The sequence below is a fragment of the Miniopterus schreibersii genome (assembly GCF_964146895.1).
Source record: "Miniopterus schreibersii genome assembly, chromosome: 8".
Taxonomy (NCBI): Eukaryota; Metazoa; Chordata; class Mammalia; order Chiroptera; family Miniopteridae; genus Miniopterus; species Miniopterus schreibersii.
The window spans coordinates 30,186,572-30,474,929 of NC_138109.1; the positions used below are offsets into that span (position 1 = coordinate 30,186,572).

Sequence of the window (288,358 nt, forward strand, 5' to 3'; positions counted from 1 at the left end):
TGATAGATGGATGATGGATGGATGGATGGATGGATGGATGGATGGATGGATGGATGGATGGATGGATGGATGGATGGATGGATGGATGATAGGTAAAAGACAGATGATAGAAGATAGATAGATTAGATGATAGATAGATGACAGATAGATAGATTATAGATGATAGGTAGATGATATAGATCAATCGATCGATCAATCGATCGATCTAGCATTTTTAGGGTACTTCACAACTTCTAAGAACCTTCATAAAGCCCGGCCGGGCTTGGCTCAGCGGTTAAGCGTCGACCTAGGATCCAGGCGATCAGGGTTCGATTCCCGGTCAGGGCACATGCCCGGGTTGTGGGCTGCAGCCGATCAATGACTCTCTCATCATTGATGTTTCTATCTCTCTCTCTCCCTCTCCCTTTCTCTCTGAAATCAATAAAGATATAGTGTAAAAAAAAAAAAAAAAAAAGAACCTTCATAAAATAACTCATTTAATGAAAGATTAGATCTAAACCCCCTAGGATAATTCCTGACTATAATTCTTGCTCAACAAATGTTTATTTCTTCTCTTCCTTATAATCTTAAAATACATTGGTTCCCTTTTTTTAAAGGAGGAAACTAAGTAGTAGAGAATAAATGCCTTGTCAAAGATCACAAATGTAGTTAAATAACAGAGCTGAAATTTATACCCAGGTCCTCAGACTATGAACTCTGTGCTCTCTGCACTTTTGCCTCTAGTTATAGAAAGGACTACTAACCCATCACTTGGAATATGAAAGTCTAAATAACATTCTCCATTGCTCTTCAAAGATATTTTTGGTATTTTAATTTCTGTTATACTTAATGAATGCATTGAGTGTTTATTGGTACTAATTAAAAAGCGGTTTATATGAATTTGGAATCCTACTCCCAGGTTTGCTACTCACCTTGGAAAATTCACTCTACCTTTCTGAACCGCAGTGTCCTCATGTCTAAAATGGAGGTGAAAATAATGATGATGATGATAATCTAACATTTTCCCCAAGTGTCACTGACAAAAAATTAGATAATAAATCTGACAAACTTTTGAAAAATGAGACTATAGTATTTTATAACTATGAACAATTGCTAAAATTATAATAATTATTATCAACCAGGTATCAATAATTGAACTATCTTAATTAACCCAGTTTTTCTAATCTCATGTCAACTAAAAGATTTTATAATGAATATTTCCAATATTGTATCTGTTTGAATGTTGCTTGTAGGGGACAATAGGTACTGCTATTAAAAAGAAGTTAATGCAAAGTACTGCCTGCCTATTCCAAGATGTGTGGTTTAAATTCATGCTAGAAAGTTGCACCTTTCTACTGATCTTCAACTAAAATGTGTTGCTAATCTCTAAAAATACTGTGTTGATAAGCCTTACACAGTGGGAATTTTTTTTTAAATTAACATTTAAAAGTTGGCAGTTTACTTACAGGTTCTCACAATAGGCACCCTCAAATACGGAACCATACAGTCTTTTACATTAAAGTATAATTTTAAAAGCATTCTGTTCTCTCATTAAAAAACTGTCAATGTGTTAGTATAAGCCTTTCGCTAAATATAGTACACAGTGCATGAAATTAACAAAAAAGGGCAATGAGTAAATTGAAATTATTTACTTAAGTATATTCAATATTTATTGTGAAATACAATTTTATCTCTATGCAAGTAATTCACACCATAATGGTCCAGATTCACGATGGGGGAAAAATCATATGTATTCAATTCATTACATTTATTATTTAAAAAAACACTGATACTCTTATTAAATTACCAAAAACTGAACTTACTGAGTGTTTCATAATATTGGATTTCACCTTATTCATGAATTGTAATATTGGACTAACTAGAGGAACTCTCTTGTCTGTCTGCATAGAGACAACATAATTGTTATTTTGATTTCTTATTATTATGCATCATGGATAATAAATTCTTTTAGAGGGAAAAAGGATAGATAATTTGCATTTTCATGAATCAACCAGCATTTGTATTTGCTGGTAACATTGGAATCTATCAATACATTCTGCAAATAAATTAAACAATTTGAAAATCATGCATTACATTTGCTTTCAGGATGATGAAGTCAACCCTTACATTATTGTATCCATGGCTGCATAACAAATCACAACAAAACTTTGTAGCTTGAAACAACAGCATTTTTATTATTTCTGTCAATTTTATGGGTTGGCCAATGATTCATCTGGGCTCACCCTTAATAAATATGTAAGTCTAGCATGCAAGAGAGAGGTCTGTACTGGAGACAGAAATCAGTGTGTAGGTGATATTTAAAGTCAAGTGATCAGATGAAATAACCAAAAGGAGTAACTGTAGACAGACAAGAGAAAAAAGTGCAAGACTGAGCCCTGAAACATTCCAGTATTTAGAAGGTAAAGAAATGAGGTGGAACCAATAAAAGTAAAAAAGTAGTGGACACTAAGAAGGAAAGAAAATTAGAGTTGGTATGCATCTTTGAAGCCAAAGAAAAAATATATCAAAGAGGAGGGAATGGGACCAGTCCAAATGGGTTAAATCCTGCTAATAGAACTATAAGAATATAGTTTTAGTTGCGATTTAACAACCTGGAGGTCATTCATGACCATAAGAAAAGCAATTTTGGAGGAGTCTGATTGAATGGGCTCCAGGGAGAAAGAAACTAGAGGCAGGCAACTTTTTCAATATTTTATTTTATTTTTTCTGTAAAAGGGAGCAGCAGAGGAAGTAGTAGCTGATAGGGTTGTGAGGCAAGCTGTATTTTTTTAAAGATAGGAGAAACAGCAACATATTTATATGGTGATGGAAATAACACAGTACAGGAAAAAAATAATGAAGATAGAGGGAGGAACTGCTGAAGTGGTATCTTTGCATATGTGAGAAGAAATGAGATCTAATGTGCAAGTGGAAAGGTTAAATTCTGATAAGAGCAGAAACAGTTTTTCCAGTAGAGAGAGTATGGAGCACAGATTTACTTAAATCTGTAAAGTGGTGGATATAGTGATGAAAACTGGCAGAACTGCTCTTCCAATTGCTCCTAATTTCTCTATATATTGATTGCATATTACCTATCAGCAACTGTGCAAGGCCATAGGAACACAATGTCAAAAAAGGCATGGTCCCAGCCTTAAAGAGATTTCTTCTTTGACAGCATAGATAGGGATGCCCATAGATTCAGATAGAAAAGACAGAAGGAGGATCAGGGTTGAGGAGATCACTAAGTTTGGGGTACACTGAATTTGTGGCACTCTCAGACAACTTCCTTCATAACTTTGAACAGAGCTGAATTTAGTTACAATCTCAAAAGGTCACTTAACAAATATAATATCATTACAACACCCCAAGTCCTTCTCTATTACTATTAAAATAATTTAAAATTATATACATATATATGTGTCATTCTTTCTATAGTCTGTCCACTGGGACTCAGAATTCAAGCAATGAATTGTTAAAGAATATCAATCATATACTTTACAAAGTGACACCCCCCCCCCCAGATATTTCAAGTAACCACTTGGCACCATACATAGTTACTACAATATTATTGACTATATTCCCCGTGCTAATACAAAATAATGTTGAATATAAACTATAATCTAAAAAATTTAAAGAATTTTTTAAAAGCTTAAATAAAAGAATGTCACTCATCTTATATAAGACAACTTACTATTTCTAAATACTTATAAATATTAGAAGAAAAAGCATGTTGAATATACTAGAAAAATGTCTTGTTCCTAAAATGGAAGAAGCTAATTTATGTTTATGACATCATAGTATACAAATAATTTGCACATTCGAGTTAGCAATCTATAGAAGATTGCTAGGATATGAAATCCTGTTGTATATTATGGTAATTTACCTCCACATTATTGCATTGTTACAGATTCTAAAGTTCTCACTAGCTTCTAAAAAAAACATGCAGTGATAATGTATGGTTTGTTCTCTGTTTGCTTTCAGATATAAAAATACTAAATAAAAATTAACATGAAAAAAATCTGAACCTAGTAGGCAGTTAGGCACTTGAAGAGAATCGATCAGTATAAACAGAAACAGTTATATGCTACCAATGGCACAGTGCTATTGAACATTACATTTTTATTGCAATAGGTTTTCAACTACACAGGAAGGATGCTAAAAATTCTTTCCTAACAGCATCCAATGGCACTCTTAGGAAACCAAAAATGTTTTGAATAACACAAGTGCTATAGATATGCAGTCTATCAAGACTCAGTAGAACTACTATATCAGAACTATGAACTTACAGGTCCGTAAACCAAAGTACAAAAGGAACGTTTCCATTTTTCCCAACTATTCCCTAACACCTAACTGCTCTAATGAGAACATTTATCGTCAAACCCAAATGATGTCATAATAAGTCAAAATGAACACCAGCTTCAAACCTCACATGTGATACAGAAAATTTTTGAGAAGAAATGGCTATAACCAGACAGAATGCAATGAACAACCAAGGCTTCAGCCTCATCCATCTCTAGTGGGTGATGCTGGGAAGTTATAATGAAATCCCTCTTCCAACATTTAAGAATAATAGAAAATTTGAAATTATATATACAATTGATCTCTCAAATTCATGTCTAACAAGTTGATTAGCTGTCTCCAATTATATCTTCCCCTCCCATGTTAACTATTTGGTTTCCCACTGGCTACTTCAATTCCATAAAAAATACTAGTTCGTTTCTAAACCAATAACTATCATTCAATATAAAACCTATTTTGTTCCAAATGCTTTACATATCTTACATTATTTAATCTTTACCATTTCCCTCCCTGCAAGGTAGGTGTAAGTTAACTTACATGAAGTCACACAACCAGTAAGTAAGTCATAAATACAGAATTTGAATTCATCTGCCTGACTCCAAAGCTCTTTCCCCTCTACTACTCACAACTATGTACCAGATTCTATTTCAAGTCCATCAGGGAACTAAAAAGAGAGGAAAGAAATAATTTATGGCATTAAAGAGTCTATTACATTCTAGATAAAAGTAGCTAAACTGCAAAGCAGAATATGATATGCTGTGAGAGAAGTTCAAATAAACTGGTTTAGGACGAGGAGACATCACACACACACATCTGATAGTAAACTTCAGGAAAGGTTGTGTGGATGAGATGACATTTGAAATAGGTCTTAAACAATAATTTTTTTTATCAAAAGGTGAAAATTTGGTGGTGGGAGTGGGGATTGAGGAAGGACGTAGAGTCAGAAGCCTTTCTAAGAGAATAAGAAAACCACCGCAAAAAGCATGTTTAAAATTCAGTGAATATTTCAGGTTGACTAAAGCACTGGGTAAGGACAGTGCAATGAAGAAAGGAAGACTAGAAAAAGAAGTTGGGTCCACACTAAGGGGTCTTAAATAGTATGTTGAAGAAATTTTATTTATTCATAATGCATAGGGCAGTTACTGAAAGCTTTTGAATAGGGAGTGATGTGATTCAAACTATGCTTCAGGAAAATGACTTGTACGAAGGTACTCTTTTTACATTAAAAAATAAATAAAAATAGTACATACAATATATTGAAAGTGTAGATACCTGAGGAAGGACGGTAAATTTGGAAATTACTGCAATAATTCTGGTAGCCTGAACTAAGACAAACATGGTAGAAATGGTTAGGGTAGAAGAGTAAGAAATCTAAATACTTTGTCAAAACACAGGGTTAGTAAAAAGCTAAGGTAAACAAGAATCCAAAGCTGTCTGATTCCAAAATACTTGTTCTTTCCCTTATACCATGCAGCCTCCACAGTGCTAAGCACAAAGGTACATGTTCAAAAATTATTTGTTGGCTTTTTGTGGTGGTTCTTGTTAAGTACTCAAATCTTGTACATATGCAATCATTGCATATAATTAATAGTCAATGTGTATTTCTTGAGTGAATGCTCAATGAGAAAACTGAAACTCTTAAAAAAATTAGAGCCTATAGACATAGACATTGAAGGAGTACATTCATTGTGCTGCTTATATATATGATCATTCTTCTGGCTTAATGCTAAAATAGTCACATAGAACAGTTATAACTACATTTGCTAAACTCTGATTATTTGGGTACAGTAGTATATCTAAGGTGGAATGGAAGGAAGAAATATCCATAGGAGTCCCTCTGAGCATGACTCCTTCCAGCACCTACACTCTGGGACAGTAAAGAGTGGGAGCCACAGGCTCTAAGCATTGACTTGTACATTTGGAGACAGACAACTGTGATGCTTCAATAATGACACACCAAATTTATCTACATGCACTGAAATAGAGGCATTCATCAACATTTTCCCCACCTAGGGAATACTGACATGAAGGTGCAAGGCTAGGATAAAAGAGTGCAAATTCATTCATAGGTATCTCCACATAATCCATGAACACTGACATTAGGGAGATGGGGAATGGGCTAGCTGGTTACTTTAGTAATATTGACTTTAGGAGAACTATTGAAGTGTCTGAGCATGGGAGAGTCATTAAGGTGTTTAAAATCTATCACTTTTGTTTTGTTAAACAAATCATCCTTTCCCTTTCTCATGCATTTCCTTGATAAATGTTAATTTTCTACACTTAGTCTCATTAATTTTCTATTCATTCATCCCACATTTACTGCAGAGCTACCATGTGCCAGATACTGTAACACACTACACTACAGAAAATAGAGTCTAAAAGATGTCCTTGTCTTCCAAAAGCTCAAAGTCTAATATAAGGGATCTACATATAAATAAATCATTACAGCGCAATGAGAGTAGATATATGAATCTCCCAGATGAAAGAATGGGAAAGAAGCCAGAGCTATAAGATTTAATGGACCAAAATTGCACCATCTGCAAGAATCTTTAACAATAGCTGTAGAAGTGTCAGGCTAAGTGAGAATCACAAAATTCTAGAATCTTCCAGCTCCAAGGGAATAATATAATTTATATTTATATATATGTAATATATATATACACGTATATATACATATATATATACATACATACATATATATATATATATATATATATATATATATATATATAAACACTATTTCCCAGTCACTGTGTCAGGCTCTGGGATACACAAACAAATCCTGGTCCCCACCCACCTCAAGAAACCCACAACCCAGTAGAAAAATTCATGATTACTCATTAGTAAGCAGAAGGCATTAAAAAGAATGTGAATATACAATAAATTTTGAAAATTTTATTAATATAGAATGCCACACCACTAGGATGGGATTTAAAAACAGTTCTTGCTTAAGACACACTTGTCCTGCTGTTAACTCTGGAATATTCTATCAGCACTATGTCTCTGCAAAGGTATAAGCAGCACATAACAAAACTCCCTACTTCCACCCCCTCCCCCTGCATTCTCAGACCACATTTCCTGATACCACCCTTTCCCCCAGGTAAAAATAACCACTCCCTCTTTGGTGACTCTATCTCATACCCTACCCATACTCCACTCACCTGTACTTGATTCATTAGTTTATTCATTTCCTTACTTAATCAAAAAGTAGTTTTGATCACCCATTGTGTAAAAGATGCTGGTGCTGGGGATATAAAGCACTCAACAATACAGAAACAATCCTGTTCTCACGAAGCTTACATTCTAGAAGGGAAGACATAATAATCAAACGGAAACATAAATATATACCAAGGCTGGTGCTAAGTGCTAAGAACAAAAATAAATTGGGGTAAGAGGAATAGGAGAGATAAAACGAGAGTACTGAAATAGTTGTGTATCCAGCAAAGTCCTCCTTGATTGGACATTTTAGCAGAAACCTGAATGAAGTAAGAGATGTACCATGTGAGTTTCTTGGTGGCAGAACATTCCAGGCAGAAGTACAAGGGCTTGAGGTGAGAGCTTTCACAGTGTATTTAAGAACTGTCAGGTGAGAGATGGTGGTGACTTGCACACTATTAGCCCCTGTAGCTTTTTGCTGCACTTATTTGAATCCCAATCAGACTATGGCCTCCTTAAGAGCAAGAATCCAATCCTAATTACCTTAGTCCCCACTGCCTAGAACAGAACCTGACGTGGTAAACACAATAAATACTTGAGTAATTAATTAACAAGTGAGGATTCAGTCCTTCTTCAGTCTCTTGTTTGATTCACTCCCTGATATTACTGATGAATATGAGCTACCTCTTTCACTGGGCTTTACGCTTTTCTGAAAGCCAGTACTGTGTCAGAGGTATCTTTACTTCTTCCTGTCCCACACCTACCCCTATATAATACAAGATCAACAGAAATAAAATCATTGAAGGTGTAGTGCTTTGGTAGCACCTAGAGTAGGGAAAATGGCTGAAATCTCAGGAGAACAAAATTCTTCATAATAACAAATAGTGTAGAAAATATTGAAAAGTAGCTATTTCTTAGGAAAGGCAAACACTTACCTAATTTCTATCACTACCATCCTTAACTCTCAGCTGTGCCACTTTACAGATACAACTAGAGTCACACTGTCACAATTAGAGTGTGCTTTCAGAATGCAGAGCTGGATCAGAAGTGAGTGATCCCTTGCCCAGCCAGGCATGGCTCAGAGGTTGAACATCGACCTAGGATCTAGGAGACAGCGGTTCAATTCCAGGTGAGGGCACGTGCCCAGGTTTCAGGCTCGATCCCCAGTCAGGAGCGTGCAGGAGGCAGCTGATCAATGACGACTCTCTCATCATTGACGTTTCTATCTCTCTCTCTCCCTCTTCCTTCCTCACTCTGAAATCAATAAAGACATATTTAGAGAGAGAGAGAGAGAGAGAAAGAGAGGGAGAGGGAGAGGGAGAGGGAGAGGGAGAGGGAGAGGGAGAGGGAGAGGGAGAGGGAGAGGGAGAGGGAGAGGGAGAGGGAGAGGGAGAGGGAGAGGGAGAGGGAGAGGGAGAGGGAGAGGGAGAGGGAGAGGGAGAGGGAGAGGGAGAGGGAGAGGGAGAGGGAGAGGGAGAGGGAGAGGGAGAGGGAGGGAGAGAGAATGATCCCAGCAAGGGCAAGCAGGAGGTTTGATGTACAGTGCCCAAAAAGCATAGGATGCTGAGGTATAATTTCAGCTGAAAGAGGTTCCAAAATGTCCAGGCTCTGGCAGTACTGCAAAACAAGCATATTTACCACTTAGTGGTCCAGGGAAATCTGTCTATTCACATCTTGATCCCAGCCAAAGCTGAGAAGTAAATTTTGGTATAGACATGATAAAATTAAGCCTCACAGCCCAGATTTCCATTCATAGGGCAAGGGTTCAAGGCAATACCCCAGGCTTAAAGAGGTGCTAATTCTAAGATACAAAACTAGGTGAGTCGTAAGACTATGCCACAGAAAAGGAGGTATCAAGAAAGAATCCAGTTCTGCAGACTATACCAATGCAGGAAATGCTACAACTTGTAGATTAATGACTTGCACGTGACATAACAAGGCTAGTTGGCAGCTACTCTGATACTACTCTGGTCAGCTGGCTCAGGGATGAGGTATACTGGAATAAAAGGCATAGACCATCCACCAGCAGTATATCTAACTGCTGTAAGTCAGGAAAAGGAAAGGTATGGGTAGCAACTGTCCAACAAAAATCACAGATGTGTTAAGTTGGAAGAACCATAGCAGACCTGCAAGCCCAACTATTTTAGAAATGTCTAACATTCCCCACTATCCACAGTCCCTTATTAGAGAGTCTGCCCTACCCACTGTGCTGAAAAAGCAGCTCTATTAACCAATGACCATCCTCGTTGTCCACAACGGACAGGATCCAAGATGAGCCAGTAAATATCATCCAATAACCCAGGATCCACAAATCTCAGGAAGATGAAAACACACAAACAAAAAAATACATACCCTTCTGATAATCGGAACTGATATATAATACTGAGTTCACTAGATTATGTTGAACAGGCCAAAATCAACACTATGGCAACTGAAAGCCACAGCAAGCTGGAAACACAGGGAAAACAGGTGACAACATACAAGCCCAAGCATAGATGGAAAGAGGAAGAGGCTGCATGACAAGTTTCTAGTTTCCTTTATGCCCTACATGCATGGGTTAAAAATGTTTGTTTATTAGTGACTGAGAATTATTGGATAAAATTTCCCTTGAAAAATAGTCTTGCTCTCTAGAATTTTAGGGATCTTTAATAACAGGTAATTCTCATTTGTTATGCATTATTTATAGTCCTGTGTTAAATGTTTATATTTAATTATAATTATTCTATTCCTAAACACTATTAAGTTATACTTTAAATATCATCCAGTATCCCAGGATCCACAAATCTCAGGAAGATGAAAACACACAAACAAAAAAATATATACCCTTCCCTTCAGCAACAGGCATCCAAATTTTACTTATAAAATTGCTTCCTATATTTTACTCTGTTTAGATGTATAAAAGGTTAACATCTAATTCCATTTACAATGCTGATCCAGCAAGAAAGAAATTAATTTGGCATTAGAGTAGTAACATCAATTTCCCATGTATCTGAAGTAATGCATTTACTGGAAAGAGATTAATATCAATTCCATAAATCATTCACATGCTTTTTCCGGAGTTTGAGACATCTGAGTAATGTCATATATGTGAGCTGGTATCACTTTGTGCATACTCCATTCATTAATCTATGCCTGGGGTTGCAGAATAGTTGTCAGGAGAAAATATAAAACTTGGAAAAGAATCAGTCTTCCTGTTCTTAATTTTTTGTGACTTGTTTTATGTAAGGTGAGCCAAATGATGCCAGAAATGTGATGATATTAATCAATACTGGCAGCCAGCATTTTCAGAAAAAAAATTAAACATTTGGTCAATTATCTTCCTAGTGATAACAACTACTTAATACCCATGTGATAAGACAACATGTAAATGTCAATGTAAAAATTCCATTAAGGATCCTCAATAAAATGCTGACTAAAAGAAGAAATGAGTCTGAACCTCTCCTGTAAATAGCAGCACTTCATTGTTACTGTTGATTTTCATAATCACACAATCTAAGAGTTGTCTGTGCCTGTATTAGTCAGGGTTCTCCAGAGAAACAGAACCAATAGAGTGTGTATGTGTTGTGTGTGTATAGAAAGAAATTTATTATAAGCAATTGGCTCACATTATTATGGAGGCTGACAAGTCTCAAGATCTTCAGTTGGCAAACTGGAGACCCAGGAGAGCCAATGGTGTAGTTCCAGTCCAAATGCAGGCAGGCTCAAACCCCAGGAACCAATGTTTCAATTCAGTTGAAGGTAGGAAAAAATTGATGTCCCAGTTTAAGGCACTCAACTCAGGCAGGAAAAGTTCCCCCTTACTTAAGGGAGGCTCAGCCTTTTTGTTCTGTTCAGGCTTTCAACTGATTAGAGGAGGGCCACCCACTTTAGGGAGGGCAACCTGCTTTACTCAGTCTACCAATTCAGACATTAATCTCACTGAGAAACATCTTCATAGACAAGCCCAGACTAATGTTTTACCAAGTGTCTGGGCATTCCATGGACCAGTTAAACTGACACATAAAATTAACTACCTCAGACCTTAGAGATCATCTACCAACCCCAAAAACACAGCCCCAAATTCCTTCATGATACAGAATGAGGAAAACAAGACCCAGACATATGAGCTCAGAGGTCCTTATGCCCAGTAAATATTAGTTGTTTTCGACCAGTTGAAAATTATTACACTAAACCAGCAATTTTCAACCAGTGTGCTGCAAGAGGAACACTGGTGTGCCACAATAATTTTTAAAACATGCAATACCTGATTATTTGGTCAGGGGCACTGACCTCTTTTCTCTTAGATTGTCAAATTTAAAAAAAAAAAAAAAAATGACAACAGCCAACACAACAATAGCCATCCAGTATGAATGTATCAAAATTATACATATTTTTCTTTGTCAGATAAGCAAAAAATATATTTTCTGGTATGCTGCAGAATTTTAGTAATTAGTTTATATGTGCCATGAGATGAAAAAAGGTTGAAAATCACTGCCCTAAACTTAAATCTTCCATTCCAAGTCATCTGCAGTTAACAAACTGCAGAGAAAAGTAAGTATGTGATCTAGTAGAAAGAACCGAGGCCTCTGAGTCAGACAAAGATCAAATCCTAGCTCTGTCATTTACTAACCATTACTTAAATTCTGACCCTCAGTTTTCCACCAGAAATATAGGAAAAATAGTGTCTATTTCATGGAATTCTTAGGAAAATTAGAAGGTATAGAATGTTTCTTATGTAGTGCTTCACATTTAATAGAGTAACAATATTTCCTTAACCATCCTTATTCTGTTCACTTTCAGAACACATGGAGAATTGTACTTTTTTCCCTCTTGAAAATAAACATGGCCATATTACATTTTGCCCAATACAATGTGAGTGAAAATTATTTGTAATAATTTTGAGGAGTTTCTAAGTTACTTTAAAATAACTTGGCTTTCTTGACTTTAAAATTTACTGAGAAATTTCTCTCCTGCCACAAATTTACAAACCAAAAGTCCTTATACAGAGACCGTTTTTCGTATCTTCTCTCATTGGTGTGTAATAGCAGTATTGCCAACTAGGTAGGACAGGCTTCATTATTCCATTTTAGTGATTAGATCACACAGTCAGAGAAGTTGTTGAGTTGCCCAAGACCATATACCTAAGTGCCAGGTCTTCTGATTCCTAGGCAATACCAATCTGTGAATGGGGGGGGGGGGGGGGAATACCACATTGACAAGAAATAGTTTTACAAGATAATTTATTGAGATGTTGATTTGTTTTGGTGTTTTATATATATCCCACATTCTATTTTCCCCACACTGAATACAGCCCCCCCCCCCAGTAGACACACACACACACACACATACACACACACCCCACTCTTCTCCAGGCCTTTCAAATTTTCTTGCCTCAGAGGAAGTTTGTGAGGCTCAAACACTTCTCTTCCTGACCTTAGCCAGGATTAAGTTAGTAGAAAGAAAAGACTTCCATTGGAAACAAGAAAAACAGAAGGAAAGAAATAATCCCGCACACTAGGAAAGTGATAGAAGGCAAGGCTCCCAAGAGTGGTAAAAGAAAGAGGTGCTCGCTAGCAGCCTTCAGAAGGGAATGGCTATGCAGGGCACCTAGGGAAAAGAGCTGTGGGCACTAGGGCTATGGATCTAGGCAAAGGTCCGCATAAAGACCCCCATTCCCTGCTTGCAGTGAGGCATTCCACTTTCAAAGAGCTGCATGGGCTTGGATGATGAGGGTGTCATGGTGCCCAGACATTTCAAAATCAGTAGATCTTATCTCACTAAGTCTTAGAGTCCTATGTAACTTTAAGAGAAAGAGCATTAATGAAGATGGGAAATTGAATTTTCCAAAATCCCAATGAGATGGAGACCCAGAGTCTTGAGTTTGATTTAAATAAACTAAAATAATTTGACATCTCTTGCTGAGTGCATGAAGTAGGATCCACACACACGACATACAAACAGGCCAAAATCCTTCTGAAAATATACACTTAATTCCTAATTTTAAGTCTGTTTCCTGACTATTCCTAAAGGATTGAGTTCTCCAAATTCACAAATGTCACCCTTTCTCCATCAACTGCTAGAAAATCAATTTATCTGCCTACATCAATGAGGAGCAAAATGCACTAAGAATACATGCAATCAGCCTTCCCAGGTCAGATATTCAAATTCTTCCTGGGGAGTAAGTTAAAGCTCCCCAAAGTGGTAATAGTTACATTCTCACCTACTTATAAGCTAATATAAGACATCAGACTAGTGATTTGCTTGTACTCCAGCTTGGCAATGTTCAGGTTGTCACAAATAAGCCAGCAAGTAAAAGGATCAACACTGAATAACTAAGAGTGAACTAAGGTGTATGAGCACAGGCTTTGAGGTTAGGTACGTAGGCCTTGGCTGAACTCCAGATTCTGCCACTTACCTGTTGTGTGCAGTTAAGCAAGTCTCATAACTTCTCTGAACCTAAATTTACTCAATTTCCTTTTCCAAAAATAGAAACAAAATGCTTGCCCTAGTTTTTGTCCAGAATTTATAAGAGGTCATAATAGATGTGAAAACACTTTGCAAACCATAAAATGATATATAAATATTAGGAATTGTTACAGTTTTTATTCCATGACAACATGAAAAGGAGGAAGAGGGAGTTGGGGAAGAGAAGTAAAAGGAGAAAAAGAAGAATTAATGTTGTTGACATTTATGGAGTGTCTTCCATGTCTTGGGCATTTGACACATAACCTTAAGTGATCTTCATAACCATTCTATGAGATAGTTTATTATTCTACATATTTTAAAATGAGAAAAATGAATTTCAGAAAGGCTAAGTGTAATAGTTAACTTTAAGTATCAACTTTTTGGGGTCATGGTGCTTAGATATGTGATCAAACATTATTCTGGATATTTCTGTGAGGGTGTTTAGGGATGAGATTAACATTTTAAAAGAGCATTTTGAGAAAAGCAGATTGTCCTCCATAATGTGGGTGGGCCTCACCCTACCAACTGAAAGGCTAAGTAGAACAAAAAACTGATCTACCCCGAGCAAAAAGAAATTTTGCCAAGAGACAATCGTCTGACTTAAACTGCAACATCACCTCTTCCCTGGGTCTCCAGCCTGCCAGCCCACCCTGCAGATTTTGGACTTACTACAGCCTCCACAATTTTATGACTCAATTCCTTAAAATCTCTTTGTATATCTCTTTGTTTAAATTGATATGTGAAAAGGCCATTTCTTTCTTATGTTGACACACTCTTCAGGAATAATTTTGAATATTGATAAAAGATAAAAATTGTCTGAAATTGAAGTTTACTGTACAGGAAAGTGTTTAAAAAAAAAACACATAAGACATATTGGGAAGGAATTAACCAGTACATATGGGTATGAGCATTTCCTTCTAAATGTTGCAAGGAAATCTGCCCTATGAGATATTTCTTCCAACATGCTGCCAAACAAATATGTTCTACTATATTTAAGAGACACTTCAAATACAAATGTGCTGTGACTGATGTGTAAATCATGAATAGAATGACAAATTAAAAATTAAGATGAAGGCACTGGGTCAGGTAATCCATTTGCCCTCAGCTCCTTAGGCTACTGAATATAAGTCCGAGTCTATGATAAAGCAAGGAACCATACCAGTTTTCCATTATCTCATCTTCTATAATAACGCTAACCCTGTATAGACAATAAAGACAGAGATAGTGGAATAGAAGACTTTAGAAAATCTCATTCATCCAAGAAAGAATGAGGATTTTCATTTCAGTAGAAACTTAGCAACTACTTTAGTATCCAGCCTTTTATTTTTAAGCAATTAAATTTATTCACTCATTCACGGATGTTTTAAGTACCTATTAAAAGCTAGCCATTGTAAAAAAAGGAAAGAAATTAAGGCTCCTGCCCACAAGAGACCTATGCTTGCAAATAACAATAGAAATCTATATTCCATAACAGAAATATCAATAAGGTTGTAATGGGAAATTAGAAGAGTGAAAAGCCATATACAGCTGGAAGATCATAGAAGTAACTTCATGGAAAAGTAACTTTGGGTGCAGGCCTTGAGGATGGATCTGATTTTAATAAAAATGTGGAAAAGAACTCTCAAACAAAGAGAATGTAGTGATCAAATTCAGTATAATAAGGATTTGGCACTGGGCAGTAGGAAGAAAATGAAAATGCATACATGAAGAGTAGCATACAGGTAGAGCATGCATTCTCAACAGGACAAAGAAATTTTAGATATTACAATGATTTGTGGCCCTTTGAAGGGCTACAGTCCATAAAGAGATATGCAGCATACTGGTAGCATTAAAATTTTGTGCAGTTTGGGGAAATTAGAAAAATAAAAAGTCTAAAAGGGTCCTTAGCAGAGTGATTATGAAAAAGAGGTTAAGAAAAACTGACTTAGAGTAACAGGACTGAATGAGTGATTGGGTAGAGACGTAAAGAAAGAAAAGCTTAAGATGACTCTGGATGGCAAAGAAACTTGGAACTTTTGAAATTTTAAAAAAAAAGTTAAAGGGGCTTTTCTTTTCTGAAGTTAAAATACCAGTAGAATATCTAGCTAGAGACACAATCAGGTAGATTAAGATATGGGATTGGTGCCCTGAAGAGAGTTTAAGACTGATGATCCTTTGCAAGGCAGTGCTTATTCAAAATTTGGTCCACAGATTAATGCTGACCTACAAACTGTTTATTACAGATCTACTATAAATCAGGTACAGCAAGGTACTTTAATAACCATATGGATTTCAAACTCACAATTGGCGTATTTATTTAGTTGAACAGGGTATAAACAAGTTTGGATGCTGAGAAATTCATGTGGTGGAGTGCATATGGCATGACATGAGCTTTATATAAGTCATGCACAGGAAATTAAAAAACAAAAGCATGACACTGGAAATTAAAAAATAAAAAACAGCTCTTGAGCACACATAATTCTTGAGAAGCACTGTACCAGTATATTGATTATGTGCCAATAATCATATAAAGTTTATGACTAATAAAAGTGCATTCCAAAGTTTCTAAGAGGGCAAGGACACTAGTAAGGTGGCTAACAAAGAGTACTCAAGAAATCAAGAATTCTAATTATTAGGCAAATGTTTACTAGAGGCACATAAGTGCATTTTTACTGGAAGAGAATTCATAATTTTCATTAGATTCTCAAAATGCCTGTGACCCAGGAAAGGCTAATAACCACTGCAGTACAAATTACTTACCACTATTATCTCTATACCCACAGTACCTGCCAAAGACTTCATTCATCCTTTTGACAGCTATTGAAAGCCTACCATATGTCAGGCTCTGGTGACAGAGCAAATAGATAAAGTGACGGTTTTTATTGTAGGGGAGGCAGATTTAAAAAAAAAAAGCAAATGAACAGGTAGAGAATAAAAACAGGATGATATGATAGAATGACTGGGTGGCTACCTTAGACTGACTAATCAGAGAAGGCCTCTGTGAGGAGGCAATATGTAAGCTGAGATCTGAATGCCAAACGAAAAGATGGTGGTAGAGGAGGGAGGTGGGGAAGGGGGGTCAGATTCCAAGAAGAAGAAATGGCTGGATCAAACTACCTAAAGCAGAAACAAATTTGCCTGCTCTATGAACTGACAGAAAGTCACTGGCTAAAGCATTATTGGGAAGAGTGAGAATGGCATAAGATGACGTCAGAAAAGTGGTCAAGGGCCAAATCATCGTAGTCAGAGTAAGAAATCAGGATTTTATTCTAACTCTGATGGGAAGACAATTAAATGTTTTAAATAGAACTGAAACAGAATCTGATTTGAGTTGTAAAAGCATCACTCTAGACGCTGTGGTAAGAATGGATATGGGGGAAAGGGAGCATGAGGGAAAGGAAGCAAGAAAATTAGTTCCCAATGACAGATGGCAGTTTGAATGAGGAAGGCAGATAGAAAAAAAATTAATGGATTCAGGATATTTAATGATCATAATAATAATTCTCAATGGATGGATGGTGAATTATTAGATGTGACAAGATTTATAAAGATTGAAGATGGGTGAACTGAATCTTAGAGAATGTCTTAGGGTCATGTGTAGATGAAAACAAGACAGGTCAGTCAGAAATGGGGGTGGAGAATGAGGATGGTATAGTCAATGCTGCCAGGGGAAGTGTTTCAAAAAGTAATGGTGATTATTAGAAATGGCATATGCTGCAGAGGAATCAAGAGCTAAGACAAGACCACTGAATTACATGATTAAGTCTCTGGTAACCTTTCGGAGAATTCTTTCTGGAGTAGTGAGGATACAGACCAGACTGTAAGGATAAAGAGGTAATAAGTATATAGGGACATTTCTATTTTTACAGGAAATATTTCTAAAATCATTGTGTACATAATTTAATCTTATATTGATGATGAAGAACATATAATCTTATATTGATGATAAAGTACTGATATCTCAAAGGTTATAGATTTAAATTTTGTTTACTTTTATATTTTCTGCCTCCTCCCCTCCGTCAGCTATGTCAACTTTGATTTCTCACCAAAGAGCATTCCTATATCCTCGGGCTCCACCCTGTCCACAAATTTCCTGAGCTGAAAACCCATACTACCAAGATAGTTAGAACTATGTCTAAAATTAGAAGAAATGAATTCTAAGTATCTCCTCTAAGGAGTAAGGTGAATGAACGTTGGTGCATGTATTTTGTAGCAACTACTTTGGTGAGTCAAAAGTCTCCCCCACTCATCCAAGTTCTCAGTAATACTCTCAAAAAATAAGTTTGCTGGATAAGTGTTTGTTTTCCATAAATCAATATAGCCATTTTGCATCGTATCAATTTTGCATCCTATCATTTGAGGTCAATAGTTATAAAAATACAATAAATGTACATATAATTAATTCCATCAGGTACAGTTCTACTCATTCTCACACCAATTCTTTCAACAAATATTTATTCACCACCTATCATATGTCAGGCATTGTGCTGGGTAACAGGGAATAAAAGAACGAAAAATTCTACCTTTGTAGAGTTTATATTTTAGTGGAGGAGACAGACAATAAGTTAAAACATAAATAAGTAAAATTTATATTATATTAGTGGTAAGTGCTAAGGAGAAAATATAAAGCATATAAGGGATTAGGAAATGTCAGGGGAAAAGTTGAAATTTTATACAGGCTAGCTAAGACAGGCCTCACTGAGAAGATAACATTTGAATAAATAACTGAAGTAAGGGAGAAAGCCATGCATCTGGAAGAACATTCCCAGATGAGTCATATCTGACTGGAAGGACAACGCTTCAGTTCTGTGTTGTAAGTTGAATTATTTCCCCAAAAAACTTTATATGTTGAAGTTCTAACTCCCCAGTACCTCAGAATGTGACTTTACTATGAGATAGGGTCTCTACAGAGGTAATCAAGTTAAAATGGGGTCATTAGAGTGGGCCCTAATCCAATATGACTGGTGTCATAAAAAAAAGGGAGGAGTGAGTATATAAAGACAGACATGCACACAGAGAGAATGCCATTTGGAAATGAAGGAGGGATCAAGGTGATGCTTCTACAAACTAAGGAACAACAAAGATCGCTAGCAAACCACCAGAGACTAGAGAAGGGGCATGGAACAGATTCTTCGTCAAAACCTTTAGAATAAACCAACCCTGGCAACACCTTGATCTTAGAACCAGGAGATAATAGATTTTTGTTGTTTAAGCCACTCAGTTTGTGGCTTTTTGTTATGATAGCCCTAGCAAATTAAAACAACATGGGATAAACAAAGCAAAATTTGGGGTAAACAAGTATTCAACTGTTGGTATAAACAAACAATGTTCTTAGGATTCAGAGAACCGGCATATCCTTTCAAATACAAACACACAAGTGCGCGCGCGCATGCACATTATTCAAAAACAAAAATAATTATTTTTAAAATAAAAGTATGTTACTTTTCTCACTAATATTTTCAACATATTCTGAATACCTACTGTTTGCCATTCATAGTAGAGGATGAGGCTCAGGGCATAAAGAAGTTAACAAGACCCAATCCCTACCGAATGGGAATTCACAATCAGGTCCTGAGCTCCCCTTTCAGAATACCCATGGCATTTGTTTATTACGATGCAATATTACTTTTGCTGTTTTGTTTGTGTTCAATTGAATCTGTTCTCTCATCATTTCTTTATAGGAAAGCCTCCTGTCCCACAAAGATTAAATTCTGTGAGAATGTCATACAGAACCAGATACATAATAAACTTTCAGTAATTGATTTATCATATGGTCAAATTATATCAGTTTTATCCCAAACAAATAATATCTAGGTAAGTACTTTATAAAATATAAGGCGCTATACAAATGTTCACCAGTATTACCATCATACTTCTAATAATTTATAGCAACAAAAACACTGCATCTCAATTTTAAGTATTTCCAAGTTAATGCCCTCAAAATTGATTTTTCCCTGATAACTTGTTTCATTCTGATGAAATATTAAATGGGTTGAATCACACTGAATGTTTAAGTGGAAATGGATTCTAAAAAACCTTCACCAGACAAGCTCAAAAGCAAAGGCCTTTAATATACTCACCACTTTCAAAGCAAGCATCAAAGATAAGATGTCCTTTCTTGGGCTGTCCACAGTATCCAGCTGGAAGCACCATATGTTTGTTCACATTCCCTCCGATGGCATCATCCTTTCCCAAATCACTGCCTATTTAAAAAAAAAAAAAAAATTGGTCCATGTTAAACAGAAGTCAAAATTTAGTAATAGAAGTCTAGTTAGATTTTTATCATTAATTTTCCCTTCCCCTGTTCTTTTGTGCTAATCCCAGCAGCAAGAAATTAACTATATATTGTAATGAGTACAAAGAGAATGCATTTTGAAATCAGAAAGATACAGGCTCAAATCTCATCTATACTACATACCAATTCTCTGTGATGCAAAGCAATCAACTTATTTTCTTTAAGCCTCAGTTTCTCTCATCCATAAAAAAAGGCATAGTAAAACCCATGTTTCAACATTTTGCTGAGAATTATATGAAAAATATCTAGTATGACTACTGAAATCCAAAAAATGTTCATTAAATTGCATCAATTATTTAATAATAATAATATATTTAATTTGTCGCAAATATACAGTTAATTATTTGGGGGGGGGAAGCAATAGTTCTATAACTAGCATTATAACTACCTAATGTTTCACCACCAGAAATAATTTGAGAACCACTGAATTAGCACAGAAGTTATATTTCCTACCAGGAACTTTAATTTTTAAAAGATTTATAAGTTTCATTTCCACATAGGATATAGGAAGCTGGAAAGATCTTTGCTCCCACCTTAACAAGAAATATCTCAATAAAGAACAAAATCATAACTTCTAAAAATCTATCAGAAAACTTGAGATGGTAGGGCAACCAATAATCTGATATCCAAAGAAAGTCAGGCCCCATCAAAAAAAGATGGGAAGCAAGCACCAACTCCTCTATGGCAGAGCATAGAAGGAAGAAATGCTGGGTGTCACACAAGTGAGTAAAAGTAATTAAGCCAAACTTCAAAAAAATTATTAAAGGTCAAATGTAGAGGAAACATGAGAGTATGGAACCCCTGAGAGTCATAGGCACAAAAGGGAATTCACACCCACTGGCAGACTCTGTACAGGCCTCCATCAGGTGTTCAGAAGAAAGATTAGGGGCAGTGCAGAAGACTAGAAAATGCCTTTCTTTGTGATGCAGTTTCATGGCATAAAAACAGTTTTAAACATAAAAATTACCATATGATCCATTAATTCCACTCCTCAGTATATATCCAAAAGAACTGAAATTAGGGACTCAGATATTTGCACACCAATGTTCACAGCAGCATTATTCTCAATAGCCAAAAGGTGGAAACAACCCAGATTTCCATCAACAGATGGATTTCTTCTAATATGGTAGAAACATATAATGGAATATTATTCAGCCATAAAAGGAAATGAAATTTTAACATTATCCATGCTACAACATGGATAAACCTTGAAAACATGCTAAGTGAAGTAAACCACACACAAAAGAACAGGTATTATATTATTCCAATTATATGAGATACCTAAAATAGGCAAAATTATAGAGAAATAAAGTAAAATAGAGGTTACCAGGGGCTAGAGAAAGGAGAGAATGAAAACTTACTGTTTAATGGGAACAGTTTCAATTTGGAATGATGAAAGGGTTTCGGAGAGGAACAGTGGTGGTGGTTGCACAGCATTGTGAATGTACTTACTGCCAGTGAACTGTACTCATAAAAATGGTTAAAATGATACCTTTTGTGTTATGTATATTTGATCATAACCAAAAAAAAATCACTCTAAAACACCCTACAACATGAAATAAAAGTTTTTTAAAGTGGGCCAATCAAATATATGTATATAAGAGAGTATCTGTGTATCCTTATGTCAAAGGTTTCCTAAATAAGACACAAAAAATCACAAACCATAAAAGAAAAAGATTATACACTGAATGTTATCAAATTAAAAATTGCTGCTCTTTGAAGGCATTATTTATTTTAAAGTCAAGCTACAGACTGAGAGAAAATACTTGCAAAACATATGTGATTAAGAACTATATCTAGTATATATAAAAGATTTTGACACTTCATTAAAGATATATGGGTGTCAATTAAGTTCATGAAAAGATGCTCACCTCATTAGTCAATAGGGAAATGTAAGGTGAAACCACAATGAGATATTACTCTACACCTATTAAAAGGATAGAAATCAAAGAAACTGACAAAACCAACGGTGGGTGATGCAAAGCAATGAAAACGTTCATGCATTTCAGGTAGAAATGTAAAATGATACAGGCACTTTGTTATAAAATTAAATATACACAACATACAACCCAGAAATTCCACTCTTAGGTATTTACCCAAGAGATGTGAAAACATATGTTCACAAAAAAAACCCTGCACATGAATGTTTATAGCAGCTTTATTCATAATCACCCCAAAACTGGAAACAATCCAAATGGTTTCAACTGGTGAATGTATAAACAATCTGTGGTACATCCATACAATGGAATAGGAATCAGCAACAAAAAAGGAACAAATAACTAACACACACAGCAATATTCATACATCTCGCATTCTACTCAATGCCAAACTCAAAAGGCTACATCCTTCATAATCTATTTATATGGCATTTTTTTAAAAAGCAAAATTATAGGCATTAAAAAAAATCAGTGGTTGCCAGGGGCTGCAGGTAAGGGGAGGGACTGACCACAATGTCATCAAAACTTTGAAATCTTCATTGGCCTCTGACTATTTCAGCAGAGTTGCACATACCTTCTTCTCATCTGCCCGAAGTATATGGTGTGCGTGTAAGTTTAGGGGTGGAAGTCTGCAACAGTGACTTGCAAACTCTTGCAAAAAACTTCTCAAGGTCCTCACAGGAATAATGGAGGGGAAAGCAGTTGCTAATATGACAACTACTACCAATGAGAGTAACTAGGACTATACCCCCACCAAAAACAACTAGAAAACTGGACAAATATATCTGAAGTAACTATTTTCACACATGGATGACAAGCAATGCCAAACTGTGATGCCTGAGAGAAGGGAAGTAAATGAAGGAGCCACATGATAGTCCTAGCTTTCAGATTAATGACACTCCGGAAGATAGAGCAGGGAGAGGGTTTCAAAGCACAACAGGTGGTTTTCTGAGTTGAGAAGATGGAAATAAGAGTTTGGAGAGGCTGAAGAAACCTAAATTTGAAGGTCAGAGTATTAAAGAGGAGAGAGCTATGCAGAGCCAGCGCAGCAAAAATCTACATAAGGTCTGCTTGAGACTTTGGCTGAATACTAAATCTTATAGAGTGAAACTCCATGAGATCAGGCAAAAAATAACCAGTAAGGTGTAGACTAAACAATTTCCAAAGTATACATGGGTCGGGGTGGGAAATATTTCAACTGCAACCATCCTGAATGGAGAGTCCATGCTGAAAACCCAGGGCATTAAGTAGCAATCCCAGAAAGATACTAACCATGAACACTTGAAAAATGAAATTTGAAATATGGTATCATTATAATAGCATCACAAAATACTCAGCCTTAAATTTAACAAATTATGTACAAGAACTGTATACTGAAAACTATAAGACATTTCTGATAGATATTAAGGAAGACCCAATTAAATCACAAGGTATACTATACATTAGAAAATTCATTATTGTTAAGGTGACAACTTTCCAAAACTTAATCTCTAGATTAAATGCAATCCCGATATAAATCTGAGCATTTTTTGTAGAATCAACAAGCTGATTATAAATTTTATATGGAAACTCAAAGAACCAGGAGTATCCAATATAATTTTGAAAAATAAAAAAATTGGAGAACTTAAATTGCGTGATAACAAGACTTACCTTAAACTTACAATAACCAAGAGTAATATGAACATCAGTACAATCATATAAATCAACAGATCAGAATAGAGTCCAGAAATACATCCACATACGTATGGCCAATTAAGTTTCCACAAAGGTATAATGGCAATTTAATATGGAAAGAATAGTCTTTAAAACAAATACTGTTTGAGGAACTGGACATCTTCACACACAAAAATATGAACTGTGTGTGTGTTTGTGTGTGTGTGTGTGTGTGATGGTGGTAGAGGCTACACTGGTGTATTTATATATTATATATTTGCCAAGCTCATTAAATTGTACAGTTAAAATTGGTACATTTTACTGTATGTAAATTATACCCTAATAAAGTTGATTTTTAAACGTTTAAAAGTAAAAGAGCAAGAATGATTTTCATGTCACAAAATTGATTCTGTGCATGTATGTGTACTTAAAAGTATTATCCTATGGCTCATACCCCTCCAACCCTGCTCATTCCCTAGATGCAAATGTTCTTAATCATTTTTGTTTTTAGTTTCTCAGGTATTATTTTACACAATATCTTTATACATCTATATCTTCATTTATCAACATCAAATGATCTCTACTGACACTCTACTAGGAAAGAAAAGGAAATAGATTGGTACATTATTAGCCACTTATCTAACTGACAATTTTTATTAGTTCTAATATTACTTTATTCTGTTGAGGTGGATATAAATGTCAGCAGAATGCCTAGCGGGCATTTCACAAATTTGTTGAGGCATTATTTTGTTTTCATACTGATGGAAGAGCACTAATGGTACTTGGTTTTTGAAGACCAGGGATGCTAGATGTACTGCAAAGTAGAGAAAAGTCAGGTACAACTTTCAAATGTCCTATACAAATATTCCTATATGCAAAAATTCTACTTATAATTATGTGAGCTTAGAGCCTAACTCTGTTTTACACATGCAAAGTATTTTGCATGACTTTAATAAACATTGAGTTTTTTCAAGATTGCAACATGTACATTAAGAAAAGATTACAACTGATTTGTTCACAATTTTATCCAGTAGTATCACCATTTTAGAAAATCATGTCACCAACAGCACTGTCACTCACTGCATTCAATTTACTAATACAATACTCCTATATCAGTTAATATTTCTAACAATTGTGATTACAGTGATTTTACACAAAAATGAAAACACTGGAGCTCTTTATTAGGTTTTCAAATCCTAGAAAGATGCACATGCCCATTTTTCCTTGTGAAGAAATTTTATTTCTCTGTAGAACTACATGAAATGTCATCTACTTCTAGGAGGTCTTACCTGACTCACCAAGCAATGATAGTCATGTACGTCTACATTCCCACAGCATTTTGTTTCTAACTTTAATACATTATTACCTTTTTATTATTAATTATGGATGTCATTTTACTCCTAGTGATTGTAGTTTCTCATTAGAAGAATCTAATGTCTTAACTTTTTATCACCACTTTCTTTCTCTCCACCCTAGGTATGATGCAATGCTTGGCACAATGACAGTAATCTATAAATATTTGTTGATTTAATAAAATAAAAAAGGACTTTTAAGAGCTAAAATTGATTTTAATATTGAATTTTTGTCTGTCTGCTGAGAGCACAGTGAATATGTGATATATTTTAAATTTACCAAAAGAACAAAAAGCACAATCACATTTACAGTTCATTTAGATAAACAGTTGTGACATAATGCAAGGCCAAATAGTAAAAGAAAGCAATACACCATAAAACACACATATACTGACATAGGACAGAAAAGGGTGGGGGGCAATAGCCTTTAATGTTAGCCCAATATAATGGTTGAGTACTAAAATTCACAAGGCAGGAAATGAGAAGTTATTATTCTCAGAGCAATCAATTACATTACACATGTGTAAAAAAAAAAAAAAAAGCATTACAAATGATGGCATTTCCAGTAGTACAAAATAATCCAAGGTGGCATGGAATGATTGTTGTTATAGAATAAGAACTTTTCACTTACTTAATTTAATTTTCTGTGTATTTTATCGTTCAGCCATATAGCTGTTTCACACAGATTTTTGAACCCAAATTCTTTACTCTTATTTTAAAATACCCCCATATTTAGTTAAGGCAGCATGAATTAATAGTAAGAATTTGGATTTCAAAGTCACATAGATCTGAGATTAAATATACCTAACTCAGATATATATGTAGTATAACTTTTGTTAAATTTAACCTACCCTCTTTGAGTCTGTTTGCTTATACTGTTCTGAAGGATACAGAAAATATATGTAAATCACTTAGAATGTACTATTTACTCAATAAGTAGTTGGTTACTATTATTGTCATCATTATCATCATCCTCAAGATACCTGTTATCTTGAAAAAAGTGTACTTAACAAAAAGAAACAAAGATTCAATTATATAAAGTATAAGGCAGGATTCAAAAAAGGAAGAGAATAATTTAAATGGAAATTCATAAAGAATGTCTTAGTGAAAGTCTTTTCTTTGAAGTAAACACTTAATACTGTAACATCCAGTTAAATTACACACTATAAAACACCCTTATTATAGTATGTAAGATATTTGTCTCCAAACATAGACAGAGTAACACAATAAATTTTTTCAATTTAAGAAAACTATAGACAAAAGAAAAAATAAAACACTTGAGATATATCTTTAAGGAAACAAAGATATAATCCTATTAATGTTATCATTATTTACATCTTTTAAAAATACTACATAAATAAAAATTTAGCAATAAAATTATGAGCATATTTTGCAGAGGGAAAAACAAATCTATAGATGTACCTAATGTAAAAATATGATAATGATATTTTATTCTGATAAATAGGCCTGCTCAGGCATATAGAAACAGATTTTAAGGCTGCACAGAATTTTTGACACTTAAGTGGGTTACGCTGATGATGGATGTGACAAAGTCTCAATTTGTTTTACTTTTACATGGAAAACAACACAAAAGTTACAAGTAATCCATACTAGTCAAAAATAAGGAAAACAGCTTATTAATTAAAACTGACCTTTATATAGAGCATGTATCCCACCTCTCAGGCTAAAACACCTTAGAAGAAGTTAACAAATTACCTCTATGGGTAAGTTATATGCAGTTAAAGGGATCTGTCAAAAGATCCATTATAAAGCCATATTTCCAGGGTTTCATAATTTTGAGAGAAAATTACATTGAAGATGAGACTTAACCCACAAATTCACAGCCAAGAAAGTAAATCTAAAATTCCTACTAGAGAGTGTTTTAGGAAAAAGCAAACACATTAATTTGTGGACTTTAATCTCAGTCAACTAGTACCCACTACACAGCTTTTTCCAACCTTTCTTATTAAAATTGTACCATGTTTGTTCTCACTGCAAATATATTTACAAGATATGCTGCAAGGACTCAAAAAACAAAAACTTTTAAAAGAATAATTTTCTAAATACACATATCCTATTTCTCTCTAGGCACATGTATCTATAATACAAATAAGATGTCTAGATTTGTTAAGCTACAATCAATCACAGGATGTTTCAATTACCAAATATATATTGAAGATCTATTTTTGTACCCACCCTATCTTGTGCCCAGAACTAAGGAGAATATGTAAGAAAAATAAGCTATAAATCAATTTATCACTCAATAAAAGAATAAGAATATACTAATAATACATTCTCAAAAATCTGATCATCTAGATAAGGACTATACTGAAAATTAATAAAATACATAATGAAAAAATTTTATTTCTGTAAGAAGGGAAAACTCACTACAGACAGTATAGTTTGGTGCCATGGGGTTTGGAAAAACATGGGCCTAAGGCTGAATCCTTGCTTGGCTACCTTTTAAGTGTATGACCATGGATGAGACCCAATTCAGCAAGCTATGGCCTTGGACTTCACTATTTTCATCCTACACCCTTCCAGAAGAAATTGCTGGCCCTTTTTTTTTTTTCCCTGAAAGAATAGTTTGCATCCAATTTCCCAAACTTTGCAGTAAATGATCTCCCTCCCTTGATCTTACCAAAACTCTACTTATACCTATTCTATTTTGTATTACAGCTAACTGCATATGCCTTAATGCTCACTTCCCACTTAAACACTAACTTTCCACTTACGTGTTAGTAATAGTGCAGAGAACCACATATTCTTTGATTACTATTAATAGGGACACCTACATTCACTGAAGAACTTTAAAATGCCAGATATAGGGCAATATCAATAAATAGTTGTTGAACTGAAAATTCAATTGAAAAATAATTTCTTAAAAGTATATTTTTCTATTCCATACCAAATGGGGGCAATTTTTTAAACTGCCTCCTGAGCTCTGAGTATACAGTTATTAATTCATTTAACAAAATATTTATTTATGACTAGTAAGCACCCACTACGCTAGGTTCTAGTCAGTAATACAAATATAAATCTTAAAAGTTCCTGCTCATCAAGGATATTAGTGGGAGAGGCAATTCAATAAACCACTACATTATAGTACAATGTGATAAATACTAGATATGTAAGGTAAGCTCAAGGTACTTACTCTACAAGAGCACAGAGAACCAACATCTAAACATTTCTCAAAGAAGGCTTTCTGAGCCACCTTTAAAATATGTGTAAAAATTAGCCAGGGAGATAATTATGAAAAGGAGCTCCAGGAGGACTGTAGGGAGGAACAGGGTAGGAGTGTGTAGAGAGAGATAGGAACTAGATTATGGAAGGCCTTCTAAGGCATGCTAAGGTTAGATTTCATCCTGAAAGCAGTAAAAACCTGCCCCTGAAGGATGTAAAGAAGGACAGGGTACAATGTAGCCCTGGGGGGATCAGAACCCCTAGCATTTTCACAGAGAGGAAAGGAAAAAGGTGCCTCTGTGGTGATAACTTGAGCACAATAGGTCAGGTGGTGGTAACTGAATGAGGCAGGCAGGGAGAGAGAAGCAAGGAGTCTGGGATGCAGACTTGGAGACCACTCCACTTCCACACAAACTGCACTGCTTCAGGAAGGCATGATGATGGATCAGCTTTTGGAGAATTTACATATGTAATCTTGTCAAGCTCTACAACTGAATTCTGGTTCCCAAATTAGACTTGTAATTCTAAATGAAATTTTAATTTACATGCTAAAAATGGAATCCTTAAAAACAACATCTGGCTGGTTTTCCTAATCTATTTCTGCCAGATTCAATATTCAAAGAGTTCCAGCACAGTGTTCTCCAAACCGTGGCCTATCAGAGGTTTCTGGTGGTTCTCATTAATCTCCCTCAGCATTCACTGGGCATCCATTCTGTGCCAGGCACTGGGCTAGGTGCTGAAAATCCAGAGATGAGTATGACTTAGGATCCCTTCAAGGAGTGTAGGCAGGGGAAGTGAAAAAGTAAACAAAAAAGTGTTTTATGTTCTTTTAAATAAACGTGTCTATCGCACAATAAAGACTTTAAGAAGTAATAAACCCCCTGGGTAAGGGAAAACTGGGGGAAGAATCCAGAATGATTTTCTAGAGAAAAGGTAAGAGGTGATAGTTTAATTGAGTCTTGAGTAGGTGCCTACCTGGCAACAAACGTATGAAGCAGCTGCAATTTTGGAAGGAACAGGTTGCTCTGAAATAAAGGCCCAGAGACTTAAGAGAACAACCTAGAGAGTTACATAAAAATCAGACTATAGAGAACCTTACATGCTTATTTTTAAATGCCTACTTTATCTCATAAACACCTAAATTATTAATGGATCTTAGGTGGTAAAATTACAAGATGTGCTTTGTACAATAGAAAGACACCTCTGGCAGGAGCATCAATGATGGATTGGAAAGGGATGAGATTGTACAGAAAATGCAGTCAGGGGACTGAAGCAACAGTCCAGATTAGAGAGATGATGAGGATCTGAAATAAAATAAAAGCAATGGAGATGAAGAATGCAATGAAAATGAGAGCTACCCACAAGGCTTGCTGAGTAATCAGATGCTGTTATTCCCCTAGGTCTTGCAGCACATCCTTGGAAGTATATTTCCCTTTAAAATGCAACAATGACAATAAGTGAATATAAGAGGAAAGACGATAACAGCAACTTTCAAACATGGCAATATTAAATCCTCACATTTCCCAAAAATAATTGATCATTTAAAGTGCTTCAAAAATTTTATTCAATACTTAGAGAAAATAAATGATTATTATATGCTTCTATCAGATGTTTCAAAACTAAGAGGACTAGCTAGCTATAAGCATAGATGTCAAACTCAAGATTCAAACAATCTTCGTAAGTAAAGATGTTAGGCCAAAATTAACAAAAACAAACAACAGCCCTGCACTTAGCCTGTGAGGAAATAAAATACACTGCACTAATGTAGACCCACAGTAGTGGAAGAAAATATGAAAAAAATCTCAACGTTTTGGTTAATCAATATTATAAAAAAGTCAACACAACTTATAACAACATTGACAGAAGTTGTTGGTGAATGTGTTCTCCCATTCAGTGGGTTGTCACTTCATGTTGTTGATGACTTCCTTTGCTGTGAAAAACTTCTTAGTTACCAGAGGGAAATGGGGGTGGAGGGAGGCAGGAGAGGGTAAAGGAGGAAAAATGGTGATGGAAAGAGACATGACCTGGGGTGACGAACACACAATACAATATATAGATGATGTATTATAGAACTGTATATCTTTAACTCTATAATTTTATTAGCCAATGTGACCCAAATAATCTCAATTTTAAAATAATAAATTTTAAGAAAAGAAATTCAAGGACTGAGGTGGCAGAGTTCTTCCTATTTCCAACACTGTTCCTATACCTGACATGCAGCAAATATCACACTGATGCCTAAAGCCACATTTTGATTCCCACAGAACAGCAGAGCAAATCCAGAGGATGAAACGGGACCTAAAAGCTCATGTCAGAATGTGCTTGTGGTCTCCTGGGAAACTCCTCCAATTCAACAGGCTAAGAATATCATTCTACTTCACAGAGACATTGCTCTGATATATACTATTAAAGGCTGGCAGTTGCTCTTTAAACACACGTGCAAATAGGTAACCATCTGCAGAGTCTTCAGCTGAAGTACAAAGATGAAGCAGCCCTGGATTATAGAAACTTTTGTTTAAAAGTGTTACTTCTGCTGGTTTTTTTTATAGCTACCATTTATGTGAGGTAACTATAAAAATGGCTTTGGATCAAAGTGACCTATGTTTCAACTTCCTACTTTTACCACTTCATAATTGTGTCGCCTTTAGAATGTTTCCTAAGCTCTTTCAGCCAGTTTCAGCTTACTGTAAAATAGGGATTAATATTACCTATCTCATATATTTTTGTAAGAATTAAACAATAGATGAAATACCTATAACAGACACTGGCAAATAACTAATCATATCTGCTGTTCAAGAAATACTCTTTTTTCTAATTTTATTTTTCAATTACAGTTTACATTGGATATTATTCTGTATTAGTTTCAGGTGTACAGCATAGTAGACAATCATATGATTTACAGAGTAATCCCCCCAATATTTCCAGTACCCACCTGGCACCACACATAGTTATTAAAATATTATTGACTATATATTCCCTATGTTGTACTTTACATCTCTGTGACTATTCTGTTACTACCAATTTGTACCTCTAAATCCCTTCAACTTTTCACCCAGTCCCCCAACCCCTCTCTGCTCTAGCAACCATCAGTCTGTTCTCTGTATCTATGAGTCTCTTTCTATTTTATATGTTCACTTATTTTGTTCTTTAGATTCCACAAATAAGTGAAATCATACAGTATTTGTCTTTCTCTGTATGACTTGTTTCACCTAGCATAATACCTGTTAGGTCTATCCAGGCTGTTGCAAATGGTAAGACTGCACTCTTTTTTAGGGCCAAGTAATATTCCATTGTATATAGGTACCACAGCTTTTTAATCCCCTTGTCTATTGATGGGTACTTGGGTAGCTTACATACTTTGGGTATTGTAAATAACACTGCAATGAACACAGGGATGCATATATTCTTTCAAATTAGTGTTTTGGGGCTCTTCAGATATATACCCAGAAGTGGAATCACTGGGTCATAAGGCAGTTCCATTTTTAATTTTTTGAGGAACCTCTATACTGTTTTCCATAGTAGCACCTTCTTACACCATGTATCAGAATAAACTCAAATGGATTAAAAGACTTAAATGTAAGACTTGCAACCACAAAACTCCTAGAAGAAAACACAGGCAGTAAAATTTCTGACATTTCTCTTAGCAATAAATTTTTCTGATATATCTCCTCGTGCAAGGGAAACAAAAGAAAAAAATAAACAAATGGGACTACATCAAACTAAAATGTTTCTGCACAGCAAAGGAAACCATCATCAAAATGAAAGACAACCTACTAAATGGGAGAACTTATTCATCAATGATACGTCCAATAAGAGGTTAATATCCAAAATTTATAAAGAACTCATACAACTCAACATCAAAAAGAACAAACAATCCAATTAAAAACTGGGCAGAGGACCTGAATAGACACTTCTGCAAAAAAGACATGCAGATGGCCAAAAGACATATGAAAAGATGCTCAAGGTCACTTATCATCAGAGAAATGCAAATTAAAACCACAATGAGATATCACCTCACACCCATCAGAATGGCTACCATCAATAAATCAACACACAACAAATGTTGGCAAGGATGTGGAGAAAAGGGAACCTTCATGTACTGTTGGTGAGAATGCAAATCAGTGCAGTCACTATGGAAAGAAATACTCATGCTTATAAAAATTATAATTGTGACCATATATAATTTGAGTACTAAATAGAGCTAAATAAATCAGCGAGTTGTGAAAAGGACAGTTAAATTATGTAGGCTGCCTGCACACAGGGCAATAGTAATTAACAGATAGAAAGGAATGGTGGTGTCAAATCAGAATGCCAGGGAAAGAGTTTAGATTCCATATGGGGCCGATTAGCAGTCTCAAGCACTGAGTACATATGAGGAAATGCTCATTCTCGATATTGACCTCTCAAAGAGTTGTGTGGTCCTTTTTAGAGATCAAAAAGTGGGAAGAAGAGAAGAAATGCACGCAATACAAATCTAGAAACTTAGGTCCCAGAAATTCAAGCTTCATTAACAAGTAACAACTGAATAACTACCATACATAAGGTAGGCATGGTGGCAGGTTGCAGACACTGGACACATTCATTCATCAAAATATATATATATACATGGCAAAAGCAGGTTTACAGTTCTAATACAAATAAATAATACAATAATAAATAATAATACAAGAATAAACTGTGGCCCTTGCCTGTGTAGCTCAGTTGGCTGGAGTGTTGTCCCATGCACCAAAGGGTGGCGGGTTCAATTCTTGGTCAGAGTACATACCCAGGTTGTGGGTTTGGTCCCTGGTTGGGGCACATGGGGGAGGCAACCGATCAATGTTTCTCTCTTACATCAGTGTTTCTCTCTCCCCTACTACCTTCCTCTCTCTCTAAAATCAATTTAAAACATTAAACAATAGTCCTAGCCAGGTTTGCTCAGTGGTTAGAGCATTGTCCTGTAGACTGAGGGGTCCCGGGTTCAATTCCAGACAAGGGCACATACCTTAGTTGTAGGTTAGATCCCAGGCCCCGGTTGGGGCATGTGCTAGAGGCAACCAATCAATGTGTCTCTCTCACATTGATGTTCCTCCTTCCCTACCTCCCACTCCCTGCCCCTCTCTCTCTCTCTGAATAGCAATGGAAAAAATGTCCTCAGGTGAGGATTAAAAAATAAAAATTAAATAAATAAAAAAAGAATAAGTTGTATTTCATGTACTCACACTCACCCGTGTGTGTGTGTGTGTGTATGTTTGTTTATTTCTCACTAATTACCAGCTACTCTGATAAATGCTAAAGATATAATGGTAAATTACATATTGTTCTTATCTATAAAGATTTTATAGTTGTAATGTGAGAGATAGAAAGGTAATCTTATTTGACCTCCTGCCTCAAAATACTCTCTTCCCTAGGTTCTGACTTCCCATCAGCCTCTTCAGTTGGCCGTTTTAGTCCTTCTTTGTTGACTCCACATGTTCCTCCTGCTTCCCCATCTCCTTCAATATTGGAGTTCTGCATACCCCTCTTCTCTTCTGTAAATTATATCAGTTACTCTTGATTATGACCATGTATAGATATAATCCACATTCAAATGGGAAAGGGTCAACAAGATTCTGGGTAATATTAACAGACCATAGGCAAGATTCAGCAACACTTTCAGCAACAAAAATCATAGAAAATCATAGTATGCAACACCCAAGGGCAGACTATTAGGGAACGAGCAGCTCAGAACAGGCTTAAAAGCAGAAAAGCAGGACCACAGACAGCTCACTGCCTTTCATTCCTCAAGTTCCTAAACACTTGAAACTGAAAGAGAAAATGAAAATGAAGAAACCAACATTTTTGAGTGCTTAATTTATGCCAACCACCATGTAAGGGCTTCCATACATTATTTCATTTAATCCTCACAACAATCCTATTATCCCCGTTTTACAAATGGGAAATCTGAGGTATCACATAGCTATCAAATTTAACTCAGATCTCATTTCAAGGGCTCCTGCTCTTCCACTAAATCACAATAAATTCATCCATATGCAGTTTTTTTGTTTGAGCCTTAGGAAAATACAAATTGAACTTGTTCTATAAACTTATCCCTAAAAACACAATCATAGACTATTAGAGCTAAAAGGGCCTTAGTGCTTATTTAACCAACCAACACCTTCTACAGTGTTATAGGTGATGAAACAAAAGCTCCAGAGAAGTTAGGACAAATCTAAACTCAAAATATACTTTTAAAAAATACACTTTAGATGTCTCCCAGTGCACCTGAATTTCCAACATTGGGGCCACATCATATATAGGGGCATTTGATACGGGTACTTCACAAGTCCTTGAAATCCAACTTCAGTACAACATATCAACTGAGAAAAATAATCTCTGCTCTCAATCCACAATCCCTTCATCTTAAATTTTTCATCAAAATGAAAGAAAATTACAGAGACTCTTCTGTAAGAAATTAGTTCTTTTAAAAAGAATTCATTGGAAACTTCTAATGTATTTTGTCTCCAATCCAGGCTGCTTCAATGGTAACTGCAGCAGTTGTCAAAATAAATGGCCATATCCATGTATAGCATACTAAAGGCATATGTTCTATTTCTCAAAGTTGCAAAGATTTTCAAGAAAGTTGCATTTTTATAGATAAAGCTAATCTCTTATGCAGAAGGTCAACAATCAGTCTACTTCCAGCTGTGAAAAAGCTTGTGTTTCTACCAAGTGAGCTGCCAGAGGCTATGCACATGCCACATTAGGCAGAAAACAAGCATGGCTACAATATTCCAAGTCAGCAACAGAGGCGCTGAAGAGATGAAGAAATTAGTAGCTAGGGGGTTAGCCTCTGGAGAATTAGATTTCCAGAACAGCAAAGAGAGACAACAATACTTATGAGAGATTTTTCTATGCTAAATAAAACGTAGATGTTGCAAACAAATATTCTTCAGTTTTGAAAAAGGAAGTTTCACTTAATTTATCACAATAATTAGACAAAAAATTATCTTCAGGGAAAGCATCATTACATCACACCTTCACAATACAGTATAACATAACATTTCTTTATATATACAGTTGATTTTATCTGAGTTATTTTCATAATTCAAAATTTTAATAACTAAACAAACAGTAGAACAGAGGCACAAAGTTTATAAATATGTTTAAATCTTATAATTAGTCTTTGCTCTGCCTGAAAACATACTTCTTCATATCCTTTAGAATTTAAGGATTACTTCACTTGAGACAAATTCTCTGACCTCCTCTCCATCTCACCTAATGATTATATAGATCCCTTTGCTTGTACTTCCATAGCATCTTATGTGTAGTTTTGTCATTGTAATTACTGCACTATACTATAATCACATGAGTCTGTCTCCCCTGACTGTGAGCTGGGAACATATCTTCATCAACTTTGTAATTGCAGTGACAAGCACAATAGTTGATATAAAATAGGTGCTCAATACCTATGAAGTGAATAATTAAATTACTCTCAAATATATATTAGACCCTGTAATGTGACATCCTCATGTGAATACCAAAAGGCCTACCTTGTACTGGCCATCCAACAATGTTTCTTTCTCACAGGAATACTGTATACTAATATTACAATAATTATTCTTCAGTAAAATAGCTGGATGATTTTACTGAAGAAAGTAAAAACTATAGGAGCATTTCAAGTTGAAGTTCCTTTGTTTAGGAATCCTGACTGTTTCTCAAATGTTCCTCTAATATTTTCAGGAACAAACTTGTCTTTTGTTTTATATCTAATGAAATTTAGCTTGAATGAGGTTCTTTGGAACCTGGATATGGGTGTATTAAACCACAGGGAGACTGTAAGTAGATTTCATCACTAGTCTGTAACCTATGCCCTGAAATGAAGATGAAAATCCCTTTCCCTGAAACAATCATATGATTATCCACACGTGGTCTGGCTTGAGGTGAAGGAAACCCCTTCTGTGTTGACACCCAGCATGCAGCAAGCCAAACAATGCCCTAATTCCAGAGAGGCTCAGACTATGAAAGAAAACAAGCAGAAGGAAGCTGAAAACAGAACAGATAATACCTAAATACATGAAGGCACCAAATTTTATTGAAAATAAAAGTATATAAACCCCTTCTTATTTGTATCTTTTGACTAGTCATTGTGATTAAAAGAATCAAAATGTAGTCTGTTCTAAATAAGAGAAGCATCCATAATTTCAGCCTTTCCTAAACTGTTAAAAAAAGACATCACACTACAGTTAAAAAAAATTATCAATTTGCCTAAAAATTGAGAATGCTCTCAAAAATATACGGAATGCAAATGCAGGACTGAATCTATTAAAATAAAAAACAAAGCACTTATTTATTGAGCCTTCATGTAGTTATGAGAATTGGCTTTAAAACAGATCTATTGCCTAATCCCCACTCTCTCTCTCTTAATATGAGCATGAATTTAAGCTTGCTTTTATTTTATTTACCTACATATTGAATTTATTGGGGTGTCCTTGGTTAACAAAACCATACAGATCACAAGTGTACAACTCAATAAAATACCATCTGCATACTGCATCGTGTTCTCTCCACCCAAAGTCAACTCTCTTTTATCTCCAATTATTCCCCTTTGCCCACTTCCACCTTCCCCCACCTCCTTTCTTCCTGGCTATCACCATACTGTTGTCCATGACTATGTGTCACATATGTATTTTTGCTTAATCCCCTCACCTGTTTTCACCCATCCCCCCCAATCACCTTCCCCTCTGACAGCTGTCTGTTCTATGTATCTCTGCTCTGTTTCTATTTTGTTTGTTAAATTAAATTATTTTGTTGATTATATTCTACATATAAGTGAGATCAAATGGTATTTTTCTTTCTCTGACTGGCCATCTCACTTAGCACACTAATTTCCACGTCGATCCATGCTGTTGCAAAGGTAAGATTTCCTTCTTTTTTATGGTCGAGTAGTATTCCATTGTGTAAATGTACCACAGCTTTTTTACCCACTCATCTACTGATGGGCACTTGGGTTGTTGCCAGGTCTTGGCTACTGTAAATAACCTTGCAATGAACAAGACAATTTTAAGGAATAGATTTCAGAAACCAATATTTATTTTCAAGTGTGAAAGTAGTCTTTCTTCAGTTGATAAGTGGCAAAAACACTGCACATTACTTAGCACTGAATTTTTAAAGCAAAGTACTAAAAATACCTTGAAACAGGAGTCTGATACTGATAACTTAGCATTCTATTTTCTTTTAGTTTTCATTGTCATAATACTATAGTATAGCATCATCTTTTAAAACTAAAAATGGTATTCAAGACCTAATAGGGTGTCTCCAAAGAGAAAAACTAGCAGGTTTCCTCCTAGAAGGAAATAGCATGTGTGCTGACGGAGTTCATTCAGAAAGGAGTCCACACTTACTCCTACTACTCTCTCCAGTATCCACCTCCTCACTGAATTCTTTTGACATTTTATTTCCAAATACATATGGTGTAAATTTTTAAAAGGAAAAATGCTGTAGCAGAAAATAAAATAAACTTGATAAAAACTAGGAAAAATAAATACACACAAAATGTTTTTCTTAAACACTTAAATCTGTACAGAAGTCTAAATGATATCCTGGGTTTTAATGAAAGTGTTCCATATCTCAGAGATTCCAAAGATATCAAATGATGTGGTAGTTGCTATAGAAACTATTCTCTTTTAATGAAACTCAGATTAAATAACTGCATAAAACAAATTCAAATTTGAAATGCAATTACTATTCTAAAGCATATTTACATATTTGATTTTATAATGATTACAGAAAATAAAATATTAAGAATACCTTTTATGTGTACAAAACCCATGGCAGTTACAAATCTAATTGCAACTCTGTCCTTAAATGCAATAGTTTGGGTATAATGAAATTCTATTTTATAACAAAAACTCATACCATCTCTGTACAATTCTACTGCTACTTGGAAAAGTGCTAATTTGCATGCAGTAAAGCATTTCTGAAATTTATCACTTTGCATAAATGGTGTAAATTCAGAGCAAATATAAAAGATTCCCTAAAGGTTTGTTCTAGTCACGTCAATACTAAGAAAACAGCCAGCACCCTGGTCGGGTGACTCAGTTGGTTGGAGGGTCGTCCCATACACCAAAAGGTTGTGGGTTCGATTCCCAGTAAGGGCACATACCTAACTTGTGGTTTTGATCCCCAGTTGGGGTGCATATGGGAGGAAACCTCTCTCTCTCTTTCTCTCTCTCTCACCCCTCCTCCTTCCCTTCCTCTCTCTAAACATATTCTCAGGAGAGGACTTTCTTAAAAAAGAAATGGCCAGCAAATACCCACTAAAATTCCATAGCAGGTGACTTGACATAATGGGCAAGAAAGGTTCTGCCTACCTAGCATTTTCTCCTAGCCTGCAGAGCCAAGGTCAAGACTCCCAATGGTTGCACGCTCTGGTCTTACTGCTTGCCATAGTGGAATATCATGGGCTTTGTAATCAAATAGACCAGGCTTCAAATTCTAGCTCTAACATTTATAAGCTATATTTTGAGCAAGACTTAACCTCTCTAAACCTGTAAAACAAAGAGAATACTTGCCTTACAGGATTGATGCAATAATTAATATTTGTGTACAATGCCTAGCATGGTTTCTGCACACATCTGGTGCTCACTGCCTAATAGTTTCTATTATGGTTACTATTACTACTACAACAATTATATTACTACTATTGCTACTCTAAGTACAACAACAAAGCAAAGCCATGGTAACCTTTTTGACTTTTGTTTCTTTTTTTAACAGGTCTGTACAGTCTTCCTGATGAGTGCATTGAAAGGCAGGATAAGGGGTGCCAACTGTGGCTGTTTAATAGAACTGGCTGTAATCTGGCTGTGGAGCTGCCCTGCTTGGGCTTATCTCAATCCCCTGCTTAACTCACCAGCTCCTCTGTCAGATACTTCACTCTGGAAGAGCTCCCCAAAACAGAGCCAACTAACACCTAGAATTGCTCATTATTTAATTAGCTTTTTAAGTTTGAATTGGAGAATTGTCGTTCACTCATTCTTTCCTCAGACAGGCCTTCCATGACCATATATATATATATATATATATATACTCTTTCTATATGAATATATGCAAATGCATAGTGCTTTTCTCCATTATTTTGTATTGTGGCAGACAAATTTCATTACTGATCCCTATTAATGGTGATCCATTGCATAGAAACCCCTTTTTTCAGAGGTATTCTTCCAAAAATCTTCTATCCTCCTATTCTAACCTGAATTGATTAATTTCTAAGTCTTAGCCATCCACTTCTGATTTTCCTTCACAATCTTCTGGGATTGGATCCACTTTACTCTTTCTTCACATTTTCCTTAATTTTGCTAGTATTATGTCCACAAGGAACTTGCTGAAACAGGAAGCCTCAGAGATACAAATTCTGACTTACTTCATCTCTGAACATGACTCTAATCTATCCTTACATTAACTGAAAGTTTGGATGGACATAGAATTCCAGGTTGAAAACATTTTCTTTCAGAACTTCAAAGGCACTGTTCCACTATTTTCTCGTCAAAGATGTACTAAAAGAATTTCATTTCAGTGTTGTTTACAGTAGGCAAAACTAGAAAACCTAAATGCCCATCAATAGGGGAACATTAAATGAATTACAATATATCTATACTGTATTCAGTCATAAAACATGATAATAATATGAAAATACAGAAAGATATTCACAATAAACAGCTGTGTTTTCTTGAAACTGGTTATAAAAGAGTATACATACCTCAGTTTAGCTAAGTCATAAATAAAAATATACACTGTTTATACACAAGCACACACAGATACACACACACCATATGCATGGGTAAAGGAATAAAAGCATATACACTGAAATATTAATAGTAGTTACATTAAAGAAAATGTATTTATGAGTGATTTTCTGTATTATCTGAATTTTTAACATAATATATGTGACAAATCCTACATGATTCATCTTTTTGTGACTGGCTTGTTTCACTTAGCATAATGTACTCAAGGTTCATCCGTGCTGTAGCATGGGACATGATTCCATTTCTTTTTAAGACTGAATAATATTGTATTGTATATATTTACCACATTTTGTTTATCCATTCATTCACTGAAGGACATTTGGGTTGATTTCACCTATTGGCTATTGTGAATAATGCTGCTTTGTAGATGGACATGCAAGTATCTCAAGACCCTGCTTTCGATTCTTTTATAAATATAAATAGAAGCTTTATAAACTGCTCTTCTCTGTTTGTTTGTTTTTAAGCCTCACCCATGGATATTTTTTCCATTGCTTTTCAGAGAGGGTGGAAGGTAGAGAGAAAGTGAGAGAGAGAAGTATCAATGTGAGAGACACATCGAATGGCTGCCTCCCGTATGCACCCCAACCAGGGCCAGGGATCAAGCCTCCAACCAAGGTCCATGCCCTTGGCTGGAATGCAACCCGAGACCCATCAGTCCAAGAGCCAATGCTCTAACCACTCAGTCAAACTGGCTAGGGCGAAATTGCTCTTCTCTTAACTAGCCTACCAGATAAACTGATGTTCTTCATATCCTCTGTAAAACACTGTCTGATTCCATGACACATTAACTGTTCAAGGCTAAAAGGCTGTTCTCAAGCGTGCCCTACATTTCTCCAACCAGTCAAGTTATATATATTGTTTCTAAGAATTCAGTTTTATCTGACATCAAAACTATGTATGTCAGTTGTATTTGTTATTGTAATTACTTTAATTAAATGTTATATAAACTATTGAATTATAAATGTGAAAGGGGAATGTTTATCTGGAAACATAGTTAAATGCTTGCAGAAACTTTAAGAAGGTAAAGACAGGTAGGTACTATTGGATAAATACAGACTAGACACTGTAAAAAGACTTTTAATTTGAATTCAGAAGGATTCTTTATAAAGCTTGCTTTACAAGTGTCTTTAATTTCTCGCTCAACCTTGAAGAAAGCAAACTTGGAAAATGTATATAACACATTATGTGAATACATATTCATATGTTTTAAATCAGTGTATGTATCACTTTTATAATTTACTGCTTTAACTGACTTTTCCAATTAACTATTGATTCAGATTGTACCAAATAAGAGGGATAGTAACTCTATTTCCATTTTTAAAAATTTTATTTGTACTTTATATATAATAATATAAATATGCTCAGACTGCCTGAGTTCAAAGCACAGCTCCACTAATGACTAGCTAGATGTAATGTACTCATCAACTCTATGCCTTAGTTTCTTCATAAAGACAACAACGGTGTTTACTTCATAGGGTTGTACCAGACAGATAAGTATGTGCTACTATAATTAGGTAAGACTCTAGACCAGTTTCCTAATCAGCCTATGAACAATTTAACGTCATAATTATAAGTAAATCCAGGAAATGGATTCTACTCCTTGCCCCTTTTATCAATTTTGTAATCTTTACCACGAAGATTTCCTTCCTATCCTTTCCTTAAATTTCCCCTTTTATATCTGAAAATACTTTACTCGATTCTGTTTCAAACATGAAGCTCACTGGATTTGACGAGGGCTCCAGAATCTAGCTCTTGATGTCAAAAATACTAATTAAATGCTTAATGAAATTCACTGATGCAGCTAAAATACTATTTTGTAACTATTTAGATATCTAATATAATTTTTAAAGAGAAAATAATCTAAAAATAGTGAATGAAAAGATATATTCAAGATTAAGTAGTATCCCAAAACTACATAAAACTTAGTAAAATTAGAATTTACTAATACTTTAAACACCTACTTTAATCGTGAATATTTCTAATTTTTTTCATATTTAGAGAAATTCACAAATAATACATTTTTAAATATTTCAGTATAACCACAGATCAGTTATGGAACTTGGTTTTGCAGCATGCATGTCACCATTATTCCCATTCCTTGAATCACAAGGGTTATTCTACAGCAAATGAACAGTAAATGAAATTCAAATACTTCTGAAATCATAAAAATTGTACTACTGAATAGATTCCTTGATGGTGCTTTTACATTAAATACAAGTAGATATCAAATTTTGAATGAGCAATATTATGACTCTCAAAAAATCAATTTTTAAAGACTTGATGAGAACATAAATATCATTGCAAATAAATTACCAGGAATGTATAAACAAGAATCCGATGCCATGTTCTATTGAAACTTGAAAGTCATATATAAATCATCAACAGATTAGGGGGGAAATTCCTAAATCAGTCAACAGGACACCATACTAAGTACTTATTTAGTATAAGAGAATACATATCAGAAGCAAACACTACTGAATAAATGAAAAAAGCAAAAATCACATTGTGTACTTCAAGGAATTTGTAAACTATCATAAACAACTCGTTTGTTATTAATGAGGGAAGTTTATTTGTAATAATGCATAAAATGTTTGGGGTGCTCAAAATATTAATTGTTTTGTTCTGTCTACTGCCCACACTCTACTAAAGAATAAGAACAAGAACACTGCAAATTTTAAAGCTAAAGAGAACCTGGTGATCATCCAAGTAATTTATTAATCACAGATAAGTAAACTAAAGATCACAGATAAGTAAATTAAAGACCACACATATGAAACAATTTGATCAAGTTAGTAACATTAATACATCCTCTTGTTAAACCTGGTGTGAACACTGGTATTTATCACAGTTCCCTTCTGAAAACTTCACTAAAATGACAGGAATGAGAAAAATTAAAAATTATAAACCCAAAATGGGGGACAGGAAAGGAAGTGATGGCAAAAAATTTTTGGAAACTAGAAAGTTAACAGACAAATGGCAACTAAAAAGAACCAAGAACTAAAATGAACAAAGGAAGCTCAAATCTATGGTGGCAGCAGAGCAAAGCCCAGAAGCAAGCTGATTCTCACTATAGAAACACAGAATCCCTCTGAAAATAGAAGTGCAGGTGAAGCTAAAAGCAAAACGACTGGGTGAGGGGCTGAGAAAAATTTACTCTTCAGGTCACCTCCTTCACCCCCACACAGTCAGGAAACTGCCCTTCTCCCATCCTAGCAAAAGATCATTTAAACTTTCTAAAACTTTTAATACATTTGCCAGGGCATACTACACAACCCCAAAACCTCAGCAGTTTGGTACAACACCACTTTATTCTTATTCAGATAGCAACATTTTTTTTTTTTTTTAATATATCTTTATTGATTTCAGAGAGAGGAAGGGAGAGGGAGAGAGAGTGGTAGAAACATCAGTGATGAGATAGTCGATCGGCTGCCTCCTGCACGCCCCCAACTGGGGATGGAGCCCACAACCTGGGCATGTGCCCTGACCGGGAATTGAACCCCGATCGCCTGGATCCTAGGTCGACGCGCAACCGCTGAGCCATGCCCGGCTGGACCAAATAGCAACTCTTTAGGGAAGCTATCCTCCACATGAAGGTCATTTCTCCACATGCTTCACAAAATTGCTAAGGTAGGAGTAAGTCTCACATCAGCAATTAAATGCTTCTGCTCAGAAGCGATTCGCATAAACTCTACTTGCTTTTTCATTAGCCAAAGCATATCACATGGACACATTTAACTCAAATAGAGGTGAACTAGAAATATTTATGAGAAGCATTAATGTCGACTACATTGGACTTTGGACTTTAATACCAGGTGACGGGTAAAAGTAAGGTGTGGACGAAAAGGGGCCACATGCTAAACCTGACTAGCTCAGAGAAGGCCTGCATGGTGGCCTTGCAAACTCAGAGATCTAAAATAACCACAAAGGATGGTCTGAAATTAAAAACTTTTTTTACTAAAAAGCAGGTTATGGTGGGTAGTCATGCCCTCGGCTAGTGTCTTCCTGACAATGGTCAATTTTTACCTTAACTGAGTCTGTCTATTGTCTCTTTGCATCTACAAAGACATATCCTTGGAATGTCAAAGTAATTTTCCTTTTTCCGGACCCCTCAAAGCACAGGCACGGCTCTGTGGAGACCACAAAACTCCTCATTGTTATTAGGTTAATTGTTCACTGTTAACTATCCTGCACCCACCTAAGTAAAAGAAGTATGTGTCTATCATTTTACTTTTTATCCAATCCCAGAGGTTTCCCCGCTTTGCTTTCTCCCACCTCCCTAATCTACCATCAGTGAATTTCACGTAACCCACTTGTGTCTCCTCTTTTGATTGTAATGTATAAAACAAAGTGCAAAACTGCCATTCTGCAGAGCATTATCTCAATCTGTTGAGGTTTTTGCTTCTCGGAAATTGTCAACAGTTTGGCTCAAATAAACTCACAAAAATTCTTCACAGGTTTGAATGATTTCTTAGGTTAACAAGGGAAACCTTACTAAAATTGGGAAGACTAACTGAAAGTCTATCCACCAAATTGTAAGTTTCCTACCCCCCTTCCCCCACTCACCAACAAGAATACCTGCAGTCCAACTTTTCTCTACTAGGCAGAAAATTAAAGCATTCTTTCTGGGAAAAATTACTCGTCAAAGAGAAACAATCTATGAATACTAACAGTAGAGGGTCCCCAGAGAATGGCCCAGCCTAATCATCCTCTTTTTAGTCAATAAGTTTTACAAACACAAAAGTTTCAATCAGCATTTCAGTGTCTCACTTTTAAGTATGGGAGTGTATGGGAGTGTAGCCAGAGATCACCAGCAAACATTATTGGAAAGTCTCTAACACAAAAATAAAAATAAATAAAAGTGAGAAAAAACGAATATAGAGAAATAAAAACAATACAGCGAATGAAAGAAATGCTCATTATACATATATACATATATACATGTATTTGAAAACCATCATAGTTGAGACCATCACAGTTATAAGAGGATATTGCATAAATGAAACAAAAGATTATGAAAATAGAGCAGTGAAGCCCTAGCCAGTTTGGTTCATTGGTTAGCGCATGGACCTGCAGACTGAAGGGTCCCGGGTTCGGTTTGGGTCAAGGGCATGTACCTTGGTTGCAGGCGTGATCCCCAGCCCCGGCCCCAGGGCGCATGTGGGAGACAACCAATCAATGTGTCTCTCTCCCAGCGATGTTTCTCTGTGTGCGTGTATCTCTGTCTCTCTCTCTCTCTCCCACTCTGAAAAGCAATAAGGAAAACATCCTCGGGTGAAGATTAAATAAAAAAAAGGAAGTAGACCAGTGAAAAGACAAAGCCGATAAAGGAGATCCAACATGGCAGCAGACTAAGTGGAAGCTACTCTGACACTCTCCTGGGACCAATCTGGATTTACAACTAAAACGTAGAAAAATCACCCTGAAAACCAACTGAAGACTAGTTGGAGAGCACCCTCATGACCAAGGAGGAAAAGTGGAGACCGCACAGAGGCTGGCAGGAAGTGCCAACACGAGAGGGCTGGCTGGGCTCCACAGGCAGCAGCTGCAGGTCCGGAGGGATATCTCAGCCGTGGGGGGATCCCACTGAGGACTCTGGGGCCTACACCCCAGGCTGGTCTTCCCAGCCCAGAGCACCAGAACTGAGAAGGTACCCACATAACATCGGCTGTGAAAAGCAGCTGGGGTTCTGTCTGCCAGGGAGAGGCAGCTAGAACTGCAGGCACCCTCTTAAAGAGCCAACACACAATGTTTCCTGTGCAGCCACTCACGTTGGGCTCCAGCGGAAGGGGAGTGGAGTGGACTGGAGTTGTGTGGGGAGAGTCTAGGGTTGTGGGCTCTGGAGAATGAGATCAAGGGATGCCCGTCTGGATTCCTGTGCCAAGTCATTCCCCCAGACTGTAGGGGACATCTTTCTCTGGTGACAAATTTTCGGCTTTTGCCTGAGGGGGGAAGCAACTGCCCCACCCTGCTGAAAAGCCTCTCACCGGCCCAGAGTAACTATAGGAAAGAAATAAGAAAGATCAGAGCAGAAATCAAGACTGAAAAACAATACAAAAGATCAATGAAACCAAGAGCTGGTTCTTTGAAAAGATAAACAAGTTTGATGAACCTTTAGCCAGACTCATCAAGAAACAAAGAGGACCCAAATAAACAAACTCAGAAACAACAAAGGTGAAATAACAACTGACCCAACAAAAATACAAAGGATTGTAAGAAAATACTATGAACAACTATATGCCACCAAGCTGGACAGCATGGATGAAATGGATAAATTTCTAGAAAAATACAACCTTCCAAAACTCAATCAGGAAGAGTCAGAAAGCCTAAATAGGCCAATAACTGCTGATGAAGTTGAAGCAGTAATCAAAGGGATCCCAGCACACAAAAGCCCTGGCAGGGATTGCTTCACAGGGGAGTTTTACCAAACATTCAAAGAAGAATTAACACCTATCCTCCTCAAACTATTTCAAAAATTCCAAGAGGAAGGAACACTTCCAAACTCTTTTTACCAGGCCAGCATTAGCCTAATTCCAAAACCAGATAAAGACACTACAAAGAAAGAGAATTAAAGGCCAATATCCCTGATGAACACAGATGCTAAAATCCTCAACAAAATATTAGCAAATCAGATCCAGCAATATATTAAAAAGATCATACACCATGGCCAAGTGGGATTTATTCCAGGGATGCAAGGCTGGAACAATATTTGCAAATCAATAAATGTGATATATCACATAAACAAATTAAAAGACAAAAATCACATGATATCAATAAATGCAAAAGAGCATTCGATAAAATCCAACACCCATTTTTGATAAAAATTCTCAGCAAAGTGGGAATAGAGGGATCATACCCCAACATAATAATGGCCATATATGACAAACCTACAGCCAACATCATACTCAATGGGCAAAAACTAAAACCATTTCCCCTAAGAACAGGAACAAGACAAGTGTCCACTTTCACCAGCCTTATTCAACATGGTACTGGAAGTCCCAGCCACAACGATCAGACAAGAAGAAAACATAAAAGGCATCCAAATTGGAAAGGAGGAAACAAAACTGTCATTATTTGCAGATGACATGATATTGTACGTAGAGAATCCTAAAAGCTCCACCAAAAAACTACTAGATTTAATAAATGAATTCAGCAAGGTAGCAGGATATAAAATTAACACCCAGAAATCGATGGCATTTTTATACACCAATAATGAACTCTCAGAAAGAGAAACTAAAAAAACAATCCCATTTACCACTGCAACAAAAAAATAAGATACCTAGGAATAAACTTAACCAAGGATGTAAAAGACCTGTACTTGGAAAACTACAGGACACTGAAAAAAGAAATAGAGGAAGATATAAACAAACAGAAAAATAGACCATGTTCATAGATTGGAAGAATTAACATCATTAAAATGTCCATATTACCCAAAGCAATCTATAAATTCAATGCAATCCCTACTAAAATACCAACAGCATATTTCACAGATATAGAACAAACACTTCAAAAATTTATATGGAACCAAAAAACACCCCGAATAGCCACGGCAATCTTGAGAAAGAACAAAGTTGGAGGGATCACAATACCAGATATCAAGTTATACTACAAAGCCACTGTAATCAAAACAGCCTGATACTGGCACAAGAACAGACATACAGATCAGTGGAACAGAACAGAGAACTCAGAAATTGACCCATGCCATTATGGTCAATTAATACTTGACAAAGGAGGCAAGAACATATAATGGAGTAAAGACAGTCATTTCAATAAATAGCGCTGGGAAAATTGGACAGGTACATGCAAAAAAATGAAACTACACCACCAACTTACACCATACACAAAAGTAAATTGAAAATGGATAAAAGACTTAAATATAAGACATGAAACCATAAAAATCCTAGAGGAAAACATAGGCAGCAAAATCTCAAACATCTCTCATAGCAATATGTTTGCTGATACATCTCCTAGGGCAAGAGAAACTAAGGAGAAAATAAACAAATGGGACTGCATCAAAATAAAAAACTTCTGCACAGCAAAAGAAACCATCAAGAAAACAAAAAGGGAGCCCACTGTATGGGAGAACATATTTGCCAACAACACATCGGATAAAGGGTTAATATCCAAAATATATAAGGAACTCATACAACTTAACAAAAGGAAGACAAACAATCCAATTAAAAAATGGGCAAAGGACCTAAATAGACACTTCTCCAAAGAGGACATACAAATGGCTAAGAGGCATATGAAAAAATGTTCAACATCACTATCAGAGACACGCAAATTAAAACCACAGTGAAGTGTCACTTCACACCTATCAGAATGGCTACCATCAACAAATCAACAAACTACAAGTGCTGGTGAGGGTGTGGAGAAAAGGGCACCCTAGTACACTCCTGGTGGGAATGCAGACTGGTATAGCCACTATGAAAAGCAGTATAGAGTTTCCTCAAAAGATTAAAAATTGACCTGCCATTTGACCCAGTGATCCCACTTATAGGAATATATCCTAAGAAACCCAAAACACCAATCACAAAGAACTTATGCACCCCTATGTTCGCAGGAGCACAATATACAATAGCTAAGATCTAGAAACAGCCCAAGTGCCCATCAGTAGATGAGTAGATAAAAAAGCTGTGACATATTTATACCAGGGAATACTATGCAGCTATAAAAAAGAAGGATCTTTTATCCTTTGGCACTGCATGGAGGGAACTAGAAAGTATTATGCTAAGTGAAATAAGCCAGTCAGAGAAAGACAAATACCACATGATCTCACTTATATGTGGAATGGAATAAACAAAATAAACTGATGAACAAAATGGATCCAGAGACATAGAAGCATGGAACAGACTGAGGGATCTCAGAGGGAAGGTGGGGGGGGGGGAGAGATTAATCAAAGAATTTATATGCTTATAAGCATAGCCACAGGCACAGCCATCGGTATGGGGAAAGCCCGGGTTGGGATGGATGCGGGGTGGAGGGGAACAATGGGGATAAAAAGGGGAGAAATTAAATAAATAAATAAATAAATAAATAAATAAATAAATAAATAAGTATAATTCATATGCCACAAACCTCACTCATTTAAAGTATACAATTAAATGGTTTTAGCATATCCTCTGAGTTGTGCAAGCATCACCGGAATTTAATTTTATAACATTTTCATCACCCCCCCCCCAAAAAAAAGACAAAACCCATTTGAATATGAGTATGGGGCTCAGAAGAGAAGTCTGGGATGGAATAATCACTGCCCAGATAGAAACAGAAAATTAAAACTATGGGTTTGGTGAGATTATTCAAAAAGAGGGCATAGATCAAGAAAAAAGAGCTAAGGGCAGAATCCTGGCAACACTAGGATAAATAAACAAACGGGAGTCAATAAGACTAAGAAAACACAAATAGGCAACTGTTATGTAAAATTGCTTATTCTATCTTTCAACCAGCATTTCTTGCCCACCTAGAGTCCTATGTACTTAGAAAAGACATGTTATAGAAGCCAAAAGGAAATAATTCAAAGACAGAATAAATAATACAAAAGGCCTAAGAAGCCTGGAGTTAGCAATTAGGAGGTAATTAGTGACCGTAGAGAGTGCATTTTCCTTACAGTGATAGGATTGGAAATTGGAAGGTGAACTGATGAAGTGATGAAAAAGAAATCACAAATACAGTAGTTACCCCTTATACATGGTTTTGATTTCCATGGTTTCAGTTATCACAGTCAACCTCGGTCTGAAAATATTAAATGGAAAATTCCAGAAATAAGCACTTAATAAATTTTAAATTGTGCACCATCCTGAGTAGCAGAATGAAATCTCACACTGTACCGCTCCATCCTACCAGGACATGAATCTTCCCTTTGTCCAGCCTATCCATGCTGTGTACACTATCCACCTATTAGTCACTTTGTAGCCCTCTCAGTTACCAGATTAGTTATTAGATATTTAGAAACAGAGACCACATTCACATAACTTTCATCACTATATTGATATAGTTCTATTTTATTATTAGTTATTGTTGCTAATCTCTTACTGTACTTCATTCATAAATTCAACTTTATCATAGGTATGTATGTATAGGAAAAACATAACATAAGGTTCGGTATTATCTGTGGCTTCAGGCATTCACTGGGAACATATCCCCTGTATAGACTGCTTCAAAAGGCTTCACTATGAAGCAAAAGCTAAAGGGGATACTTGTTTAAGGAATGAGTTTTCGGTTCTGTAGATGAGAGACACAAGAATGCTTACATACCATGAGGAAGGAACCAGTAGTCGATAGAGGTCTTTCAGCATACCCTTTAACAACTCGTGTGTTTGCTGCTCACCTTCACATAAATGATTGCTTGCTTAAAGTAACTATTCTTACCTATAGATGCTTAGCTTTTTTAATGTAATGACCCTTGATCTTCAATACTTCTTTGATTCATTTAATAAAAACAGTTGGAATTATATCATATTTTAAAACACTTTAAAATCAACCATGCTGTTGATCCTCACAAATACTATTTCTCTATTTACAAATGAGTACCTGAGGTTTAAAGAGGAGAAAAAACTTTTCCCAAACTAGTAAATAGCAAGGTTCTTATTAAAAAAAAAAAAAAGTCCAATTTCTCCTACTGTAATGTCTTTTAAATTATATCCTACTGTTCCTCTATTAAGGATATTCTGGACACTATAATAGATCACTGAGATCCTGGAACAGATTAATTTTTTTTAATTCTTTTTATCTAGATATACACAAAAGTACACAAATCTTCATAATTCAAAAATATGAAGACTAATGAATTGTCACAATGGACACACTTGTATAACAACTACCCACATCAAGTAGAACATTTCCAGAACCCCAAAGTCATCATACTGCCCCTTCCCAATCACTATCTCCTACTCTGCCCCAAAAGTAAACCCTGCCCTGACTTCTAACACTTTAGAGTACTTTCACTGTTCCTGGACTTCATACAAATAAAATCATATGACATATATTATTTTGTATCAATTACTTTCACATGTTGCTGTGGTCCATTTATTCTCATTGCTGTAGATTATTCAATTGTATTAATTAAACAATTTTCAAACCATTCTGTTGATGGACATTTGGGTTGCTACAATTTTCAACTATTACAAATACTGCTATCAACATTCTTGAACATGTCTTTTGGTGCACATACATACACATTTGAGGGAAGAGTGTGTCATAGGGTTCATATGTGTATACCCAACTTAAGCAGATGCTGCCTAACTGTTTTCCAAGTGGTTGTACCAGTTTATAGTCCCACCAGCAGTGTGTATGAGAGTTTAGGTAGCTCCAGATCTTGTCTAGTAGGTTCATTTTGAAAATATTTTGCACCAATTTGTCACATATTTTTATTTAATATTACATTCTTTTAAAACCAAGTATTTTGCTAATCTTTCTTCCTTATTGAATCTTAAAGTCCCAGAAATTTCTTACTAAACTTAATGAATTAACTTACTTATGTGATAATAATGCCCATAGTAAACAAAACAAAAACCCACAAATCTATATTCTTCTATATACTATAAATATATCTCATACCACCAGTTATCTGTTATTCCAAATTATAATATTTCTTTTCTCTTCTCATATCTCTTTATAAGAAAATGTTTATGTGATACCTGGAATGCCTATCTAACGTCATCTACCCCCAAAATTTACAGAAGATTTCATGGGTTAGTCACTTATTCCTCTAGGAAACCAGTTCCCTGATGCTAAAGGAAATGATCTATGTACCCTAGGGGGAAAAACAGATTTATAAAACATACCGTCATATACTAACTATGATTGTCAGTTATATTTAATACTTTGCAGTGCTTTGTTTACACTCCATGCGGAGTCATTAGAGTAACTCTAATTTTATCCACAAGTGTCAAGAAGAGGCAAAAAAAAGTCTCAATCATAAGAGTTTTGAAATTATTTATGTCATTTTCTAAGAAACAAGCCAAGGAGCTTTGGTATATTGTTAACACTTTTACATTAGCATTATGATAACAAGAGTTGAACTATCTAAAAACGTTCTTCCTAAACGCAAACCAATTCAGCAGTTTTTAATAATTAGATGATCATGCTGACATATCTTTACAGAGATGAGATTCAAGGGATCTGTTATCAGTATTCAGAAAACAAATCAAATAAATTTTTCAATGCTTCTAGAAAATGTTAGAATCTATAAAATAACAATGTAACAACAAATAAAATAATGGTAAGCATTTTTGTGTTTGGTGTCATTCATGTAAAATATGCCATACACATATGTGTAAGGTAACCCAAATCCAAAAATGCCCACTGAGCTCATACCTTGTTCAAATACTATACAGGTACTATGAACTTGAAAGTCATCTAATTTCTCACAACATAACTTTTAAATTTGTTTAACAAATACTTATACTATATGCTTAGCACTATACTAAGTACTCTGCAAATATTAGCTCAATTAATTGTTAAATAATCACAGGTAAACAGCCAGAATTTGAACTCAGGCAATCTAATTCGAGTTCATGCTCTTAACCACACAAATAACTAAAACTACATGTTTAAGTACAATCAAAATAATTAACTTTTTTATTTTTAATAATAAATCCGAGCTATATTTGGCCTTTTAATTCTTTACTTCAGGGAAGTAATTTTGGGTCATTTATTTAAGGTAAGAAAAGTATATATGAGCCCTGGCCATTTTGGCTAAGTGGTTAGAGTGTTGGCCTGCGGACTGAAGGGTCCCGGGTTCAGTACCAGCCAAGGGCACGTACCTCAGTTGCAGGCTCGATCTACGGCCCCCCGTCAGGGCACCTGCGGGAGGCAACTAGTCAATGTGTCTCTCTCACATCAATGTTTCTACTCCTCCCCTTCCACTCTCTCTGAAAAATTAATGGAAAAAATATCTTCTGGTGAAGATTTTAAAAAAAGTATATATGGTGAGTCAAAGGCAAGAAATATAGTCCTTTGTTAGATGTATATTTAGCTTGTTTAAAACAGTATGTCATCAATTTTATAAATATATTGAGAAAATACAAAAATACATCTACCTTTGAACAATATGAAGCTTCATTTAAACAGTTTAGAACTACAAAACCCAGAGAAAAGAAATATAGCTTGAACTTGTCCTCTAATTACTCTTTAATCAAGGATGCAATTTGAATCAAGTTTTTATCTGTCCATTTATCCAGTCTTTTCTAAGCATACTGAGAGTACCAACAGGCAAATTTCACTGTATTACTCTGGAGGGAAAGAGGAAATGAGAGAACTGAAAGGCCATTTAGTCAATTTCCTGCTCAGGCATTTTATTTTCCCTATATTTCCCAGGGCTTTGCAGAGCTATAATACAGACAGGGCCTCACTAGAATAAACCTTTTCCCCTCAAAGATACAAAGCGTTTTGGACAAAATGAAAATATGTTGATGTTACTATTTTGTTTGAGGTTTTATTTTAATTGAGATATAACTGACATATAACATTGTATTTAGATGTACAACAAAATCACTTGATATATATATATGTGTGTGTGTGTATATTTATATATATGTAATGTGAAATTATTACCATAAATTTAGTTAACATCCATCACCACACATAGTTACAAAATGTTTTTTCTTGTGATGAGAACTTTTAAGATCATTGTCTTAGTAACTTTCAAATATATAATATAGTATTGTTAACTATGCTCAATATGTTATATATTACATCCCTTAAGTTAGTTTTTCAAAAACAAAAGCCTGCCCGAAGGAAGCAAAACAAAAAATGATCCAAGTCTTTGCTTTCCTGGTCTGTTCAGATTTCCACTTATAATGGCTCTGCTTCTTCTGACTGGTTTACTATTAATGTAAGTAGTTCTTAGTCAAATACATCTAGGATCATCACACATTACCAGAAAAACTCAAAGAACATCTGAAAAAAACTTTGGTTCTACAGCTATAAAAATCACTTCAATCCCAATTCTTTCTAAATTCAATCCCAGTTCTTAAAAGTAGTAGGAGTAGCAACTGCAAGTGAATTAGTATTAGTACCAGACTATATTTTGTGCTTTGTACTCAAAAAAGTTTCTTTCTCCAGCAAGCCAGAGCATCCCAGTAGAGTAAGCTGTTAAGTATCCAAATAACACCACAAAAAATGCCTTAATGATTATACATAGTGAGCTACACAATTAACGATAGAAATAAACTTGTACGTGTGAAATTTATTGTAAGAAAAAATGAGACACAGAGAAGTTTCTGTATACGCCCAAGATCACACAGCTTGACTGCTAGTACTCAAATCCTCAACTAAGTCTAGTGTAAATGCACTGCCTCAGTTCCCAAGTAGGCTGAAAGAAATAATAGATCATTGTGCATCAACATAAACTAATGGATTCATTTCTCAAAATGCAGCATATGACAGAGCTTTAAGAAAAGAGGAGGCAACACACGCTCATTTTAAATGTAAAGAAGGCTGATATTTGGGAGATCTGATGTCCTGCCCAGGGAGAAAAGGTCCTGCCCAGGGAGAAAAGGCATTTTAATTAAGCATGGTCTGGGCAGTCAGGAACACGAGGGGACAAGCCCAGGACAGGCATGTTACATAGATAACTAGCTTTCACAGCTTAACCTAGTCCTCTACTGGTAGTTTTATCATCTGTACTACAGGCTTAGTTGGCACTTTTATTTCTACTAGCTGAGGAGTTAGTTTCTTTTCCTCACAACAAACAAAAGAAAGGGCAGATATCGTCTCACAACTTTAGGACTTGTGCAAATAAATACAAAAGTGCCATCGATGAACTGCCTCCACTTAGACCATTTAGAAATCCCTTTCTTTGTTAAATTTATTTTTCAGTTACTGTTGACATACAATATTATACTAGTTTCAGGTGTACAACATAGCAATCGGACATTTATATACCTTATGAACTTATCACCCTGATAAGTCTAGTACCCACCAGACACCATACATAGTTATTATAATATTATTGACTATATTCCCTATGCTGTACTATACATCCCCATGACTATTTTTATAACTGGCAATTTGTACCTCTTAATCCCTTTCACCTTTTTCACCCCTCCCCCCAACCCCCTGCAATCTGGTGACCATCAATTTGTTCTCCATATCTATGAGTTTCTGTTTTGCTTATTTCCTTTTCTAGATTTCACATATAAGTGAAGAGTATTCATCTCTTCCTTATTTCACTTTGCATAATATCCTGTAGGCCCATCCATGTTGTCAAAAATGGCAATACTTCATTGGTTTTTATGGTGGAGTCATTTTCCACTGTAGATGTGCACCACATCTTCTTTATCCTTTCACCACTGATAGACACTTAGCTGGCTTCCATATCATGGCTATTGCAAAAAATGCTGCAATGAACATAGGGGTGCATAAATGTTTTCAAGTTAGTGTTCTAGATTTCTTCAGATAAATATCCAGAACTCTTTGACATGGCTCTTCGCAATGTTTTTTGTCTCCTCAGGCAAGGGAAACAAAAGAAAAAAATAAACAAATGGGACTACATAAAACTAAACAGTTTTTGCACAGCAAAGGAAATTATCAACAATATGCAAGTACAAGTTACTGACTGGTAGAATGTATTCACCAATGACACACCTGATAATGGGTTAATATCCAAATAAAGAAAGAACTCACACAACTTAATGACAAAAAAAATCAAAGAATCTGATTTAAAAAGGGGCAGAGGACATGAATAGAGATTTCTCCAAAGACAAATAGATGGCCAACAGATATATGAAAAGATGCTCAACATCCTTAATCATCTGGGAGATATAAAGTAAAACCAAAAGGAGATATCACCTCACACCTGTAAGAATGTCTACCATCAATAAATAAATCAACAAACAAGTGGTGGCCAGGATGTGGAGAAAAGGGAACCCTTATGCACTGTTGATGAGATTATAAATTGGTGCAGCCACTATAGAAAACAGTATGTAGGTTCCTCAAAAAACTAAAAGTAGAACTACCATATGACCCAGTAATTCCACTTCTGGGTATTTATCTGAAGAATTCTCCTTTGTTTTAAATTAAGAAATGTTGCTTTATTTATATAAAAAGAAAAATCAACAAGCTATATGTCCATAATTTTGCTCGCTAAGAATAAGAAGTTCAAATATAAAACACCATTCTGATCAGCTCTATTATTCTGAAATGTTCTAGAAAACCCAAAATATTATACCTTCACAGTATTATCTCCTCACAGACACCACAGACATTACAATAGTTGAATAATATAAAAATACAAGAGAGCATCTGAAAAACCAAGGCACTTTTTAGTTCTTTCCTGGCGATTATGCCTTCAATAAAATAATTTTCTATTTCTTTCCTAAAAGAGTAATTACACAATATACTTAGTGAGGAGTTGGGGACAGCTAGAAATCATCTGTTAAATCCCCTACCTGTAAACATACTGTGTTTTAAAGCAATTTTGTAAAACAATTCAAACAAATCTTATCAAATATTGGTATGATTTCTACAATGGAACACAAAAATGAAATGCAACACCAATGTGAAGATAACATTTGATTTTCACATTTTATTTTATTCTAGCTACTGCATTTTTTTCAATGCCTCGGCTGATAGTGGTACTAATTGCAATGGCTTAAATTATAATGTATTTAAAATCATCTGCAATATGTCACTTATTAGGCATGTAACCTTGGCCAAGCTATTTAACTACATGAGTCTCAAATTTCTCATTGTAAAAATGATGATAATACCTTCCTCACAGTAGATCTGTAAGGATTAAATATGTTTCAGGATTCTGTAACATATAGCACATGTTTAGCACAATGATTCCTGTGCTAATATGAATTATGTATATAAAATTGCTCTGTATGTTCTAAAGTGCTATAAAAATGGTAACATTATCATCACTGATAAATCATACTAAAGTTAAATCTTCTTCACTATAAAAAAAATTCTCAAATATAACAGGGTCATTTGAAAAGTAAATGAAATAGCTCATGTGAAAAATGTTTAGCACAAGGCAGGCTTTCAGTAAATGTTTGTTTAAAAATCTACAACTGAAACTCCCAATGAAGTCAGAAAGATTTAGTAGACTATCTAATCCAGACAATTATATGACTGCAATATTTACATACAATAACATTTCATTTATAAGATGGAATATTATGTGGTATATTAAAATCATTAATTATTAATGTTTCAAATCCAAAGACCTTCATGCATTGTTATTAAAGTCAATAGTGTGAATTCTAGTTATAGGATGCTAGTTTTATATGTATTAAATACATATATATAATTTTATATTTGTTATTGCTTTCAATATATCTATACAAATATTTTTTCATGTCTGCATATATGTCAAAATCTACTCTAGAAATGAATGCATTGCAATCTTTATAATACCCAGAAATTTTACATACCTCAATTCTGAAAATCTTTAAATGATTCATTTTTGTATTCAACTTACTCATTAGACAATATATATGTATACTTATTATTCAACTACATAAACCTTCACTGCCTTTATCTCCTCTCCTCACTCTCTCTAAGTCAAGTCTCAAATTTCTAATTGCATCCTCATTGTGTCCACATGGATATCCCATTATTACCTCAAATTCAGCGTACCTAAAATAAACCTATCCTTTCCACAACACCACCATTTTCCTCCTTTGATTCTTCTATTTATGTCAATGAATCCCCAAATTTAAAAATGTAATCTTTTTTTATCCCTTTTTCTGTCCTCTTTGGAAAGATATCATATGTAAGGAATAGCAAAGGACTCTGGAGTCAGCTGGATCCGGATTACTCCTGTTTCTACTTCTTACTAGTTGTGTTAGCTTAAGCAAGTTATGACCTTTCTGAACTTAAGTTTCCATGTCTATAAAAATAGAAATTCATCTAACTTACCTTGCAGGATTTTGTAAGACTTAAATGTAATTTATATAAGATGCCTAATAAATAGTGAACACGTACAAATATTGATAAAGAAACTTCTCTTTTTTCATCACATCCAGTCATTAAACCTATAGATCCTTACTTTGAAATGTACCCATTGTCACCACCTGTTCTGGGCTCTTCTCATTTAAATCTTCCAATTTCAGGTCTCATCTGATTTCTTATCCATCTGCAGCAATGGCCACACACAAAAAATACCAGCCTGTCCAGAGGCCTCTGCTTACTTGGCATAATAGCTCACAATAGCATTTAAATTAATTTTCATTAATGTGGACATCATGGAACGGTTCACTCCAACCGAGTTCTTTCTGCCCACTTTCCAACACTGTCCTTTATCCCTATGATCCTTTATAATTCCCTTAGGATTCTCTCAGAGTAACTTTGGTACAAATCCTCCACTGTCTCCTCATCACTTACCCTCCTTACACCTGCCTAATCTATATGCCACCCAGTCTAGCTCCCCATGTCACCCTACCTTCTAACACTAATGTGAACTTTAGGACTGCAACTCTTATAAACTCTCTCAATGCTCCTATGCTCTTCCTTAAATGTTCCCACTGCCACCTTACTCTAAAATCTGACTCTCCTCAGATGGCCCTATTTCTCTTGCAGTCCTCTTAAAAAGAGGTTGTGCATTTTTTCTTAACCTAGGATCTCTAGGATAAGGGGAGGAACAGTATTCGCAGCTCCATATTTGCTTACAGATAATTACTCTTCCACCCTTATCCAAAAAAGCTTTCTTCTTGAGCGGCCAAGCCATGAGAATAAATTGCCCCTTCCCTACTAACTGGTATAGAATTCCTGTCACTACTTCACTGAGTACTGGGATGTGACGATGAATAAGGCAAATATATCAGGACGTTGTATTTTAAGTTAAAATATATTAAAATTCATTTCACCTGTTTTTTACATTTTTATAATAAAGAAAAATATGTTTATTTCTTTTTTTCTAAAATATTTTTCATTTGTTCTTATCACAATTACAGATGTTCCCCATTTTCCGCCCCGTTTACCCACCTCCACCCAGTCCCTGCCACGGCCCTCCCCCTCTGGGCCATCACCACACTGTGGTCTGAATCCATGGGCTATGCTTATATGTTCCTCGGCCAATCTCTTCACCTTCTTTCACCCAGTCCCCCCCTACCTCTCCCCTCTGACCTCTGTCAGTCTGCTCCATGTATCTATGCCACTGGTTCTATTTTGTTCTAAAGGTGGCATCAGCTACTCAGCTTGAGCCAATAATGAACATCCATCACTGTAGATACAGTTTTGCCAAGTCTCCTGAGTTTTTAAGAGAAGGCAGAAATTCATACCTTTATGTGATGTCTTCCTATTTTTAAATAATTGGTAATCAATGTAATTTAATTAATTCCTTGTTTATATACTTTTAAGCCCAACAAAATATATCTGATAACTTGATCCATCCCCTGTGCTGCCAGTTTGCTACCACTGCTCTAAGGAAAACTTCTTGTGGCATGGTACAATGAAGGGAGATGTATTCCAGCTATTTCCTGATAGCAAGATATTATTCTGTTGATAGCCACTGAGATGAGAGAAAAAGACTTCACCTGATTCACTCTTTCTAATGTTCCTGTTGTGTAAATAAATTATTAAAGGTGACTTCTTTGTGGGCAGTTGTCATTTGTTCCTCTCTCTGGTCCCAAAACAAGACTCCACTAAACTATTCTCTGGTAAATTAATGGGAAAGAATGATCACGAACCAGTTTGAGTGGGTGAATCAAATGGACCAAAGACAAATGGTTTTACCTTTGGCTTATACTATAACCAGTCTATGAAAAGAGAAAATATCCCTAAGTCAGTCACATTTATTTGAGCTCTTAAGTCTGTCCCAGCTCTGACTCAGGGTGACAGAAGTTGTCCACAGAGAAATTAACTGTGGAGGACTGGTGGGTAAAAGACAGAAAAAACCACCAGAGACCTTTTACCTTAATGCTAACACATTTTGATTAATAGGGTATCCATTACAGGAAAATAAGAACAAGTTTCTTATGCTCCTACATTCAGTATGGAAGCCTAATTTAACATTTTTAAATCTTATTATAATTTAAAAATAACAATTAAAGTTACATTCCCAAGACCCCAGGAAGCCAATATGGAGGGAAATGGGAAGTTCTGCTCACAAGTCCAGTTAAACATTCCACTCACCCAATATTGCCTTGTGCCTAATAAAAATTTGCTAATAAACTTGTAAGGGAAAATGTGCAAAATTAGGACAGCTGTACACAAAATAACTTGAATAAAAGTAAGAATCTGATAACTATGGTTCAAATAAAGCTTAAACAGTTTGAAATAATTATTATTTTCTTTATTTAAATTCCACATAATTATTTACATTTTTTAAAATGACTAATTAAAACTTGGACGGCAAAGATAAAGACAGCATCAGAATTAAGAAATGTGGTGACTCCCTGATGCATCCAAGGACAGCTTTACTTTTCATCAGAAGCAGTTTTCTTAGATTTAGAAAACTAATATGAATAAAAAATGAATTTTAAGCCCTGGTTTATCATTTTTAAAACTCTGAGGTATTTAAAAGTCAAACTTGATTTTTAGGAATTCCATATACATAAGAATTTTTTAAATTATATTTCCTAAACTATTTCTTCTCTTTGGCACTAAATATTTATAATACTCAAGATAGTTAGCAGTAGTAAGCAGCACATCCACTTTAGACCTGAAATACTTAAGAATCAGAGATTTCTATTGACCTGCCAGGCAAATAATACCCAAGTAATAGAGAATGATTAAAAGAAAAAAAAGGAAGGAAGAAGGAATTAAAGATCTAGGGTTTATTCTACAGACCAATCTCTTCTACTTAACCACAATGAAGGGATAGGCAAAGCCTGTAGCAGAAAAAAAAAAAAAAATCAAGAAAGCTAGAGATTAAAAGTTTGCAGGCTTTACTAATTTCTAGTTTCTTCTAAATAGAGAATGGATTGATATGTAAAAGATAAAGAGCTTGAAAAAATTATATCATCAATATAAGAATATTTAGCTCGCTAGAACAGAAACAAATTTATCTGTCCTCCTGATAATACTTAATCCTCTTTTGAAAACTAATTTTATTGAAACTTCTAAAGTTTCAATATATGTACTGTTCAGGGCAGACACCCACCCACAGGATAAGGGTGCTTTTGTCACTCTATTAAGAAAGCTCATTCTCACAGCTTTAAGTGGGGAGGTAGTGTGTTTTCAAGGGTAGTTGGCAACTTTTTTTTTCATTGCTTTTTTTTTATTGTTAACAGTATTAGAAATGTCCCTCATTCCCTGCCCCTGCCTCCCTCCACCCTGCCTCCACCCCCCTAGGCCTTTACCACATTATTGTCTGTGACCATGGCTATGCATATATGCATATATAGGGTGTCCCAAAAATGTATACACACACTTTGAATAATTATAAAGGCAGTGTTTATTAAAATACATTTCATTTTCAAAAATAAGCTATCAGCTGTTAAAGTGTATATATATATATATTTGGGGGGGCACCCTGTATTTTCTTTAGTTAATCTCTTCCCGTCCCTCCCACCCTCCTCCCCTCTGAGATCTATCAGTCTGTTCCATAGATTCGCGCCTCTAGCTAGACCTATTTTGTCAGTCTGTTTATTTTGTTCTTTAGATTCCACATATAAGTGTAATCATGTGATATTTGTCTTTCTCTCACTGTCTTATTTAGCATAATAATCTCCAGGTCCATCCATGCTGTCGCAAAGGGTAAGATTTCCTTCTTTTTTACAGCCATGTAGTATTCCATTGTGTAAATGTCCCACAGCTTTTTTATCCACTCATCTACTGATGGGCACTTGGGCTATTTCCAGATCTTAGTTAGTGTAAATAACGCTGCTATGAACATAGGGGTGCATATCTTCTTTCTGATTGGTGTTTTGGGATTCTATATGCCCAGAAGTGGGCTCACTGGGTCAAAAGGCAGTTGCAGTTTTAGTTTTGTAAGGAAATTCCATACTGTTTTCCACAGTGGCTGCACCATTCTGCATGTCTCAGGGGATAGAAGGTATTAATTAATCCAGTGAGTTAGTTAGAATTTTAATTCTATCATGTAAATTACGAACACCCTCACAACTCTACTGAATCAAGAATTAGTATCATCATTTTAAAGATGAATAAAACTGAGGCTCAGAGAAGCACTATTACACAGTAAGTGGTAAAGTTGGAATTTTAAATCTTATCTGTTTAATTCCAAAACCCATGTCCCATTTACTTTGTCATGTTGCCTAAAGACACGGACACAAGTTAGGCACTGGAAACTCCTTGCTTGTGATTCTCTTATCTTGTTCCCCTCCCTGTAGATTTACTGCTTTCAAATATATTAATTATTCTACTTATTATTTTCATTGCTTATGCTGTCTTCTTCCACTAGAATGTAAGGCCCATAAAGGCAAGGGTCTTTGTTGTGTTTATCAATCCCACATGTCCAAAGGTTATTGATTAAGTATTTTTAAATGAATAACAGAATGACCTTTTTGGAAGAAACAAAGATGCCACAGAAGGGAGAACATATTTGCCAATGATACATCTGATAAGGGGTTAATTTCCAAAATATATAAAGTACTCATACAACTCAACAAGAGGAAGACAAACAATACAATTAAGAAATGGGCAGAGAATCTAAACAGGCACTTCTCCAAAAAGGACATACAAATAGCCAAGAGACATATGAAAAAATGCTCAACATCACTATCAGAGAGATGCAAATTAAAACGACAATGAGGTCCCACCTCACACCTGTCGGAATGGCTATCATCAATAAATCAACAAAGGACAAGTGCTGGCAAGGGTGTGGAGAAAGGGGAGCCCTAGTACACTGCTGGTGGGAATGCAGACTGGTGCAGCCACTGTGGAAAACAGTATGGAGGTTCCTCAAAAAATTAAAAATGGAACTTCCATTTGAACCAGTCATCCCATTTCTGGGAATATATCCTAAGAATCCCAAAACACCAGTCAGAAAGATTATATGCACCCCTATGTTCACAACAGCACAATTTTCAATAGCTAAGATCTGGAAACAGGCCAAGTGCCCATCAGTAGATGAGTGGATAAAAAATTTACACAATGGAATACTATGCAGCTATATAAAAAAAAGTCTCTTACCCTTTGAGACGACGTGGAGGGACCCGGGAAGTATTATGCTAAGGGAAATATGCCAATCAGAGAAAGACAATTATCACATGATCTCACTCATATGTGAAATCTAATGAACAAAATTAACCGACAAACAAAACAGATACAGAAACATGGCAGCATGGAACAGACTGAGGATTCTCAGAGGGAAGGGGGGAGGGGAAGGGGTTAACCAAAGAACTTACATGCATATATACAAAACCCATGGACTCAGACAATAGTGCCAATAGTGCCCTGCAGGCCTGGGGAGGAGAAGGGAGGGGGAGGAGAGGTTCAAAAGGGGGGGGAGGGAATGGAATATTTGTAATACTTTCAACAATAAAGATGATTTTTTTTTTAAAAGAAAGAGAAACCATGCAAGTCTTGGGTGATAATGGCCTCTTGAACCATTCTTGATGGCTTCACACATTTTCCAGTTCCAATCCACTGGATGGTCTTATCATAACCACCACCTCCCCTCCCCAACCCCCAGGGACTGGGTAATTCAAGTGGGTCACTCTTGTAACCAAAATACCTAATCAGGACACATACACAAAAGCCTCTATACCACTTCTATCACCCACCACCACACATATCCCAAAGCCACTGCTTTTCTACACACACACATATATCACTTGTATTGAGGCTCCAGTCCTTCAGTCCCCTACCCCCTTTAGGGACAAACTCCTTCCCACATACACAGGACTGTAAAAACCCTTGCTGTTTTCTATGACCCTGTAAGACTTGGGTCACTCTCTCTCCACGTCCAGCCATACCCACAAGGGGGTCACCTCAGGAATGTGACCCTGGGTCTGTCTTCCTGCCAGTCTTCTTGCCTCTGAAAGACTATCTTCCACCCGCAGATATGAAGATATGCATCCCAGGATTGTGCATGACCTTCAAGCTCACAGATCCCATTTGCACTCACATTCAGGCTCCAGCCTCCTTTGGGAGGGTTCTGAGGACTGGAGCTCTGGGCGTCCCCTCAAGCCTCTCGTCCTCTCAACGACCCACATGAAGATTTGTATACTTTCACCCTAAGGCACTAGACTTCCTCAAAACACAAATACTCGGTGTCCCTTCCAGGGCACTGCCTGATGTCAAAGTAACACTGCTCTTAAATACACCTGCCTCCTCAGAAGCAGGGCCCCTCTCCCCACACCATGCCCCTTAGGGAGCCCCCCATACCCCCACAGGGGGTATGCACAGCCTCTCCGTGACGCAGCCCACCCCGTGATCAGCCCTCACAGGTGCCCCTCGGGATTGGAGCGCTGTGTCCTCCCTGGGGTCCCAGCCCTCTCGGGGTCCACATTCACTCAGGAGGGCGCACACTCCCCCACACACCCCCGCCCGCCACGGGGTATGCACCCCCCTTGACCCCTGACCCCGAGGTCAAAGCCCCTTCGCGCAAACACACAGTGGCGCCTCCACAGGAACAGGGCCACCCTCAAGTCCCCTGTCCCTTCAGGCGCAGCACTGCGGCGCTGCCTCAGCGCTTTCCCTGGTCGACCGCCCCCACAGACCTGCCTCAAGCGCCGTCTGGCTCCGCTCCGCCATTTTTGGTTGTCCCTCCGCCTCTGAGCCCACCCGAAAATCGCGGGGCAGTGGGGGAGCGGGCGATAGGATCTGCGGGCCGACGGGAGCTCCCTCAGAAAGACGCGGCGCGACGGTTGCCAGGGCAACGGGCGGCCGACTGGAGTGCGCGGCGCGCGTGGCTGGGGGCGAGCCCGGGGGAAGGGAGGGGGCGAGGGTCCGAGGCCCCGCCCCCTCGGCGCCAGCCCCCTGGGGGCCCCGCGTCCTCCGGCCGGGACTCGGCGGCGCTCCCTCCTCGCTACGGGGCCGCGGCGTCCCGGCCACTGAGCATGCTCTGCGGCCTCGGGGCGCGGGCCCGGCACTGCCCGGATGGCACGCTCCTGCCCCCGACGGGCCCGCGCGCACCGCGGAGCTGGTTGGGACGGCCTTTCTGTGGGTGCTGCTCAACCTGGGGAGCTTGGGAAAGGCTTCTTGATTCCCCAGCGCTTCTCTTCCCCCACCGCACCCCCGCGGGCCTGGCCTGGTGGAGGTGCTGGGTGACATGTCTTCCAACTGAAAGGCCCTGAGCATCGCTCATTCTGTGCCCACACCACCCCAGCCACGCATCACTGTCCTAGCACTTGGGGTGTTCTGTGCGTCATTTACGCCTCTCTTCCTCTGTTGAGGGTGAGCTCCCCTGATGCCCGGGGTCATCTTTGCGTTCTCCGTCGTGCAGCGCAGCGCTGTCACAAAGTAAATGCTCAGTAAACGCCTGTGGCACGAGAAATGATTCCTGAGTTCGCTACTGCGCTTTCCTACCAGTTTTACCGAGCACTTAATTTTTCAACAAGTACCGTGCTAGTTAGGCCCCCACTCCTCAAGGGGCTCACAGAGAAAGGAAAAGAGATAATGGCTTTGGCAGAGGTTAAGTAGTATTCCAGGTACTACAGGATCATAGATGAAACTCTAAGTTGGGCGATGGGAGTAATTCATGGAGACTTATGAGAGGAGCGGATACCCTATAGCCGTCAGCCAGGAGAGGAGGGTGCCAGGCAGAGGCACAGCATGAGCCAAGGCACAGAGCGAGGGTGGGGATCAGCTGTGAATGAGCTTCGGTGCTGGTAGTGTGCTTGGGAGGTAAACCCATGAAACAGAAGTGAGGTGGAGAGAGTGGAAGAGGGATGGGGGGGTGCCAAGAAAAATGTGTGTTATTGAGCTGATGGCGTTTGTAGACAACTGGGCTTGATCTCACTGGAGACCCTCTGAAGAACCCTGTAGAATGTGCCTCAGCATTGTCCCACTAAAGACGGAGGAAGCTGGGTCATTTACCTCTTAATTCCCATCTCCATTGACTGAGGGTTACCTCCATCGCCCAGCTTGAAAGCTTTCACAATTCCTAGTTATGTGTGCCCAGGGCGGAGCAGCCCTCTAGAGTTTGTGAGAAAGCCTTGAGGCAGAAAAGCAGGAGGACTGGAAAGTTTTTTGGGTGGGTTGCTGGCAACATGCATAGAACTATTCATTCACCTTCACTGAAATTAGCCATAAGGTGTGGGCACCACAAGAATCCTCTACAGAAAGTTACATGAAAATACTCATCAGAAAAATCCCTCACATTTGAACAGTTTAAAATTCACAAGCCATATTCATTGAAGCTCATTTGTCCTCTTACGTCCTCCTATGTCCTCAATGAAGCCCTTAGTGACCTCTCCCACACTAAAGTTCCTCACACCAGTCAGATGGACAAAAGGAATTTGAAAAGCTAGGTCTTATTCAAACTCAGACCTCAGAGCTTTATAATGTTGGGCAAATAAATCACTTATAATCATTGAGCTCAGTTTCCTTTTCCAACAAACTGAGGCAAAGGCCCTGCCTACCACAGAGAGTGCTCTAAATCATAAAGACGGTGATAGATTAAAAAGGATTTGACAAGCATAGTTCCAGTCACTACAGAACCCAACACATTTAGAATAATTTACTTAAACATTCCTTGATATCTCTTCTGAGACAGGCTCTGTGCAGATGCTAGAGATAAAGAGGCGAATATAACACTGCGATTTAATCAGTAATTGCAACCTAGCATATCAGTGTTCTGATAGAGGAAAGCATGGGAGACTGTGGGAGCCCAGAGGAAGAGCACACAGCCCACTCTGGGGTAGAGGGGATAGTTAAAGGGATGTTCAGGGGAAGCTTCCTGGGGGAGAGAGCATCTGATTTTCAAGGCCAAGTAGGAGTAAGCTGGGCAAACAAAACCAGGGTACAGGGAGAAAGGATGGTTGAGGCAACAGGAAAAGCACGGGCAAAGCAAAGGAGAGTGTATCAGAGGTGAAGAGCAAGGCCAGGAATGGCTGCATCAATAGGTAAGGACATTCTGGAGAACTCATATATGGGGTTCTTGATCCTGTAAGTGATAGAGACCCATTGGCAGGTGCTTAAGCAGGTGAAGGACCTGGTCAGCTGCTCTGATTGCATGTAGAGAGTGGATTAGAGCCAGGAAAATTGGGAGGCTGTGTAATAAATACTCTATACAAGTTCATAAAGGTTCTCATCAAATGGTAACTTGAAAAGTCAACAAACATGTTTATATAAGGCTGCACTGTTCAATTTATTTTAAATAAAATTTAAAAATCAGTTATTAAGTCCAACAAGCCACATGTCTAGTACTCAATAGCCATGTGCAGCTAGTGGGCATTTTCATCACTGCTGAAAGTTCTGTTGAACAACGTTGATAGACAAATGCGAACTGGGTAGAGGAGATGGAATGCCTGGGAAAATCAGTGCTGACGCCGACAGGACTGGGTTTAGTTCTGTGTGTCAGCTCCTCTTCAGGGAGTAGTGCAGGAGGGAGGGTGGACTTCTTCACTCCTGCAGGAGTCCTCAGAGACTTCCCTTTTGTTGTGGGAAATAGCACAGCATGGGAAGTGGGATAGCAACGCCCCCACATGGGCCCTGAAAATTGGTTTTCCCATGCTACTGGGAGGTCTGCTTTCCCCAAGGATCTCCTGTAGTTTCTGTCTCCATAGACAGCCACCCACCTACCACAGAGCCAGGGTGCCTTCCTTCTAACAAAATAGTCCCTGTAGGATTCACCCACTCCCTATGTAAACATTTATTAAAGTAACACCTTTCATGTGCCTGGCACTGAGTTAGATGCAGTATGGAATGAGAGAAACATTCAAATTATAATCACATTTCTCATATGCACCGACTCAATTCTCAGAGCAACATTGTAAAATTGGTATTCATATTGTCATCCTGTACAGAAGATGAAACTGGGATGAGTTTAAGAAACATACACAAAGTGACTCAGAAAGTAACAGACCCAGGGAAGACTAGAATGATGCTAAGAAATTCACCTATGTTATCTCATGTCATTCACATCAAAACCATGCCTTTGATGTTTACAAACTAATTGGGAAGAAAAGATTAGCACCTACAAACCCAGTTTACAATTAATTTCCAAACAATGTGGTAAGAACAATGATGCAGATATGCTCAGAGATGTGTAGGAGCATCCAAGACGGATGCCATTGGTGGACACCAGGGAAGGTTTTGGGGGGGGAATTGAACCTTGAGCTGAGTATTAATGAGTGGGACAGGGGAAGGGGGTATGGTCAACCAGATGAAGTGTAGGGTGAAGAAAAGAGGTGAAAATACTTACTTTTTAGTCCAGCTTGTTATTTGTATTTCTACCGTGCTTATGTCGGTTTGGCCTTCTAGATATATTCGCAGTTTTTTCTTATTTGACTTCTAAGTTTTGTTTAAAAAAAAAAAAGAAAAAGGAAAAAAAAAACCCTTGCCTTATGCTGAGGCCATCAAAGTGTTATTTGAGGATTTCTTCTTAACCTGGATAAAGTATTGAAATGTTCAAACATGACTGAACTCAACAGAAAGAAAAATATTCTCATGTTGAAAGGAAGAGAGAAATCAATGGTGCAAAGTCATTTGTCCTTGTAGTTTCCTCTGACCAGAGTGCTCTTTTTTCAGATAGCTCCCTGACTGACTGACTTCATTCAGGTCTCACATCAAATGTTACATTATTGGAGAGGTCTTCCCTGACGATGCCATTTAGATATTTCATAGGTTTTATAGTATTGTGAATGGCATCTTATGTTCTATAATTTTGTCTACTTGCTTTGCTTGTGTAGACAAATGCTGTTGATTCCATAAGCTACATTATAATTGTAAAATTCACTGAGCTCTCATATCTCATAGTTTCTTATTGTTTCAGATTTTCTTTAACCTATAAGAAAAGTCAACAGCATAACGATAGCTATACTTTTAATATATGTCTTTTCCTGAATTATTGCTTTATCCAGAGCCTCTAGTATTGTGTAAAAAAGTAATTTACAGCTGGGATTCTTGTCTTTTCCTGATATTAAAGGAACTGCATGTAAGGTTTTTCCATTAAATGTAGCTTTCGACAGAAAGTATTGGTCAAATTGAGGAAGCTTTTAAAGAGTTTTTCAATTAAAAATAGATATTAAATTTTAAATCAAAAGTTTTGTTTGCAGCTACTAAGATAATCATGTGTTTTTTCTTCTAATGTAATGAAACAAATGAATAGATTTTCTGATATTAAAATATCTTTGCATTTCTGGGATAAATACTACTTGATCACAGTTTATTTTCTTAATGCATTATTGAATTCAGTTAGTGATTTTATTTAAAATGTTTATATATATGTTAGAAAATAAAATGGGCTATCTAAGCCTAGAGAATCTTAGGGGGAACTTTTTATTATTATTATTTCAAATTCTTTAATGGTTAATATTTTGTATTTTTCTCAAGCCAATTCCTTTCAGGTTAGTTCAAGTTAAGTTCAGGTACAAGCTACGGGAAAACCAAAAATACCAGTGGCTTAAACAAAATAGAATATTTCTTTTTTCTTAAGGTGAAGTAGTCTGGAAATACTTCAGGGTTGTTATGGTGCCCTAAGTGTCAGGGGTCGAACTAAGTGTATCTTGGTGCTCTGTCTTGCATGGTTTCCATCTTGATCCAAGAAGACTATTGAAGTTCTAGCCATTATGGTTGTATTTCAGCCAGCAACAAGGGAGAATGTCTTTTAAGAACACATACCACAAGTTGCACATACAATCCTACTTACATCCCATTAAGCAGAATTTGCTCACAAAAGCAGTCCTAGCTGAAGAAGAGACAGAAAATCAGTCTGTATTGTGAGCAGTTGAACACCCAGATTAGGACTGGGTACATAATTGGCAAGGTCCAGTGCAAAATGAAAACATGGGGCCTCTTGTTCAAATGTTATTAAGAATTTCAAGGTGGTAACATCAGAGCATTAAATTAATCTTAGCGCCCTCTGAGCACTGCACCTTGTGTGGCTGCACAGGTCACAGACCCATGAAACTGACCCTGGCCTAAGGGTGCTCTAAACAGTGGGATTCTCAATTTCATGAAGAGGCGAAAGAGAAAAAATACTATTGAGGGACAACTGGAAGTCTATGCCTTGTTATTTTATTTAATCATTTCTGCCTTTATTTTTTTTTTCCTTCTTGTTTCTTAGTTTACTCTGTCCCTGGTTCTTAGTTCCTGAATTGTACATTTAGTGAATTGGTTTCTTATTTTCTGAAAAATATATTGTACTTCCATGTACTTAAATAGGTATTATTACTCCCATTTTAAAAATGAGAACAAGGGCAAAGAAGTTGAATAACATAGTGAAGCTCAAAGAGCTAACGATTGGCAAAGTTGGGGTATGAGCCCAGGCAGCTTGTCTCTGAATTCCACGCTTTTCACTAGTGCAATGTACTATCACTCTACATGCGTATACATTTTAATTACACCTATCGCTTGAGTTATAACTTATTTTCCTATATCTGTCTTTCAATCGTGGGGACATACTAAATAAAAAACGTACAAGTCTAAATTATAGTGTTTAGAAATGCACACTTGGGTGATAAAACCATAAAGAGACACACAGAAGTGATCATTATAAAATCAAGTAGACAGGGAACTGTGATTAGGACAAGGCACATGAAGGGACTTTTTCAGTGGCTGGAAGAGCTCTGTTGGTCCGGTTGGTGGTTATAAGGATGTTTGCCTTAGAAGAACTCATGAAGCTATACATTTTTTGTATTTGTGTTTTATTTTACAATAAAAGAAATATTGTATTTCTGTTCAAAAGCACACCTGCATCTGAACCATTTTTCTTCATATTCCAGGTTTAAGACTGCCTATCATTTATTATAATAATTGTCACTACTTAGTAAGTCTCACAATAGCTCCATGAAACAGGTTTAATCCCTACTTTACTAACCAGGAAACAGAAAGAAGTTATACAAGCTGCCTGATGAAACACAGCTAGTAAGTAGTAGAGTTAAGATTCAAAACCAGGCTTGAATCCAAAGATCATGCTCTTCATTAATATTTTCCATTAGCTCCCAGCCTTTTCCATATTGAACTCTCAAATTGTATTGATAACATAAAGGCAGCCTGATCTGATGGACAGAGTATTGTATCAATGATGGTGGGGATGGGGAGATAGCTGGATGAGCCAGACTTGGTGTTGACTTGAGGAAACTCACAGTCTAGTGGAAAAGACATCATGACAATTTAAACTGAAAAACCTGCCCCCTTCTTAGCTCCTAATTATGATATGTTATGTCTTACAGAAAATGTAATTAGCACTGACACCACTCTGGGTAGCAAAGAGAAAAAGCCACTGACAGCTAGTCTGGTGGATGGATATGAAATACAAACCAATGGTTTCTTAGTACAGTAATGCCAGGGGCTACTGTTCTGAAAGGAGCAAAGATAAATACACAGCAATAGAAGGAAAAGGCTGCCTTTGGTAAATCTTGATTGTCTCCACGAAATATGAGTGTCACACACCTCATCTTTGGTGAGATGTAATTACTTCTTGGGTGAACTAATGAGGAAATCAACAGTGATATCTTTCTCTTATGAATAAGCAATGACTTGATAAGAGAGGAGCTGACGGAAAACTGATCCAAACCAGATATATACAAAACGCCATACAGGCAGATTATCTTCCTTCAGAAGAGTAGATTCCCAAAGCAGGGAACGAGAGAATGGATCTCAGGGATTTGGAAGGAGATATGGTTAAGAGGAAAGGTCAGGGAAGTTGAGAAGGGGAAAAGGTCCCAAGGATAGACATTCCTACATAGGCCACCTCTTTTAAAAGCTCAAGTCTGAAAAGCTTCACTTTTTCCATAAAAGGAACTGATGAAGATGATGGGTTCCAGTCTCAGTTTCTCCCATTCCTTTTGAAGAGCTACCTCCATAAGGAACTTCCTATACTTTGTGTAGTTTTTCATTTGGGTGAGATTGGTAAGACTAGGGAGTCCCAAAAGAGTTAGACTTCACCAAACCCTTAATATTTAGTGACTGCAGTGGAGAAAGCATTATAACCACATATAAATTTATTTTTTTAAATTCAGATATTGCACTATGTATTGTTTATGCCGTAGTTTCTCCACTTAATGTTAATTCATGAGAATTTCCTCATGTCATAAAGTATTCATTGAAAATATTATTCCTGTGGCTGCAAAATATACATCTTAGGGGTGCATCATAACTAATTAAATCATTTCCTTCTTCTTGGCTGTTCTGGACAAGCAAGTCCTACTTTTTTATATTATAAATAATGCTGCAGTGAACATCTTTGTACATACCTCTTTCCTCATCATCTCTGATCACGTCCTTGGTTTGGATTTCTCGTTATGAGGTCACTGGGTCAGAAGGGATGAACTTTTCAAGGCTCTTGAAACATGTTGACAAATTGTTTTCCCCAAAGACCTCATCCCTTGATGCTCGCACTGGCAGAGTGTGCAAGTGTCTGTCACATGATACCCTTGCCGACTTTCTGTTTGTGATATTTACAGGAAAAAATGTTTTACCCAATTAGCCAGAACGCATGAAGTGATAGAGCTTAACCATCTGCTGAGAAGAAATTTGAGAAGTTTGGTTTAAACGTGGAAAAGCTGATTGCACTTGTCACAGATGGGGCACTTGCAGAAAAAAAAAAAAGAGAAAACTGTTTTCAACCCTTTGTTTCCATCAGGAGAAAAGGGTTGTGTACCTCAGACTTCATGTTTCTTTCAGAAAGAGAGTGTATAGTAGGAGCTAGCTGTGCTGAGCTCTCTGTGATTTAATGGAAGAACAGATAGAGATCTCCAATTTTCTTCATGTTCATGCCCTTAACTGTTACTTATTTATGGGATATTTGGAAGAAGACACTGAAGGTATGAAAACCTAGTTTATTTTAATGATATTAGGTGACTTGATTGTTTAAACTTATTAAGAACTAAAAAAAAGACTTGAAGCTAAAGGAGTCTAAGACACCCATTTGCCAGGTCTCCCAGTGTCATTAAGATTAGACTTTCTTACTGATGTGACAAATACCTAAACACACAGAGTGTGAAACTGTAGGGAATATAATCAGGCTGTTGCTGATTTGTTGAAGGAAGACATTTAGGTTGAACAAGAGTCCTAGAACCTTATTTTTCCAATACTCAAAAGAATAAAAAATTTTAGAGATCTAGAGTTACACGGTAGAAATGCAGTGACAGTTTCAGAAGAGATTCACAGATTATGATGCCAATGAACCTAAATTTCCAGAATTGCTGTTAGAATGCAAATCTTAGGATGTGGCCAAGTTAATAAGCATCTCTTCTATTAGTTTTAAGAGGAAGTGACTGATATGGAAAGTTAACTATGTCCAGTAAGAAAGTCACAGTATCCATGAAATTGTGTGTGCAAGTATGTAAATCCCAGAACTATCTGGAAATTTATGGCTATGTAATGAAACAGTAGGCCATGACTTTTTTCATAAAATATGCAAAAAGAAAGCTGAATATCACAATCAGTGATATTAATCTGGAGTAAGAATTTCGATGTTCTCTGATTTATAAACTCAACTGTTTCAAAGAATAGCTCAGCCTGATAAAAACCTATATCCTCACTAAGTTAATCAAAATAGATCAATGACTAATAGTGACTGGGCCTAAAACTATATATTCCTTCCTTAATTAATAAGTATTATTAATTTTTCCAAAATGTTTATTTTACATTTTAATGCATCATAATTACATATTTTTGAACAGTCTAAAGTTTTCACTCCCCGTTGCTGTATTACAGAATGTGGTACATACAGGTAACATACTATGATATACACAAGCTGTGGAGTGCAATAAGTCTAGGTACAAACCCTGGCCCCATCAATTCATAAAGTTTTTCTTGGCCTTTACTGTGCAATGTGACATAGCCGGGTCCGCCTTTCCAGTCTCACCTTCCTCATGCTCTAGCCACACGGGCTCCTTGCTGTTCCGCAAACACCTCAAGCTCGTTTTCCTTCTTCAGCCTTCACTGTTCCCTCTCCTTAGACTGCTCTTCCTCATATCTTCACATCATTTGCTCTCTCGTTTTGTTCAAGTCTCTTTTCAAATATCACCTCCTCAGATAAAACTTCCCTGACCACTCAATCAAAATAGCTCCCACCTCCAATCACGTGATAGCGACCACGTTACTCTGCTTTTTTCTTTACTATCTAAAATCATAAATTATATTTAATTATTTGCCTACTCATTTATTTACTCCCTTCCCCCCACCCCCAGTAAGCTTTATGATAGCAAGAACCTTCTGACATGTAGTGGGCATTTAATAAATAAATTGAATGAACAATGGAATAAGTGAATGAACAAATGAAAGCTATGATAACTCTATATGCAAGTATTCAGAGAGTAAAAAAAGAGGTGCACCTAATCAAAATTTGCAGTGGAATTGGGGCATGATCAAAGATTTCCTAGAGGAAGGTAAAAAGTGAGCTGAGTTTTGAAGGACAAGTAGGGAAGAAGGGGAGAATCCTAGGGAAAGGAAACAGAGATGTGAGGAGCACAGGGTACAAAAGAACACAGCTTGAACACTCGGGAAACTGCAGATAATCTGGAATGAGTCAACAACAAAAGGGAGAGCAGAAAATGGCCTCTGAGTGGTGGAAGGAGCTAAGTATAGTCTCTGAAGCCCTATAAGTGATTGAGCCCCAAAGGTACTAAAAACATCCTCTCTCTAAATGCCCCAAAAGGTGATCAAAATAATCTGGACTTTCCTTTCAGGAGAGTTTCCAGCAATATGGAAAGTTAAAAACAACATTTATTAGGGAGTCCTCTTCTTTCAAATTCTCTGTGTGTGCCCTGTCCACCCACGTCCCACACCTACTCTCCAACTAAGATCTGACAGAGACCCAAGCCAGCTACCCATCAGGAGATCTAATGAGATCCATAATTATAAACCAGATTCTCTGATGGGATTAGAGACAGGTTCTGTATGATGAGTTCATCTTGCATAGCTACATTTAAAAATATCCAATAATTGCTGTTGCTGCTAGGTGTGTCTTGGCAGATGTTTTAAGTGGCAATTCTCCCAAATCCACCTGCCCCACAATAAACTGATTGCAAAAGATACAGTTTCACATGTATATTTTTTTCGTTGCTCTTACAATTGCCATTTTAAGAGCCACATGTCCTCTGTATTTGGAGGGAGAAAGGGTACGTGTTGCTTTGCAGCAGGTAAAATGGTCCAAACAAAAAACCACATACCCCAAGGAGTTTGTAATCCAAAAGCAAGAATGGGCATGCTATGGAACAGTGCGAAACAATGCCCACACGGTGCAGGCAGACGGAGCGGCGCGTGGTCATCACAGCTGGAGTGCTTTGTAAACCACCCCCAAGACATTGCTGGTCTTTGAACATTTCCCCATTCAAAGTACAGAACACCATCTATTATTGGTAAACTCTGAGAAAGCCAAATGAGATGTTTCAAGTAGCCTTCAGGAAAGGTCATATTCCAAAAGCGTGCAGACCTAAAAAAGTAAAGCTTTCTGATGAGAAGTAAACTGCTCCCCATGCACATTACCTTCTCCCTTCAACGGTAACACAGTCGTATCCTTGTTGTCAAAGGCAAATATCATTCATTGACTTTTCCCTGGTAAGATGCCACTAACCAATGCTTAAATGAAGATCTTAGGTAACATCACTTGATGGCAACTAGGAAAGACTTTAGGAATTATTCATTTGGCTTACGTTCAACCATTGACACCCTAGTGTTGTTATCGCCTGCTTTGTTGCTAATAGTTAATATTTGGGGACAGTAGATAGAGAGGTAACTGGGATGTGACGGAAAGACCATTGGAATTAGAGTCAGATCAGCCTTTGATTCCCAACAAGTCACCTCATCTTTTCAAACTCCACTGTTCTTACAAGTAAAATGGGAGCAGTTAATTGTATCTATTTCATTTAGACTGTTTAGAAATTAAATGAGATAGTATATATTAAGGCATTTCCTAAACCAGCAAGCACCAAACAAATGTTAGATCTTATTGTATAACATTCATTGCTTCTATGTTCTCCTAAATTTCCATGGAAACTCTTCGAATGACTCTACAAGCAGTTTTATTTGTTGTTGTTTTAATAGATGTTACTTTATAACAATTTTAGATTTACAGAAAAATTGACAAGATAGTATAGAGACTTCCCATGTACTTGCACCCTGTTACCCCTATTATTAACATCTTATATTAGTATGGAACATTTGTTACAATTAGTGAACCAATAGCAATACACTATTATGAACTAAAGTCTAGAGTTTACTCAGATTTCCTTAGGTTTTCCTGATGTCCATTTTCTTTTCCAAGATCCCATGCAGTACATGTACCACATTACATTTAGTTGACGTATCTCCTTAGGTTACTCTTTACTTTGACATTTTCTCAGCCTTTCCTTGTTTTTGATGACTTTGATAGTTTGGGAAGTATTGCTCATATATTTTGCAGGATGTGCCTCTATTGCAATTCATCTGATGGTTTTTTCACGATTAGACTGTGCTTATGGGTTTGGGAGAAGGTGATCACAGAGGTAAAGCACCATTTTCATCACATCATAACAAGGCTACACACTATCAATATGATTGATGATGTTGATGTTGGCCTTGATCATCTGGCTGAGGTAGCATTTGTCAGGTTTCTCTACTGTAAAGTTACTCTCTTTCCCACTTTCTGTTCTGTACTCTGCGGAGGAAGTCACCAGGTGCAGTCCACACTTAAGGAGGGGGAGTTATGCTTTCCCTCCCTGGTTTTGTTTTTAACCCCCAAAAAGCACACAGCTCGGCCACTTGCAACAGGGAATGCTGGGGCTCAAAGATATTTTCAAAGAGCTGATGTGAACTCATGCTTTTTTGGAAGAAAAACTGCAGTAAGAATAGTTTTCTATCCTGTGCTTTGAAAATCATAGTCAGTTCCCATTTTTCCTTCCAGATAATTTTTATCTTCAAGAAAAAAAATGTTTACTCTGTTAAATTGGCCACTGAATGCTTCAGGGGCCCTGTCCTCTTCATACAGTCCTGTTCTTTTCTTCTTCTGTTTTCTTATCTGCACCTCCTTTAAGAGGAGAGCTCACGCATTCCGTTCTTCTTTTAGACTTTCCCACCATGCTACTTCAAATATGTTGCCTGCATAATTTTCTGAGATAAAAAATTAGAATTCAATCTTCTTTCTGAGGGAATGTTGTCTTTGAAGTTCAGGGAGGCATCAGAATCAAAGTGAAATCTACAATTTACTTCCTTACAACAAATTCTGGGAAGATAAAACTAACAAGATACAAAAGGAAAAATCTGTTTCAAACTGATAATAAAGATGCTGTAATGAGTAGAAATAAAGAAAACATGAGGAGCCATGAATAAACGTTACTTGGTTTACAACAATTGCACTTCCCTGAACCTCAGCAATGTGGGCAGCCAAATATCTAAATCTGCAACATCCGATCAGCCTTTCCTGGGCACGCTTCATTTCTCAACTACTAGGCTCTGCGGCAGAAGAGAAACACAGTGAACATACAAATACACACAGCGAAATCTGGCACAAGGAATTTGAATGGACTAAACTAAGTGATTAATATTTGCTTTAAAAGAAAGCTGTAGGAAGGCAGGTAACATTTTTCTAAAGGTAGTCATGTGGATACACAATTCTTGCCATCTTCCCTATCAAAAATATACACATACCCAGGAAAGAAATCTGGCATTCAGCTAACATACTATTAAGACAATTTCTTTTTTATCATAAAGTAACAGAATTATAAGTTTCCTTAGTCACAGATGACACAGTGTAAAGGAAAGGATGCTAGTTTTGGAACTGGAAATACCTGAGTTCAAATTCTAACCTCACCACTTATTAGCTATGCGACTATAGGGCAGTTACTCAACTTTCCTGAATGTCAGTTTCCTCGTCTATAAAAGACACCCTAGGCCTACCCTGTGGATTGTTACGACAATTAGATATAATGTAGGTTAGATGCAAAGCAAAGCCTAATTAACACATAGCAGGCTCTGAAAGAGAGAGAGAGAGAGAGAGAGAGAGAGAGAGAGAGAGAGAGAGAGAGAGAGAGAGAGAGAGAGAGAGAGAGAAAGAAAGGATGTATTATTCTGACCCTCACAGAGTTTATAACCTAGTGGAAGAAACGGCGGTTAATCAACAAATTAACCAAATTATAAAATTATAAAAAAATTAATTCTACAAGGCGATTTAGAAAAAGATAGATTTCCCTGAGAGAGTGATGGCTGAGGTAAAAGAAATCCTTACAATAAAGCCCTGAGGAAGAGCAATTAAGACAAAGGACAAAGGAAAGGGAATATGCAGAGTCCCTGGTGGGAGAGAGGGTGGTGTTTTTAAGGACTTGAAGTAAAGTGCCGGCTCGAGGGACAGCAATATGGGAGGGGTGGCAGAAGTCAGGACAGTAGGGACACGTAGGTCATTTTAAGGATTTTGGTCCTTGCCCCACGAACAATGCAAAACCACTGAAAGCTTTGGGGCAGAGCAGCGCCATTATCGCATTTTTTAAAAGGTTCACTCAGGCTGCTGTGGGAATAAACTGCAAGGGGCAGGACAGGGCACAGGGAGGCCTGAGGAAGCCGAGGCCACGAGCGAGGCGTCAGAAGGGTAAATGCCGAATTGGCAGGGCCATCTTCCTCCAAATCTTGTGTTTTCCAACCTTACATGTTGTAATAAAATGCTAAATACCTGCAGCGAACAAATATAGACAGCAGGCTGCTTATGGTATAGCCTGTTGAGTAAAAGGGTTTCCCCAGCCATCAGCACTTAGGTTGAGTCCCAGCAACGCAGTTACCCGGAGAAAATGGGGCGGACAGGACAGCGCATTTACAGGGTACACGAGGGAGGGAGAGGAAGGGGTGGGGAGGGCACTAAGTGGGAAACTGGAGATACAGTTCTAGGCCCAGCTGTGCCTCATACATTTGGGCAAACAAGTCCCTTCTCTTCCCACCATCCCCGACTGTGAAATGACCAAGTGGAACTAGCTGACCTCTAGAGTCCTTTTCAGCACAGAAGTTTCTCTCACTATGGAGACACATCTATGAACTGTAAAGGCAGTTTATTACAGTGGTTTAGGGTGCAGTTTCTGAAGCCATCAAAGAGCAAACACTTAATGGGTGCTTACCATGCGCCAGACATTGTTCTAAGTATTACATATAAACTGTCCCAATCTTCCCAAATCTTGTGATTAGGAACTATTAATATCATCATCAACTTCATTTTATAGTTGAGAAAACATAGGCATAGAGATGTTAAAAAAAAACATGCTCACAATTATTAAGAGACAGAGACAAGGTTTGAATGTGGTGGTCTAGCTATGGCGCACACATCCTCTTAGGATAGCTGGGTTCACCTGGCTCTGCTCTTTTCCAGCAGTCTGAGTCTCTCTGTGCCTATATTTTCTCACCTATAAAATGGCAAAACTAATAGTTCTTATCTAATGTTTTTTGTGAGGATTAACTAAGGATATACCTATAAAAGGATGAGAAAAAGAGTACCTAGAATGTAGTAAGTGCTCAGTAAATGTTGGGTGTTATTGTTACTTGGTGACCCAAAGAAGAATGGACACCTGCATTTTGGGAAACACTCATTGGCAAGAATAACTCATTCTTGGTGTTTCCAAGGCAAAGAAGCAAACTTTAAACACTATGAGACCCTGAAGAGGACAGTTATTGTCTGACTTGTGTGAAGGATTTCTCCTTACATGTTTATTTTTAATTATGCCCTCACTAAACACTTGAAAATAGAAAAAAAAACATGGTGATGGTAAATAAAATAACCTAAGTACAAAATTAAATATAACTCCTATACCTAATCCAATATGATCCAAATTAGGTTTGGAACTACTTACTGTTATCATGAATCAATTTGTTGAATCACAACCAGCACCTGTAATACTCTCAAAACTAAAGATATTTTTAAAATAAGGTTTGTTATACAGACTGAGGTCCTGCCTTCTCCATTGATGAGAGCTATTAAGAGTCCTCCTGTTCCTGGTAAGGAGAGGGAGGCCTTCTACAAATGAAAATTTCCTTTATAAATGTAAATTTCCTGTTGTTGACCTAAAACAATAAAACAATTAGTTACTTTAAAAAAATAAAAATTAAAAATAAAATAAATGAAATAATAGCATAGTGTAGGATTGTCTGGAAAAGATCAGAGTGCATTGCAGGTAGTAAAAGTAAGCATTACTTCATAAAATGTTTGTTTCAGATGGAGATGGGGAAACATAAATTATATTTTTTACTTTACACAGCTTTTTAAAATGTTTGAATAACACCGAACTAGATTATTTATTCATTCAGTAAGCATTTACTATGTGTAATTTGTGCTAAGCATTCTGACAAGAAATAATTCACAAGAAATAATTAATAGAGTTCCAGCTTCAGCAAATTCAAAATAAAATGGGGAAAACTGATTTTAAACAAAACCACACTGAGCTTTATGAGGCCTAGGCCTCTCTTCCTAGGAGAGAAGTGATGTTTAGGAGGGAAGAGATGTTTGAAATTGCTGAGGTATCATGGTAACTACATGGCTAGGGAAAGGGGTACTTATTCTGTCATGGATGGTGGTAGCTTGGTAAATTTTCTTAGTTTTTAGATTTACCTTGATTTAAAAATTGTAACATTTATGTGGCCAGAGAACAGATGAACTGTGAGATATGAATCATAATTTATGCAACTGATTTAATGTATTTTTCTGCTTTTGGACAGGTTATTTTCCTCTGAACACTAGGAGGGGACACAGGGTGACATGGGAGAATACTAGATCCTGTCCGTTCCTGCTGCTATAGATCCTACCATTCATTATGGGTTAAAAATAGAAGCTGTTGAATTGTAGAAACTGGAGATAGTTAAAACCCCACTATAATTAGTGCAGGGGCCCCACAGAGTGGTAATGAGGCTGTTTGAATTAGCACCTGCTCCTGAAAGAGTCTGGTGTGAGCGCATTGGCAGCCAGGCCCCTTGAGCCAGCTAGAGGGAAATGGGAGTGGAGGGAGGGGTCCACACGCTGCCTTGGAGGTGTTTTCTGAGAGTCCCTGGTTGGGTATTTTATTTTCTGTTTATTTTGTTGTGCTCACTCTGTGCAAGAGACTGGCCTAGATGTTAGAGGAGACATAAAGGTGAGAGACACAGCCCTTGCCCGCAAAGAACTTACACAGATGGACAAGACATTCATACAAGAGACAGAAGCTCAAAGCAGATGTGGGTGGGGCAACGAAGTTCAGCATGAGAATACTGACCCTGGAGTGAATGGTGGTCCTGCCCTTTCTAGCTGTGTGACTTTGGGCAAAGTCACCTAACTTTCCAGAGCTTCAGTTTCCTTATCTGCAAAATCAAGATGATTGGGTACTTAGGAGGAGTAAATGACAGCCAAGAGCGAGGTGGGCAGCATTAGGTGTTCAGTAACTGAGCTGACGGCAAAATCAAAGTGCCTGCAAAGAAATACCAACAAAATGCTTCAGAGCTTCAAAAGAGGAGAGAATATCAGGAAAAATTTCTTGGAGGAGGCATCTGAAATGAGCCTTACAAGACTGGTCTGATTTCAAAAGGAGGCAATGCAGTAGGGGGAAATATTCCCAGGGAGGAATGGCATAAGCAAAGGCATGGAAGCGGAAAAAACTGAGACACTCCAACTAATAGATGTGTTTTTCAGCTTAATGAATATGAGTCATCTGCAGAAAAGTGGCCTTGAATTAAATGGATTCCATTTACTGATTTTATCCATTTTAATCCATAGAACAACCTTGTAAGGGAGATTTAATTTACACCCTCATTTTACAGAAAGGGAAGTAGGTAACTTCCCCAAGATCCCTGAAGGTTAGTTGAGGAGCTAGGATTTGAACCTAAGCCTTCTTGACTCCCAAGTCTGTGTTCTTTCCTGGCGTGACATGACCTCTCATGAAGCCGGACATCCAGAGAGAATGCAATAGGAAAGAAACATTCACCTTTCCTATCACAAGGACTCAGTAAATATTTGTCAAATGGAACTGAATTATATCAAACTACTAAAGGAAAATCTTAGAAACAAAATCTGAAAGATGTGTATAAAACTAAAGTTAGCTTTGAAAGAAACACATTAGCTAATGAAATAAGCTCTATGTGAACACAATTTCTTCATTCACTGGTATCTACACAACATATATTTACTTTTAAAAATTATTTATTCCCTGCTCCATTCTAAAAGGATTCAGGCATAAGTGTTAGACTAGAAATGTTAATAAAATGAAATAATACTTAAAGATTTTCGTTATCATGTTAGTACATTGGAAATGACCAGTAAATGGTAGTCGTTGTCACTGGTTAGAGCAATGGGCAGAGAGCCCAGAGAACTGCTATTCCTGCTTCTCACCAGCTGTGTGAACTTGGGCAGATCACTGAGCTTCTCTGGACCTGACTTTGACTCCTTGCCAGTGAAATGAGGAGATCAATGAGCTCTAAGATCCCTTGCAGCACTAAAACCTACATGAAACCTGAGTACTCTTTTTCTTATTTCTTGCATGTCATGATTTACTGAGTTATTTTCTACTATTAAGCAATTAATTATCAAATCTATTAAGTGTAAACTGTAACTGTTAAAGAGCAACGAAGAACAGTTGAAACTGTTAGAGCAAAGGCTCTAGTCAAATGTTTCTGAACATATGCTCATGGGCTTACTCGAAAACAGCACTTATTCATTGTTCTCATTAAAATCTCATATGATGAAATATTAGAAAATGTACAAATTCTGTTATATTCATAAGTCAATGACATTACAATGTAGCCTCATTCTGACAATGGAATACACCATTAAATTCACAGTTATTTAGAGTAGGTCTTTTTTAAAAGACACCTCTCTGAAGCATCAATGTTCAGTCTTCACCTTCTAACTCCTACTTGCTCTTCAAAACCCAATTCTAGAATTATTTTTCCCAGGAATCTTCCCAGACCCTCCCTCCCACCTACTCCTTTTCTCCCAGGCTGCTTTTTCCCCCCTTAATTCTGTGTTCTCATAGTCTCTGGCGATTCTCTGTATTTTAGTACTTGTTACACTGTGCTACATTGACTCCTCACTGTCATTTCCTCATCTCTGTCAGCTCAGGCTGTGATCTTCTCAAGGACAGAAGACAACTCTATTGCCAGTGTTAGCATGAGCCCTAGACCTAGTAGATACTCAATGAAGACCTGCTGAATGAAAGAACTCCTTCCTTCCCTTTCAGGAGATGCTGGTGATGAAAACAATGGTTGCATTTCCTATCTTACATCGAATTCCCAAATTTCTCAAATATCCATACCTTTACACATGCCTATTCTTCTACTGATGTGCAAAGTTGGAGCCTTTTTCAAATGTTCCCAATGCGGAGGGAAAGGGGGGAAAGAGAAGCAACTTGTATTAAATGATTCCTTTACACACTTTTCTCATTAACATTAAAAATCATCTTCCTAATAACCTATAAGTACTGTTATCTCTACTTTATAGAAACTGAGGCTCAGAGAATTAAAGAAATTTGCTAAAGATGACAGAACTCCTGAATGACAGAGGTGGGATTAATCTGACTCCACCTAACACCACACTGCCTCCCCAAGGACGAGATGGGGCGGTGGGGAGGAGGGGAGAAAACGGTAAGGGTGGAAGGTGGGGGTGAGGTCTCATGTTTTGAAACCTCTCGAATGTTTTAAAATCGATCTATCCTCCAGGTGGATGCTTACTAACCCTGAACTTTAGCCCTTTACCTGAAGGTTAAGCAACAAGTGCTCCCCAGCATAACTAGTACCTCTGTTCCTTCCCAGTCATTATTTGAGCCCTGGAGGTTGCACAGATGCTAATGTTAAGTTGTTTCTCATTAAGAGGGAAATAGGGCGGGACAGAGGAGTAGTGTGACAAATCAAATCCTAGGGTCCAACCAACCAGCTAAACAAAGCACAGGTGCCTTTATAATTAAGGTGCACAATGAGCTTGTAATGCCTTTGTGTGAAGATTCAGGACTTTTAAAGAAAAATAACATTACTCAATACAGGAATTGCCTTTCAAAGGAAGAAAGTAAGTTTCCATGCTCTTACTAATTGCTTTGTTACATGAAGTTGTCTATCCTAGAGCCACAATATGACTTGTAATTGTAAAATTATCACAGATTCTATTTATGGTTTGTATTGGGAAGGAATATAATTAATATTATACTTTGGAGCATTTAACATAATTCCCAAATACGTGTATATATGTATGTGTGGGGATATAGATATATATATTAGTTTAAAATATATCTTTAATTGATGAGAGGCAGTTTTTTTTGTGTATAGCATGGTTCTTAATCCTAGGTAATTTGCTCTCTTTATGAGATTTTTCATAAGTAGTATTACCTTAACATATTTGACCATAAAATTGAAGATATATTTATCGTCTTTGTTTGGAATTTTTCAATTGTTTTCCAAAGACCTTATAAATCCAGAGAATATATGACAAAGTCAAGTCCTAAATATACCAGCTCCTTTTAAAGAATTCATGGATGAACTGATTTTGTTAACGTTAAGACAGAAAGAATTGGCATTTTTTGTATATCTTGTGTCTGGGTTTGACTTCTGTTTTAGTAGTATAAGCACATGTAAATGCTACATGGGTTTCTTTTAAATGGAGGCAGCTTCCTACTATAAATTCTGACAGATTGTACATTTACATAACCTTTTGGCATTAATAACAGTATGTTCAGATCTCAATATAGGGAATATGTACTAAAATCTTTACATTAGTGTAAAATAGAACTTAAAATATGAAAAATGAGTTATCGTTTTAAAAAATTCTAAGTATACTAGGCACTATTCTTATTGCTTTGTGTTAATTTATTTAATACTCAGAACAACCTCTGTGAAATCAGTTCTAATAGTATGCCCATCTTATAGACAAAAAAACTGAGGCATAAAGAGGTTAAGTAACTTACCTGGGATCACAGATCTTTTAAGTGGTAGTGCTGAGATTCAAGCCAAAGCAGGGTTTGGAGCCCATGCTCTTACTGACCACAGGAAATAGCGAAGTTAGATTGCCTGGAGAGGTGATTTGAGTAATAAGATAGAGCAGAATTTGCTACAAGTGTCATGCCTAAATTATTAAAAATGACACATATCAAGTGTGTATATCTGTCTACCTATCATCTCTCTATTATCATCTAATCTGGTAGTGTGTTAGGCTAAGTGCTTTAAGTGCCCCCTTGCACTTAATCCTCACAATCACACTATGATGTATATACCTAGCTATGTAAACTTGGGCAAGTTATTTAATGGCCTTTAATTTAAGCCTGTTTCTTCATCAGCTATGGGTATGAGAGTATACACAAAGTGCTTAATTAGTACAGTGCCCAGAACAAAGTAAATTCTCAATAAATGTTATTATTATCATTACTGTTTTTAGGCTTAAAAAACCCAAATAACTTGTTCAAGATGATAAACCTTGGAGAGGGCAATGCTAAGATTTGGAATCCAGGTCTGATTAATACCCTAACTACAGTGGTTAAGACTATGTTCTTTACTATACTAAACTGCACTGAATTCTTGCCTGCTAGCCCTTGCCACAGTGCTTCACTCATTATAGGTACTTTGGTAACAGGAATAGTGAAATATTAAAACAAAGTGAATCCAAAATAATATTTACTATTGACATTTTTAAAAATATAGAAAAGCAAAAGAGGAAAAAATAAAAATCACTCATAACCCCATCTTCCAAAATAATCACTGTTACCCTTTCAAAAACAGGATCATTCTGAGCATACAATTTTGTGACCTGCTTTTCTCACTTTGAAACATATTGTGAATATCTTTCCATGCTAAATAAATATTCATCAACTAGATCATTCTTAATACCTGCAGAATATTCCATTGTATAGATGATCAGTTCCCTTTGTTGACCATTAAAGACTACAATTTTTCCATATTTCAAAGAATGCTGTAGTAAACATAAGAGATAAGTCTTTGAACATGTTAATGAGTATTTCCTTAAGATAAACTCATAAAACTGGAACTGCTGGGTCAAAGGAAATGACTTAGCAGAATTTTGAGTTGGTATAGCCCCTGTGCCCAGGAACAAAACTCTTTTGTATTACATGGTCAAAGGACACAGTGGGAAAAACAGCTCTTTTATCCATCAGGAATTATTCAATTTTAAGGCTGCACTAAGAATAAAATTATTTGAAAACTTGAATTAAATGAGATAATCCAGGGAAAGTGCATATAATAATAAGTGCTCAATAACTAACAGCTACTTTTACATTTGTGTCGTTTGTCATTCCAAGTCCTTTTCCTACCTAGGCTTCCTCTTTAGTTTACTTGGGTCAGTTTGAAGATCTGAATGGATTAAGTCCTAAAAACAGGGAAAACTTCGAATACCAGAAAATTGTGAAGTAAAACAATATATCAGAGGTCAAGAGAACTTATCATTTTACCTCCTGATTCTCTTGTGACCTTGGGCAGGTCCTCTCTGAACCTCAAAGCCTTCACCTACAAAAAGGCATTGGGTAAGGTGACTGCTTTAATATTTCCATTCTAATACGATGATGCTAAGTAAGTTTACTTCAGCCCAGAAAAATCTTCACTTCCTGTATTTTTAAGCAAGGTAGATTTTCTTTAGGCAGTAATGGGCATTCTCAACAACCCAAAGATCTGCAAGTTTCTGATCCAGAGAGTGGAAGTTTATCAGTGAGGCCAAAGAAGCCCCTTTCCTATTGAAATGCTCACATTAATGATCACATTAGACTAATACTTCTGTGGTTTAAGAAGCCACTGAGAAATGAAATCAATTTTACTTGAAATCACAGTGCACAAAAATCTTGGTCATTTTGTTTGGAGCTCAGAGATGTCGATCCTTGTCTTCATTTCTCACTTTGGACTTATCTTAGACACCAGTCAACTGGCCATGGCTTGAAATGTACAGTTAAGGTGTCCCCACTCCCTGCTGGGGACAGACCACCTTTCTAATGCCTCTTTGCCCAAAGGGTAAGAGTTTTTCTAAGGGTTCCAAATAAGTCACGTTTATGAAACCTCAGGGCCTAAGTGTTGTGCCCAAATGGTGCAGGTGGACTTGAACAGCAAAGGATTTTACTTCACTTACAATGTAAGCCCAGGGAGCAGTACTGGAGAAAAGGAAGATTTACTCAGCCAATTTTTTCAGCACAGCCTTGATGCCCAGCCCCGAGCTAGGCGCCGGGGCCGCGGCGGCGCCTTCACCAGCGAGGCTCGTCCTCGGCGCCCGCGTCCGGCGCCCCCTGGAGGCGGCGGCGGCGCCCTGGGCGGGGGCGGCGAGGCGGCTGCGCTGCGCCGAGACTCCGCGGCCCGCCCCGCCCGCCGCGCCGCGCCCGGCCTCCGCCACCTCGAGCCCGCCACGCCTCCGACACGATGCGCCTCCGGAACCAGGTAGCGGCTCCCCCGCCCGCCCGGCGCCCGGCCGCCCCCCCACCTGCCGTCCGGGGCGTCGCGGCCGCCGGCTGGGCTGCTCTGGTCCCCCAGCCCCGCCACCCTGACTCCCGGGGACCGGGAGTGGGCCCTTGTAGGAGGGAGCCGCCCCGGCTCCTCCGGCCCGGGGAGTCCCGGCGACCCTCTCCGCTGCCCGTCTGGTGGCCCTGGCCCAGGTCCCTCCGTCTCCCGCGTCCCAGACTTCCGGGGCCCCAGAGGCGACAACCGAAACTCGGCTCGGCGCGCGCGCCTCCCCCTCCCCCAGCGCGGGACCCGGGAGAAGCCCCCGCCCCGCGCCACGCCCCCCGCATCTTGCCCGGGCCGCCCTCGGGGTGGCTCTGCTGAACTACTGGTGGCGCCAAAAAGTCCCGGCGGCTTCGAGTGAGCGGGACCCCAGGGTGCTGGGCGAGGGAGCGCGGGTCCTCGGGGACCCCGCCGCGTGACTCCCGCTAATTGTGGAGAAGCATCACCCTCCAGCGCTCTTCCCCTTCTAGAGCCTGCTGTGGACCTGGGACTTGGGTGTCTCTAGGTGACATCAGGAGGGCGCTCCTGTTGTACTAAGCGGTGCTCCTGTCTAGCGGAGGGAAAAGGGGCTCAGGTGTTGCGGAGGGTGTGCTTGTGTGGTGTGTGTTGTCCCTCCTTGCGCCGGGGTTGTCAAAAGCCTAGGACTTAGAAGCACACGTCCTGAAGCCTTGAGCCTGCCGGAGACGAATTCGTTCTAAAAGGGAGAGTCCTCCTCCCCCAACATATGGTAAGGGATTTAGGGAGACCACGGGGAAGCCCAGGGGAGGGACTTCTAGAAAACAACTCCAGTTTGGGAGAAAATGAGCCACATTGATTCCCAAGGTGGAAGCTGGTACCGCTCCAGGGTGGTGATTCTCGCATCTTTCCTCGGGGGGATCAAATCCCCCCTCCACCACGCAGTTTGGCACCAGCCCTGCGGGTTGCTGAGGGCCGACGCGTGCCCCTTTCCTAGCTGCTTTATTTTAGCAGAACCCCTCGAAGAGGGTGCCTTGCACGACCCTTCTGCATCTGTGCGCCTAGTTTTGTATAATACTTGCAAATTGACACTGAACAAGCTTTAACCTCAGTCGTTTCAGAGTAAGTTGGATGTTTTTTAAGTGAGAGGTGAATGGAGCCCCATTCATGAGGGAAATCGTCTGTGAAGTGTTTTGTAAATGTGAGTGGGTTGAGTTTAAAACACCGAGTAAAATTAATGGTAACAAGGAATCAAAAGGTTCGATCCAGATGTTTTGCCTCCTGACTTCTCTGAGAAATTGACAGTGCAGTGCTGTACTCGCCTATGGGGTTCACCCAGAGCAAGGGGTGGGTGGATTCCTTTGGTTCATTTTGCAAGCACTAACCCTATTGTGGGGTTGATGGGGTTGTCACCCACACACCCTCCTCTAACTACTCTAGAAACCTGTGAGGGATTTCCATGTAGTTGAACCTGTAGGTAATCCTTTAATTATAATTAGCTTAACCTCTTGTTTGCTTGCTTGTTAAGATAAGGTACTTGGGTATGCTTATGATACAGGTGGGGTTGTGAGTTTGAACTGGTGACCTCACTAAAACTGCTACTTAGTGTGTGCTTCGAATTAACAGAAAACTCCTTAGCATTTGTGTAGAGGTGATATTGTTTCGCATGAGGGATTCCAATTCAGATATTCTTGGTTCAGGTCTTATCCCACCACTCAATTTCTTGGTCCTTTATACCCCCCCCCCCTTTTATTCCAAATAGACCAATGGGGATACTACCAACCTTTGACTTGGGAATTAAATGGAATACCATATATGTACAGTGCCTGACTTGTGGGCACTCAGTAAATACTCCTATTGTTACCATCCATTAACAGTAGCTATTACCATTACTGCTGTTATATCTGCTTAAAAATAAATACCTATAGCTGGGAGAGAGATTGACGAAAGGGCACAGGGAACTCTGCAGTGATTGAAATATGCTGTATCTTTATTAGGGTGTTGACTACAAGGGTGTATCCCTTTATCAACACTCATCAAACTAAACCCTTAAGATATGTGTGTTTAATTGAAAAAGTTAACCTCCACATGTTAAGTACATATCTTTTGGGAGGTAGGAGTTGATATACCAACCTAATTCTGCATCTTCTAGTGAGTCACTTCCAGAGATCCCTCTGCATATATGCATATCTTCATAAATTCATGTTAGGTCATAGGGAAGGTAGAGAGAAGGAGCACTAATTTTTCCAGTTGGTTTCAGGAGTGATGGTCCATGGAGAAGTATGATTGGCTTGTGCCGAGATTATATTTAATTTGGAACTTGCATATTGTATTAGTTTTTTACTAGTAGCTTTTAAAAAACTAGATTAAAATGTTTTGTTTGATCCAAGAGTACTCATTTGCATAATATAGGGTGGGGCAAAAGTATGTTTATAGTTGTGAGTATACAAAGCAGAGTTTCTTTTTGTATTATTATTAATTATTGTATTATTTTCCATATGAACAACTGTAAACCTACTTTTGCCCCTCTCTGTATATCTATCCAGTAAGCACAGTTTCTGAAAGGTCATAGTGATTTTACATCCCTTTCCTTGCTTTCAGTAAATTCTTTGCATTGTTGGTAGTTAAGTGAGATACCTAAAGAGCCTTTAGGACATAGTAAATGTTAATACATCTACCTGTGATTATTAAAGTTGATATTTTCCTAAACATCTTTCATCTGGAGGTCAGAAATCAACACTACAGATTTTGATATCAATAAAGATGGTGTGAAAGTCTATGAAGTAGAGACAAGTGACTAATTGATAATAAAATATAAAAATAAAATCTCACTTATTCAAACATAGTGGTCACAAATTTTTCAATGTTAACTCTTAGGAATATAGGCAAAATAACAATGGAAGCAAAACTTTAATGAGAAGCAAAAAAATATATGCCACAAAGAGTATATTAACTTGTTTACTCACAGGCAAGCTCCTTGGACGTTCCCTCAAGCCTTTTGATTCTTACTTGAGACATAGTTCCAACATATGCTTAGTTGCCTAATTTCTTAGCCTATGGCAGATTAGAAGGCTTGGTAGATAGGAGATGGACTAGAAGTTTCAGTAAATGTTAGCTGGAAGTGAGGGACAAATTACAAAAGTAAGTTTGTTTCTATTTTGTTTGTTGGTTTATTTTATATTTTATATTCCACATAATGAGTGAAATCATATGGTATTTGTCTATCCCTGTCTGACTTATTTCACTTGGCATAATACCCTCTAGGTCCATTCATGTTGTCCCAAATGTTAAAATTTCAGCCTTTTTTATGGCTGAGTAATATTCCATTATATCATTTTTTATATATATATCACATCTTCTTTATCCAGTCGTCTGTTGATGGACACTTAGGTTGCTTCCATATCTTGGCTATTGTGAATAATGCTGCAATGAATATAGGGGTGCATATATCCTTTTGAATTAGTGTTTGGGTTTCTTTGGATAAATACACAGAAGTAAGACATGAGAAATTAGTCTTAATCTTAGGTAGATGCAATAATTGAAATATAATATTTAACAGTTGTCAATTTTGTTGGAAATTTTAATGTTATTATTTAAAAGGGTTGCATTATGGTATACTCTACTTTAAAAGGGGACTGGCATGCAATGATGAGTTCTAGAAACATGTCCATTCAATATAATTAGAATATAAATTTTGGTTTGTTAAGAGGCAAGCTTCAGTTATCTGGAAATTTTACTTAATATGGAATGATTTATTCCTCATGATACTGCATAAATTAAGAATCCATTGTGATTAGAAACTGGATTTTTAAAATGGCATTCTTCTTTTGTTGCTACGATATAAAGAGACGAATCATACATGGTGTACTAGTTTGCTAGTGCCTTCATAACAAATACCACAGACTGGGTGGCTTAAACAATAGAAATCTTTTTCCAACCAGTTCCGGAGGCTAGAAGTCCAAGATCAAGGTATTGGCAGAGTTTTTCTGAAGCCTCTCTCCTTGGCAGGTAGATGGCTAACTTATATAACTGTCTTCACAGAGCCTTTTCTCTGTTTCTGTGTCCTAATCTCCTCTTCATATAAAGACACAAGTCATACTGGATTAGGGCCCACTCATATGACTTCATTTTTCCTTAATTACTATCTCTCTAAGGGCCCTATCTTCAAATACAGTCATATTCTGAAGTACTGGAGGTTAAGACCTCAGCATATGAATTTTGTGGGGAACACAATTCAGCCCACAAGACATGGTATCTAGTAAAAAGCTTAACAAGTCATTTCAATTCTTGATTTGGAACAGTTTGATTTGGATCTAAATGTAGTTCTTTGTTGCAGTAAAAAACCCAAACCAGGTACCAACACACACACACACACACACACACCCCTTTTATGTGTGAGGCTTACAATTGAAGCAGAGTTAAGGTCACTGTCCAAGCTGAGTTAATGTGTGACTGGGTCCACTGAGAATCGTGTCCTTCATTGATTAAGAAAGATGGCTGTGCAGTGGCTTCCTAATCTTTCTGACTATATAGCGCTTTGGGTGATGGAAGTAGGAAGGTTTGGCTTTCTGGCAATAAACCGTTTAACTCTTTGATACCTTCATATCTAGTTATGTCATTTGAGCTCTTTGTTTGCCTTTCCAGGTATCTCTGCAACCAAATAATTATACTAATTCCTCAATGCATATTTTCTTTATATTCAAGCCATGAATTTTTTTTATCCAAATTTGCTGCATAGGCCACCTTTGTTCACTCAAATCAGAGCCCTGTGATAGTTTACTCAGAGGTGTACCTAAACTGCCTACTGCAGGGTTTATTCCCCTTACCAGTTTGAAGTTCATCTCAGCTCCACCTGCTCATGCATCAGGATGTGATATTTTATCTAAAGAAAAAAAAAAAAATCTCTAAACGTCTGTAGTGCAAAAATGGCTCCCAAATGCATTCCGTGTGTTACTACCAGTTTGTGCTAATTTGCACAGCCTCTGAACAACTGGCAAAGTGGCTAGTGTTGACGTTGCAGCTGCTACGGAGTCCCCAGTTGCTTTAGGAATTTTTACATTTTATTAGTGTAATGACAGAGTTTACAGTTATTCACGGTATGTTAATTACAAACACTTATTATCTATAGTACCAGCTTGATGCTTGATCTTATATTTCTTTTAATAGAAATGTTGCAGCTTTTATATTTAATTATAATGGGGATTAATCATCACTTATATGAGTTTTCACCTACAAGCAAAACATTTGGAACAAATTATAGTTGAGATGAAGTGATTAGATTTAAAATACGCCAACATAGATTTCTTTTTTCAACTTTTAAATTTTCCATTAACTAAAACTTGCTAATGTCGTTGAGCCCACTGAAATGATTTCACATGACTGATTAGATGATTGATCGACTTCATTCATTCATTCATTCATTCATTCATTCAGTTAATAGTTGGTGAGTGTCCAATATGGTCCTGTCTAAGTTGTAGGTGCTTGGGCTACACCAGTGAACAAAACAAGCATCCCTATCCATAGGGGCATGAGGGAAGGTTGACATTAAAAATAACCATAATAAATAACTGCATTATATAGCATGTTAGAAGGATATATGTGCTGTGGGGGGGGGGGGGGAAGTAGAGTAGGATAAAGGGAATTAGGAGCTTGCTTGAGGGTTGCAGCCTTTAATGGGGTGGGCATTGAGAAGGTGGTATTTGAACAAACTGGATGGAGGTGGAGAAGCTGGCCATGCGGCTGTGTGGAGGTTAAGCAGCGGGAACAGTCAGAGGAATGGCCCTGAGGCAAGAGTATACCTAAAGGGTTCAAGGAATAGCAGGGAGGTCACTATGGCTGGAGAGGAATGAACAAGAAGGAAAAAAGATTGTAAATCAGATTATAAGATTCGTATGCTGAAGAAATATTGTCATGGTTCATTATTCACCAATGAGTAGATAGACACTCAGCCTTTATACTAAGCACATTGTAGGGGCTTTGCAAATGTTTGTTGAATGTTCTTTGGCAAATGAATTGGTACTTATGAGAACTGGTCCTGAACCACAATAGAAAATGGAATAGGCTTCTAGAATTTTTGTTAGTTCCGCTACTGGCAAAAGTTAGAATTGGAGTTTGGAAAGGAGAAGGGCAGGAAATTATAAGGAGAGGCTGGTGTATAGGTGTCTAAGTCCTGCCTGACCATTGTCACATGGACCTCACTAGGGAATTAATTTTTCACTTAGACTTAACCATTTGGTACTGAAAAATTCCTTTTCAGTTTGATATTTGTCTTCATGATTTGAACTTTTAACCAGAAAGAATAAAAATTCTAGTGTAGGGGATACTCTTGATTCGAAAATTTGAGGTCTATCAATCTCAGGAGATTTAGACAACAGACTGGCATTATACTTTCTTGTTTACTTCTTATAGGATGGATCTCATAATTATTACATTTGTGTACTTATTTTGTTTACAGTTTTTAAAGTATTTTTACATGTAATATCTCATTTGACCCTCACAGGAAAATCTACGTGAGAGGTGGACAAGCATTATTACATTTAGGACTAGGTATCTTCCATTTGATCTCTAATCTGCTGTCTACTCTTTTGCTCAACCTTGTATCCCCTGAGTCTTGGGGCCTGGTCTAGGGTCCTGCCCTTAGTGGACAATCAATAAGTGTCTGTTGAGCAAATCACTCAGTTTGAGGTTCCTTCAACCAAAACCTTTGCATGAAAAGTTTTGAAGTTGTTTTTACTGATTTAAATTAAAATGTCAGAAAGGTCAGATGAGAATGAGAGCAAGGAAGATAAAAAGCAAAAATTTTGAGTTCCTATCACCTAGAGAGGGAGAGGGAGTCCGTGCGGTGGACTCGTGTGTTTGCTGCTAGAGGCCTGAATAGGACCTCGTACAACTTTGGTCCCTTATCCAAACTTTGGACACCTGTGGCTGACCTGTGTTAGCTCGCTCTGTGATTATAGAAGGGATTTTCCTCTTCCTAACACCCAAAGATTGGTTGACCATCTTTCCCCTACATCTCTGATGTTAAAGGTCCCTTAGTTCTCACAGCGTGAGTTTCTGGACAAAGGGTTGGTCATCTGGGAAGCAGCCATTCTGAGGGTCTTCCTCAGGTCTTTGGAACTAGTGTTCCTGAAAGTGCCTGGTCCATGAGTGTAATAATAGAAGTGAGATCCCAAGTCTGTATTACAAGAAAGAGTTTTGTACTACAAACTCTCCCAGTGTGCTCAGGCTATCACTTGTTGAGGGGAAAATGATACTAACTGTAATGCTATACTGTAATTTGAGGTCAAATTACTATGTTGTTTGGAAACATGTGACAGAAAGCTAGAGATCAAGAGACTTTAGTATACATGGAACAGTTCTACAGTGTGTTGAAATAGTATTTCTCTCCTCTTCAAGGACATGGTCTATTTTGGGGTATATATTATACAGGGTTAGAATATTTTTATAATAAAATAATTTCAAGAGTCAAATGGTACCAAAACATTTTTATCAAATTAAAGTAAGTTTGAATTGGGCTTTTTTTCTGACTTTTATTGTGGAAGAATCACAGTCTACAAGGGAGCAAGTGATCTGAATAAACTAAAATTTAGTGATCTGTCCTCTGGCCACAAAGTGTTATCATATAGAGTCACAGTGGACCATGGTCTGCTTTCCTAGATAAGTTTTGTTCCATGGGAGACCTTCTCCGATTCATAAGCCAGAGAACAGACTTAATAAATTGCCAAGTCAGATTGGGATAGCCAGTACTGTAACTTTCATAATCACCATGGAAAATTGGACATATATGAGATGAAGTGACATTCTGCAGGTATGAGGACAGGATTGTACATATGATTGTGCATATAAGGAAGAAAAACCAAACCACAGAATGTTAAGGTGGAAATGTTTGTGAGTAGCAGCATTATTACCGTAGGTTTGTGGAGCACCCTGCCACTTTCCTCCTACATTTTTTCACATAGGGTTGTATAAAAGGAGCATGAAAATTGAAGAATAAAATGTAAAAACAGAACTCTGAATTAATAGTAGGAATTCTGAGATAACTCCTTTATCACAAGTGTTCTTTTTTTATTAAATTTATTGGGAGGGACATTGGTTAATAAGATCAATAGGTTTCAAGTGTACATTTCTATAATACATGATCTGTATATTGCATTGTGTGCCCACCACCCACAGTCAAATAGTCTCCCGTCACCATCTATTTAGCCACCTTTTCCCTTTACTACCCACCGTCCCTCCTCTGATAACCACCATACTATTGCCTGTGTCTATGAGTTTCAGTTTTATATCCTACAGATGAGTGAAATTATATGGTTCTTAGCTTTTTCTGACTGATTTATTTTGCTTATCATAATATTCTCAAGGTCCATCCTTGTTGTTGAAATGGCAGTATTTCATCTTTCCTTATGGCTGTGTAGTAGTCCATACAAAATATTAATACAACAAAAAGCAGGTTCTTTGGAAAGATTAATAAAATTGACAAGCCCCTGGCTAGACTTATTAAGGAAAAAAGAGAAAAGACTCATACAAACAAAATCAGAAATGAAAGAGGAGAAGTTACCACAGACATCGCAGATATACCCAGGTTCATACTAGAATACTATGAAAGACTATATGCCACCAAATTCAATAACCTGGAAGAAATAGATTAGTTCCTAGAAATATATAACCTTCCTAGACTGAATCATGAAGTATTGGGAAATCTAAATAGACCGATCAACAGTGAGGAAATTGAAACAACCATCATAAACCTACCAAAAAATAAAAATCCAGGACCGTATGATTTCATTAAGTGAATTCTACCAAACATTCAAAGAAGATTTGATACCTATCCTTCTCAAACTTCAAAAAAATTGAAGAAGAGGCAATAACTTTCTAACACATTTTATGAGGCCAGCATAACCCTGATGCCAAAACCTGGCAAGGACAACAAAACTGCAGACCAGTATCTCTGATGAATGCAGATGCAAAAACCCTAAATAAAATACTAACAAATTGAATACAACAATACATTAAAAAAATAATACACCATGATCAAGTGGGGTTCACTCCAGGGATGCAAGGATGGTTCAACATATACAAATTGATCAATATAATACAACACATTAACAAAACAAGGGATAAAAATCATGTGATCTTATCAATAGACACAGAAAAGCATTTGATAAGATTCAACATACATTTATGATTAAAATACTCAATGAAGTGGGTATAGAAGGAAAGTAACTCAACATAGTAAAGGCCATACATGACAAACCCTCAGCCAGTATTGTACGCAATGGTGAATCACAAGCATTCTTATTTCTATACCGATTATCCTAGTTAATGGCACCTACGCAGAAGAACCTTGAGGAATTATCCTAGATCTTTCTCTGTACTTACCAGCTGCATTCAGTCTCTGATTTTTTTAGTTATCTAACATTTATTGAGTACCTGATATGAGCCTTTCTCAGGCATGGAGAACAATATAGACAAAAATCTCTCCCCTTGTGGAACTTACATTTTCTTAAACATCATATTTCCCTGATTTTATAAGATTGCTGAAATGGAAATCCATTTTACAATTGATGTTTTTTAAAAAAAAACTAAACTAAAACTTAGCGATTTGTGTTGTGGTTTCTATTCAACTATCACCTCAGTTGAATTATTTGCATTTGGAAGCCCGTAAGCAACTGGATTTTAACTTAAATTTGAATTCCTGTTTGTCATTTAAAATCTCTTTAAAAATAGCCAAAAGCACAAGGAAAGATGCTCAACCTTATTAGTCATTAGGAAAATGCAGATCAAAACCACAAGGAGATACCATTTCACATCCACTCGCATGGCTATAATAATTAAAAACAACAACAAAAAACCCAGAAAATAATAAGTGTGGACGAGGATATGGAGAAATTGGGATTCTTAACATTGCTGGTGGGAATGTAAAATGGTACAGCCACTGTGGAAAAGTCAGCTTCTCAAAAAGTTAAATATAGAATTACCGATAACCCTCCCACAATTTCACTTCTAGGTATATACCCAAAAGAACTGAAAAGAAATATTCAAGTACATGCATAGGCGTGTTCATAGCAGCATCATTCACAATAGCCAAAAGGTGGAGATAGTTTAAATGCCCATCAGCGGGTGAATGGATAAACAAATTGTGGTATGTACATACAATGGAAAGGAATGAAATTCTGATATGTGCCAAAATGTGGACAGACCTCTAAAATACACTAATTGAAAGAAGCCAGACACAAAAAGGTGACATTTTATCATTTCATTTATATAAAGTATCTAGAATAGATAAATCCAGAGTCAGAAGGCAGATTGGTGGATGCCAGGGCTAGGGAGGGGGAAATGGGGAGAAATGCTTAATGAGTAAGAGGTTTTACTTTGGAGTGATGGAAATGTTTATAACTAGATAGAGGTGGTGGTTGCCTAACATTGTGAATGTACTAAATGTCACTGAATTGTTCACTTGAAAATGGTTAATTTTATGTTATGTAAATTTCACCTGAATATATTATTTAACAAAACATCATTCTGTCATGCAAAATTGAAATAAAAGTTATTGTGTTCCTTGAAGTTTGCCTGTCATATACCATTCAATCCAATTAAAAACAGAATGAATTGTCAAATACCTTTGTATAGACCCTAGAATTTCAGAGTTCAGGGAGATTGGTATGGCCTTTTCATGTGTCATCAAGGACTGTCATTTAGGCATCTGGCATCTATATGTCAAAAGCATTACTTCCAATAAAAGCTGCATGACTTTTCATGATACATAATCAAATATAGAAGGGGTGTCCACATTCTTTTTCCCCCTTAGCAGGTTAGAGTACATTAGTGTGCCCCACTAAGGAATCATGAGTAGTGTCGCCCTTCGTAGCTAAGTCAGAGCACTGATAACAGAGCTGCAGCTTGCTTGGGGAAGTAGACCCAGGACCAAGATCCAGAGCAGTGACTAAGGACTTTGTGAAGCAGTCTCCTGATATTACCATGTGGAGGCTGAGCTAGGCAGACTGTTTCTAAGAATATGCTAGACTGGGTCCTCTTCTCACTGCTGCACTGCCACCAGAATGACCCCATTTGCAGAATTACTCTCCCACTGTCATGAGCCAAGTCTCAAAACACAGTGGCGCTTGAGCTCAGTTGGGCTCATTTATATATTTGCAGTCAGCTCCAGGGCAGGTAGGCAACTCTGCTGACCTTGGCTGGGCTCTCTCACATGTGTAGGGTTGATGGGCTATAGGCTATTCTGGGATGGCCTTGACTGGGCTCATGTGGCTATTTTCTATGTGGTCTTTCTTTGTCTGGAAGGACAATCAAGGCTTGTTCACATGACAGTTTGGAAGGATTCCAAGAGAAAGAGAGTCAAAGTAAGCAAGAACTGATACAGTGGGATTCCCACTGCATGCTATTGGCCAAAGTAAGTCACAAGGCCAACCCAGATATAGGCATGGGGAAATAGATTATATATCTTGATAAGAAGATCTATAAAGTCACATTGAAAGGGCATAAATACAAGGAGGTGTAAAGATTGTGGCCAGTTTTGCAATTGTTCCACCACACCACTCTTATATTTCTTCTAGAAATCATAGAAAAATACTTGTACCATGGTTTGCAGATTACAAAGACCTTTTGTCTATAACCACTGAGTCTAACAGTGAGACTGAGTTAAGTATTTTTGAGCCTTTAGCATGTGCTGGATACTATCTTAGGCACATACTTCTATTGAAACCTTTTCTTACCCTTCCAGCACACATTGATTGCTGACATTTGGGCAGTCAGGTTTCTCCTCAGCCTACTGCTCTCCTGACTCTTCGAGGGTCATGTTATTTACTTTCATGGTTTCATGTTCCACTTTTATATAGGAACATTGATACTCCAGCCTACACCTCCCAGAGCTTTGTTTTTCTATGTCTCATTGCTCGTCAGGCAACACTTCATAGTTGTCACATGACCGTCTCAAACTCAGCATGCCCAGATGGGTAACCAGATGTGTTATTTTAAAATATATAATTAGGCTGATAATTCCAAGTAAAAATACTATGAAAATTCAAAATACCTGTAGTAATTGTTTGGCCCTTCTGTGACCTTTATGTACGACTTTGAACCCCTTAAAGTTTTAGCGACACTGTAAATAGAGATACTGTAATTAACATTCTGAAAAATACTCTCTGGACAAAAGCATTTCTTATTTGGCCTTAATCTTGGGTTGGTAGGTGGGGTCCTGGATATAGATTGGGTAGCCAAGGAGCTTAGGAAATTTGAGTTTTTATTTAGGGTTTTAGTGGTGCTACTAAATATAGTATGTCCCATTTTCCCTTTTCCCTCAGACTGTCTCATTGATGTAACATGAAACCAAATAGAACAGTGCAGAACAGCTTGAAAGAGTGAATATCATGTGTTGAAAAGGAACATCACAGTATCGCCTGATAAAAATAGCTTGAACCCACAGCAAGCAGAGATTGGCGCACTCTAGAAGAATCCATATTTTTCAAAGGTTTTATTCACTTTTTACCCCCAAGACACTGATAGATGTTTGCAAAAGTGCTACCAAGTAAGGGGTTGATGGGTGGGGGGAAAATAACCTTTAAATGTGGTGGTCAAGTAATTAGTTGTTAAAAAGGAGCAGCAAGAATGTGTGTATAAAGGCTCTGTACTTTTCCATGTGACCAACCAAATATGTTCACATTTCTGAGCATTGAGGTAGAGTTTTGACAAAGACAAGGTTAAGAAGCCTGAAGAGGAAGTGACTATATTATTTATTTATTCATTCAACAAGTCTTCCCCAAGGGACCACATATTTTATTCATTAAATAGGCATTTACCAAGGAAATGCTCTATCTTGGGTATCCAGAGGATACAAAGGTAAAACAGATATAGATTCTCAAGGAGTTTCATACCATGTAGGGAAGACATTTTTGCATATGAGTGTGCTTATAAATATTACTATGGTGAAAGGGACAGGTATCATCAGAAAGAGGCGGATAAAATGATATGGACTTTATATGTTCTGTCATTTATTTATCTGACAAAAATTGGTACCTCCTGCATCTAGGCACTGTGGTAGGTGTTGGAGACAATAGCTTACATTCCAGCAGGGCATATAAATAACAAGCTTATAAACTATTAAACAAAACAATGCCATTTCAGATCATCAGTAAATGCTATGAAGAAAATAAAATAGGTTAAGGGGGATAGATCTGGTGGATGTTGTTTTAGGTGGGTGGTCAGGGATGTGTAGAGATGGTGTTAGGGAAATAAAGGTCTTCCTGAAGTTGAAGATTAGACATGGGAGAATAAGAAGTGTGTTTGGGGAAGAGCAATCCATTTGGACTGATTTGGGGGTGGGTGAAAAGGGGTAATAAGGCTCAGGAGAGTTCGTGATCCTCCATCTTCTGGTATTTTGAAGGCCTCTCAAGTGGAAGGAAGCAGGACCAGACTGGGACCAATGGCTGGTTTCAGGGGTTCAAGTCTATCTGTCTAATAGTAGAGAGAAGGGCCTCTGGACTATGTTGGAACAGCATGGTCAAGTGCCTGTGAATTCCACAGGAGTGCAGGAATGGTGTCTTTTTCATCTCCATGTCTTGTTGCTTGTCCCAATGTATGACACATAGTAGGTGATCAAGAGTTGATTTTTTAATTGCATTCCTGAACTTCACACATGTGTGGTTGTGTGAAATGCATGGATCTTCTTGCAGGTATTCCATTGAGATGGCTCTGGATCTACATGAAGGCCTACAGAGAAGTTTTCCTAAAAGGGATGGCCTATTCTGTTTCAGCAGCCCCCTTTTTCATTTCATAGGCATTTTCTCTTTCTAGGATCAGAGAGTGGTTTTGTTGTCCATAGAGCCGTACCTGATTTAAACAGGGCATGGTAATCTAATTTCTATTTACTTCACTTATGCACGAACATTTATTTATTTCAGAGAGAGTAATTTACCCAGGGTTTCACAGATAGTAATACTGAGGCCTTGTGTCTCTAAGTCCATGCCCTTTCTACTACATCCTGTGGTCTTATACAAAACAGATTTCATTTCATGCAAGCTCTGTTTATGGATCTCTGTGTCCTGGTTCAATTTCTTTAGCAGCTGCATAGTCTTACCAGCTAAGAGGACTGCCTGCTGTTGATGAAGACCTACTCACTGTGCTGATGAGGACACCTTACTCTCTGTCCCTTGGTTAATGAAGCCTTCCTGGACCTCTCTGGCCCCGATTCTCTTTTTTCTGATTGCCTGTGGCATATACCTTGCCCCACACCTTCTCACACTTAGCTTGTTTTCTTATTGTTTCTTCTGCTTGAGTCTTGTCTCCTTAGATGGGTTGTATGTTCTTCTAACCCAAGAGCTGTGTTTGAAACCAGGAACTCCAGAGCCTGTGCTGGGCTGTTACTCTCTAAGGTGGTCTGTCATCTCTGCCAGACTATGAACTCTGTGGGAGGAGAGACAGATCCTATTCACCTTTCATCCCCATTCATCCCTAATGCCCAGCTCAATGGTTATTAAGATGAAATTTTAAAATTCCTTTTGTGTGGATAATGCCCTCATCTGTGTCTCAGGCTGCAAGATAGAAGGTGCCTACACCTGTGCACTCTACTCAGCCCTTTACTAAGACGTCCAGCCTCCCTCGAACGTCACAGAACCTGGAGGTGGAAGGTATTGCTCCATCTTTACAGAGGAGAAACTCATTCTTCAGTCCTTAGTAGGCAGCGGAGTTGGGATGTCAACTCAGGGCACTTACCTTCATACTGGTCATTTCTCATCCTCTGTATCTTTAAACTTTTAAGAAACTTAGAAATTTTGTGGATGGGGGCAAGGAAGGATATTTGACAAATTCTCTTTTATTGTTAAATAAAAGCTCACCTTGATTGTGAGACCAAAAAAAAAAAAAGCTATTTTAATCTCTAATACAGACACAAATGCTCTATTGATTTTTTTAAAGCAATGTAACAAAAACCCATGTCCCTCTTTTTGTGAAAAATCATTATTACTAGGTGTTGTGGTCTGCAAGATGCTAAATAAGGATTCTAGCTAAAATGCTTTGCAAAACTATTTCAATGCAAAATCAATAATATACATGAAAAATTTATGAAAAGATGAATTAAGGATAAAACAACTCCTTATCTTTTGGTGACTACACACATAGGGAGCATTAATATGCAGTGTTAACTTTCGGTCATCCACTGGGGTTTGAGATGTAGTGGCTTTGTAAATGAGGGACTATCACGAACCTCATCCGAATATAACGGAGGCCATAGCCAAACTGGACAGGCCATGGGTACCAAAGGCCTGAAATGCTGAGAAAAGTAGAGCTCTAACACTGGGCTGGACTCTGGGCTTCCCAGGTTAGACTCCTGCACCTCCAGTGGACCACATGAACAAGACCGTGAGATGGTATTTGGCTAGTCATGACTGCAAGGCATGCTGGGTCACCAGCACGGTAGGAAGGGAGAGATGAATGAGGCTAGTGGCCTGCAGTCCAGGTAACATACTTTGAGAGGTTGTATTGGTAACACTTGAGATCAAAGGTTCTGGGGCCATGGTGTGCATGTAGCATGGCCTACCTGGACAGTGCTTCTTTAGTTTATGGCTGAAGCTTAGGCAGATTCTTTTATAACACTCAGCACTTGTTTTATAGTTGCTTATAGTTTGGTCTTATCTCCTTGAGTTCCTTGAAGAACCAGTCTCTGAACAGTTGGTTATTTTCATTACATTATCCTTGTTGTATATGCTCCAGAATAGGCACTCTAAATACATGTTGAGTGAATAAAAAGATGGTTCCAAAACCACCCAGAGGGAGATTAGGTACAAAAAATGACCCTACGATAATAGTGACGATAATGGTTGCCATTTATTGAGCATTTTCTGGATGCAAGGTGTGTTATACAGGTAAATGTTCACTGGGGCTGCTCGTGTGTCTTGTTCTGGCTCGGGGATTCTCTGGATGAGAGGGACCCAGTTCATGCCCTTGAGGAGCTCATAGAAAAGACAGAGGGCAGTTCCCATATGTGAGCTAAGTGCTGCAAGAGCTATGGAAGTTCATGCAGAATGACCTAATAACCGTGAGGGAAAAGGAGTCTGGGGGAGCTGAGTCTTGCAGAGGAAAGAAGAATTTGCCAGATGAAGACATTGGAGGCAGGGAGGAGGAATGGGTCAATCTAGGTGGAAGGAACAGTGAAAGCAGAGGTGGGAAGATGCTCAATTGTGTGATGGGTTTATAGAACATTAATTAAGCAAATACATTGAGCACCTACTGTGTTTTAGGCACTGGGAATACAATTATCAGCAAAACCTCATGGAGCTTTAACCTAGTTCAGGAGATAGACATAAATAATAGTAAAAACTACAAACATTTATCTACATATTGTATTAAGTGCTGTGAAGGAAAATAAGGTACTAAGAGAATAGAAAATAATTTATATTTGGCCTTCATGGGAAAGGGATATTTAAGCAAAGACCTACTGGTGTAGCCCCGAAGAGAATGGGATAAAGTGTGTGCCAGATGGGATATGCTATGTGTGTGTAAAGGCCCTGGCACAGGGAAGAGCTTGGCATGCTCGAGGGACTGAAAGGCCACCGCGGATCACATACGTCCCTGTAGGTGACATTTTAGGAAATTTAGATTCTATTCTAGATGCAAGGAAAAGCTATTGAAAAGTTTTAAGCAGGCATTTCCCCCCCTTTTATTATGAATAATTTGAAACATACAACAAAGTTAAAAGGCTTTTTAAAGAGGCAGTAGTAGTATATGGGAAAGGGACCAACATGGGCTAGAACGGGGACTGGGAGCTGAGTCTGGAGCCTTTAGTGCCCTGTAAGAGACAGAAGATAAGCTGTACAGTATACAGGCAGGGAGAGTAGGGTTAGAGAAGGAGGAGGTGGTTTGAAAATTAGTTAGGGGCACATTGCCTAGCCCGTAACAGTGGCTTGATAAGTATTTGCTGAATGAATGAAAGTACAAACAGCAGGACTTAGAGTGTCATGGTGATGGAGGATGAGGAGATGAGTTGAGTTGTAAACTGTGCAAGTCATTCAACTTCTTCAAGCCTCAGTTTCTCATCTGTAAGATGGGAAAGGTGAGAATATTTCTTGTATTAGTTAGTCAGGATTCTCCAGAAAAACAGAACCAATAGGATATATGCCTGCATATGTGTGTTTATGTATACTGTATATGCATATATGTATAAAGAGATTTATGATAAGGAATTAGCTTGTGCGATTTTGGAGGCTGACAAGTCCCAGAATTTGTAGTTAGCAAGCTGGAGACTCAGGAGAACTGATGGTGTAGTTCTAGTCCTGAAGCCTATAGTCTCAAGAACTAGAAATATGTTTCAGTCGAGTCTGAAGGCAGGAAAGAACCGATATTCCAGCTCAAGGCAGTCAGGTAGGAGGAGTTCCCTTTTACTCACAGGAGGGTCAGTCTTTTTGTTCTATTCTTGCCTTCAACTGATTGGATGAGGGGCCCACCCACATTAGGGAGAGCAATCTGCTTTACTCAGTCTACTGATTCAAGTGGTAATCTCATCTGAAACACCCACACAGACATACTCAGAATAATGTTTGACCAAATATCTGCGCACCCTGTGGCCCAGTTAACTTGACATATAAATTAACCATCACATTTCTCATGCTTGTTTGGAAATGCTGTGTGAGTTAAAAACAAAAACAAAAACCAACAAAACAATTATATAAATGTAAGGGGTGTCATCATTTATTCAAAGGAAAAATGTTATCCCTTAATGAGAATAGCTTACATTTTTGTAGCTTGAAAACATTTTATTCATTAACAAAACTGTTGATCAGTCTTTGATTTTGTGAAGTTGTTTCAGAACTTTTCCTTCATTAGAGTTAACAGAATGATCTTGTGTAAAGGAAACAAACCTAGTTTCCCTAGATTCTTTTTTGTCGTAGGAATGGGATGGGAATGAATTCTCCACCAAGGAGTTAGGTCTATTGGGTAGCTGTGGGAACTAAAATTTTTCATTTGATTCAGATATTGGACTTTTGGTGAAATTCTATTTTTTCCTAATTGCATTTTACCCTCATAGCAAATTTTGTAAAGTATGTTGAGGTTGTCAGCTTGGAAGATACAAATTATCATCAACCATGGCCACATACTCTGATACACTTTAGTGTTATGGTTTTAGATTTTTTTTAATCGTAACCTCTCTTTTTAAAATTTTATTTTTGAATTACAGTTGATACTCAATATTATTTTGTATTAGTTTTGGGTGTACAGCATAGTAGTTAGACAATCCTAGACTTTAAAAAGTGATCCCCCCAATATTTCCAGTACCCACCTGGCACCATGCATAGTTATTACGGTATTATTGACTGTGTTTCCCATGCAGTGCTTTCACACCCCTGTGACTGTTTTGTAACTACTAATTTGTACTTTTAATCCCTTCACCTCTTTCACCCAGCTCCCCAATCCTCCTCCCCTCCGGCAACCATCAGTCTGTTCTTTGCATCTATGAGTCTATTTCTGAGAATAGCTTACATTTATGTAGTGCTTCCCATGTGCTAGTTATTGTTCTGTTTTACTTCACTTGTCTCATTCAGTTATCACAATGACCTTGCCTCCCCTTTGACCCCTTGGAGGGATCCGTGTCTCTCCTTGGTACTGCACACAGACTGCCTGCACGTGGTGAAGAGGAGCACAGGCCCTGGCGCCGCCTGCCATAGTTTGAGTCCCAACTCTATCACTGGCTGCATGACCTTAGAGGCACCTTAGAGGCACCTGTGCCTCAGTGTCCTCCTCTGTGAAATGGGATAATAATTGTACAGTGCTTAGAACAGGCATTTAGTATACAAATACATGCTAGGTAGGTATGTATGTATAGATAGTATGTTTATATGTATGGATGTTGTAGTGGTGGTGACAGTGATCACACAGAGAGCAAACTCTCATGCCTCCACGGGCCAGTGAAGCAGCCAAGAATAAGTCAGTAGGTGAGGCGGGGTGATTGGAGAACTAGGGAGTGTCTTCTTAAAGGCGTTGAAATCTGGAAATTTCTAAAGTACTGCTTGGGCCACTATCAGTTTTTAACCCTGGTCCACCATATTCCGAGCTGAATAATGAATGTTTCACAAGTGGTTTCCTTAACCAGCCTGCTAGCAGAGTGGTCCATTTTACAGAGGTCAAGTGGAAGCTCACTTAGCAGATGGTATGTACCAGAGGGAGCTGGGGCTGAAAAAGGGAACAGAGGCCTGACTCCAAAGCCAGTGTAGAGGTTTCTGGGTGAGTGGAACAGGGGCAGCGAGTCTGGCCTACAGTCCGTACCTCAGCACTGACCCCCTTGATTCGCGTTTCACTGATGTGCTTTTCTCAGTGGTGAGGTCGGACTAAGGAGAGGAAACCTGCCAGTGCTCCTGCAGCCTCCCCGAATGTCTTCAGGGCCTCCCCATGCAAATCACACTGCCTGCTCACATAACTCTCTCCTCCGCTCTCGTGTCTAAGACGGGCCTCTGTTGGCGGCTGTGCAGGTTGTGGCTGTGATTGTGTTTCCTTGCTCTTGGCATGATGAGCCCGGAGGGTAGGGGCCTTATTCATCTTTCCCTCCCCTGCCCCCCAGCACACTGGCACCGTTGAGCGACATATCCTGGGCCTCCCTTCTGGTCTTTGTCCATCTCTCGTCAGGTGATTACCATCTAAAATGCTTAGTTTCTCTATCTTCAGAATTAGGATAATCACTGTCGCAGGTTGGACTCCCTGGGAAACAGACACAGATGTGGACCAGCGTGCAGGAGGGAGTGCTCTTGGCATCACGACCAGGAGAGGGGGGAGGAGGGGAGGGGAGGGGAGGGGAGGGGAGGGGAGGGGAGGGGAGGGGAGGGGAGGGGAGGGGAGGGGAGAAGGGACCTGGGGGAAGCAGAATCAGGCAGGGGGAGAAGTCGGGCTGCAGTACAGTCTCAGTGGAGGCCTCAGCCAGTCCCTGGAGTAGCGCTGAAGCTGAGATAACCCTTCAGAAGTGTTCTGAGTTGGGGTGAGGGTGCCAGGCCTTTCTGCCCTGTGTCTACCAGTCCCTGGATGTGGGGTGCCCCAAGAAAGGGGTGTGACCTTGGAGAGAACGAGCTCTCTTCAGTCAGCTGAGGGCTGTCTAGGGGACTGAGCCCTTCAGTCCTGAAGGAGGATGTTGGTGGCTCATCACAGCCTCTACCGCAGTGGCAATTTCACGGGGTTATTGGAAAACGGACATATGCAAAAGCACACCGGAAAGTGCAGACAAATGTAAGGCTGTAGTTGCTGTTAATATTAATAGCAATATTAGTGGGGCTTAGTAAATATTTCTTCAATGGACTTGAGGTTGTTTTCTTAGAATAAGTCTGTGGTAAGAATCATGAAGTCGGCACATACCCTTGTTTTTATTCCTCTCACTTCCCCAAAGACACCCTTTCCCCTGCTCTTTTGTTATTAATCTTGTCTTAAAAGTGCTTAGGCCATCCTATTTTAAAACCTCTAGGGCTGGTTTGATTTGATTTCCTTTCCACTGAAATGACTGTTCTGAACTCTGACCTTAATCCGGGATGGTTAGAGCAGCTGGAAGCACTTTCTTGACTATCTATCTTCACACTTTATATTCCACATAGGCTCAGAGAAATCCTAAGTCCTAGTGCAGCTTTTAAACATTGCTGCATTAACTATTCCTATCCATGAGGTTAATTAAACATAATTGAGGGTCGGCCCTCGCATGCCCGACTTTGTACTGACCCTGGAGTCAGTTCTGTCAGCCCGTAGGGCTCAGACATGAGAACACCTTGGCAGAAGCCGTCAACGTGAAAGATGAATGTTCCAGAGATCAAGAATATTGAGCAACTCTGGGTCAATTCCAGGGAACAGCTGCTTATACAAAGAACTGTGCATGGGAGTTCAGAGGTGTAATACGCTGTTGATTTCACACACACACGCACTCTGATGTACTCAGGCAGTTCTTCTGTGAATTCTAACATCATATGATTTCTCTCAAGCATATATGTATGTGCATATATTTCTAACTCACAAATCTTGGGTCACTTCCCTACCTAAATGTCTTCTGTAGCTCCCCCTAACATCTCTACCATAAAAAAAAAATCTAAAGTCTTAGCAAAGCTCTTTTAGTTCCCTGAATATGCTAGGATATTTTATGCTGCTTGTCTTTGCACCTGCTATTTCCTTTCCCCAGAAAGCCTTCTCATTCCCAAGCATCAGTTCAAATGTCACCTCCACCAGACAGTCTTCCGTGGCTTCCCCACAATGACCCTTGCCACTCTTTACTGCCTTTCCTCCAAAACAGTGAGCCCCAGGTGGGAGGAAAATGAATTTACGGACCTGCTAGAGAGGTGAGAGGGTCAGGATGGGGAGAGAATGAGAGAAGTTATATGCAAAACCCTTTTATGTAAAACATATCCTGTAGGGCCAATACTCAGTTACATATATCTCTAAAAGTGTGACTTAATGTATCTGGTATTTGATTTTGTTCTTCATTTTAAGAAGAACCAAGAACCACCTTTTATCCAAGGATTAAAAGCGTTTATGGAGAGGCTTTCTGAGGAGTAAAACTTTCCCCTGACTGCCCTCTTGTGGAGGTGCTGAAAGAGCCAGAATGATAGATAAAAACATCGTAAACCTCATTGCCCAGGTTGAGAGAGCAGTGTCCTGGATTGTTGTCCCTTGCTCTCTTTAGTCAGCCTACCATATGTAAATAATTTCAGATTTTTAAAGAATTAGAGTATGGCAAGACATGCCCCAAACTGAATTCAGTTTGTCTCTGGCAAATCAGACAGCTCTTCAAAAACCTTAGAATACTCAAGAGTGAAGGTCGTGAACAGCACATGGAGGAATGTCACGTGTGGTTAAGAGAGGTCTCTGCTGGGTGAAGTGGTAGATGCGTATGGGCTTTAACAAATACACAAGCTGACGGAAGCCCTATTAAGGAAGAATACTTTAAGTTCTATTTACCCAAGACCAGTGGTGTTTCTGCCATGCCCAAGAATCACCTGCTCAGCCTCTCATCCATGTTCTGATTCAGTGGGTCTAGGCTGGAGCCCAGGAATATGCATTTTAATAAGCACCCTAGGGGGATTCTCATGGATGTGGCCCTCACACATACTGCAATGGGAATGGGTTTTATAGAGCCATTTACACACTTTTGTGTGATTAGGGCAATTTTGATTTCAGATATTCTGACGCATTATCCCATGAGTACACTCCTTTTAAACCTTATATCCTGATTTGGGGCTTGAAAGACATGGTCTTCATTTCTGTCCATGGAATTGCAACTTAAAATTAGCATTTGATCTATAACTATAGAACAGACTTTCTTTTTTCCAGCCTCCCTCCCGTTCTTTGTATCTACCTACCTGTTAACCTGGCTGTCTACCTATGTATCTTCGCACCTACCCTCTTGTATTTATGAATCAACCTGTGCACTGTGCCTTGTGCCTAGTGAACCAATGTGAACCACAAGAAGAGCCAGCTTATTGGAATAGGGGTTACCCTGGAATTTGGGCATTTTTTATGGGAAAGGTAAGAGGCACTGGCCAGGAAGTAACCTATCCTGGAGAATACTACTAACTATAATTTCCTGAGCACCTACCAGGTAGCAGGCACCCAACAAGGCTTCTTAGGTACATTGTTACTAACCTCACAAAGTAGTTCACAGGTGAGGAAACTGGAAACTTAAAGAGGTTATGTAACCACTTAAATCATCCAGAGTCATTGAGGTTGAACTATAACTTGAAACCAGGTGTGTCTGACTCCGAAGCTCTCTGCTCCCTTTCTCTGGGACGTGTCTCTAGCGACCTGCAGGTGGGCCCCAAAGCTCATCAGCCTTTTCTAGGCCCACCAGTCAGTTTCATTCTCATTAAAAATAGAATTTTAGGAGAAAACTCCATTTTCAAGGAAAGTAAGTTAGCAAATCAGGAATTTCTCCAGGGCACTGCTACTAACATCTTTCCAGTTTCTGGGAAATCAAAAAATCAATTGTATTGAAGTAAAAAGAATGCTTACTGTGATTTTTAAAAGAGGTTTCTGAAGGTTGTTTTAAAACCAAACTGGGCAGCCATGTATTTTAATTTTGTAGTTTACAGAGAACCTGCTGCATTGTTGACACTCCTAAAAGGTCAATAACAACTTGTTTGATATTTCAAGTTAATTGTGAGTCTCTGCATGTTTGCATAGCTGAACCTTTATTGCTAAAGGTCCCTTATAAATGTTGCATTGCCCTCAATGTTTGGGGCTGCCTTGAATGCCTTGTATGCCAATGGAAATGCATTTGTTGCAGTAGAAAGACATTTGATTTAACACAGTATAGCTTATTTTCCTGTAGCCATCAGAATATTTTTATTATGATGATGGTTTCACAGAAGTTCAAATGTTGGGTTAAACTGTAAGAAAAATTATAAGGCTCTTTTGTCCTAGTACTGTAAAAATTTCATCCCAGCAGCTCAAAATGTATATAACTGCGAGCTCTGTGTGAGGGTGCCAGTCTCTTTGCCAGCATGATCAGTTTTTAAAGTCTTAGCTACATTGGTGAATCCATCACCTCAGTAAAGTAGTTTAAAGTGAATGAATTAAATGGACAAAAATAGAAAAGTGTTAGCTATTTTGATCGGTGATTCAAATGATGCCTGCTAATTGTAGGTGCCCAGGACATTTTTGTTGAGTGATAAAGGAATCTCATTTGATAAGGGGATGATATAAAGTTGACATTTGGCTGTAGTGCCAAGAACACCGAGATCCTTTTCTGAACCCCTTTTTCCATGAGATCACACAGAGAAAGGTAAGTGCAGTGAACAATTGCAAGCAGAGACGCACAGAGGAGTTCCATCTCCAGCCCTTGTCATCTGGACTGGACCTTGCAAAGAATTTCTTGCTGGGTCTAGGGGTGGCAAGAGCATTAAAATACAGCTGCCCCTCACCCCTTTTCCATATGTCTGCATCGGAATGGTGAAGGAAGACCTGTTCAGAGCAAAAGAAGGCTATTTGCCCTATCATTGCTGATATAGACCTGTCTAAATGCCATTTCAATATCATCTCTTTTACAGATGAGGTACTATTTTTATTCACATATATTAAAGTAACAAGCACTTTAACAATTGATAATATTTAATGCATGGCATAGTGAAAACTTTACCCTCTGAGGCCATGATCCAATAAAAAGCTTTTGAATCTGACTGGATTTATACTTGCAAGCTTCTTTGTTAGGTGGGCAGTGAAGGGCAGACAGATACCGAGACCTTCCCTTTCTCGGTATTGTTTTAATGTACATGTTTTTAAAACTATTTATGGGGTTAAAACATTTCCACATGTTTGTTAACCAGGTGTAGGTCCTCTTTTGGGTAACTATTCATGTGTCTTGTCTTGTCTGAGTCTATATGGATGTCTTTTGTAATACATTGATGTGAGTGCTTTAAATATGAAAGCAGTAATTCTTTTGTTTTATATCTATGGTAAATGTGTTTCCAGCTTTCTGCCTTATAATTTTTACTGTTTCGGACTGACTGAAGTTTTTAATTTACATGTAGTAAATTCTATCAGTATTTTTCTTGTTAATTGTTTTTATGCTTAGAAAGGTCCAAGATTGTATAAATGGTTACTCATCTTTTTTTCTTATTTTATGTTTGATTAACATGTCTTGTTTAGAAGTTGCCTTTTAATTGTTTAAAGGAAGGTTAGAATTGTTTGAGTTGTAAAAACCTGGTTCTGTAGTACCTTTCCCCCAAATCGTTGAGAACTTTTTTCCAATTAGGCTTTCAAAAAATAGATTTCAAAATGAGGTATAACTGGATAAGCTTTAAAGGTATTTCTTTGTTTAGTTCCTTGGAATCTCTCAGCTTTTCTTTTTTTTAATTCATGCTCTCCCTGCTATCTCCTGGAATAGTGTGCAGAGGAACCCTTTAGCATACTAATATAATAAGGATGCTTTTTATGGCTTAAGAGATCTTGGGAATCCTTGGGAAATTGTTCAGTGACTCTCTGCAACAGAATTAATGTTTCTAAGCCAGAAGCCTGCATTCTGTGTAAGAGATACATTTTCAGAGCTCTTCTTGCTGTGAGCTCTCCAAACCCCTCCCTCCTGCTGTCCTGGGAGTGCTGCAACCCCAGCCCTTCCCCATCCCCCATCCCCGATAATTGGATTGGGGCCAGAGTTTCTTTGTTGTTTGCTTTTCAGAGAGGGGAGGTTGTGTATTATATTCTGGAAGGGATGGGGGCTGCTCTAAGGAGAGTGCATTGTCTCTCCTGGGCTCTGCAGATCCAAGGCCAGGCCTTCTTTGTGGGCCCCTCAAGTCACTCCTTGGCCTTGGTGGTTGTTCTAAAGGGAGAGACTCCCAAATACTGATTGTCCTCACCTATTTTTCCAAACAATGCTAGTACCAAGGAAGAGAGTGGACATTGAGGGACGATCAATTATCTGTGGGCTTAAAACGAAAGGAAATGCGCCTACAGTTTAAGAGTATCTGTTTTACCATTCACCCTGGCTGGGTGGCTCAGTTGGTTGGAGCACTGTCACCTACACCAAAAGGCTGTGGGTTCTATTCCTGTCAGGGCACATGCCTAGGTTGTGGGGTTCGATCTCCGGTCATGGCTGGTACCAGAGGCAACTGACCAATGTTTCTCTCTCTTTCCCCCTTCCACTTTCTCTAAAATCAGTGAAAACATATACTTGGGTGAGGATTAAAAAATAATAAAAATTTTAAAAAAGAATATTTATTTTATCATTCATTATTTTCCTTATGTAGAGTCCTTTTGGGTAGGAGATTCTTTTCCTAATCACTGTACTGATTTGAATCCCCCAAACAGCCAACCAGAAATGGGATTCTGAAACATTGTTTATTTTAAATTAATATGTTTTCTTACTTAAACCAGCTAGGTATAATGAGGAAGCAGAGGCACAGAGAGGGCTGGGATTTAGCCAAGATGACACAGCTAATCAGTTACAGAGTAAAGATGCTTGGTGTTCATGCCTTCCCCTCCAGTACTTCTCATTGCCTCCTTTCTCACAGTCTCCAGAGAAGTATATTTTACAACTTTGGCTACAAACAACAGCACACATCTCCTAGACTGTAGTTTTCAAAAAAACTCTTAGTTAAAATACCCCATTGAGGATAAATATATTTTATTTTTGTGAAATTCACCTTAGTGATGTGACTTAAATTGTGACCACCTGAAGACCCTGAACTTTCTACCTGAAAGTTGCTGTGGACTGAATTGTGTCCCTACAACGTTCAAATGTTGAAGCTCTACCCTCTAATGTGATGCTGGATATAGGGCTTTTAGGAGATAATTAAGATTAAATGAGGTCATAAGGGTGAAGTCCTAATCCAATAGGATTGCTGGCCTTATAAGAAGAAGAGAGAGAGGTTTTTCTTTCTCTGCCATGTGAGGACACAGCTGATGTGAAATCGGTTTCACCTGTAAGCCAGGAAGAGGGCCCCCATCAGAACCCATGGCACCCTGATCTCGGACTTAAGCCTCCACAACTGTGAGAAAATACATGACTCTGTTTTTTAAGCTACTCAGTCCGTGGTATGTTGTTATGGCAGTCCGAGATGTCTATTGTGTTATTAAATTCTGGTTCCTAGACCCAGTAGATATTCAAATTACAAGATCATGGAGGATGATGGGTGTTTTAGAAAAATCATTCTGATGGTTGTTCCCTTGATGTGCTGAGTACCTTTAGTGCATTTGAGTTGTGAGCGCTTCAGAGCACTTGCTTCTCTTGTAAGAAATAGCTTATTGTTGATTGGAAATATCCTGGCTCACAAATGGAACTGGCAGGTGGAAGCTGGCCAGTCCTCCACTGACCCAGGAGGAAAAAATACATTAGCATTGTGATGTCACTGAGGCCAGAGGTCTTTGCTGGGCTGGGAGCTCACTTCTGGGCTCCTGAAATCACTTAATTAAAGGCAAATGCATATAATGCCTAAGCAGTATTACTGTGCTGGGTTTGTCTTCCTTGCCATGCTGAGTTATTCATTAACATTCATGTAAGTCATTGAATCATAGACTCCTTTTAGAAGGTCATCCAGCTCATCCCTCCTCTCTGTAGACCAACTCTTCCAAAAGCGTCTCTAAAATTCTGAGCCTCTTATCTTTCCCACCACAGAGCTGGTGCCCTAGCTCTGAGGGATCCAGCTGATGTCAAAATTGGAAACAAATGTTTAACAATGCAACCTTAAAGCATGAGATCTAAAAAATGTATGGCCTTCTGCTTCATAAAGTTCTTGAAATAAAAGATAGCCAACTGCTGGTCTGCAGGTCTTAGCAGAATGGTAATGCTACTTCCATAATGTTAACCACCAAATGTCCTCCATCTCCGAGGACAGACAGGCTCCATGGATCACTCAGGGCACTAGAAACTAGAAAACAAGAAAGGGCACCCACCCACATAGCCAGCCAGCACCTCTCACATCCTCCCACAGACCCTGTTCTCCAAATGCTATGCAGTAGAATAATCAGTTAAACCTTGGCAAGCGGCAGTGATGCTTCAGATCCATTCAAACAACTGTATTTGGTTCCTGCTCAGGGTTGGCGGTTACTCTTTGAAGCAGACTGGGTGCAGCCATAGCCCCATTTCACAGCTGATGATGCTGACCCAAAGCAAGGCTTGAGGGTTCCACAGCAAAGGAGTTGAGCAGCTCTGTGACTGTGAGCCAACCTGAAAATGAACCAGCTCCTCAAGTATTATCTGACACCCTGGTAGGCACCGGGATAAAGAGGAGCGTCAGACATGGTCCCCGGCCTTTCAGAGCACTCAGTATAGTGGAAAAGAAAGACCCATAAACTGATCATCACAGTGTGAAAAGTTCTATAACAGTGGCAAGGAAACAAAGGAGGCTATAGGAGCAGAGAGGAGGTACCTACCACAGATTCTTAAAAACTGGCCAAATGAAGTTAAAGAGAGAAATCATTGTTAGTGTGGAAGGTTTTCCTTTTAGGTTCCAAGATGATAGACATAGCTTGTAATTGTGATTTTTTTAAAAAGTTTGATATATGTTTTTTTGAAACTTTGTGTTAATTTCAACATTCTCTCAAGTGTTGTCTTCTTAAAAACATCTTTTTTACCCTTTCTGTAGTTAGAATGGGCTGGGGGTGGGGTGGGTGGATTTTTTAGTAGATGTCACCAGGGATGGGAAGGATGAGGCCAGGTGCAGGAGAACACAGCTGTTGGCTAAGGCCGCCTGCAGAGCAACAGCCAGATGGGAAAACCCAGTGTCCAAGGGACTCAGTCGTTTGTTTTAAGAGTCAGGTAAAAACCTGGCATTTGGGGTCCCAGCACAGAAAGCATAGCAACAGGGATTTTGAGGTTGGTGCTTGGGCAGGTGGAGAGGCAGGTGGAAGTTGTGAGAAAGTCTGTCCACAGGAGGCTGCTGAAAGGTTCTGGTACTGAGATCAGTGGGAAATGGCAGAGGCTGAGCAGGCTCAATCAGAGGTTATGGACGTTAACCTACCTTAGTCTCTGTTTTCTCCTATTTAAATGATGATGTTTCTATCTATCTCATAGGGTTGTTATAAGGGATAAATGAAACTCACATGAGGACACAAGTACTTGAGAAAATGTGGCCTTTCCACCTCTATTTCCCTCCAAAACCCCCTTCCCCTTCCTTTTTGCACTATCCATTTAACTTTTTAGCAGATGGTAGTACATAGCGATATACTAAAATGTTCTATTCCAAGTGTGCTACTAAGGCTTCTAAGGGAGATGGTGATATAATAATTTTCAAGACACTTAGTCTGGTATTTTCACTTGAAAAAATGGAAGAACAGTCTGTATTAGTCAGAATAGATGAATTACTTTAGCAAGCAACCCTCAAATCTCAGAGGCTTAACGCAGTCAAGGCTGTTTCTTACTCATATCACAGTTCAACATGGATTCACAGGAAGCTGTGCTCCACACAGTCATCTCAGCCAGTGGCTCTGCTCTCCTTTAAGGCCTCACAGTTCTCTCTTGTACCCTCTGCATGTACTTGGTAGGTAAGGGAAGACAGAAGATGTAGCATCATACAGAAGTTGTTTAGGGACCAGACTTAGAAGTGATCACTTCCACCCATATTCCAGTCCCCAAAATTCAGTTACCCAGCCCCACTGTGCTCTAGCTGGGTAGCCAGGCAGAAAGGGCCATGGTCAGAGCTAACCCCAAATTGGGCAAATTATTGGAAAAGTAGTGAATAAACTCCTCTCCCTGACACTATGTAAACAGAGTCCAATGAGCCCTGATTTGGAATGTCCTGTTGGGGTAGGGTGAGGGACATTCAAGCTGGGAGAATGTAGAGGACCTTTCTCTCTGAGATTCTCTGATTCAGTAAAAACAGCAGAGCCTGGGAGCTGAATTACCCAGCCGAATTTCTGGTGCCTTAAACTGAGTTCTTGGAGTAGAAATAGAATGTTGAATTTCATTTCATAAATTGTTCTTCCAGCTTGACGTATTGGAGATTTTTAGTACGCACACTCACACCTGGCTGCCCGCCACCTTCTGCCATTGCAGATACGCTTACAGGAAACCGTAAGTGGATCTGCTTTTGATGCTGGCAGCATCTTACTAAAATGCTTTTGCTGGCATCATGGAACAGGAGCAGAATTCAGCTGGGACCAATAATGAGGCTATTTAGAAAGTTCTTTCCTCCACCCCCTGACAAGGCAGATGTGGTGGGGATTTTTCCACTCCCATTCTGTCGATGGTGGCCGAAATTAGTTCAAGGCCATCAAAAATGTTTAGACCTCGAGAGTTGAAACCCCAGATCCATAAAAAGGACAAATCCTCTTTCTCCTATCTAGCAAGAGAAAAAGAAACTCACCCCAGAGTCCGTCAGTAGAGATTGGTCACCTATTTGTTCTGTTAACAGACCTAGAAAAGGCACAGCCCTGTGTCAGTTTGGAAGGAAAATAAAAAGTATTGGCCTCCATTAAAAATATCTCCAGATAACATTACTGTCGCTGATGCTTTTTCCCCCTGAAATTACATTATACTAAAACAACATTTTCTATCATCTTATTTAAAACTCCCAGCCATTATTGCATAAGGTAGAGATTCCATGCTTTAACCCCACTTAATAAATAAGACTACTTGAGGTCCAGAGAGATTAAGGGACTTTCTAAAGCTCTTTATGACATAAATTCAGGATTAGTACCCAGATCTCTACACTTCCAAAATATTTCACTAGACACATGAGGTTATTATCCACTGATGCTTTTTTGGTGGGTGTGTGGGTCACTCCAGCTCATTATAACTGACTCTGTCTGTATGTTGATCCGTTCTTCCATCTGTCCATCCTCAAACTCTGTACCAGGCATTGTGCTAAAGATACTAAGATGAATGAGGGTCTTTGCCTTCAAGAAGTTCACAGCTTAGTAGGTGAGACAGACACGTAGATAATAAATGATGGATACAATTATATGTAAAGACAGGGTACATGGGTATGACATGGGGAAGGAGGACATGGGTATGACACAGTGAAAGCATGGTCAGTTCTTCCTGGGAAGGTTAGGGATGGTCTCACAAAGGAGGTGACATTTGAGCTGAATCTTAATGACCGTCAGACACTCAAGGGGTATAGAGGCATCCCAGGCAGGGCACCAGCTTGTGCAAAAGCATAACAGCTTGAGAGAATATGGGCCGTGCAGGCAAGGGTAGTCTGCAATATTTGGGGATGGTTTGGGAGACTGGTGAACCCCAGGGGGCACCCTGGCAGTATTGCTGTGCTAAAAGTCAAGAACAATAGTCTGTAATTTTTGTGTTCATCCTCAGTCCTGAGTGCATAGTGACATCTCATTTCTCGTAGGGAATGTTGTTTTAGTATAATGTAATTTCAGGGGGAAAAAGCATCAGCGACAGTAGTGTTATCTGGAGATATTTTTAATGGAGGCCAATACTTTTTATTTTCCTTCCAAACTGACACAGGGCTGTGCCTTTTCTAGGTCTGTTAACAGAACAAATAGGTGACCACTCAATCTGGTCCTTGATTATATTCTGTTCATGTTCTCAATCAGTAAGCCTGGGCACCCTAGTCTGATTGAAATTGCTCAAAGGTCCTGAACCATGTCACATTCTTGCTGCATCCCATACCCCAGTACTAAGAACATACACTCTGGGTCCCAAGGAGCTGTGTGGTGATTTAAAAATACTCAGAAGTCAAGCAGTGAGCTCAAGGGCGTCAAGCAGGGTGTGGCATTGTGAGAGAGAAAGCATGTGGCCTTCAGTTCAGTTAGGTAACCCAGCACTGTGCCAGTCATGGGTGACACAGATGAAGATGGGTTCTTGTCCTCAAAGAGCCCATGGTTTTGAGTGGCAGGTGGACATGGAAAGCAGGGATTGCAGTTCCCTGAGGAATGGAGTCATCTGAGGAACAGGTGCTGTGAGAGGTCAGATAGGGAACTGCTCATTCTGTCTGGGGAAAATTGGGCAGCTTTACCTTCTGCTCCCAGTCCAGCATAAACTCCTGAGGCCGGTGATCTGTGTGCCTTGTTTAGTGTTGAATCCCTGGTGTCTGGCACATAGTAGCTGCTCAATAAATATTTTCTGAATGAATTCGTGGGAATTAATACTTTAACTTGATTTTAAAGGATGAGTGTGTATTCACGGAGCAGAAGAAGCAGGAGAAATTGTGTTCCAGGCAGAGAAAATAGTTTGTACAAAGATGTATTCAAAAGTGTATGTTTTTATTTACCTAACTGTTGTTTCCCCAAGTGTAATTCCAGGAGGTGTTCTTGTAGTGTGAACATCAATGGGCTTTCTGGATAATGGCTGTGTTTGCTGGGTTTTTTTGGCCAATTGCCCCTCACACATTGCTGTGTTCAGTATCTTAGCAAGGTTTCACACCAGCACATTAGCCAAGGACTTTGTCAATACCCAGAAGTAGGTATCAGGTTAAGTTGGTCATAGGTAATGTGACCATGTAAACTGATTTGCCTGAGACAGTGCTGTTTTGTGCCTGTTGTCTCTCTTATTATTGACAGAGCCTCCTTGCACTCTCAAAAGTGTCTGGGTTTGACCCAGAGAGGGAGGAGTCTCTTTTCTCAAGCATTAGCCAAGGAAAGTGGTAAATGTAGAAAGCACCACCCCCAGATTTCAGGAACACCAATTCAGCACTTATTCAGCAGATATTTATTGAATGTGACTCTATTCTGGATACTCCAGGGATCCCTAAGGATGAATAAGACATGATTGTACATATCCTATCCTTCTCACAGTTGGCTGTGAAAATAGCACAGTAAACACTCTGTGTTTGTTGAATGACTATAATGAGTCAATGTATGATCCTTAACCCCTCTGCCATAGATGTCCTCATCTGTCAGTGCAGGGATAACAAAAATCCTTATAGGATTATTCTGATATTAAGTGAGTTAATGTGTGTAAAGAGTTAAGACTAGTGTCTGACACAGTAAATGCTCAAAAGATAGCAATTACTTTTTGAAAGTACTTTGCAAATGAAACAGGGCTACCTACAGCTTTCTGCAGATTAAAAAGGAGAAAAGCAGATATTTGAAAGCTTTGTTTAGAGAAAGCTGCATTTTTTAATTTATTCAACCATTGGTTGTTATGAATCAGGCGTGAGCCCCACCCACCCTCAGGGAGCTCAAGCCTGGTAAGAAAAACAGACATGCAAAAGAATACATACATTTGTGTCATGAAACAGTGTCATATAAGCTTATGGAGTTGCTAGAGGTCTTCTGGTTACCCTTCACAGACCACTCACTGAAAATTTCACCAGACCAGGGGGTAGACATTGATTGATGTTAATCAAGGAAGCAATGTGATTAGATTAGAATTTTAGAGTGGTCACTGTAGTTGGTAAATGGTGTTCAGTCAGAACTGGAGGTAAGGATGTGGTGATGATGATAATCTAGGAGAGAGATGCAGAGACTTGAACCACGGCAATAGTAGTGGATATAAGTAAAGTTCAGGAGATAGAATCTTCACAATTAGGTGGTTGGCAGGACTCTTGAGAAGCTTATAGACAACTTTTCTTGACTGGAGTGAGGTATATCGTGAAGGACAAGGTCAAGACACCAAGTCCTCTCTGGGTTCTTGTGAAACCTGGATTGTTGGCACTGAGTGTCCCCACTGTTAACGGTTGTACTTTGGCTCCTATAAGTGAAGAATGTTTGGGAGTAGATTAATTGTGAAGCTTTAAGATAGGTAGAAAACATGAGGAATAAGCACTGCTCTCCTGGGTGTTTGGGAAACCTCAGAAATGGAGACAGTCCATTTGAAATCTTGGAGAGCAATTACCAAGATGGACTAGACAAGGAGGCCTGGGCCTAGGGGGTGGTAGTGTTGATCCTAGAACCCAAGTCTTTTGTTCCTTGCTCACTCTTTCCCACTGTAGTCTCGTCTAGGATAGACTCGACTAGTTTCCTCACTGGACGTTGAGTTCCTCAGTGTGCCCAGGAAGTGTGTGGGTGTGGGGTAGATGTTTAGTGGAGCCCACTCTTTTCCCAACCAGAGAACAGCACTGTTTTATTTGTTTATATATTAGGATTGTCATTAAAAAAAAGCACTTACTGGAAAAAATTGAAGGTAAATCGTCTGGAGCTACAAACTGGCTAAACAGCCTGGTATTCCTATAGTACAGAACTACTTACTCTCCTCTAAACTAATCTCATATATAACATAATCATATAATGATACTATTTTATACACATATACATACACACATGAAATATTAACTAATGTTACTGTTAGTTAGGAATGTTAGTTAAATAATATTTAGAATATACTATTGATTCTCTCAAGCACCTGTACTTCGTAGAGTTTTCCCAGAGTCCTGGTTGCATAGAGTGTGGGAATGGGGACCGATGATGAATTCATACTCCAGGCTGCATCATCAGCAGTACCCTTGTTTTCCATGCCTTTCAGATCACCCAAGCCTTATTGGAGTTCTCCGTGAGTGAAGATCTCTCCAGCTATAGAAGCACAAATTCTGTATGCAAACCCTCACGTCATATTCACTAAACAAGGCTGCAGCCAGAGCATTGCCATCTCTAGCCACAAAACAGTCTCTCTGTTGAGAAAGCTCATGGCTTTAGCTCAGTCGATTTGTCCCGGAGAGTGACTTCCACTTTAGAGTTTCTGATTTTAGCCACATGAACATTTCTAGAGAAAAGAAACCTATATTTGGCAGATTTCTCTTATCAGAAAAATGATTCCATGGTGGTGTAGATTCCAAGAGTTCATTTGGAAGGCAGGGGTGGGGGGGGGGGAGAATTTATCTTTGGGATTCATCTTTTTATCATTGATTTCTAAGAGAAGCCATCTCTTAGCCCATCATATGAATTTATTCATTTTACTTTAACACATATTTACTGGGCACTGTCTACAAGACAGCCATGTACTCAGCTGGCAGGAAACACAGACAGGTAAGAACAGTTCTTGCCCTGGATTATCTTGAAAACAGCTCAGAGAGACAGACCTGTGAACAACTGTGGTAATACTCCGGCATGAGGTCTGTGGATGCAGAAGAAGAAACTGCTGTAAAAGATTAGATAATGAATCAGCTAATTTTGCTTAGTGAGGTTGAAGCCTTGAAGGCTGAGTATAATTTTCCAGGGAGAGAAGGCGTTCCAAAGGGAAGAGACAGCAGAAACAAAGGCATGGGGAGAAGGGACAACCGATATGGGAGAATAGACTGGCGTGTCTAGAACTGTATATATGGAAGGGAATGTTCCAGAGGAGTCAGGAGGCTCAAATGAAGGTCAGGTCGATAGAGCCTTGAATGCCCTAAGGAATAATTGTACTTGATATAAGGAATGAGGATCATGGAAGGTTAAGAGAGTAACAGAACAGAGGTTGAACCATCTGAAATTGACAGTATTTGCCTGCTTTTTGACCTATAGAACCAATTTCATGTGTTTATAAAAAGTAGTTAACATTCTGAGTACCTAACAGAATATCACACACTCTGTAATATGTGCCTTATAGGCATTACTTCATTTAAGGCTTACCCTTAGCATTATTATTATCCCCATTTTAAATATGATGACACTGAAGTTCAGTGAGTAGCTGGACTTAATCAAGGTCCTGGTCAATGCCCTTGGTTCTAATGATTTTAACCAACCATCTCAGTTCTGTATTTTATTACAATAATCCTGGTGACCAGACTAGATATTGGAACATGATGCTAACCTGGCTCTTCATTTGAGGCAGATTTAAAAATCTCCTTCAGAAGCTTGATTTCCCTTTAGCCAGCCTTTTTACACTGTGAAATCAGTTGAAAATCAGAGTTAATCTTACCAAAAATTTTGTTTACTAATTGAAAACTCTTTATTTATAGACTTTGACATATTAGAGCTGGCAGAGACTTCAGAAATCATTGAGTTTCATTTCTTATTTACTCAGGAAGATTCTGGTTCAAAGAGGAGAAGTGATTTGCACAAGGTCATAGAATTATTAGTGTAGAGATGGAAATGGCCTTAAGGGTTCCTGGCTCCTCGTGTGTTCCTTAGTGGTTTAAAATCGATATTACTTTCAGGAACACACATCAAGCACTTACTGTGTATAAGGGCCACTGTTCTAGACATGTTCTTCAGTACAACCCCTTATGCATAGAAATATGAAAAACTTCATATCCTGTGGATGGAACAGTTTGGCTATCTGCTGATAACATGTAAAAGATAATAGGCAGAAAAATCTGTCTTTTGGTTCCATATCTTGGAATCAGCCCATATAGACTATGTGGGCGTGCATGATAATAAATTTTAGCAGTGAAGAAATCCATTGAAATTACTGTGCTAACCCTTGTGCATTTTGTTTCCTTGTGTCCTAAGGTGCCCATGTGCTAGCAGATAATAAAGAATATCAAGCAGAAGTATATTTATATATTATTTGAATTGTGGAATCTTTAAGATGAAAAAGTTTCAAAATTCTTGAACAAGATGGAAATTTTAGTAACATGCACAACATATATGACACACACATTTTACATTCCTAGGGTTGTAGAAAACTAGCCAAACCTTTTGCAAGCATTCTCACTTCACTAACAATGTAAAAACAGTTACATGTGATGATTATTTGATTATCCCATGGTCCATTTTATGGATTATAAAGTTGGCCAGGTAGGCATCAAATAATAACATTTGGGGTAAAGTTGGAATTATTTTTTATATTTTTCTTTAAACTGTCCAAAGAGCCTTGGGTTACATGTAATATAGTTTGTAAGACCATGATTTAGGTTTTAAAACCTGTTTTTCACCCTTCTCAGTAAGGGAGCAAATTGAGTAGTGAGGCCAAAATCAATAACCCTTTTAAAAGAACTTAAGTGTCATTTCTATAATAACCTAGGATTAATGGTAACTCGATAAAATAAAAGTTGTATATTTGTGAATAATTTCAGAGTGGAACCAGGGCTTTTCCAGGGACTGAACTTTTACAGGAGTCCAGCATCATTATGGTTACCACACAATATTATTTTAAAGGAACGTTAGCATTGAAAAGGTATTTGTGATCTATAAGGCTTTGGGGGTTGCAATGTTAAAACTTCTGTTCAAAAACCTTACATTAAAAAAACACACTCATCTTCGTTAAAGATGTTATCCTTTTCAAGGAGGTATTTTGAACTTGAAGCTGCCGTTGCTAAGCGGTTGCTAAGGGAAATGAGCTATTCAGCACTAATGTGTAACTTTACTCTTCTGCTTAAAAGTAGTTAAATCACCCCCCCACCCCGACCCCACCCCCGCTTCAGAGCCAGAGAGGGGAAGACTTAAAAAGGGTCAAGTGGAGAGTTGCCTCTTTCTGACAGTTATATAGCATGCCTTTCATGCATTTCATGTTTTTTCTTCACCTCCCATAGAGAAAGGAAGCAACCTTCCTGGGCAGAAGAAGGTTGAGAAGGTAAACTAGGCTACTGAGCAGGGCAGAGCTTATCTTGCGTGCAGACTGTCCATGGCTAAGGCAGAAGGAAGTGTCTGGCCGCTGAGAGTTGTTTCTGCTGATGACCAACCTCAAGAAAAGACATTTGATAAAGTTATGTATTAATGAATAAAGAACCAAATAATTGTGCTGTAAGCCTTTGGTTCAAAAGTTTTTCTAAAATATTTGGAATCACTTATTTATGTTCTTTTATTGAGCACCCACTATGTTCCAGGCAATGATATTCTACATGCTGGGGTTATAGGCAAATAATATGCAATTTCTACACTGCAAGCTCACAGTACAGTGTGAAAGTAATAAAGAACTATAATTAATTGAATACAGTCCAAATAGAATTGTTTAAAAATTGTTGAAGTTTAGCCCTGGCTAAACTGAAGTTTGGCTCAGTGATTAAAGTGTCGGCCCAAGGACTGAAGGGTCGAGGGTTCGATTCTGGCCAAGGGCATGTACCTCGGTTTCAGGCTTGATCCCAAGCCTCAGGTTGGGGGACGTGAGTTGGAGGAAGGGAGGCAACAAATTGATGTGTCTCTCTCACATCGATCTTTCTCTCTCTCTCTCTCTCTCTCTCCCCCCTCCCTTCCACGCTCTCTGAAAAGCAATGGAAAAAATATGCTTAGGTAAGGATTAAAAAAAAACGTTGAAATTTAGAGTTATTCTCACAGTTAAATTTTTAATAAAGTTTGGAAACTATTTGGAAAGATTAATGTCTTGGGGCCTCAGTAGGTGAAGATCAGGCACTGTTTCCTCCACTTACGGAGATGGAGGAGGGACTAACACAAAATAATAGCTGGCAGAAACATGCCCCTTGTCTCACATGACCAGATTCTATCACCACCTGGTGGCAGAATCCTGAAATTGCAAGCATAATGTAGTTTAGTTTGTTGTTTTATTTATTACTGTTTTCAATGTCCACAGATGTCAACAGCATTACTCTGAATGTTGATTTCTGAGTATAAGATAAAACACAGAATAGAACTGAAATTTCTTCATATCTGTGCTTTTCTACATAAGGTAGTATTTATAGTGATAAGTGTGGACTAAGTTTGGACATAATATAAGTTTGAAACCTAAATTTGCCTCTTACTAGCTGTGTGATCTTTAGAAAATCGCTTAAATTCTCTAGTCTTTAGTTTCCTTTCTGGAGGTCTCAGAGTTGTGAGATTAAATGAGATGTGTAGGCAAATCACATAGTGCAATGTGTGCCACATAGTGGATGCTCAATAACTACTGATTCCTGTTCCTTTTATAAATAGTGCTTACTGAATCAGAGGTTTGCTCTTCCACAGTCATATCTTAACATTCCTCTATTTATAACTTTTATTTTCTAATTTTTTATTTTCATTAAATTTATTGGGGTGACATTGGTTAATATGAACATATAGGTTTCAGGTATGGGCTTCTATGTTACATATTTATAACTTTTAAAAATGGAAAAGCTTGGAATAGATTCAGAGGAGACCTCAGAGGAGTCCAGCTATAATGAACTGGCTGCTCTTATCCCCTTCCTGCCTCCTCCTCCACCTTTGTTCTTACGTTAAATATCCAGCATTTTCCTAGACAAGTCCTATCATTGTTTAAGCCGAGCCTCAGTTACAGCTTCTTCCATGAAGCCTTCTCCAGTCACTCCAGATGGCACCCTCACCATTAACTATCCATCAGTATTTTTTTTTATTTTTCTATTTTTCAGTTACAGTTGGCTTACAATATTATATTAGTTTCAGGTGTACAACATAGTGATTAGACATTTATATACCTTACAAATACAATGGAATATTACTCAGCCATAAAAAAGAATGAAATCTTACCATTTGCAGAATGAAATCTTACATGGATGGACCTAGAGGATATTGTGCTAAGTAAAATAAGTCAGAGAAAGACAAATACCACATTATTTCATTTATATGTGGAATCTAAACAGTATAAACTTCAGCATTTTGTTTGATACTATTCTTTTAACATTCTTCCTTAAACTACTAGGACTGATGCATAAAAAAGAGCTCCCTTCCCAACCAGAATGTAAACTCCATGAAGGTGGACACTATGACTTGTATTTCTTTCTGTTCTTTACACTAAGGATTTAGTGCTGAACTTTGCCTGCGGGACTAAGGAAATGTTTATCTGCAGCAGGTACTTTTCATTAGAACTGGAATAGACCATTCAGACTTACTTCATTATTATTGCCTTATTCTCTAAATTGTTTTGAGGGTCTTTGAATTGTATCTTCCTGAACATGATTGAATTATCTTGTAACTCGGTACTAATTCATATGGTTTCTTCAACTATTCTCCATATTAGTAATAATAGCTATAATTTAGAGTGCCGCCTCCACCAAGCGTGTATCTGTTTTAACCCTAGAACAAACCCTAAGGAAAGTATTATTGTGACCATTTTACGTATGAGGAAACTGAGGCTTAGGGAGCCTAAGCATATCATTTTCCCCTAAGAACATGCTCACTGAACCCTACCTGATTCAAATGAAATAGAGCTTGGAAAGTATTTGAGGTGATGATGAGTGAAACTGTTGGTAATCATTCATTCCCCACAACTGAATGCTGTCTGGAGCCAGGCTCTGTGCTTTACGGGGCTGAACATAGTTCATTCAACCAATATTTACTGGTAGGGAGTGAGACTGGAGATTCAATCAGGTACTTGTCGTGCCTTCTAAGGTTTTTTGCTTTCCAGCTTTAATCCTTTGTATCTCCCTCACTCCAGATTTATATCCTAATCATAATGATAGATTAATTGAGATGCATTTTGAGAACATGCCTGGTTAGAAGCACGTCACAAAGAAATCTCTTGGTCATTTTTAGTTGAGAAAAAATTGAGCATGCCTTCCACCCTCCCTTTCCTTTCTCTACTCGTCTGTGCCCTTCTCCCTCATTCAGTCAACAAACATTTACTAAGCATGTTCTTCTGGGAAGTGATGGAGGAAAGGTCTTACTTTTAGATGAGGAAGAAACCTTTCTAGAGGAATGCTTAGATATAGCAATTGTCACCACTGTGATGCTGAGTAAAGCTGTGCATGTCAAGTGCCTAGTGCAGTGTTTGGTATACAGTAGACTTCTGGTAAAAGGTAGCAGTTTTTATTTGCACTTTATAAATACTATTACCTCTTTATTTTTTCTTCTCCCCTCCCCTTTACCTATCCCTCCTTCACTTCTTCCTCCTTCTACAAATTACTTTTCTTGCCTTTTACAATACATCTGTTTCTTTATTTGTGGTTACAGGATTATAGCTGAGTCCAAAATTTTAAATAATTCTATATTGAATTATTTTCAAAACTGTATTAACTGGTTAAACACTGTATCCTTCAGTAGTATGGTAACTACTCCATACTTCATCTGCTCAGTGGCCTTTGATTGAAAAAGATTTTTTTTATAGTAAGATTTTTTTCGATCATTTCTTCTTTTTCTATTTTTATGTTTAGTAAAGCTCATCTGAACTGAAATGAAAAGGCCCTCAAATCCCTTCATGCGGGGACCTTCAGAAATCTGTGTGTTCACAGGTTGACCCTGCTGAGTTTTCTTAGGCTATGATGAAGGATGTGAAAAGTTCAGACAGGGACTCCACCTCAATTAGATTTCTTGGATAAATGTGTATTTACCTTTTTCAGAATTTTCTAAGTAAGGCAGTTTTCCTGTCCTTTAAATTTTCTTTCCCAGAAAGACACCCTAGTGCTTTAAGAGTGAGGGCAAAGGCACCATGATTCTGGGAAGAATCCGTCTGCTTTCCTGGCATAAAGCTTAGTAGCAGGGAAAGGAGACGGGAAGATCAAGGGTGAGTCGGCCCTAGGTTAGCTTACCTGCCCAGGTGAATTCTTGGCGATTCAAGTGGACTGGCCAGCCATTTGTCTACATTTGCCCACGCGGTGGCTCGTCCCCACACCCTCGGGAGACAGAACTGCTTAGGAGGGAGAAAGGCGCCCCACTGTCAGGGCACACATCTCTAGAACGCGGACCGTGGATCCCTGACCCTGCAGCAGATGCCACGTCAGGCTAGTGCATCTTCCCTGTCTCTGTGATGTGTTTGCATTTTCCTATAAAATTTGATATAATGTTTCTACAGGAAAACAAACAAACAACAGACAAACCCAGCACCACAATTCATCAAAGGAAAATTATGCTTTAAATTTTTTCAGAAGCCTTTAAGTGCCGTATAGCCCTGCCTGGGCATACTGATGGTATTTTCCCTAAAGGAAGAAATGCCAGCAGTTTAGGTTTATTTTCCAAAGCAAGAGGGAAAGGATAGAAAGAGATCGAGCCCCCGGAAAATGGCAGGTCACAGTCACTGATGACGCTGTTTAAATGGTGTGCCATAATCATATTAGGGCAGAGCGCATGGAATTCCCGATGTCTGCGTGACACTGGGGAAGGACCAGCAATTATCTGTGCGTGTGTGTGGATTTGTGCCTGTTTGCTCTACCTTCCCACCCCATTTTGCTAATTCAATTGAGGGGCAAGAGGGGGTAATCCCGACACCCGGAACAGGAGGAAGAGGTCCGCAGCTGTGCTCCGAGGGACTGGCGTGGAGAGGCTCAGTCTGACTTGGAGTTTTGTGCTATGCACGTGAATGCTCTGGAACTGCCCTAATCGACTGAAAATGAGCCGGCTACGGTCATATGGAACAGGTCTGTTCAGCCACATCACTGGGTAGCATGGCAGATGGTAGACCGTCAATGGGTGGTATTGATTGGCTGGATTTGCCTCAGGGTAACAAGACTATGGGTCCTTAAAAACCCCGCTTCATCTTATTTTCCTTTGTGCAGCTACGTACAGTTGTGGTTTTCTTTTCTCACTCCCTCAGCCCCCAGTATCTCCTTTTTTCCTCCTTTTAAACCAAAAGCCTTCCTTGGTAATCAAAATAGAGAGGTTACCTTGAGATAAACACTCTTTAAATTATCACCAAGGCAAGAAAACTCAAGAATATTTTATTTACTAGGCTGATTACATTTTAATGTTTGAAGAAAGTGACATTTTTTAATTAGTGTTTAAGACATATGGTGAGTGTACAAATTAGCTTATTTCATACAACCAGAATTTGATGAGAGCAACTCCTCCTTCTCACGCCCCAGTTAAAAATTGTCACTTGAAACTTAATATATGCGGGGAGGTTAAATGGTATTAAGTGATGCAGCCTTGACTTAAAGATGAAGGAGACAGTCACTGTTGTATGAGGCTAAATGTTGCTTGGATGGGCTGGAAGAATACTAGTATCAACATTCGTGTCTGCAAGAGGGTGTGAAAGTTCCAAGGCTTAAATTTTGTCCAGCCAAGAAAACAAAATCCCAGGTATCTGTGCATTGGTTTCTCTTTGGGATACTCGGGAACGTAGAATGGTGCTTGTATGCTCTGTAAGTAATAAAATCCTCCTTAAAATCGGGCCGCTTAACAATATAAGTGATGAGATTTATTTTTGTTCAGGTGTTTCTTCATCCTTTCAGCATCCCCCTCCATCACCTGGGGCTTTCAACCTGGGACATTCTATTTGTTCCTGGCAGAGGAGCAGATTAATTGGAATAGAAATGTACAAAGGAGACACCAAGTTAGCTATACATCCAAAATAGTGCACCACAGAAACGTTCCTCTTCCAGGCCGATCTCAGGGAAAAAGAACAGCACTGGGGACAGATATGTGATTAGTTTGCTCTTGTGGCTGTTTATAACCATTTATATAACTGTATTTTTAAAAGGGATGCTTAGGATTATTTTTTGTTTTTGTTTTTTCAGTGTCTTTACTTTTAAGCCTTTGGGTATTTCCTATCATGAAAAACCATATCAAATAAACCTAATGGTTTATTCAGGAGAAAAGTCTCACCCTTTAACTCTTGTCTCCATCGTGTACGTGCTTTGTCCATACGCATATGTTTGAATTGGGTTTTTACCACGTGAGTCAATATTTTTCTTTTTTTGCTAAAGGAGAATATTTCCACGGAGCTTTTTATTTTCCCCCTTGCTCTGTGTTGATTGGATTTTCCTTGCTCATCCTTTGCTGGATGAAACAGAGCTTGCTTATGTCTCATTCTTCACAGTTCTTATTAGAATCGGTGATGGTGTTTTGTTTTTTTCTCACTATAAGTCTGGAGAAGGAATTTTATTTATTTATTTTGACAAGATACAGAGAGAGAGAGAGAGAGACAAGATAAGATGCCTATAAGGATGCTGGTGTTTCTCCTGTCATATCCTACACCCAAAAGCTATTCCAAAGGAAAAAGAAAGCACAGTCTTTTAGGATAGTTCATTTGAATCTGTGTACTCTACCCACCTGGTGGTTATATAGTGAACTGTTACTTTAAAGAGTAGTTTAAACACCAGCCATGTTTGGGGCAGGCTGCTCTTGCAAAGAGAGCAGTACATATAACAGGAGTCTACTGTGTGTGAGATAAGGGAAAATTCAGCTCACTGACTAGAGGTTTTAATGTGCGAACTCTAGGGAAATAATATATTGACTGTTCCGTGGTGCGCAAGAAAATTGAAGAACCCTTTGCAGACGGAGTGCTTTGCAAAGGATTCTATCTGTTTCTCTTAAAACAAAATCTGTGGCAAGATGTTTGAAATCAGCAGGACGCTTAATGCTGCTTTGTTAAATAATGAGGTAATATTTTGTCACTTTTTTCTGGGCAGCATCTGTTTGGGGTTTTTGTTTTGTTTTGTTTTGCTTTTCCCCTTGCTTCATTTTTTCCCCCTTGTGTTTCTGGATGACTCTTTTTTTCTTTCTTTCTTTCTTTTTTTCTTCCTCATATAAGTCAAGGAAATACAATTCACGCTTCCATTTCTGTTCCTCCCTTTCGGTGCTTTTGGAGAATTTGGTTGTCTTTTTTATTTGCAGTTGCAGCCGGCTGCTGTTTCCTAGCCCATTGTGCCACGTAAGGCTTCTCCGCTGCGCGGAGTAGGTAGTTATTAACGCTGAATTGGCTTCTGGTACAGTCCATCTGGACTCTGTGTGGGAAAGCTGGCTGCCGGCGACTGATGCTGAGATATCTGCAACCTTTGGGATGTGTGCATGGTGGCGAGGGGCTGACTGATACGAGATTACTTCTTTTAAGGGAAATTGTTATTAATGAGTCAAGAAACTGCTCATTTATGGTAAGAGGGATACAGCGGCGCTGGCAGCCCCACAGCTCTGGGATATCATTTTTAGGTTGCCTTAGCTGCTTGAGTGAGACAAGTTTCTTTCTGTGGTGGTGGAGGATTGTGGCGGAAAAAAAAAAAAAAAATCGTGCATGACTGGGAGACTCGCCTGCCTGATTCTTGAGATAATATATTGAAAATCTGTTGCTTTACAAATGTCACACCACTGATGTAGCGGTCAGCCCCTCACTCTGAAAGATGAATGGTACTATTGGAAATGCAATAATAAGGTTGACTTTTCCCAACAATAGGATTCTGCCTTTGTCTTTAGAGAAAAGGCCTCTGAGGACATTTGTGCATTTGTTTGAGGATTCTGTTGAAAGACTTTAGAGTGGAGGTTTTGGGAGAAGTGATCAATATACAAAGTGCATGGATTTTTTAGCCTGGCAGGACCAGCTAATTATTTATACTATAATATATAGTTCCTATTTTGGAAAAGTGGCCAGAGCATCTTTTGGCGTACCTAATGTTAATTTATGGGTCACCGAGTGCCCAGATTATTATGGATGGGAGGAAGAGGTTTTAAGAAATTGCGACTTTTATAACCTGCAGAGAAATACAAAGTAAATATTTTGTTCCAAGTGAGCTGTTTTTATTTGTGTGTTTATCAGCATGGTGTTCATGTTTACTTTTCACAATATTTTGATGTTGGTGAAATCACACTCAGAGTTTCTGTTGTTGATTTGGGCACCTGTACCTGCCCTGTGTACGTATGTTGAGCTCTTTAAAAGACTTAACCTGTGAATTCATCCTTACTACACAGTTCAGTAGATGCTGTAGTACTGTTGTGACTCATTGATCTCTATACATTTGCTAAAGAAATTATTTCAAGTTTACTAAATTTAGTATTGTTCCATTTAAAGGGATTATAGTTTTAACATTTCCACTTTTGTTTCATGTATTTTTATTTCTAATGGCTGAATTTATTTATATTCAAATCTAATAGTTCATATAGTGTACCTACACATGTTGTTTCATGGTGTATATGTATTTTTTAAAGTATAAATACATATATATATATGTATATGTGTGTGCTCACGACATAGTTGCTTGTAGAGAATAGTTTTAATTTTTAAAAATGTAAAAGTCATTTCTTTTTTAATAATTTTTCACAGACCCATTTTATTCTTTGACTTTGAAACCCAGAGTATAGCATGATTTTTGGCCTATGTTTCTACTTTGCCCAGTCCCATCACACTGTCAACTCCAGCCAAAGATTATGTTGAATTCTGTTGTTAGTAATATTTGCTACCTCCGAGTATTTATTGAGGAACAAAATGATTAAGTTATGAATTAAATAAACAGGGATAAGTTAGTCTTTTGGATGGAAATAAAGCACAAACTCCTCAGGTAAGCCATTTAAAAAACCCAAACCAGAGCAAAATACTATAATACCGGAGGCTTGGTAGGTAGAGTAGGGGTTATGAATTGTATTAAGATAGACAAACTGTATACATCACCACACACTTGCTAAATGTCTCTTTGCAAGTCTTTTAAGAGGCCAAAGAAAAAAGACACCATTTGAAGGACAGAAGCAAAGTCACGTGTTCAGTTAAGCAAGATTTGCCCTCTGTACCGGTTATGAAATGAGGCGGTTGTCAAAAGCACGTTTTACCTTTCTCTATAGCAGTCAGGAAAGCAAAGAGAGGATGTGTTTTGGTGGGTTTTTAAAAATTCAGATCATGCCTCTATCCAAGTTGAGAAATAAATTCATTTAAATAAATCATTCATCATTCTCTGTTTTGAAAAGCTGAGACAGGAGGCAGAAAGGTAGGGGCTGGCAGCTGCCCCTCTCCCCCCAGCCTCTCTCTTTTTTTGTTTATTAGGAAAGAGTTTTCTGAAGCGAACTTGTATGAACCTAGTTCATGGAGCAAGCACACTCTCAAACTCTCTTTCCTTTGAAATGCTGGCCATGTTAGCTGCAGGAGCATTACTTACTGAAAATCAGCAGTGCTGGGAAATAAAGTTAAAATGTAGATGTATTAGCACATTAAAGTGCTTTTGTTGTATCCTTAAGCCTAGAGGCAGATCATTAAATATGCATTTCGCTAGAAAGCAACTGTCGAGAAAGATAAGGTGGTTGAAAATATTCTACACTGGGAAAAGCCCTCTGTCAGAGGGGTGGGGTGGTGCAGCCCTCAGGATGGGGGGAGAGGGAGGACACTCCCACTGTTAAGGTTTACGAGCCACCAGTGACCTGCAGTTGTTACAGTACTTTTGAGCTGGGAGGAGGGAAAAGGTAAAAATACAAGTATGGCTGTTGTTGCTTCAGCCTGGCCTTAATTACCAGACACAAGAAGCAGTTCAGAAATCTGGTCTCTGTTGTTGTAGAGGTCACCAAATCATTAACATCGTCAATCTGGCAGTAGCTAATTTAAATAGCACCTGATGTTGCAACGCCTCCCTGCGTTTCCCCAGCCAATCAGATCCTGGCTTCGGCTGACAGATGGTCCCATAAATGGATGTAAAAAGGGGAAGCTTCGAGCCAATTTCAGCAAGGCTCTGTTCAGTTGTTCTTATCTACATCCTAGAATCGGGGGGGTTTCAGCTCACTGCTCCTTTTCTTTCTTTTTTTTTTTTTTTTTTGTTTCTCTCCCCCACCCCCCTTAAAATAATTGATTTACTTTACAATCATCCACACTGTGTTTTGTGGATCTTTAAAAATATATAACAATAGTAGTCATCTAAAAAAATACTCTGAAACCTTTGCAAATTTTAAGAGAAGAGTCGAAGCTCTGCGAGACCCAATATTTGCCAATAAGAATGGTTATGGTAGGTATGACTAGATTTATAATCTGTTGTTTGTGTTGCTGGAGGGAAGAAAAGCATCTACACCTTGACCAAGAGTTTAATTCTCTGCTGCTGTTTGATTCCTACATTTACTAATCTCTTTTGTGTAGAGTGCGGGTAGGTCCTTTTATTGAAAAGCAGTGGGGAAATAGATGGTCATTTTTAACAGGTCATTGTCAGTTTTCCCTTCAATATAAAGGCAGGGGTGGGGGGAAGGTGGGCTGAAATAATTGCTGGTTTGTTGACAAAGGTTATATTACATGAGACCATAATGACAAAAGAAGGGATTTCTTTTTGTAAAGGGAGAGGGGGTTTGTCTACGTGCCTGGGTTTTGTGGGGCAGGAGGTGGATGCAGCCGGGTTAGGAATCTCTCCATTTCCGTGCTGGGAATTTAAACCTTGCGAGGCAGCTCCTGGATACTGAACGTTGAGATGGGCAGTTGTGTTTCGGGGGACTGCGCAGTCAAAACGGCAAAGAGAGTGATTTATTTGGGCTTCAGTAAATGCTGCATCTTGTATTTCAAAGAGTTTCCTGTCATGACCTCATAAAAAAGAGGAGGCGGCTTGTATGTGTAGCGGTGCCTGGCGTGTTGAGTTGTTGCTTCCTTCTCTGGGCAGCAGCTCTGTAAGAAGGAATGTCAGCCTTTACATAACGTTCCTTTCCGCTTTTGACACACTGTGTGAGGGTCCATCTTCTTCTGATCACAGATGGAGTGGAATGGCTTGAAGATGGTAAGTGAAAAGAGGAAGGCAGCTTGGAGATTCCAGCCGATTGTGTGCGTGTGCGTGTGCGCGCGTGTGTGTGTGTGTAAGGATGGTGGACTATGCATCGTAAATCACTGTGCAGATCGTTCGTGTGTGTTTATTAGTATTTCTCTTTTCTGAAAACCAGAATCCGTCTCCAAGTGTAATGGCACTGCATGCACACAAGGCACTCACGCTGCACTGCCTCTTCCATAGAGCACACATTTTAGCCAAGCGAGGTTGGTGTCTTTTTTTGACAATCACAATGTCACCGTCGCTGTTGGCTGGCGGGTCCACCGCCTCTGTGAGCTTTCAACGGAATTGCACGACTGTTAAAGTTAAAGGCACATTTCTTTTTCAGTCTCCTGCTAGGAGCGATAGGGAAGGCTGGTACTGAGGGGTAGGGGAGGTGAGGTTCAGCACCAGCAGATGCAATTGTGAAACAGGACTTTTGGATGTGGAAGGGGAAGTGGGAAACCTTTCTGCCAAAGTAGTAAATCTATTTTTAGCATCTTTTTCTGGGGGGGGGGAGAAAAAAAGAAGCAGCAGGGAAACTCCTTGAGTGTCGCTCCTGTTACCTGATGTTGACCCTGAAGATACGGCACAAAATGGCAAGATCAGATGCCACGAGTGCTCGCTTGGACTTTGAATTTTCACCAGCAGTATCTTTCATGGGGCTTCAAGGCTGGGCATGGGGAGAGGCTGTGAATTCAGACCCATCTCACTTATTTCTCACTAGGAAAGCCTAGGGAGGACTTTTCGCTCTGCATAGATGTTATAACAAAGCTGTGGTCTTTTTCCCCATTCTTAGAGGATTGCCTTTGTCTGGCTGCTTGTTTTGATGGGTGTAAAACAAATAAGATTAGACCGAGCAGCCCAACTGAAAGCGATAGCTGGGAGGAAAACCCAATGAAAGGTTGCCGGGGAAACGAACAGAGGAAAAGCCGAGTAGGGAGCAGGTGGCTATCATGAGAACACACTGCAAACAGTGTAAAGGGGGGGGTGGGACAGGACCTCGATTATCTTTGCTGTCCTTTGTGGCCAGCCCAACTTTAATTATTCTTTATAAATAGGTGTTAATTACATCTCTAACTCTGGTTTGCAGTGATTTTTAGAAATCTATTTTTAAGCACCTCTTCTGTCTCCCCTGTTTCTTCTTCTTCTGGTTTAAAAAACCGAGAGAGAGGGAGGGGGGTGGAGGGGAGGGGATCTCGCTCGCGCTCTCTCTCGCCCTCTCCTCCTTTTCCCTGCTGTGAAATTGTACGTGCGAAAAATCGCAAGGAATCCTATGAGGCCATTTGAAAAAAAAATGTAAATTATATTGAATGAAGTTGACAGAAGCATAATAAACTCCCACCGCTGATAGGTTCTGCAAATGATTTCTTAAAAATTTCCAGCAAATATCCATCCATAGGCGAAATATAGGTAGAATAGATTTACCCTAAACAATGATTTTCTGCTAAGGAATAGTGGTATTTTGACTAAATCAAGTATTGATACTACCGTTCCAGGGAGTTCATTGTATCTCTCATTTTATATCCTGAGTAGAAATTACTTTTAAAAATAACATCTGAAAAACTGTATTCTAGCCCTTTGCTGTGCCTCCTTCTCCGTATCTTCAGCCACAGGATCCATCGGGCTGCACCCTTACAGCCACTGTCTTCCATTTGGCATTTGGTCCCGGTTCTGGTTTTGGCATAAACTGAGTGAAAAGCTGATTTTTTTTTTCAGTGTCTCTGAACGTCTGGGACCCATGTGTGCGCTGGTGACAGGCATCTCTCGCTTTTTCTCGAAGTGTGCTTTACTACTAGTCTTTTTCTCGTGATGGTGGGTACCAGAAAGACTGAAAGGTAGAGTACTTAGGCCAGTAGGAGGTAACGTAAAAGCAACTGAAACGATGATCTGTTACGGTTTCTTCCTGAGAGACAAATTTGATACAGGATCAGCTAGCTAATTTTAAGCCCAAAAATGAGAGATTAAAAAAAAAAATACTGAAATGCGGTAAAAGGTTAAGGAATATAATTGGCTTTATTGAAAGTACTCTTAATTTTTCACTCTCTCCACTGCAAATCTCTGCACACTCCCCCCACCCCAAGTCTTTATGCCTTGCCGATGCTTCTTTTTGTTTTGTGTTCTTATTGGGAGATTTAAAAAAATTTGTTTTGACTCTTGGGGTGAAAATAAATAAAGATATTTTTGTCATACACTTGAACCTTGCTCTCATATCTTGAGTGTGTAAATATGTCACTATTAAAAATGGAATCGTTTTTTATTATCTCTAATACAGATTTGTTTTTCTGAGAATTTTTCAGCATTTTTTTAGTTAGGGTAAAACAGTTTCTGTAGGAACTGTCACCTTAGCTTGGGTTGTAAAAAAAGACACGTGGTTCTACTGCTGACCTTTTACACTTCTTTGTCTTAAAATTTTTAATGCCTATTACCTGCATGTGGAGGTGCGCCTTTATGGAAGCACAAGGCTGAGTGTGCATTTATTGAGAAATGACAATCTGATTGGAAATATTTCTGCAAAAAACACCTTTTTGTTGCAGTTTTAATGATCAGACTGTCCATGTATCTCATTGTAATATAATGGCTAAATAATTTAATATTTAAATTTTGAAAGGATAAAATGAACATATGTGGAGAAATAGCTGAAAAAGTCCTTTGAGAATTATTGATTCGCAAGACAATTTTAATTTTAAAAAAACAAACAAAAACCTAACAAGCAAAAATTCTAGCAAACCTTAACCATTCATTTGTAATCTCAGTCCCATTCATTCCTAACTGCCATTCATTCAAGTCATCCTCCTGACCAAATATAGATGAGCTTGTTTCTGTTTGATAGTTTTCCAAAACCTTAAAACTTTTTTCTCTCCTTATAAGCCTTCTTTGGTCCTTTGAATATTCAAGGATTTTGTTATGAGAGGAAGGCCAGATTGTTGTGAGGTAATAACAATAGAATATTTTTTAAAGAAAAAGAGAGAAAATGAGCTATGTGTTTGCATTTTAGTGCTAAACTCAGTCTTGAAATAGGGTTTGGGACATGTTAGACTTCAGATATTTTAAACATAGCGTTTCTATTGGGGATAATCTATTTGAAATTTCAAATCTAGAAATCATTGCATGAACGCTGCTTTGTGTATTTGTGTTCAATATCTCTGAAAGAATTTACGGATGAATTAAGGTATTTTTCTCAAGTAAGTGTTACCATGAACAATGAAAGAGTTTCCTCCTGGCAAGTCCTTTTCTTTGGTTTTATTTCTTCCCTTTGCACTGTTTCCTTATTGTGGGTGGATTCTCTTCCTATATGAAGACCAAATGCTATTCCTTCATGAGGAGATATGCTGCTTCAATCAGGCCTTTGCATCTTAATGCTGTATTTTAATTTTTTTTTAGTGAAATAAATTATCTGTGTGTACTGCCAGGAAGGAATGGTGGTCTTGAAAGAGGTCATTGTGCATGGACAGAATACTTTGGCCTCGACAAATTTCTTCATCAGTTCCAATGATCTGTGGCCACCAAGCTCTTAATTTATGTGCCTGGACACTTAATATGTACATTTGTTGGTGAGCTGGCCAGCGGGCGCTAGACACATGAGTATGCGCTGGCAAATGCTGCAATGCAGTATTTTTCCCCAATGTCAATGGGAATTTTGGGGTGTGAAGGGACATAAACATTCTCAAGCTTTTATCTTACTATTTTCCAGTCGATGGGCCACGTCGTACAGAATTGGCCAATTCCCCTTTTGAAATCAGTCAACCTTTCTTCTATCCATTTGAGAGATGTGGAAAGTATGCATGTGTGAGAGAGGGAGACTATGTGTGTGTATCAGTGTAAGCATGTGTGTCTCTGGAATCCTGCACCTGTCTTAGCCTTTCCTTATTTGGTATTATCAAATGTGTATATACATATTTGCCAGTATATGTACATCCAGAAATGGAAAGAAAACCTAACTGGGCTGGGTCCCCATAAGAAGCGGCTTCTTCTCCTCACAGACTCCAAGAGTTCTCTTATTAGAAAAATACAAAACTTCTTCAAAAAAGATATATCCAGACCCTGTAGACTTCCATTCATAACCAAACACCTTTCTATAGTTGCTGCTTGAAAACTAAGTGTGCAAATCTATAACTATATTTGAGAGCTAGAAGCTGCCCTTTCAATCAAGGGGTTGGATTCAAACAAAAACGTAAGTGTATATGGAAGGAGAGTTGTTTTGGCTTTGCGAGCATTTGAACCTAATCTATAACCATTGGTAAAAACAAGGAGAAGATAGGGTGACTGTGTTAGCATCTCGTGCTTTGTTTTGTGTGTGTTTTGGGAACATCTTTGTATTTTTTAAATGTAGGGATATTTTAAGGGTCAGCAGCTTTGTAAGGGTAAAAAGAAAGGTGATCTGTGGGTGGTTAGGTGGGTGAGAGTTGTCACAAGTGGTAATTGTCATAAAGTAGCCGTCTAGAAATTGAAAGGGAAAAAAAGGGTGGAGGACAAGCGTGGAGAGGGGTACCAACATGTGGGTGATCCATTTGAACTGGTGTCTTCCCGGATGCGTGCTGATTTCTCAGAGCCTTGACTTTGCAGGCTCATTACTTCCTTGTTTGCCTGTTCACACCTTTAATTATATCCAGCTCGGGGTGCGAGCTGGGGGCACCAAAGATGAGCCATTTTGTTTGTTGTTTATCTCATTAAGCATTCAGGCAGTGTGCTCACAATAGCTTTGGAGCATCAGTGTTAGGAATCAAACACTTTGGAAATGTTACAAAAGAACAAAAAATGAAAAAGCAGTCAGCCGGCCAGCTAGCTTGCTTTGGATGTTCCCATCCACTCTGCTTAATGGTAATATTTATGCTGTTTCTTGTACATTCATTAAGAAATTACTTCTGTAGTGTCAGTGCTACTAACAGGCCGGCAGCTTTTTCTCCAGCGCTCTGTCTCAGTCTCTTTCCCTCTTCCTCATGCTCTCCCTCCACCTCTGAGGTTTTGTCTTTTGCCGGACTAGTTTAGAACTGACCATTTTTGCTTTGAGGGAATATCATTATTCAGATCCTTGTTGCGTCTAACACTAGAGATATTTCCCCCCTCACTACGGATGCCCTCTGCAAGAATCAAGAAATGCTGAATGCCGTAACGGAATTTCCAAATAAATTTGGTTGAGAAAGCAGTGAAAATGTTGGAGAGATAAGATCAGTGCAATTGTTGTGCTTGGGTTTTGTTGTCGTTGTTTGGGGGAAGCCTTAGTTTTAACCATAAAAGTAAAATACAAAACTAGCATATGTAAGTTTTTCATCCTCACTCGAGGATGTGTTTACTGATTTGAGAGAGAGAGGAAGGGAGAGAGAGGGCAACATTGATTCTAGAGAGAAACATCAATTGGTTGCCTCCCGTGTTCACCCAGACCAGGGATCGAATCCACGACCGAGGTATATGCCCTGACTGGTAATCAAACCCACAGCCTTTTGATGTATACGGACAATGCTCTGCCCAACTGAGCCACCTGGCCAGGGCTATCATTTTTTTAATGGAAAAAAATTACAACTTGTAGGTCTTCCCTGAAAATAACTTCTCTTGGACTCTTGCTTTGAAAATAACATTTAAACCTGACTTTAATTTTTAACTTGCTCATCTCAAAGCTATAAAAATGTAATTCATACATTTTTTTCTATAAGAACTTTAGTTATTTTTCAGGTTATGAGGATGCAGAGAAACGATTGCAGCCAAGATGGCGAATCCTGCAAAACACCCCAACGTGGAGGTTTCCTCTGTCTCTGCACCTTGCGGCATTGAATCCGCTCCTGCTCACTCTGTGAACCAGTTACCTTCGAGTGTCTGCTCCTCTCTAGCAGCTGGCCCTAAAAGCTGTTTGGTCAGCTGTGTTCACAGCACAGGCTAGCTGTCGTTTTTGTTGGATGGAGATGCATTTGTTGAGGACTAACTTATGTGCCTTTCTTTGGAACGTAGAATTCAAGGTCACTGTTTCTTCTTCGGACAGCGATAAAAGACATAATTAGAGCTAAGTCCCTGTGATTGGGGATAAAGTTTGGGTGAGGGATTTTAAGATTGGACGTTATACGATGAGGTTTGTGTCAAGTTATAAGAAAAGATTTGTTGGAACATTCAAATACATAAATGTTTTTCCTTTCATATTTATAAGAGTCCAGGCATGACTCCAAAAGATAAAAGTAAATGGCCTTCCAGACATTTTTGTCTGTAAGGTTCCATGTATCCAGATGTTCATGCTCAGGAAAAAGGACAGTTCGGACAGCTGGAAGGAACTTGCTTTTCGTCAGCTGGCCATGGAGTTGGGCTGGAGTCTTTAATTTTACAGAAATAGGGATGCCTTGCTTCTGAAAAAGATGATTCTTTGAATACCTTTTCCTGTGTTAGGCTCCAAGGAGGCCCCGGGAAGATAGTGACCCTCTTGGCATGCCCCTGTGCAAACTGTAAGTTTGTCAGTGGGGCAGAAATCGTAGAGTCACTTTGTCATACTTACTTAGATACTGCATTCAGTGTGTGTGTGTGTGTGTGTGTGTTTATAGTGGGGGGTGGGGGGTAATAGAATGACAGCCATGACCTTCAGTGTGCCCTGGGATGCACCGATAATGGCTTCTCAAGTAGTCTGTGTTTTCCTAAGCTGCCAGTGTAAACCCTATAGAGTTTTGCTTTCTAATTTGTACATAAAAAATAAAAGGCTCAGTTGAACATTTTTTTTCTGAGTGCCTCCTTTGAAGTTGCTGTAGTAGTAAATACAGCTTTAATGATAAACTTTAGCTCTAAATGCTATTTAAAAGTCTGTAGTGGAAAGCCTGAGAACTTGCAGTCTTTGCTAATGAAACTTTCACTGGGCAAGTGCTCACTTAAAATGGAGTAAACGACTAAGTCCCTGCAATTTGTGATTTTGACCAGATTTGACTCATCCTTTCTGTTACTTTTTGTAATGCAACCACACATCTGAAATTCTGGATATTGTACGTGTCTTCAGTATTAATTATCTCTGTTGATGCATTCAGTACAGACAGTACAATCCCCACAAGTCCAGATTCTTATTGTAACACCAAAACAAAAGTGATATTTATGAATAATATTGGGAAAGTTGTCCTCATAGTAACCGTTCCCCAAAGGAAGCTTTACATAAATGTGCATTTATTATTCAGGATATTAAAAGGGATTCCTTAGCTTTTACTTTTTAATTTGGGCTAAAATATGTAAATTGGTTTTATTTTGGAGTTTCTCTGTTTTAGGTGGCTTTGGGGGAGGATAACTTTCTAGCTTGATTATATTTTAATCGCCTCTGTTATGGAAAAGGTTCTAATCCTGAAAACAACCTGGTTATTGTGATTAGGACCCAGAGGGCCAGTCTGCAGATGGGGCTAAAAACTTATTATATCGTCTTCTACATGTGTCGAAAAATTAGATTTGTTTCTACTAGATACCGTTATTCCCGTGTCTCTGTTGGCAGGACCAGCTCAGAGGCCACGCGCCCGCGAGTCTGTCTGCGGACTCAGAGGGCCTTCATGGTGTGTGCGCACAGGCAATGCTCTGCTAAGGCTGCTCTTTGTTTTAAGAAACCAGGAAGTTCAAAGGACTTTAATGTCAGGTGGAATTGGGTTGGAATCCCGACTTTTCCAGTTAGTAACTGGGGGATCTTGGATATGTACTTCAGCTTTCTGAGCCTCAATTTCCTCATCTTTAAGATGGGGGTGGTAATGCCCGACTCACAGGGTTTCTGTGAGGGTCAGATGAGGTCCAGTGTTGGAAGGCACCAGTCATACACAGAACCTGAAAATGAAAGATGCTTAGAGGATGTTAGGTCTCCTTCAGCCCGTCAGTCTTGCTGCTCATGCCAGATGTCCTGGGGAGAAGTGACACTGCATGCTACGCTCATAGTCTCCATCCTTTCCCCAGAACTCATGGGGTGGTGTGAGTGTCACTCACAGTGGCTTTTAAACATAGGGAAACCCTCAGTTTTTCTCTGGGATTGTGTGGCTCTAAGTTTTCTGCATTCTCCTAGGGTTTTGGAAGGTATATCCATGCTCTCCTTCAAAATTAGAATTAATATGGGATTTAGCCATTAAAAGAGAAAAAAAGTGAACATAAAATTAATTTTAATCAGTGCTATTTTTTTAGTTCCGTCAAAGAGTCTGTTAGGAAATTCAGAAGTCAACCAAAAAGAAAAACGGGTTAAGGCTAATTGATGCGGTCTCATCTTTGCTGTCTAAAATATATATATTATAACCTGTGAGTTATTTGACTTTGGCCCAGAAGCCAACTTACTTTGGAGCTATTTTTTTCCCCTTTACTCCATCAGCTTTTTCTCTCTATCCCTCTTGTTTTCCCAGTGGGCTGAATTTGGAAGTTCTCTTTCTCAAGGAGTGATGAAGAGGTTGAAGCAAAAAGTGGCTTAATGAGGTTTTCCTAACTTGCCATCAGTTTTCCTTCTCCTGCTTGGGGAGGCAGGGCGATGGATGGCTTTGGCAGTGCGGACAGCTCCAGAAGGGATCGGATTGACTGAAGAGGTGTTGGAGATGTGAGCAGGACGATGGCCCTCAATTTATTACCCTCCCATTTGAAGGGAAAAAAGAGAAAGGAGGAACATCACCACCAAGGCCTTGACGTAGCTGTTGATCACACACACTTGGCAAGGGGCAGTGGGTGGTGTCAGCACTGGTGTCCCGCCAAGCCTCATTTTGTGCCTTTTATCCCAAGGCTCGAAGGGATGAATAAATAAGCACATTAAATAAATTCACAAATTGTTTTAAATTGGACCTGTTGCTGTTACCAGTGAGGATGCAGAAATAATACAAGGAGTCCCTAAAGGGGTTCAAGGCTTACATTGAAATCATAGCCTTAGAACACCGTTTTAATGTCATGGATTTTGAATTTTACTTCATACGATCATAGATCATGGGAAGGATATGAAGGACAGTCATTTTCTTTCCTTCAATTTTGCCCTTAAAACCAGTGGCAGGGGTTCTAAATTGATCTGATCTTCCAAGTGCCATCTTGCAGGCCCTGTGCTTTTATAAAAAAAAGACCTTTACTGTGAAACAGACAGACAATAGATCTCTTCTCTTTCCATGTGTATCTATTTCAAAGCTTCACCACAGTTCTCCTAGGGATTTTGTAAGACTCAAAATGTGGGACTCAAACTCTCTGGAAGAATTGTGGTTGTTTTTAGAATGTGTTTGTATGGGCAGAAATATATCTGCGGAAGAAAGGGGCTTGAACTTGTAGAAAGGGTAGTGTAAGAGACGTTTCCACATAGTTTAGCCTAGAAAAACTTCACGCTTATTAATGAAAGACCAAAAAGAAATGATCAGGTGAGAGATTTGAGCAGGTGAATGGGCAGGGGAGTGGCAGGTGGATATCCTTAGTATCTTCTTGCTAGATAAGTGTTTGTGTTATTAGAAAAGTGAAAATTCATCCATATTTAGGCCAATACTTGAATCTCAATTCCTTCCTGCTTTATACCTCTGGCTTAAGATTACCTGCAAGAAGAAAAAAGCCTTTTAGCTTAGAAGAGCTTTAGTAAAAACTTTTAAACAGATCTCTAATCAGTGAATTCTGGAGACATGGGTTCACAGTTGGTATAGTCTTAACAGTACTCTTCCTAAACTATTGGGTTGTGTGAATTTTCCAAGAATAGAGGAGCAAGTTTGCATTTCTAGAACTTCAGCTGTTTCCAGCCCAGTTCTGCTCTAATGGAACTGTGACCATGGAGATCATTTCTCACATTCACTTAACATTATATAATCTTTGTCCTGTGGTGTCAGTTTGACTCTTTAATGTACTTAGGGCAGGTACTGTTAACCCCTTTTTATAGAAAATAAAGCTCAGCTGCCTGCCTTAGTTTACATGTTTAGCGATATCGGAAGCCCTAGCTCCAGAGTGCTTGGGGATACATCCAGCTTGGCCAAAGTTTACTTCTCTGGGGGGTAGGTAAGCAACTTTTTCTAGATCAACTTTTTCGGTGTAGAATCAGCAAACACAATTGCATGTCTGTTGCATATAAACCACATTCTAGGTGCCTCCTGGAGTGTGGCAGTATTTATTATATAATCTAATATAGCAGGTAAGGACAATGACAGGCAGAGTGTAAAATGTGTCTTGGCGGAGGCGGTACAGCGGACAAGAGAGGGAGACCTTTTTTGTTGGGGAAAGGAAACAAGGCTTCATGGAAGAAATCCACTTGAGTGAAGCCAGGAAAGCTAGATAGACAGAAAAATTAGTAGAAAGGGGAATTCCGTGAAGAGGAACGAGAAAAAATAAAGACACCAAGATGGGAATTTGCTTCAAGGAATGATAAATAGTCTGGTGTGAATGCAGCTTAGGATGTGTTACCATAAAGCCAGAGAGACAAGTAGAAGTTATAGTTTAGGACGCAGAGTGTTTTGACTTTGGCTTTTACTTAATTTGAATTGATAGCTATGGGAATGTCTTAGATCAAAGAACTATAGTTTCCTGATTGTTTTGCAGGGTTAAGAGCTGTCTTTGAGTCATGATTTCTCAAAAATTGAAGTCACCCTAAAGATGTTTCTAAATTAGATATTGGTTATTTAGAGGGAATCGTCATTAAAGAACTCTTCTGATCATAGTGTGATGTTATGACAGTGATGCTGATTGGTGAAGTCACATTGCGGATTGCTTTTAGGGTGACAGTGCCAAAAAGCAGTAGGAGGAAAAATACTGACTTTATTTCAGATCGTAAAGCAATATGCCATTAGAGGAGTGCGCTGCGTTCTCTCACCGACAGGTACCAGTACTTATTTTGTGGAATAATGTGTGGCCAGGAAGGTGGCAGTTTGGGAATGTGCTTAGTTCCTTCAGAGTAGAAAAGTACCTATTCAGATTTCCAAGTGCATGTACTAAGTTATGCTTTTCTCCCCTGGTAGTCTGTGAGCCCTGGAGGGCAGAGATCATGTCAAAGGCTCTGGGCACATAGTAGGTACTCAGTGTTTGTTGAATTGAGTTATAAATTTTTTAAAGATCCTGAACCACAGTTAGAAGACTTGTGAGTCTTGGGTCTGTCATCAACTTGTGGGAGTCTATTTAGTCTAAGTCACCTAACCTTTCTGAGTTTCAGTCTCTTAATATATAAAATAGAATTAATGAACTTCATAGCTTGATGGAAGGGTCAGCAAACTATATCCTCGATACACTCTAACAGGAAGGATGATAATATTAATAAATTATTAGGTTCTAGTTTTGCCAAGTATTTTACTGGGCCTTGACTAGAATTTTTAAAAAATTAAAACAGTAGCATGCTAGAATGGAATAAAGTAGAAAAGAAAATATCAGTGGCTGATGTAAGGGTAAGTGTTATACCATGAAACTTTTGTTTCAGTTATCTGCGTTCTGAGTTGTGATATGAAGTTCAATATATTTCTTACTTTTTTTGCTTTGTTGGGTCATGGTCAGTAAAATTTGAGAAACCCTGTTCTAGATTATAGTGAGCTCTGTGTTATCGAAATGGGGAAAAGTCAACTTTTTCAGAGCTATAGTATGCAAGATCTCTAGTATCTTCCAAATTATTAAAAAAAGGATGACCTCTGATTATTTTAGGCTTAATGTGGAACATTATATCCTAAATTTTTGAAAAATTTATGTCTATGGTATATGCTGGGGCTTGCTCTTAATCAAAATATTTATTAACTAGCAAACCTCATTCTTTGGTCCCGCTACCTGGTTGAAGCTACAAAGTAATAATAATAATGATAACAGTAAGAAGTGGAGGTGACCTAGAGTTGAGACTAAAAATAATGAAATTAGCTTTTATTTCTTGAGCTCTAACTATGAGTTGGGCACTGTGCCTTACACACATCATTGCCTTTAATCCTTAGGCCAATCTTAAAAGGTAAATGTTAATTTTCCTATTTTATGAATAATCTAACTGACGTTTTGAAAGGTAAATTAAGATTACACATCCAGTAATTCATTAGGCTGGGATTTGATTTGAACCCAGGTCTGTCTAATTACAGAGCAAAATTTAAAAGATTTGTTCATTCCATGAAAATGTATTAAAATGACTACTATGTATTAGCATTGTGCTACTTTACAAAGGTAAGTGGTTCAGTCAGTCTCTACCCTAGGGGGTTTCCTCGCTGCCCTTGAGATTTTACTGCACACAAAAGTGGGTAAGATATGATTTAACCATAAGAGGGACAGGCTCAAAGCTTTCGTGCTGTATATTTTATTTAGGAAGTACTGAGGAAAGTACCTAGCACATAGTCTGTATTCAGTAAAGATTTACTGAATTAAATTGAAGTTGGATTAATTCTCACATGGCAACTGGGAGGGAATGGGAGAGTACTGGGGAAACTTTGTGTTGAAGAATATCCTTACCTGAGTGTGGCAGATCCATCTGTCCTGAATCCATTCAGTGTCCTTTGGAACCACTAAAACTAGCAGCAGAAAAAAGCCAAACAGAATTCAATAACTCAGATGATAAACTTCAACTTTCGTTCAGGGAGAAAGAACGTTTTCCATCTTAGCATGAGAAAAGAGTCCTGTGGCAGAGACATTTGGAGAATGATAGAGGGCAGCCTCCCTTAGATTGAAAAATAATAATTATTGTTAACATTATTATTGTTATTTTTACTGTACCATTTACTAACATTATAACCTCAAGCAAGTGACATGATCTCTCTGAGCCTCATTTTCCATATTTGTAAAATGATTTCTGCATCTCAGCATTATTGTGAGGATTAAATAGATCATTTGATAAATACTTACTAAGCCCTTACTCTTTGGTGGTCTCTGAGGATTTAGTGGGAAAGGAGATACAGCCCCCTGCCCTCAAGGAGTTGAATGTCTGGTGAAAGTGCTGTGAGAGTGGGATTCGGATTCCCACCACCGGCAAAGGCCACTGCTGAACAAATGCAACGCCCTGCAGTCTGCCTGGGGTATGTATATGATTGCCATGCATGTCTCATTTGCATCATCAGAAGTTCTTTACTGAGGTGAAGGTGCTGTGATCACCACCTTCCTGTCTTCCCCCAGCCCTAGACCCCAGCCTTTGCTGTTGGCACAATGTTACCTTACACGGTGGTTGCTCAATGAACTCAGCCCAATTCAGCAGATATTTACCAACTTGTTCAGGGCACTGTGCTGGGGAAGGGAGAACAACATTTGCTGAACAGAGTTGAAGTGAAAACAACCTTAGGGTACAAAAGGGGAACAGTATCCGAGGTGGTGATAAACTACACTTGTGCTAAAAATGCCTGTGATCTTCTTCAGGAAGAAAAGCAGGGCCCCAAAGAAAATTCATCAGTAAGCCTAAAAAAATAACGTATTCTCTCTCTCTCAGTACTTACTTATCTTATAACTGGAAGTTTGTACCTTTTGACCACCTTCCTCCAATTTCCCCTCCTTCTACCCCTACACCTGGTAACCACAAGTCTGATCTCTTTTTCTGAGTCTGGATTTTTAAATTTTAGATCCTACATATAAGTGAGATTATTCAGTGTTTGTCTTTCTCTGTCTAACTTATTTCATGTAGCATAATACCTTCAAAGTTTATCCATGTGGTTGCAAATGGTAGGATTTCCTCATTTTTTATGGCTGAATAATAGTCCATTGTATATATGTACGACATCTTATTTATCCATTTATCTAATGACTGATTCTTAGATTGTTTCCATGGTTTTTGTAAATAATGCTGCTATGAACTTGTGATGCAGATATATTTTGAATTAGAGTTTTTGTTATCTTTGGGTATATTCCCAGAAGTGGAATTGTTGGATCATATGGTAGTTCTATTTGTAATTTTTTAAGGATCTCTATACTGTTTTCCATAGTGGCTGCACTAATTTACATTCCCACCCACAATGCACAACGGTTACCTTTTCTCTACACCAGCATTTTTTATTGCTTGTGTTTTTGATGATGACCGCTCTGACAGGCATGAGATGTTGAGACTGGTGACATCCCTAGTGACCAATGATGTTGAGCATCTTTTCATGTATCTGTTAGCCTTTTGTATATCTTCTTTGGAGAAATATCTCTCTAGGTCCTTTACCCATTTTAGATTGGGTTATTTGGGGGGAGTTTTGTTATTGAATTATATGAGTTCTTTATGTTTTGGATATTAACCTCTTATCATATGTATGGTTTGCAAGTGCTTTTTCCCATTTCATAGCTTGTCTTTTCACTTTGTTGATGGTTTATTTTACTGTGCAAAAGCTTTTTAGTGTGATGTAGTCCCACTTATTTATTTTTTATTTTGTTGCTTATGCTTTAGATGTCATATCCAAAAAATCCTTACCGAGACCCATATCAAGGTGCTTTGCTCCTATATTTTCTTTAAGAGTTTCATGTCTTACATTTAAGTCTTTAATACATTTGGAATTAATTTTTGTGTGTGATATAAGATATGGGTCCAGTTTCATTCTTTTACATGTGAATATCCAACTATCCCAGCACCGTTTATTGAATAGACTGTCTTTCTCAACTGAGCATTCTTGGCTCCCTTGTCAAATATTAGTTGACCATTTATGCTTGGGTTTATTTCTGGGCTCTGGATTTTGTTCCATTGGCCCATCTGTTTTTATGCCAGTACCATATAGTTTTGATTAGTATAGTTTGAAATCAGGAAGTGTGATGTCCCTGTTTTGTTCTTTTGTCTCAGGATTTCTTCGGCTATTTCATATCCTTTTTGGTTCCAAATAAATTTTAGGAGTGTTTTTCTACTTGTGTTAAAAAAAAAAAAAGCCATTGGAATCTTGATAGTGATTGCATTGAATCTATAGATGGCTTTTGGTATTATTGACATTTTAACAATCTTAATTCTTTCAATCCATGAACAAGGAATACTTTTTCATTTATATGTGTTTTCTTCAATTTCTTTCATTAATGTCTTATAGTTTTCAGTGTAGAGAACTGTCACCACCTTGATTAAATATATTCCCAAGTATTTTGTTGTTTTGATGGTATTGTAAATAAGATCGATTTCTTTCTTTTTTCCCCCAGAAAGTTTGTTCTTAGTCTACAGAAACACTACTAAATTTTGTATGTTAATTTTGTATACTGCAACTTGACTGAAGTCATTGATTAGAGCTAATGATTTTTTGGTTAGTTTTTAGGATTTTCTATATATAAAATTATGTTATCTGCAAATAAAGATAATTTTACTTCTTCTTTTCCAATTCTGATACCTTTTATTTCTTTTTCTTGCCTGATTGTTCTAGCTAGGACTTCAAGTATAATGTGAAATAAGAATGGTAAGAGTGGGCATCCTTGTCTCATTCCTGACCTTAGAGGAAAAGCTTTCAACCCTTCGCCACTGAGTATGTTGTTAGCTGTGGGCTTATCATATATGTCCTTTATTATGTTGAGATATATTCCTGCTATGCCTAATTCACTAAGAGTTCTTATAATGAGTGGATGTTGAATTTTGTTGAATGCTTTTTCTGCATCTGTTGAGATGATTATATGATTTTTTCCCTTCATTCTGTTAATGTGATGTGTCATGTTGATTTGTGTATGTTGAACCATCCTTGTGTTAGGGTATACATTTTAGATATTGGTCATTTATTGCAGGGCTCACAGAGAGAGAAGAGTTAGGCTAAAATATGTGAGTTACTTCCCATTTCATAGCCTTCAAATAGGAGAGCAGATCATCTTAAAACCAAGAATGTATCATCCCAGGAAGGATTGTGGATGCCAGAGAAAGATAAGATTTTATTTGCTTCAAATCTGTGTGGTAGAGACTAGAACAGCCAGCCTCTATCACAAAACTGTGTTAGTTCCATCTTCCTAGAGTCCCAGGCCCTTAGAGGCCAAAGGCCCTGTGAAGAAAGGCACTTGGTAAAAGGGCTTTGGAGTCTGTAATCCTGAGTTCAGTTCTTGAGTCTGCTACTTTTTAGTTTTGTACTTTCTTGTGCTTAAATGTTGAATGTGTATTTTCATAGGTCAGAGTATTCAGGCTCCTATACTAACTGGAATTGTATAAAAACCTACTTGATGCTCAGGTGTCAGCAACTGGGAAGCATTAATTTTAAAATATAGATTAAAACCTTTATGTATTTTTTCCTCTTTTCATTGTGTATACTATTGCATAAACTTAGATTAAAATCTTAAGATTAAAAAAAGAAAGCGAGAGAGTTTATTTTCATCCCAAAGCTCCTTTGTTTGCATTAGCAATGTGCAGACTTAAAATTACTTAAAACAAACAAACTCTCCATCAAACACTTTTAAGAGTAGAAGAATAATTTTCCAAGCATTTGACAGCACGCTTTTTGTACAGAGCACTGAATGAGCCCTAAATATTTTCTTCCTCTTGTGGTTAGTGGCATGATGGTGCTATAATTCTCTGAGAATTTATTTGACCTCCTTGGCCACTAGTTCACATTTATTTTGATCTTGGTGACTGCACTCATCTAAAATAAACAGAGCAGGAAGGATAAAGGGCTTAAGAAAAGGGTTTAAAAATATAGAACTGCGTGTTCCTCTTATGATTTTTCTCAGCACACTGCAGAGCCTGGTGGGTTGGGAAAAAGGAAGCCTTTTCCAATATCCCCATGTTCTCTTCCTCTAAGCTCTCCTAGCACATTGCATCTGCCTCTGATCATTGATTCATTCAACGCCCAGGCTTTGGTCGAATTCTACCTGTGTACCGCATGCTGGGACCAAGAAGCCAACCAAAATGCAAGCCTTACTCTCAAAGAGCTCCCAGTCAGTGAGGAGAGAGGCAGGTGAACCACCACTGAATTCTGAGTGGTGAGTGCCACACAGAGGGGAGAGAGGAAGTGCCTGAGGCTGTGTGGGTCAGGGAGGTTGGCTTCAACTCAGTTTTGCAAAATGGCAGGGTTATTGAAATGGTGATGAGGGCAACTTTAGTAGGGGAGAGGAAGCACACATGCAAAGACATGAAGGCCTGTGACATGGAAAGGGCCTACCACAAGATATATGCAGAGTATGAGACTTGCCTTAATGCATTTTGGAACTTTGTCAGTTTACAGATCTGTCTACTACTCCCCACTCCTCCCCGAGACTGAACTGCTAGAGACCAGGCATGCAGTGCAATGGTACACAGTCATCTAACATTACTAATACATTTGGTCTATGCCACATTCCTATGGACCCTATCAACATTGAGAAAACTGAGGCACAGAACCGTTAAGTTACAAGCCCAAGGTCACACAGCTGAACAAGGATTTGAACCAAGGCAGTCAGGCTCCAGTGCCTGTGCTGTTAAACACTGTGTTATACAATAGAATTTTAAACAGGTGTTTGAATTGCTTTGGACTGAATGAATGTAGAAGTCATTACATTATTACTTATTCACTCATTTGTTTTTTTAAAAAATCATGCCAGGCATGCCCAGCTCTGACAGTTGTTATAGCAAAATATTCGGAGCCTCCACTGGCTCTGGCTTTGGCTTGTGTGACTTGTAGAAACTCTCACAGGTGGGGCTCTTAGTCAGATTCAGACCCAAAGTGAAAATGAAATATGAGTTTAGGCCTGAAACAGAGGCGTCAGAGGTGGAAGGAATGTGGGAGTGAAGAAATGGACGCTGTAAAGATGGCCTTACCCAGAAAATGGAAATCACCTGGCCTTAAAAATATACTCTTTGGGGACAATTTGAAAAAAGTTGAGGGAGGTAATATAAGAGCAATATATCTTTAAAAGATGAAAGTGCTCCTATTTTTAAATTGATTTTGAAGAGGAGAGATATGAGAGGTTTATACTGTGAGCAGAGTGGTGGGGAACAGAGCAAGGAAAGTAGATTTAGCTCTGGAGAGCAGGTGAGCACCTCGAGAGACATCCAGTCATTCATTTATTCTACCAACAAAACCTGGAGCTCTGCGCTGGCGCCTGGGGTTACAAATGAATCACACACAGCCCCTGTCCTCAAGGAGCTCACAGTCCAATGGTAGAGACAGGAAAATGGAGAGTGTCAGTGCCGTGTGGCAAATGTCCGTGATGGAAGCCTCTACAAGGAACAGAGGTGGGAGCCGTGGTGGGATGTTGGGGAGGGGCATCGGGCCTGATGGCAAGAGAGGAGGGCTTTCCGGGCCAGCGGGAGTGCTTGTGCAGAGTGTGGCATGAGAGAGAACCCGGTGTGTTCTGTCCGTCGTTGCTGTTTGCAGAGGGATGTGGTGAGGCTGTGCTTCCCAGGGCTTCTGGAGGTTGCAGTGGGTAAGGAGGAAGATGGGAGTCAGTGACTGGAGGACCTCAGTTCAGGTCCCAACTCTGCAGCTTGTGGACAGGGCCCGGTCACTCTACCCTCTGTTTGCTCCTTAACTCTTCATTTGCTCACCTGTAAAATGCAAGCGATGAGGGCAGAGAGGTGGGCAAGAATCCCACCCACCTCTCAGTGTCTTCATAAAGATGAAACGGGGTGCTGGGTGTAAATGTGCTTACAAAATTTCCGAAGTCTAGCATGTGATTTAATGAATTCTTTCTAGTGGCTTTGTGAAGTTCGTCTCATTTCTCCAGGGAGATCACACGTGCTGTGTTAGCTCTGCACTTCCTACCACACCTTTCTGAAGGGCCCTGGAAAATCCTCTTGAAGTGCATTTGGTCAATGTACCTGCTCCTGGGGTCCACAGAGAGGCAGGGCAGTCCTGGTGGAAGGTGGACCAAGAGCAACCCCTGCTCTTCCACCCTGAGTAGGTCCATGTGGAAGGTCAGAAATGCCTGCTGCTATCAGTATACAGGATGCACTGGCGACTTACTGAAATTTCCCATGAAAACAAGAGGGGTTTCCTTTCTGAAAATCAGAAACCCTAATGAATATGCTTATTACATACGTATATACCTTTAACCCATGCACAATAGAGGGTTTTTCCTAAAGGGCAGAGTGTACCAGAAATTGTAAGAGTTAAAAACAATGTTTTTATTCTTCATTTTTTAAAGTTTGCTTAATCCCTCCCCCTTTGCCCTGTACTTTCCTGACTGGTTTTATTGTGAGACCTTATTAGTTAATGTTTGTGAAGCATTTTGTAGATGAAGGAAATGGCTATCGACGTAGATGATGAGCAGTTACCTTTTTAAGTGTTCTTTCCTACTTCAGAAATTCAATTCCAAGGATTATTCTTACCAACTCTTAGATTAGTCAATTTTGCCACCTGCAACACTTTATTTAATAGGCACATATTTTCAGAATGTTACATTTTGGACAAGGGGAATGAGCATGTATTGAGAGCTTATTTGTGCCGAGCTCTGATGCCTTAAATTTGTTATTTTTAATCTTCATGTCACCCTTGCAAAGGCAAATAGAATTGTCCAAATTTTTCAGATGAGGACATTTTAATTGCACCTTGGGGAGTCTTTAAGTGGTTAAACCAAGGTCAAGGCTGGAGCTGGTTTTCAAACCCAGATCAGATCAACTTCAATCCTCATGCTCTTTCCATTCCACCATGTAGAATTTTCCATGAAGACGTTTCCTATAAGATCCATTTACTTGTCACTATTTACTAATAGCAGATACAAGCCTAGAATTGTTTTAATCAGATTAGATCATTTACTTTCTCTAAGACCACTGAGTTATATGTTATGGTGATAGGAACATTTTCCTCAGACTCCAAGGTTTAGGAAAGGGCAAAGGGCACAGAATTTGGTTTCAGATTTGAGTTCAAGTTGCCGTCCTGGCTGAGTGACAGCGGACGCCGCCTGGAGCTTCACTTCTCCATCATGTCTAGGCTTCCTCAGTGGTAAAAGGGGAAGTGACAATGACCTACTTTGCAAAGTTGTGGGAGAATGAAGTGAAGTAACATACACCATTTATGATGTGCAACTGTTGGTAGCATTGGAAGGAGTTAGTGGTAATTGTGTGCCAAAGCATTTTCCTGTGTAACCCACAGCACTTTTTAATCAGCTTTATCACAGGATCTCCATTTCCTGAGCCTCTGCCATGCTCTGAGCAGGGACTTTGCTAGGCACTTTGTATATACCTCTTCATTACCACATTTATAACATTATATAGTAATTACTTATTTACTTACTTATTTACATCCTTGCAGGCAGGGACTTCTTTTCTCTCCTTGTATCCTTGGCATGTAACATAATGGCTTCTGGCCCAGCAAAGGAACTCATTAATGTTAAGGAACTTAGCGTGGCTTTCGCTCCTTTGTACTGCTTGTCTTCTTTTCAGAGCTAACTGCAGTTGTGGGAAGGGGCTGTGCAAATAAAGCACTATATCAGCATTATTAAATTGTTACTTACAACCTGCTTCCACATAGGCCTGAACTAAGGAAATTTTAGGTTGCACTAATTGGAGAGTTGAAAGAGTTTGCCAAGCAAATTTACTTTTATCTGTGATTTCAAAGGACACGGTTACCTTACTAAAGGAAGTAAACTTTTTCCACACTTTAGTGTATATACAGGTATCATATCCAAATCATCCTTAGGGGCATATTAACTTAGTCCTGAAAGAGCCTGAGAATTATGTATTATGCAGTTTGATTTTTAGTGTAAAGGTAGTAATTTTGAAATGTGTGTTTTAAAAATTCTGTTTCTGAATTTTTAAAATGCCACTTTGACTCTTGCCCAATTAGTGTGAATTTGTGAGATTTCAAAAGTCTATTTTGAAAAAGACAAGATCATGAAGACAGAAATATTAACTATTCTCTGTTCTAATTATAACATTTTCTGTTGTTATGAGGCAAGTTCATAAAAATACATATTGTAGGAGATTTTAAAAAATAGAACAGTGAGGAAGTTGAGGTAAAGGAAAATTAAGAGAATTTTAAAATAAGCTAAATTTAGAGGTAAAGTTTGTGTTTAAAAAGATCAAAAGTTTGCAATGAGGTCCTTTGCGCTTTCTTTACACACAGAGAGCTACGGACTTGGCTTCATTTTCCCAGCAATATTATAAAGAGGGGACCCAAAGAATTACAGGATGCAGAGCCCATAAGACAAAAGCAAACCCATCGCACGAAGGACAGAGAATATCAGTGGCTCATTGTCATAACGAGGTACTTGCCTCCATGCAGACCAAAATATAATGATACTTGGTATCTGCTTCTTATTCATGAGATTTTTAATAAATATGTATTAGGAGGATCTCCGTGTGCAGGAAAGAGAGAAGCTTAAAAAGCATGGCGTGGAGTGTTGCTTGACAGTGTCATACATTCACTAGATGTCCTTGAAGATGGAGCGCAGAACAGAGATCAGGGAAATTTTGGCAGCTGCGCTTGGGAAAATAAATGGCTGCTGTGTGATTGGGCAGATCCTGAAAGCAGGCTCCTGCTCAAACCATGTAATTAAGAAAAGTGGAGCTTTTGTCCAAGTGCAGAATGTTCATAATATCAGAGTTTGTCAGCAGGAGCTTTTAGAACGGATCAGTACTTTTCACTCCCTGCTCCAGGGAATGTTTTCTTGTAAATCGTCTTCTCTCCTTGCGGCCTCGTGAAGGTCGCTGCCGGGCGACAAGGCCGACTCAGGTTGTAACCTTGCACGGCGAGTCAGGTGAAGGGGAGGCCAACCAGAGACTGTTTCTAGAAATGTGATTCTTCTTCACTTGGGCTGCTGTGTGCCCTCTAATGTAGGAGCAAACGGAGGGCGGCCAAGGAGAGAGCCTGCAGGAAGACTCTGGGAAGGAGATGGAATCACTTTTAATACGGTGTCTCTGAATGGGTTTGAAGGACTTATTTTCTTTCTTTTTAAAAAATAACTTCTCCCCAGATTATAAAAGTGCTGTATTTTCATTGTAGAATAAATAAACAGAAAAATTGGAAAATAAAGATGGAGACAAGTAATTGAGATAATCAATTTTTCACCTTTCTTCTACATTGATCATACACATTTTCTTATGTTATAAAAACCCATCTTAACCATAATTGTAACAGCTGCAGAATAACACTATACAATAACTTACTTAGTCATCCCCCTTGTTGGGCCCTTCGGTTGTTTCTATTTTTTCACTCAGTTTTCTTAATATAGCTTATTGTGCATACTTTTGGTCTAGAGGATTCTGGATTCTTTTCTGAGCTTAAGAATGGGTCACTGGATCCAAAAATACAAGCATAACATTATGTTCAGAAAGGCTGTGTCAATACATACTTCGACCAGTAATGATGAGGTAGACGCTTTCACTGCACCTTAAAGCTTGACAGTTACAAACCCTGAATTTCTACCTTTTCTGTAAATATGTGGTCCACAAATAATTCAAAGACACTTCTGCCATCTCAGGTCTGCGTTCTCACCGGCACTGACTCAGTTTCACGTGTACCCATCTGCCTTCCCATAGGGTGTCCAGAAGGAGTGGTAGTCCAACTACCTCTCTGAGATAGTTTGAGGGATAAAGTTCTATCGGGTCAAAAAGTCTTTTTTTCTAATGTTTTTCTTATATAAAAATAAAAGAAAGGAAGTCAGTGAAGGAGGAAATTAAAAATAAAATTTCAAGTGTAATAAAGTAGTTTTCAAATTTAAAACACCCTTTTCAGAACAATGTTTGGGATCTTTTCACTAATGAACATGTAGATATACTATGAGTCTGTGTGAACTGTCCATGGATCGAATTTATCGTGGCGGCTTATACATACATTGAGGTGCTGAGAACTGTTTTATTTCACTCTGCATCTTTAGTGTCAGGATGCCCCCAAAGAGGCTCTCCTTGAATTGCACAATTGGAAGAGCCGTAGGCATATAATTCCTCTCAGCAAAAGAAGGTTGCTGTGTGCAGATTTTTCTAGATACTAACGCCCTCTATTCCCCTCCACTCTCCTCCCAAGCTGGGTTAAGAAAACAAGTATTAATTTTCAAAATAAAAGTTAGTTTTATGTAGACTTATGAAGCGTTTAATGAGTGTGCATAAAACTTAAATTCAGAGACATGACCCAGATCTTCAGATCATGATAGAGATATACAGAATAACACATTGCTTTTCACAGCTGAATTTCAGTGAGTTTGCTCACACTCTGAGCCACTAGCCAGGCATTTTATAAATATACAGTATTTATGTTTACATGAATTGTGCCATTGGCTATTGTTTATGCATTTAATCAGAAGACAAGTCCAACTTAATCAGTCCGTGGGCAGTTTTACAAATGATTCATTAGTGTTTTTTGTATGGAAGATGAAGATAATATATTTACTGTCACAACTGGTTGCCGTCCCAACAGGTACTCGTAGCTTATTATTAGGCATTTTGATTATTTTCCCCATATTAACATTCAGAGTTTGGGGGCTTAAAACATAGGATGGGAAAGGAATTGTTTTCCAATTGATTTTTTGTTGTTGTTAAAGTTAATATTTTTGCCTGAGAGCTTGCCCACGAAATTGTATTTATATTAAAATGAAAACATTTGTCTTTTTCAAATATGCCTTTAATAAAGAAAGCAGATTGAAAGTCTGAAATTGTATTCAGTTAGTGGCCATTTTGGAAGAGAGGGCTGAGCTGGGCGTGGGCTGGGGAAGGGAAAGGTCGCCTCTTCTTTGTAACGACCTGGACGATCAAGCGGCCCCTGAGCTCTGGACAGCGTCCTGCAAAAGTCTGTGAAAACCAGATACCCCGGGGCTTTACCGGGGCTGCCCCGGGTGCATACAGCAAAGCACTCGGCCGAACTGAAGCCCGAAGGAGCGCTGTAAGGCATGAAGGCGGCCGGTACTTATACAGGCGGGGAAATGTGTGTGATGCGCCTGGGGAAGATGATTAAAAACTTGGTCTGCTGTGAATTCGAGAATAATGCCGAAGAGAAATTAAATTTTGATTCCGCGTTTCGCATCCGTGCCGGCCCTGCTGCTCTAAGCGCCAGGGCCTGTCGCTGTCCCGGGGCCGCTGACCCTTTGGAGGCCCCGCCTGCTGGCCGCCCCGAGAAGGTGCTGCAGGAAGGGGGTGCCTCCAGCTCGCCTCCTGTTACCAACAGCACGTGTTTGGGGTGCAGGCAGTTAGGCCGGAAGCAGGGCTGTCACTTCAGTGTCAGCACGACGCCGGATGGGTCTGGACGTATTTCATGTACGTGCATTTGGTGAGAAGGGAGAGTCATTAGAGAAACTCTCGAGTGGGTTGCTTAAAAGAAATGGGTGTATACAATTGATTTTAATTCATTATTTGTTTACCTGCCCTCCTCTCCCATCCTCCCAACTTGAACCCTCAAGGGCAGGAACCAAATTATTTTTGTTTCCCCAACTCCTAGAATAATGCTTTGGTCTATAATAGCATTCGATAAACCTGTGTTGAATTGAATACACTTGTTTTTAAGAATATGCTGAGAATTTATTACCACATAACTTCCTAGAGTAAATAGGTCTTTTTGGGTTATTTGTGCATCTGCCCAAAGGTATTATTAAACTGTCAGCATGTTTTCCCCAGTTGGAATTAAATTATTTTTTTTGTTTTCTAGTTACCTTCCAGCGGGATCTACAGAAACTTGGTACAATGGTTTTGGGGGACATGAGTGCAGTCTGCAGCCACATTCCCCTGGTCCAGGGGTCTCTGTGAATCATCTATGGTTTGGTTGGAAGGGGGGGTATATTTCCAAGTTCCCTTTTCCTGGAGTGGTCAGATCATCAATCTCAGTCCTCCTTTTGGACGCCATTAATAACAGTGTCTCCTTCCCAGTTGAATAATAACCAGGAAAACATTGCATTTAGGAAAAAATATTAACCCAAAGAGGTTGAGCAAATTAAAGCCTCTTGGAAAGAAGGAGGGGAGAGTATGGATTTATGAGCTGATGGACAAAACTTTAAAGAAACATTAATTGAGGGGTTGTAAGGTCATTTGTAGTATCTTTCAAGGAGCAAGAAGAGAAGTGAGGACTTATTCCTAAAAATAAGATCTGTCTTTAAGAACACAGAGCCTGCTGTGTAATTTTGGAGATTTGTTTTTCAGACTTTTGAAAGGCAGAGGCGATGCAGTGTCTGGGCTGCTCCACCCGCGTCTAACATACTGTGTATCAGGATTGTTTAAGGGTTAAGCGGAAAAGCCGGCAGAGAGAATTAGGATTTTATTTTTGTTCTCATGAATAATTTAAATCTATTTCTTTAATGGTTTGATTCAGTGACTGCCCTTGGTAAACATTATTCTTTGTGCTCTTGGGAGTGCTCGATCTATTACGTAAGGGTTAGCCTTCATACATAAATTTTGCAAAGTCCTTCCACGTGATAAAAGAAAACACCTTTAAATACGCATTAAAATACTTAATAACATACTTTTGTGTGTCTCAGAGGTTCACACCTGAGACATGTTTGCAATCAGTACATTCCTTTAGCATCTTTCTCATTTCTGGGAATACTGACATTTAGAGGGCACTCCAAGTAGAGGGGACAGTATTTAGAAAAGAAACATCATATTCCTGTGACCTTTCAGGTTTTGGGTTTTTTTGGTTTTTTTATCCTTTTGCCTAAATTGAGCATCAAGGCCACCTCTCTACCAAAAAAAAAAAACAGAAGTTGAGGACCCAAGAGCACTGTGTTGGGAGCATAAGGGCCCTGCACTGGGTTCTTGGATGACAGATGTCAGTAGTGAGTTCTGTGCAGGGCAGTTTCCTGTCATGTAAACTTGTAACCTTTTAGTTGCCTCATGAAGTAAATCCTGAAAGTATAAACTACATTAAGATACTTAAATGCAAGACCGTACAGTTTATTGTCAGACTGCCATTTTTATGGAAAATATTGGAGCAAAGACAGGATGTGGTGTGGCTGACAGGCTTGGTCTGTGGTGGCACTTGTGATGTGGCTTTCTGGGGCCCAGGACAATGCCTCTGTCCTCAGCTGTGAGGATCAGCCCTGAAACTCTAGCCTGACTTCCCCAAACTTGAGTAAACGAACGCCTTCTCAAGAGTGGGGACGAAGGGAGATGTAAAGAATTCATGAGCTGATGGAAGAACTGTTAAAGGGGCCTCTAGGTACATTTTTAGTACTTTAGTACTCATCGCAGCTTTCAAATTTTGGAATGGACTTGCTTCCAGCATGCTCAGCCAACTATTTTCTCCCAGCTTGTACGAGGAATCAGGTGGAGGGTTGGTGAGTGGGAAGGTGGGGGAATGGGGTTCTAAACTTTCTTATCAAGAAGTAAGAAGAATGTTAGTCTACATAAAGGTGCCCCAAAAACGTCACAGGCTTGAGTAGAAAAAAATCACTTTGGAGATTTCAATCTGGAGACAAAAGATTGGCTCTACTGTGTATAAAATGTTGCATGCATGTACGTTTTTCTGGCGAGAAAGGGAAAAGGCATTCAACAGGTTCTCTAAGGAGCCAATGTCAGCCAAAGTTTCAGCCCTCCTGCTTGAATGAATGCCTCTTAAAATCTGCGTTTAAAATAATATTCAAATGTATGCCCAGCATATAATAGGTCCTCAATAACTGTTCTGCCTTCTTTTGTTATATGTAAAATGGGATGACATTAATACCTTATTAGCTTGTAGTTTTTCCCAGGGTTGCTTTAGGGATCCAGTGAACTCTTGGGCATGCAAGGACTTTTGTTCATTCAGTAGTCCTTTATCCAGAACATACTAATTGTTAGGCCTGTTCTACATGCAGGAGGTACTGTAATAAGTAAAACAGATGCAGTCTTTGGCCATGGAGCTCAGAGTTCAGGTCGCCGTTCTTTGTGAAATGTAAAGAGCTATACTCAGAAAAGTATGGAGGTTAGACCATCACCACACTTCTGTTCAAATGCATTTCTGTGACATGGCCACCCCTCACCTCCCCCCCACCCCCCAAAAAAAGGAAGAAGAAGAAATAAGCCCTCATCCATGTTTGCATTGTCACAAGAGTACTCAAGTGAGATAGTCTGTAGACATGGGCTCAGTCCCATCTCTGCCTCTAACTAGCAGTGTGACCTAAGCAAGTCACTTACCCTTTCTCGTCCTCAATTTCCTCATCATTAAAATTATGGGGTTGGGCCCTGTGGTCCCTAATGTTCTCTGATATCTGTCATGTATCCACACTGTGAACTCAGTGGGGGCCGGCTCCTTGCCTGTGTTATCTCTGTATCCCGTGGCCTAGCACAGTGCCTAGCACACTGGGGCTCTGTCTCTGTTCATTTAACATACCCAGATCCAGCCATAGTGGAAATAAACCTTTCTTTATGTGCATATGACCTGGCATGTCCAGAAAGTAGAATAACAGATACCTTGAGTGGATAATAGCGAGACATGTGCTTGAACAGGTAATTAGGACCATTGGAAAGGACCCAACATTGTGGCGAGGGAGATGTCATGAAGGGCAGAGAGGGTTGGCATTTTTTTTCAGGAGTACCCTGAGAAAGAGGTGGACCCAGCCTCTACTTCTTACCTCCCTTGCCCAGAGATAAACAACCCTGAGTGATGATCCAGCAGCTGCAAGTATGAGGCCTTCTCTCTTGCTTTTGTTGCATATTTTGCAGAAAAGAGTGGTGGGGAGGGGTGAGGTTAATGCGTTGAGTGTGAGTAATTAGTCATTCAAACCGTTGACATTTACAATGACAGGATTTGAGTGCCTACCTTATTGTGCACTGCTCTAACAGTTTATCCCTGAAATTTTCTGCCTGTATAATGTTTCTTAAAATATATCACAGGAACATAAAAGATTTAATGTAGTGCTTTGTACAACGATTAGAGTTTGAAGTCAACTGAACCTCCTCAATGCTCTATCCTGGATGCCGACTCTCTTTCAGCTTCTTAATTGCCGTTCAGAAGAGGGAAGGAGGGCAAGTCAGGGGCTTGGAACCTGGTCAGCTGCAAAGTTGGCCGTGAGACCCACACAGAATGTTTTATTAAAATACATTTGCACATTTGAATAATTGATATATTTATTTGCAATGAAAATTGTGCTGTTAGAGTATCAAAGATCATAGGCTGGGGAAGCAAGTATTCTGATTTTGCAGAGCCACCCCCGTGCCGATTGGAGGATATGCTTCCCACTAACACACATGTTTACCTCTAGCCTGTCTGCCAAGAAGAGATTACAGCTGTCCTCTCTTTAAGATCTGTCATGTAAACCTGAAATGTAGTTTCATATTGTTGGGTTTGTTATCTTTATATCTTGATATCTTCTCTTATTTTCCAAGTAATGGTGTTAAGTCCTCTTGGTTGACTTATGTGTTAGACTTGATTCTGACATTTTACATATCTGATTCTTTTTGTAAGTCTGTTTTGCATCCTGGGATGCATCATTAAGACCAGTGAGGGGTCTTATTACATGAGGTATATTCATACCTTTGCAAAAGTTTCTCAACTTTAGAACTGCGTGTTTTTGTTGGGAAAACTCTGTGTGTGCCTGTGTGTATTTTCATCAGTTTTTTCTGAATACACCAAAAGATAACTGTGTAGCATGTGTAGAGCAAAGTGAGCTCCAGCTCCATCAGGCGAGAATGGCTTGGCCTGATGTACAGGAGCTCCGTGTGGAACGTTGCATCTCATGGCTGCTGTACAAAGGTTTTAGCCGTTAGCATTGTCTGGTCTACAGATGGCGGCTCAGCTCCATGAGTCAACATACATTAGGAAATCCACATAGGCTATAAGGAGATCCAGAGAGCTGACTGAGGAACTGAAATTACTTTGCTACAGGCTTGATACTTCTTAGACCTTTCTGGAGCAGAGAGACCTATGAGACGTCACATGGACAAGTGGCTGACTTTCACCCCGTGTGTCTGTGAGGCGAGCAGCCAGTGAACCAAAGACGAACCCAGCTTCAGGTGACCTTTAACAGTCTTAGTCCCTTAGAATCTTAGCGTGCTTGGATATGACTTATATTACTCTTCATACTCCATTTCAACGCCCCAAAAGATGCCACAAAAGTGCAGGCTATTTTCTAGGTATTTGTGGAAGAGCTGTAAGAAGGGTAACCTGAGAAAGGTAGCAAGCGGGGAAGGTGTTCTATAGATTATGGGACTGGCCTTTTCTTCCATGAAATCCAAATGTAGTAGTTGGGCAGCTCTGTGGTTCTGCTAGCCAAGCCTCCTGAATTGGATAAACTCTGTTTTTCAAGTTCTTTATCGAGTTGGCAGTGCTCCGTGTGTTTGTTGCCTGGACACCTGACTCACTGAAGCAGTGAGACGACACAGCCAATGGAGGCACTGCACAGACCCAGGAGGCCGGACGGCTTGGCGAGCAGACACCTGCCTCCCAGCCAGGAGTCGTGATGATGTTCCACAACATCATCTCCATTAGCATGGCCCCCTCCCCTGGGCACAGCTCCCTCATTTTTCCTGGACCCAAGCTTGCCTCAAGGGCAGAGCAGCTGAATAGGCTTTGCTGGGTGCAGTTTCTGTCAAAGCCGAGGAGTGCTTGATTTAAGGCTCTTTTCAGGAGCTCTTTGCTTTCTACTTGCTGCCTGGACCAGCCTTCCAGAAACTCATAGTTGGCCTAAAGCCAAGAAGAGAGTTCTTGTGAGTGATTAAAGTTACTTACGTGATGGTAAAGAGTCTTAGAAGCTCCCCACTATCCTCAATCTGCCTAATTTCTCTGACTTATTTTTTTGTTGTTGTTTCATTTCCCTTATGTGGTCATCAGAAGAGGAAACAATTACAGTTACACTCACCTATGTAGGGCATGATGAGGAATAATAGCTATGATGCCTCTAGGCACTTTATCTCGGCACTTAATAAATACATATGTGACCCGTCATTCTGAAGATAGCCCTGTGCAATAGGCTTTATTCCAGTGTACAAAGAGGAAACTGAGGCTTAACCCGAATGTACATATGCCCTCAGACACAAAAATAGACTTCCAGGAATATTCCCAACAGAGATAAAAATAATAGCAAAATGTGATATTTTCACACAATGGGATTGTCTACAGCAGTGGAGAAGAACAACCTGCCACTACACTTGACACGTGGATGACACCCAAACATGTGTGAAAAGACATAAAAGCGTATGTATTGTGTGACTTCATGTATATAAAGTTCCAAACAGATAAAAACAAATCTATGGATTAGAAACGGTTACCACTGGGGAGTGATGTGAATGGTAGGGGTGGTGAACTGAGGAAGGCTTCTGGGATACTAGTCATGTTCTGTATAGTGACCCAAAAGGTGGTTACTCAGGTGTGAGTCGTGCTCACTTTGTGAACATTCTTTGAGTTCTACCCTCTAGATGTATATACTTTATCACATGTGCATTATTTTAGAATGCTTATTCCCCAAAACTCTCTGAGCAGTCAGATGGTAATAATAATGGAACCTGCTAGTCATCAGAACTCTGCTAAGCCATGGTTTTCATGTCTATAAAATGTAGAGAATAGTAGGTAAAGGAGGGACATCTGTAATTCTCTCAACAATAAAGATAAATTTTTTAAAATATAGAGAATATTAGAATATGCCTCATTGCCTTCTTGTGAGGAGTCAGTTAGAAGAGTCACATCATATGGTTGGCGGAGTGACTTTAATTAATATCAGTTATTGTGGTTATGTTCCCACCACTATTCCAGTGCTTTACGTACGTCATGACACCAGATCCTCCTTACCACCGAGCAGGGCGGGTGGCATTGTTCCCATTTTTTCAAATGAGAAAAACTAAGTTTCTTCCCCAAGGTCACACAGCTTGTGATTGGCAGAGCATGACTCCATTTCCAAGGAGTTGATGATCAGTTTCAGAGGAGACAGAAGGCCTGTCATGAAGGCTGAGTAAGAGATGGTAGTAGGACAGGGTGGAAAAGTGGGGCTGATGGGCTGCATTTGAGGCCAGGAAAATTGGGTGCAGGCCCAGACTCTGCCCCACTTTCCCATGATGACAAAGAAGTTGCTGGAATTCATTTCAAACTTGAGTGTTCTGAACTAGATTTTATTCCCTTAAGTGTCTTCCAGCTCTGAAATTATGTGATTCTCCACGTTTTTCATACCATATGGGGCATCTTCATGACCTAGCTCCATAAGCTTAAACCCATTGTCCATGAAAACCTCATTCTAGTGTCATCTTCTTAATACTTTCCCCTGAATCCCCCTATGCTATTAGCAGGGTTAATTACTCTTCACTATGTCTGTTGTCCTTCTGCAAGCCGTTTGCCTGTCTGTGTCCTCTATAGACAGTCAATTCCCTGAGGACAGAGACTAAGATTTATTCATCTCTTTATTCCCAAGCAGGCTGCCTGGAACAGTTCAGACATTTGTGGAAAATTTGTTTAACTATTTAAATCCAGAGAAAGTCCTTTTTGAGTAATGTATGGAAGGACAAGCTCAGGATGTGCTGGACATAAGGTGGAAACCTGGAGAGAGCTTTTCCTTAATGTTTTTTTCATTTTAATAGAAGTCCAAGAGAAATAGTAACAGAGTGACTGGGTCAAAATCTCAGTAGATGACTTTGTAGCTCCCCAGCATGTGCTTATAAAATCTGAAGTTTGATCAGTGATTAAGCATCAGTGAAAATCTAAACCCTTCCTATATGGAACAGCTCTACTTAATTTAATGTCACTTTACTTTAGGAGATAGTTAATAAACAGGTACCTTATTTGATCTTGTGAGCATAGCCCTCTATATTTAGCTTTTCAGCTTTAATGGAGCTATAATTTTAATCATGATTATTACTTTACATTTTAATTATAATTTGGTGTGGCTTAAGTATACATTTCTGAGAGTGATTGTGTAATGAAAACAGGAATTAGCTTTTCATTAACAAAATAATGGGAGAGTTCCCACTGCATTCTAGTCTGTGTTCAAAATCTATGGGCTGGCCTAAAAATAGCGAGGGGAGTTTAACATTTTGGTGTAAAACCTGCATCTCAGTCGGCTGTTCTCACAACCCAGTCTCTTTTGCTCCATCTTGCTTTAACTTGTTCTCCTTCTTTTCAAAAAATTAAATCAAATTAAATCTTGAAAAAGACTTTAATTATGTCTTTGAGATTACAAAAGGCTTGTTTTTATTATTTTTATTTTTGTTTAGATAATTAGCACCATGGAGCCTCAGGTGTCAAATGGCCCGACATCCAATACAAGCAATGGACCCTCCAACAACAATAGAAACTGTCCTTCTCCCATGCAGACAGGGGCGGCCACAGATGACAGCAAAACCAACCTCATAGTCAACTATTTACCCCAGAACATGACCCAAGAGGAATTCAGGAGTCTCTTTGGGAGCATTGGTGAAATAGAATCCTGCAAACTCGTGAGAGACAAAATTACAGGTATGCTCTTCTTCCATACTCTAGGCTTGGAACCTGCAGCTGTGTTGTCCCATTAGATGTGCAGACCTTAGCAGAAATGCACGTGCACGGTGATGCATCTGAGTGTCTGCAGTGTGCACCCCGCATTCCAGGGTGGGTGGGCGCTCAGTCCTAAACTCATACGTGTGTGGGAAGAAGATGAAGAATTTGGAGCTTCCTCAGCTTTACTTTCAGTGAATAATCCTTTGGTTCTATCCCTATTTATTCTTTTTAATATATCTTTATTGATTTCAGGGAGAGGAAGGAGAGGGAGAGAGATAGAAACACCAATAATGAGGGAGTCATTGATCGGCTCCCTCCTGCACCCCCGACTGGGGATGGAGCCCGCAACCCGGGCATGTGCCCTGACCGGGAATCCTACCGCGATCTCCTGGATCCTAGGTTGATGCTCACCCCCTGAGCCATGCCCAGCGGGGTTCCCCTTTTATTCTTAATCAGCCACCCCTTCCCTTTGTTCTTTAGTTCTCCATTCTGCCTCTGCCCTCTGCCCTCTGCCCTATGCCCTCTGCCTTCCCTATAGTCCAGGCTAGTTTTTATCTACTTACCCCTTTCCTCTCAAGCATTTGGTTTGTGTGTGTCCGATGTTCTTCCATGTGTGGGACAATGTTTTGAGGGGGTGGACTTGGGGAAGGAAGTCACAACTGCCCATCGTCCCTGAGAGGAAATAGGCCCTAAGGGTAACAGGTTACTCGGGAATGAAACTACTCTGCAGTAGGGGGGACATGCTCAATGAAGAGCTGCATTTGAGGTATTTTATTTCTTTGTTTAGAAGATACTGAGAAGTCAGAGACTTTTTACTTGAAAATGAAACAATACCCTATACAACTTCAATACTTGAGATTTTTAGGTTCTGATTTTTCCGTACCCATAAGCATTCATTGAGGACCTAATGACACTGTAATTCTTGGGGAGTTTCCCTACAGTCTTTTTGGAAGTGAGAACATTTTTTTAGAAAAATATTGGACTACATCATGACAGCAATGAAATGGCTGCTCCCAGTGCTCCACTCCTACAATCATTCACGCTCACCTTCAAGCATTTGTCATTTTTGAGTGTTGACTTTTATTTCCCTTTCTCTGGACAGCTTGATGAGTAACTAGCCTACATAAGAAAAGGGAAACTCTATAAATAAAATAGAAAGATAAACCATTTTGATTTTAAATCAGAGAATCCAATGTATATGGGTACATGTAAATCATATATATATATATATATATATATATATATATATCTACATATATATATTCTTCAGTTCTTCGAATTCACTTGTAAATCTGTCCCCCATATAAATTAAGTACTTTGCAAAACCACAAAACTAAAATAACTGTCAAAAATATGTCACATAACCCCTCAAACATAATTTTCTCATCTGTAAAATTAGAAAATAATAGTTATCTCAAAGAGCTATTGTGAGGATTAAATGAGAGAACAGATATATACTACCTAGCACAATGCCTATTGCATAGCAGTCTCTCAGTAAGAGGAGATGTTCTTATTATAGGTACAGTTAGTATGTTTTAAGAGAGTGGCTAGAGCAGAGAAGTTTCATCAAGGTCCCCAAATGGCGGTGGGGCTTTGATGATCTCCGCCCAGAGCACCAACCATCCATCCCTTAACAGGACTGCCTGTGCTCGCAAGAAGCCAGTGTTTAGGTTTCGGAATAATCTTTATATAATAGGATGATCATTCAAACCAAATTAAAACCAGTTAACCGTATGATTTTTCCTCCCACTCCTGTATAGAAAATGTATTTTTGGTGTAGCCTTGCCTTCTAAATAGGGACTCTGCCAGCTGTATTAGTGAATATTATTAATCACCTTTTCAAAAGAGTTCCCTTAGAACTGTAGTGAGATTTTTGAGAAGTACTGATTCATGGTGTTTTTCCTTGTTTTCTAAAGACACATGTTTAAACAAGCAGATTCCTTTACTGAAAGAATGCTAATTTGGTAGTTCACCGAGTGGATTTGAATAGGAATGACAGCTTCCAAGACAGCCTTTAATTTGGTATACAAAACCAAAATTGTCAACTTTGGTTTGTTTAGCACCCTCTCCAGCACAAGCAGAGACATACAATAGCATCTGAGCTTAAAGAAGCTTATGGGTTGAAAGCAGAAATACAATTCAGGCTTTTTTTTTTTTTTTTTAATTCAGGCACCAAAAAAAAATAAGAATTTTATTTGCAGAGAACTTATGGGAATGAGGCAAGGAAATATAGAGAGACTGGAGATATTTGCCCTCATTTGGTAGCAGTGTTTAATAAAAGTAGAACTTGTGGTTGTAAAGAGTGCTTATTAAATTCTTCATTTACACTACCTAATTAATTCTAGCATTTTAAATTAACAGTGAAATTGGTCCCTGCTGTACCATTCCATAGATGCAGCATATTTCCTCCATTCACCCGTTGTTCAGGTTTAATTGGCTACACTAAAAGTCAGAGAAGGAGGGAGAGATAGGGCTGTGGGGAGGTGGGGAAGGAGTGGGAATCGCTTTAGTGGAAGACCCTCTGAGGCCTCTATTTGGGGGTGAGTGACAACCCAGGCTGGTAGAGGTGAGGGATCACACCAGGCAAGTAGAGAGGCTGCTGCTGGTGGTTCAAAAGTCGGGGTAAATTACATCATAGGTATTTTTGTTGCCCTGATTTTTAACATCCCAGTCCCCCCTTTCCTTCAACACCTCCTACAGATCTCAATGCATCTCGATCCTGTGAAGTTTCTAAGGAGTTCTAAATATCCAGCGGGAGGATTGGGGGATGGGAGGTGGCAAAGAGGTAAGAATTCAAGATTAAGATTTTCTAGCCCAAACCATTCTCTAAAGAATGTAATAGATTCCCTTAGAAGGTTCTAAGAGATAGATGATAGATAGATGATAGATGATAGATAGATAGATAGATAGATAGATAGATAGATAGATAGATGATAGATGATGATGATAGATAGATAGATAGATAGATAGATAGATAGATAGATAGATAGATAGATAGATGATAGATAGATAGATGATAGATAGATGATAGATAGATAGATAGATAGATAGATAGATAGATAGATAGATAGATGATAGATAGATGATGATAGATAGATGATGATAGATGATAGATAGATAGATAGATAGATAGATAGATAGATAGATAGATAGATAGATAGATAGATGATAGATAGATGATAGATGATAGATAGATAGATAGATAGATAGATAGATAGATAGATAGATAGATAGATAGATAGATAGATAGATAGATGATAGATAGATGATAGATGATAGATAGATAGATAGATAGATAGATAGATAGATAGATAGATAGATAGATAGATAGATAGATAGATATCGATAGAGAGAGAGACTCTTTGTTGATGGCATTGCCAGTAGGCTGGACTCACTCCTGGCTGTGGATTGTCAATGTATTCTCCACTTGAGAACACAGAGGGGAAATCTGGGCATGGACATAATTGCTATCATTCATCAAGTACTTACACTATGCCAGGTACCTGCTAAGCACTGGACATACCTTATTTCATTTAACACTAAGAACAGCTGCCATTTTCTTAGATGTAGAAACTGAAGCTTAGTGAGGCTAAGTAACTTAACCAGGCATCATAGTTAGCAGCAGATGGTGGGGCTGGGAGTCACCCCTAGTTTCCAAAAGCATGATCTCACCAGGAAGCATGTGCAGGGTGCCTGAGTAGTGGTTGCTGGCCACCCTCTGGAGGGTCTGCCTCGTGTGCACGTTGGCCTTAAACGAGACTCCTGTGTGTAACAGGAGGCAGAGATGCCAATACTTACCTTCCTCTGGGGATGCAAGTCAGCCTTCAGAGTAAAGCCAAATTTACTGAAGGCGCCAGGTATAAGATTCCCTTTTGGACATCTCTGCTACTTAACTTCTCAGAGATATTAGATTTTCTTTGTCCAGTTGGGAAAGGACACTTATCAAGATCATCTGGATACCAGGGAGAGAAAAGGTGTGCCCTGAGCTGCTTCTGGGCACCTGTGGGCACATGATGGCCCTGGGAGCAGTGTCCTTTCTTCTCCTGCTCAGCCTCTGCTTCTGGGGAAAAAGGGAAGTGGACTGTGGTCAGGAAGGATTCGTGCAACCTGGAAACAGGCAAAGAACACTAAACCCTTGGTAGAAATTTTACTATTCCCATGGACTGCAGAAAATTGAATTCATTTCTTTTTTGTTGTTGTTGCTTTTCAGAGAGAGTGGAAGAGAGAGAGAGAAAAAAAAAAACACACCGATGTGAGAGACACATCGATTGGTTGCCTCCAGCGCTTGCCCCATCGAGCCTGCAACCAACCGAGGTGCATGCCCTTGATGAGAATTGAACCCGAGACCCTTCAGTCTGTGGGCCAACACTAACGACTGAGAAAAACTGTCTAGGGCTCATTTTTTATTTTTCAGTTGGTTGTCTTTTTGTTTTTTCAAGCTTTGAGATTGCTTTACTGAATCCAGGTTCCTAGATGATCAGTGTTTTAGGGGAGAAAATCTATGGCTTAGGCAGGATAGAGTTAGGTGGCCCAGGATATGTCTCAAAACCGGCAGAGGTGGAATGCTAAATTGCATTTTGATAATTGTCTATCTTGTTATCACCCTGCTCCAACGAACGGAGAAAGGAGAAAAAAAGTAACAGAAAAATTCCCAGAAAGAAATTCATGTACAACAACAGTTTTGATCTGCCCATCGAGAGTGTGTGATTATTTGCATCACAGATAAAAAAGAATTGTATTTTTACTTAATGTCGCTCTTGGTGTACCCATGAAGTACAGTTTTTAAGAATAGTTTCTAGCCCTGGCCAGTGTGGCTCAGTTGGTTGAGCATTGTCCCATGCACGGAAAGGTCACTGGTTCGATTCCTGGTCAGGACACATACCCGGGCTGCAGTTTCGATCACCTGTCAGGGTGCGTACCAGACGAACCAATCGATGTTTCTCTCTCTCCCTTCTCTCTCTAAAATCAATAAAAACATAGTTTTTTAAAAGACTAGTTTTCTATCCATTTCAGGCAAGTGACAGTTCTGAAGGGGGTTTTGAGGACAGGGTGGTTGAAACTGAACATTATTGATTATAAAACTGAGTATATGGAGTGACTGGTATATGAAACAAGCTATCAGGGCTGTGGATGGTTGAGACAGAGTGAGGTCTGTGTTAGCTGGAGCTATTGGGGAAGGTTTGAAAGATAAGGTTCAGATTTAGGTAGAGGGGGGAAAAAAGCAAAGGAATAGAACTAAAATTCCAGTCTAAGAACAGCAGCCTTTTTTACTCTCCTGTGATTTGGACAAAGGAAGTAGGGCCAGGATGTGCCTCTTTGGAAGCAGCAGTCTAATTTGAAGCAGCATTGCCAGATGAGGTTAAGCATGCCAAAATTAACTTGGTTAGAAGTTGCAGCCCAACCAACAAAGATAACATTTCCTAAACCCCACCTCAGTCCATCTCCTCATTTCTTCCTTTGTAACACGTCTCCAGCTTAATTAATGTTATCATTCAGTGGAAAAGGCAGAATAAGGCAAAAAGACCCTTCCCTACTGTGCACAGCAGGGTGAATACTTTGTCACTGTCCTTGTATCTAGAATCACATCTCTGATTGAAGTAACCAACTCAGTTTGATTCAGTGACATCAGGTATCTTCCGCTCTTTTTTGGATTTGTGAAAGTGCTAATAATTCTGTGTGTCCCTCTCAGTAGATGAGATGTGGGACATGGACTACTGCAGGGGAGGCTAAGAAGCATTGCATGGAATACAGTCTCTGGGGTTGAAGAGGGAAAGGAGAGTGAGGGTTGTGGATTACTTTATGTTATCTCATACACTTTTAAATAGGGGCACTGTGGGAATTTGATTTTTACTTCTGAGATAATTTTATAAACAATAAAAGGCTCTGAAAAGTCCTAAAATACCTAAGTGCTTTGAATTCACTCCTGAAATGTGCATTCAGCCCCAAGGTGAGTTTATTGGCATAATTTCTTACAGCACACAGCAAAGACAAATAAAAATGATAGTAGCTGCTTTTGTATGGCTTTGTGTGCCTTATGTGTGTTCTGGGCACTGTATTGAATGCTTTAAAAAGAGCAGCTCATTTAAATAAGTAAATTGGTGCAAACAATATAATCAATAAGGAGTTGATATCTAAAATATATAAAGAATTCATACAACTCAATATTTTTTTAAAAAATGATTTAAAACATGGGCAGAGGACCCTAAATATACATTTTTCCAAAAACATACAGATGGCCAACAGACATATGAAAAGATGCTCAACATCACTAATCATCAGGGAAATGCAAATCAAAACCATAATGATATACCACCTGACACATGTCAGAATGGCTATTATAAAAAAGTCAACAAATAACAAGTGTTGATGAAGATGTGGAGGAAAGGGAACCCCTGTGCACTGTTGGTGGGAATGCAGATTGGTGCAGCTACTGTGGAAAATAGTATGGAGTTTTCTCAAAAAATTAAAAATGGAACTACCATATGACCTTTCCACTTCTGGGTATGTATCTGAAGAAAATGAACACACTAAGTCAGAAAGATATATGCCACCCCTATATTCATTGCAGCATTATGTACAATAGCCAAGATGGAAGCAACCTAAGTCTCTGTTGATACATTAATGGATAAAATTGTGATATACATACACATACACACACACAAACACACACACACACACACACTGGAATATTATTCAACCATAAAAGGAATGAAATCTTAACACTTGTGACAACATGAATAGACCTAGAGGATATAGTGCTAAGTGAAATAAGTCAGAGAAACATAAATACCACATGATTTCATTTACATGTGAAATCTAAAAAACAAATGAACAAACAAAACAGAAACAGACTCATAGATACAGAGAACAAACTGGTGGTTACCAAAGGGGTTGGGGAGACAGGTGAAATAGGTAAAAGGGATTAAGAAGTACAAACTTCCAGTTATAAAATAAATGTCATGAGGATGTAATGTACAGCATATGAAATATAGTCTTTGTATGATGAAGATGGTAACTAGACTTACTGTGGTGATCATTTCATAATGTATGAAATATCAAATCTCTATGTTTATTCACCTGAAACTAATATAATATTGTATGTCAACTATAATTCAATTAAAATGATTACTTTAAAAGATAATAAATAAATAGTAATTTGGGATTTCTTCAAGATTCATAATAATAGCCAATGTTTATTGAGCACTTACTATGTGCTAAGCATTATGCTGCCATCAGTAGATGGAGTTTCATATAATCTCAAGACAGTTAGTTTACAGATAAGGAAACTTGGACTTAGGAACAATTGAGTAATTTGCACAAGATGCCTTAGCTTCCAAATAGGGAAGCTGGGACTTGAACCCAGGGCTTTCTGACTAATTGTGAGTTGTCCAGTTTATAGTTTATCATTGGCAGTTGTTCTAAAAATACTAAACTGACATCTCTCCTTTACAAACCAACTCAGCTTATATTATCTAAGGAACAAAAACTTTTCGTCCAGGGAAAACATAATTAGGGTTCAAAATCTATTGTTTTGGAAAAGAGCACACTATGCCTTTAAAAACTAATAAATACCAGTGACTTTTTTTTTTAATTAAACAGGTCACTGCTTACTGAACAAGTCAGAATAGATTTGGAATGGTTTTTAACTTCATATTTTCTCTCTTCACAAAATAACCTTCACTATGTTCACCTTTTTTATTTTATTTTCAAGCACCAAACTGAAATGGATGCTGCCTTAAATTAAGCATAGTTAAAATCCAGCCTCATTATGCATATCCAAGAAAATCCCAATACATTGATTAGCTAAGTGAACATTTCTACATGCCCATCAGAGGGATATTCGTTAGTGATAGGAAGGGTAGAGGAAATGGTAGCATTTATCAGTACATCTTGCTGCTGATTTCACAAATGTGCTTGGTACAGTGCAATAAGTCTCCTGAATTCAGAAGAAAATCATGTAGATTTGCCTCTGTCATTTTATCGATCACCTCTCTGCAGTCATCTTATATGTATTTCACAAAGAAGGGTAAAATAATTTTGATTTATTGTCTTGGGGAGATATATTGTTGATGGTGAATGGAAAATTTTTTAGGTATGGAGAGGATTTGGCAGCCGAATGGGATTACAGAGTTGGAGGATAGAGGTCTGCCTTATCAAGGGGAATTTGGAGAATGTCAGAACATTTAGTGCGAGCAGTAAACCATGATCACCGTGTCCTCTTATACATCCATCAAGGGCAATCATAGGCCTCCCCTCCTTTCTAATTAGGACAGGGTGGCAATTGAGTGAAGCTGTGAGGTTTAGAGTTTATACAAACATATTCTGCTTCCACTGACACAGTTTTCCCCCCAGCATGGCAATAGTCAGGATTACAGACCAGCTGTGGTTTCCTTTCATCCCCCCCGGCTATATTGTCCTTCATCTTCCCTTCCAAGTCAGACGATTCTGCCCCGCTTCCAAACTCAGATAACTGGAGGAAAGTCTTCTCACATCCCAGGAGAGATGTCTCAAAGGATTTTTACCTAGGATGTGAATCAGGCCTGGGTATTTTAAGGATTTTCTATTTCTGTGCTTTAGCTGACTGGCTCGTAAGACCAATTCCCTGTTCACCCAGCCTCCCTTCCTTCCCCCAACACATACACACACTCCCACACACGCTCACTTGCTCACTTGCTCACTTCCCCCTTCTCTGTAGAATGACCTGGTTGATTGAGACTGGGAACTAAGCAGGAAAGTAATTGTCAAACTGAAATTTCCATACATTACCTAAAAACGTAATTCATCTGCTTCGGGGTAGGAGGAAAGTGCTTTCTGAAATGTGTTAATGGGAAATTGGCTTTCCTCTGGTCTTCTCTGAGGTGTGATAGTGGTGATTTCCTTTTTCAACCTGCTCCCCTGCCCCCACTCCACATCCCTCTTACTGCTCTTAACTGACGAGCTCTGTATGTCTTTATTCCATATAAGAACTAAAGATCTTTAAGTTGCCTTTTCGTTGTTTTATACAGCCCCCAAATTGAGCTTTGATGGAAGAAGATTTTTCTAGTTTGGACAGAAGATAAAATTTAGATAGAGACCGTGTGTTTGTATAAGGCTTTTACATTTGTGGAACATTTTCAGTCAGCCAACAGTATTTATTTTGTGTCTGCCCTTCTCAGGCCAGACACAAGTATTCCCTTTCCTTCTCTTCTCTGAAATTCTGTATCAGGGTCTGTGAAGAAGCCAAAGAGGAGAATACATAGTTTGTGCCCACATGCTGCTGCTAGAAGAGTCAATGATCGGAGAAGCCAGGACAAGTTACGGGCCCTGTGGCAGCCCGCAGGTCTGGAGGGGGCAGGGAGCCTGCTTAGGGTGCATAGCACTTACACAGCCACTCAGCTGTTTTATGGGCATTTTTGTTTTGTTTTTTACCACCGCCCAAACTCACCCTTCCTGACCCTGGCTGTTAATTTCATTGGAAAGATAGCACAAAAGTGCTCTAACAATACAGCAAAGTTAGAGGTTTGATGGAATGCCTACTATGTGTCGGCTGTAGTGCTAGACTCACTATATATGCTGTCTCATTGACGCTTTATGTCAGTTATGCGTGATCAGTGGTATTATCCCCATTTTACAGATAAGGAAGCCAAGGCTTAGAATCAGTTAGCTAGACAGTGGGGCTAGATCTGTCTGAGTGCAAAGCCTGTGGTTTCTGTTACCTTACCACTCTGCCTCTGCTGAATGAAGATGAAGACATCAGCTTTAGGTATCCAAAGGAGACAAGGATGGCAGTGGGCTGGGGCTCTCAAAACAGGTGTCAAATAGGAGTGAGCCTTGAACTTGGTAGAGCAGGTTGAGGAGACAGCTCTGTGTAGAGGCAATAGCTGAGCCAAGCTTCAGACATCTCCAAGGGATACTGAATAGAAAACAGTCAGGACTACTCTGGGTAAGTGTTGAAATAACTGAAACTCTGAGAGGGTAAGTATTTGTCTAAGGTCACAGCTAACAAGCAGTGGGACTGAGATTTGAACCCCAAGTCCTTTAGACTCCAGATAACCCCATCTAGCACAGAATAAATAACTTTACTAATAAATAACCTGACCTAACACAGAAGGAGGTGGACAGTTTTCAGACTTCCCGTGGCATCCGTGACTTGAGAATCATTGTTTCTCTCTCCGAGGTCAGGTGCATGTTCTCTCAGTGACTCTCTACCTACGTCAATTTCTCGCTGACTTATAAGTTTGGTTTTCCACTTTGCCCTTGTTTTGTAGCTGATGTCTGGTGAGATGCAAGGCCCCATCAACGTTAAGTGGGTACAGCTAGTTAGGGAAATTACTCTGATTCCTATGGCCACTAATGAAATTTCTCATCACAAACATCTTGAATCAAATTAAATCCTTTTATTGGTGGTATGAGCATAAAATGTATACTTAATAATCTCCAGTATTTTCCCTTCCTGTTTGTTTTCAAAGGCTTTCATATTCAGTACTTCCTCTGACCCTGTTGACATAACCAATAGAGACCACGTCTGCACTCGCTTTAAAGATGAGGCCAGTGCAGCCCAAAGAAGACTTGAGTCAGGAGCACTAGGTCTCTTCTTTTTCTTGCTCCTCTCTCCCTTTTTTCTTTTCTTTGCTTCCTTTCTGTCCTGCCCTCTCTTTCTGCTTCCTTATGTATTTATATGCCATTTGTATTGGCTTATAAGATAATATGGAAAATAACTAAAATTAAAATACCCATTGATTTTTATTTTTTTTATTTTTTTATTTTTTATTTATTTATTTATTTTAAATATATCTTTATTGATTTCAGAGAGAGGAAAGGAGAGGGAGAGAGAGAGAGAAACATCAATGATGAGAGAGTCATTGATCGAACCCACGACCTGGGCATGTGCCCTGACCAGGAATCGAACCCAATCGCCTGGATCCTAGGTTGATGCTCAACCGCTGAGCCACGCCCGGCCGGGCACCCATTGATTTTTTTAAAAAAAGCAAAGTAGAGCTAGGAAATGGGTGTAGGATGGTAAAAGGAGACGACAAGGGAAATATGTAAATTAAACAGGTGACTTCTCTGAGAAATAACAGACTGCCTAGCCTGAGTTTTCTTTCTATCAAGGAAAGCTAGATGGTGACAACCTTGATCCCATTCTCAGGTAGTAATGGGATCCCTGCCCCACCCCTGTTCCTACCCCACTCATGATCATGGAGATAGCTGCCAGCTATAATGCAGGATGGGAGATGAAGCCTGAAATCGCACAGTGTTCGCCTCTGCTCATTTTTCTTGCTTGAACTTGTGTTGGATTGGTTGACTTGTTGTTCATGGCCAGAGCAGGCAGTGACACAAAGAAGCTGCCTGAGCGGAGTCCCTGTTGCATGGACATATGCTCTGAACATTGTGCCAGGGGAGGTCTTTTGAAGGGGCTTCCTTGCCTGCTGCCCTGCACTGAGATGTTCCTGGCTCAGCGTCTCTTCAGTCCTGCCCCGGCCCAAACCCCGAGGCTGGGCACACAGGAACGTCAGTCTCTGCCCCATCTCCCAGTGAGGGTTCCTACAGTGAGTCCTGGCGGGTTCTCCATCGCCCAGGACCCTGAGCTGGACAACAAACAGGAAAATTGAATGTCCCCTCACTTGCTGGTCCTGACCCTGGGAACTGGAACTAGCTAGCCCTCGGCCACCTTTTCTCTTCCCAGCATGCTCCTCACCGGTCCGTGGAGCCTCCCCAATGAGGGTGCAAAAGAAATAGAGCACTACCCGAGAGCCCCACACTCCCTGAAACACCCCCCAGCGCTTTCTTGTCAGAAATATTACACAAGGTGCAATGCACCAACCAAAAAATCAAGACAGACTTTAATGAAGCCCTGCCCATCCCCCAGCCCGCACTCAGATACACACTTTACAGGTGTGTGCGTGGCCTTGCACGAGTCACTTTACCCCCGGACCTCCATTCTCTCAATATGGAGTAAGAAGATAAATCCGTACCCTACCTTCTTTGGATGGTACTTGTAAATTCAAACCAGGTGGCACGTGTGAAGGCATCTGTAAACTAAAGCAACCTGTAAGTGTCTCATAACTCCTTCCCCCTTCCCATCAAGGGTCCTGCCTCTGGGCCAACAAATGGATAAAGAAGGGAAGGAGAGGGAGTGTCTGTTCCTGGTTCAGCCCTCGGTTATGTGATTCCGAGAAGGAGGTGGGAGACAGCATAGAGAGCAGGGCAGTGGAGTGGGACCTCACATCTAGTAAGCACTGCGAGATGCCATTTGTTTGTATCTCATTTAATCCTGACCACAACCCCAAGAGGTAATATGGCCCATTCTTCAGATAAGGAAACCGAGGCTCCTGGAGTTTAAAGTGATCTCCCTCGAGCTCACACAGCTGGCAAGTGGCCAAGTTGTCTGTGTACCCGTGTCTCTCTGACCACATGCTGCTGCCAGTTGGGACAAGAGACGTCCCTAGAGGGTCCCCCGCATTCCTGCTGTTTCATCCTGCGTCGTGAGTGTGGCTGTGTAGGATGCATTCCAGTAAGCCTCCAAAATAGCACAGTGATAATGATCAGCAGTTTTAGTGGTTCTGGAAGGTTGTAAATGAAAGCCTTTGGTTCAATATTTGAAAATGTCAGGATGATTTCTGAGATTGTTTTTAAAATCAGGCCACTTTGAGGAGTGCCCACATGATAAAATGTAAGGATCCACCAATTTCTCATTCTGGCCGTAACTGTGGGACTTTAAGTGGACCCAACAATTCTGTGCCTCAGATTGTTGTGCATGAAACAGGGATAATAACACAGGCTCTTTCCACCTTACTGTGTGTTGTGACATCAGATGAGCTGCTAATGTGTTGGTAAGTTGCTAAGTGCTATAGCAATTCAGGCTATTACAATGGTCACCCAGCAGATAGGACATTATAAGCAGGGGATTTAGGAGGGGAAAGCAAATACCATCCCTCCCCCACCCTACCCCCCGTAATAAGCTAGCTTTGCTTTCTAGTCTGCCTTCCAGATGTTGTGTTCAGTTATCTCTCTGCATCTCAACAAAAGCTGATTAACTCTCTCCGACATCAGTGTCTAACTGTTATTAATGCTCAAGCTGATCAAATTATAATGCCACAGATCCTACTTGTGCCCTTAATATTAGATTTTGGATTCCGGTCTATAATGAATGATTTTTCCTCCATGCATTGGAAAAATTCGTTAGCAGGGTTCATAAGAAAGTTTAATTAGCAGGCTGTTTGTGAAAATAGCGGCTGTGAGTCATCGTTCAGAATGAACTACATTTCTCAAGGTTGAGCAGCCACATAGGATCCTTGTGTTTGGGAAGCTGGTGTCTGCACACTGTCTACTTGAACTGCATCATGTAACAAACTAATGATAAAAACAGCACATTTTAAAAGCCAGAGAGGAAGAGGAGGTGTAGGGTGTTTGCGTATTTGTCTGCGTGCCTGCGCCGTCCCGGGGAATATCAGGGGCCTACTATATCCAGGGCTGTGGTAGGCAGAGCAGCCTGGTGATGAGGAGCTGGGCTGTCTGCGTTTGCATCCCGGCTTCACCACCTGTTGGCTGGGTAACAGGCAATTTTTTACCCTCTCTGTGTCTCAGTTTTCTCATTTGTAAAATAGGGATATTGACAGGATTATTGTTAGCACCAATATATTTAAAACACTCAGAACATATATATAGAATTATATATAGTAATATAATTCTTACAGAAGTTCTGTGAGTTATTATTAGCCTTATTTTACAGGTGAGGAAACAGGCTCAGAAAGATTAAGTAACTTGTCCAAGGTCAAACAGCTTCCAAGTGGCAGAGGAAAGTTGAATCCTTGTTTGTTTGACTCCAAAGCCTCTATTTTAGTCTGAAACACTATACTGCCTCCCATTGTCATATGCCTAGTTAGTTAACTATAGCTAACGTGCATGCGTGTGCTGTATGTGTGCATCTATATGCATGTGCTCTTGCTTGGGTGTCCATACAGCCACCTACAGTTTTGTTTTGTTTTTTTCCTTGGGTGTTTGATTCTTCTAGTGAAACTCCTTGAGCTCACTGCAGGCTAATTACTGACACAAATGAGCTAGAACCAAACTTGTACAACTTATACTGACATGAAAATTTGTTCTCAGATGTCTGACACCTCCCCACTGTATATCTGTCCTGTGACTACATTATCCCAGAAGCAAGCCTATGTGACATCTTCTGAGAAATAGAATCATGGAGTATCACAGTGAAAAGAGACCTTAGAAGGTCTCTGGTTTGTTCTCCTTGTTTTCTGCCGGCCCCTCTGATATCTCAGAAACAGTAGCTCAGAGTTGGGGCCCAGACCCCCCCCCCACCTTAGGATAATTAATCTTGAGACAGTATCCAGTCCTGTGTCAAACAGTAGTGTTCATTTGGGAATCCTATCTAAAAGTCTTTCCCAAAGATGTGTAATAGGTAATATATTTTTTAAAAGAGATTCTGTGACCAAATGAGTTTGGGAGACTGAAGTGAACCAACTTAATAAGGGGTTTCTTTTTTCACTACCTCTCTAAGTCTATGTTACTGTGCATTACAAATCTTAAAAGGGGTGGTAGAATACGTAGCATTCAGTACCCAAGGAAGCATGTTTTTTCTTCAGCGTTTTGTGGACTACCCATTCTAAACCAGGAGGAAAGAGTGTAGCTGCATTAGGGGTAAGTGTGTGGAAAGAAGAGGAGGCAGTTTGGGACAGTTCCTACCTGATGACCTCACCTCTTTTGTTAAGGACAGGACGTGGGGTTCCTCTTCTGCACGTGGGTGGGCAAGTAGAGGCCTTAGAAAGTCTTACTGACTCTCAAGAGGAACAGAAAGGGTGCCATGTGGGTCCCCCTCTCTGCCAGCAGCACAGCCCTGTCACATGCTAGGCATTTTTGTTGAAAATTATGGAGTGCTGAGCATGTCCTGGACATGATTTAAATTATGGGTCCATTTGGTTTCCTGATCATCAGGGTGACATTTCATTGTCCGTTGCCCAAAAGAGCTGAGCCAATAGGTTTTTACATTTTGTGGTTCTCACACGCATTCCCGGGCACTCCTTCACTGTCACCTCCCCAGGTACTTGACTCTGTAGTGAGGCTGGTCACGCTTGCTGGAGCCATTCCCAGAGAAGCCCTTAGCTTAAAAAAAAAACTAAAAAAAAACAACAAAAACTGGCTTCCCTCCTCAGTTTCTACTCCACACTCATTTCTGCATGAGTTCTTTGGTGCTTGGAGTTTTTTTTTCTATATTTTGTCTTATTTCTTACCTGCAAGCTGAATGGAGATGAAAAGGGAAGACATACTTTTGTTTCTTGTTTCACTCCCTTTTCCTGGATCTGGGGAATTTCTGTCTTCTTACACATTTGTTGGATCTGAACTGAGCTGTCAGACCATGGATGTGAGCCTCACATCTGGTGGTTACCTATCAATGAACCTCTTGGCGACAGGCACAGGGGTATTCATCTCCTCGCGTCACACAGCTATTAGCGGTAAGTCCAAGGCCGAGAGCCCCAAACCCTTTGTTCAGAAATGACACACTGATGGAGATTTTCAAGTCCCTCTCCAGCTCAGGTTTGACATCCTGACTTATCTGTGCACAGACAAGTTATTTACTTTACCTCCCTCATCGAGAGCCATGAATTTCCTTTTACTTCGAATAAAGGCAGTTTTAACAGATTTATATTCAGTTAATATTTGTGAAGTAGCTAGCTACCTTGTGCCAAGCTCGCTCACATCACTGATCTCATGTAACCGAAATCCCAGCATGATATCAGATGGCCCCACGTACCCTTCATAAGAACAATGTCCGGTGGAAGATTTGGAAGCCACTGTCCTAGTAGTGCCTAAATTAAACAGTTCCTTTCACCCACAGACAGTCGTATGTAATTGGCATTAACCTGATAACTTTTTGTACTTCTTCTTCCTTTGTTGCTACACCCTCATCTAACATCAGCTGCATTTCTGGAATCGCCTGTCAGTTCACATCCATCCTGGGTGGAAAGTCTTGGCTACTTGACATCCAGCCCTTTGTTTCATGTGAGAGTAAGCCAACCAAGAATTGAGAGTTCCGGTCCATTCCTCTGGCTAGCTGGGAGTTTGCCAGATATCCCCTTTTTGTTTCAACCCTTGTCCAAACTATTTTTAAATGTGTGACTATTCTTTCCTATCAGTAAAATATTCTGAACATAATTTAATTCCATGTTGTTTCTATTAGGAATCTTTCATTGCCCCAGGGTCATCCGTCTGAATATTTCTTTGTGTGATAAATGCTGAAGGTGAGATAGTTGTCAGGAGGCTTCTGTTGTCCCCAGTACATTACCTAGAATATCTTTTCCTTTCAGGTTCTTTTTAAGCAATACTTGATACTTACTTTTTATCTTATGAATCACCTTTCTTTCTTGAAAGGACAAGAAAAATAGGGTTCAGATTAGTTCTGTTTTTTCACTTACTGAGGTTTGTTATTGAAATGTATAAGAACTGTCATTTGTAGCAACTTATTTTATAGGACAAACCAAAAGAAGTTAAAAAAAAATTACAAGAACTCCTTTGAGAATTGGTTGGTTGGTTTTCTTTATGAAATAGTGTAGCTTTGTAGCTGGTCCTTCCTGCTCTGGGGACTGCTGAAGCCACTGTGCACACTTTGTGAATTTCCACGTGCCTCACCCTAGGAACAGAGGCATTGTTTCATGTCCGCTTGAACAGTCTGGTTGGTATCTTCTCTGAAGTCGGAAAACACTATCAAAGCCTGTATGGGCTTTGAAGTTAGATGGTCTTGGGATCTGAGACCTCTGGACACAGGTCTCCTTGATTGTAAATGGCAGTGATAATGCTTACCTGTAGGATTGTTTTAGGGAGTAGATGAGATGACAGAAATAAAGCACTCGGGTATAACCAAAAAAGAACAAAGAGATGAATATGTACTAATTAACTAGATGAGAGGAATCCTTTCACACTGTGTATGTATATCAGGTCATCGTGATGTATACTTTAAATACCTTGCAATCTTATTTGTCAGTTATGCCTCAGTGGCGCTGGGGGCTGGGGGAGTAAAGCACCCACGGTACAGTGACTGGCACACATTAAGCACTAAAAAAATTATAACTATTTTTGATACTGTTTATTTGATTATTGAATTCATCCGCTCAACATAAATTTATTGAAAGCCTACTATGTGCCAGACCTTTGTCATACCAAGATTAATATGACCCCTGTCCCTGCCCTAAAGAACTTAGGGTCCATTGAGAAACACATGTAGTTCAGTGAGCTTATACTGACTGCCCACTGTGGGCCAAGTGCTTTGCTTGTTGTCATCTTGATGCCACATGATGAGTCCTCAACCTCTAGGAAATTACATCTACTTAGGAAGTCAGGATGTAGCCTCTGGAAATAACCACATACTGGCTCATTGTAATTTTAAATACTTTGGGAATTCAGAATAAGGAAGGCCGGATCCTGTCTTTTTAAATAGTGTTTGTTGTTGGCAGAGAGCAGACACACTCGAAATTTCAGATGTCTAAATGACTCCTGAGTCTCTGCCAGAGGTGTGGGGAGATCTCATCTATGCATCTGAGCACAGATTCCGCTTAGATACTGCGTGGACAGTCCAGGTTGATGTCAACAACCCTCGGCCCCCTGGAGGTGATGGCTGTAAACAGCGGCAGTCCATTTTCCTGAAGGCATAGATGCTCATGCCGCCCCCTCCACCTGGAGTGCTCTTCTCTGTCTTTTGCCTGCTGTCTCCTACCGATCTTTTCAAATTAGCCTCAGCTCAGGTATATCCTCCAGAAACCCTCTTTCTCACTGTCGTGGCACTTAACCATACTCTAAGACTATCACTGTTGATTCATAGGTCCCACTTTCCTGCTAGACCGTAAACTCTTTGCTTCCTCCTTGGTCCTCAATTTCCAAATTTGTGGGAAAAGAGACTTGCAGATGATTGATACTTAAGTCCTTTCCAAGACTGTCATTCTGTGATGTACCAGATCCAGTCTGACAGACACACCAAGTGGGAAGATGGGAATGGGATACTTTGGGGTATATATTGGAATTAAATGGAAAGAATGAGAATGTGGGGATAGTACTAGGAAACCCAGCCTCTCTCAAAGTCTCAGGCCCATTGTGCTGTGTCAGGGCAGGAGTTTAGCACACAGATGAGCTCATCTTCAGAAAGCCAGGGCAGAGCTGGAAGGCTGTCGTAGGAAGGCAGGGCTTTGGGCCTCCTATTATTCTCTCGCCAAATAACCTTGGATTAGTTACTTCTCCTTTCTGGGCCTCAGTTTCCCCTTCTGTAAAACAGGAATAGAAATGGCTGCTTCAGGGGTTGTAAAGATCTAAATAATGATGTATGTAAACTGCTTGGACCATGGTAGGTACTTAATAAATATTCTCCATTATTTTTATTTTCTCAATTAGAAATCTGAATAAACTGAAACTGGTTGTGAGCATGAGTCTAAAATAAATATAATTTAGAACCTTTGAATCTTAGCATTAGAAGGGATCTTATGGATCCATCTTGCTAACTGCTGTAGCAACTCCTGATAAAATGTAGGTCTGGCTTCACTTTTGCCATAGTTGTAGTCATGGGGCCCTCACCACCTCACAAAGCAGCCCATACCCTTATAAAATCATTATTAAAAAGTTCTTCCTTTTATCAAAGCAAAAATCTACTCCCTCTTCTATTGCCTGATTCTCGCTTTCTCCCTGGGGGCCCCACAGAGTAAATCTACCCCTGCCGTTCCATGACAGCCTTTCAAATATTGGAAGGGATCTTGAGCACCTCTAGAGTCTTCTCTCCTTCACACTAAAGTCCACAAGTACTTTAGATGTGTCTCATGGAATCTGGTTGCATACCTCTTACCAGCATCTAGACACAGGTGATACCCTGGTAAAAGATTTTGCCACCTGGCCAGGTGTGGCTCAGCACTTGAGCATCGACCTAGTATCCAGGCCATCGGGGTTCGATTCCTGGTCAGGGCACATGCCCGGGTTGCGGGTTTGATCCCCAGTTGGGGGTGTGCAGGAGGCAGCTGATCAATGACTCTCTCATCATTGATGTTTCTATCTCTCTCTCTCTCACTCTCCGAAATCAATAAAGATATATTAAAAAAAAAAAAAAAGATTTTGCCACTCTTCCTGGTTCCTTTCGGTTTGGTATATGGGGAATTGAGGGTGACTAAGAGGATGTAAATATGCATATAAATAGATAATATTCATTCATTCAAACAACAGACATTTACTGGATGCCCCAAAACTGTCATGGACACTTTGGTAGGTCTTGGGAGTACGGAGATGAATAAAATATCATTTTGGCCTCCAGTTGCCCCCTATCTAGTAGGGAACAGAGATACATTAAGAAATCATTTTGAAAAGGTGTGTCAGTGAGAGTGTTCACCTGATCTATAAGGCCGAGGGGAGGGGACTAGTGTGATTTTCACACGTCTTACTCAGCAGCACTGTAGAATCAGCTTGAAGAAACCAGAGTACCCACTCCCTCTTTTCTGTCATTTGACAAGCGCAATGGTAACTCACCCTCACATTTACTTGTGCCATTGCTCCTGCCTCAGGGCCTTTGCACATGAGATTCCCTCTGCCTGGAATGCCCTTCCCTCAGATGTGGGGACTGGCTACCTCCTTTCCCTTGGTCTCTGCTCTCATGTCACCTTTGTAGTGAGACCTTACCTGAATACTGTATTAAAAAATTGCAACCCCATCCTCCACACTGCCTTTCCCTTTTCTCTGCTTTATTTTCCCCTAGAACTCACTATCATCTGACAAACATTTTATTTATATGTTTCCTGTCCTACCTGCTCACCCCAGATCTGATGGCAAAAAACAAGAATTTTTTTGTTCTCTGCTACAAAATAGTTCCAGTGAATGGAACTATGCCTGGCACATAATAAATGCTCAGTAAAAGTCTGTGGGATAAATTAATATAGCGCTTGAATCCAGCCCTCAGGTTGGAATCCCATCCCCCGATAAGAGAACACTATCAAAATTCTATTCGCTCTTCAAAGCCCTACTCAAATGCCCCCACCTCCAGGAAGCCTTCCCTATTCTCTTCAGTTAAAATTAGTCTCCACCTCCTCTCTGTTCCTATATATAGCTTTAAAAGAAAAACCTCTGGTATATTTATTATTTTTGCTGAACTATAATTATTTCTTCTATTTGTCTTTCCTGTCTACGTAATAAGTCCCCTTGATCATTCTGGGGCCCACTCATGGTTTCTAGCATGTCGTAGGTGCCAGTTATATGTAGAGTTTGTGTGCCTATTGCATTATGTGCTCCAATGTGAAAGAAAAGCATCAGGAACATTCTTTACCTTCCGGGAGGTTGGGCCTCCCTGAGGGGCAGCATCCGCCTAGGCATAGTGGAAGAGGCCGGGAGAAGGAAGAAAAGGAACCATCTATAGAGCATCTGTTATATGCCAGGCACTTTACATACATTATCACTTTTAATCCTTCTGATAACTCCATGAAAATAAAAGTAATATTAAGCCCATTTTATAGATGAGATTACTGCAACAGAAAGGGGCAAAGTAGGAATCCAAAATTTGGGGATGAAAAAAATAGCAAATATTAAGAAATTCCGAGAGCTTTCCCATCAGCACTTCCCTTCCCTGTGACTGTGGGGAACACATGTAGGTTCAGGGAGGTAAATTTAACTTTGCTGAGGTCACCCAGCAATAGGCTGAAGCTGCAGTTCTTACAAGTCCCCAGGTGATGCCAGTGATGCTGGTATAGGACCATACGTAGAGTAGTAAGACTTGAAACAAGAGCTGTGTGAACTACTAAAAGAAAATCAATCCTCTCACTAGTTGGCTTTACAAACACTGAGTTTGTAGGAGAAAAGCCAAGACTCAGACGGCTGAACACATGTAAACTCTCACAGAAGTAGGATGGGATGGGGCAGACCCATGGATGCTCCAGAATCTCAAAGCACCATATTAGTGTGAAAAAGGGGAAGAGACCCCAGCACAGGTTCTTACCTGATACCAGACACTGCTATGCCTTTCAGAGGCCAGGCCCCACAGAAAGAAGGCACGAGCTGGGAAGTGACACACACCTGGGCTCATGCAAATCCTAGCCCTGACCTATCTCCTGTTGACTTTGGGTAGGTTATTTAACACTTCTTAGCCTCAATTTCTTTATCTGCACAGTGGTCCTTGTGTGCCCGTTTCACACAGGATTAAATTAGGTCCTCTTACTAGGCCATTTAGCATTGTGCCTGGCATAAAGTGGGCACTGAATAAGTTGTAGCTGTTCTTCGTCCACATGCTAATATGGTTAATCCTCACAGTGATCCTTTGATTGTGAGGATAAGGGATTATCCCTGATTTTTCAGATAAGGGAACTGGCTGATGAAGCTTAAATGACTTAACCAACGTTGTACAGAAAATGTGGTTTTCACACACACACACACACACACACACACACACACACACACACACACGGATATATGCAGTAACAGCCGCAGAGCTCTCTGACCCTCTTTTGGGTGAGTTCAGGTAGATTTCAGGGCAGCTGGCAGCCAGGAAAGCCACCCCAGGACTGGCAGGGAGGGAGTCCTGGGATGTGGAGTTGACTTCGGTTGACCCAGCCATGTGGATTACCTCCACGCAGGTGATCTTGAGGTGACTGGGGATTTTACCATGTGCTTTGAGAACAGAATTTCTGCCTGAGCTAGGGGTTCTAACATCCACAAAAATTCCTTACTCAACTCAGAAGTTTTCATCAACAGCAGCTACCCATCTGGCTGCCCGCCCTGGGGGCTCTGCAGATGAGAGAAGTAACTTAGGTTTCTGGAGAATGACGATGTTTGAAGACAGAAAGAGCAAGCCGCGCAGGTTAGCAGTGCAGAAATGCGTAGGTTCCTTCCGCCCAGCCCTGCAAGGGGACAGGCAGCTGTCATCAGCCATGAGGATGTCACATTTTGAGTCCTGTTGTCATAACCCCATGACCTCAAAGGCAAGGGAAAACACTTCCATCCAGAATGACTGGGAAAATGAGGGGTGATCATCAGCTATGATGGCCACACTTCTTGGAGTTTGAGTACAAATCTAAAATGCTTAACACAAATTACCAAGGATAATCTACTTTTTCTTAGGTGATTCAAAAAAGCCTCAGAGGTATTTCAGGGCCTCAGAATAGTTGTCAGTGACATTTTAGTTCAAATGGAGTAACTGTGGTTACGGCAAAGGGTACTAGATTTGGAATCAAAAGATCTAGACCGGGGGTCAGCAAACTGTGACCCAAAAGACAAATTAAACCACTGCCCATTTTTCTAAATAAAGTGTTATTGGAAAACAGCCACACTCATTTGTTTGCATATTGTCTGTGGCTGCTTTCTTGCTACAATGGCAGAGTTGTCACGACAGGGAATGGAGGACCCACCAATGCTAAACTATTTACTATCTCACCCTGTGCATAAAAATTTTTCCCAGCCTCTGATCTGGACTAAGATCCAGCTCTGCAATGTAGGAGAAATCACTTTTCCCTGAGCTTCAGTTTCCACATCTGTAAAATGATGATTATCTCTCCCACAGGACTGATGTGAGAATCAAATGCGACAGGAGGGGTGGGAAAGCACTTTGGAAACCCAGAGTCTCTGTGGAAAGGTGGGCAGGGTGGTTTTTATTGTTCACCTGAACAATGCTGCAGGAGAAGCCACCCAGGACGTTTTTCTTTGTGTTTTGTTTTCCAGTCATCCCTGATGTCAGCTTATTGTCATGTTCTCTCCTTTCCCTGGGGACCTACCCTCTACCTCTGCTTTCCCCAAACATAAAAACACCTGGTCATATGCTTCCAGAAGTGAAGAATTCATACAAATGTGTTTATCCACTTTCACTTAGCAAATATTTGTTAGGTGCACTCTATGTTCAAAGATGCAAACTTTTATAAGCTAGTTCTTGTGGAGAGAAGTGATTGGTGTCTGAGGGGAGAAGTTAGGTACACAAATTATTATAACAGGATAGAAACGTTGCCATGTTATATGAGGAGGACAATCGTGTGTTTGTGTGTGTGCATGCATGATTTACAAAAAGGAAATATTCAGGTTCAGATTTAAGCAAAGCTTGTTTAATACAAAACCATTGAAATGCCTTAAAATGTAGGCATTATGTGTGACAGTTTTCCCTTGGAAACTACATTCTGATTTTAAGTTTCTCTCCCAAACTGCCAAAAATGCATGCCCTCCCCAGGCGTGATCATTGGAGACACCCCCCCCCCCCATGCCTGCTGGGCAGGACTATCAAGGACTGGTCACATGTAAGGACCGTGGATCACCTGGGTATCAAAAAGCCAGGTTCTCACCGTAGTTTCTAAATTTTGGAGATGGTCCTTATTTCATAATGTCTTCTCTGTTCTTCTTTTTTTTTTTTAATTTTATTTTTGTTTAAAATATTATCTGTTCTTTATTGATTTATTTTTTCTTTATTGATGATTAAGTAAATATAACTTCAGTGATTTAATTTTTTATTTCTTTAACTTACTACCAAAATAAATTCATAAATTGAGAACAAAAATGAAGTTCTAATTTTCTGTTCTGAAAATACTGCCACCCTACCTACATAGTGAAATTTCGCTGTAGCTAATAAAGGAAAAAAGTGTCATTATTTGGAAAAGGAAGAATAAGGTAAGGGCCTTGCCTGCGTGTGGGACACAGGGACGCATACACTTAGCTCTAGGCTCCTGCCTGGGTCCCTTGGGCATTCCCAGCATCATGGCTCTCTTGGTCCCCATAGAAACAGTATTGGTATTTTTTGTGAATGTGTATTTTTCTGTGTACATTTAAATACAGAACTGCAAACCCATAACCCATCACCAATAGATGGCCACCAAAATTAAAACATAAAATTCCTCCTTATTTTACTCTTCCCCACTACTAAAACAGTTTCTGAAAGAAATGAGCCTTGGGTTTTTATATTTTCTACCTAGGGATTTAATCCTCTATAGACTGTTTTAAAGAAAATGTTTAGTTCCATAGAGTACCTTTTATTAGACTTAGCGGGACTCCTCCTATGCTGGCGAGAGGCACGTGAAGAAACCTATTTGTAAACTAGGTTAACCGCAGGTAGTTTCACTGGGCTGCCAGTTTATCTCATACCTTTCAATTCACGGGCACGCCTTCCCACTCCTCTCCTCCTCTCGTTCAATGCAGTGTTCTGTTTTAGACTTTGCAATTCATTATTTTATATCAAGAACTATCTCCAGTCCTTTTTTCCTTTCTGAAATGATATTCATGTGGTTATTACTTTTCCTAAAAGCACCCTCATTCTGGATATTAAGTGCAGCCTCTCTCTAAAGCTAGAGCAGGCAACAGTAACGCAGTTGTGCTCGTTGCAGTCAGGTGCTGCGGTGGTGGTGGCTTTGGGACTGACGCAGGCAGGTGGGTAAACATGACGCAGAAGTCCTTTCCTCCACTTGACCTTCAGAACCTTCCTAGGACCGGAGAGTGTTTTCCTTCCTGCTGAAACAAAGGCCTAAAATAAAGATACAATGTAGAATGTATAAAAATCATAGCCACTCTACTCTTTACTTCAGATTTCCGTAAATATATGAATAATTAGAAAGAAAGATAGTGTATCAGGGAACATCCATCACTGGTAGGCATGATAAATCTCTCCACATATATTCCATCATTATGATGAATTATGAACTATTTGGATTTAGGCCCATTGTTTGCAGTTAAGTGTCTATATTTTTTCATTTTAGTTTTACACAAAGTAAATTTAGCTGGATAGGTTGGCTGTCTGACCCATTTCCTAGAACTCATATCTAAGGTTTATCATTGAGATTATTGCTTTTAATAATGCCCTTTGAAGCAGCCCAACTTGGTGCATGACTGTTTAAAATAAATAATTGTAAAAGTATTTTAGTACAGTCATTTTTAAGGCTTCTTTTATATACAAAGTAAATAGGACTAATAAATTTGCATGATGAAAATGGATTTAATTAGATAAATTTAGTTAGGCTTATTGAGGTAGATCCAAATTTAGGATAAATGATATTTTTAAACCAATGAAATTAGTGTCTTTTGTATTTTTGGTTTGCAAAAATGTTCTTGGAACATGTGGCAGGGTCTTGTAATTCACACACACCTCTCTCATGCTCACTCCTTTGTGGACACACACACACACACACACACACACACACACCCCACGGACACAGTGGATGGGAAGAGAAGGGCCCCAGCGGCTGGAGGGTGCTCAGCATTCTCTCCCCCTTTTCTGTTACTGATTCTGGCTGGTGAAGGGTGTATCTGGCAAAGTTTGCCCCTGCCCTGTCTTTTCCTGTTCTAACTCTGTTATTCCAAAACACAAAGGAATATCCTAATGGAAAGGACTGTCATTTGGGGTTTTTCATTTGGGGGACAAAAATATGCATTTGAGTTTCCTTATGATTCTCTTTGTTTCCTCCCTATAGAGGTTAACAAAACAACGTCACCCACTTTCTGACCCAGAACCGAACTTATTTTCCCAGGTTCCCCCTACAACCAACACAAACACAAGACATTTACCCGCAGAACAGAAGCTGTTGGAAAGATTCTTTCTGGCTGCGGAAATGGGCTCCTGTCCCCGGGACGCGGCAGGCTGCTTGCTGTACTGCCTCCCAGCCCTGGCCCCTGTACTCCAAAGGGAGCTTTATGTAACCAGGCCTCCCTGACATGTGATGTCCTGTCATTTCCCTCCCCTCGGCTCTGCTGCCGCCCACAAATCAATAACATTGCCTGGGAAGTTTAAGTTGGTTTTGCAGCCCCCCTGAGCTCTGTGTTTCTTAAAGGGTATGTCAGAAAATGTAAAGTTTCCTAATGATATTTCTAGCTGATGACACATGGCAGAGCTGATGGACTATTTATAATCAGTGGCACGATCGCAAGCACATTATTTTTATTTCACATAGGGGGGAGCCCTGTCACTTGCCACCTCTCTTTGCAGACAAGTTGATGCCATCTCCATGGAAAGAAGCTAAATCCTCTTTGAAAAAATGCTCTTGCACACACCTCCTTTGAGTTAGGAGCTCCCCAGCTCTTTCCAGTAGAACCCACCCCTTTTTATTTGTTGTTGGGCTGGGGGGATGAAGGAGGCAATGATGATTTGTAGCAACTGCTTTCACTTCCGGCCATGCCTTCACGATAACGTCTCCAGTCTCGGCTGCTCAGATCCTGCTGCATTCCTCTGAGTGTGGGTGTGGCTGGCGTGACCCAGGCAGTAGACGCAGCTCCTGCATCCAGCGCTTGCCCCAGTTTTACAGGACTGAGCATAGCACAGCTATCTTTGTAGAGCAGCTACTATGTTCTAGGCAATATTCTTGGTAGACATTTTAAATACAATATCTCATCAACTCTCTCAAACCTGTTTGTGGCAAGTGCTGTTATTTCCAGAGAGGAGATGGGTGGACACAGGAGATGAAATGACTTGTCTCCAAGTCACACAGCTGATAGGGGAAACCCCGGGACTACAGTTCAGTTCTCTTCTATCAAATGACGTTTGTTTTCCTTCCACTACCCTGTCCTGCCTCTTTCCCATTAAGTGGACATTTGTGTGTATATGGTGTGGGTGTGCAGGGGCACTTACCCCTTCCTAATTTGGGCAGCTCCTATGAGCTTAAAAGCTGATCAGAATGAAACATGAAAGAATTTGGAATTTCTCAACCTGGGGGTGAATCCTGGTATAAAAGGAACCATATACTAGAGGAGGGTTTGGATTCACTGCAGTGGGAAGTGTTATCTCTATAAAGATATTGAGTTCCTCTCTCTCTCTCTCTCTTTCTCTCTTTCTCTCTCTTTCTCTCCTTTTTAAAAAATGTTTCCACAGGACAGAGTTTAGGGTATGGATTCGTTAACTATATTGATCCAAAGGATGCAGAGAAAGCCATCAACACTTTAAATGGACTCAGACTCCAGACCAAAACCATAAAGGTAAGAGGTGATATGCTGGCTCTTGACTGGGGAGGCGCTGGTTAATTCCATCCCTTTGATCTAATAAATAAATGCTATGAGGGAGCTGGAAGTGGTGTTCTTTATTTACTCAAAGGGCATTTTCCAGGAACACAGATTGTTACAGAAGAGTGGGGTGAGGGCTGAGTACAGGGAAGGGACCACGAGCTGTGGGACCTCCAGTCTGGAGGGCAGATGGGGTGTCAGGGATGACTACCCCACCTCGAAGGCCTGTGAGCCTGAGTCTGCAGAGATGGCCAGAACTGAGCTACAGGAAGAAGCTGAGACCAGGAAGCTGTTCCAGGCAGAGGGAACAGCACATGCAAAGCAGTGAAAATGTACATAAACAATGTGAGTGGGGAACAGCATATAGACTAGTGTGGCCTAAGTTTGGATGGGGAGGTAATGAAAAAATGGGGGCAGAGGCCTCATGTGCCAGTCTGAGCAGCTTGGCTTTACCTCAAGGCAGAGAGAACCCTCCTGAGACTGGAAAAGGAAAAAACAGTTATAAATAAACATACTAGTGTAATAGTATATAAAATCTATGGGAACATAGTAAAGGAACAACAGAAAAGGAACATTCCAGCCGTCTGAGAATACTCAAGACCAGTACCTCATATCTCAGGAAGAGTTAAAGTGAAAAAGAATGATGGGTGCCCAGAGCCTGCTCCTCCAGACCCAGGTTTCTGGGGCTGGATTGTCACTCTCAGTTCAGACTTCACCTGATGGGGATCCTTCAGGAGGTGGTGCTATTTGCATTGAGGCCCCCTTCTGACAGCCAGTGGCGAGCTCCTGAATGGATCCTGCCTCCTCAGCTTCGCTTTTCTGCCCCCCCCCCCAGCATCCTGTTTGGGGGCAGCTGCCGGCCAATTAATGAGTCCCATTCTTCATAGCCTGTTAAACCATGGGGAGGTGTCTCCTGGGCACTCTTATCCTCACGACAGCAAGTCTGAACCAGAGTAAGACAAAAGAGAAACCTCTCCCACAATGGAAATCTATAGATGGCACCCGCTCTCAGGGTCTGAAAACACAAAACCAGAACTTCTTAGTTCAACAGAGCTACTTTTCCAACATCCAGACTGACTGAGGAGACTAGTGGTGTAAGAGCATCTTAGCTGGGAGGTATCAAAATAAAAACATGTCCAGAACAAAACCAAACCTTCTCTTTTTGGAATATATTATGTGACTGTTTTTCTTTCTTTTTCCCTCCCTCCCTCCCTCCCTTCCTCTCATCCTTCCTTAAGCAGCTTTACTTTTCCAATTGACTTTAGCTTATTTGTAAAGTTGATTGCTTTCCTGGTCTCATACATTCTGTGGTACACAAAGACCCCCAAATGGGCCTGATTCAGGTTGCCTCAGTCTCGGCTTAGAATCAATCCCCGTGAGTTCTCTAAGGGGGAAATAATTGAGAGTTGTTTAATTATGGGGTAGTCCTCTGAGAGGTAGGAGAATTAATTTCTTTCAAAGGAAAAACATACCTATTTTTGTGCTTTAAGTAAAGACGGGCTGCTCACGTCACCTGACTCTCGGATGAGGCCACACCGGGCTGAGAGCTGTATTTGTGGGTGTGATTGATTTTCTGTGTATCCAATTAGAATGTCAGACATTTACTCTTCCCTGATGGACACCCTGACCTTGAAGTGAGAAAGATGCTTTTCTTTCCTCTGTGGGTTTTCTTGAAATCCAAACTCCCCCAAGAGCTTAGGATCCAGTCATCAGCCGCCCATTCTGCATGATTTGTTTGTTTGTTTGTTTGTTTTTTAAGTGTTCCGTGAAGCTGTGGGCATTTCCCCAAAGACTGAGCGAACCCAGCTTTTCTGATCTCAGAATGCACCCCGGGCCCATCATGCCATCAGAATAGTGCTTTGTCTAAGTGGAGGTTGGCGACAAGGAACATTGATTATTTCCGTTCTGTGAAGAGCCAGTCTGCCTCCTTCCCTCCTCTGTATTCCTTTCCCTACCCCCTCACCCACCCTGGCCTCCCCCTGCATCAAAACGCTGCCAACGCATTTGCACCCGGCGGTAACGTGGGCTTCCAAGGCACTGTAGGATTCAAAGTGCACGATGCCATAGCTGAATCAATAATTTCCATTCTCTACGACGAATGAAAATTTAATGTGCAAACCTGGGGATTTCAGCCCTTTCATTAAAGCAGTTTATTTGCTGTACTAAAAATTAAGTTTGAGTGATAGGTTCCTTTATTAACTTTTCTTCCCTTTCCTAAAGGGACACAGTGTTTAAGGTAAAAATCATATTAAAGGGGAGGAAAAAAAGCAAACCTTTTTCATGTGCTGTTAATAGTCTCATCATTTATTAATTTTTAAAAATTGCTTTTCTGCCTTTCGGGCCTCTGTTTACTACTTCTGCTTCAGTTTGCTTGGATACGTGACCTGAGATTTATCTCCTACTCTGACTCCAGGAAGGAATAGATAACTTATCTATCTTGGTGGGGGGAAAGTTGGTTTTGGGGGACTTTTTTTTTTTTTTGAAACATGCATTACAAAGATCTTCTTGGAACCATCTAGTACATGTTTGCAAATTTTAGTCAAGTTTGTCCCTCCTTCTCACATTTATGGAGCATTTTTGGAGTGTTTCATGCAAAACACACTACTTTAAATGTAACGCACAACATAGGTGCAGGCAAACCAAGAATTGGTTCTTAAGCTTTGAAGGTTAATGAATAGCAGCTAGAGTCAGAGATACTTCTGGAAAGCAGTGAGTGGGTAGTGGAGGCTGAAGTAAGCTGTAGAGCAGTAAAAAGGGCAGCTTTTCTTCAGCTATTGCTGATTGCTTAAGCCGCGGTTGTTGCCAGATCTTCCAATTGTTCAATAGAAACTGAAATCTAGACTTTTTTTAATGCCAAGCCTCCAATTTCTAAAGGTTGGATACCAAATCAAAACAGTTTAAAGCATTCTGTAGGTGGGCCAAACATAACTTAATAGTTGACCTGTGGACAAGCAGTTGGCAGCCTCTGAACTCAAATTTAAAAACACACTGTTTTGCTGATTGGAAGTGAAAGACTCATTACTGGGCTGCTAGTAGAAGGTCCCCATGAAGGATGGTTCCCTGTTAACAAATATTCACTTCCTCTTTGTTAAGGGGTATGTAGTGTGACCATGTGAATACTGAGGACGTGTGGAGGGCAAGGTCAGGCCACTGTCCTCAAAGAGAATGCAGTGTAGACGTAGACACAGCGTCAAAGCAGAGAAAGAGTGTGATTCCTAATCAGCCGCAGTGACTAGTGTGGGTGACTGCAGGTAACTTGCCTATATGGAAAAAACAAGTACCTTCTTTGGAAGTATGGGTTACAGAGATCTCCTCAGAACTGTCTAGTACACGTTTGCATACATGGGACTGCAGGGGAATTGTTCTCTGGATTATAACCTCTTTAGTGGAAGACAGTGGCTAGGTTCCCACCCATCACCTTGGAGATCAGGCTCAGAGAGATGGAGTGACTTGTCCAAAGCCACGTAAATGGCCAGCTGTCAAGCTGAGTTAGCATCCAAAGGTTCTGTAAAGACTTCTGTCAGAAGAGGAGCTGCTTAGTGTGTGACTATGAGCTTGAAAGGAAATAATAGTAATAGTAATGCTATATTATGTTGAGTATTTACTCTGTGTCTAACACTGTTCTTGCACCTTCACGCGCTCGATGGCATTTAATCCTTGAAACATCCCTAGGACTAGGTGCTTTATACAGACCAGCTCTCTTAAAATAGCCCTGTAAGGAGGTGCTATCTATACAAATGAGAAAACTGAGGCCCAAAAAGGTTAAGAGACTTACTCAGGTTCACACAGTTGGTAGTGAGATTTGGGGTAACAACAAAAATATTTTCAAAGGAGCTTTGGCAGTAGATCGTATGTGTTGGGATGTTACATTGCCTGTGTGTTCAGAGTCACATGTGTTCTGTGGGTGTGTGGCTGTGTATTTGGCTCTGCACATATGTGGGTTATACTCCCTGGCATGGGAAGGAGATATAAAAAGCAAACAAATGGATTGCGTGTCTCCTCCTGGTTCTTCAGTAAACAGACTTGTGGTTCGGGGCTTCTGCCATCAGCCTGAGCCCTGACCTGCCTTCAGCTCATTTCCAGGCAGTGCTCCAGCGATCCTCCCATCACTGTATCAGACAGGCATGTCTGACCCACCAGAGCAGCCTGGCTCCTCATTGGAGAATCTGAGTCTTTTCTGAACATTTCAACCCTCAGCCCAGTGGAGATGATTTGCCCCACTTAGGGCTTTGGGGATGCTGTTTGTTTAGGTTTTTTCCCGCTTGGCTCCAACATAGATCCCTTTAGACTCTGGAAAGCAATGGGTAAAATGGCGGTGGAGTCTAGAAAATTATTTCCAGTACTCCTCAACCCCACACCTGTGCTGTCTCAGTCCCGACCCTCTCCATAGGCTCCAAAAGAGCAGCTTCTGGATTTGCACTGTAAATCCAGCCTCTTAATAAAAAGCACACCATTGAATCCAGTTGCAGTGGTCCAGGTCTCACATTAATTAGGAACAAAGAAAATCAGATGATTCTGTAGTACTTCGAAAATGGGATATGTTTATCCAAAGTGTGGATACATGTTCAAATGACGCTGAGACCCTTCAGTAAAAAGTGATTCAAAATGGGATTCGAGGGTTTGGAATTGCTCCCACTAAAACGTTCACAGCAATAGGACCCCTGCTTGGATTTTAACCTAAGTTTGAGGAGCAGGATTAGAGAAGTATTTGCTGCTCTGCCTCTGGAAGCTCTGTCTCATACGGGACACAGACATGAAAGGACCAACTCTAATGCAATGAGATGGGCAGTCATGTGGCTACAGGGGTTCCCATTTGATTTGAGGGGGTGCGGGGAACTAGGGAGCTGTACAAGGTTTGAACAAGAGAGGGAGCTGGTGAAAGTAAAGTTCGAAGAAGGTTTGCTTGGGTGGTTTGATGAATGAAGCCAGCAACTTGCAGGCTGCTGTGATAGGTTCTTGTCAGCATTAGACATTGGTTTTCATCAGCTCTGTTGGGAGCTTTTTAACTCATTTTTAAAAGTAAGAAATGCTTGTTGATGAATTATTTGGAAAATGTATTATCATATAATAAAGGCAGTATCAGCCATTCCCAACTCAATGCTGTTACCGTCTTTACATATCTCCTTCCTCTTTTCATTGAGTTACGTGTTTGCAAATGGTTTTGTGTCTTATCTTTTTCTAATAACTACATTAAGCTCTTACTCAAATTATAAAATTATGACTTTAAATAAAACATTCCCAGAGCACAGCTCTTGTGCAAACTGGAGGTGTGAGTGATTTCAGGACCAGGTTAGGGAGGAGGGGACAAAAGGGCTGTCTGCCACTCGGTGAACCCAGGTTGGCACTCAGGCAGGAAGCGGTGCGAGAGTGAGAAGAAGCTTTATCGTGAGGCCCAGTTCCAGAGGGAGCAGGACTAGAAGGGGAAGGAGTGTGAGTGAAGGCTTTTCAGAAGGAAAAATCTCCCTTCTCTGGGAAGGAGAGGGAGAGAGAGCTTTTCATGCAGCCTCTCTGGGCTGTGATGCTTGCTGCTTGGCCATTTCTCCATTTTCACTTTATTCTCCTAACAGCACTAACGGTGCCTCCAGGGGAATCTATGCACACTGGAGTTTTACAGGTTCCAGTTTGCCCCTCCCGCCTCTTTCTCTCGCCAGGGGTCATCAGGGATCCGTGCCTCCCTCCCTCCCCCAGCATCCACCTGCCTTGCTAAAGGCCTCCATTCCGCTGAGGCATCTCTTCTTTGCACTTGGCATAAGCAATTATTTCTCCTATCACTACTCTTAATGCTTCCGGGGAGTTAGCAGATCATTTTTTGCTGACGGATATCACCCCACCCAGGAATAATAGACTGCCTCCTTCAGTCCTGTTAATAATAAAAAGGCTTTTTCTCCCCCTCCTCCCCCATCGCAGTTAAAGTCAGAGCTAGTGCAGGAGCGCTTCCCCGCCAAGGTCAGGGAGGGCGGCTGGATCACTGAATCCCCAAGGAGCCAAGGAGGGCACGTGGCAATGCCAATGGAAACTAGAGCCCGTTTAGCCAGTTGTACCAGGCTGCTCTCTCCCGTGAGAGATTCTGTTTGGCTGCTGTGCTTCCAGGTGCCCTGTTAACTTCCTTTTAGTGAATAATTTCAGATACAAGGAGAGGAGCTTGGGAGATAGTTTCCCTGCTATCTCTGCCCAGTGAGGTTGATGTGATCCAGTATCTTAGAGGTCACCCACAGTGTCCTGTGTCTGAATAACAGAAGAAATTGGGCAGGTCCAGGTTGGGAGGACATGCAGGTTTTCAGAAGTGTGTGGAATGGGGCTTGGGGCTTTGTCAGCCTACAAGCGTAAAAGCAGTCAACGGTGTGATGGGAACTGCTTAGAAAAGAAACTCAGCACACCCGGCTCTGTTATGAGAACCGCAGACTCCAGATCACAGGAAACAGCGGGCCTTTCTCAGCCACTTGGCCAGTGCATCCCTGCTGCCCTGTGTCCCATTCTCAGCTTCACAGTTGTATTTATTTATTTATTTTTTAAATATATTTTATTGATTTCAGAGAAAGGAAGGGAGAGGGAGAGATACAAACATCAATGATGAGAGAGTCATTGATCAGCTGCCTCCTGCACGCCCCTGCCTGGGGATTGAGCCCACAACCCGGGCATGTGCCCTGACTGGGAATCGAACCGCGATCTCCTGGATCCTAGGTCGATGCTCAACCGCTGAGCCATGCCTGGCCAGGCTTCATGGTTTTAAAAGACCTGACACCCTAAGGGTTGTCCAGAGGCAAATGACAAAGATAGCAAAGAGGGTGCTCCACTCACGTATTCACCCTGCAATGGTTGCTTTTCCATTCGCTGGGGGGAAACAGTCTGAGTGACTCTAAAGCTCAATCCTGTATTTCAAGAATCTGTGAGGAAAATGGATGAGCTACGATGGTAGAACATTCACTTCGAGTGCTCGTAAGTGCCCAGATGTCATTCAAATGGAGTCATTGGGGACGGTGTAGAAAGGATCCCATACCAGACTGGAGTCCAACTAAATGACCCTAAAGGTCCCTTCCAGGTCTGAGATGCTATAACTTTATGTTGTTTCTGGGCCTCGACTGTTCTGTCCAGTAGAGTAGCCAGCCACTAGCCACATACAGCTATTACTTGAATTTAAATTAATTAAGATTAAATAAAACGCAAAGTTCAATTCCTCAGTCACATTAAGTGCACTTGAATTACTCCGTAGCTACAGGTAGCCAGTGGCTACCATACTCAACAGCATAGATCTAGAACATTTTCATGATTCCAGAATGTTCTATTGGGCAATGCTGACCTAAAACCTCAATGACCCTGGGAAATAATCATTTCTCCATGGTTATCACGCATCCCCTGGGCAAATCTGCCAGCCTATCAAAGGTCATAGAGCTTTCCCCTCTTTTTTCCCCCCTTATTGTTCAGTCGAAAGAAAGAGCTCTGAGTTGAGATGGAGAGTCAAGTCCTAGCTCTGTCAAAAACTACTAGGATGACCTTGGGAACTTACTTCTCCAGACTTCCTCATCTGCAAAATGGTTCCTTCCAGCTCGAACAATCTAACTAATCGAATATTATAGCGTAATCTTTCCAGCTTGGTAAAATTCCAGGGCAACAGAGTGTGTGCCAAGTACACAGCTTTTATTTCTCTGTCCGTGTTAACCCGCCATAGCAGAAAGATCCCCAAACTGGAGTCATATCCAGCTTTGTCTTCCTTTGGCTTTGTGACCTTGGATAAGTACTTGACCTCACTGAGCCAGAGTTTGTTATCTGGAAAACAGAACTAATAATATCTCACTTGTAGGTATTCATAGCATACAGTGGGTGCTCAAGTAATGCTCCCCAGAATGAAGAGGAATAGGGTGAGTTCTAAGGTGAAAAGTACCTGAGGAGAAGGGAAGACTTTTTTCCATCTACATGTTGCAAAGATGCATAAAGAATGAGTCCGAGTCTTGTTAAGTCTCAGGCAACATTTATAAAAGGTTTTGTGTAGTGGAAAGTATTATGGAGCTTCCAGGTGGCCACAGCAGCCTTATCAGGCTTTCAGAAAGCAAGAGGCAGGCCTTGCTGTTTAGTGAGGACAGTGACCGAGTGTCTGAAGCCCTGAGTCTGAGACCAGCTTATCCATTAACCGGGCCATTAAATCATCAGCACATCTCTCCCCTCTAGGGACCACCAGACACCGAGATTCTCGTACTTAGCCCCCTTGATAATTTGATGGACTTCTAAAAAGAAGTTGTAAAGCACACGAATCTGCCACCACACCATTATTTTTAAAAGACATTTATCTGGCCTACTGTGTGCCAGAAACCCTCATGATATCCTTGGATACTCTTCAACTCCATGATTCCCTCTAGCTTCTTCTCCACAACAGAGTCAGCAGCTCCCGGGAGCTAAAATTCATTGCATACAGTATATTACACATTTCCATTTCAATTCCGAGAGCATTTATTCCACTCCTGCCCCATGTAAGGTTTTGCAGCTAGATGCCACAGGAGGTCTGCACAAACCTCCAGAATGCTCAGACTATTAGCACAGATACAGTATTGGCACAGATGGCTGTGATGAGAGGCAGGGGGTGATAGCTGCTGCCATTGAAACATGTACCATCTGTGGAGTCCAAGGAGAGAGCAGTCATTTGTGCCTGGGCCTCACGGAGGAGGCAGCATTCAGGCCAGGCCTGGGAGGATGGACAGGAGTCCCTTTTGTCATGATATGATGAACAAACAGCAAGAACAAAGCATGGAAGTAGAAATTTTAGTGCACATTCACTTCTTTTGTTTGAATTGAGGCGGAGAGATTAGCAGGAGTGGAGAGGTTGGGCTGGATCCTGGAGGGCCTTGAATGCTCAGGTAAAGGATTTGAACTTGCTTCACAAGGTGATGGAGAACCATTCAGAGTGTTTGAGCAGGGAGAAGTGGCGCATTCAGAACTCCCTCAGAAATGTTAGCATCAGGCTTTGCCCCTGATAACAATATCATGTGTCAGGTGGTGAGTGGGGAAGTATGAGGACTGGGGCCACACGAGCTGACACCTGTCCTTCCTATGGGCAGGGATAAGCCGATCCTCACAGTCAAGGCTGTGGTTTCCAGGAGCCAGCTGGCTTCTTTCTTCTCTCCCAGCTCTTGGAGGTAGGGTTGGAGGTCCTTGGGAGTTGCTCCTAGAAGGCCCTGGCAGTACCAGAGTCTGTTCTCTGCTGCTGTTCTCCCGTCTCTTTGAAGTGACTGTCCCCCAGGGAATCTGTATGCCATGGGGAGTTTGTGCTTGCTCAGAGAGTAGGGTGTTACAACAGATTGGGGGAAATCTGCAGCCTGATATTCTGGAATGATCGGTCTTTGTGTGTGTCTCCTCTGCTAGACTAATAATAGTCCTATGTGTCAGGAACTATTGAATTCATCTCTACACCCCCAGTGTCTAGCATAAGGCCTGATTACATAGCAGTCGTACCAAAGCCACTATTTATTGAGCATTTACTGTGTGCCAGGCATTGTGCCCAGGAATCTTATGTGCATTAGTTTGTTTAACCCTCAAACATCTCTGTTAGAAAGCTTTCTAAACTATGTTATTCAAGTAATGCTGCTCAGAAAGGTTAAGTTACTTACCCCAAGGTCTCACAGCCAGTAAGTGGTCAGGATTTAAACCCACATCTCTTCAACCCCAAAGTCCTTTCTCTTAACAAGGTTGCTCTGTCTCCCTTCCATTCCAGAATAGATGGTCAATTTCAGTTAAGGTAAGATAAATGAGAACTTCCTTGAAGTGACCTGTCTCAAAATATAGTTGCCTGATACTCTAACCAGTACCTATCTGTGAGACCCACAAGAAAATGGGTGATGAAGACCAGAAGGATGCTCCTAGTGTGTGGAGCTAGAATAGAAATAGGAAAGGGGTAGAAGCTATGGAGGAGACAGTTTAGAACTCAGTAGAAGAAAGAATTTTCCAATAACCAGTGATGGTGTAGGATGCCTTATGAGGTAGTGAGCTTCCTGTCCCTGGAAATGTGTAAGGTGGGTGGCCAGCTGTTTGGATCCTGCCTACTTATAGCATCAAGTTTCTGTGAAGCAGGTTTCAAGGATGGTGCTTTCTGTTGGGCTCACCAATGTCACCTGTAACCTTTTTTCCCACTGACCATGAACCACGGGTGTAGAATGCTAAGCTCATGAAAACACCCAGTTAGTGAGAGAAGTCCTTTTTGTAATTTGAAGGGCCCAACAAATGATGCCTCCAAGTTCTAAACCCATTGAGAGACGAAACAAAAGAATAAAGCATATGGAATCCCGAGGTCACTTTATTACTGATTAATGCCCAGATGGGTTCCATGTATACAATGGGCTTCCTAACACAGGACCCCACACTTGGACAGATTGACATACCCTGTCCTGGGTGCTCTGGTCCCCACAGGCCTCCCCATAAGAAAGCAGAGCCTGCTCCCGTTAGAACTTGAGACCCTGGAACAGAAAGTGCGTCCAGCTGGCATCTGACTCCCAGAGGGAGGAAGCAGGCCGCGTGTGCGGCGCCCCTGCCCGTTTCCTTCACTGAAGCCTCGGTAGAGCAGGCGCTCCGCTGCCCCTGGCTAGACTGTTTCTCCCAGGGGCTCCCTCCACGGTGACGGGAACACGGGGCGTGTAAAATGTGTATCTCCCATCAGTGTCCCCCAACAGGAACAGCCCTCTGTTCACACTCATCTCTTTGCTTACTTCCCTCGCCAAACTATGGGCTCCTTGAAGCAGAGCCCTCCCAGGCCCCAGCACAGGGCCCGACACTCAGGGAGTGTCGAGGGAGGGGTGGAATGAATGAGCTTTCACCTTCCAGTGCCAGCGTTTGCCAGGGCAGAGAAGGATGCCTTTTCCTCTCATCTCATCTTTCTCATAACACCCAAGATCATGCCTTTATCATGTCTTCTAACTCCTCTCCCTCTTCTGTACCATGACGGGTCAGACAAGGGGCAGGCGTTGCCAGGTGACTCGGGAAATGCTTTCCCCAGGCCAAGCCCTGGCTGTGCAGGTGGAGGCACCTGGGAGCGTTGTGTGGGACGGGGCAGCCCCCGGCCCTGGTCCGGCTGCCCTGCCTGTGAGGAGTGACAGTGCCTGCCTTACCACCTTCGTGAGAATCGCTGAGAGCAGCCTTGCGAGGTCATTTTGGAAAATGGAAAGTACTTTGTGGATGGGAAACAGTGGAATCTGTAGGAATGTGCTCGAGCTGATTCATGGCAGTCATGTGGTAAAAGACAATCCAGACCCACCAGGATGACCGAGGACAGTGCTTCTATAGGAACTCACTGGCAGTGTTCCAAATGTTTTGCTTGTGTGGCAAAATTGAAAAGTATGTCCTGTGAGGGCTAGAGTCCAATGCTGGCCCACAAAAGCCCTTATGACTCATTAGTAATCATATTTACTAAGTACCTACTAACTCCTAGGTATGTGCTAGACACATTCAACCAATTATCTCAGCGCTTTACAATAACCCATCAAAGAATTGTCTTCCCTTCTACCAATAAAGAAACGAAGACTAATCGACATGTAATTACTTGCCCAAGGTCAATTACCTGCCCACAGTAAGGGCACATAGCTTCATGCTATACTGTCACTCTTAGAGGGGTAGTGTTGCTGAGAGCCTGCAGGGATGGAGAGAGAAGGGAAATTTGGAAGGACTGCAGATCTTCCCTCAAGATCATTTGTAAAGTTAGCCATTCACCGTCACCTCCCTTTGGGCCACCCTTCCCCAGAGAGAAGAGTAGCCTCCCTCCTTCCTGCTTTTTCTGAGCTGCAGAGCAAGATCAGAGCTGGCCTAGAAATGCCAGTCTTGTCTTCAGAGATTCTGGATGAATGAAGCAAGCTGGACCCACCCTGGTCTAGGCACAGGGTTCTCCAGGACGCTGCCTCCAGCATTGGAAGCCCCAGGCTCTAGGTCAACAATGCCTGACTCTGCAGGAGCTGAAAACTGAGATTTTTAGAAATGTTTCACCCTAACAAAGGGCCTGCACTTGTAGTCACTCAGTGAGGACCTAATGAATGTATGAGGAGACTTGCAAAGTTTAGATACTGGAAGGAGTGTTTTGGATATTGAATGTGGGAAGATCCTTTTTTTTTTTTTTTTTTCTGTCATTTCTGCCCACTCCCACTTCAGCGTGTTTCCTGGACAGGCGACTAAGAGAACAGTAGACTTCAGGTTCCAAATAGAGGAGAAAAGCTAAGCAGCGGGAATTGGCTTGGCAGAGAATAGCCAGGGTGCTGCTCACCTTTGGGACGTGTCGCTGCTCCGTGGCTGGGGCTTGTCTCTGGGGATTGGTAGCAGTAATTCTCCCTGGCTGAGGATCCCCCTCTGTCAGAATCATCTTTTGAGGAAATGGTTCTGGTTGTGTCATTGGCTTCCCAGTGCCAGCTCCTTTTCCCAGCAGGTCCATCCTAGCCCGCTCCCCTCTATACTCCGGTTCTGGCTCCCAGAACTAATGGGAATCAAGGTCATTACTATCCATTGAGCATTTACTGGGTGCCAGGCACTCACTACATCAAGCCCTTGACCTTCATCTTCTTGTTGGTCCTCACAATAAAGGAGAGACATCAGCAGGCCACCGTTCTCTGACCCCACCACACTGTCACATCACCTGTCTCTCCTTCAGTCTCTCCTCAGCTCTGTCTCCTTCCTGGCCCTTTCAACCCTTAATTAGAGGGAATTTAGTCTCTCCCTTCTCTGTGTTCCAGTTGCACCTATACATAGCCCTGGAATAGCACACATCTGTGGCACTGTGGTAATTGGTCCATATGTGTACTATCCCATTCTTCCATTTAACTCCTTTATTGAGTACCTTCTGAGTGTTGCCTGTTGCACCCATTGCACTTGGAGGCCCTTTAGGGGAAGAGACCGTGCCTTGCTCTTGCGTGTTATATATCCTTAGCAGGCAGCACTGTGCCTGGCTCATAGCTGACCCTCAGGAAATGTGTGCTGGGGCGGCCTCTAAATGATGTCTAGCCCTACAATACTCTTTCAGTCATTCCAACGCCGGACACTGGAGAATGGGAAATCTATCCCTTAGCTCTTAGCTTAATGGGGAAACATAGCTGTGATTCTGGATGCTTAACTCTCAGTGGTTTCCCCTTAATTCTCAGGAATCCAAGCTTCAATTAACCCCAAAGAGCCATTCATGCCAGCATCATTCATTATGAGCTGTGGGTGTTCATTCACTCTTTCAGTGGGTGTTGAGTGGCCTGTGGGTACCAGTCTCTGTGCTGGGAGCGAGAGCCACAGAGATGAGTAAGACACACATGACCTGAAGATCTGCAGACTAGGTGGACAGATGGCGAACCAGCGTCAGAGCAGGTTATATCCCGTGGGTGCAGCTCCTTGAGAGCCCTGCTGGGTGAGGGCCTCTTAGGAGGAGGTGACATCAGGGGAAGCTATTTAGAGAAGGTGGCATTTGAGCTGAGCCTGAAAGAAGAGGAAGATTTGGACCTGAGGAAGCAGGTGGTAAATTTTCTCCCATGAGCAAACACAAAGAGGTGGGAAGGTATGTTTTAGGGGAACACAAAGGTCATTCAGATAATTAATGTGTCAGTAATTGGCAGGGGTAAGACAAGAGTGACCTTCATTACCATGGATGTATCACTATGTTTTTCTTTCTTTCTCCCTACTGCTCCCTCCTCATGCCTAAAAAATAGTTTTGGAAGGTTATAACCAGAAAGACTTTGTCCCTTAACGGACAGGGTGGGAGAGCCTTGTGTGGAGGGGCACCCTGTCCAGGCAGTCTCATGGGTTCTTGGTTCTTCACCCCCTACCCCCAGAAATGCACACACAGGGACCCTCCATGTAAAGGCCCTTTGCCTCGCACCCATGGCCCAGGAAGGAACCTGGAGAGGCCGCCATGAGCTTCCAGAAGATGTAGACATTGCGGCAAGCTGCCTTGCTCCATCAGCCTGGGGAGGCCAGTGAGACAAATTGTCACTCACGTCATGTGTCTGTTGAGTCAACATCTATTTGTAGGTGTGGAACCCATAGAGAACCTGGCATCTCTGTCATGGAAAGAGTACCACGGTGAGGGGTCTGCTCACCCCTCATTCCTCCTTGCTAGACCCCATCTCAGACACAAGGTCTGCTCCCCTGCTGGAGATTTAGTGCCAGAGGTCCAGTTTAACATGTACCATTCCTTTTGCATACAAGCTTTTGTGTGTGCACAGTGTGCACACACATGCACACACACTCACCCCTATAGTCTTAGCAGGTTACAGGTGAAATAAAACTCCCGACCGAAAACTGCTAAGGCAAATAGGTCTCTTCCTGCCCGACACTGTCAGATGTGCTCTCAAATGACTGTTTTCATCGCCTATTCTGAGCCATAACCGCCCCAGAAATAGCTTTAGCAGGAAAGTGCTTTTGTTAGACTAGCTGTAAATTATATTTCAAACGTCTGATGTTGTTTTCTTAAGAAATAAATAAATAAGTAAATGAAAGTCTAAAATTAATGACTGCTGGGGTTTGCTTTGCTCGTGTGTGCTGCTACAGACTTGGCTTCTTGCAGATGGAATTTCAGATCTGTTTACACTTCTGTGTTAGCTTTTGGGGGGTGGGGAAAGCAGCGGAGATCTGGGAGGGCAAATTTCCAAAGCCAAACTTATAAGCATGGGTGAGGCTCCCGCCCCCTCCCGCGGCCCTCTCCCTCCCCCCTCGCCACCATGCCCTCACTTTGTTTATTGTGGTTTTATCTGCTCCGCCTCCAAGTTCGAAGGCAACTGGTTCTTGCAGATGTTCCGAGGAGGTCACATATCCAGTTTCACAAGCAGATGTTCATTCAGCCCCATTTCACCAGCGCTTTGTCATTCAGCAAGGGCAGACCTTGTGGGAGCAGATCGGAGCAACACAAAGGATGGAACATAAAAAGTCTCGCCAAGAACCTGATCGCTTTTATGTGCTCCAGAAGAAGGGGCTGGGGGCGGGGAGGGTGAAAGGAGAGAAATCCGCAGAGCAGAGTTTTATGGTTTTGGGGTTTTTTTGGTTTATTCAAAGATGATTATGTGTTGGATACAGTAAATCATCTGTACACCCACACCCAGGAGGTAAATCTTCAGAACTCCAAGCGTGGGCAGTTCTGCATTTAAGAGCTGCCATACAGTAGCTATTTTGTTCTGCACTTAGGGACCCTTATCTGTGCATTTGTTTTAAGTTATCGTCGACCCTCCCTTTGCCCCTCTATGGCTGTTCTCCTGGTTCCCATCACTATTACAAGAGGAGCTGAAACTCCGAGCTCCTGAGTTGTTTAAACTGACGCCGTGAGTGAGGCTGATAGACGGGGCACTCGTCCTGGTTGTTGACTCAGTCTCCCCTCTGAGGGTGTTGCCTATAATGGATTTAGCTCCTCTTGCCTTTTCCTAGGTCTCCTATGCCCGCCCGAGCTCTGCCTCAATCAGGGACGCTAATCTCTACGTTAGCGGCCTCCCCAAAACCATGACCCAGAAGGAACTGGAGCAGCTTTTCTCGCAATACGGCCGCATCATCACCTCACGAATCCTGGTTGATCAAGTCACAGGTTAAGTGTTTCTTTGTCCTTTCTTTCCTCGTGTCTCAGTGTCACCGGCCAGTGCCCTGTGACCCATGGGAGCAGAGGGGTAATGGTAACTGAGGGTAGAGGATATGGGTCATGAGCAGACAGAGCTTTGACGTAGGAGAAAGACTTCTTCTCGGTCAACTGCCCGCCTTTAAAGTGGGCCATCTCGGGAGGCAGGGGACCCCCACCGTGGGAACTGCTCCAGCAGCAGCTGATCCCCTTGGCAGGGCTGTGACGATGACACAGGCATCAGGTTGAGAGTGGGACTATATGACCCTCAATGTCTCTCCAACCCTCAGCCAGCTTCCATCACATTTGTGTGTGAAAAGAGCCTGTATGTATAGCTCTAGCCCCAATGGTAGTGTTATAGAGCTAGAGGGAACTTCACACGCCCCATTTTACACGTGAGGAAATGGAGGTCCAAAGTGGGGGATCTTACTTCAGTCCAGCCAGTTAGCAGCAGTGTAGAGATATGAACCCAGGATCCAGTACTGAGGTATCTTTGTCCACACTAAAGAAAGGCAACCACCACCTCTCAAGGAGCCCCAGGTTGCATTTTTAATGACAAAATGTTTTCACCTACTCCCAGCTTGATCCCAGTTTAAAGCACCCCCTGGGAACAGTTCAGCACATGCTTATTTAATTCATGCACCCAACCCTCACTGAAGGTGCTGTGCCACAGACACTGTGCAGAGGGCCACGGGGTCCGGGGGTGAAGGAGACACTGGGGTCCAGGGATGGAGGAGGTGCAGTTCTTGCAGGACTCCCGCGTGATGAATGCCTGCTAGAGGCTGCCCCATACGCGGTGGGAGCGCAGGAGAAGGCGCGCTATGCCCCGTGGAAGTTGTTGGGAAGGCTCCACTGAGGATGTGAAGTTTGAGCAGGGATTTAGAGGATGACTTGTAGTTATCTGGGAGGCAGATAGGATGCATCCAGTAGTGTAGGCGAGTAGGGCACAGTTCAAGGCAAGAGTCAAGGAAGAACCCAGCCTGTCCTAGGAACATCTGGCAGCTCAGCACCACTGGCATGAGGCTCAACAGGGGATTTGGGGCAAGGTCATCAGGGCTATAAATGCCACTCCAAGAAGTCTGAACTTCATCTGTTTGCAACATGGAGCCATGGAGGGGTTTGCGGGGGTGTATTTGTTTGTTATTTTATGTTTGGCGTGGGAGGCCGTGAGAAACAGGCACCATGCACAAGGTAAAAAATTGAAAAGGTACAAAAAGGGTACAGAAGACAATTTTAAAGGGTGCGATGTGGTCAGAGTTTGCTCTCTTCTAACAGGTTATGTAGTGGTTCGGTGTGGGGGGTGGGCACCCGGACAGTGGACGATCCGTTACAGCAACTCAAGGGAGATGAGGACCGGGCAGGGCGGTGGTGGAGGGTGGAAGTGACAAATGTGAGAAAGGCCTGTGTTCTGCAGGTGGAAGTCACCTGCCCAGAGCCATGAAGGCAGAAGTGCAGGCAGGTGCATTTTGATGGGTGAGAGATATTCAGGGAGCCAGGCTCAGGCCTGGCCCCGCCAGTGGGCTGACTCCCCACAGAACGCCCCTGGGGCCCAGCCCATCTCTTCCCGGAGATGTTTACCAGTTTGGCTCGCTCACTCTTCATGAAGGTTCTTTCTCTTTCCCCAGGAGTGTCCAGAGGGGTGGGATTCATCCGCTTCGATAAAAGGATCGAGGCAGAGGAAGCCATCAAAGGGCTGAATGGCCAGAAGCCCAGCGGTGCTACAGAACCGATTACTGTGAAGTTTGCCAACAACCCCAGCCAGAAGTCCAGCCAGGCCCTGCTCTCCCAGCTCTACCAGTCCCCCAACCGGCGCTACCCCGGCCCACTTCACCACCAGGCCCAGAGGTTCAGGTAGGCATGCCCGCCTGCCCACTCGCCTTGCCACCTGGGTACAGGGCCGGGTGAGGGCCTGGGAAGCCCATGGACCTGAAGGATGGGGCAAGGGTAAGAACCTCCGCCCCCTGGAATCACTGTGCAAAACTCCCCTCCCCCCAGCCTTGGTTTTCACTCCCATGAAATGAGACAATTGGAGCAGAGGATCTTCCAAGCCCCTTTTCGACTTACCACCATGACTGTGGTTAAACCTCAGATTCCTTGGTTGGAAAAAAAATTTCTGCATTTAACCAAATAAGAAGGTTCCATTTCGACAAGAGTTAATCACAGGTGTGACCAGATTCAGCAGCTTAGACTTAAGGCTAAGGCAGTGGCCTTAATACAGTCAAAGAAAAGAGTAGGTCTGGAGGCAGATCCTTGCCAGAGAGAGTGGGTGGCCTGCCCTCCTGCAGGTAACTGATGGGTTAGGTGCGCAGGGGTGCTCTCTTTTGTATTAACTTTGCTCTGACTGTTAAGTCAGCAGTCTCTGGGAAAACACGGAGGGAGGTTTTGTCCAAACCTCATTAGTGTTTCCTTCAGGTACCCACCCATGTCCCAACTTCCCTTTAATGAAACGGTCCTTCTCCTTTTCAAACGTCACATGGGAAGAGAGTCAGCCCTTCCATCTGGCCACAATAAGAAGAAAAACCAGCCTCCGTGGTATCCTCCCATGCCCTTGAGTTTGAAATGGTTAATGATTTCATGAAGAGTCCAAGTCATCTAATTTTTATTTTGTGCGAGAGGGCATGCAGTATTTATGTAAAACGCTTTCCAGCAGGCTTCTGATGGTGGAAACTATGGTTACTACTGCCCCATGGTGTGAATAGCTTGTCCCCAAAAGGTACTGAGCTCGAAGGAGATTATAACATAATAGCAGTTTACTGGGGGATGCTTTCAGGTTGTAAATAGTAAGCTAATTTTTAAAGATCTTAACCCCCCAAACTACCCCTGCCCCCCCCAAAATGCGTGTAATGAGAAGATTTAGTTAATGTAGCTAGACTAAGAGAAAAGATCCGTCCTGATATGCATTGTGCGTGTGCATGTATTGTTCATATGAAACAGAACTTCATTCACAAGTCTAATTATAATAAAATGTGAACAACTTAAGAAGCCGCCTCTTTTTAACAATTTCACACACAATATAAAATAAAATACACACAAATGTTCTGAGAGGTGGGGGGAGTGGGATTAATTCAGACCTTGAAAGAAAGGGAGATTCATTAGACACTTGCTTTAAACTCTAGCATTGACCTGAACATGAATTACTTGTAATAGGAGGCAGGAAAGGGGGGAGCTACTGGTGGACAGACTCCTCAGCACTGGGGCAAGTTGCTGAGCTTTTCTTCTTTGAAAATGGAGCATTCTTATTAATAGTTCCATTGAGCGATCTTGCCATCTGTGAGGCATTAACCCAGAGACCCTCCTTCTCTTTGCAGGCTGGACAATTTGCTTAATATGGCCTATGGCGTAAAGAGGTAATTAAAACTCCACAGATTGCCAGATGTCCGTGTTGGCACAGACCGGGGCTAGAATTTTTTTTTTAATTCACTAACTTTACTTTTTTTTTTTTTTAAATTCTTCCTTTTTCTTCCACCAGCATGTCAAATTCTTAATTTTAATTTCAGACTTCAGTTGGTTTTGTTTCTTTTAGGGCACACAAATTGTGTTTGTGTGTTTCACGTTTTCTTTTATTTGCAGGTGGGCTTCTCCTCTGGTTCAGGTGCCACAGCTACCAAGCCCTCGATAGTCTGGTCCTCTGAGCGCCTTCCCTAAGGGGAAAGGCTCCAAGTCTGCCAGCTGATTTTGCAAACTTGCAGAGCAACTGTTTTGCATTAGCAATGCCAAGATTCAGTTAAGAGGGCAAATTCCAGCAAATCAAAATTAGAACATTTTGCTAATCATGGTTGACAATCTTATGATTGTCAGTGGAAAAATTAGATTTTGGCCTACCAGCCCCTGGCCAAAGCATGAATAAATGCGTGGATGACCTTCTGCCTCCCGCCCCCGCCCCGCCCCCGCCCTCACTGTGCATTTCAGGGCACAGCCTGAGAATGAAGTGTATCTGTGCGCACCTCAGCCAGGGTTTTGTGTGTTTTTTTGTTACAGGTTTTAACAGTTGTAAATCCTCCCATGATTATATGTGTGTGTGTGTGTTTTAAATTTGCTGTTTTCACTGAAAGCTTGTTTGTAAGGTCAGGCAGGGGCTGAAATAGAGTCAGAGCTTCGGGGCTCTCTGAATGCAGTCACACGGGCGCTCCAGATCTAGCCTGAAGGCAGAATCTCGAGGAGCGGAGTGCGTTAGGTCACCGTGTCCATGAGATTCCCAAATGTGCTCTTGATAAGCTCCACTGAGCTACTAGGGACCCAGCAGCTTCATCAGCCTGCTCGGTAGAGCTGCACAGTGCAGTTCCCCTCCCTGCAGTCAAGGGAAGGAGATGTGGTCTTTAATAGCCCGCATCACACCCCTGTACCAGGCAGTTCTTTCACCACTTGGCCACTCATGGTAAGTACGCCGACCATGGAAACGGCACACAGTGGAGGACATCACCTGACAGCAGACCCCGCTATCAGAGTGCCAGTGTCTCCAGTCTCAGTCCCAGTACCAGGGAGTGACTGATCTCCAGGTGTCTAACACACTGCTTGCCTGTTCCCGCACACTTTACACCTTTCCCAGCTCCACCCCCTACCTCTGCTCCTCTCTAGCAAGTCCTACACCGAGAGAGAGAGGGAGAGAGAGAGAGAGAGAGAGAGAGAGGAGAGAGAGAGAGAGAGAGAGGAGAGAGAGAGAGAGAGAGAGGGAGGGAGGGAGGGAAGGGGAGGGAGGGAAGGGGAGGGAGGGAGGGAGGGAGAGGGAGAGAAAAGCCTACACATAGATGAGGCCAGGAGAGACACAGCAGCAGCATGCGTGGCTGCCGCCTCCACCAGCTCCCCACCCACAGTAAACATCACTAGTTGATAAGAGCAGTCACTCTCTTGTCCTGTTAAACCAGGTTTGGATCTAGAACCCTTCCCACCAAAGTGCTCCAGGGAGCCGTAAGCAGCTAGAGTAGAAACCTCTTTGCTGACCCTGACTGGCCTTACGCACCCTGAGCTGCCCTCTGCCTTTACACTTGAATGAGGGCAATCCATTCGGTTGCAGGGAAAAGACGGAGACAGTCTTCGGAAGTGATGCAAACAGTGATTAGGCATGGCCTTGCCCTTCTAAGAATCTGTACGATGATGTTTTTGGTTTCAACTGTTTGTTTGTTTTTAAGTGAGAGGGGAGATTCACTTAGGAATAATACTAAAAATGGTGTCCATTGAGTTGCTGTGTTTAGAATATCTCCAGCCACCATTTGATGGTCTAAATTCTAAATACAGAACCTTTCTTCCATAGGACTTTCAAATCACCAAGAATACTTGCTTATGTTTCAAATAGTTCTCTGCTTCTCCTACCCCCCACCTTTAAAAAAAAACCAAAAACACACAACACACAGCACAACCAAATGAAAAGCAAGATACTAGCCAGTGTATAGGGTCCAAAGCCCTGTATAAGTTTGGTATGAAACAAAATGTTAACAAATGTCTTCCTGCTGTAGGCACTGGCAACCTAATTGTTTCATCTGATGCATCCATCATGAATCACGCATGGATACATTAAATCAGACAGTGAATAGGATATGAAGGGTTGTTTTTTCTTTTCAAGATCAAGTGAAAACCAAGATTTCGAAGCCAAACACAAAAGTAGTTGTAATAGGGCAGATAACAGTTTTCTGCTTTTTTAAAATGTACAGTGATTCAAGACATAGAAATGCACAAACCACTTGAAATCTCGCTCCTGTGATGCTTAGAAATGAATTCCAGATAATATAGCATCAAGGAGTGATACATCTTTATTATTATAGCTCATTTGCCGGGGGGGGGGGGGGGGGGTGAGGTGGGGGAGGCTCTTTTGAATAAATGCCAAATGAAACATGAGCCACCCATCTGATTAGTAACAATACGTGTCTGCTCATTCCCCGTATCTCCGTCCTCAATAATATCAAGAGCCCTTTGACAACCGTAAGTCAAGGGACTGCAAAGACGGTAGACTTGAGCACTTCCAGAGTCATCCCCTAAAAAATACCTTAAAAAATAAAGTTTCCCAAGCAGCTCACGTCTGTCGTGGGGGGAGAGGAGAAGGGTCAGGATGGGATACCCTATGGGCAGGTTCAGTCCCAGAACTATGATAGGGCCTTGTTCTGCGAGTTCCTTGCGGTTTTTAGCAATTGCCCCAGGCCTCTCTCGGCATATACGCGCCTCCGCCAACCTAGCCGTTCCCATCAGAGCAAATGCTACAGACATTAGTTTTGGCATTTTGGATTTTAAACCCTGAAGACTCTCCTGCAAACACTCACTCAGCCCTCTGCCCCGTGTCTGTGTCTGTGCATCTCTGTGTTATCCTCGGTCAGACTGATGTCTGGACCAGTCCCCCCTTCTGCTTGTCCCCCCAGGTTCTCCCCGATCACCATTGATGGGATGACAAGCCTCGTGGGAATGAACATCCCTGGTCACACAGGAACGGGCTGGTGCATCTTTGTCTACAACCTATCCCCCGATTCCGACGAGAGTGTCCTCTGGCAGCTCTTCGGCCCCTTTGGCGCAGTGAACAACGTCAAGGTCATCCGCGACTTCAACACCAACAAGTGCAAGGGATTCGGCTTTGTCACCATGACCAACTATGACGAGGCCGCCATGGCCATCGCCAGCCTCAACGGGTACCGCCTGGGAGACCGAGTGTTGCAAGTTTCCTTTAAAACCAACAAAGCCCACAAGTCCTGAATTTCCCATCCTTAATTATTAAAATATATATATAAATATATACGAACAAAACACACGTGCGCGCACACACATACACACACACACACACAAGAGAGAGAAACAAACCTTTCAAGGCTTATATTCAACCATGGACTTTATAAGCCAGTGTTGCCTAAGTATTAAAACATTGGATTATCCTGAGGTGTACCAGGAAAGGATTTTATAACGCTTAGAAAAAAAAACACAAAAAAATACAAAAAAATACCTTTGATGCATTGAATGTTCTTTCATAGCTGTCGTTGTTGAATATAATATACATAGATAGCGATGTGCAGGGATTTTTACCCAGCCAGCTAACTTTACTACCTTCCTTGAAGGTGGGTCTTTTTAAGATGACCATTCGCTCATTTGAAGAAGAAAAATAAAAAACAAAAAAAAATAATAAAAATAAAACAATTTTTACAAAGTAATGGGATTCAAAGAAAGAAAAAAAGATTTTTCTTTTTTGTCAAAATGTTGATCCAATCAGATTGGTAAAAAAAAAAAAATACCCACAAAAATTAAAGAGGAATAATAAAAATTGCAAAAATGAAAAAAACTTTTGCAAATTTTTTTATTTTTCCTTTTTTCTTTTATATCATGTGAACTAAAACAGTCTTCTGTTAGGGGATGGGGGCAAGGGAGATACCTGATGACATTAACAATTTAATAACATTAACATTGTTGCCAAAGAGGTGGTCTCTTTGCTGAAAATGGGTTTCAAGAAAAATCTATTTTTATAAAATATAAAGAATTTTTACAAGAGAATCTGGATTTGAGAAAAAAAATATTTTGACTGGCTAATTTAGGGGAAATTGACAACTTTGTCGCGTTCATACTGCACTGGTAACTTTTTAGAGATCAAGATGTGTGTTTTAAACTGGATTCGTAGACTGTTTTTTGAAGGATGGGCTATAAACAGATGATCTTCATATCTTTTCATAGCATGTAATAATAATAATAAATTATTAATTACTAGGGGAAAGGAGTGTTCGTTCTACCCAGGGTACCACAGTTCCCCACAGTCAAAACCCAAAAGCAAGGAGATGAGTTGAAAGACAGTTTTTCTTTAAGTCATCAGTATGGGATGTCAGCAGAACAAAAATTTAAAAGATTACTTTTCCTTTTGATCTAAAACTTCCTTAGTTTGAGCAGTAGGTGCTACGAAATTATTTACATATCTTAGTATCATAGTTAAATGTAATGTGTTTAGGAAAGGAAAACAAAAAGATACATTTACTTTCAATTCATTAAGGAATTTTCAAATTCACTTTGTAGCCCATGCTGGTAGAATTGGGCTGTGTTGGTACATTTGAAACACTGTTTATGTTGCTTGAAACACTTATTTATTTAATCGCTGATGTGATGATGCCTATGGCCGAGATCAAATATAGCTAGATTGGCTAGACTACTTATTTGTTTACTTAAACTATGGGAAGAAGCATATTATTGTGTCATTCTGTTGTGTGTGTATGTGTATATACAATATAAATATATATATATAAAGTTATTTTTCTTTGGGTTAATTTATTATAAGTTGTAACACTTGGCTAGTTTTGTTTGTAATGTCTTAAAATGTTTTCTTATGATATTTAAGTGACAGTTAAAAGAGGTATCAAGGTAACTTGTGTAGAACTATTGTTTGATATATTGTCATGTTTGTTGTGAATATTTTTTCTTACTGCACAGTAGAAAAATAAAAACAACTGGGTCTTTATTTTAATGTAATTCAGATTGGGGAAAACAAAATGGAGCTAAGGGAACAAAACGACTGAGGGAGCATTCTCCCATGTCCAGTGCACTGATCATTTTAGTATGTTTGTGCTTTGTACGGTTATATATTTAAAACAAAAACAAAACAAAAAAATACAAGGGTTCATGCTCTTCCCTGGGTAATAGAAACAGTTACTCGCTATGCATAATCTAGTTGATAGTTAAATTTGCTATTGCTTTTCTTGTCTTGTTATATAAAATCTTTTCAATACAAGTTTAGTCTTAATGGTAATAAAACGTTATGGTTATTTATAACTTGTGCTTATTTTGTGCGTTTTTTCCCATGCTGGACCCACTAACTGCATGTAGACAGGCTGTTGTTTTCACACTGAAGAGGCTAACTTTGTAGTAGTCGTGGTAGTGTAGAGGTAACGAAAACCAAGGCTGCATCAGAGACTCCTCCTTTAAATTTTTTTTCTGTTTTTTTTCCTCTTTTTGATTTTGAAAAAAAAACAAAACACAAAACAACAACAAACAGATTTCAGTTCAGAGAACACTCGTTCAACTTTCAGGGAAACCTTTTTATGTCATCTGCTATGAATGAGCGCAGTTTGCTGGCAGAGTTTTGACACATTTGCTCAGTAAGCATTGGTGGGAACGGCATGCCAGAATCTCTTCTCTAGAATGTGTTCACACTTGGGGAAAAAAAAATGAAAAAAAATCTTAGGACCAGGCAGTTGTATACTTTAGTTATAATGAATGACTTCATGTTAATCTTGCTAGTTTAGATGATTTCTGAGGGAAAGTATTGTAACTGGTTTTTTTTAAATAATCTTGTTGTGTTTGAATTATTTGTACTTTATCTGTCCAGACAATAAATGAAAGTGTGTAGAATGGATTTGAGCTTCCCAGATTTTTAAATGTGTTCATTCAAACTTTTTTTTTCTGTAGCATCTTCAGATTTCCCCAATATTTTTATCATTAAACAAAGAAACCAAAAAGGTAGAGTCAAATTGTTTTGCTAAGTTGCAAGAGTCAACTCAGTATTCAAAAGCCGCTGCCCTGGTTCTGTGCCACTAAACGTGAGATCTCCGACCGGCAGGATCAGCGTCTCCCGGGGGTTGTTAAAATGCAGCCTCTCCGGCCCAAAGCAGATCTATACTTAACCGCAACGCCAGGTGACTCGCCGGTGTTTACAGCGTGAGGAGCGCTGCTGGTTGATAACAAGCTGGCACACCGGGCATTACGTTTGGCGTTATGACACTGAGTGCCTGTTACTCCTTTATAAGCATACTTGTGACTCGTTCGGATGAAGGGGAGTCACCACTTGCAGAGCATCGATTATGTCAGTCGGGCTGTGGGATGGCCCCTGCACTCCCTCACTTTCTCTTCCAGCAACCTGGGAGAAGTAGATGGCACTAGCCTCATTTCACAGATGGTAACGCTGAGGCTCAATGAGGTTAAGTAACTTGAAATAGCCGGTGAGTTTCCAGCCGGGGTTTGAATCGGGCCGATTCTCCCGCTCAGCCCCTCAGCGTGAGACGCGAGCTTGGGCCTATTAAGGAAACAGGCCATTTGTACCGGGAGTGGCAGCCAAACAAGAAAGGTCCTTTTCTAGCACTCGTTCTTGCTTAGAAGTGGCATATATTTGACTTTCTTGCCTCTGAATAGAAACCCTAACCAAGGACTTATTCATACAGTGAGTAAAGAACATGATTTAAACTCAACCTCGGGGGGAAGCTCTGCCTAAGGTGTCATGAAGTCATACTGAAATATGCCCTGAACTTTACAGAGGAGCTTTTTAGTGATTTCCTGATACAATCACTCATTGCTGATCTACTCTCTGTCTTTCATTTTCATTTTCTCACTAATTGAAAATTCACAATCCCCCATAAAACATCTCCATCCATAAACTGACGCTTGAAGCAGAAATGCTCGCAGTGGGGCAGATGAAGCAATAGCCAGGTTCTCTTCCATTTCTCATTAGTCCCTTTTATTATTATTATTATATTAAATTACCTCAATGGTTGGGATAATTAAATTCAGGGCAAAGAATGGTATTTAATTAAGCAAGCAAACTATTAAAACTCCGTCAGCCTGAACGTCACATAGTTGAACTTAAAGGTTTTTATTTTAATTTTGTCTTAAAGACAAGCCCCTATGTTTCTTTTCTGAAGAAAACGGGACATTCAAAGTAATAGTTGCCCACAAGAGGAACAGCTTCACAAACGTGTATAGGGCCTAAAAGTATTGCTGCCAAACCTCTGATCGTTTCCACCAATCCACCACCCCTGCTCCTTGAAGGGGTCATTTTAGTGCACTTAAGTGAGTGGATACACTATTTCAGAATATTGGAAGTTGGTGGGATCTTACCAGTTCCATACAGTTCATTCCCCAGCCTCCAACAGGTGTGTTCTGAAAGTTTCACAAAAAGCTGTAAGTATTTACATAGGTCTTTAAAATATCTATAGAAGGACATTCTTCTACTTACACTCTCCGACAACACTTCCCAATAGCAGCACACCATGTCTACCTAACGTCTAATAAAACATTCATCTTGCTGCGAGTGTAAGCCTGTTCCCTTAAATCTCCCCGCAAATATATAGATTCTGCTGGTGTTTGTTGGAAAGGTCTAACAAATCACAAGAATGCAAGGATTATTAAATTTCTTTTAGGTCCTCCGTACATTATGTTGTGCTTGGATGAAAAATTGCATGCCAGGGAAGGCTGAAGGCATTTACTTAGCATTATTTCTGTCGAAGTGATGGGAAGGGAAGAGCGCCAAAAAGTCTGCCGTGTCTGTAACATCCCACATCGTCACCGCCAGCGTCAGAACTGCTCCCGTCTATGAGCAAAGATCAAACACTGACCCCGCGAGGGGCACAGCCAGAAATGTTCACCAGCTCGGCTCCTGTTAAAATTCCTTTCATCAGCATCTATCATCATTTGTTCGTGTGTAAATAAAGCATCCAAACCCCCAAGAACATCTGTGGTTGAAAAGTACATTTGTGAGTTTAAAAGTACATTTGAAACTCACAAAGTCGTGGGAGGCCCCTCCTCAGTCAGCATTTGGGCCTGGCTTCCCTAACCTTGTCAGAATTCGGCACTTAGTCGCCTTTGCCGTAGATGATTCGGGAAACTTCCAGTTCTTGTGGTCGTTTGGCCTCCTCTCTGTAGATACACTATACATGAGTTCCCGAACAGACGCGCACATGCAAACACACAGAGGCGAGCATCTGTACGGTGAAATAGAACGTGGGCAGGCGGGCGGTTGCTTTCCTCTGCAAATTTGAAAATCATACCTGGCGGGACAGCATTAACAGCAAGAGTGTGTTTTCTAAACAGAAAAATCATTAAAATCTTAATGTGAGGCCATCCTGCCTGGATCCGTCCCACAGCCTTAAGATCTCACCGAACACAGCTGTATAATATCCTTACATCCTTCACTGCCTTTGTTCTACCTGGGAAAGAGAATAAGAAACGGAAATTACACTTTATTTCTAGGAGCTAAGATCAAGTTTTAATATTGTCCAAAAATGACACATACCGCTCCTTTATCTTATTAGTTTTTTGGCATATTAGGTAATAAGATAATTTCGCATGGTGCAGTATTTATGTAAGACTCATATTTCTCCCTGTGCAGATCACTTACAGAAGTGTCTGCTCACCGGAGAGAATGATGCATAATCGGCACTTAAGATTAAAATAGACCTGAGAACATAAAAGTGCTCCTTCAATTAAAGGAATAGCATTTCTCCAGTCTCATCTTTTTTTGTTTCTGCAGCACAATGAAAATTGGCTTAACATCACCCAGCCCCAGGTTCATTACCAGAAGGCTTCCCTAGGCAAGTCTAGCTTAATCTGCTAGTGGTTCAGATGCAAAGTGGACTCGCCTACCGTTCCAGGATGCCATGTAATTATTTTAAATTAAACGGTTTGCAGCAAAGTTCTTGAGGTTTAAGAAACTGTTTCGAGAAAGAGCACTAGCATTTATTAAGTCTCTCAAATATGCGAGATGCTGCATTTGGCCCTCCAACTCCACGAGGGGTCTCACCCTTGTTTTACATTGAGCCAAAAGAGGCTGGGAGAGATTTGGTATCTTGCACAAGTGAATAAGTGGTGAAAACAGAATTCAAATACAGGCCTGTCTGACCCCAAAGCCCCCAGTTATACCAGCCTGGCTATGAGCCAATTCTGTCATACTTAGAGCAAAACTGTTACCAGGCGGCCCTCACCTCGATGAAAGCTGGAGACGGATCCCATTATGTAAGGAGCAAGGGAAATTACATTAATGCACAGTGTCTGGGGCCAACCCCTCCCCAAATCTTTAATGGAAAAACAGATTCATGACATTGGTTTATAGGCAAATTGACAAAGAAAAACTAAAAGTGATTATTTTTAAGCACTGTTGCTCATCAGTGTTTGAAAATGAAATTATTTATTGACAGATCTGTTTAAACACCCCAAAAGTCAGCAGGGTGGAAAGGAGTTGAGGATAGGACTGGAAGGGAAGAAGACTTAAAAGCCAACTTGGCCCCTTGGGAGCTGCCCCATGGGTGTCCTAAGAGGTGAGGCCTGTGTGACCCAGGATCACCTTGGTGAGAGCTCCTTTCACTGCACTGCCCTGAGTCCTCGGAACAATCCTGGGAGACACATGGTATAATCCCCACTTTACATCTGACTAAAACAGGCTCAGAGAAATTAAGTATCTTGTATAGTACGTAACAGAATTGGAATTTACCCCCACGCCAGCCCAGTGTCTTCCCACTACCTCACAGCGGTGGCCTTCCAGTGTGATACCACCATTTGTTGGACCCACCTACCTGTGAGGTGAGGCAGGGTGGGGGTCGGGGAACCAGCCTAAGCCTTGTCTACCCAAGAACCCTTTCCCTGAACATCTGCCGTGTGTCAGGCACTGAACTCGCAACGCAATGATATTCAAGCTATTCGGCCTCTTTCCCCCCTCCACCTATGTTCTGCGTGGGACTGTGCAGTCGGCTATCACAAGAAATGAAACAAAACAAGTGAAAACAGGAATGGAAATTCAGAGTTTTTTTACAAAGACAAGATTTATGAAAACATTGCTTAGCCACGCCAGGTAGTTTCTGTGCTAGAGGGAGAATTAACTGGAAATGCTGAAAGTCTGTGGGGAGTGGATGGAGTATCTGGGGCCCAGAAAGGAAAGCGAGTGACCTGGTGCAAGGAGGACAGGCTCTGGGCAAACCGTTGAATGTCTCCGAGACTCCTGATCAGAGCAGGAAGGGTCAGAGATAAAAATATGTCAAGTTCCGAGCACTGGATGAAGAGTAGTAGGAATTAAACAGTAGCCGGAAAGAGAGCCAGAGCTGAAGAGCCCGGCGGGCCCTCTGGCAGGGGGGCGGGTTCGGTGGCTTCCCCTGGGCATAAACACCTCTGAAGAGAGCGGGGAGGAAACAGTCGGATGCATGTGGCAATAAGCTCTCGGACATCTCTTTCAGCCTCCTGGAAGTTGAGCTGCTTTTGAAACACAGTAACTCCAGCCTCACAGCAGCAGCAGAGGCTCTGACTGCCCCAAAGCAATCAGGGACCCCACTGGTCCCTCCGCTGGTGCTCGGCCACCACAGTGACTCAGCCATCCCACCTCCTGCCTGTGACTCTTCGATGATGCTCCCTTGATCAGCAGTCCCATTGTCCCCGAAGAAACAGTTCAGATTCCAGAGAGAAAGACCGTGTTGGCCCGGGCTGGTCAGCTTTTACAGGCTGCTGGCACCATTAATTCTCCTATGCACAGGCCAACCCGGTTCTAATAGAAGAAGCCAAGGCCGGAGTCACAGGCCGCAAACAGGGCCTTCCGGTCCCGAATGCACTGGGGGGGCTGCCCCGAGGAAGGGCTTGGGCCGGGCGGGCAGCTTGACCAGCCTTGCAGCACGCTGGCCAGGGGCTGGGCCAGGCAGAGTTGAGGCAGGCCTGCCTGGGTCGGTGAAGGGATGCAGGCAGGCGCAAGGAGGCTCCCACTTTATATGGTACTGAGACCATCAAATGCATTAATAGGTGTTAAGTGCTTACAACACAACCTGGCAGATAGCAAGAACTATGTAAATGTTTGCTATTATTATTATCATCGTTATTGTTCATCCAGCTAATTCTTACCCATTCCCCAAAACTCAGCATGAATACTGCCGTCTCTTCTGGAGCCCCTTCCCTGACCTCCAAGACCAGCTGATGCCCCCTCCCCTGGGGCCCAGTGTCCCTGTGCTCCCCTCTCTCAGCCTGCAGAGTAATTTGCTGTTACCTCTCTGACTTCACCCCTAAGCTGTGAGCTCATCAAGGGCAAGGACTGTGCCCTATTCATCAGCACAACTGAACATAGAAAGAATGTCAGCGAGACTGCTCGGCTATGGTAGGCTGAGTAATGGCCCCTCCAAAGATGTCAACATCCTAATTCCTGGACCTTGAGAATATGTTACTTTACATGGTAAAAGGAACTTGGCAGATGTGATCCAGTTAAGGACCTTGAGATGGGGAGATTATCCTGGATTGTCTAGGTGTGCCCAATGTGATCACAGGGTCCTCATAAGAGGGAGGCATAGTAGTAGATGTGATGATGGAAATGGAAGGTTGGGGTGATATCAGGAAGGGCCCACTAACCAAGGAATGCAAGCAGCTCCTAGAAGCTAAAGAAAGTGAGGAAATGGATTGTCCCCTGAAGCCTCCAGAAAGAACGCATCCTTACAATACCTTGATTTTAGACGTCTGACCTCTAGAACAATAAGAGAATACATACGTGTTATTTTAAGCCACTAAATGTGTGGTAATTTGCTACAGCAGCAATAGGAAATTAATATACTAACCAAGGATGAAGCAGGGGTTAGAAAGAATAGTTGTGGGGGAAAGCGAATGCCCAAGCCTGGTCGTCCCTGACTCCTTAGCATCAGCTAAAGCAAGGGAGGTGTTCATGGTGGCCCCTCTGCCCACCCCCTTAGCAAACCCCCATCAAACTAGGCCCTCCAGGAGCAAGGTGCCTCCACCATATTAACTTTATCCGTGGGCTCCATGACTTGTGGGCGGAGAAGAGGGAGAAGGATCGGTGGCTCCAAAGACATCGTAGGATGGCTTTCCTGGGCTCCAGAGGATAGAGGCTGGAGTACTGAGTAAAGGAGAAAACACTGGCCGAGGAGACCTGGGTTCAAGTTCCAGCTCTGCCACCAATTTCTTGTGATTTCTGAACAAATGATAGACTTCAGACCTGCTCCTTTTCTTGCGGTCCATGTGCCAGTTAATGATAGGAAACCCAGGATATCCTTAAACTCTAAACCCTTCCTCAACCAATCAGTCAATTACCAAACCCTGTCAATTTGACCTCTTGAAAATTTTTCAGATTAATCCCTTCCTGCTCTCCTCACAGCTGTTACCCTGGGTTTTCTTACTATCTCACTGACCATGCACGTAGATTCTGGTGCTAACCTCACAGGAGATCCCCCTCCTCACCTTCTGCAGCCACCTCCATCCCCTCAGAATAATCTGCCCAAAACACTAATCTGACCAAATCACTCCCCTGTTAAATACCATCAGCGAGTCCCATCACTCAGGTGATACGGTCCCGACACCTCAGCATGACTTCCGAGGCTCTGACTGCTCAACCAGCCTCATCCCACTCCTCTTCCTGCCTCACAACTTGTGGCCAAGCTACGCAAGCCTGTAACTGTGCCCTGAATACAACACAGGGCTTGTCACAGGCCTATCCATGTTAATTCTCTTCTTCCTTCCTAACAGAACTCTGATTTCATTAGGGCAACAAAATGCCTACCTGCAAAGCATCTTTCAGTTTTCCTTATAGTTGTTAGAAGTGGCCACATCACACAGCTCTGGCCAATGAGATGAATGAAGCTTCCAGGAAAGCTCTTGACAAGAGGGCAAACTCAGCTGACACACTGTTTTCCCTTTGTCATTGCCCTCTTCCCCCTCTTTTTTCTTCCCACTTGGAAGGCTGATGTGATGTCTGGGGCTGCAGGTGCCATGTTGCAACCATGAAGGCAGTAGCCAAAAATAATGGATGGCAGGTTAGAAACACATGAGGCTCCTAGGTTCTCAATGGCATCTCTAAGCTGCTACAGAAGGCTTGGATTGTGTCCTATGGACTTCTTACTTGAAGGGAAAAAAAAAGATACACTCCTTACTGCAGAGCTAAGCTGCCACTGAACACATTCTTATTTTATTTCTTCAACCCTCTGAGCAGCCAAGTGGGGCCCTGGGCTGTTAGAACCCCCAAGCCATTCATATCTAGTCCCAACATAGCCTTTTCCTCTACACTACTGAAATAAATGAATATTTTTTTTATGTATGCTACTATGTGAAAAAGTTAGACAACTTTGCCTTGCTCGTTTAAGTTTGCTTATAACTAACCCAAGGACAGTGCAATGGAGCCCTCAGTTTGACCATGTTGATGAGTCCCATATTGGTCTTCAGGCACACCCGGATGTCCAATGCCTCTCCAAATGCCTGCTGTCCCCACCTCTAGGAGCTCCACGCCCCCCTGCCTCCAGATTGTCATTGCTGTATCGCTGCCCAGTCTGCCATGCACCTAAGGCTCCTCTTAGGCTACCCATCCAGAGGCGCGGGCCTATCTTTGACCTCCGATCTCCTTGGGGCTCCTACCACCCTACTGACTAGAAGATCTCAACATCGTTGCTGACCTCCAGGGCTCATCGCTCTCTCTTACTTGCTCTCTCTCTCGCATTCATCTGTAGGGCTACACCCTCCCTTTTTCTTATCCCGCTTTTCTGGGGAAGGAACCATCTTACCACAGAGTTGCTTGGCCCTCTAATGACTTAGTGAAACCGTTTTATTGGATTTGCCAGGGGAAATCCAATCAGATCGGGCTAAGAAGAGCTTTACATGGTGCTCACAACTAGTGCTCCTTATCCTAGGGACGGTTTGCTAGCCTGGTCCTGTGTGCAGACCCCTCCTCACTCACAGCGATGTTTTCTCTCAGGACTCCCTTGTCTTCACCGTAATCTGGCTTCCAGGGCTCCCTATCCCCAGGACCGCAATGCTCATTTGACCTGCTTATGTATGCCTGAACCTCAAATAGGAACAACCCAAGTTCTTACTCAAAGGATCTATGCCCGGGAATGTAAACTACACCAGGAGGGCATGGAACGTGTGTAGAGTCCTGAGCCTCCTGCCACAAAATGAATGGTGACATTTTCTAGGCCTCAGTTTCCCCATTGGCAAATGCAGGGGCAGGACAGCCTGACCTCAGCTTCATCGGCCTGACAGCAGGAGGAACCCCAGGGGCAAGCGGGAGGCCCCAGAATGCATTAGAACCCGTCTAGGAGCTGGGGGAGGGGGGGTATGAGGGGCACAGGAAGTTTTCAATCAGGTGCTGAGCTTTCACTGCCAAAAAATTTCCCACAAACAAACCCACCCCAGCAAAGGAAGCTACTGTCAGCTGGCACACAGCGGAGAAGGCGGGCATGAGGCCTCATTAATCTGGCAAATGTGGGATCAGTTGCAGATACCCCAACCCTCCCACTTCTCGCCATCTGCTGCTGCTGCCGCTGAGCCGAAGGCAGAGGCTCTGGTGGGAGTCCAGCCTGAAGCCAGCAGGAGGACCTGGACCCGAGACCACAGGGCAGCCTCAGCAACGGGGACACTGCTATTCCCTTGAGACCGGGCTCAGACACCAACTGTGTTCCCCACCCCCACCCCCTCAATGCAGTGCCACAACCCTCCACGAAGCTCTGCTTTGGAAGCCACTGATGGAGCAGCCCCGAGCCCTGAACAAACATTAAGCAAATAAATAACTAAACTTCGCTGATTGAGAACCCACGGTGTGCCAGGCGCATACCTTATCTTAGTTACTCCCCCAGCCCTCACTAACACTCTCTCCGAAACTGATCTGTCATAATTCTTGATGATTTCAATATGCGCACAGATGATTCTTCCAATATCCTGGCTTCTCCATTCCTCAACCTCTGCTTCTCCTTCCACCTCATTACTCCCTCCCTCCTGCTCGTTCCTTAGAACTTCATACCTTCATTTCAATGCCCAGCATCGCTTTGTCAAGGCCCATGCCTGTCCACTCAGCCCTTTAGCACCCAGACTCAAAATAATGCTTCAGCCCCCGGGGACCTTCAGCTCACTTCTTACTGCCCCTGCCTCCCCCAGCCCCCATGCCTTCCCTCTCCTTTCCGTCGGGCCTGAATTCCATGTCACACACCCAACCCTGCCCTTATGTAGATTCTTCCCTGGTCTGATGCACTCTTTTGACGCAACCAAAGCTCTCCATCTACTCTGCGCCTGCGCCTTCACAGCTGAACAAGGCAAGAGAAAAATACACATTAATGCTAACCGGGCCCGCGTTAAGTTAGTGACCGCCGACCGCACGTGGGCCTGAAGGTCACACTGCATTTCTCTGGCTCACTCACTCTCTTAGATGACATTTTCTTGCTCTTTTTGTCTTCAGACTCCAAGGCCTCCTCCCCACCTTCATTCTCAAGCGAGGACTCTGCTTCCTGTTCATGACTTTCTTGCCATTTCTTAGTTTCTTCCTTAACTTTTTGACCTCTGAATGTGGGAGGGTGTGTTCTTGGACATTTTCTCCAAGTGCCATCACTCATCTCTGGCTGTGGCTTTTAATATAATTAGTGCTCGGATGACTCCCAAATATATTTCCAGCCCAGATCGCTGCCCTGAACTCTGGAGACCTATATGTACTGTTGCTGAGTTGACATCTCCACCTGACTGTCTAAAGGACATCTCAAACTTAACAGAAAAAAACTATTCCTTTTACCCTCCCATCCGCCCAACCTGCTCTCTTCCCCAGGTCAGCAAGTGGCAGCACCATCTTTCCATCCTCCCAAGCCCACCCTTGCAGTGACACTTAACTCCCTGTGTTTTTCTTCTACCTCCTAGAAAGTCTCCCATCATGCAGAGATTTGTATCTGTTTTGTTCATGATTATAACCTCAGCTCCTGAAAGAATGGCCCTTAATAGGCGCTCAATAAATATTTGTTAAATAAATTAATAATTAAATTGATTTCTGTTCATTCAATAAATAAAATACAGTTGACCCTTAAATAACATGGGTTTGAACTCTATGGGTCCACTAATATGCATATTTTTTTTCGATAGATATACAGTCATCCCTCCATATCCCTGGGCTTAGTATTTGTGGATTCAACCAACCACAGATTAAAAATGAAAACACTATATTTTATTTGCTGTTGGAAACTATGGATGCGAGGGGCCGACTGTCTGCATTGTTCTACACCATTTTATAAAAGGGACTTGAGTGTCTTTAGATTTTGGTACCTGCAGGGATCCTGGAACCAATCCCCCACGGAAAATGAGGGACTGTAGTTAAGTTTGGGGGGAGTCAAGTGTCATAAGTGGATTTTCAATGGCATGGGAGTATCCCCGCATTGTACCTGTAATTACAGATTGTGATAAGGGCTGGAAGGAGAGTGCTATGGAAGACGGTAACTGAGGGGTTCTACTTAGACAGGGCTGCAATCTTTTCCCTGAGAAAATGACTTTGAAATAAGACCTGAAGGAGGAAGAGTCACTGTGGAAGAATCAGGCAAAGGCCCACAGGTGGGAAAGAGTTTAATGGGTTCTAGGAAACAGCAGGGGGCCCGAGGGGCAGCAGAACAGTGAGAGAAGGGACAGTGGTGCCAACGGACATGGGAGAGCTGGCCAGATCCTGCAGCTTTCACAGACCCTCCTAAGGAATGTGGATTTATTCTAAAGTCACTGATTTCATTCCTCTTGTCAACTTTCTAAATAAAGTGTGTGGAGTAAGATTAAGACCTGAGGATTTGGATCCTTGTTCTGTCAGGCTTGTGCTCCGTGACCCCTAGCAAGTATCTCTCCCTCTCTGAACCCTACATCTGTAATCTTGGGATAACCGTTTCTGACCTGCTTACCTTGTATCATTGTCTTCAGGTTCAAGTGAGATTAGCCAGGGATATTCAGAGGTGTCATTGCCAGAGCTTAAAGACGTTTTAACCAGATTGTTAAAGACATGGACCAAGCAAAAGGGAAAGCTAGCAATGGTTTGCATTCAAAGAGGTTAAACAGCAAGGGCTATTTTGCTTTGGTGCAGGTTAAAAGGCATTTCCTAGCAGTGCCTCAGGGTTTCCAGCCAAGATTCTGGCTAAGTTCCTGGCATTTCAGGTGGCACGTTGAACAGTAACCCACTGATAGAAAGTACCTGAACCCTGGAATCCTGTCCCATTAACCACAAAATTGGGACTCAAGGAAACACCCTATCCCTTCCCCTACTATTGCACTGAGACCCATTAACTGATATTTACAACACATTATATTGTCCTTCTGACTAGGTAGGGAGCTGCCCGAGGGCAGGGACAGAGTTTGATTCTCATGGAGATGCTAGAGACTATCTGCTGAATGGGTGAGGGAAAGATCGTGCTGATTCTGGGCTCTTTGTCCACTGACCCCTGGTCCTAAACCCTTCTCAGTCCTTTTCAGTCCTTCACTGATTTTCTGCCCTACAAAGTTTCTGCTACTCTTTGCAGTGGGCCTGTCCTGGTTTCTAAAAGGGGTCTACTGGGGACAAAATCCCTTTGAACTGAGATTCCTGGTAAGGTTATAACATCCTGGAAATTAGCATGGCTATTCTCCAACTCCGTGAAAATAATGACTGCAAAAGTCATTACCTAGTGAACGCCTTCTATTGCCAAGCACCAGGCTAGCCCCTTGACATAAATCATCTTTGTAATAAGTAAAAAGTTCTCCTTGGTAATCCTCACAATGCCAACAACTGTGAGAAATACATGGAAATTACTAGCTGCTATCAATATTACAGTGTCTAAAACTACCATTTTCTCCTGCATTAGAACAATCTGAACATTGTTAGGCAAAGACATCTAAGCAATTTTAAAATTATTTGAGTCATGACAGAGAGACTCACAACTGAAATATTTACCTTTCAATTGCAGGTGAGGATGTTCCCAGAGATGGGAGATGTGACAAGTTCCCGCATCGTGTGAGCATCAGAGAAAAGTTCCCCTGACAAGTCACGTGCAGAGATGAGAACTGCTGATTAAAAAGGGGATTAATTTTATCTTCCCAGTATTTCTGCCAGGGAAATACTCTTGGGTTCATAGAATGGTGCAGCTGGAAGGCTTCTCTGAGGTCTCCTGCTCAGCCCTTTTGCCTTATAGGTGGGGAAACAGAGGCTCAGAAATCAGAAGTGCGTCCTAATTACTGGGCTGCCTCCTTCCCTTCCACACGCCAATCCATTGAGTGAACAAATGAATAAAACTGGCCGGGGTGTTTGGATCTGGGTTTATCCATTCATTTACTCAACAAATATTTCTTGAGTACTCACCATTTGCCAGGCACTGTTCTGGGCACTGGGGATACACCAGTAAACAAAGCAGACAGAAATCTCTACCCTCATGGAGCTTACATTCTAGAGAAAGGAGGTGCACTCTACAAATATATACATATCTACATAAGTTGCATAGATTGCTAAGTGGTCATAAACGTTAGAGAGAATAAAGCAGGAAGGAGATAAGGAGGGCCAGTGGGGGAGGGGGGTGGAAACTTCAGTAGGATGGTCAGGGAAGGCCTTACTTAGAAAGTGATGGAAGCAAGGAAGGCGGCCATGGGATACCCGGTGGACAAAACCCAGAGCGAAGGAACAGCAAATTTATAAAGGCCTGGTGCGACCCGAAGAACACTTAGGAGGCTGAAGTGGAGGGAGCACAATGAGGGAAGTGCAAGATTTTAGACAGGAGTCCAGAGGAATAATGGGGGCTGGGGGAGGCCTCCACCAAATCCTGAAGGTTCTGTCCCATCAGTGGCTAGTTTCCTCTCATAGAATCTCTGTACTTCCCTAGGCCTTTGGCTTCTGGCAAGGTTTGGCCAATGGGAGGCACTGGCAGGAGATTAAAGAGAGGGAGGGAATAAAAGTCGGGTACCTCTCCCACAGTCTCTGTTTCAGGTGGTATATCTGGCAGGAGCAACATGTTCCCATGGCTTCAGCTCCCACCAGACAAGCCAGCCATGGTTCCAACTCTGCTGAGGCAGCTTCGGGCCTTGGGCTCTAGTAACATGGCCTCCTCCCTTTATTCCTGCATCCCTGGGGCAAGTGGCAGCCCCTGCATTTGCTGCTCTCAGAGTTGCCTCACATCCCCTTGATAACTCTTCTAATTCCTTTGTATCTAACTCCCTGTATTAAATGATCACTAAATTACCTGGTACGGGCTGTTTTCCCAACTGGGCCCAATTGATATGGGTTCCATAGGCCCTCGTAAGACTTAAGCTTTTACTCTAAGTAAAATTGGCAGCCTTTGGTGGGTTTGAGCAGAGGTTGTGAAGGGCCTTGAAAGCCTAGATGAAGCATTTGTGTTTCCACAAGCGTTTCTTGAATGGAAGTCACATAAAATTTGTGATGGAACAGACTTGTGGGACCTGCTCCTCTACTTGCCACTCTGTGTTCAATAAATGGCATTGAGGATCCAAAAATTTCAAGGATGAGAAAAGGTATTTGTATATTCTTAAGCATTTTTGCCCAAGACTACAACTCTTGGAAGGCCTTTGGGGGTCAGGAGAGCAGATGACACTGTGCAGAGGAAGGCTTTTCTCTGATTTCCCAGGAGTATCAGCAGAGATGGAAAAGAAAAGGTAACCCTTTGGCAGCTCTTGCCATATCCTAGGCACCCCGCCAGGCAATTTCACTTCTAATGGCTCATTTAATCCGACAAGGACACCATTCAGTGGATATTATCTTTATTTTGCAAACAGAGCTTCTGAGCTTCAGAGAAGTTAAGTAAGTAGTCTAAGGTCACACATTCTCCTATTCCATCAACAATTGGATCAAGAATCAGTGCAACCCCTCAAGGTGGCCATCAAGGCTGTGGAATGGAGGAGTCTTTGGGCAAAGTCATTGGACAAGAGGCCAGGTCTTTGGGCCAGAAGTGATTTTGCCTCCCTGAGTCTCAATGTCCTCATCTATAAGGTAGGAATGACAGCAATAATATCCATTTACAAAGATGGTTTGGATGGTTAAAATAAGCTAATGTATGATAAGGAATCTGTACACTTAAAGCTCTATACCAAAAGTCCTTAACCTGGAGACCAGACCTGAGCTTTGAGGTCTTGAAACCATTTGAAGATGGTGCTAAAATGTATATGTACAGGCATAGATCTGCTGATCCTACACACAAAACTTTGACTCTCCTCAACCCTCCTTTATAGGTAAGCATCTTGCTGTGTGGATGGTAATTCTATTATATAAAGAAAGCTTTTTCATGCAACATGCCTTCCAAATGTAACCCAACTAACTACTGTGTAGACTATGTACTCTGGACTTTAGGGGCCATCCAAGAGATTCTCAATGGTAATTTTGATTACTTTGATTTTGCCTCACAGATTGTTGTCAGAATCCAACCCCTGCATAAGATGTGACTCCTCTCTTTGCGCATTTGTGGCAGGATGGTATGGGACTTCCGGCAGCAGATTCTCAAAGGAGAGGGTTACCTAAAGTTGGTTGGGAGGCATCATTTGAGACAAATATTACAATGTTAATAATGATGAACATGCTATGGTGACTATCATTACACATTCATTTACTGAATACCTACTATGTGTCAGGTATAATCCAAGAGTGAATTAGAGAAATCCGTGTCCCCACAGGGGTCATAGACAACAAACCATTCATAGCTGGCAGGTTTCTTGGAGGAAATGGGATATGAGCTGAATCTTAAAGGATTCTAGGAATTTTAACAGATGGAGATGATAAAAGGGCCTACCAGGCAGGAAGGGTGTTTTAAGCAAAGACATGGAGTGGAAAAAGTAGCAGGGCCTCTTCAGAGAATGCTTAGCTGTGGCTGGATACAGGCCGAGGTGTGGGATGAGCAGGAAGGCGGCAAAACCAAAAGTAGGGCCGGGCAACGGACACCTTTCAGTGTCAGCCAGAATATAAACTCTCCTTTCTGTCCCAGTTTGCACAGCTCATTCAGCTTTCTCTCACTTACTTATTCCAGCGCTGAACAGCTATGGATGCTTTGGGAGAGGGAGACCTTTAACTTAGGGCAAGAACAAGATAGACCTAGATTCACTTATCATCTAGCCGTGTGACCTTGGGCAGGACCCTTCCCCTCTCTGAATCTCAGTCTCTTCATCTATAAGGTGGAAATACTCATACTTTTCCTGCCAATAGTACCCAATAGGGTGTTTGGCACATAGTGGGAGCTCATCTCATGTTAGTTGAATTGGACTCTTGGAGAGCATCAAGTGAGGTGGTAGATTGTCAAGTGATTAGGAAGAAAGACCAAAGACAGACACAAAGTCCTGCATCATTGCTGTGGTCACTGACCTTGAGCAGCTCTCACTCAATCCGGAGGCAGCAGACTCTCAGCCCTCCTCCGTCACACCAAGCTCCCTCTGATGCAGGAGACAGGAGATAGATTCATCAATCTTCTGGGCCAATGCCAGACATTGGAAACCTCCGAATGCATGTTAATGCCATCGACCCTCGCTGAGATGTGCCGGACTTTCAAACAAGCTTATTTCACTGACTCATCTCTGGAGAAAAGAAAGGTTATATTATTGATATGAAGAAACAGCACGAACAAAGTCATCCAAACAACAATTCTCCCCAGGCTTCAACTGTCACAACTTCGGTTTCCATTTAGGTGGCATTCCCTCTTAGGCCAGCATGCCATCATCCACTCACTTGATTATCTAACAAATTCTCCCTCTGAGCAGATCCTGAGCTGGGCCCTGGAAGCACCAGAACACAGAGCAGACCTTGTGCTAAAGAAGCTGCCAATCTAGGGGCAAGAATGGGGCAGAACCGTGGGCCCAGACAACTGTAGACATTATGGAGTGATGGGTCATAGAGAGCCAGAGAAAGGAGCACTCACTAGCTTGAGGTGGGCAAACCATAGAGATTTTGAAGATATCAGGCCCTCTACAGGCTGGTCCCAGCCCCAGCCCCAGCCCCAGCCCCAGCCCCAGCCCCAGCCCCAGCCCCAGCCCAGCCCCAGCCCCAGCCCCAGCCCAGCCCCAGCCCCAGCCCCAGCCCCAGCCCACAGCTCCCTTTCACCACATCTGCTCACACCATCTGCACCATGCCAGTGACTCAGGAGCCTTTCTTCTGCACCAGCTCATTTCATGCCTTCACACTCATGATGAGGTATGCAAAAATAAGACTTGGGAACTAATGAGTGAAGACTTTTCCTGGAAGAGAATTCAGACAAGGTTTCATAAGGAGATGCTTGAGCTGGCTCTTGGAATACATAGGAGGAGTGCAGCCGAGGAGCTGTCCAGGGGCCATTAGTGGCGTGTGAGGAGGAAAGAAAGCACATGTAGGGAATGGTATGGGGGTCAGTGTAACTGGAGCATAAAGTGAGTGTGGGGGATGTAGGTGTTGAAGCTGGGGACAGGGTCAAGGTGGCCAAGGGCTTTGGATGCCAGGCTAAGGAGTTATCTTGGGAGCGCTGCCTGGGTTGTAAGCGAGGTAGTGACTTGGTCAACCATCATAATGACCCTGGGGTCCTTGAAGCAAATTCCGGAGAGCCCAGGCTTCTATAAACAGGTGTAGAGAAAGCTGAAACCAGACCCAAAGGCAAGAATGTGCATTCTAGGCCCCACGGATCCTCAGCCAGTGAGCAATCCCTCCCCCCACTACCTTGCAAGGGGCCCAGCACTTCCCAAGGTCACCCTTTCCTGACAGCCTTTGATGTCTCTAGCATTTCTCCTCCACCCTCCTAAACGATCGCCTTTCTGCAGGTTCTGCGCCAAGGACAGATTTGATGGCAAGCAAATGGCCCACTGGAGAAATAAAATGCTTGTGTTTCTTCAGCAGAGAAAGCTGTTGGGTTTTTTTTATTATCATTATTATTATTTTTCTCTGAGCCGAACAAGTGACAGGACATAATAATATCATTTATTCTAACTTGCTCTTGCAAATCAGAACTTTTTAATATTTTCCTTTCAAATGAAAATGCCATTTATCATTATCAAATGAAGTGCTAATGAAAACAACATGTATAAGAAACACGTTCGCACAGCAGAGCATGATGGAGCACCTTGTCAGCGGGCCATGGTCTCGCCGTTAATTTGATTTCTGCCAAAAATCACTTAAGTGAGACTTGGGGAATTTTTTGTTCTCGATGCTCCAGGACCTGCTACTGAGGCCTGTTTAACCCCCTCTCCCAGGAAGGCTGAATCCCGAGCCAGTTTTAATCTGTCTTTTAATGGAAGTCTTACTGATTGCACGAAGGGTGATGCATGTTGGGGCGCATGGGGGGCTATGCCTGCTTCTCTGTGTGTTACTGCTCGTTTCTTTCACCCGACACATATTTGGCCGGTGGACCTCGGCTCTGTCCCTGTTTAGCTGTGTGTGTGTGTGTGTGTGTGTGTGTGTGTGTGTGTGTGTGTGTGTACTTCTGTCTGGGGGTGCCTCTGCAGGTGAGTATGTGTTTGTGTCCCTAAGCCAGGAAGACAGTGATTATGTCTATAAGCCCAGCATCTGGCCTATTGCTCAATTCAGGGTAGGCACTCAGTGAATATCTGTTGAGTGGATGTTAGGTGAAGTGTCTGCATGTCTTGATGAGGCACATGTTTTTGTCCCTGTGGGTTCATACCTGTGTGTTGCTGTTTTCGTGTGGAACCTTCAGGGCAGAAAGTATCCCTGAATCTCTAGGGCTTCACACAGTGCCTGGTACACAGAGGTACACAGTACATACTTATTGAGTGACTATGTCTATGGGTTTCCATATATTTTTAAAATTAAGGAAAAATTTACGTAACATAAAATTAAGCATTTTTAAGTGTTCAGTGGCACTTAGTACATTCACAATGCTGTGCAGCCATCACTTCCACCTAGTTCACCACCCGCAAAAAGATGCCTTGTGCCCTTTAAGCAGTCAGTCCCCATTCCCTTCCCCAGCCCCCAGCAACCACTACTCTGCTTTCTGTCTCCATGGATTTGCCTATCCATTCTAGATATTTCCTATAAATGGATTCTTACAATGCGTGACTTTTTGCGTCTGGCTCCTTTCACTCAGCATAATATTTTTGAGATTCTCTGCGTATGTTTTTACATCTTTATGTATTTAAGTCTGTAGGTGTGCATTCGTGTGTGAGGTATGTGGCACCATGGCCCTGTCACTAAGACCTGGCATTGGGCCTCACAAAGAACAGCTGGGCAACGAGGAAAACTTCTCTTGCCATTCCTTGTTCCCGACCCTGCCTGGCACCTCTGAGCCTTTGCATAGGCCGTTCCTCAGCCTGGATCACCTTTCTTCACCCCCACCTCTGCTGCTGCTGAGCTAACTCTGAATGATTCCTGGGTGACCTGCCCAAGTGTTTTTTACTCCAGGCAGCCTTTCCTGGCCCCAGGCTGAGTTACAAGACCTTCCTCTCAACTCCCCCTGCCCCTATGCTTTCTTTTATCTCTGCCCACCCCACCGTGCAGTCACTGTCAACCTACTTGTCTCTCTTCCCACTAGATCATGAGTCCTAAAGGCTGGGGGTTGAAGCTTCTTCGCCTTTGCAGTCCCAGCGGGTAGCATAATGTTTAGCTTAAGTGGGTGTCCCATCAGTGGTGGCAAAAAAAATAAATTTTAATAAAAGACAGTTCACATAGAGAGAACAGCATGTGCAGAAGCCCTGAGGCCTGAGAGTGTGCATTCATTTTTTAAAGGTATGACTTGAAGCCTGGCACGTGTGAGTAAGGAGGAAAGTGGGAATTTAAATAGGAAGCGGGAAGTAGGAATGGGCCTCTCATGAACCACCCTGAAGACAATGGGGGGTCTTGGAAGGATGTAAGCAAGGCCGGGGCCTGGTCAGATTTATGGGCTCGGATTATTCCTCTAGCTACTAGGTGGAGATGGCTGGACAGGGCCGGGGTGGGTGAGGGTGGAGCATTCAGGAGATCACTGTGGCAGTCTGGGCAAGTGCTGAGAGTGACTTGGTCGAGAGCGGTGGCCGTGGAATCAGAGACAGGCTTAAGCGGTGCTCAACAGAGTGCGGTCTGCAAACTGGGGCGATCCGTGAACTAGAGGAGGTCCACGGGGGGGACGGGCATGAAGGGAGAGGCGGGGGCCGGGGTTCAGAAACCTGTGCAGCCATTTGACATCACTGAGAGGTTTTTATTGTATTTTACAAAGGTACTGGTCCAGAACATACCGGAAAAGGAGAAATAAAAGGTCCTTCGCCACAGATGGTCCCGAGGACATGCTAGTGTGTGGAGTAGGTTGGGGAGTGGAGAGAGGGCGCAGGGTGCCCCCAGCCAGACGCCGGCGACAGGGGCCTCGCTGAAATATCTCTGTGTCCTCACACCCTCCGGGGAGGAAGGTTTGCAGCTCCCACAGTTCGTCAGAAGCCGATGGCCCTGAGCAATGTCAAGGCTCCCGTGGGATGCCAGGGAAGGTTTCTGAGTCTGTTTGGGTTGTTATAACAAAATGCCATAGACTGGGTGGCTTGGGCAAAACAAAACATTATTTTCCACATTTCTGGAGGCTGATTCGGTGTCTGGTAAGGGCCTGCTTCCTGGTTAGTAGTCAGCTGTGCTCTCTCTGTGTCCTCACGTGGAGGAGGGGACGCGGGAGCTCTCCGGAGTCACCATCATAAGGGCACTGATCCCATTCCTGAGGGCTCTGCCCTCATGACCTAATCACCTCCCAAAGGCCCCACCTCCAAATACCATCATACTGGGGGACAGTTTTCAAACTATGGATTTTGGGGGGAAAACAAACGTTCACTCTATAGCAAAAAGTAAGGACAAAAAGCTGGGTCCAGAAAGAAAACAGGATCTGAACCTAGGTGGTCATGAGCCGCAGAAGAGTCCAGCTCCCTTCCTTCCCCATCGACCTCCAGCTTTGCCCTTGTTTTGCTTAAAGGCACAGGGCAGTATGAACCTCTGTGGAAAGTGGGAGTCACAATGGACTCCTCGCTGCCCTTCAGTTCCCTACGCTTAACCCGCCACCGAGCGTTGTGATCTCAAGAGACATCATAGTGTGGGCTTGAGAGCATGGACTCTGGAGCCAGAGACTACCTGAGTTCAAATCCTGCCTTCACCATACACTAGGTATATAACCTTGAATATGAAATATACTCCTTTGGGCCTAGTTATTTGGGTTATTGTGAGAACTAAATGAGTTCTCAAGTAAGTAGTTAGACTGGTGCTTGGCCTGTGGTGAGAGCTTTGTGTTCACTGTTACAGTTACTGTTATTATATTGCATATTATATTTTATTATATTATTATATTATATTATATTATATTATATTATATTATATTATATTATATTATATTATATATTATATTCCTAAGCATCTCCTGAACAAACTGCCTCTCCCTCTGTTCCTTGTGCCACTGCTCCAGTCTAGGCCACCACTATTTCTCCCCACACACAGCAACAGCTTCCTCCTCAGTGGTCTCCCTGTTTTCTGTTGGGTCATTCCTTCTGCCACTCTGACCCCAGAATGCTCTTTCTGAACCATGAACCCAGCCATGTCACTTTCAACTATCAGTGGCTTCCATTGTCCCCAGAATGAAGTCCAAGCTCATAGACATAAGTCACAAGGCCCTTCATGATTCAGCTCTTTCCTACCTGTCACATTCTCAGCATTTGCCTCAATCGCCTTTGCCCTCCATGCGTCAGCCACATGAGCCTTTCTCAGTCCCCTAAATGGTTTTTGCATATTCTGATCCCTCTGCTTGGGCCACCGTCTCCATCTGCTCCATAAAACGAGCTTCTCTGCCTCCTTCAGGTCTCAGCTCAGTAGTCACTCTTCCTGAGGCCATCCCTGACCCCCAGGCAGAATTGGGAGCCCCTTTTCTCACAAGGCCTGTGTCCCCCTGACACAGTGTTGTCACACATATCTGCCTCCCCAGACACTGGGCAGACTCTGGGCCTGACTCATCTGTGCAGATGCTCGATAAACCCATAGGAAATGGAATTGAATTGGGACCCGCCCAATATTGCATTTTAAGAGCCAGAAAGCAGAATAAAGTGGCTGGGTCCAACTTCTCCGGGAGAGGCTCGCGCGTGGGCAAGGGGAGCATGAGATGTTCTTTTCTCACACCGTCCTCTTCCCGCTGCCAGCCCCCTCCGAGCCGCGTGAGTCTTGTGAGCCGACTCCAGATTGGACGGGCTTGGCAGCGGATGCCTGGCCGAATGCCCACCACCCGTGGGCGCCCAGGAAACACTTGCTGAAAGGAGCTGAGCGCCACCCAAGCACTGCAGCCTTCCAACTTCTACCCTGGGGTGCTGGAGACGGGAGTAGGTGGCAAGCAGAAGACGGGTCACCTGAATCTACAATATTCCTGGAGCCCGGTCTTCTGTGTGAAATGGAGTCGACAATCCCTACCTTAATGGCTGTCGGGGCAGTCAATGAGATCACAGATATGAGCGCATAGTAAGCATTTTCTACTCCTTCTCAGCTCCTGATAATTTCCGTGGCATCACCAGGGAAACTGAGTGAAGAGAGTGGAGAAAACACAACTTTAGGTAAGATCCAACGTTGATGCAACGTAGATGGGAAGATCTCTGCAAATGTACAATATCTTCTGAAGATTTGGCTTGTTTTTAAAAGCCCCCATGAGTGGTCACCCTGGGCACTGATTTGTAATGGTTAACAAGCAGAGAGAAGCAGTTCAAGAAACAGAGGACTGTGTGTATATGGAGGGAAGGTGAACTGAAATATACTACTGACAACACCGGCTAACATTTATAGAGTACTGACTATGAACAGGAACTGTGTTAAGTGCTTTGCTTGTATAATCTTATTTAAACCTCAAAACAGCACTATAGGAAAGTATTATTATTATTCTTCCCACTTTGCCGATGAGATAACTAAGTCAAAGGAAGTTAAGTAATCGCCCAAGGATTAATTAATGCAGAGTCAGGATTTGAACCCAACGCTATCTGGTTCCCAAGTCTTGCTCTTTCCATCCTGTCACTGGTCTCCAGCCTACACTGGCTGTACTATACTCTTCTGGCAGCACTAGGGCTGGAAACCTGAGAGCCGCATTGTTCAGGCTCCGGTGCCCTCGGAGTCCCAGGCTGGCTCTGCAGTTGGAAGGCACGCGTGGGCCATGGGAAGGCAGGGAGGGACTGAAGCCCCTTTAGACTTCAGTCACCTGTGAGAGTGCGGACTCTTGGGTGGGAGGAGCTCACTAGCATCGGTTCCAGGAATGTCTGTGGGGACACAGCCTCCACTTTCACTTCTCCAGACGGAGGAGCGGCGATGGCTTCCTCTCAGTAACTGATTTCTGGGGAGCACCCTCCTTATGCCCCCTTTTGCTCTCCGGCCCTTCCAATTGCTTTGTAACGAAGTGTCTCTGCTTGGAATTCCTGGAAGGGTTTGCCCCTTGACTAGACCCGGCTGACACAGGATTGCTCTTTCTGCTTCTTCCACCAGAAGGAAGAGCCAGTCACAGGATCAAGATGTCAGCCAAACAGGCTGAGGGTGGGACTGAGGCCTCTGCCGGACACTGGAGCTCCATCAGGGAAACTGAGGCAAGCATCCATTGGCTCAACATCAAGAAAGGGGGATGTGGGTCAGAGCTGCAGGTATTCAACATGCCAGGATTGGTCTGTGAGCCTAATTCCACAACCCACCCACTGTGAAGGCTGAGGCCCAACGCCATCCGCCAACACCGGGTGGCTCGGGGCTTGAGTGATGCAGGAGAGACTTGGGCCCGTCAGCTAAGCCGACTAGGAGATGCAAAGCCAACAATGTCGTCTCCCTGCCTCCACTGCCCCTAGGAAACCAAGCACTTTGTGTTGAATATTCCTTTCCTTTGGGAACTTGACCAAGAACAAGCTTTGGAAATGTGGCCATTGCTAACTAGCTAGTTCTGCTCATCGCTTAGCTTCCACCCCCAAGACTCAGTCCCCTGGTTTATAAAATGGGGGCTGTCCTGCCCACTGCACAAGTGCGAGGATTGAGCACGATAAGGTGTGTCCAGGAGCCAGCTCAGCTCCTGGTCCGATGCAGATGCTTAATAACTGAGCGTTCCCAGCCCAGCCGCTTCTGAATCATAAGCTCCCTTATTTAGTTATTTAACGCATCCTGTGTGTGTCTCGCAAGCTCCATTAGGAGGTCTGGGAAGGTAAAGATCATGGCCCCATTCAGAGTACCTAGTTCATTTAAAAATAATAACATGACTTTAATAATAAATAAACCTTTACGTTTATAAAAAATAAAACGAAGACAGGGAAAGATAAATGAGGTTTCTCCATTCAGCCTGAATATGGCATGGTAAGAAGGACTGAAACTTTAGAATCGGTTCGATCCATTTTAGTTAATTCATCTTCTTTCCCTACCTTTATCCTTTCTTCCCTCCCTTCCTTTCTTCCACATATTTATTTTCCAAGCCAGAAACACAAAGATAAATAAGGGATAGTCCTTACCCTGAGAGGTCGAGATCCCAGTGGGGGAGACGTGGGGGCAGATGTCCACCACCACAGCTGCGTAAGAGGGGCATTGATACGCACGCCCACAGCAGAGACCAGAGCCTGACAGAGGTGTGGAGGCCACCGAGGACACCTGAAGAGCCAAGGGAGGCTTCCTGGAAGAATGTACTCATGTGATGGGTCATCATGGAAGAGTGGAAAGCAGCGACATGCAAGGGCAGGTGTGGGAAGATCCAGTACAAGGATCAGGCAAACTGTGGTTCAGCTGTGCACCCCAGGATGACTCATGCACCCGCTGTGAAACTCAGTTTCCTCTTCTGTTAACTGGGATAAAAATTCCTGCCGGACACATCTGTCATGGGTTTGATGGCAATACAGAAAGGACCTGGAGTGAAGTAGGTGTCAATAGATACCAGGTCCCTCCCACCACCGTGGTGACCATCGTCTTTCCTGAAAGAGCTAGGAGCACAAAATTAGAAGTGTGTGGGGCCAAGGTGCATTTAGAAGATGTTTTGCTGGCTTCTGCATGAGGAACAGCTCCTCACCTTCCCCAGCGTGTCCCCTTTCTGAGCAGGACTTATTGCTAATTACAGAGCAAAAAAACAGTGACTAACGAAGGCTCCATTCCCCACCCCCACTCCAACACACACACATCCCTGAGGTTAGAGCCACCGGACCACAATCAGGCCAAGAGGTTCGCCAGACTTCGGCGAGCCCCTCTCAGGTCACACCTCCGCAGCACAAGAAGAAACCGTCCCCGACTTTCTCTTTTCAAACCAAACAAGCCCCTGAACTCGCCAAACCTCAATGCAAAATTATGAAAAACAATCATAAGTGAAAACTCCAGTTATTAAAATGTATGGGGACTAATTATTGATCTGATGATATGCTGAATACAAAGAAAGAGGCATGCTTGGATAAATGGAAGCCATTTAAAGTCATTAATATACATGTGTTTCTTTTTCCTCGTGTACAGTGAGAGCGGCGGTAGGGCTGTATTGTCTAGCAAATTAAAGGGGGTGACGATGCCCCGTTCACCCCAATGTGTGATGTTTCTCCGTTCAGACTTATTAATTTCTGCCAAATTAAAAGGAGGACACCCTCCCCATCTCAGGCCACAAACGTGTAATGCAAATACGAGTGCCATTAGGAAGACTTGGCTGGCGGAGCTGCACACAGGCCGACGCTGTACCAGCGAAGACGGAAAGTGCTGGCCCAACCCCGGGCGCCTCCGGAGGGGAGCTCTGCTGAGAGGGCCGCTGCTGGAAGGGCGGTCCCCCCACCCGCCATTCCCTCGCTCCCCCCACAGCCCTCCTAAGGCCTCCCCACGGCACAACTGCCTTACAACCTCACTCCAAAACAATTGCCACCCCCTGAGCCTTGGTTCTCCCATCTACATCCTGAGTCTCCTGGAGGCAGGAGACTTTGAATGGCAGTGAAAAGATGAGACCCTGGAGTCAGGCAGACACAATGTTCTGGCTGAGTGATCCTGAGCGGTGTAACCTCTCCGAGCCTTCCCTTCATCAGTTAAATGGGGAAACAGCAGTCGCATAAACCTCCTGGGATTGTCTGAGGATCAAATACGATAATACATGAAAAGCACTTGGTTGGAGCTTGGCTACAAAGTAGATCTTCAATAATTTGTCAGCTGTTGTTATTATTGCCTCTCACACTTATATTAATCATATAAAGTATGTGAAAGCAATAAACACAATGTCTCCTCAAAATATTTTCTCAAGTATTTTATAAAAAACCACTGGCTCTAAAGTCACACCCCTCCTCCTCGCAAGAAGACATCATGGATTTATTGGCCAGACAGCTGACCTGACTGCACTCCCTTCAGATTCTGGTGGGAACCTTGGACTGGGGGCCTTGGCATGAGGGTGTATTTGTATTAAGTATTTCTGCTCACGTGTGCAATGTTCATCCCACAATGCCACATGGTGAATCCTGCCCTTCTCTTCATGTGGCCTCCTCCAGGAAGCCTTCCTGAAATAGCCCCAACAGCCACCTCTGGTTCCTTTAGTTATGGTTGTTCCTGCAGATGTCCATCTCCTCCCCCTGACAGTGAGTGCCTGGAGGGCAGGGCCTGTGTCTTACCCAGCTCTGGGCCCCAGGCTGACCAATTCACAAACACAATCTCATTGAATCTCACAGTACTTCACGAGGTAAGGAGCGTCACACAGTTTTACATAGACTCAGAGAAGTCAAACCTCTTGCCCAAAGTCACACTACTGGTGAGTGGTGAATCCTGGTCAGACTCTGTGTCTGTCTTCCCCAGAGCTTTAACCTCTCCAGAGCCTAACCCTAACTGCTGCTGCTTGGGGGGGAGGGGGGACAGGGGGAGAAACTGCTTAACTTGCCCCTCTCAGCTTTGGCTGGGGCAGAGACATTGGTTGGCAAGCTGTTCCCAGCATCCAGATGAAAGGTGACCATAGCCTCAAAGAGGGAAGGAGAGCAAGTGGTGGGATGCAGAGATGCTTAGGGAGGGGCACCTTTGGGATCTGCCCACTTGCTGATGGAGGGAGTGCTGAGGGAGAGGGATGGATGGATAGGTAGAGAGTGGTGTTCTTGTTAGTAATGTGGATGTGAATCACCACCTTCATCATCATCATTATAGATATAGAGAGAAGTGATTTCATGCCAGGCACTGTACTATGTGCTCCACATACGTGATCCCATTCAGGCTTTTCAGCAACCCTGTGAGAAGGTATTATTTTATAGATGAGAATACGGAGGCTTCCAAGCAATAACCTGTTGGGGACAACTTACATAAAAATTGACTTGAACCTCAGAAAAAAATTTAACAGCCCTTTTTAACCATGAAATAGGTGCCCTGGCTACTCAGTCCCTCCCCCAACATAAAGAGGTTGGGATGTCCTGTGTCCCTAGTTTTGCCCCAAAGTCACAATCCCAGTACCCTGAGGCCTATCAGTCCTGAAGCATTCCCCAGGCACCACTCCCAGCAAGATTAGCAAGTCTGCCCACAAATAGATCTTAGAGGCATCCAGGAGTTCTCAAAGGGGGCAGGCCATCAGCATCCCCTTCCCTGATGTACCCAAATCTCTGATGTCTACCGAAGTTACCATTCCACCCCACCGACCAAGGACTCACTTTGACAGCCCAGGGTCAGGCTCACAGCTAGTTGGAGCCCCAGCCCCTGGAGAGCTACCAGAACTGGGTAAATGCAGCTGTTCTTTTGAAGGAATAAGTTGAGGGCGCTTAGCAAATCAACTTCCTAATGAATCTTTTCAGGCCTGGATGGAAGCCATTCCGTTACTACGGAAGTTGGTTTGATTTGGAAATTAATGTGGTAATTTACAGCCACTCTGCCAGGCAAGGAGATCAACAGGGGGAGGGAGACAGTGATGGGAGAGAGACCTGCAGTGGCAGAGCCTTAAGAGGCACCAGCCTGGGCCGTGTCTAGAGAGCTGGGCCACCCACACTGTACAGTAGGGTGGCTTCTCCCAGGCTAGGCCTATGTGAGACACAGGCAAAGACACTCCTCAAAGCAGGTCTGAAAACTAATGTTCTAACCACCTTCTCCTTAAAGATTTTATATGTATGTATAATTTTTTATATGCCTTTATTGATTTCAGAGAGAGGAAAGGAGAGGGAGAGAGAGAGAGACATCAGTGACTAAAGAGTTACTGACCGGCTGCCTCCTGCACACCCCCAACCGGGGATCGAGCTCGCAACCCGGGCATGTGCCCTGACCAGGAATCGAACTGCAACCTCCTGGATCCTAGGTCAATGCTCAACTGCCGGGCTATATAAATTTATAAAGATACAAAAATGTTATATATAAAGAGAGAACAACAGATAGATAGACAGGTTTTCATTACTGTGTTCCCCTAACTTGCACAATTTACTCCCTAGTATCACTATTTTTGACAGGTCCATAAGTCACCAATACCATATATCACTATCATAAATGAAAAACCAACATTAATTACCAAGAGAAAGTAAATGTAAAATTAATTACATGGAAAACGAAACAAAATTATTAAATTCTAGAGAAGCCTTTGCCTGCCAGAGGTTCTGAGTCTGAAGCCTGTTTGGGAAAAAGTAAACATTAGAGAGATGCTCCAGACATTAGTGCAAAACCGAGGTGTGCACACCTCTCGCTGTATTAGATTGAGAGAGGAGTGAAATGGAATCCACGTGCTCACCGTGGGGGTCAGTGCTGTTTGGTGCTATGACCTTTGCAGTTTATTGAACAAACATTTACATAGCACGGACTGTGTGTCAGGCGCTGTTCTAAAAGCTTTTAAAGAAATTAACTCATTCATTTCATTTAATTCCTATTATAACCCTATGTGGTATAGCATTATTCCCATTTTAAAGAGTGGAAACTGAGGCACAGAGTGGTTCAGTAACTTGCGAAAGGTCACCTCAAACCATCTTATATATCACCTAAAGCCATGTGTGTTTCGGTGAGTCAGAGTGGCCTGGAGCCCCTCCCGCCACTGTCTCCCGGAGCCACAGGCACGTGGCAAGGGGACTGTCAGGCCCGAAGTTCTGGGCCACTGCAGACTGATTGCTCAGGGCCCAGCCCAAGCCAGTAGTGGCATCTGTGGTGGCCCCCGTCAGGCCACTCCTCCAAGGGCCTCTGTAGCTGTGAATCTGGATTCAATGGTGGTGTGTGAGAGACAGTTGGATGCTAACCCAGAGAAGAGTTTTCAGAAAGAGAGAAGGGAGTGGGGTTTGTTTGTTTAGTAAAGAAATACAACACAAACCCCTGGAGCTGATGCTTTCCTCTGCTAACCAGTCCACGGCTACCCTTGGAGATCAGGTGGCTGGATCTGAGGAGGCGGCAGGTTCCCTTGGCACCGGGAGCAGCGGTGGTGGGTGCAGATGGGGCCTGTGTAGAGATGAGGGGCCATCTGCCCAGGGCTTCTGTGACCAGCGGCCTCTGCAAGTGCAGCCAGGTGCCCTCGAGGGCCCACTCAGCCCTGGACAGTCCATGCCTGGTCTGGCCTCGGGTGTAAGATAGGCTCCAACCCTAACCACAGCCCGAAGTGGGAGATGGAAACCCTGCATCGTTGCTATGATAAGAGGGTAGCCGAGGCGATGTTGTGGAGATTGTTAATGCATTATTCTCTTTTGCTTCTCCAAGACTTGCCCAGGCTGACTAATGTGAAGTTGAGAATCTTCCAGAAGGAATTCCAGGAGAAAGATGAAGTAATATGTACCCTCTGACATTAAAGAAAAATAGCCAGAATTTTATCCCAGCTAGAACTAAAAGCTACATTTCTCCCCACTTATTAATGCGTGTGGGGAGGGGACTCAACAGAAAAAAACGATGCATTCTTTCTGCAGATTTGGGTTGGACTGTGAGTTAAATTTGAGACTCTACTATCATAGTTAGCATCAGCTGAGGCTTCCTTTGTGTCAGGTGTTTCACCTGAACAGACTCACTTAAATGAATAATCCTGAGGTTTATTATTATCCCATTTTATGGATCAGGAAAGGGAGGAAGGTTAAGTACCTTGGCCAAGGTTGGGTATCCAAGAGGAGGTAAAGAAGAGATTTGAACTCTTGGTGCATCTCTCCAGACTGCCACAGTTGTCCCCAAGAAGCTACCAGTCTCCTTGGCCACCATGACCAACAACTCAGGAGCAACCAGAACCCATCTTCGGAGAGCATGTCTCCAAGACAACATTCTTGGGCTCCTGCTGGGCAAGAACTCATCCAGGGACTGTCCAGGTAAGAATCTCTGTCCAATCCCTCCCAGCGCCGAAGCCTGTCAAGGTTGTAAAGGCGATGGGAACTGCGCAGGCCCCACGTAGGAGGACCCAGCTCCTCCGGGCACCTCCCTGGACTGTAAACAAACCGGGCGCCTGCTCCCACATTCTAATTCTGGATCTGTAGGTAACACAGATCACACACCCGAGCCAGGGTTTGACTCCTTTCCTAGGCAGCTCAGTGAGCCTCAGATGCCAGAGACTCCAAGCACCAGCATCTCCCTCCCTGGCCCACTCTCCTCTCCCCAGGGTCTGGCAGGACCTGGCTTTCCCTCTGACTTTTGAACACTGGAGAAGACCCACCTCACCCTATGCTTGCCAGACACAGCCCCCGCAGAAATGGCTATGGCCATATTCATCTTCAGGCCTTGCCCCTGGGGTAGGTGCCCAGAGCTCTCCTCTCTCCTTAGGCCTTGGGCTTGTTGGCTAGTCTGGCTCTGCCACTCCTTGCTGCGTGGCATCCTTCCTCACCTGCTAAATAGGGACCGGAGCCTCTGAGGTCTAGCACCTGCTACTTCCCCTGTGGAAAGCCCTTCCTCCACTTCTTCACTTGGCTAACTCCTATATCTTTCTGTACTCAAGTCATGCTACTAGAGTCCCACCTTCCATCTTATAACTCCTATCCCAGCTGGACTGCATTCCTCCATAATAATAATAATTGTTTTATGAACCACATGCCAGGCACTGTTCTGAGGACCTCATACATATTGATTGACTTATTTCTCACAACTCCATAGGTGGATGCTATTAGTGTCCTTATTTTACAGAGAAGGAAACTGAGAAATAGAGGCAAAATGAATTAGGCAAGGTCGTCCCATCAACAAGTGGCAGAGCTGGGATTTGAACTCCTGCACTGTTTTCACAATGAAAAAGTGTGATGAGGCATGAGGGAAGCCACCTTGGCTGGTCAGAGTTTCTGTTTTGATATATGATCCCTTTCAAGGAGGCCCAGGCAAAGCTTTTAGCCAAATGACATCTTTTTTTCCAGACAATTTTATTCTTCAGTGATGGCCCCAAATCCAGCTCTCTGGGCCAAACTCCCAGCATCTGTTGCCTCTGTCATAACGACCAGCAATTCACTCCAGAACAGAAGTCCTAGGTGTGGAGTCACAAGAACATGGCAGAGCTATCAGAAAACTTGGGTTCAACATCTGACACTGTATATGATTTTGGATACGTTCCTGCTCCAATCTGCTCCCTTGTAGGGTGAGGCATCAGGTGGGCAGGAAGCTGAGCACTAAGTCTTACTCCCTGGCCACCTCAAACACCTTCAAGTTCCCTTTACTCCCTGCTGAGATCACACAGTGCTCCCCTTGCCTGGGAGCACCCCTTCATCCCTTGCCTTCCCTGCCAGGCCCTACATTACCTTTAAAACTCAAAACAGAAGTCACCTGCTCCCTAGTCCATCTATTTTTACACTCTGTGCACTAGAGTATAATTTATTGATTCGAACATCTGTTCTCCCACCGCACTGAGAGCTCCTCAAGGGCAGGGACTGTATTTTATAAAATTGTTTCCCTGGGCCCTAGGTCAGTGCATGGCTCCTAGCTGGTGCTCAATTGGTATTGGACGGATTAAATTGAACGTGATTTAAAGTCATCTGCTGGAGTTCCCACTGTCAGGAGTGGCATAAAGAAGACCTGCTGGGAGGTGGAGGGAGAGGGTGTCCAGACTTTCACTACCCCTCCCTTGGGATCAGGGGATGTCTGGGGAAGGAATGGTCTCCAGGAGCCAGGCTGCCTGAGAAAGGCCTTCAGGATGCCCAGAGCCTCTGTCTGTCCACGCTGGCATTGCTGCTCACCTGTTTCCTTCCCTTTTCCTTTCTCAGCCCCCACGAGCCCAGCCCCTGACTTTCAGGGGGCTGAAGTCAAGCCACCCTTTCGCCCTCCTGCTCCCTTGCCCCAGACCTCCATAAATACAGTGGGAACCTGGCTTTCTGAATGAGGTAGGAGGAGACAAAGAGAGCCACCAACCCCCAAGCCTGTCTAGTGCCCAGTTCATATTCCTGCTGCGACTGTATCTAAATTTGCAAACCGTCACCCCGCGCCCCACCATCATGTGTCATCTTTTATGCATGGCCACCTCTGCCGTGCAGCTCGGCCAGTTGCTACGCAACCAACGAATGCGCCGCAGGGGCCTGACATTAGTGAAAGCAAATTGACCAGAGGAGCTCTCATCCCGCATGCAAAGCAGCCAGGGCCTCCCTGAGCTACTCTTTCCATCCAGACCCAGACCTTTGGACCATAGCCTCCCTGGCCAAAGCTGCGGACACTGGTGCTCCTGCTCCTCCAGAAAAGGCTGAAATCTGGCCAGCCACAAGAGCCACCTCCAAAGGGAAAGGAAGGGCCAAGTGCCTTCAGGCTCTCAAATTCTGAACCTCCAGTGGGACAGACATTGGCTCCTGCAGGGAGGGAAAAGAGCTACTCTTCACTGAGCGCTGACTATGTGCTAGGCATGGTGAAAACAGCAGGATGCAGAAAGCTCTAGCTTCCTGGATTTCAGCCCAGCTCCACCGTTTCTCAGCTGTGTGATGTGCATGCAAATCATTCATCAGGACTGAGGCCCAGCCACTGAGAGAGGCCGTCTTCAGACACTGCGGAGAATGATGAAAGGCCGGATAACAAGCTGGAGGGGGAGGCAGGCATTAGAGCAGCAGGGGGGGAAGACGAGAGGGAGGAAGGAGGGGAGGGCGCCTAGTACCGAAGGCCTCTAGCCTCCTGTTGGGAGAAACAGGGAATGAGGAGCTGACCGCCTGGTCTCCCCTTCTGCCCAGCCCCTCGTGGCCCCCACCCCCAGGACCGTGACCTCACAGTTTCTCACTTGAGTAGACACACACCGTGTTGCACTGGGAGGTAGCACGTGGTGCTAGAAGAAGAAAGGGCTTTGGAATGAATTGGAACCGGCCTCAAATCCCCAAATCCTGGCTCTCACCTTTCTGAACTATGTACCGCAGCAAGTTACTTCTACCGTTTGAATTTCAGTTTTCCAGTCTGTAAAATGGTCATGATGATCCCCCCCTCACAGAGTTAAACGGCTGATACATGCAGAGCGCCTAACAGGAAATCAGTCAATGCCACTCTTCTCCCCTGAACTCTTCAATGGCTCCCAGTTGTTGGAAGAAGAGCTCTACTTTCTTAGCCCCACCCTGCCCCACCCACCTCCCAGGCCCCTCCCTCCCCCACTTTCTGCTCCTCTGCACATCTCCTTCTTCCAGCTGTTTGCTTTTTGAAATTGGACCTACCTCTTAGGACCCAGAAAAACTCTAATAGACAAGCCTGCCCCACCAGACTATTCCCCTTATCCACTGAAATTTCCCAGTGAAAGAAGCAGCAGGGAACCAAAAAGTGACACACCCCACTTTTTCAGTGGTGAGTTTGAGAAGCTTTCCCAAATTTTATGAGCAGATCTCTCAAAGCTCAATCACCTATTGAGAAACACTATTCTAGACTCCTGAAAACTTAGGGCTACATCTCACCCTGAGGATGGGCACACCCTGAGGTCGGAGGCAACCTTAGAAGGCACAGCTCAGAGACTTACCGACCATGCATGGTTTTAGGCGCCATAACATCTTGGTCTTGACCAGTGTTTAACCTTCACAACCACTAATCAACTACCTTACAACTATTTGTTAACATCCTAACTATATCTTTAATTTTCGCACAAATCAGTGAGGTAGATATTACCCCCAGTTGCTGAGGAGGAAGCGGAAGCTCCGAGAGATGTGCACAGGAGCACACAGTAGGTTCATAAAACTGGGGCAGGCACACAGTTCTACATGCAAATGGGCTGTGAGTCTGTAATCTATGGACTTTGTCTATATCACCAGTCATCGTTGACACTTTAGACTGACGTACCCATTTTTGAAGCTCACAAATTACCAGGGAAAGCCATTTCCCTGTTTCCTTTCAGGGCCAAGCCTTTGCCAAACTCAGAAAGAGTCAGTATGGAGGGTGCAGAGAGCACAGCTAGTTCAGCTGTGTGCCCCCCGGGTAATGATTCCATTGCTCTGAGCCTGGATCTCCTCTCTGAAATGGAAGGTAAGGTTAACAGCATACCCTCCTCTAACGCCAATTCTAAAGGGCAAAAATGATACAGCCCCCAGAGTGCTAATCTATGAAGCCTTGTTAGGTACTAAGGTCCCCTTGGTGGCATTCCTCCAAAGGAGAGGTCTGCAACCTGTTTCTGATGTACGCGTTTCTTTAATATTTGATGTTGAGAACTGTGTTGTCATTGTTGTTGTTTAAAGGGAGACGTGCCAATTGTTTGCCTCTGAGTTGCATTGAAAAGCATTTTTTCATTATTTGGACTAATTTCCAAACAAATTAAAAACTGTTGTAGCAGTCAAGCTCTGACTGCTCCATCTATTAGATTCAGAAGATGGCAAATTTCTTAAACACAGATATAAACAATTCTGGTAACACAGTCTGATTTTATAATTAATTTTCTGCCTGGGAAGGCAAAAGTTCTCCTTCCCAATTTCTTTTCCCTCAAGTTCCCAACTATTCTCCTACTTCTGGTGGACCCTTGGTTAAGGAAAAGCAGATACTATTACCTGGGATTCTGTTGCATATAAAAAGATAATTATTTTCTCAAATGTCCTTTGATCACAGAAATGGACAGGATAGAGGAAGCCAAGATGTACCTTTATGATCTGCCTTATAGGTTCCTGTTTCTTACTCAGTGCAGCCACGATAAACACATTTTCATTAGGGTGTGGTCACTGAGTGAAACCACCCTGGTCAGCAGCCTGCAGAGCATCCCCCGCTCCCCATGCCAGCCTGTGAGGCAGACATGCTGTAGGGGTGCTCAAGGTCTAATAGACGTGTGAGGCTGAAACAGGTGAAATAAGGAGAGCAAACATATATGCAAGGAATTATTTAAATAGCAAAAGCACTGGCTGGACTGAGTCCTTGTGAAATGATGGGTGTATTGGACAGATCCAGGGTATATGACCAAGATCAGAACTCAGTCTGGGGCCCAGTTTATGGCTCAATATATGGCCAGGATCAGACCTCATGCTGAGACCAAGGTCAGGGCTCAGGTTGTGACCAAGATCAAGGCTCAGACTATAATCAGGATTAGGGCTCAGTCTCTGTGGCCAAGATTAGGGCTCAAATGAAAACTGTGGTCCAGGACTAGTCTCTGGCTAAAGTCAAGCTAAATTCTGGTCAGGATCATGGCCCAGTTTGTGATGTGGCGATGTGATTCATAAATGATTTAAACCTAGTATCTCCTCATGTATTCCATAGTCTGGTCAGGAAGACAGTAAACTGAAATGATTCTATCAACTATTAAGAGTTGTGAAAGAGGGTAACAGGAAATAATAAGAATATAAGCAACTGATCATCCAGTCTGGGGGGCCAGAGAATGCCTTCTAGAAAAGGGTTTGGTCGCATGTGGTAGTCTCAGTGTTCCAAGAACAGCAAGAGAGGAAGCTACAAGTCCTCTTAAGGCCTAGACTTAGAATTCCCCCAAAGATGTTTCTTCTATTGGCCTAAACAAGACACAAAGCCAGCCCGAAATTCACTCCACCTCTTGATGAGAGAATTTGCAAAGTATTGTGGCCGTTTTTGCAATCTACCCTACGGTTTATGAACTTCTTTCTATTAATCCTGGCATATGCAAGGACGAAAGAGTAGAGAGCATTCCAAAGCAAGTTTTTGTTGTTGTTTATGAAATTTTTCCTGACAATCATAACATATACTGAGAGCATGGTGAACTCCCTCTTGTTTATTTATTATTTTTTAAGTTTCTTTATGGTTGAAAATATTACAGATGTCCCCTTTTACCCCCATGGATCCCCTCCACCCCACATCCACCCCACCCCCAGGCCCTCCCCAGACCAATGGCTGTGCCCGTGGGTTATGCTTATAAACATATAAATTCTTTGATTAATCTCTCCCCCCCCCACCTTCCCTCTGAGATCCCTCAGTCTGTTCCATGCTTCCATGTCTCTGGATCCATTTTGTTCATCAGTTTATTTCATTTATTACATTCCACATATAAGTGAGATCATGTGGTACTTGTCTTTCTCTGACTGGCTTATTTCTCTTAGCATAATACTTTCTAGTTCCCTCCATGCAGTGCCAAAGGATAAAGGATCCTTTTTTTACAGCTGTATAATATTCCATGGTATAAATGTCCCACAGCTTTTTTATCCACTCATCTGCTGATGGGCACTTGGGCTGTTTCCAGATCTTAGCTATTGTAAATTGCGCTTCTATGAACATAGGGGTGCATAAGTTCTTTGTGATTGGTGTTTCGGGTTTCTTAGGATATATTCCTAGAAGTGGGATCACTGGGTCAAATGGCAGCTCCATATTTAATTTTTTGAGGAAACTCTACACTGTTTGCCATAGTCGCTGTACCAGTCTGCATTCCCACCAGCAGTGTGCTAGGGCTCCCCTTTCTCCACACCCTCGCCAGCACTTGTCATTCGTTGATTTGTTGATGGAGCCATTCTGACAGGTGAGCAGAGTCAACACTTAGTGAGCTCTTGCTGTGTATCAGGCCCTGTTAAATTCTTTCCTTGTGTTGATTGTCTCAATCCTCACAAGAAACCTATAAAGCATGTACTATTTCTAGCCCCATCTTACTAGTGGGGTCAAGAATTCACTCAAGGGTGCACAGCTTATAAGCAATAGAGTTGAGTTTTGATGCCAGTGGGCTGGTTCCAGAATCTACACTCTGCCTCTGCAGCCACCATGACCCCAGAACTGCTTCCTTCTACTCCACCCGCTGCTTCCCTGGCTTCTAAATGTCAAAGAACACTTAGTCCGCCCCTGGTAAGATATGAATGTCCTCATTTGACAGATTAGGCCCCTAAGACCCAGGGGAGGCAAAGGGCCAGCCAAGTTTACCAGGTGACAGGGAGACATTTCTCTATCCAGGGCATGTGGCCACCTGGCTCTCTCACAGTGGATTTTCTTCTCTTTACAGACGCTCACAGGATTCATCTAACCCATCTAGCGAATATTTTAAAACATTTTTCTCTTAATTTTTCCCCCTTCTCGTGAAATTTTAATACCACAGATATACTGTGTATCTGTTTATATGCTCCGTGTATGTCTGTGTTTTATATATTTTTAAAAAAGAGTCAACCTTTTTTCAAGCCCCAAGAACCACTTTTTAATCCCCTTGGGGGTGATACTGCCCTCTTTGAGAATGAGTAAGCTAGTCTAACCTTTTCATTTTACAGTTGGAGAGACTGATGCCAGAGAGAGCAAGGGACTACCTCAAGGTCACTTAGCTCAGACCCATGGAATTAAGAGCAGATCCAAGAGTTCCTGGCTCCTCCACCCCACACTGCCTCAAATATAACCATGAAGATCTTTATACCCCCTCCCTCACCTTCACCCCTGCCTTTCCTTCCCCATCTCAGGGCTTTGTCCAAACTCAGGCCCTCAACTTTCTAAGAGTGACTTTGTCTACAACTAAGGATCCAAGGGCCTCCTAAATTCAGCCATGGACCATCAGTCTATCAGGAAGCCCAAAGGTTCGTCGGGGCTCCCTTCACAGAGGGTTGGTGAGAGGGGACAAGCATTGGGGCCCACAGATCACACCCCAGCTTCCTTGGAGGCTCATTCCTATCACCTTTTCCAAATGCAAGACAAGCATAAAACTACTGCAGCAATGTTCAAAAAAAAAAAAAATCAACTTGGAAATAATTAAACAGCAAGGCAGCCACCCATAATGATATTCTGCAGCACACTTTGGGGACAGTTTGCTGCAGAAGCACCCGAGCACTCCGGTTGTTTAATTAACATTGAAACGGCAGTTCCACAAGAACTAAAAACCCTGTTAATTTATGTGTCTCTTAATGATGCTCATTTAAATACTGTCAACTTTCTCTCGGTTTAATATTCATGATTTTTAGTCATTAAAACACCATGATCAGCTGGGGCTGGGGGGGACTTATATACCCAGAAACACTAACTGTCTGAAGATAGCAATGTCCAAATTCCTACCTTTCCATCCCTCCCTGCAAAAGCTCAGCCCCTCAGAGAAGCTGCAAACCAGCTGGGGTGCTTTGGGGGCTGTGAACAGTGCAAGGGGGTGAGTGTATTTATCATTTTCTGCCCACTTCCCTCCAGAACCAAGCAGGCCCACTCTCATTGTCCGCATCGCAGAGCTGGGAGCTCAGCTGGTAAATGCAGGCTCTTGATATGCACGAAGAGGCCAGCCTCCAACCCCAGGGTGTTCAGAGGTATTTCAATCAGGGCTAGGAGACAATTTACCCTGAAATGTATTTCTGGAAGAGAGAGACATTGAGGGCTGGTCAGGATAAGATGCTGATGAGGTGAGGAGGCAGAGGGTCCAGAAGGGGTTGTGGGTGCCCTTGTAGCAAAGATGCAGAGTCAATGCAAGGAGCTCTACACACACAGTGCAAACCCTGGGTGAGCCCACACAGAAACGCACAGGCTCAACACACACAAATACCCACAGACACACACAAATACCCACAGTGCAAACTCTGTACGAGCATGTGGAGGTCAATAGGGAGAATTCAAGTAAATCCAATTCAAGATTATCAGATTCTGACAGCAGCCCACATGCTGTGCTGGGCTCTGAAGATTCCAAACTGGTCAAAGAGGGGAGAGACAGCTGAATGGGCAAGGACCAGGAGTCATTCACCCTGAGATCAGAACCAGGGTAGGTGAGGGTGGGCGGGTGTTGGGAGCATAGGGGAAGGGGCACATGCCCAGGAAGTGGGGCTGACATCAGAACCCCAGGTGACAGTAGACGCTTCCCCAATGCTAGTTCCAATCCCCTTCTCAAGGTCTGTCTCTGCAGGACCACTTTACAACACTGATCCTGCCTTCAATGAGCTAAAGATCAACTCTTGGGTTAAGTCAAATGCACCAGCATCTCTTTGTTTATATACCCTTTTCTCAAGGCAGGCAGGCCATGGTAAATGTTGTCATGGGAGTTGACTGGAGCAGGGGACAGAACTTTGACTTCAACGTCACCCAGGGTGGAATTCCACTTACTATCCTTGTGGCCCCTGGACAAAGTCAGCTAGTAAATGAAATATGAATCAGAGTTCCTCATTGACAAACCTGAGATAATAGCATCCAATATCATTTTTATTGAAAATATCTGTTAATAGATGTGTCTTCTCACTAGGATGTGAGCTGCCTGAGGGCAGGAACAATGTCTGATTTATCACTGTATTTTTAAGGCATGGCACATATTAGGGACTAAGCTAAACTGAATTGCTGGCCTCACAGGGGTGCTATAATGAATAAATGAAATAAAATATAAAGAGCACTTAGTAGGTTCTCAATAAACTACTCATAACAAAGGAGAGGATCAAAGAAAACTTCAAGGGAGAGTTTGAATTTAAAGTCGACTTTGAAGGGTGGTGTGAGGTGGGCCAAAGAAAGGAACATCGTAAGTAGAAAAGGCAGAGGGCACAAACAGCCAGGCCAGGAAAGCTCAGCCCTGCCTGTCTCCTCCTCCCACACCTGGTTCCACCCACAAACTTCCTTGAACACACCATGCTCTCTCACAACCCCCTTTCTGTTCTCAAAATAGGCTGTTTTCTCTCAATTACCCAACTTCTACCCAGGCTTCAAAACCTAGTTGTGGAGTTGCCTCTTCTAGGAAGCCTGCCCTGATTTCCAACCTCCCCCTAGTGCCATCTTTGTTCTCCTGCAAGCTCTCTGTCCCGGCCTCATCACACCATGCAGTCATCTCTGTTTATACTCCTGTCTTCTCGCTTGGAGGGCAAGACCTGCTTCTGAATCATCACTGAAAGCCCAGTGCCCAGCACAGAGCCCGGTACAGAAAAGTTTTTGCCTAATGGATGGGAAGCAATCTGAGTAGGGATAGTGATTAGACAATGTGGCTTTCAAATTCGCAGTACAGAGACAAACGTCAGCAGCGGCCACCTGCGCCAAGTCACCAAGGCCTGGCCAAGCCAGCTTGTCCCTCTCCCTCCCCCCACCACCGAGTCCTCATGCATCAGGGGTCCTATTGTCTAGCAGGACCTGCTCCGTCCCTCCATTTCTCTGCCTCTCTATCCCCATCACCACTGCCCAGCTCAGCCCCACCAGCTCCCCCTGCCTCCGGCTGCCTCTCCTGGCCCCCGGCAACCCATTCTCTGGTCACGGCCAAAGAACCTGAGCTAACAACCAAGCGCTTCCTGAGAAGGAAGTCTCCCTCTCCACCCGCCCGGGAAGGCGCTTCTGGAAGTGAGTGCTGCCGGGCCCGCTGCCCCTCCAGCCTCATTTCTCAACCTGCTGGCTGTGCCATTCTCTCTCCGCCTCCGGGCCTTTCACCTGCCGCTTCCTCTGCCTGGAAAATGCTTCCTCCTCCTCACTTCCCCCTTTCCCAGGTAGCATCTCTTTACCTTTCGAGTCTTGGCTTCAATGTCACCTCCTCTAGGGAGCCCTATCTGATCCTTCTCGGGCTGGACTAGTTCCCCTCCTACCTTCCCTGGGACACTGGGCGATTGTCAGATGAGAGGGAAGGGGCTCAGGGGGTCAGGGGTAACCTGGGGCGGGGGAGAGGCCTCTCTGGGCCTCTTTCCTGGCTCATTCCGCTCTTCGGGGAGGCTCTGAGCAGACCCCTGCCCCCCAGCCCGCCTGTGCGGGCTCTGCCGGGGAGGGGAGCTGCCGGAGCAGCAGCGCCTTCCTTCTGACCTTCTGCCTCAGCACGTTCCCGTGACTCACTGATGGAAAACATCCACCCCTTCTGGGCTTCTTCCTTATTTCATCACTTTAATAAATTAAGAACAGATTGAAAAGCAGGAAACATTGTCTCCCGGGTCCCAGCACCCACATTCCAACTCAATTACAGGATTTGTTTTTTCGGGTCTGGCCAGAGGCAGCTGGGATGCGGCAGAAAGAGTGAGACAAAGAGTTTAGACCAAGAGGCCAGAGAAGGCAATTCCTCCCCCAGCGCAGCCACTGACCAGGGGCCTCGGGCAAACCCACTCAGCTCTCTGAGCCGCCCCATGCCTGTCTGGAAAATGGGCGACAGCAACGGCCCGTTCTCCACGGGGTGGTGGGAGCGTGCGCAGTGAGGCTGGGAATATAAAAATGCTCTGTAAATGGCCAAGTCCTAGACCAAGAGAGAAATAGATTATTGCCTGTTCTACTGGTTAAAGATCACATGGCATCACCCCCCCCTTAATAACTTAGCTCTGGGACTTTGAACCTAAACTCCCTAATTCCCAGAGGAAAGGCCTTTGTTCTCTGGCTCCTTGCAGCAGCTGACACCAGGATGACGACCTCTATGGATCTTTAGTCTCATATTTAACTGGTGTTCTTGTTTTCAGTTGATAGCCAAAGTGCTGTTTGGGGGTGAGGGGACACGGGTCTGGGTGGGAGCTGGGAGACGTAGCTTTGTTCCTGACTGCACCCCTTGATCTCTCGCCAGCTGCGTCACTGTGCAGCTTACAGTTTCAGCTTCTCCATGTATAAAATGAGGGCAGAGGGGGAGTGAGCTAATAATCCTTGTCTTGATCACCTCACAGTGTGGCGATTAAGATTAAATTAGATCTTTTACAAGATGTAAAACTCTATACAAATGTAAACTGTTAAAAGGATATTAATAATTCAGTTGGTATAATGGAGACTAAATAGTGATGAAGAAAAAGCTATTCCAACAAGATGACAGTGTCTCTTCTTTGTCAGGGAAGAGAATTGCATGGCTTCCTTTGATCACACCTTCTGAGGTCCTTACAATCCATAATATTGGAAGTTCTTCCTTCTCTAACCCAATTATCTCATGCTTTGTGTTAAGCCATTCTCATTTTCTGCCCTCATTTGGAACAGAGGATAAGGTCACCATATCCTTTTAGAAAACATTCAGCCAATTTAAGACTATTCATAAGACACACGTCTTCCTTCTAACATGCCATCTGAGGAGAGCACATTGGAGGAAAGTGATCAATTTTGTTTTGGAAAGATGGGTCAGGGGTGCACGTAGATCTTTCAACTGAGATGCACAATAGGCTAGCTGAAAATAAAGTCTAGAGGTTCAACAGAGTGCTCTGAGCTGAAAATAGTGGTTCAGGAGGCCTCAGAATAAAGGTGGCAGCTGAATAGCTTCAATCTTATTAAACTACTCTCCATTTCCTGGCTAAACCATCCACTCTCATGCCTCCCTACATTTGCTCCAGCTATTTTCTCTGCCTTGAATAACCTCTCCCCCTTATCCACCCCTGAGATCCTACACATCACCTACACAGAGGCCCTAACATTGCAAGACATTTTACTCACCTTTCAATACAGTGTCCTAAGCTAGCTTCTATGTTTCAGGCACTGCGCAAGATGCTTTGCTGTCTTTATCTGATTTAGTCCTTACAGTACCACTAACATACCATTATCCTCACTTTATAGATGAAAAACTAACTGACTCATCAAAAACCGTGAGGATAGTTTTTGGAAGAACTAGCATTCGCACCCAGGTCCTTAAGTAACAATTCCAGAGATTTTATTGCTACAAGATTCTGCCAAGTACTCCACAGCTGGGGTAAACTAGCTTCCAGTTCTGAAACTCAGCCTCAGATAGCAGCCTGGCCTGAATTTAGGACAGTTACTCTGGCTTGGGGTTGAGCTGGTCAGCAGCCAGGACACTCCTTTGCTTCAAGAGGTCTGTTCAGAAATTGGCCTCCCTTGGAGCTGTCCGTGGTACTGACATGACATCCCATCTGCCGGCACTGGAAGCATGCAGCAGTCTCCTCATATTGGCACTATGTAGGCTTGTTAGGGATGACACCTCAGTCATTTCCCAAACACGTTCCCCATCTCCAACCTCTACTGTGTTTTCCCTGTCCCAGATATTCCCCTCTCAGGTATCTGAACTTGGCTCCCATTGGCTTCCCAATGTGAAGAAGCCTCATTGGCTTTCTCAGGAAGGATTCCTGGGTACCTACTATGTATCAAGCACTGTGGTGATGAGCTTTATAAGCAATATCCCTTATTATATACTAACACACTATATTGCTTATTTATTGTTTTTATTATTTATTGTTTCTCCTCGACCACTAGAATATACTGCCCATGAGGGCAGGGATTGTTGTGTAGCCATTAATTTCTCCCCAACAACTAGAAAAGTACCTAGCACATAGTAGGTGGGGCAATAAAAAAATTCTTAGATGATTATATTAATTACCAAGTTATAGACAAACAACAATATAACATAAGGAGAGCATTATGATTGCATTTCATATATAGGGGCTTAGGCAAAATGACTTCTCATGGGTGTTTCTTGTCCCTTCCAGATCCAAAGTCACAGTGGACTCTGAGGAAACTAAAAGGTCGCCATCATCCTGCTACAGGTCAGAGCTAGTTACAAAGTTTTGGGAGAACGATGTGTCATTGTTTACCTACCCAATTCAATCTCAGAAGAACATAGGTACAGCCTTCGGTGTAGAGACTATTGAGACTCTTAGCTTTTAAAAAGAAGAACTGAGACCAAGAAAAAGGATGAGACCCTCATCTATTAGCCCCAAAACATTTTAAGGAGTTTACCATAGTGAAAATAGGACGTACTGAATGAGCTCTGCTCTTACTCATGTGACCTAATGCATCCTGGCACCAGAGTTTAATCTGGAACCACAGTTAGGACTCTGTATCTGAACAGAGGTATTGCTACCTGAGAACAGGGTAACAGGTTTGTGGTTGGAATCAGGATTCAGTGAGTGGCTCCAAACCAACTAAAACCATTAAATTAAATAATATACATGAACTGCCTGTACCAACACTTGATTTCATTTGGTGAGATGCTTAATAAGTTAGACCTTCTTCCCCTCAGATTAAATGGAATTCTATACAATTTTAACTTTTTTATTGGTTTTAGAGAGAGAGGAAGGGAGAGGGAGAGAGAAACACTGATGTGAGAGAGAAGCATTGATCAGCTGCCTCTCCTACGTGCTCTGACCAGAGACAAACCGGCACCTAGGTATGTGCCCTGACCAAGAATCAAAACCAAAACCCTCTGGTATATCTGATGATGCTCCAACCAACTGAGCCACTCAGCCAGGGCACAGTTTTTAACTCTCAGTTAGTAACCCTCTTCTTCCCTGAGCTCTTTTCCCTTCTCTGGAGCCCTTCTGGAGGTCCCTGCATTGGGAAGGATCTTGAACAATATGACAAGAATTTTGGATTTTGTCTCAAAAGTTATGAGAAGAAGGGGAATCAGAGACAGTTTCCAGGACTTGGAATCTTGGCCTTTTCATTACTGTCCTCTACTGTGTCTCCAAAACCCTGCTGTAGCCTGCCCTGGAAATCCCACACTATCAAGGCTTGGAATGAGGAGCACATTTTCTTTAAAAGTCCTCCATTTCCTGCCTCCCTGGGAACTTCCACTTGTAAGCAGGATGCAGTGACAGGAATAGCTTTTATCTTACCACCGGAAACAACAATGAAAAACAGACTAAATATATAAAACAATGGTTTTCAAGACAGTGGATATTAGTCAACAAAAGACAATGTTCCCTCAGAAACAAGATACAAGCAAAGTGGACTCCACATTTGCCCCAGCTTACTTCCTTGAGAAAGTTTCAGCATTGGGGGGCAACAACCCAAAGAGAATCTGATGGACTCCTTGAGTTGAGGGGTCAGAGATGACAGTCCAGGGGGAGCAAAACAAAAAGAGTTCACAAGACAGAGTACTGGAGAGAAAGGAAGAGTACTACATAGAGGGAGAAATCCAGAGACCTGTGGAGGTTCCCCCCTTAAGTTTTGAGTGCATATGTGTGAGGAAATTACAAAAGGCCGGGGAAAAACCCACCAGTGCTCTGCACTCACACAGGGTCAGAAATAGTGCCTGTCTCCGCTAGCCAGCTTGAAAAAAACAACTCATAATTCACAGGGCATTAGGTAGAGCATTCAGAAAGGCTTTGCCTCAATAATGGGGAATAAATAGCTCTAGATTAGAAGCTCCTCTGGTCAAGCCTAAAAAAAAATCTTAAAATCAAAACCCAAAAGTATCCAACTATTTCCATGTAAGTGCACTTCAGAATGATGCTTAGGAATACTTAAAGAAATGCAAAAAAAATATCCAGCCCCCAAGGCAAAATTTATAGTATTTGGAATCCAATTAAAGATTACTAGGCTTGCAAAAAGGTAGGGAAATATGACCCATACTGAGGAGAAACATCAATCAGAACTGACCCAGACCTGACAGATATTAGAATTAGGAACCATGGACATTATGATTCTATTCCCTGGGTTCAAAAAATTAAATATGGTCATGGAATATATAAAAAAGACCCAAATTAAACTTCTAGAGGTGAAAACTACAGTGTTTGAGGTGAAAAATACATTAGATTGGATTGGATTAATGGCAGATTAGACCTTGCAAAAATAAAATTAGTGAACTTGAATAAATAGATGGAAACTATTTAAAATAAAACAGAAAAATAAAGAAATTTTAAATTGAGAAGATTATCAGTGATCTGTAGGACCTAAAATGTCAAGCAACTTAAAATATATATAATTAGAATCAATGGAAGAGGAGGGGGAACAGAAAAATTATTTGAAGATATAATGGCTGAAACTTTTTCCAGATTTGATGAAAACTATAAATTCACAAGAAAAGTGAAGAAAACTACACTAAGACATATCATAATCAGATATCTCAAAACTAGTAATAAAAACAAAAACTTACAAGCAATCTTAAGATGAAAAATTATGTAGGGAGGTGGAAAGATGTACCACAAAAGACAGTGGAGCAAGTACAGAAAGAAAGCTGTCAACCTAGAATTCTATACCTAGTGAAAATAATCTTTCCAAGGAGATTTTTTGGACATACAAAAGCTGAAAGAATTCACCACCAGCAGAACAGCACTATAAGAAATGTTCTAAGAAGCACTTCAGTCAGAAGGAAAATGAAACCAGAACGAAATATGGGTCTTCACAATGCAGAAATGGCAACTGCATGGATAAATGTATAAGACTTCTAAATTATTGTTTAAATATCTCTAAAATATTATTGCTAATAATGGGTATAGAGTTTCAATTTTACAAGATAGAGAGTCATGGACAGGGATGGTCGTGATGGTTGCACAGTATTATGAATGCATTTAATACCACTGAGCTGTAAGTCCAGTTAAATATGGTTAAGATGGTTAATTTTATATTATGTGTATATTACCACAATAAAAAGTTTTAAAGATAATTGACTGTTTAAACAGAAATAATAATAATGTATTGTGGAGTTTGTAAGTAAAGCGGGTGACAACCATAGCATAAGTGTCAGGAGAGGGAAAATGGAAGTAGACTATTGTAAACTCCATGTGAAGTGTTACAGTATAACTTGAAGGTAGACTGGGATGTTAAAGATGTATACCATAAACCCTAAAGCAACCACTAAAATAATACACCAAAGAATTAATAAGCCAAAAAAAGAGATAAAATAGAGTCATTAAAAAAAGACTGTTCATTCAAAAGATGATAAACATAAACCTGCCCCACTTTACATCAAGAATTACATGAAATGTAAGTAGCCCTCCGCCTCTTTGGGCCTGTTGAAATAATCTGAAGAGCACTTATCTCCCATATCTGGATTCAATCCTCAAAGGCATCTTTGAGGTATATAGATCAGTTATTGATCTCCTACCAGATTAGGAAACTGAGACCTTCTGTGGGAAGGTAACTTACTCAGGTCTACAGCAAGTTAGCAAATGAATCCCTGACCTCCTTTGTCCCAGATCGAAGCTGCTTCAACCAAGCCCTTAAACAGACTCCTCCCTTCAGAAACTCATTTATTTCCACCTGCCCCCACCCTTCTCTCTTTCTCTCTTTCTCTCTCAAAAGAAGAAATACAATTTGGCATGAATTAATGATGAGCCTGCCTGGCCAATTACCAGTGCTAAGTGCTCTCCCACTGGGAGCAGCTCCCACAAAGCACTAAGTGATGTGGGCCTAGCCAAGGGGGCCGCGCCCAGCCAGGCCCAGCACCCTCCTGGGTCCAGGCTTAGAGGAAGCAGCTTTCCAATTAGCTCTTGCCAGACAGACTGGCTTCTCTGCACAACAAATTGGGTTACAGAGCTCTCCTCCAGCTGGCCTCCTTGTCTGGTCCCACCCGCCCCAGCAAAGAGGGAGCTAATCAACCGTGAGGCTGAGCCTGCAGGTTTCAGGCATCCATGGAGGGAGCTCTGCACAGACCTCAGCCCTGTCCCACTACGGTGGCATTCCAGAAGCCAGTAGATAGGCCCTATACGGCCAGACAATGGCCTCAGAGTCCTAGAATCCAGGCTTCTGTGCTAACAGAAAAAACAGTGCAGAAAAGCAAAAACCTGAGGTCCAGTATTTTCTCCCTGCCCAGAGCCACCCTCATTAATAAGGCAGAAAGTTAGGGCTGCCCCCTGTGCATGGGGAAAGCTGAGGGGTTCTGATGGATTTCTTTTCCAGCACTTCGAACATAGCTAGCCCAGATGTCATTTCAATCTGGAGAGAAATACTGAGGAGAGGGGAGTCAAGAGCCTGATCATGGTGTGTCTTGGACCCTGTATCCTGCTCTTCCTGGCCAGGCCAGGGTTCTAGCCCAGAGGTGGCACCTCCTATCCACATGGCCCTACCCAGGAGGGCCTGGCCCACTCAGCCACCCCCTCTAGTGGGCATTGATATATTACAGCATTGAGCCTCCCCCTCCCAGAGCAAATATACAGGCCCAGCACTTCACAGTTTATGCAGTAATTTCAGAGGTATTGTCGCACTTGATTGTCACAATAACTCTGTAGAGTATGCTGAGCAGACCTTGTGATCCTCATTTCAGAGATCTGGAACCTTGTTTTATCAGGTGAGGAGAGAACCCAGAGCCAGTGTGAAGCAGGGCTAGTCCTGAGGCCCAGGTCTCTCCAACTCATGGCTGCACTGGGAGGTGTTCTCTGCTCTCCTTCACCGACTGAGGTTTATTTACCCTGAGAGCCTGAGAGTTGAATGTGTCTTCTTATACTCTGCAACCCTTTCCCTTGCACCTGATGTGAACTACGGTTGAATTCAGAGCAACAGGGAAGGGTTTGAGCACAATGTACCCACATAGCCATTCAGCACCTATCATGATCCAGGCGCTAGGGACTCCAAAGTGAATTAGATGAAGTTCCAGCCCTCAGCGAGCCCACAGGCTTGTTGGGAAAATAAACCGATAATGACAGTGCAATGATGGAGGTGCCACTGGGGCTGGAGGGATCCGGGGCAGGCCCCTGGCCCAGAAGAGAGGTAACACCTGTCTCAAGCAGAAGAGCTGGCAGGAATTCACTGGGCAAAGATGGAGACAGAGCAGGTGAAGAATATTCCAGGCAGAAGGAACCATAAAGAAAAGATAAATCACTAGATTCCTCCAGAAAACTTTTCAGTCTAGCTGGAGCCTGGACCATGAGGGTGCAGAGAGGCATGGCATGGGTGAACTGTGGCAGGGCCAGACCATGAGGCCTCCTGCATGCCCAGCTGTCCAGGTGCAGACTGTGTCAGAAGGAGCTCCATGCGCGGTGGTGGCTGCAATCCCACAGCGAACTCGGTTTATGACCGAATGTTCCTATAGCCGTCGGGGAGCTGAGCAGAGACCGGGCCTCCTGGGAACAAGCAGCTGGTGATGCTGAAAAGTGTCTGCCAGGAGAATTCAGCTGAGAACACTTCCCATTCCCAAGAGGTCAAGGGAGCCTTTTGTTCCTCCTTGGTAGAGACCCTGAGATTTCACTGTCATTCATAATTCACTCAACAAACACTCACTGGGCCTCCTGCCTGTGCCAGGCTCTATGCTAAGCTCCAGGGGCACAGAAATAAAAAGACATGGTCCCTGTCCTTGAGAGATGCACAGTCCTGGGGGGACGGGAGCCAGAGGGGAACAGAGTGGGAAATTATTGCGGCTCAGTAGGAGATGGGCACAGAGGGGGAGCAGCAATCTTGTACAGGAGCCAGAGAGGAGAGGGAATTGGAGCTAGGTTTTAGAGGGTGGGTGAAAGTTTGCCATTCAGGGAAGGGGATTCCAGGAAGCAGGAAGAGTGCCTAAAGCATGAAGTCCTAAAGGGGCACTGAGGAGGAGGGAGAAGCAGGCAGTGGTTGTGTGTTGAGATACATGGAGGGGGATCAGACCACTAGAGGCCAGTTTTGCCAGGCGGAAGAGCTGGAATACTCTCCCAGGTCAGGTTTGGTTTTTATAAAGATGACGCTGGCAGAAAGAGTGGCTCAAGCTGAGGGCTGGAACAGAAGGATTAGATCCAAAAGGCACTAAGGAGGCAGATTTGGCAGGGTGAGGGGACCAGCTGACTGACTATGAGGAGACACTCATATCTTGCTTTTTGTAAAGTGAACCTCTTCTTCCAAGGAGATATTCAATAAGCTGAGAGGATTCAATGAGCTAAGGTAAGTGGAAGCCCCTGGTACAGACACCTGGGCCCCCATACCCAGTAAACATTAAGGCAACACTGAATATAAGGATCTACTGTAACTGGCTCTGCATGACTCAATGAGTGAGTAAGGGTATGAGTAATGGATGAACAAATGGGTGGAGGAATTCATAATCTGTGGGCCAGTAGGCAGCATCGGAACCTCGCAAACCCCTATGTCCTCTCAGGAGTTCTGGGGAGATGCTATCCAGAAGGCTAGCTTAACATGTGTTGCTCAGAGAGGCCCTGGGGGAGAGTAAATCTCGGGCTGCCTTAGGGCTGGGGGTCCAGCTTCTTGGGGGGCTGGTGTCAGGCGACGGTAACATGTCTCTACCTGACTCTGAGGAGCCCCCATCTCTTGGATACAGGCTTAAACCTGACTGTCCCATCCTCACCATGCAAACCTCAATAAATCAGAAAAAAACATGTAAGGAATGGAAGAAACCTCAGGAGAACGATTGACGTCACTTTGTCCCCTACTACACCCAGGCGCTGTGCTAAGTACATTATACATGTTATCTCGTTAAATAGCAGTCCCCACAAGAAGGGGCTTTTATTCACATTCTACCAATTAGGAAACTGAGCCAGAGAGAAAGGATGGAACCTTTCCTAGGTCATCCAATAATATCTTGGGCCAAGTCCACCAATTTATCTATAATTAAAGCAACACATTATAGAAAGTTGGAAAAACAGAGGAAAGGTGCTTACGATTTGATCGTCCTAACACAGCAGCTATTACTTTGCATGGCTTCTGTATGCTTGGTACATACTTGAGATTTTATTATTCAGGAAGTTTGTCTTACTTTTTTTATTATTTAATACTATATCATCAGCATTTTTTTGATTGCTATGTTATCTTCAAAACCATTGTTTTTTATGGCTTCAGACTGTCAAACCAGGTGTAAACACCACACTTTAACTATTTCCCATTGTTGGGGACTTAAATCTTTTCCAATGATTTGATATTATAAATAATCAGTCTTTTACTTAGAATGGTCTTTGAGCAGGATCATTTTCATAGGTCAAATGCCCAGAAACAAAAATACGAGGTCAGAAGAGATGAACATTTTAAGGTTTTTGCCGCCTTGCTACCTTTCTCGTGGGGCCTTTCTACTTTACTCCCCACGTCTGGCTGCCTGCTTATCTCTCCCTCTCGAGTCTCCCTAGCCCAGGCACACCTCTCTGACCCTCAGCGTCCTTATCTACGAGATGGAGCTAATGACCCTCCCCTGACAACCTCATGGGCTGGAGAGACTTTAGTAGAACATAGTAAGCTACACTATACATACAGCATAGAGCTGACACAGCATAATCTTTGGTTTTGAAGCCCAGATCTGCCACTCAGAAGCTGGGTGGCTTTGGGCAAGTTACTTAACGTCTCTGTACCTGTTTTCTCTCTGCAAACAGGAGTGATGAAAATAACAACAACCCCTTAGGGTTGTAGATGAGGCTTTAAGGAGTGCTTTTGTGCAGAAAGCAAGCAGGTAGCGAGAGCCCCGGCTGCTCTATAGGTGATGTCCCATGTGGGAGGCAGCACTCACAGAAAGAGCTTCATTCCTTCCCGCAGGGGCTGCCCCAAGAGGAGGGCCGCTAGCCGGCTGCCCATCAGACGGGCTTTTTGTGGAAACCGCTGATCTAGCTCTAATGCGGTGACCATTACTCCCTCCCTGCACCCGAGCAGTACATGGTTTGGGTCTTTCTTGTCCCCCAACCCCCACCCCCCTGCCCTCTGGCTGCTGATCTTATCCCTTTTTCATCAGGCTGCCTAACTGACCAGAAAACGCAAACGCATCCCTAAATGCAGGCAACTGCCCCCCCAGCTCCCCCCCCTTCCAGGAAGCCAGACCCTAGCGCCAGCCTGACGAGCAGCACTTAATTCTTTATTGAAAACCATTAACTGGAGTTCAGTTCTCTGAGCCCCCGTTTCAAATTACCCACAGGAAACGCCAGACTAAGAGAGTGGCTTTCAAGGGCAGAGCCATCTCCTGTAAGAGACCGGCTCCAGGACCCTGACTTTTTATGTTGAGAGGCAGTAACAACAGCAGCGATGGCAGCAATCATTTCAACTCCTAGAGGCATAAGGGCGACCAAGCACCCGCCTCTCCTCCCTCTCTGGCAATAGCCGGGTGCAGCAGGTCTGCAGGAATAGTACCAGCCCCACGATGGATGAGAAAACAGATGGCCTCGCGGTCACAGCGGCAGGCAGGGGTTGAACTGGGCTCCAGATCTCCCTGCCAGCGAGCCCGTAACCCTCCTGTCACAACACCTGATAGACCACCCAGTGGGGCCTGGCCTGTGGGAGGCACGGCAGGGGAGACAGGGGAGCGAGATGGGAACCCTGCCCATTACAAGCTACCCGTCCTGATTAGGAGGGGGGACAATGAAAAACAGCCCTGGACTAGGGTCCCTAGTCCTATCCTGAGCCCTCCACTAGCTGCCTGGCACATTGTGGAGTTCATTATCATTCCCAGGACATGCAGGGAGGACTGAGACTAAGGGCAAATGGGGAGGAGTGAGGCCACTATGTGCTCAGTCCTCTCCATCACGATTTCTAGACAACTGGAAAGAAATGTCATTCATTCATTCATTCATTCATCCATTCATTCATTCATTCATGTGCCAGGCACTGAACAAAGTAGTTTGCAAATCAGTCTCACCAACACCTCCAAACAGCCTTAGGTACTATTACTGTTCCCAGTGACCAATGAAGAAAGCGAGGTGCCCGGCCAGGCATGGCTTAGCGGTTAAGCGTCAACCTAGGATCCAGGCGATCAGGGTTTGATTCCCAGTCAGGGCACATGCCCGGGTTGCGGGCTGCAGCCGATCAATGACTCTCTCATCATTGATGTTTCTATCTCTCTCTCCCTCTCCTTTCCTCTCTCTGAAATCAATAAAGATATATTTTTAAAAAAAAGAAAGCGAGGCTCAGGAAGTTTACCCATCAGTGGCAGAGTTTGAATTCAAGTCAACCTAACTTTTATTCCCACTGCTTTTTTGTCATCATTATAGTTCTGCAAACAACTGCACAGTGACCCAACAAGAGCACAAAGAGAATAAAGACCTGTGTGGGTCCCCAGGAAGATTTCCCAGAAGTGGCAGCATCTGGGTTGAAAGATGGGAGAGACTTGGCCAAATGAAAAGAAAAAAAAACCAGGGGCCCTGGCCAGTGTGTTCAGTGGTTAAGCGGTGACCCATGAACCAAGAGGTCATCTGTTCAATTCCCGGTCAGGGCACATGCCCGGGGTGTGGGCTCAATCCCCAGAGGGAGGCAGCGGATCGATGTTTCTCATCGATGTTTCTATCTTTTCCTCTCCCTTCCTCTCTCTCGCAAATCAGTAAAAACATATTTTTTTAATAAGAAATTAAAAAATGAGGGGAGGAAGTTTCATGAAGGGGCAATAGCACAGGCCAGGGCCAGGAAGCATCGAAGGACGTGGCATGTTAAGACAAGTCAGGAACTGCTGAAACGCCTGATTTAAGCACGGAGGGTGCAAAGGGACACTGCCCTCTGGGAGTGCACAACCCAGGACAGAGAGGGGAAAAAGTCAAATGACTTGGTATTTGAGGCAAACTGGGCAGGAATTTTTATCCAAGAACAAAGAGCTTTCTGCTGTGCATCTCACCCCCTCCTCGCAGCAGCCTGAGAAGCCGCTGAACAAGGAGGCCCTTGGCTGCGGGCGGAGAGCTTTGGCCTCAGACCCAGAGGCTTGCTTCCCAGAGCCCGTGTGACTACCACGTCTCTGACTCTGGGTTTCCCCTTCCCTGCAAAGGGGCCACTGATACCCACTTCCCGGCATCGCATATTGCTGTACCTGAAGATAGATGGAAAAGAATAAAGAAAGGGGTTTTATTCTAATTTACAAATGCGGATGCTGAGACTAAGGGACATTAATACTTCGCCTATGGATATACCCAGAAAATGCCTGACCTGAAATTTGATCTCAAGTCTGGTGGATCCCTCTGCCTCTCTGTCCCCTCACCACAGACCCTAGTTTCGCCCTCGGGAGCCCAATGCAATATGCCTGCTCCTTGGACCACAAGGCTCTTTTGGAGGGATGAAGGCAACAGCCGTGTCCCCAAATCTCCTCTTGCCAGCCAAACACCCCCATATTTTCACCCAATGTGATTTCCCAACCCTCAACAGGGGTGAGCTGCCCTGAGAAAGAAACAGGAAAGAACAAACAATAGCAGGAGCTCCTAGTGTGGGGGCCAGACGTGAACTGTCCCCTGCCTTGGGCCCAGCAGCCAGAGCCTCAGCGAACTCCCCATGGGAAGCAATAGTCACAGCCTGTTTCTCCCCAGCCCATAAGCTGCCGCAGCCACCCTGGTCACCAGCTTTGAGACCCAGGGGACCTGTCTCCCCCTGAGTCTTGTCTCCTCCCTGCCCCAGATGGCCCTTGTTTGAGCTGAATCCATTTTCTCGGCCACCTTGCTGAATGCGGTGCACGCTCATTCCAGAAAATGCTGACCTCTGCTCCAAGCCGCCTTGTCGGCACTTTCCCAGACATGGTTCGGCTGTTTATTTATTTATTTTTATGTTAGCGGAGAGGAGAAAATCGCATAGGCCTAAAATGAATACTAATGAAATGCCTTCGTTAGCTTCCTTTGTGATAAGAATGAAAAATCGGATTTCCGCAGAATTGCAAGCCATGTATTTCTTTCCTTTCCTTTCCCCCAACCTTTTTTTTTTCCCCTTGCCCTTTCCTCTGATAGGAAGATTAGGGATGGCCAAAAAGGAGAATACAGTCATTTTATAAAAAATATCTGCATTTTTAAGGGCGCCTTTGTTGCTGAGGGACGTGGCGGTGCAATTTCTCCAAACCCACTTTCCTCAGCCTGTAAAGCAAATGTACCTATTTGTCCTCTGCTGCAACAATGCCAGCTGCATTCAATCAAGTGCGAAGCTGCAAGCCATAAACCTGCTCCCCCAGCCGGGAGGCGGGGGCTGGGGGGGAGCGCGGGAGGGGAGGGGAGGGGAGGCGCGCCATAAAAATTCATCAGAATAATGTAGAGATGAGACGCGCGCCGATCGCCGGCGAGCAATCAACCAATCACTCATCCCGTGGCATTTACAGCACGTCTCATTCCCCTGTTCCTTAAGGACAATTGATTTTTCCTGATTCCATTAGCATAACGGCGTGGAAAATGTCTGCAGTGCAATATTTCTGGAAAGTTCCAACAAGTAGGCTGGGCACTGGAGTGTGACCATCTCCATAAAGCTTCCTCGGGCTCTGCGGCAGAAGCTGCCATAGTTGCCGCAAAAGGCCCAGAGAGAATGGCGCAGCCTCCAAAACGTGGGGGCCAAGGGCACCTCAGCGTGCCCAAGCAGGTAGCTGACACCAATGTGAAACCCCTCATCTTCTCGGCCCTGAACACAGAAGCTCTCTTTTCTGCAAGACGGGGTGCTATGGAGTGCTAAGGAGCGAGCCCAAACCACCCAGCCCAGGATCCTGGGTCCACTGGTGGCCTTCCGAAGCTCCTAGGTTTCGGGGTTGAGAACAGAATGCTTCATGTTATTATTTCTTTATGTATGAACAGGGGGCTACAGAAGTGGGTGCCCCGGCGCCTTTATTCTGCTCCCCTGTCAGCTGGGTCTCCACAGCCTTCCCCACTGAGTCAACATGTGCATGAAGAGGGACTGTGAGGGGTTTGGGGCCACGCAGACCTGGGTTCAAGTCCTGGCTCTTCCTTTTATTTTGTGTGGCATGGGCCACAGCTTATTAACCTCTCTGGGTCTTGGTTTCTCTTTATGGAAAGTGGGGACCTCATTATTTCACAGGCTGTTGGGAGAATTAAATAAGAATGTGTAAAAAGCACCTAAATTTGAGGCAGGTGATGTCAACAAATCAAATTCGCTCCACGCCCTCCCTCCCTTTCTCTAAGTTTCAATTCCCTCTTGTCCACCAGCGACACAGTTCTCTCAGTGTCGGCTTCAGCCAGTCAATGTGCTGAAGCTTTCCCATACCAAAGGGAAACACGCGAAACCTGGAATGCTTCCATCTCTTCTTGCAAGTGAGCTAAACAACTGGCTCTACCTTTTCAGATGTGCTTGAAGAGACTCCCTCTTATTCAGTCTCCTGAGTCATCCTCTGTCTCCTCTCAGCCTCTTCTCTATTCTCACATTGTACCAGTGGAATCTTTTGAAAACACAGAGGAGACCTTGTAATGCCCGTGCCTAAAACCCCTCAGTAGCTCTCTTCAAGATTCAGCTCAGACTGAGCCTCCCCCAGGAGGCCTTCTTTGACCCCAGGACCCCTCTGCACATCTCACACTTTATCGTGATTATCTGTGTCCATGTCTTCTCCATCCTGGATGGCGGGCTCTCTATGGGGAGTTTTCCAGTTCTGAGTCCTCAGCACCCCCTGCAGCACCTGATACCAAGTCGACGTTTGTTGAGAAAACCAACTTGCCAAGGCAGCGCCCATCTCATTCGCTAAGGCTCCAGGCTCATTTCATTGTTTACAGGAGGCTGCTGGGTGCTGGCCATGGTCCTGAATCTTTCAGCACTGAAGAGGGAAGAAAGAAGAAAGAAACCTCACGTGTGGTGAAAACAATCCACATCCATTCAGACCACCTCTAAACAGCCAGCCTTTTCAGGGAAGAGGAGGACGGGGTCCTGGGACTTAAATCCCAGTCCTCACTCTGCTGTGAGTACACTGTTTAAGACACAGAGGCTTTCTGGATCTCCATTTTTCTCATCTGTCAAATGGGAACAAAATCTGACATTCCCCTGTCACAAGATTGTTCTAAGGGTTGCAAAGGTGATGTCTGTGAATCTCTCTGCAAGCTTTTTGTAAAGTGCCTGCCATGAAAGATGACTAAGTGCCCTTCCATTTCAGTGCTCACTGACTGAGTGATCATGTCCGACACCCGTCTACACTGACCACCTCCGCTTCTTTACCTCCAACTTGCTCTTTGGCCTGCTCCCATGTGGCTTCAGGACCCTTCAGTCTGTCAAAACAACCCTCAATAATGACCTTACACTGCTAAACCTATTGGCATTTTTCAATCCTCATTATACTTGCTCTCCTAGGGCCATTTTTCTTGCTCACGAGCACTTACTTCACGGTGTAATCATGCATTTATTTGTGTGGTTGTTTTATTAATACGTGCTCCCCAGCTAATCTGTGAACTCCATGAGGTTAGGAGTTGCATCTGTGTTTGCTCACTATTGCACTTCCAGGTCCTGGCACAGTGCTCACAGGGAGCAGCCTCCCCATGAAATAGCAGGAAGGCAGGCACTGTGCCCAGAGCAGGCCTGGCCATGTCCATCACTGACTGAAACACCAAGAGAAGGCCTAGACCTCTCTGGAAGTCCCAGAGTCAACTCCCCAATGCCAGAACCTCCTCCTGGTGGGGCTTGGACCTCTGAGGAGGCCTCTGCCTTCTTGAAAAATGTGGAGGGTAAGGTGAGGACTGGCATGGTGCCCAGCAGCATAAGTACAGAGTCACCAAGAGGTAAGTATTGTGGGATAAATTCTGGGGGAACCATTGAATCCAGATGCCTTGCTATGTGGAAAATGGCAATCAAGGCCAGAGAGCAAATGTGACCTGTCTAAGATGTCACAGTGAGCTAATGTCCTCATATCCCAGAGAGAGCAAGAGGCAGGAAGTCTGATCTCTCAGACCCCCTGAGCTCCTGTTCTGGGCCACCATGACCCCTAGGTTGACCTCTACCATAACGTATGTTTTCTTGGGTTGTCATTCTCTGTTCACATATCTGCCTCCACCTAAAAGGCAAATGTAGTGCCTGGTTAATCTGTATTTCCAGGGCCCAGCTCAAGGTATGATGCATGGAAGAGGTGGCCAATGTCTCTTGACTGGACACTGAATTGAAGATATTAGGGAAGTGGGTGCTGAGGCATAGGAAGGCTGACTGTGAATCAGCTCAGAGCCCCAAACAGCCTTGGAGCCCCACCCAGCTCCAGAGCCCTGGCTTGGGAGCCCAGTTTCTGTCATGAGTGGCTCCAAGATCCAGCCTTGGGCTCCATGGTGAAGTCCCTGATATAGACCTGCTACTGGATTCCTGCAGAATTTCCAGCCTGTTTATCTAAAAAGCCAGAGCCATCCCATAAATGCCAAAGAATGACAGAATTTCAGAGTTTATGATTCATCCTTACAAGCAACACAAAGCACAGAATGGTATCTGCATTTGAAAGCCAGGGAAATTGAGGTTCTTTCATCCATTCCATAGGGATGTAGCAGCAGAGGCTTTGTAGTCAAAACTACCAAATATGAATTCCAGCTCCTCCACTTACACTGTGTACCCCGAGTCTACAGTGTGGATCTACAAGTGTATAGCAGGTGCTAGCTTTGCCTTTAAGGGGCTTACAATCTACAAATAGTAAAAAGACATGTCTACAAGAACTCTAACACAGGTAGAATGTGATTAAAATCCCCCAAAGAGATGATGGGGGGCTCACACCAACTGGGAAGATAGCTTGGTAGAGAAAACAGCCTCTCAGCTGATCCTTGAAAGGTGCAGAGGATTTTAATGGTAAAGTAAGGAAGAATGTTTTGGTTCCTTCAGGAGGAACAAGGACAGCATGAGGCATGTTCCTGGAATGGGAAGTAAGCATGTTCGACTGGAGGGTTTAAGGGATATGTGGAATGTAAGTAGGAGTTGAGGCTATAAAAGTAAGTGAAGAGAGACTTGAATGCCAGTTAAATACCCAGAGAGGTTGAGTAACTTGTTCAAGAACATGCAGAGCCAATGGGGAATTGGGGACTGGATTCCAGGCCTCTTCCCCTTCATCGGTTGGCTCTCATCTTCGACCTGAGCAATGACACAGTGGTTGGCAGGGGTAGGGGCTGTCCCATTGTAAAAGCACATGAAAAAGAAATAATCAGAATTAGTGTGGCCAACTGTGGAGCAGTGGCTCAGAGACCCTGAAAGAAGTGTGTGAATTACAGGATGAAAGCAAGGAAATACATTGTGCCCCACATCTCTACAGGTGGCTCATCAAAGCCATGCTTAGAGTAACTTGCTTGTATGAGTGAATATGACTCTTTGCCATGGGCACTTCATGTTAATATATTTAGTGTTGCCCAGCGGGTGTGGATCAGTGGATGAGCATCAACCTAGGATCCAGGAGATAGTGGTTCGATTCCCGGTCATGGCACATGCTTGGGTTGCAGGCTCGATCCCCAGTAGGGGGTGTGCAGGAGGCAGCCGATCAACGACTCATCATTGATGTTTCTATCTCTCTCTCTCCCTCTCCCTTTCTCTCTCTGAAGTCAATATATTTTTTAAAAATACATTTAGTATCAATTAAACATCTGCATGGAGATTTCTTTTCTTCAGAAATATTTACCTTTGCTAAGACTTTTCACAGAAAATGCAAAGGTAAATTTCAGGCCAGCTCACAAATTCTGAATTATCACAAAGTATGAGTTTGTTAGTAGAAAGAAATTGAGAATGAAACCATATTCGTTGAATGAAATACCCAGCAGCTTTAGAATGTCCTATCAAAATATTCCTGGATCTCTTAGGTTCTAACAAATCAACTTATCAGAATGGCAGCACTGGCTCAGCCAGACCCGGGTCCAAGGGCCTGCTCAGACATTGCCTGGCTGTGTGACCCTGTGACCCTCACTCTACTTCTCTGGGCCTATCTCATACTGTAAGAATAAAATAAATCAGAAAATAGATTTGGAGTTGATCATAGATCTCATAGTCTAGAGGGAAAAGATAGGAAAGAAACAAAGCAGATGAAATAGGGTGTCCCAGCTCTGCAGGGGGGGTGCCAGGCCATAGGCAGATGGCCATTTGAGTGTTGAACAGGAGGAATGAGGTCACCTTTTCCTCCTGCCTCCCTGGGAGGCACTAAGCTTGCCCTCTTATGAAGTTTGTTTCTTATTGTTGTAAGATGGGTTATTATGTCTCCATTTTACACAAGGGGGGACTGAAACTCAGAGAGGTTTAATAACTTGTCTAAGTCATATGGCAAAGAAGTGGCAGATCCAGATTCAAACCAGCACCTCTCGAAGGATAAGGCCTGTATGTTCCATCTCTGAGTTGTGCCACCTTCTGCTTCTAGCTGAGTGGGCATCACCATGGAAACCTAATCTGCATACCCACCTTGGAATCCTGAGATAGCAGAGTCTTTCTATAGTGGGGCTCCAAGAACCGGGAGAAAATGGTAAAGAGAACTTTGGGACTGATGCTCATGTAAGAGTCTCAAACTAGAAGAGGAGATAATGGGTGTTTAAACCCAGGATAGAAGACTAAGGTGGCAGCTCATCTGTAGAAAGAGAAAGTTAAAAAGCAAGGGTCTCATTGGGAAAACTAAAGGAGCCCCAGGGTTCAGAATGTTGGGAGGGAGCTCCAGCTCAGGAATTCAAACGCGAAGTGGGCTTTGCTGCCAATCTGGGCATGCTCCACTGTGGAACCCCGGGGCGGCCATCGCATGGCCATGCAGCCTTGCACAAGTCACCAGTCTTCCAAACCTCAGTTTCCCAATCTGTAAAATGGAGCCCATATTACTTCACTCCTGCACACAGAGCGGAAGCTCATTAATGAGGGCTGGGCCAGACCTTGTCTCCATATGTACAACGACCTCTCAGGCCTCTTCAGCTCTGGTGCTCTGCAGTCTTGTAACTCAAACAATTTCCTCAATCTTCCTGTGACCACCTCACTCAGGTGCACAGTCCCACATGGGCCTCATTTGTTTATTCCATGGAGCAAAAGTGACCCCAGGTCACCAGGGAAGAGGAGCTTGTCTTCCTGCCTTCCACTCCCTCCACCAAGCAAAGGATCCCAATCCCGACATACTGGCTACAGGAAACTCCAACTCAGAGCCTGGGCTGGGGGTCAGGTTCAAACCCCAGCACAGCTACCACCAGCCACGTGGCCTTCAGCAAGTCACTTTACTCAGTTAAGTCTCAGTTTCCTCACTGTAGCATGATGACCACAAACCCTGCCCCAAAGGGTTGTGGTGAGCATGACAGACAGCCCTACAGTAGGTGCTCAAGGACAGGCAATTTCAGATTCTGTGTTATGAAGAGTATGCTGACATAGTCCCATTAGGGTAGAAAAACTCAACGTTCACTTTCATTCTAAGCCCTGGAGGCCTCTAGCGGGGCTGACAACTTCGTCTGGAGGAGGGTAAATATTTGTCTATTTCGGAAGCAGCATTTATCTTCTAAGGCTCTCGTGCCAGTCCCTGTGCTGACAAGCAACTTGTTTATTTATTACCCTAAGAACAAATAGATTGTCAGGCCCAGAGGCTCCGCTCGCACATCATAGCTGAGTTGGGGTCTGCTTCGAGCCCCAGCCGCCCAGGCTCCGGACAGCTCTATGGGGCCTGGGGAGCCGGGAGTAGGGTGCCAGTAGGGACCTGGCTCCTAACATGTCCTGCCATTCATTTTGTCATTTGTTCTATCAAAAAACTCCCCTTATAGAGTTCATACTGTGAGCCTTGCCCTGGGCTGGCCCTGGCTGCGGGGAAGAACCACACATAGCCATTGTCCTCAAAGAGCTTGCAGTCTGAAGAGGCGAGATAATGATAATAATAATAACAATAATAATGATAATAATAATACATAATAGCAGCAAACACCTACTCTACACCAGGCGCTGGTCAAGGTACTTTATATATACTACCTCATTTGATCCAACAAGTAGATACTATTGTTATCCCCATTTTACTGATGAGGAAACTGAGGCACGGAGAGATTAAGGGACTTTCCCAATATCACCTCTATAAAAATTATAGCAACACAAAGCAGGGGTAAATACCAAAACTACATAAAAATTACATAATCATCATGCTTACACATCTTTAGAGACAGCCACGTGGCTTCCTAGCTATCCCCCTCCCACATGCCAGGCACGCGTGTGCCTCAGAGCCTTTGCACGTGCTCTTCGCTCCTCCTAGAGCAGTCTTGCCCCAGACACCTACGTCATTCCCCTCCTTCACATTGTCATCCAGATGTCACCGGCTCAGCGAGGCCTCTCGCAGTTGCCGCTGTGGCCCCCTGGCGCTGCCAGCCCCCTTTGCTCAGCCTGCGGAGCGTTTGCCGCGCCACCTGCCCTCCTGCCTTTTTACTTTAGTTTACGCCCACCTCTCCGCACTGGACTTGCCTCCACGGGGCACGGTTTTTCCTGTCTTGTTTTCTGCTGCATTCACAGCATGAAGAACGAACTTGGCACAGAGAAGGTGCTCAGTTTGTTGAATAAACGAATTACACCTTACAGTTTGAGGACAGTGTCTCTGCAGCCCACCCCTGAACTGCTGGCCTCCCTCAGGGTCCAGTCTTTGATGTCACCACACACTTTCCCTGGGGGATTTCACCCCTCCTGGGCTTCAGGTTCTTCCGTCCCCTGAGGACCATTGGATCTTTATCTCTCTAGACCAGAGCCCATTCCTCAAACACATCTGCTCTCACAAGCCCTCGCCTGTCCCAGGGCAGCTTCTCCCTACCTGAAAGTCTGTGCTACTCTCCCCTGCATGAGAAACTCCTTGCCCTTCACAATCCATCTTAGATATCACCTCCTCCATGCAGCCTTCTCTGAGAGGAGAGGAGGGGGCATTGTGAGGATCTGGGTACAGAAAAGGATGAGGCCAGTTTGGGGAACAATGAACCTCACAGTTTTGGGGGCTCTCAATCAGGGCTGGGTTCCTGGAAGCTCCTGTAGGTGAGGAGCTTACACTGGCTTTGAGGGGATGGCATGTGACTGCCCATGGCTGGCGCCCTCACTGTGACGCCCAACAGACACACATAGCACCTGGACTCTCAGGAGCTTGTGTCAGAAGGTGCCTGATGCCTGAGACTGTGGGGACTACCAACTACATGACATCCTTCCAGCTGCTGATCACAGAGGAGGCCCCAATAGCGATCTCTGGAGGTGGTTTGAGGCTGTGTGGTATGGTGGTTAAGCCCACAGAGACCAGAGTGTTTTTTAGGCAGGTGAGACCATGGCAAGAAAATCAGTTCCGGCTTGGGTGTGGAGAGTGAGTTGGAGGGGACCAGGAGGGAGACAGGGAGGCCAAGCAGAGGTGGCTGCAGGGTCCTGGTCAGAGAGGATGAAGGCTGGGCCAGGGCGTGGAGTTGCCAGTGAGACAGAGAAACGTGAGGATGTGAGTGGGCACCACGTCTCAGAACGTCAGCTACTTAGGCCAGACTCAGCCACTGGGAATAGTTCAGCTTCTCCACTGAGGGAACCTCAAAGGCATCTGAGGAGACAAGGAGAACTTGGTAGGTGAGGCATTTAATCCTCATGCATTTAGCCAACAAACAGGGGGAGATTCTTGGAGAGTTCCCACAGTATACCTTCAAGGCCATGGCTAGCTATCTGAGTGACCTGTTGTAACCCCCTTGAAAAAGAAATGGAGAAGTAGCTCCAACTCACTGCAGAAGATTCAGTCGCTAGTTATCTTTCAACAAGGGACTCTGTGGGTCAGAGAGGTTCTTGAGGGCCCTGTTTTGTCATTCAGCCCATCAGGGAAGATAGCAAGGCGTAGAATTCAAAGGCTAAGTGGTGTTTGAGGCTGAGCTGTGGAAAGATTTCTGGGCCAGGAGTCCTTCTGCTGTCACTAATTTGCTGTGTGACCTTGGGAAAGTCTGTCCCTCGCTCCTTAGCCTGTTTCCGCATCTTTAGAAGAGGACTGTTCTCCAGCTCACCTGAGGATGGCACCTCTGCTCTCTGCTCATCTTCTGTTTTGTGATAACAAACCAGCTACATAACCTCTCAGCTGGCACACAAGGGCAACCATTTATTAAGCACCTACTGTGTGCCATACTCTGTAAAGGACACTACACACACACACATGCACACACACACACCCCTTCAATGCAGACAGACACTATTACTGCATCACCATTTTAGAAATAAGAAAACAAGACTCACAGAGGTTCAGTTTTGTTCAAGACCAAGGGCAAATCTGGGATTTGAACATGGGTGGGCTGGATGCTAATATGCACACGTTTGCTGTGAGACCATTTAGGCTCCTGGGTACAAGAACGCAAATGAGACTCAGAAGGACTCAAGATTCTTTGTCACATTCAGCAAACTGGAGGGCCCTTTCACTCCCACAGTGCTCACACTCCCTCCTTTAAATATACACAACCCACCTGAAGTGATGCGCTAACCATTCACCCTCTCGTCTTTTAAAATCAGTCTTTCTACTTCCTGTGGGAAATGAAAATATGGTTATGACCCCATCTCCTTATTGTTCTTAGAGTTTAGTGGTTAAGAGTTTATGTTGTGGTCTCATTCTGACCTGTTACTAGCTGTGTGGCCTTGGGCAGGTCACTTAACCCCTCTGAGTCTTGAGTTCCTCATAAAGTGAGGACAATGACAATTATCTCCTCCTCATAGATCTGTGGTTCATCCACATGGGGCACTTAGCTCTGAGGCTGGCCCACAATATTGTTCAATAATTATATTGTCCACAGCACAGATTTTGGAATCACGCTGGCTGAATTCCAGTTCTTGCCCCACCACTGGGTGACCCTGGACAAGTTATTTAACCTCTCTGTGTCTCAGTTTTCTCATTCATAAAATAGGATTTTTATAGAACTAATTTGTAAATGGTTGTGAAGATTAAACGAGTTAATATGTGTAAAATGCTCGGAAAATTTCAGGGGTGTCATCAGCACTCAGTAAGTGTTGCCTATTATCATAGATAACCCTCACCATCTTCTGTAAGATACACTATAGAAAAACCTTTACAAATGCATTGAGCCTTATACTGGTATCAGCACCCTACAGGAAACCATTAGAATGAGGGAACTTAGGTGGGGGTAGAAAGAAGGAAAGGGGGAATCAATTGAGAGTATCAGGGTTAGAGGGCCAGGGAGATATTGGAAGGTTGGAAAGGCAAAGGAATCCATGCCAAGGTGCTGGCTAGGACAGGGAAGAAGAAATCTCCCCTCCTCTCCCTCCTCTCCCTCCCCTCTCCCTCTCTCCCTCCCTCTCCCCTCTCTCTCCCCCTCTCTCCCCCTCTCCCGCAATTGTTATAAGAATTAAATAGAATGATGGTATGGGGTAGAGACTGGCTAACTCTTTTCCAAACCAATGTCCTCTGCTTCCTGGGCACATGGCTAGACTACACTTCCCAGTTTTCCTGCCATTAGGAGAAGCCAAAGGACTGAATTCCAGCCAATGGGGTGTGCATACCCAATGTGTGCCACTTTCTGAGCACACAGGCCAAGGCTCCGCGTTCCTCCCCCTCTGCCCCGGGCTGCGGGCGGCGGGGTGAGGGTGAGAGCGCTCCGGTCGCCACGTGCTGAACTGACAGGCCCACAGTGCACACCTCTCACCGCTCGGAGGAGAGCTCCCCGTCGACCAGGAGCACCCATCAGGACTTCACCAGGTGATGAAATAAGCCTCTATCATGCTTTCATGGGTTTGTTTGTTACAGCTGCTGGTGATAACCTAAATAACGCTAATGCTTGCGAAGAGCTTAATGCAGCACCTGGAACATGGTGCACTCGGTTTATGGCAGCCGAGAATTCAGGAGTCCAGAAAGTCCAGCGACAGGAGTCATAGCTTACACAGGTTCCAGAAGACAAGCCTTTTGTTCTTTTGTTCTCTGTATTTTCTCTTTTTTCTTTCTTTTTTTCCTTTTTTTTTTTTTTTTTTGGTTTATTTATTTATTTATTTATTTTAATTTTTATTTTTGTTTAAAATCTTACAGATGTCACTTTTTCTCCCCAATGACCCATTCCACCCCTTCCCACCCCCCTCCCCAATCCCTCTCCCCACCATTGTCCGTGTCCTTAGGTTGTGCATATAAATTCTTTGGTTACTGTCTCCCCCTCCACCCACCCTCCCTCCTCCATCCCTGACATTCGTCAGTCTCATCTATGCTTCCATGTCATTGAATCTATTCTGTTCATCAGTTTATTAAGTTCTTAGATTCCAAGTATAAGCGAGATCATGTGAAGTTTGTCTTTCTCTGCCTGGCTTTCTGTCTTCTCTAAACCCACAAAAGCACGGAGGGGTACATCTCTAGCTCTCTGCAAAATAGAATAAATAATTCCCACCTGACAGGTTGACCCTGAGGAATAAAGGAAATAATCATAATTAACTACCATTTTGTCGAGATACTGTGCAGCAGGCATTTAACTGACGGCTTTACAAACTGTTACCCTGTTTCTTTCTCTGGGCACATGAAGAATCCCCATTCATAGATGAAGAAACTGGGGCAAAGATGTTACGTAGCTTGCCCAAGTCACACACAGTAATGAGGTAACCAAGTCAGGACTTGAACTCGGGTCTGATTGACTACAGAGCCAGAATCCCTAATCACCGGCCTTCCCTGGGAGGGGACGCCCTCCAAGGCCCATCTCAGGCCCATTAGCCCCCACACCAGGACCCTCAGCCCACAAGGGAGGAGAGTCAGGTCTGCGGTCAGGAAGGTCGATAAGCTGAGTCTCAGTGTAAGGTTTTGGGTCTTGCTGGCTCAGTCCGTCTCTCGAGGCTCAGCCCCATCTTCAGCTCCTCGGACCAGCTGCTGCCAGACCAGCATTGGTGCAGCACGTAAAACACCGAGAAGAAAATGGAGGAAAACAGCTCAGCACTAGGGAGGAGGGAACTTGTCACCCCATTCCCTTCCACCCGGCGCCCAGACTCCCGGGAGGCAGCTAGAGGCTGGACCCCAGCTTTCCCCCCAAGGTCACCTTCACGACAGTTCCACCCGCCAACGCCAGGCCGTGATGGATTACTGCTCGCTCTGGCTACTGTTCACTGCACAATCCAATCTAGGAGACACACATATTTCTCAATTCAGGGGTTTCTTTTATTTTATGAAAAATCAGCCGGCTGCTCGGGCGTGAGTGGCTGGGCTTGGCAAGCACTGGGACTCAGCGAGCCTCCCCCAGCCCTGTTGCCTCCCCGAGTTCTGGTCCTTCTGCCCCGTCTACCCCTCACCCACTCTCAGCCCTGTAGAGCGGAGGAGAGAGCTCAGCTTAGGGCGTCACACAGTCCTGGGTTCAAGCCCCACTCCTGTCACTTATGCTCTGGGAGATTTTGCACAAGTCGCTCGCCCTCTCTGAGCCTCACTTTCCTGGGCCAGGGCCATGAAGTGATGACGATCCTACCCACACCCCAGGGTTATTAGGAGGCGCCCGTGCGTCGTGGGTGTGGAGCTGCTGGCACAGTGAACAGCTGGCCAGCACCGTCTGTGCGCCGGAACTCGCTCCGTTTCGTCGTCTCGGTCTCTGCCCTCAGTCACCTGCTCTTCCGTCTCTGTCCTCTGCGCTCCTCCTCTCCCTTCTCCCCTCTCTGCTTCACTGCGCTTCATGTCAACCTTAAAACATGCAGAGGATGTCCCGGGCTGCTCTGTTCTGAAAGTCAGAACAATCACTACCACAGGCCTTTCTAAACGAAGCTTGTTCTTTATTTCTGCTTTTAGCTGGCAGCTGGTCCGTGTTGTGTGGCCATCAGGACATAATCCTTTTGATTCAGGCAACGGTGACTCTGAGACCATATCACTGACTTCTGGAAAGGCTGATTTCAATTGTCATTACCCTTTTAAATTCTAGTGAGGCATTGTTCCCAGCTCCTCACCTGCTCTTTATACTTAACCCTTCTGATTTGAATGGGATACCCTTCGCCTGCTCTGAGAGGGAGGACAGTATTCTTTTGTCAGAAGTGACCGGGAGGTTGTCTTTAGCAACTTGATCAGTCCCATGAGCCCAGGCTCCTCACCACTTCATGGGCCATTTGAATCATCTTGATGATGAACATTTTAAATGGGCAGAAAATCAAGAAGATGGGTGGTTAAGTGTAAAATCAAAGCTGAATTGTTATCCTAGTCAGCTGTAAGAGAAGATAAAAATTTGGCACAGCCTTGTAAGACATCTGATGCCACTCTGAGGGTTAGAGGAGGTTGGTCTTTCAAGTCAAGAGGGATTAGAGACCCTGGGTCAGGGACAGCCACACCCTGAGCGCTAAGAAAGGCTGCCTTATTCGCAGCACTGTATGAATCACGCCATCAAGGACAAGAATAAAAGATGCAGAGAGAGCACAGATTAACCAGAGTTGGAGCTGAATCTTGCCAGAGAGAAAAGCAAGGAAGAATATTTAAGCCAAAGGGAACAGCAAGTGCAAAGTCATCAGTGGGTAAAAGACGTTGCACGTTCAGTAGGTGTTTAGAGTGATATAACAAACAGACTGCGATGTGCAGGTGGGTATTAGATTTAACAAGCGGTTCCTTGGATCTACTGTGTGGTGCAGAAAGCATGCCAGACAAGTTGTGGTCTTTTGAGAAAGTCAAGTAGAGTCAAGGCCAGCTGTCCAGAGCTGGAGGAGTATGGCCGTCTGAGATTCCAGTGCCCTCAGCAGGGCGAAAAGATGAGAACAGTTCAGAGCTCCTTAGCATGAGGTGCAATGTTGTCAGCATCCTGGGGGTCAGAGGCCAGAGACAACTTCTGATGGCGGCTAGAAGTGAGTGTCATTAAGAAGCTAGCATATGACGTGATGCACAGAGGATGAAGGGGACCTCGCCAGGCGGAGATGGAACAGAGTGGGGCAGAAAGGGGCAACACTTTAAGCAAAGGAAGAGAAATAAGAGAGCCAAGGACATGCTCAGGTTGCTGGAGCACACAACCACATTAGAGGAAGGTTATAGACGAAGCGAGGCTGGTTGGCTAGATGGGGAGGGCTTGGAACACGAGGCCAAGGATGCTGGCCTGTTTCCACGGCATTGGTAGAGTCTGGGTTTCCAGCTGACATTCTCAGAAGCCGAGGGTCATTATCCAGGACATTAAGTGGCTAATGGGCCCATCCCCGTGCCCCGTGCAGCCCGGAGCACAAATGTTTTCCAAATGCTGTTTTTATCTCTTGGCAACAGTGAGGCCAAACCCTCTGAGCTAAAAGCCCTGTACTTGCTGCGGCCTGCTCTCCTCTCTACTGCCCATGGCCTAAAGCCCTGAGAACTGTCGCCTCATCATCGCCACCCCGCCCCGCCCCAGCCCCGGCCAAGCCTAACCCTTCCCCGGAAACAAAGCCAAGCCCACACCTGCTCTCTCTGACCTCATTTCTTCCCCACTAATTGATCAGAGAACAATAATAGCAGGCGGCGGGAGGACTGGTCCCTGATGGGCGCAGGGCTCAGGAGAGAGCCTCAGTTATTAATCCTGCACCAGCTGCTGGAGCCAACAGGCCTCCTGGGTGCCCAGAAGAATGGCCTGGTCCCAAGTGGGAGTAGGGTCAGGATTGGGGTGTGGGGGTGGCTGAGTAATACCCAGCAGCTCCTAGACCACATCTGGAGCCACTGGGGCAGCAAGATCTGGTGCCTGGCCTGACTGAATGGGGAGGCCCACTGGCCATTTTGGCAATGCTGAGAGGCAGGCCATTTGGAAGGCCCTGAGGACACTCTTCTACTTCCCTTCTGCCCATATGTGGCTGATGTCCTTCCTTCTGCCTCCCCTTCCCAAACAGGCCCTCTGGACAGAACCAGAGGGAGGAGAACTGTGGAGACATTTTCCAGCCTTCCTGGCTGGGGCCGAGCTTAGCACCTCCCAAGATTTCTCTCTATAGTTCAAGTCTTCTCCCTATGGTTCAGATCAAGGTCTTCATAGGGAGCTGGGAGTGGGGAACACAAATATAACTCCCCCACCTCTGCCTGCCCCAGTGGCACCCAACCTCCATGGCTAACCTACCCAAGCCTCGCCTCCTCCAGGAAGCCTTCCCTGGCTGCTTCTGCCCTCCCTGGCTCAGTTCTCCTCTGAATTCCCTTTACTCCAAATCACTTCATGGTGTTCATAGGATTATAGCCTGGTTTTCAGTGTTCTTTTTTTGCCTGTGAGCTGGCCACTGTGTCCCTATCAACTCCAAGGACAGGGCTTTGTCTTCTTGTTTGTGGAAAAAGGGAAAAGGCATGGAATTGAAAACCACAAGAACAGAGTTCAAGCCTGGCCTCTGCCACTAACAAGCTGTGTGACCTCAGAGAAGTTCCTCAACCCCTATGAGCCTCAGATTCTCAATCTGCAAAATGAAGACAATAATAATCCCAGCCTCCCAGGTAAATTGTGATGGGCCATTGGGGCTGTGCTGTCCACGCCTACTAACCAGGAGCTCCACCCTCCCCACTGCCAAACACTCTCCCAAACACGCTGTGCTTCCCACAAGAACCCTTTTTCTCCTAATTAAAAATGACATAAAACAATGTGTGTGTTAATGATTTATTGCACCCACCAGGCTGCAGATGTCACTTTAGAGGCAGGCATGTTCTAACCGAAGTGAGTCCCATGCTCAACAAAGGGATGCCTAATAACAATACCTGTTAAAGTGAAAGTCTCTAGTAGAAAGGCCAGGAGTCAGGCGTTACCCTCAGATACCTTTTAGAACTCATTAGGCTGTAAGGAAGGGCTGAGGGATATGGGAGCCAAGGCAGCCATCCAGAAGTGGCCCAGGTCCTGGAGTCATCAGACATGGGTTCAAGTCCTACCTCTGCTTTGAAAGCTGTCAGTTCCCTTCTAAGCTTAGGTTTCTTCATCTAGGCATAAGCCTACCTTGAAGGAGTAATCAGAAGGGAAATGATCTCTGTAAAATGCCTGGCCCACAGTGGATACTCAATAAACAGTAGCTATGGGTTTTGGGTTTGGAGTGGGAGGTGTTGGTTTCTTTTTTGTTTTGATCAGCTTTCTGTAAAATTCACCGATTTTAAGTGTATAAGTCAATGAGTTTTGACAAATGTGTTCCGTCACCACCACAATCATGGCATGGAACATTCTCATCACCCTTTTCATCACACTTGGCTTGTGCCCCCTTTCAATCAATACCCTCCCCTCACTCATGGCCCCCAGCAACCACTAATCTAATTTCAGTCCTTATAGTTCTCCTCTTCTAGAATTTCATATAAATGGAATAACACATTATGTCATCTTTTGTGTCTTGCTTCCTTCAGTCAACATGATACATTTGAGATTCATCCATGCCGTTGAATGTATTCGTAGTTCATTCCTTTTCATGGATGAGTAGTTTTCCATTGTATGGCATACCACAACTTGTTTATTGTTTCACCAGTTTGATGGACATTTGGGTTCTTTATACAGTATTTGGGTTGTTATGAAAAAAAGTTGCTGTAAACATTGGCTACAAAAGCCATGGTTATTACTCATTGTGGAACCACAGAAAATCAGAACTGGACAGGTCCTCAGAGATCACCAAGTCTAGCACCTTCATCCTGAAGATAAAGAAAATGACACTTTTCAGGGGGGAAACTCATGCTTGAGTCCCTTTCTACCCAAAGTATGG

The 288,358-nt window shown here is 41.8% G+C and overlaps 2 protein-coding genes across 8 annotated transcripts in view; one reads left to right on the plus strand and one right to left on the minus strand.

The window, feature by feature from the left end:
* The window catches only part of AGBL4 (AGBL carboxypeptidase 4), a 771,449-nt gene extending 706,566 nt beyond the window's left edge, over positions 1–64,883 (minus strand). Inside the window, exons 1-2 of one of the 2 annotated variants that reach the window (XM_081143911.1) lie at positions 64,612–64,769; positions 19,938–20,060 (exon numbers count right to left, since the gene is read on the minus strand). In XM_081143911.1, coding sequence (XP_081000037.1) covers positions 19,938–20,060; positions 64,612–64,645 — 157 coding nt within the window. In that variant the 5' untranslated portion in view covers positions 64,646–64,769. Of the gene's footprint in view, positions 1–19,937; positions 20,061–64,611 lie in introns of both variants that reach the window. The other variant, XM_081143910.1, reaches the window with a different exon arrangement.
* Positions 64,884–87,256: 22,373 nt separating this feature from the next.
* Positions 87,257–216,330, plus strand: ELAVL4 (ELAV like RNA binding protein 4; the record flags this gene model as incomplete). Of its 6 annotated transcripts, none has more annotated exons than XM_081144295.1 (7): positions 87,257–87,328; positions 166,574–166,814; positions 193,606–193,709; positions 209,088–209,241; positions 210,894–211,119; positions 212,577–212,615; positions 215,613–216,324. In XM_081144295.1, 7 exons carry the CDS (start codon positions 87,311–87,313, stop codon positions 215,938–215,940), a joined length of 1,110 nt encoding a protein of 369 aa, XP_081000421.1. In that variant the 3' UTR covers positions 215,941–216,324. The 6 variants fall into 6 exon arrangements, with proteins under 6 accessions (XP_081000421.1, XP_081000419.1, XP_081000423.1 ...); XM_081144293.1 differs by lacking the exon at positions 87,257–87,328 and adding an exon at positions 130,716–130,765; XM_081144292.1 differs by lacking the exon at positions 87,257–87,328 and adding an exon at positions 131,118–131,256.
* Between the last annotated feature and the right edge of the window lie 72,028 nt (positions 216,331–288,358).